The 240,224-nt window shown below is 38.1% G+C and overlaps 2 protein-coding genes across 2 annotated transcripts; one reads left to right on the plus strand and one right to left on the minus strand.

Annotated features, from left to right (window-relative positions):
- The first annotated feature begins 27,416 nt into the window (after positions 1-27,416).
- Positions 27,417-31,088, plus strand: LOC129463895 (serine/threonine-protein kinase N2-like). The gene has a single exon (XM_055244612.2). The coding sequence runs from the start codon at positions 28,257-28,259 to the stop codon at positions 30,609-30,611; it is 2,355 nt and encodes a 784-aa protein (XP_055100587.2). The 5' UTR covers positions 27,417-28,256; the 3' UTR covers positions 30,612-31,088.
- An 8,921-nt stretch (positions 31,089-40,009) lies between these two features.
- Positions 40,010-239,891, minus strand: LOC129463712 (UDP-glucose:glycoprotein glucosyltransferase 2-like). The gene is given in 35 exon segments (XM_063618499.1): positions 40,010-46,207; positions 47,254-47,438; positions 52,215-52,445; positions 56,329-56,927; positions 69,055-69,252; positions 76,738-76,852; positions 77,484-77,644; positions 79,437-79,619; positions 82,873-82,957; positions 84,104-84,199; positions 86,932-87,017; positions 90,624-90,708; positions 100,552-100,637; positions 100,972-101,130; positions 107,732-107,921; positions 111,123-111,202; positions 114,127-114,229; positions 117,818-117,913; positions 118,441-118,565; positions 126,292-126,423; positions 128,351-128,563; positions 145,271-145,402; positions 152,670-152,805; positions 153,622-153,707; positions 154,966-155,085; positions 174,953-175,103; positions 177,456-177,547; positions 188,368-188,428; positions 190,897-191,163; positions 195,595-195,695; positions 209,994-210,168; positions 219,858-219,970; positions 220,444-220,574; positions 228,393-228,475; positions 239,627-239,891. Coding segments are annotated over 31 exon segments (3,885 nt in total). The 5' UTR covers positions 239,785-239,891; the 3' UTR covers positions 40,010-46,207; positions 47,254-47,438; positions 52,215-52,445; positions 56,329-56,927; positions 69,055-69,168.
- Positions 239,892-240,224: the final 333 nt, after the last annotated feature.

Raw genomic sequence — 240,224 nt, forward strand, 5'->3', positions numbered from 1 at the left:
AAACTAGTGGGGGAACAATTGCCTTAAAATAAAATGCAGCCTCTGCCTATTTCTTTAACCTTCTGCCTTGTCCCATGGCCAACTCCTTCATTCTATGGTACTCTAACCATGCAGAACTGTGGTACTAATCATTCTCCAATCTGATTAAGTTTCCTCCTGGCTCAGGGATTTGTAAAAGCTGCTACCTCAGCTTGGGAATCACTGCTGCTATTTATTATTCCCCTCACCCCTTGTTTCCCAACATGACAAGCTTCTGGGGCTTCCTTCCTCCTAGAGTTGAACTCTGGATGTGAAGACAGACTGGGGTGTGAGCTCCGACATTATCAGCAGAGGCCTCTGGGACCCCAGGACTAGTGAAATGGAAGAGTTTCCTGACCCCCTCGAGGGACTTGTGACAGGGGTGTGGGCTCGTTTGCTATTGCACTCAAACCCCTTATGGAGGGGGAGCACACACGTGGGCAGCTGCAGGAGCTGGGGCAAGTGCTTTTGGCCTCTGGCCCCATTGTAGCATCTAGGGGTGTGTTACAATTAATGCTTTTTTAGCAGTTGCTGTCTGTGAATGGCGAAGTGTTAAAACAGCTCAGTGGAGAGTCAGGTGACTGCCTTTTACAACCTGCCCTCCTGGTACCTGGCTCCTTGTCTGGTGTCCAGGTAGAATCAGGTCACATGGACTTCCAGGATGGTGAATGCAGGGACTTTATCACGTGATGGAGGTGGCTCCTAGTGGGATGGATGGGGAGCTGGAAAGGGGATGGAGTGGGAAGATGATCTTGCCCTGGAGTTTGGCCGTCACACAGCCAATCTCCTCTCTGACTGTCTCCAGCTGAACTCCTCTCAACATTCAGACACTCCTCTTCTCTCCTTCTCTGCTGCTCTGCCAGTGGAGCTTGGGGTTTATATGGGCATAGGATAGGGGTGTGGTGGGCCAGAGTGGTCTTGGAAAAGGCAACATTTGGGTGCCAAAACAGGAATGCCTCTTCTCATTTAGGGCTGTGGGTCTCCATGCTTGAGGGTGGGGCCGTTGACAGGGAACTGCCCTCTTCTACCCAGTATTTCCCTGCCTCCTGTCTGTATCACTAGGAACCCCACGCAAATATGGGTGAGGCTCTTGCTGTGCTGACTTTTCTGTCTCAAATGAGAGGTGACTTGAAGGAAGAGTGTGTGTGGAAGGGGAGACAGTCATTACAAGGACTTGTCTCTTTTCATTATTTTGTGATAAAGGAAAGCTAAATTAAAACTCAGCCTGTGTTTCAGATGTCATTTTTTGCAATTCTTTTTTTTTTTTTTGAGACTCACTCTGTTGCTCAGGCTGGATACAATGGTGTGCTCACAGCTCAATGTATCCTCAAACTCTGGGCTCAAGTGACCCCCCTGCCTCAGCCTCCTGAGTAGCTGGGACTACAGGTGTGCACCACCATGCCTGTGCTAATTTTTAATTTTTTTTGTAGAGATGGGGTCTTGCCGTGTTGCCCAGACTTGTCTTAAATGCCTGGCCTCAAGGAATCCTCCTGTCTCAGCCTCCCAAAATGCTGGGATCACAGGTGTGAGCCACCACCTGACTGCAAATCTTGAACATTGAGTTAGTTCTTGTTACGCAGATTGGGTTATCAGCTTGGTTGGAAGCTAGAGAACTTCAGGGTGGGTTAGGGGAAAGGGAGAGCAAGGGAATCTGTCTCTGGGTTACCTAGCTGCCTCTGTGGTCTCAGTTTATGATTTCACAAGACGGCTTTCACAGAGACATTGGGTATTCTTGGGACAGATGGCACTCTGTGTCATTCAAACCGATTCCAGGAGAAAGAGGTCTGAATGAGGAAATTCACATGAAGTAAATTGCTCACCTTTTTTGAGTAATTTACCTCTTTTATGAATCCAAGCAATCATCTAGACCTAAGACGATGGCTTTCTACTGAATCATCCATTTTGGAATGATGACTCCACTTCCGTAGGAATGCATTTTGCTCACCTGGCTGCACTATTAGAACAAGCCCATCAGTTTTCAATGGTCATTCACCAAACAGTTTCAATTTGGTTAATTTCCTGTTATTTCTACCCAACTTGAAGCAAGGGCAAATTTTTTGTTGTCTCTTGGATGTTTTTTGGTTCCCTGTAAATATGAGACCTACTTATGTTATTAATAAAATCTGATGGAATTTCTTGGTATTTTTCATGCTGTTTTCAAGTCTGATCAGGAGGTAACCTGAGCCCTGGACCCAAAGTGAACAAACATTCTTCATAGCTACTGTGACCTGTTAATTTAAGCCGAACTCACAATTTTTCAGTTGTTCCAATTCAGACTTTTACTACAATCACCTAATCTTTCATCTGTGATATTATCTTGTGAATATTTCAGAATTTTCATGGCAGCATTTTCTATACAGTATAGAAAAGGAATCATAGGATTCTATATTTTGAAGCTTCACAGATACTCACTATGTGGCATTTTCCAATTCGTCTTAAAATGTTGCTTTTGTATTATGACACTTCCCTGGATTACTTAACAACAATTCCATTATTTCCTCTTGTTTAAGACTAAAAAAGAGTAAATATCTTTAATGGTTTCTGATTGTACTGTTAAAGTTACAATTGTGTGTTTAGATTTTCCATATCCTATTTTTTTTTGTCGGCTTAATCTATCAGTTACTGAAAGGTTTATTAAGCTATCCTACTGTGATGGCTGAGTTTTCAATTCCTTTTAGTAACGATTTTATTTTTGCTTTACATACTTTAAGGCAATGCTGTTAAAAACATACAGGCTCAGAGTCATTATAAGTTCAAGCTTACTGATAGGTATTAACCAGTGTATGCTTAATTATTCAGTAGATTATTAAGTATATATTACTTTATATTAATGTATTAATTATATATATTTATGCTAATATAATTAGACTAGTTTTTTTTACTGTTACTGCAATAAATTACCAGAAACTTAGTGGCTTAAAACAATACAACTTCTTGTCTTATAGTTCTGTACATTAGAAGTCTGATACAGGCTGAGCATAGTGGCTCACACCTGTAATCCCAGCCCTTTAGGAGGCCAAGGCAGCAAGAGCACTTGAGGCCAGGAGTTGGGACCAGCCTGGGCAACGTAGCGAGACCCTGTCTCTACAAAAAATTAAAAAATTAGCTGGGTGTGGTGATGAGTACCTGTAGTCCCAGCTACTCAGGAGGCTGAGATGGTAGGATCACTTGAGGTCAGGAGTTCAAGACCAGCCTGGCCAACATGGTGAAACTCCATCTCTACTAAAAATACAAAAATTAGCCAGGCGTGGTGGCAGGTGCCTGTAGTCCCAGCTACTTAGGAGGCTGAGATGGTAGGATCACTTGAGGTCAGGAGTTCAAGACCAGCCTGGCCAACATGGTGAAACTCCATCTCTACTAAAAATACAAAAATTAGCCAGGCGTGGTGGCAGGTGCCTGTAGTCCCAGCTACTTAGGAGGCTGAGGCAAGAGAATTGCTTGAACCTGGGAGGTGAATGTTGCCGTGAGCGGAGACCTCGCCACTGCACTCCAGCCTGGGCCACAGAGTGAGACTCCGTCTCAAAAAAAAAAAACAGTGTTCATTTCTGGAGGCTCTAGGGGTGGATCTGTTTCTTTGCGCTTTCTGACTTCTAAAGGCCACCTTTATTCCCTGGCTCATGGCCCTCTCCTCTATCTTCAACACTAACAATGTTGCATCCCTCTGTGCCTTTCTTTCACAGGGACACCTTCCTTGGTGATATGGTTTGGCTTTGTCCCCACCCAAATCTCATCTTGAATTGTACTCCCATAATTCCCACCAGGAGGGACCCGGTGGGAGATAATTGAATCACGGGGGTGGTTTCCCTCATACTGTTCTCATGGTAGTGAATAAATCTCTGGAGATCTGATGATTTTTCTCATTCTCTCTTTGCCTGCTGCCATCCATGTAAGAGGGGACTTACTTGCTCTTCCTTGCCTTCTGCCATGATTATGAGGCTTCCCCAGCCATGTTGAACTGTAAGTCCAATTAAGCCTCTTTCTTTTCCAAATTGCCCAGTCTTGGATATGTCTTTATCAGCAGTGTGAAAATAGACTAATACAGTAAACTGGTACCAGTAGACTGGGGCACTACTGAAAATACACCCAAAAATTTGGAAGGGATTTTGGAACTGGGTAACAGGCAGAGGTTGGAATAGTTTGGATGGCTCAGAAGAAGACAGAAAAATGTAGGAAAGTTTGGAACTTCCAAGAGACTTGCATGGTCCCTAGAGATTTGTGGAACTTTGAACTTGAGAGAGGTGATTTAGGGTATCCGGCAGAATAAATTTCTAAGCAGCAAAGCATTCAAGAGGTGCCTTGGGGGCTGTTAAAGGCATTCAGTTTGATAAGGGAAGCAGAGCATAAAAGTTCAGAAAATTTGCAGTCTGACAGTGTGATAGAAAAAAAAAACAATTTCTGAGGAGAAATTCAAGCTGGCTGCAGAAATTTGCATAAGTAATGAGGAGCTGAATGTTAATCCCCAAGACAGTGGGGAAAATGTCTCCAGGGCATGTCAGGGACTTCATGCAGGCACTCCTATCACAGGCCCAGAGGCCTAGGAGAAAATGGTTTTGTGGGCTGGGCCCTGGGTCACCCTGCTGTGTGCAGTCTAAGGACTTGGTGCCCTGGGTCCCAGCCACTGCAGCCGTGACTAAAAGGGGCCAAGGTACAGCTTGAGCTGTTGCTTCAGAGGATGGAAGCCCCAAGCCTTGGCAGTTTCCACGTGGTGTTGAGCCTGCAGGTGCACAGAAGTCAAGAATTGAGGTTTGGGAACCTCCACCTAGATTTCAGATGTATGGAAATGCCTGGATGCCCAGGCAAAAGTTTGCTGCAGGGGAGGGGCCCTCATGGAGAACCTCTGCTAGGGCAGTGCAGAAGGGAAATGTGGGGCCAGAGCCCCCCCCCACAGTCCCCACTGGAGCACTGCCTAGTGGAGCTGTGAGAAGAGGGCCACTGTCCCCCAGGCCCCAGAATGGTAGATCCACTGACAGCTTGTACCAAGTGCCTGGAAAAGCCTCAGACACTCAATGCCAGCTCGTGAAAGCAGCTAGGAGGGAGGCTATACCCTGCAAAGCCACAGGGGCAGAGCTGCCCAAGACCATGGGAGCCCAACTCTTGCATCAGTGGGACCTGGATATGAGACATGGAGTCAAAGGAGATCATTTTGGAGCTATAAGATTTGACTGCCCCACTGGATTTCGGACTTGCCCGGGGCCTGTAGCTGCTTTGTTTGGGCCAATTTATCCCATTTGGAATGGTTGTATTTACCCAATGTCTGTACCCCCATTGGTATCTAGAAAATAACTAGCTTGCTTTTGGTTTTACAGGCTCATAGGTGGAAGGGACTTGCCTTGTCTCAGATGAGACTTTGGACTGTGGACTTTTGAGTTAATGCTGAAATGAGTTAAGACTTTTGGGGACTGTTGGGAAGACATGATCGGTTTTGAAATGTGAGGACATGAGATTTTGCAGGGGCCAGGGGTGGAATGATATGGTTTGGCTCTGTGTTCCCACCCAAATCTTATCTTGAATTGTATTCCTATAATTCCCGTGTGTTGTGGGAGGGACCCAGTGGGAGATAATTGAATCATGGGGGTTGTTTCCCCCGTACTGTTCTCATGGTAGTGAATAAATCTTATGAGATCTGATGGTTTTATCAGGGGTTTCCGCTTTTACACCTTCCTCATTCTCTCTTTGCCCGCTGCCATCCATGTGGGATGTGACTTGTCTTCCTTGCCTTCTGCTATGATTGTGAGGCCTCCTCAGCCATGTGGAACTGTAAATTCAATTAAACCTCTTTCTTTTGTAAACTGTCCAGTCTTGAGTACGTCTTTATCAGCAGTGTGAAAACGGACTAATACACTCAGACAGACTTCCTTCTACAGCCCTTTCCTGCTTTTCAGGACTCTGTGATTCCATTGGCCAACCTTGATAACCAGGGCAATCCCCCTATTTTAGGGTCAGGAAGTTAGCAGCCTTCATTCTGTGTGCAGTCTTGGTTCCTTTTTGCCATGTAACCTAACATAGTCACAGGTCCTGGAGACTGGGATATGGGCATGTTTGATGAGGGGCATATTCTGCCCACTGAACAGTTATAATCATTTATTTTTGTTAGTATTTGAGTAGTAATCTCTTTATTTTTAACCATTGTGAGTTCTTATAGGTGTGTCTCTTGAAAATAGCATATAACCAAATTCCTTTTCTTCTTCCTTCCTTCCGTCTCTCGTTCCTTCCTTCCTTCCATCCATGTATCCATCTATCAATGAGATACTCTTCTAATGCAGAATTTAGTCAGTCTACATGTATTCTAATTACACATTTCTTACAGGTCTGTTTCTACCATCTATCTTTTTTTGTACTTTTTATTTGCTGCTTTAAGAAATTTCTTCTTTCCTCTTTGCTGGTTTAGAAACTGTACATTTTATTTCTATTCTTTTGATAGTGATTACTCTTATAATTTAACACACATTGTGGATATTAAGAAGACCAAAGTTAATCACTCTCTTGATGTTCTTCCTACACACACAAGACCATTTTACCTTTAATCCCCCCACCCCGGACCCCTGTCTAAAATGCAGTTGTTCTCCAGCATAAATTTTAGTCCCCGTATTAGTTAGCTAGGGCTGCTGTAAAAAGGTACCACATACTGGGTGGCTGAAACAACAGAAATGTTTTGTCTCACAGTTCTGGAGAATGGAAGTCCAAGTTCAAGACCAGGTTGTTCCTCCTGAAGGTTGTGAGAGGAAATCTGTCCTATGCCTCTCACCAGCTCTTAGTGGTTTTCTGGCCATCTTGGCTTATAGATGCATTGCTCCCATCTTTGCCTTTATCTTCACATGGCATTCTCCCTGTGTGGGTGTCTCTGTGTCCAAAATTTCCCTTTTTATGAGGACACCAGTCAGTTTGGATTAGGGCTCACCTAATGGCTTCATTTTAGCTGAACTATTACATCTGCAATGACCCTATTTCCAAATTAGGTCATATTCTGAGGTCCTGGAGGTTAGGATTTCAACATATGAAATTTTGGGGGATACAGTTCAGCTCATAACATCTCCCTACCTTGTTTAATGCTTCAAATTAGCCATTATGTTTAGATTTACTTATTTGTTTACCCAATATTTTGCTCAGCATTGCTTCCTGTAGATTACTCATTACTTTTGGATTCAATTTTCCTCTACCTCAAGTATATCTAGTCTTGATTTGTTTGCAAATGTCTTTATTATGTCTCCACTCTTTTATGACATTTTAGTTGGATCTAGAATTCCAGATTGACAATTATTTTCTCTTAGCACTTTGAGAATATTATTTCGGAGTCTTCTAGTTTATTTTGCTACTATTGTGAAGTCTGAAATTAATCTTTAATTTTTTTTTTCCCCAAAGAGAGGGTCTTGATCTGTCACCCAGGCTGGAGTGTAGTGGCATCATCATAGCTCACTGCAGCCTTGAATTCCTGGACTCAAGTGATCCTCTCACCTCAGCCTCCTGAGTAGCTGGAACCACAGTTTTGTGCCATCACACCTGGCTATTTTTTTTTTTTTTTAAATTTTTGTAGAGATGGAGTTTCACCATGTTGCCTAGGCTTGTCTTGAACTCCTGGACTCAAGTAATCTTCCCACCTTGACCTCCCAAAGCACTGGGTATGAGCCACCACACCTGGACAGTCTGAAATTAATCTTATTGTGATTTCTTTGTAGATGATATTTCATTCATCCATTTTTTTCTCTAATGGCGTTAAAGCTCTGTTGTTTGCTGCAGTTAAACCACACTATGTCTAGATGTGGATTTATTTTAATTTATTTTCCAAAAGATTTATTGTTGTCCTGAGTCTACAGAATCATGCCTTTTGTCGTTTCCAGAAAAATCTCAGCCTTATGTCTTAGAATGTTGCTTTTGTCCTGTTTTCTTTTCTTTTCTTTTTTTTTTGAGATGGAGTTTTGCTCTTGTTGCACAGGCTGGAGTGCAATGGTGCCATCTTGGCTCAGTGCAATCTCTGCCTCCTGTGTTCAAGAGATTCTCCTGCCTCAGCCTCCCAAGTAGCTGAGATTACAGGCATGCACCACCATGCCTGACTAATTTTTGTATTTTTAGTAGAGAAGAGGTTTCACCATGTTGGTCAGGCTTTGTAGCCGAGATGAGGTTTCACCATGTTAGTCAGGCTGGTCTCAAGCTCCTGACCTCAGGTGATCCGTCTGCCGTGGCCTCCCAAAGTGCTGGGATTACAGGTGTGAGCCACCATTCTCGGCCCTGTCCTGTTTTCTCTTTTCTATCTCAAACTTTTTTTCTCTTCAGTGCAAGTTTTACTGAAGCATAAAATACATTAAAAAGTACAAAAATTAGAGGTGTTCAGTCTGATGAATATTCACAAACGGAAATCCCTGTTTAACCAGCATCCAGACCCAGGAACAGAACAGCACCAGCACCCCCAAAGCCTCCTTAGGCCCCATTTGGGTCACTGTCTACCTGTCATCAAGGGTAAACACTATCTTGACTTCTTTTACCATAGATTAGTGTGACCCGCTTTCCAAATGTATAAAAATGAAGCCATACTCTAATTCTCTTTCACTCAACATTATGTTCGTGAAATTCATTCATGCTGTATGTATGGTAATTTATTCATTCTTATTGCAGTATAGTATTCCATTGTATGCATTCCACCTAGAACTTTCACGAGAAGCATGTTGGACCTTCTCTCCTATCCTCCATATCACTTAACTTCCCTTTCATATTTTCTGTCTTTTAATTCTCTGTGCTTCATGCTGTGTAAATTCCTCAGCTCTTCCTTCATGTTCACTGAGTCTCTACTCAGCTACCTCAAATTTGTGGCTTAATCCATCAATTGAATTTTTTATTTCAATGACAATCTTTTTTCATAAATGTAAAAGTTCTATTTGAGCCCCTTAACATATACTTGCTCTTTTTTCAGAATGTTTATCTATGTGTTTAATTTTTTAATTCTGTTTTTAAAATTAATCTTAAACATATTTATTTATACTCAGATGGCTCTGTTAAATGAAACTTTAGAGGATCTAGTCTTGATATTTGTTGTATCTGCAGACTTTTGTTCTTGGTGCATTTTTTTTTCTTGTGAATTTTATAATCTGAATTGAGAGCTGATTTTCCAGTGGGATTTTACATCTGGGACTGCAGTGCGGTCTTGTTGGGGGACATGCTCTTTGGAAAGGTTTTATGTATACTTCTTCCTGGAGCCTCAGAGGTATCATAAGATGGGGCTAGCTTTTCTATTAATTTGTTGGATTTCTTGGATTAAAGGTTTCTAGAGTATAGAGCTGTTTTTATATATATATATATACACTCTAACATATATATACACACATATATGCGTATACATATATATAATTAGGCTTGAGTAAGGTCCAAGTGTTGGTTCTGAATTCTCAGGGGATATTTCCCCTTCCCCCTCAGAATCCAATAATGAGACAGACAACAATCTTTACCCAATAAACTATTTGAGATCCAGAGAAATTTTAAAAGTGACACAGTACTGTGACTTACACGACCAGGGCACCGGACTCCAAGACAAAAGAAGTGAACGCTGGAACCCAAGAAGAAATCCCAAGACTGGGACTTTAGAGAGTCTTGTTGGAGGAATGGGGCAGGATAGAATCTACACATTAAGCAAGGATTGGGAATAGGATATCAGAGCGCAGACCAACCTATAAGCAGGTGAAGTGGAAGGGGAGGTTCTGGAGCTAATTCTCATTGCTGCGAGCACTCGCATCGGGATCACGTTCAAAACCTCTTTACGCCAGGCTGGAGCCCTTCCCTGGACTGGGCCAGGTTCTTAATTGCACCGAATCTGGCCACTCTTCATTTGCAAAATTTTGAATTATGGGAAGTTGTCTTCAGCAGCATCCTTTGGTTCTTTCTGACATTTCCCACTCCACTTGCTACAGCTGCTCTCTTCCCTGCCAATTCAATGCCTCCAGAACAAGGGTCTTAACCTCAACTGCCTACGGGGAGTGGTTGAAGAGGCAGCTAACTTAAATTAATAAGACGAGACAGGATGATGGCTTGAGAGATGCAGAGCTCCAGGGGGATGGGGCTCCTCTACTCCAGCTAATTGTTGTTAAGTTCCAGCACCACCTGGGTTACAAATTTGGATTAAAAAAAAAATCTAAAAATGTTGGCAACTCATTCAATTTAAAAATGTGCTTTGCTCACCAAAAGCACAGCTGTGGCCACATATGGCTTGCAGGCCACTAGTTTACTGCCTCTGCTCTGAGCTGCCTTTCAGGGCCTTCCAGGGGCCTGAATCCCCTGATTCCATGGCAGCCCTTCTTCCCTCCAGGCCTGCTGGTCAAATAATGCCTCTCACTGTGCACATCATCTGTACTCTCAATTCCTCACCAAACTCCCCATTCCTTGAGTGACCATGTTTGAACACATTCCTACTGGTGGTGAGTTCTCCCAAAGTCTGTCGGACTGAATTATAGTGTGTAACGTTGGCGGGGAAACCAAGGGAAGAGTATTTTGTTCGATGCAGGTCATGTGGGGTGTCAATGGAGTGTGGGCTTCGCAGCCACATGCTCATGATCCTGCCTGTCTACTGACCAGCTGAGTGATCCTGTCCAAGAGGCTTCATCTCTCAAAACCTTTGTTTTCTTATCTGAGCAATCTGGAAAATAATTCCTGGCAGTGTTGTTGTAAAGCTCTTTTAATTTCTGTTGTAAAGTCAATGCTTATTTTTGCTCAGACTATGGGAATTCTACAGTTGAAAGGGCCCTTGGAAATCACCTGTCAATCCCCTTACCATGCAGATGTAGAAAGAAAGGGTTTGGTTCAAGGAATCAGTCCAAGGTCTCAGCTAGCCAAATTAAGAATTAGTTTGCAAAAAATTTTTTAATGATACATTTTATGGTAGAATTGGCTATAATATCCCATAGCTCATCCATGCAGCAATATGAATTAATTACTAAAGCAGGACTATTGCTCCAAAATCTATCAATTAGAGTACTGGGGAGAGAAACTGGGTACTCACATTTCTTTCATTTATTATCTGTGCACAGTAACTTAATCTCTCTAAGCCTCATTTTGGCATAAAAAAAGGCATCGTGATAATTTCTTTGCCATCTGACTGTTACTCTGAGTGCTATCGACGCGTTATTTCACAAACTTGCAGCACACACATGGTCTCATTATCTCTTAAAAAATGAAAACTAACCCAAGATCATTATCAAAATTTTTTTTAGAGGTGAGGTCTGTCTATGTTGCCCAGGTTGGCCTCGAATGCCCAGGCTCGAGCAATCTTCCTGCCTTAGCCTCACAAGTGGCTGGGGTTACAGGCCACACCACCACACCCAGCTCCAAGGTCATTCTTGACTAGCGGAAAGGCTGGTATCTCCTTCTTAGGGCTACCTGCTCCCCCAATTGTTTAAAAACCTGAGGGTTATAGTGTCTAAGGTGGGAGGTGGTAGGGGGTTGGGTGGTGAAGCCAAAGTTTAATCAGTTCGCCGTTGTCACGGCTGCTCCTCGCCACACCGTGTCAATGTCAGAGCCACCTCTAAGCCCCCCAGGGACTTTCCAGAAGTTAGGGAGGAATGCCCGTCTGGGCATGCACAGCCCTGTGGACCCTTTGTGTGGCATGTGAAACCTGGGCAAGATCTCAGCTCCTACTTGCTTCTCTGAGCCACACGTCCAATATCCCAAGTGGTGGCCCTGGTAGGGAGGATGCCTGGTCCAGCACCATCTGACAGAGATGCTGACCTGATGCGGACTGAGCTCTGTGTTCATCACTGTGGTTCTCTGAGGGAGGACCCAGCCCCTGCCCTCCTTGTGCTCCTGAGTTTACAGCTTTCACAGCTCAGCTGTTTCACTTCTTCTGGTGGCCGTTCCAGGAGGCAAGAGACACCTGGGGAGCACCTGTGTCATCTCTTCCTCCTCCTTGGGGAACCACAAACTTCACCATCAGAATACAGAGGGCCTGAGTTCTGCCCCTTTGGTAAATTCTAGGGCCAACTGCCCTTCTTCCAAGGGCCTGAATACCTACAGGAAGGCCTTCTCCTGAGAGTGCTGTTGGGACTTACCCTCTCGATATTGATACAAGTAGCTTCTAGAACATGCTATGACTAAGCAAAACCAAAAAACCCAATGCAAATTAAAGTTCCCCAGAGCCATCTTGATACACGTAGGCATCATATCATATTAGACATTTTTAAAAAAATTCCGCAGTTAATACTCTAAATCAGGTGGAATGTGAAATCAGCTGGTGGCTTCATAATCCTCAAGGAGCTGGACCATCCAGGAAACTCTGCAATCCATTTTTGGATAGACTGGCCCCGGCTGGCTCTCATTTGCATATGAAATTGAGGGTGCTTCGACATCCTTCGAGCCAGGTTGCACAACTCTCAGCTGGCCTCCCTTGTGACGGAGAAACAGGGGCCCAGCCTGGGGTCAGGGCCTGGAATTGCTTCCTTTGGGACTCAGCCAACCGCAGGCCTTCCGCGTTAGCATTAGTGCTTTCTTCCATCAGAATCAAGCTGCACCCCAGAGCCAGTCCCTGTGCCAGAATCCAGACAACCACTAGATCAATGGTAGATTACTATAAACAATAGAGTTTTTTTTTTGTTTGTATGTTTAGAATTCTAGCAAGACTGACCAATTTAAAAAAAACTATCAGAGCTCAATGAAATCAAACCAAGGATTAAGTGAAAACACCAGCAAACAAAATCGATAAATCAGTAACTTAAAGAATGGACCTTCGAGGCCTGCTGTTCAGAGTGCTTTGCCAAGTGACGTAAGGGCCAATGACTTGAGATGCAGAAGAAAAGTTGGGAATGATTTTCCTTAGCGGGAATTCATTTATTTTGCGTGTGCGCTGACAGTGAAGGGCTGAAAGCGATGCTATATCGCCCCCTAGTGCCAAATATACGCACATTATCTATGCTGCTTGGGCTCCAAGATTGCCACGGCCTTCTCCAAATAAAGCCAATGCATTTTGATGAAATCTAACTGCAACAAATCACATGGGACAGATACTAAAAACAATTATTCCAAGACTTTCCCTGCCTTCTACTTTATTTTAGTTTTTATTTCTCATCTTAAACTTTTATTAAAATATATTTGACTGATTAAAGCAAAGATGGTAACCATGTCTAACACATGTGGAAATAAAATTATTGATAACAACAGCACAAAGATCGGAAGGCAAAGATTGAATTGCCTTGCTGTAATGTTCAGATATTATACATTAATCCATAACATACAAAGGAAATGATTCCAGAAAAGCATATCTAAAAGAATATTATAATTGTGAGGTATTCTTTTCTAAATTTTAATTTTTTCCAGATTTATTAATGTATAATTGACAAGTGAAAATTGTATATATTTATGGTATAACATTCAATGTTTTGATGTAGGTATACATTGTGAAATGACTAAATCAAACTAATTAACCTATCCATCTCCTCGCATTCTTATGCTTTTGTGTTGAGAGCATTTAAGAGCTAATCTTTTAGCTTTTTTTTTTTTTTTTTGAGATGGAGTCTCCTCTGTCATCCAGGCTGGAGTGAAGTGGTGCGATCTTGGCTCACTGCAACGTCCGCCTCCCAGGTTCAAACAATTCTCCTGCCTCAGCCTCCCGAGTAGCTGGGACTACAGGTACCTGCCACCATTCCTGGCTAGTTTTCCTGTTTTTAGTGGAGATGGGGTTTCACCATGTTGGCCAGGATGGTCTCGAACTCCTGACCTCATGTGATCCACCTGCCTCGGCCTCCCAAAGTGTTGGGATTACAGGTATGAGCCACTGCACCTGGGCCACAATTTTCAAGTATACATTGCTGTCATTAACATTTATTAACTATAGTCACCAGGCTGTAAAATAGCTCTCCAGAATTTATTCCTCTGGTCTAACCAAAACTTGATACTCTTTAACCAACATCTTCCCGTTTCTACTTCCTCTTTCCCTGTAGCCACCATTTCACTCTCTGTTTCTATGAGTTTCACATTTAACACTCCACATGTAAGTAAGATCGTGTGGTATTTGTCTTTCTGTGCCTGGCTTATTTCATTTAACATTATATTATGGCCTCTAGGCTCATCCATGTTGCTGCAAACACAAGGTTTCCTTTTTTTAGTGGCTGAATAGTGTTCCATTGTGTATTTACACCGTATTTTCTTTATCCACTCATCTGTCGCTGGACACTCAGGTTGATTCCCTATTTTGGCTATTGTGAGTAATGCTGCAGTAAACGCGGGCATGTAGATAACTCTCTGACATGCTGATTTCATATCTTTTGTATATATAACCAGTAGTGGGACTGCTGGATCATATGCTAGTTCTATTTTTAATTTTTGAGGAACCTCCATATTGTTTTCCGTACTGGCTTTGCCTATGTATGTTCCCACCAACAATATACAAGGGTTCCCTCTTCTCTACATCCTTGCCAACACCTGTTATCATTTATTTATTTTTGATAACAGCCATACTGACAGGTGTGGGGTAATACTTCACTGTGGTTTTAACTTGCATTTCCCTGACAATTAATGGTGTTGGGCATTTTTTTTTCACATGCCTACCTTCTGATTTCTATGTCTTAATTGCACTGATCATGGAAAAGGAGTGAGAAGATCTGGGGAACTCACAATATATTTGGGAAGTTGAAATTTGATTGCATGTGAAATGGCAGGAAGTGAGCAAGAGGAGAGAAAAGTCTGGATGAGCAGGAGGGAGGGTGTCCAGGGCCAGTTCAGAAAGCCCCACCCTTGTCTTGGTTTTGGAGAAAGAAAGCAACGATTAGGGTCTTTAGGGAGAGAGAGTCTAATGGAAATTTTTAGGAAATTTTGCTATTTACTCTTCAAGGATTTTTGTTGTTTGACTTGCAATGAGTCACAGGACTAAGCTAGATCTTAAATCAGTAGCAAGCAGGCCACATTTCATTTGTGTTACACATTAAAATATGACATCTCATGCTGTTTTGATATTTTTGGTAGCTGCGTGGGTGAAGGGCTAGAGGGGATAAACGTGTCAGAAGAACAGTGGGATTCATTAATAAATACTGACAAATATCTATTGGGCCTTCCTTACATGCCAAGCACCTTCCTAATTGTGCCCTAATGGAAGAGAAAATGGAAGTATCGTGGACGTCTGGGAGAAGGGGGAGTGAAATGAGATGGAAAGAAGGTTAACTGAGGTGACAAGGCTACTGATGGAAGTAGAAAGTTAATGAGCCAAGAGCTCTTATAATGGATCTCTGGCCAGTGTCTGCTTCCTCTCTTCTCTGGGGCACTGCTTGATGTCAGCACCACTGCAGGGCAGGACCATTTTTTGAAAAGTAGTGTGAGTTTCTCTTCATGAGATTTGCAAATATGTGTCTTATTTAAGTCAAATAAGTTGATATTTTTCTCCATGGAGCTGTATTATTAGTAAATATCAAATATGACTCTTATGTAGCTCTGTGTCAACTTTCCAGCACTTCAGCAGTCTCTGAATGGCTATTATACTGCCCATTCATTTTTCCACCCATTCACCCATCCACCCACTCATCTACCCACCAGTCCATCCATCCATCCATCCATCCATCTACTCACCCACCCTTGCATCCATTCACCTATGCATCCATCCAACCATCTACCCACCCATCCATCCATGCATTCATCTACCCACTCACCCACCCATTTTTCCAACCAACCATGTATCCACCTACCCACCCATCTATCCATCCATCCACTCATCTGTCTATCCTCCCATCCACTCACCCACTCACCCATTCATCCACTCATTTATGGATCCTCCCATCCACACAACCATTCATCTAACCATCTATCCATCCACCTATTTTTCCATCCAACCATCTAACCATCCACATACCCAACCACCTATCCATCCATCCATCTATCCATCCATTCATCTATCCATCCATCCATCCATCCATCCATCCATCCATCCATCCACCCATCCACGCATTTATTGATCCTCCCATCCACCCAGCCATTAATCTAACCATCCATCCATCCACCCATTTTTCCATCCAATCATCTAACTATCCACACAACCAACCATCTATCCATCCATCCATCCACCCCTCCACCCACCCATCCACCCATCTATGCATCTTTTATTCTTCAAGTATTCAAGTATGAGTCAGGCAGTCTGTTAAGCATTAAATATTTACTGGTGCTCAGTGCTTAGGAGGCACAGGGGCAGTTTCTCATGGTTTAGCACCATCCCCCCAGTGCTGTTCTCATGATAGTGAGGCGGTAAATGATAGTGAGGCAGTAAATTATCACGAGATCTGGTTGTTCAAAGTACATAACACTTTTCCCCCTGTCTTGGTCCTGCTCCTGTCAGGTAAGACACCTGCCTCCACTGTGCCTTCTACCATGAGCAAAAGCTCCCTGAGGCCTCCCTAGAAGTAGGTGCTGCCATGCTTCCTGTACGGCCTGCAGACCATGAGCCAATTAAACCTCTTTTCTTTATAAATTGCCCAGTCTCAGGTATTTCTTTATAGGAATGTGAGAACGGACTAATACAGGACCTTTCATCCATTGCTTATCTGCTCTGAACCTTGGTTTGGCATCTAAAAAGCAGTGATAGCAATACTTCTTTGCAAGGACTCAATAAGGCAGTATACTCATAGATTCTTTGCTCCTAATATAACATCTATAACATAGTAGTTGCTTGTAATCATTTCTATTGCTGCTGTAACAAATTATTACATAGTTGCTTGAAACAACACAAATTTATTGCCTTGTATTTCTGTAATTTAGAAGTCTCACGCTTGGCTTAGTTAGAAGTCTTCACTTGGCTCAAATTCATTTGTTGGCAGGGCTGTGTTCTCTTCTGGAAAGTCCAGAGGTGAATCAGTTTCCTTGCCTTTTCCAGCTTCTAGAGGCTGCTCACTCTCCTTGGTTCGTGGCCCCTCCTCCATCTTCACAGCCAGCAACATCACCTCTCTCTGACTTTCTTCTCCGGTCACATCCTCCTCTGACTCTCTTCTGCTTCCTTCTCTGCTTGTAAATGGATTGCACTGGGCTCACTCAGATAATTTAGGATAATCTATTTTAAAGTGAGCTGATTAGCAACCTTACTTCCAGCTGCAACTTAATTCTCCTTTACCACGTGATATGGTTTAGCTCTGTCTCCCCAGCCAAATCTCATCTCCAATTGTAATCCCCACGTGTGGAGGGAGGGAGGTGATTTGATCATGGGGGGGTGGTTTCGCCCATGCTGTGCTCGTGATAGTGAGTGAGTTCTCAGGAGATCTGATGGTTTTATAAGCGTCTGGCATTTCCCCTGTTTGCGCTTCTCTCTCCTGCCACCCTGTGAAGAAGATGCCTTGCTTCCCCTTCGCCTTTTGCCATGATTGTAAGTTTCCTGAGGCCTCCCCAGCCCTGTGGAACTGTGAGTCAATTAAACCTCTTTCCTTTATAAATTACCCAGTTTTGGGTAGTATCTTTATAGCAGTGTGAAAATGGACTAATATGCCATGTTACCTGACATATTTCCAGGTTCTGGGGATTAGGATGTGGACATCTTTGGGAAGATCATTATTCTGCCTGTCACAGTGCTCAAGATAATTCATTATGATTATCACTTAGATATTCAGAAACTAAGCCATATCTGACTGGTTTCAATAACCTGCTGATCTGGATGTGCCCTGATTTGGATCGAGGCTCCTTTCTTTTTCTCTCTGGACATGATCTATCCCCTACAGAGAGCTGAGTTCTTTTTTTTTTTTTTTTTTTTGAGACAGAGTCTCGCTCTGTCACCTAAGCTGGAGTGCAGTGGCATTGTCTTGGCTCACTACATCACTACAACCTCTGCCTCCCGGGTTTAAGCGATTCTCCTGCCTCAGCCTCCTGAGTAGCTGGGATTACAGGTGTGCACCACCACACCTGGCTAATTTTTGTATTTTTAGTAGAGACAGGGCTCCACCATGTTGGTCAGGCTGGTCTCGAACTCCTGACCTTGTGATCCGCCTACCTTGGCCTCTCAAAGTGCTGGGATTACAGGCGTGACATCGCGCCTGGCCAGAGCTGAGTTCTAAGAAGCCTCCAGTTGTTTTTAATTACTGGGCAGAAACTTGCATGTTTAGCCCCAGCTCCTACCCTGGGCACTTCACCTACTGCCACAGATCATCTTGAAATCTTTAGTTCAACAAGGCTGCCTCATCCAGCTATCTTTTCTAGGCAGCTACATGGCATTTGAACTGGGGAGGAGGTTTAGGGATGTTCTGGTCATCTACTGCAATATAAGAAGCCACACTAAAACTTAATGGCTTTATCAACAACCGTTTTATTCTATCTCATGATTCTGTGAGTCACAGATTTGGGCAGGGCTCATCTGGATGATTATTTTCTCCACATGGTTGTTGACAGGGTCCCTCAGTAATGATCAGCAGCCAGAGGGGCTGGTCAGGAGGGGCCAGGGTGCCTTCACTCACATGCCTAGTGATGATGGCAATGGCTGGGAGGCTGGGCTCGGTGGGGACTGTTGACCCCCCATAGCCTCTCAAGCATGGAGCCTGCTGGTAGTTCGAGTTCGTACCAGTAGCTCAGGGCTCCCAAAGACGATGCCGTTGTGGTGGCCAGGTGGAAGCTGCTTGGCTTTGTAAGCCAGCCGGACTCCTAAGCCACCCAGGGTCCCGTTCCCTGTTCTTTTCTGGCTTCTACAGTCACACATCCGCCCAGATTCTAGAGCACAGACTGTAGACCCCAGCTCTCATCAGGGAGGGTATCAGAGAATTTGAGGCCATGTTTAAAAGCCACCGGAAGGTGCTACTGAGTGTTTGGGCATCATTAGGGATGCGACGGGAGGCATGGGACATTTTAGTGCTGGGCTAAATAGTGGTTCTTGAGGTTTTTTAAAAGGGTGGCACAGGGATGGATATTCCTTTAAATTCTGATAAGAACTGAAAAGTTTATTTTTGGGAAAATGTCCAACACCTGCACCTGTGTGCACATCCACACAACTTGATATATCATTTCAGGAGGCCCATGGATCTGAATGGAACCCACCCATGGACTCTAGGGTGAGATTCCCTGGGTCCAGGTAGACCTGAGAGTCTTTCTGAGGGAAGGGGACATACGTATAGGCTGACATCTGGTGGTTATTTTAGAAAATTTCTGGCTCCTGGCTTTGGCTAGGATGTGAGGTCACCTACTGTGGTACTGTGGTATGAAACACAAAAGAAGAAGGAGGAACAGGTGTGGGCTGTGCGTGTGTATATGTGTGAGAGAGAGAACGTGTGAGAGAGAGAATGGGGCTGGGACATATATTGAGCTTGGGTCTGAGAGCCATCTCGATGAGTTTTCGGGGGATAAATCAGTGGATTCTGTGTGCATTATGTGTGGAAAACCTTAGGCCGGGGCATTTCAGGCAGAGGATCACTGTTGAAGACTCTTCTGGGTGGGGACTGGTCCAGAGAGCTTTTGAAAATAGTGAGGAAATAGGTCTGGAACAGTCAGCTCAAAGTCATTCCTGAGTAATGGCAGGACTGGAGTGAGACCCCTTGACCTCACGCAGCAAGTCAAGTGCTCTTTCTGCTGCTGGGAGCCTTGTTATGTTTCATTTTGGAGGTCACTGAAGGTTTCAGGAAGGGAAGGACAGCTCCCTCTCAGTCTCACAGGGCTGCCTATCCGTGGAAAACAGCATCTGTCGTTTTCGCCTGCCCAGCACCATTCCCCTTTCTTCTGGACCAGCTTGCAGGTTTTCCTTTGAGGAAATAACCCTTCTTCCCTTCTCAAGTCATGAGGTTCAGGAAAGATGAACCTCATGTGCTGAAGTTAGGGGTGGGCATTACTGTTGCTCGTCGCTGGACACAGTAATTGATTGAAAGATGGCCTTGCAAGTGTCCTGCCTAGGAACTGGAGACACTCTTTCTACTGGGGTTGCAAACTAGCCAAGGTAAGCCTGAAGGGAACCATATTGTGAATAATATGCAAATGAAGCCAGCCTGGAGAAGATCAGTGGTGAGAGACAGAGTGTGAGGTTCCAGGTCCTGCGTTCTGTTGGGAGCCACTGAATTTGTTGTGTCTGAAGCTGGTCATACCCCTGGACTTTATAATTGTTTCAAGACCCAATCAATTCTCTATTTTGACTAAGCCAGTTTAATTGAGTGTCTGTTGGTTGTACCTGAGGGAGTACTGCCCAAAATAGCAAGTGTCTCAGTTTGATAACTTAGGTGATTAGCATTGCATTAACATGACCTCAAGGACTAATTTAGTTACTACACGGTCCAGTTAGCATTGCTAAGAGAAAGCTATGCTCCTTGAACATCTCTAATAAAAGTAGGATTTTGAAGAAGCAAGGATGTCTAACTACAGACAGTTTTCACTGCTAGCAGAACAATGTAGTGGCTTTCCTGCTGATAAGGGAACAGCAGTGCCATCTCTACATACAAAGAACCGAATGTCCTGGAAATAATATAGGTGGTACATTTAAAATAACAATACTGTATGTTTTCTTTCTTTTTTTTTTTTTATTATACTTTAGGGTTTTAGGGTACATGTGCACAATGTGCAGGTTTGTTACATATGTATCCATGTGCCATGTTGATTTCCTGCACCCATTACCTCGTCATTTAGCATTAGGTGTATCTCCTAATGCTGTCCCTCCCCCCTCCCCCCACCCCACAACAGTCCCCGGAGCATGATGTTCCCCTTCCTGTGTCCATGAGTTCTCATTGTTCAATTCCCACCTATGAGTGAGAACATGCGGTGTTTGGTTTTTTGTCCTTGCGATAGTTTACTGAGAATGATGTTTTCCAGTTTCATCCATGTCCCTACAAAGGACACGAACTCATCATTTTTTATGGCTGCATAGTATTCCATGGTGTATATGTGCCACATTTTCTTGATCCAGTCTATCATTGTTGGACATTTGGGTTGGTTCCAACTCTTTGTTATTGTGAATAGTGCCGCAATAAACATACGTGTGCATGTGTCTTTATAGCAGCATGATTTATAGTCCTTTGGGTATATACCCAGTAATGGGATGGCTGGGTCAAATGGTATTTCTAGTTCTAGATCCCTGAGGAATCGCCACACTGACTTCCACAATGGTTGAACTAGTTTACAGTCCCACCAACAGTGTAAAAGTGTTCCTATTTCTCCACATCCTCTCCAGCACCTGTTGTTTCCTGATATTTTAATGATGGCCGTTCTAACTGGGGTGAGATGGTATCTCACTGTGGTTTTGATTTGCATTTCTCTGATGGCCAGTGATGAGGAGCATTTCTTCATGTGTTTTTTGGCTGCATAAATGTCTTCTTTTGAGAAGTGTCTGTTCATGTCCTCTGCCCACTTTTTGATGGGATTGTTTGTTTTTTTCTTGTAAATTTGTTTGAGTTCATTGTAGATTCTGGATATTAGCCCTTTGTCAGATGAGTAGGTTGCAAAAATTTTCTCCCATTCTGTAGGTTGCCTGTTCACTCTGATGATAGTTTCTTTTGCTGTGCAGAAGCTCTTTAGTTTAATGAGATCCCATTTGTCAATTTTGGCTTTTGTTGCCATTGCTTTTGGTGTTTTAGACATGAAGTCCTTGCCCACGCCTATGTCCTGAATGGTATTGCCTAGGTTTTCTTGTAGGATTTTAATGGTTTTAGGTCTAACATATAAGTCTTTAATCCATCTTGAATTAATTTTTGTATAAGGTGTAAGGAAGGGATCCAGTTGCAGCTTTCTACATATGGCTAGCCAGTTTTCCCAGCACCATTTATTAAATAGGGAATCCTTTCCCCATTTCTTGTTTTTGTCAGGTTTGTCAAAGATCAGATAGTTGTAGCTATGCGGCATCATTTCTGAGGGCTCCGTTCTGTTCCATTGATCTATGTCTCTGTTGTGGTACCAGTACCATGCTGTTTTGGTTACTGTAGCCTTGTAGTAGAGTTTAAAGTCAGGTAGCGTGATGCCTCCAGCTTTGTTCTTTTGGCTTAGGATTGACTTGGCGATGCGGGCTCTTTTTTGGTTCCATATGAACTTTAAAGTAGTTTTTTCCAATTCTGTGAAGAAAGTCATTGGTAGCTTGATGGGGATGGCATTGAATCTATAAATTACCTTGGGCAGTATGGCCATTTTCACGATATTGATTCTTCCAACCCATGAGCATGGAATGTTCTTCCATTTGTTTGTATCCTCTTTTATTTCATTGAGCAGTGGTTTGTAGTTCTCCTTGAAGAGGTCCTTCACATCCCTTGTAAGTTGGATTCCTAGGTATTTTATTCTCTTTGAAGCAATTGTGAATGGGAGTTCACTCATGATTTGGCTCTCTGTTTGTCTGTTATTGGTGTACAAGAATGCTTGTGATTTTTGTACATTAATTTTGTATCCTGAGACTTTGCTGAAGTTGCTAATCAGCTTAAGGAGATTTTGGGCTGAGACAATGGGGTTTTCTAGATATACAATCATGTCATCTGCAAACAGGGACAATTTGACTTCCTCTTTTCCTAATTGAATACCCTTTATTTCCTTCTCCTGCCTGATTGCTCTGGCCAGAACTTCCAGCACTATGTTGAATAGGAGCGGTGAGAGAGGGCATCCCTGTCTTGTGCCAGTTTTCAGAGGGAATGCTTCCAGTTTTTGCCCATTCAGTATGATATTGGCTGTGGGTTTGTCGTAGATAGCTCTTATTATTTTGAGATACGTCCCATCAATACCTAATTTATTGAGAGTTTTTAGCATGAAGGGTTGTTGAATTTTGTCAAAGGCCTTTTCTGCATCTATTGAGATAATCATGTGGTTTTTGTCTTTGGTTCTGTTTATATGCTGGATTACATTTATTGATTTGCGTATGTTGAACCAGCCTTGCATCCCAGGGATGAAGCCCACTTGATCATGGTGGATAAGCTTTTTGATGTGCTTCTGGATTCGGTTTGCCAGTATTTTATTGAGGATTTTTGCATCAATGTTCATCAAGGATATTGGTCTGAAATTCTCTTTTTTGGTTATGTCTCTGCCAGGTTTTGGTATCAGGACGATGCTGGCTTCGTAAAATGTGTTAGGGAGGATTCCCTCTTTTTCTATCGATTGGAATAGTTTCAGAAGGAATGGTACCAGTTCCTCCTTGTACCTCTGATAGAATTCAGCTGTGAATCCATCAGGTCCTGGACTCTTTTTGGTTGGTAAGCTATTGATTATTGCCACAATTTCAGAACCTGTTATTGGTCTATTCAGAGATTCAACTTCTTCCTGGTTTAGTCTTGGGAGGGTGTATTTGTCCAGGAATTTATCCATTTCTTCTAGATTTTCTAGTTTATTTGCATAGAGGTGTTTGTAGTATTCTCTGATGGTAGATTGTATTTCTGTGGGATCGGTGGTGATATCCCCTTTTTCATTTTTTATTGCATCTATTTGATTCTTCTCTCTTTTCTTCTTTATTAGTCTTGCTAGCGGTCCATCAATTTTGTTGATCTTTTCAAAAAACCAGCTCCTGGATTCATTAATTTTTTGAAGGGTTTTTTGTGTCTCTATTTCCTTCAGTTCTGCTCTGATTTTAGTTATTTCTAGCCTTCTGCTAGCTTTTGAATGTGTTTGCTCTTGCTTTTCTAGTTCTTTTAATTGTGATGTTAGGGTGTCAATTTTGGATCTTTCCTGCTTTCTCTTGTGGGCATTTAGTGCTATAAATTTCCCTCTACACCAGAGATTCTGGTATGTTGTGTCTTTGTTCTCGTTGGTTTCAAAGAACATCTTTATTTCTGCCTTCATTTCATTATGTACCCAATAGTCATTCAGGAGCAGGTTGTTCAGTTTCCATGTAGTTGAGCGGTTTTGACTGAGTTTCTTAATCCTGAGTTCTAGTTTGATTGCACTGTGGTCTGAGAGACAGTTTGTTATAATCTCTGTTCTTTTACATTTGCTGAGAAGAGCTTTACTTCCAACTATGTGGTCAATTTTGGAATAGGTGTGGTGTGGTGCTGAAAAAAATGTATATTCTGTTGATTTGGGGTGGAGAGTTCTGTAGATGTCTATTAGGTCCACTTTATGTAGAGCTGAGTTCAATTCCTGGATATCCTTGTTAACTTTCTGTCTCGTTGATCTGTCTAATGCTGACAGTGGGGTGTTAAAATCTCCCATTATTATTGTGTGGGAGTTTAAGTCCCTTTGTAGGTCACTGAGGACTTGCTTTATGAATCTGGGTGCTCCTGTGTTGGGTGCATATATATTTAGGATAGTTAGCTCTTCTTGTTGAATTGATCCCTTTACCATTATGTAATGGCCTTCTTTGTCTTTTTTGATCTTTGTTGGTTTAAAGTCTATTTTATCAGAGACTAGGATTGCAACCCCTGCCTTTTTTTGTTTTCCAGTTGCTTGATAGATCTTCCTCCATCCCTTTATTTTGAGTCTATGTGTGTCTCTGCACGTGAGATGGGTTTCCTGAATACAGCACACTGATGGGTCCTGACTCCTTATCCAGTTTGCCAGTCTGTGTCTTTTGATTGGAGCATTTAGCCCATTTACATTTAACGTGAATATTGTTATGTGTGAATCTGATCCTGTCATTATGATGTTAGTTGGTTATTTTGCTCGTTAGTTGCTATAGTTTCTTCCTAGCCTCGATGGTCTTTACAATTTGGCATGTTTTTGCAGGGGCTGGTACCGGTTGTTCCTTTCCATGTTTAGTGCTTCCTTCAGGAGCTCTTTTAGGGCAGGCCTGGTGGTGACAAAATCACTCAGCGTTTGCTTGTCTGTAAAGTATTTTATTTCTCCTTCACTTATGAAGCTTAGTTTGGCGGGATAGGAAATTCTGGGTTGAAAATTCTTTTCTTTAAGAATGTTGAATATCGGCCCCCACTCTCTTCTGGCTTGTAGAGTTTCTGCTGAGAGATCAGCTGTTAGTCTGATGGGCTTCCCTTTGTGGGTAACCCGACCTTTCTCTCTGGCTGCCCTTAACATTTTTTCCTTCATTTCAACTTTGGTGAATCTGACAATTATGTGTCTTGGAGTTGCCCTTCTCGAGGAGTATCTTTGTGGCGTTCTCTGTATTTCCTGAATCTGAATGCTGGCCTGCCTTGCTAGATTGGGGAAGTTCTCCTGGATAATATCTTGCAGAGTGTTTTCCAACTTGGTTCCATTCTCCCCATCATTTTCAGGTACACCAATCAGACGTAGGTTTGGTCTTTTCACATAGTCCCAAATTTCTTGGAGGCTTTGTTCATTTCTTTTTATTCTTTTTCCTCTAAACTTCCCTTCTCTCTTCATTTCATTCATTTCATCTTCTATCAGCGATACCCTTTCTTCCAGTTGATCGCATCTGCTACTGAGGCTTCTGCATTCTTCGCGTAGTTCTCGAAACTTGGCTTTCAGCTCCATCATCTCCTTTAAGCCCTTCTCTCCATTGGTTATTCTAGTTATCCATTCTTCTAATTTTTTTTTCAAAGTTTTTAACTTCTTTGCTATTGTTTTGAATTTCCTCTCGTAGCTCAGAGTAGTTTGATCATCAGAAGCCTTCTTCTCTCAACTCATCAAAGTCATCCTCCATCCAGCTTTGTTCCGTTGCTGGTGAGGAACTGCGTTCCTTTGGAGGAGGAGAGGTGCTCTGTTTTTTAGAGTTTCCAGTTTTTTTGGTCTGTTTTTTCCCCATCTTTGTGGTTTTGTCTACTTTTTGTCTTCGATGATGGTGATGTACAGATGGGCTTTTGGTGTGGATGTCCTTTCTGTTTGTTAATTTTCCTTCTACCAGACAAGACCCTCAGCTGCAGGTCTGTTGGAGTTTACTAAAGGTCCACTCCAGACCCTGTTTGGCTGGGTGTCAGCACCAGTGGCTGCAGAACAGCGGATTTTCGTGAGACCACAAATTCAGCTGTCTGATAGTTCCTCTGAAAGTTTTGTCTCAGAGGAGTACCCGGTTGAATGAGGTGTCAGTCTGTCCCTACTGGGGGGGTGCCTCCCAGTTAGGCTGTTCAGGGGTGAGGGACCCACTTTAGGAGGCAGTCTGTCCGTTCTCAGATCTCCAGCTGCATGCTGGGAGAACCACTACTCACTTCAAAGCTGTCAGTCAGACAGGGACATTTAAGGCTGTGGAGGTTCTCGCTGAGTTTTTGGTTGTCTGTGCCCTGCCCCCAGAGGTGGAGCCTACAGAGGCAGGCAGGCCTCCTTGAGCTGTGGTGGGCTCCACCCAGTTCGAGCTTCCTGGCTGCTTTGTTTACCTAAGCAAGCCTGGGCAATGGCGGGCGCCCCTCCCCCAGCCTCGTTGCCGCCTTGCAGCGTGATCTCAGACTGCTGTGCTAGCAATCAGCAAGACTCTGTGGGCATAGGACCCTCCGAGCCAGGTGCGGGACACAATCTCCTAGTGTGCCGTTTTCCAGGCCCGTTGGAAAAGCGCAGTATTAGGACGGGACTGACCCCGATATTCCAGGTGCCGTCTGTTTCCCCTTTCTTTGACTAGGAAAGGGAACTCCCTGACCCTTTGCGCTTCCCGAGTGAGGCAATGCCTCGCCCTGCTTCGGCTCGCGCACAGTGCGCTTCACCGACTGTCCTGAACCCACTGTTAGGCGCTCCCTAGTGAGATGAAACCGGTACCTCAAGCAGAAATGCAGAAATCACCCGTCTTCTGTGTCGCTGGGGCTGGGAGCTGGAGACCGGAGCTGTTCCTATTCGGCCATCTTGGCTCCACCTGACCGGGATCACTTTAAACTACATTTTTGATGGTATGTTTTTTAGACAACATAGATTGTGTGAATTTGGGTTACAAACCATGTGAGGGCCAGTGTATAGTTGCAAATTCCCAAAGGAGACTTTCCCTGTATACTCAGTGATATGGTTTATATCTCATCTTGACAAATCTCATCTTGAATTGTAGCTCCCATAATTCCCACAGGTTATAGGAGGGACCTGGTGGGAGATAACTGAATCATGGGGGCAGTTTCCCCCCATACAGTTCACTTGGTAGTGACTAAATCTCATGAGATCTGATGGTTTTATAAGGGGTTTCCCTTTTTGCTTGGTTCTCATTCTCTCGTTTACTGCCATGTAAGACACAGCTTTTGCCTTCCACCATGATGGCAAGGCCTCCCCAGCCACGTGGAAATGTGAGTCTATTAAACCTCTTTTTCTTTTAAATTACCCAATCTCAGGTATGTCTTTATGAGCAGCGTGAAAACAGACTAATACAGTCAGTGACTCCAGATAGTATGTGTCCTCACTGTCCCCTGGGGAGAGGGGCAGGGAGCATGTTTATTTGTAGGGTATAGGCTTTGGGGTCCAGGGTTTATATGTGGGGGTGGGGTTTCTATTAAATCACAACCTGGTTGGGCCCTAGTCTTTGTCTCTGTTTTTCCATACCCTGCAAGACCTTGAGCACCTAGGCTCAAATTCATGGCAAATATCCTCAATGCAAAAGTTGTCTCTGCTTTTGTTTCTGGGTGCCTGTCTCGATTCAGTTTTTAATCTGAGGATTCCTTACTTTCTTGCCAGCTTGGAGACATATTTATGATGGTGAATTTTTTGTTTGTTTCCATTTTATCAATCATTTTAATTGTTTTTAATGGAAATGAGTCAAACTGTATATATAACCCACCCTTATTTTTTAAAAATTCACAAGAACAATGAGAAGATAATATAACATGAACATAGGTGCTGCTGCTACAGAAAATTACAGAAACCCACTAGAGTGAGCAATGGATGGAGCTGAGGCAGAGCCACAGCTGCCTTTCTCAGGATGTCAGCTGTTGCTAGGGAGACCAGCTGAATAGAGGGCAATTACCTAAGGAAGACTCTGAGGAGAACTTTGATAAACTGGTCAGCAGGTTATAAGAACACATGCATCTTGTTTTATGATTGACAAGTGTTTCTGTAATATCTGCAAGACCAGCCTCTAAGTAAGCGTGGTTTACTATTTTATTCAGCAATAATTTAATGTGTCCACACCATTCCTGGCTCTAGATGCTTAGTGAATGTTCGATGAATTCTCTGAATTTGCAGAGACATGAAAAAAGGCATCCAAGTGGGCAGCCTTGATTAACTGGTCATCCATGTCATTGACTCCAAGTTTTAAAAAAAATGCAATAGGCGGCCACAATGGTCAGAACACAGAAGCTTGAGGCAGATTCTAGTGTCACCCAGAGCGACTAGACCAACATTCCGGTGTGGGCAGTGGTGGCGGCCGGCAGGCAGTGAGAGGAAGCCCGCTACAAGTGCCCTCGTTCCCCGCCTCTCTCGATGAACCGGAGGGAATAAGCCGCACCTCCCGCAGGGGCTGCGCCTCCATGAATCCCTAGTTGTTTTTTTTTGCTTTCTCTCCCCTCTCCTCACCCCCACTCTGAGCTCCGTCCCGCCTTCTCCCTTCGCCAGTGGCGGCCGAATCCATGTGCGGAGTCCATACCAGCGCAATGGCGTCCAACCCCCAACGGGGGGAGATTCTGCTCAGGGAACTGCAGGGCGATTCCCGAAGTCTTCCGTTTTCTGAGAATGTGAGTGCTGTTCAAAAATTAGACTTTTCAGATACAATGGTGCAGCAGAAATTGGATGATATCAAGGATCGAATTAAGAGAGAAATAAGGAAAGAACTGAAAATCAAAGAGGGAGCTGAAAATCTGAGGAAAGTCACAAGAGATAAAAAAAGTTTGTCTTATGTAGACAACATTTTGAAAAAATCAAATAAAAAATTAGAAGAACTACATCACAAGCTGCAGGAATTAAATGCACATATTGTTGTGTCAGATCCAGAAGATATTACAGATTGCCCAAGGACTCCAGATATTCCAAATAGGGACCCTCGTTGTTCTACTAGCAACAATAGATTGAAGGCTCCCTTCGTCAGCGGCGGCCGCGTCCAGGTGCGGAGTCCATACCGGAGTGCAATGGCGTCCAACCCCCAACGGGGGGAGATTCTGCTCACGGAACTGCAGGGGGATTCCCGAAGTCTTCCGTTTTCTGAGAATGTGAGTGCTGTTCAAAAATTAGACTTTTCAGATACGATGGTGCAGCAGAAATTGGATGATATCAAGGATCGAATTAAGAGAGAAATAAGGAAAGAACTGAAAATCAAAGAGGGAGCTGAAAATCTGAGGAAAGTCACAAGAGATAAAAAAAGTTTGTCTTATGTAGACAACATTTTGAAAAAATCAAATAAAAAATTAGAAGAACTACATCACAAGCTGCAGGAATTAAATGCACATATTGTTGTATCAGATCCAGAAGATATTACAGATTGCCCAAGGACTCCAGATATTCCAAATAGTGACCCTCGTTGTTCTACTAGCAACAATAGATTGAAGGCTCCCTTCGTCAGCGGCGGCCGCGTCCAGGTGCGGAGTCCATACCGGAGTGCAATGGCGTCCAACCCCCAACGGGGGGAGATTCTGCTCAGGGAACTGCAGGGGGATTCCCGAAGTCTTCCGTTTTCTGAGAATGTGAGTGCTGTTCAAAAATTAGACTTTTCAGATACAATGGTGCAGCAGAAATTGGATGATATCAAGGATCTAATTAAGAGAGAAATAAGGAAAGAACTGAAAATCAAAGAGGGAGCAGAAAATCTGAGGAAAGTCACAAGGGATAAAAAAAGTTTGTCTTATGTAGACAACATTTTGAAAAAATCAAATAAAAAATTAGAAGAACTACATCACAAGCTGCAGGAATTAAATGCACATATTGTTGTATCAGATCCAGAAGATATTACAGATTGCCCAACGACTCGCAGATTGCAGCAAAGGTTTCAGTTTAATCTGCAAGACTTCAGGTGTTGTGCTGTCTTGGGAAGAGGACAGTTTGGAAAGGTGCTTTTAGCTGAATATAAACACACAAATGAGATGTTTGCTATAAAAGCCCTAAAGAAAGGAGATATTGTGGCTCGACATGAAGTAGACATCCTGATGTGTGAAAAAAGAATTTTTGAAACTGTGAGTAGTGTAAGGCATCCCTTTTTGACGAACCTTTTTGCATGTTTCCAAACCAAAGAGCATGTTTGCTTTGTAATGGAATATGCTGCCGGTGGGGACCTAAGGATGCACATTAATACTGGTGTCTTTTCTGAACCAACAGCTGTATTTTATGCTGCTTGTGTAGTTCTTGGGTTGCAGTATTTACATGAACACAAAATTGCTCATAGAGATTTGAAATTGGAAAACTTATTGCTAGATACAGAGGGCTTTGTGAAAATTGCTGATTTTGGTCTTTGCAAAGAAGGAATGGGATACAGAGATAGAACAAGCACATTTTGTGGCACTCCTCTATATCTTGCCCCAGAAGTATTAACAGAAATTTCTTATACAAGGGCTGTAGATTGGTGGGGCCTTGGCGTGCTTATATATCAAATGCTTGTTGGTGACTATCCCTTTCTTGGTGATGACGAAGAGAAACTTTTTGACAGTATTGTAAATCATGAAGTAAACTATCCAAGGTTCTTATCTACAGAAGCCATTTCTATAATGAGAAGGCTGTTAAGAAGAAAGCCTGAGCGGCGCCTTGGGGCTAGCAAGAAAGATGCAGAAGATGTAAAAAAGCACCCATTTTTCCGGCTAATTGATTGGAGCGCTCTGATGGACAAAAAAGTAAAGCCACCATTTATACCTACCATAAGAGGACAAGAAGCTGTTAGTAATTTCCATGATGAATTTACCTCAGAAGCACCTATTCTGACTCCACCTCGAGAACGAAGGATACTTTCGGAAGAGGAGCAGGAAATGTTCAGAGATTTTGACTACACTGCTGATTGGTGTTAAGTTGCTAGACACTGCGAAACCAAGCTGACTGACTCACAAGAAGACCTCTTAAAAATAGCAAGCCTTCATTTGCTCTCTGTGCCACCAATAGCTTGAGTTTTGTTTTGTTTTTTTTTAATTGAAACACGTGAAGATTTGTTTAAAAGTACCATTCTAATACTTCTTCAAAAGTGGCTTCTCATTGTACTTCAGCGTAAATATGAGCACCGGGAACATTTTCATGGAGTTTAAGTTGAGTGAACATCGGCCATGAAAATCCATCACAAATACTTTTGGATCAATAGTCTATTTTAAAAAAGAAAGAAAAAAACCACTTGTTTGCAGTCCCTAGCTTTGCCATATGCCCGCCTTAAGTGGAAGGAAAATTAATCACTTAACTATGTTTTACAAAAAGAAAAAAAGGGAGGGTGGAGCCAAGATGGCCGAATAGGAACAGCTCCGGTCTCCAGCTCCCAGCCCCAGCGACACAGAAGACGGGTGATTTCTGCATTTCTGCTTGAGGTACCGGTTTCATCTCACTAGGGAGTGCCTAACAGTGGGTTCAGGACAGTCGGTGAAGCGCACTGTGCGCGAGCCGAAGCAGGGCGAGGCATTGCCTCACTCGGGAAGCGCAAAGGGTCAGGGAGTTCCCTTTCCTAGTCAAAGAAAGGGGAAACAGACGGCACCTGGAATATCGGGGTCAGTCCCGTCCTAATACTGCGCTTTTCCAACGGGCCTGGAAAACGGCACACTAGGAGATTGTGTCCCGCACCTGGCTCGGAGGGTCCTATGCCCACAGAGTCTTGCTGATTGCTAGCACAGCAGTCTGAGATCACGCTGCAAGGCGGCAACGAGGCTGGGGGAGGGGCGCCCGCCATTGCCCAGGCTTGCTTAGGTAAACAAAGCAGCCAGGAAGCTCGAACTGGGTGGAGCCCACCACAGCTCAAGGAGGCCTGCCTGCCTCTGTAGGCTCCACCTCTGGGGGCAGGGCACAGACAACCAAAAACTCAGCGAGAACCTCCACAGCCTTAAATGTCCCTGTCTGACTGACAGCTTTGAAGTGAGTAGTGGTTCTCCCAGCATGCAGCTGGAGATCTGAGAACGGACAGACTGCCTCCTAAAGTGGGTCCCTCACCCCTGAACAGCCTAACTGGGAGGCACCCCCCCAGTAGGGACAGACTGACACCTCATTCAACCGGGTACTCCTCTGAGACAAAACTTTCAGAGGAACTATCAGACAGCTGAATTTGTGGTCTCACGAAAATCCGCTGTTCTGCAGCCACTGGTGCTGACACCCAGCCAAACAGGGTCTGGAGTGGACCTTTAGTAAACTCCAACAGACCTGCAGCTGAGGGTCTTGTCTGGTAGAAGGAAAATTAACAAACAGAAAGGACATCCACACCAAAAGCCCATCTGTACATCACCATCATCGAAGACAAAAAGTAGACAAAACCACAAAGATGGGGAAAAAACAGACCAAAAAAACTGGAAACTCTAAAAAACAGAGCACCTCTCCTCCTCCAAAGGAACGCAGTTCCTCACCAGCAACGGAACAAAGCTGGATGGAGGATGACTTTGATGAGTTGAGAGAAGAAGGCTTCTGATGATCAAACTACTCTGAGCTACGAGAGGAAATTCAAAACAATAGCAAAGAAGTTAAAAACTTTGAAAAAAAATTAGAAGAATGGATAACTAGAATAACCAATGGAGAGAAGGGCTTAAAGGAGATGATGGAGCTGAAAGCCAAGTTTCGAGAACTACGCGAAGAATGCAGAAGCCTCAGTAGCAGATGCGATCAACTGGAAGAAAGGGTATCGCTGATAGAAGATGAAATGAATGAAATGAAGAGAGAAGGGAAGTTTAGAGGAAAAAGAATAAAAAGAAATGAACAAAGCCTCCAAGAAATTTGGGACTATGTGAAAAGACCAAACCTACGTCTGATTGGTGTACCTGAAAATGATGGGGAGAATGGAACCAAGTTGGAAAACACTCTGCAAGATATTATCCAGGAGAACTTCCCCAATCTAGCAAGGCAGGCCAGCATTCAGATTCAGGAAATACAGAGAACGCCACAAAGATACTCCTCGAGAAGGGCAACTCCAAGACACATAATTGTCAGATTCACCAAAGTTGAAATGAAGGAAAAAATGTTAAGGGCAGCCAGAGAGAAAGGTCGGGTTACCCACAAAGGGAAGCCCATCAGACTAACAGCTGATCTCTCAGCAGAAACTCTACAAGCCAGAAGAGAGTGGGGGCCGATATTCAACATTCTTAAAGAAAAGAATTTTCAACCCAGAATTTCCTATCCCGCCAAACTAAGCTTCATAAGTGAAGGAGAAATAAAATACTTTACAGACAAGCAAACGCTGAGTGATTTTGTCACCACCAGGCCTGCCCTAAAAGAGCTCCTGAAGGAAGCACTAAACATGGAAAGGAACAACCGGTACCAGCCCCTGCAAAAACATGCCAAATTGTAAAGACCATCGAGGCTAGGAAGAAACTATAGCAACTAACGAGCAAAATAACCAACTAACATCATAATGACAGGATCAGATTCACACATAACAATATTCATGTTAAATGTAAATGGGCTAAATGCTCCAATCAAAAGACACAGACTGGCAAACTGGATAAGGAGTCAGGACCCATCAGTGTGCTGTATTCAGGAAACCCATCTCACGTGCAGAGACACACATAGACTCAAAATAAAGGGATGGAGGAAGATCTATCAAGCAACTGGAAAACAAAAAAAGGCAGGGGTTGCAATCCTAGTCTCTGATAAAATAGACTTTAAACCAACAAAGATCAAAAGAGACAAAGAAGGCCATTACATAATGGTAAAGGGATCAATTCAACAAGAAGAGCTAACTATCCTAAATATATATGCACCCAACACAGGAGCACCCAGATTCATAAAGCAAGTCCTCAGTGACCTACAAAGGGACTTAAACTCCCACACAATAATAATGGGAGATTTTAACACCCCACTGTCAGCATTAGACAGATCAACGAGACAGAAAGTTAACAAGGATATCCAGGAATTGAACTCAGCTCTACATAAAGTGGACCTAATAGACATCTACAGAACTCTCCACCCCAAATCAACAGAATATACATTTTTTTCAGCACCACACCACACCTATTCCAAAATTGACCACATAGTTGGAAGTAAAGCTCTTCTCAGCAAATGTAAAAGAACAGAGATTATAACAAACTGTCTCTCAGACCACAGTGCAATCAAACTAGAACTCAGGATTAAGAAACTCAGTCAAAACCGCTCAACTACATGGAAACTGAACAACCTGCTCCTGAATGACTATTGGGTACATAATGAAATGAAGGCAGAAATAAAGATGTTCTTTGAAACCAACGAGAACAAAGACACAACATACCAGAATCTCTGGGACACGTTCAAAGCAGTGTGTAGAGGGAAATTTATAGCACTAAATGCCCACAAGAGAAAGCAGGAAAGATCCAAAATTGACACCCTAACATCACAATTAAAAGAACTAGAAAAGCAAGAGCAAACACATTCAAAAGCTAGCAGAAGGCTAGAAATAACTAAAATCAGAGCAGAACTGAAGGAAATAGAGACACAAAAAGCCCTTCAAAAAATTAAAGAATCTAGGAGCTGGTTTTTTGAAAAGATCAACAAAATTGATGGACCGCTAGCAAGACTAATAAAGAAGAAAAGAGAGAAGAATCAAATAGATGCAATAAAAAACGAAAAAGGGGATATCACCACCGATCCCACAGAAATACAATCTACCATCAGAGAATACTACAAACACCTCTATGCAAATAAACTAGAAAATCTGGAAGAAATGGATAAATTCCTCGACAAATACACCCTCCCAAGACTAAACCAGGAAGAAGTTGAATCTCTGAATAGACCAATAACAGGTTCTGAAATTGTGGCAATAATCAATAGCTTACCAACCAAAAAGAGTCCAGGACCTGATGGATTCACAGATGAATTCTACCAGAGGTACAAGGAGGAACTGGTACCATTCCTTCTGAAACTATTCCAATCGATAGAAAAAGAGGGAATCCTCCCTAACACATTTTACGAAGCCAGCATTGTCCTGATACCAAAACCTGGCAGAGACATAACCAAAAAACAGAATTTCAGACCAATATCCTTGATGAACATTGATGCAAAAATCCTCAATAAAATACTGGCAAACCGAATCCAGCAGCACATCAAAAAGCTTATCCACCATGATCAAGTGGGCTTCATCCCTGGGATGCAAGGCTGGTTCAACATACGCAAATCAATAAATGTAATCCAGCATATAAACAGAACCAAAGACAAAAACCACATGATTATCTCAATAGATGCAGAAAAGGCCTTTGACAAAATTCAACAACCCTTCATGCTAAAAACTCTCAATAAATTAGGTATTGATGGGACGTATCTCAAAATAATAAGAGCTATCTACGACAAACCCACAGCCAATATCATACTGAATGGACAAAAACTGGAAGCATTCCCTCTGAAAACTGGCACAAGACAGGGATGCCCTCTCTCACCGCTACTATTCAACATAGTGCTGGAAGTTCTGGCCAGAGCAATCAGGCAGGAGAAGGAAATAAAGGGTATTCAATTAGGAAAAGAGGAAGTCAAATTGTCCCTGTTTGCAGATGACATGATTGTATATCTAGAAAACCCCATTGTCTCAGCCCAAAATCTCCTTAAGCTGATTAGCAACTTCAGCAAAGTCTCAGGATACAAAATTAATGTACAAAAATCACAAGCATTCTTGTACACCAATCACAGACAAACAGAGAGCCAAATCATGAGTGAACTCCCATTCACAATTGCTTCAAAGAGAATAAAATACCTAGGAATCCAACTTACCAGGGATGTGAAGGACCTCTTCAAGGAGAACTACAAACCACTGCTCAATGAAATAAAAGAGGATACAAACAAATGGAAGAACATTCCATGCTCATGGGTTGGAAGAATCAATATCGTGAAAATGGCCATACTGCCCAAGGTAATTTATAGATTCAATGCCATCCCCATCAAGCTACCAATGACTTTCTTCACAGAATTGGAAAAAACTACTTTAAAGTTCATATGGAACCAAAAAAGAGCCCGCATCGCCAAGTCAATCCTAAGCCAAAAGAACAAAGCTGGAGGCATCACGCTACCTGACTTTAAACTATACTACAAGGCTACAGTAACCAAAACAGCATGGTACTGGTACCACAACAGAGACATAGATCAATGGAACAGAACAGAGCCCTCAGAAATGAGGCCGCATAGCTACAACTATCTGATCTTTGACAAACCTGACAAAAACAAGAAATGGGGAAAGGATTCCCTATTTAATAAATGGTGCTGGGAAAACTGGCTAGCCATATGTAGAAAGCTGCAACTGGATCCCTTCCTTACACCTTATACAAAAATTAATTCAAGATGGATTAAAGACTTATATGTTAGACCTAAAACCATTAAAATCCTACAAGAAAACCTAGGCAATACCATTCAGGACATAGGCGTGGGCAAGGACTTCATGTCTAAAACACCAAAAGCAATGGCAACAAAAGCCAAAATCGACAAATGGGATCTCATTAAACTAAAGAGCTTCTGCACAGCAAAAGAAACTATCATCAGAGTGAACAGGCAACCTACACAATGGGAGAAAATTTTTGCAACCTACTCATCTGACAAAGGGCTAATATCCAGAATCTACAATGAACTCAAACAAATTTACAAGAATAAAACAAACAACCCCATCAAAAAGTGGGCAGAGGACATGAACAGACACTTCTCAAAAGAAGACATTTATGCAGCCAAAAAACACATGAAGAAATGCTCCTCATCACTGGCCATCAGAGAAATGCAAATCAAAACCACAGTGAGATACCATCTCACCCCAGTTAGAATGGCCATCATTAAAAAATCAGGAAACAACAGGTGCTGGAGAGGATGTGGAGAAATAGGAACACTTTTACACTGTTGGTGGGACTGTAAACTAGTTCAACCATTGTGGAAGTCAGTGTGGCGATTCCTCAGGGATCTCGAACTAGAAATACCATTTGACCCAGCCATCCCATTACTGGGTATATACCCAAAGGACTATAAATCATGCTGCTATAAAGACACATGCACACGTATGTTTATTGCGGCACTATTCACAATAGCAAAGAGTTGGAACCAACCCAAATGTCCAACAACGATAGACTGGATTAAGAAAATGTGGCACATATACACCATGGAATACTATGCAGCCATAAAAAATGATGAGTTCGTGTCCTTTGTAGGGACATGGATGAAACTGGAAAACATCATTCTCAGTAAACTATCGCAAGGACAAAAAACCAAACACCGCATGTTCTCACTCATAGGTGGGAATTGAACAATGAGAACTCATGGACACAGGAAGGGGAACATCACGCTCCGGGGACTGTTGTGGGGTGGGGGGAGGGGGGAGGGACAGCATTAGGAGATACACCTAATGCTAAATGACGAGTTAATGGGTGCAGGAAATCAACATGGCACATGGATACATATGTAACAAACCTGCACATTGTGCACATGTACCCTAAAACCCTAAAGTATAATAAAAAAAAAAAAAAAAGAAAAAAGGGCTTGGAATGCTTTTTGTAAAACATCGTTAAGTGATTAATTTTCCTTCCACTTAAGGCGGGCGTATGGCAAAGCTAGGGACTATAAAAAAGTGGTTTTTTTCTTTCTTTTTAAAAATAGACTATTGATCCAAAAGTATTTGTGATGGATTTTCATGGCCGATGTTCACTCAACTTAAACTCCATGAAACTGTTCCCGGTGCTCATATTTACGCTGAAGTACAATGAGAAGCCACTTTTGAAGAAGTATTAGAATGGTACTTTTAAACAAATCTTCACGTGTTTCAATTAAAAAAAACAAAACAAAACTCAGAAGCTATTGGTGGCACAGAGAGCAAATGAAGGCTTGCTATTTTTAAGAGGTCTTCTTGTGAGTCAGTCAGCTTGGTTTCGCAGTTAACACCAATCAGCATGTTAGGGTCACTATACCTCAGGAATAGCAAGCTGTTAAGTAACCATACTGAATTAACTAATCACAGTGAGCTCATCTCTTAAAAATTGTTCAGGTGTAAATCTTACGAGAAACATGAAAAAGCACACTGATTTATGGAGAGTTGAGCTAAAAACATTTATAAATATTTGCTGGGATGTTTTAGCATCTTTTCATTGTACTCTGAGAGCAATTAAAATTGTCCAGAGATCATTTATATTACCTTACAAATTGTTTATGTGGAAATTCTCTAGCTCTTCCACAATTTCCCCTCCACTCCCGTTCAGCATATCACCTGGGGTTCTGCAGTGCAGTATAGGTCATGTGGCCCCCTTCCCACCTTCTGAGAGACAGAATTTGCTTTTGTTTCATCAGACACTGAAGACTCTTGTCATTACTTAGGAGAAGATTGGGGGCTGTTTAGATCTTTATGCTGTATTCTCAGTCTCTGGACAATGCTTCATAAAAGTGGTTTTGCAAATGATTCAATCTCATTGGCCAAGCCAGTTAAGTCGAGAAGATTTTTTTCATGGTTTTCAGTGCATTGGCAGTATGTTTCAAACTCAAGCCCTCTCCCCAAGCCCCTGCTTTCTTGCAGGGTTTAGCACTGCTGAGTGGGTGTTGGCAGGCATGAAGGAGTACTTTCATATGTGACCACCCGAATACTCTGACCAGAATTTCCGAAACATGGGTCCTTCCTTCTGTTTGGAAAATGCCTAATGAAGTAAAGGGAGCCTGAAGGATAGTTCCCTGGCTTGCAGAGATTTCTGACCCTGATAAGAAAACTACTATATGAGTTTGGCCAGCCCATATTCAAATGGCCAGCTTCAGCCAACTTCTGTATTCTGTGTCCTTGTTTTCTTGGTGGACCGAGGTATGACTTTCCACTTGGACAAGTGTGTTATGTCAAAGATGCACACAAGAGGTTCAGGGTAGGGGAATGAATTGTTACTGTAACCGCGCTAAAAATTTGAAACTCCCAGAAAGCTGAGATTTCAATACTTTCCTCCCTAAAGTGAAGATCAAATAGCCAAATACTTTTCTAGTGCAATAAGGAAGTTTCTTCTTGTAATGCCAAATGCTAAAGTAGGAATGAGCTCATTTACCCAACACCATGAGAGTTAACGGAAATGTCCCATATTCCCAATCTAGCATCCTCTAGGGTCCTTCCTTGCTTTATTTTTCTCCATAGAACTTACACCCTATAATGTACTGCATTTTACTTATTTTAAGGAAAAATTTTGCCTCTATTCCTCTCTATTACACACACATGTGAGAATATAAGTTCATGAGGGCAGGAATTTTATTTTTGTCTTTTTGTTGACTATTGTATCTCCTACACCTAAAAGATTCCTTGGCACAGAATAAGCACCTAATAAATATTTTTTTGATGAATGAATGCCTCAGAAGATGGTGTTTTCTCAGGTGAATATTTGACTTTCTCTCCCAATCCACCCACCTAGAAGCTACATCTCTTGAATGGCTTTGAGGTCTCACTCCTTTTACAGCAAAGGCTGAGAAAGACCTGACAAATAGTATGGTCATTTCTGAGGGTTTAGAACCACTGTGAAATAGAAATAGAGTCTTAAAACCTCCAGGGCAGAATGAAACAGAGTCCCTGTGGCACAAAGAAATCCCAGAAAACTTTAAACCAGATTCTCTGGCTTTGGCAAGGCAGGAGGTCAGTCAGAAGTCAATATTCTCCTACCTTGCTAACTGCTAGAAGACTTGCTTTCCTATGATTAAACAGAAACCAGTTCCTGAAAAACAATGTCTGGAAGATTTCTCCACCAATCTTAACAGACCACCTTATGTTGTGGCCAAAAACTCCCTTGCCCCCATCATGGTTTTGGTGGGACAGCTAACCAGTCTTGCAAAACATTGCTGCTTAATGAATGACGGCCCACCACAGACTGGTGCTGGCCAGTCCACTCAGACTGCACGCAAGATGGGTTTGTACCCTGCGTTTCACCTTTTGACATAAAGAGACAAATTTCACTTCATTTTAATGTTAAATTTCCACTCCAAAGTGAACATGGGATGTATGTAACATATATGTTTATTCACGTGTTTGGCTTCTCTCATAAATATTTATGGATTCTCCTATAACCCACTGAATATGTAGCTATAGCTAACCTGTCAGGCATAAATCCTAGCCTCCCCTTATTTTTCTCTGAAGTGAGTGCTTTTGGTTTAGGCCGGAGGCTTCATTTCCCAACCTGCAGACTGTAATCCTTTATAGGAAATAAAGCTGTCCCTTTCTTCCTCCACAGATCACATGGTCTTTTGTTAATACTACTGAGAAACCTTCTGGGCAATGCTAGGCTCAGTCCTCGTTTACCAAATCAGCGGTCCAGACACAACATGGGAAACATAATCAGAGAACAGAGACAGATGAAAAATCTCATTTACTCCATGTACAATTGACAATTGCCACTTTCCTTCTCTTCCTCAAACACTTCACATTAAACATTCAAGTAAACTAAAGGAGGAAGATAAAGATAAAAGCCCAAACAAAGCCAGTTATGGAAAAATGCTATAAAGTCCTGTGGTTTATTTCACACCTCTTTAAAGGGAAGTTCCTCTCTAAATGCCTATATCCTCCGCACTCAGGAACATTCAAGCCTTTACAGAACATACATTTGCTCTGCCCCCGTTCTGTGCCAAGCCTGTGCTATGCACCAGGGATTGAGCTGTGAATAAGACAGACATAGTTGTTGCCTTTTCCAAGTTTGGGCCTAGTGGTAAATATTGACTCGCAGTCATCTGAAACCCACTCATGATGTTACTGTACATCATATTGCATCTATAAAAACTGACCCGAATTCATGAGCTGGTAAACTCTATTCGTAAAGTGCCAGATAGTAAACAAATCTTCTGGGTTCTGTAGACCACTCAGTCTCCGTCTACTGAACTCTGCCACTGTAGCAGGAAACTGCCACAGACCATATTAGTGAATGACCATGGTGCTGTTCCAATAAAGCTTTACTTACAAAAACAGACACAAGATGAATTGGCACTTAGATGCTATTTGCCGACCGTTATTTTAACTGCTTTGTTGTTTAATATTCAGATGCTAGAGATGTGGCTCAGATACAATTTTTCTTTAGGTCTCAAATTTTCCTATAGTTTGTATATAATGATGTATGAAAGTGCACGTTGTTCATCCACCAGTCTTCAGCAAGCACTTCTGCCAGGTTGGAGGATACAGGTTATACTGACATTGCTTCTGGGATCATAACTGCCAAATCTGCGTGGTTGTTCCTTTCTCCCAACACAGATGTTTTTTTCTACCTCCAGATATTTTCTACACATCCTTTAGTGCAATATCCAGAGAACAAAATGGCCCACTGACCCCAGCCATAGGCTAGCTTAGTACTCTCAGCTTGCAGTTCTTACAGAGTGGAGACAAGGCTGCCATTTTGTCATGATGTTTGTTCTGATGCTTTGGACCTCTTTATTACCTTCTCTTGTTGGCATAGGCCTCAGTCTGTTAACAGTCTGGCTGATCCTGCTTCCAGATATTGTTCATTTCTTTTTCCAGATCCACATTTTCCCTTTTCCTCACTGCCCCTGAAGCTGACTTGTATGAACTATAACAAAGGAATCTCAATCTCCCTTGCTTCCTTTTGGGTCCAGCCAAGGAGGACTCTTGTCAAGAGATCTGAAAGAGAAAGGAGAATGAGGATGGATACTTACTGCCCTGATTCTTCTCCTGTAACCTCACCTGGGGCTGGCTGCATCCCTGATTGAAGGCCGGTGCTCCTCTCAAAGCAACCAACAGGCCTGAGCTGCCTTCTAGATGCCACCGCCACTTGTTCTCTTTGTTCTCTCAGCTCTGGGAATGGAGACAGCAGAAGGGTTTCTGTACTGTCCCCGTGCTTCCCCTACACCCCACCGGTATTATTGTAACATAGTTGCTGTATAAATAATCCCTTCCTGGATTATTCTACTTGGATTGTGCCATCTATTCCTATGAGGACTCTGACAGATTTGGGCCCTTGGCTACGCCATTACTGTGCCCTCTGGCAGAGGACAGAAAGGCTGTGGAGAAACTTCTAGAAGCTTCCTCCAAAAGCTCCTTCCAATACAGCATCTGTAGTTGTTAAGCCACCCAAACGTTGAATCCCTCTGAATGCAGTGCTCTACCAGCAAGAGAAGTCAAGCATGAGCCTCAAAACTGGATGTCAGGTAGGTCTGGAGGATTTGGCTCACAGTAGCAGTCTACAGGGTATGTGTGGCCAAACCAAACAGGCCCAGTGCTCTTACTCATGAGGTGGAATTCCTGAGCTTCAGCAACTCAATGCTGCTGAATCTTAGAGCCAAGTGCAATTCTTAGCTCTTTGTGGACCTCAGTCAAAGGAGAAATAAACCCTAGGACAGTTCCTGGAAACAACTTGCAGAATGTAGTTTAGCTGGAAGATTTTACTATTAAGTACCCTTTTAAGAGGAGGTTTGCACAGCGATGGACAGATTCTGGAGCCAGCTGTGCATTCCATCCCAGCTGTGTGTGATGTGACCTGGAGTAAAGTGACTTAGTTATTGTGGGTCTTGATTTCCTCATTTCTTAAATAGGGATGAGATAATAGGGGCAGCTATGAGAACTAAATTGGTAAATATTTGTAAAATATTTAGAACAGTGCTTTGTATACCATAAGTACTGTAAGCATTAGCTATTACTGCTATTATTGATGGAGACACTCTTTTGACCACTTTTGTGTTGAAATCTGCTTGCTGATGCTTAGACGACTCTCCCGTCCCAAGATACACCTACCTTCCTTTCTTTCTCTCTTTCTCCGTCTCTCTTTCTTTCACCAAGTTTGGCTCTGTTGCCCAGGCTAGAGTGCAGTGGCACGATCTTGGCTCACTGCAACCTCCGCCTCCAGGGTTCAAGCGATTCTCATGCCTCGGCCTTCCAGGTAGCTGGGATTGCAGATGTGTGCCACCACACCTAATTTTTTTTTTTTTTTTTGGTGGAGACAAGGTTTTGCCATGTTGGCCAGGCTGGCCTTGAACTCGTGGCCTCAAGTGATTCATCCATCTCGGCCTCCCACAGTGCTGGGATTACAGGCATGAGCCACTGGGCCCACCTCCAGACATACCTTTCTTACTCCCAAATAAAAGAACCCATTACAAAGTGCAGTGACTTGGTGTGATCTGCAGAGATTTTTATATTGGGCTATAATTTCCAAGGAGAGTTTAATTCAACTCTTAGTAAGTGTAGAATGCACCCATCTTCACTGCATCTTCCATCATGCTAGGTGCAGAGGATGCAGCAGTAAATGAGAAAGCCCGATCCTCGCCTCCATGGAAGTGCTACAGAAAGATACTGCTCAAACTGGGAGTCAGATGTCTTCACAACCCCGTTTAATTTAAAGTCAAGCCATTTGAGAAAAATCAGCTGTGAGCTTGGCCTCCTTGCATCTCCCTGAGCACAGGGCAGCTAGCTGCAATCAAGCTGTGACTCACTCAGACTTTTCCCATCAAGACCCTTATGTTCTTTCTGTAGATTCCCTTGATGTGAGAGTAAATAGAATATCAAAGGTCATTAGCACCTCTGCTCTGAAAGAATCTTGTAGCAGCACAAATGGATTTTGAATTTAAAGGACTTGAAATAAAAAGTCTTCGGACTACTTTTTCTACAATGAACATGCACTGCTTTTGTGGTGAGAATGAAAAGATTTTTTGATTAAGAAAAGTTTACAGTTAAAGAAAGTATCTTTATTAAAGTCTCATCAGGCACATAAATAAGACACATCATAAGTTAACACTAACCATGTTCAAGAATGTGTCTAAAAACCATTTGAAAATTCTCAAGCATTCATGATTCTTTTTTGACTTTGAGAATTAGAGTCCCAGGATGAAGGACGGGACCATCGAAGGCCTGGCAAAGGCACGTGAAGCAACCCAGAGTAATAATATTTCCAAGAAAGCCAAAGGTTCCAGCATGCTTTTGTTCTTAAACAGTAAACATTGCAGAAAATGCAGTTAACATCGCATGACACTATTCCTTCTCGCTTGTAGAAAGCTGGAGTTGACACTTGTAATCTAACTACCTTTGGTCCATGTAAGGTACATGGATGTGCTTTGGTCAAGAATTAGGCTGAGGCAGACATCCAAGCCTGCATGAGTGAGCGAGTTTAGCATGCAGATACACACTCCACTTGCTACATAACCTGTTTTTGTAAGCTTATACTGGGCTGAGAGCCACTATTGTTTGAAGAGGGTATAACTGCCCTGCGGATGCTATATAGGCGCTCCTATGTGGCTTGCTTACGCTCAGAGAAAGAGAGAAAATCAAAGCTGTCTGTCTTGCAGATGGATGGTCGGGGGGAGCCAGAAACTGGCTTGTGCTCAGGGAGAGAAAGAGTTAAGCTGCTGACCCTGAAGGGAGAGCCGGCCACGCAGCTGTGCCTGGGAACGTCTGAAGCAAGCAGCCGGAACAGTGCAGACAGTGTAAGAGAGCTGCTGCTGAGAGAGCTGCTGAATAAAACCATATTCACCTGCCTACGCACCCCGCCACCCCCAAGTGTTCTTTCAGCTATCTGCCCATCCACCCACTCCCCTTGGACCTCAGCTAGGGCTCGAACCTGACCCCGGGCATGACATTTGGCACAGTCATGGACTTGACAGTCCATTCCCTTTCCACTCTGGTTTTCTTGCAGAAGGGGAAGTTTGGTAGAAGCAGGCTCATGCTTGATTTACCTGGATTTCCTAGACCATCCTTTTCCCTCTTGTCTGAAGTTCCTAAAGACCCTGCTGCATCAGTTAGGAATGGGTTTAGTTGTAAAAACAAAACAAAATGAAAACCAGAAAACCTGAAGTCATTTTAACAATTAGAGGTTTAATTTTGTTGTAAGAAACCCAGAAAGGCCTAAAGTTGCTGTCGCTGCCCAATAAAGTCATCAAGGACCCAGCCTCTTCATATCTTTTGGTTTCTTCTTTCTTTTCTTTCCTTAGTAGAAGACCTTTCATCTTCATGCTGTGGTCTCAGGGTTGCAATATGGTTGCTGTATCTCCACAGCTTAAATCTGAACCATAGGCAAAGAAAGATGGAGGGGAAGGAGTTTTCCGCCAAATCTCTCTTTTCATCAGGGAAGCATAATTCCCACTCATAAGACTTTAACTTATATCTGGTTGGCCATAATTATCTAACATGTTCACCCCTAGCCACAGGAGAGGCTGGGAAAAAGAAAGTTGATGATATTTGGGTCGGCTTGGCAATAATGTTTGTCAAGGAACTCCCATAGGATTTTCTTGTGGGCAGATTCTAAAGCAGGACTTGCTCATTCTAGAAATAGTAGTCAGAAGCCTTTTCCTCCCTACTTCAAGTACTTTAAATTGAAAATCCACTTGTGCTGCCAGAATACTTGGAGAAGAGGCGATTAGGACCGTTGATGTTCTGTTTACTCTGTCATCGAAAAGCACAATTTTAGATTTTCAATGCTATGGATAAAATGGATTTAAGGAATAGTCGTCTTTCAGTGGCTTCCCATTGATCTTTGGATAGAGAACAAAATCCTTAACTTTGCCTCTATGATTCTACACGATCCACCTCCCATCTGCCTCTCCACACGTATACCTTTCTACCCCTAGCTTCCTGATATCCAGCCACATTGGCCTCCTGTCATTCCTAAGATATCTCATTATTGTTCCCATCTCAAGGCCTTTGCACATGCTATTCCCTCTCTCTGGAATTCTCTGCCCTCATCTTATCTATTTGTTCCTACTTATCTCACTTCAGACTTCTTCTTGGGGAAGATTTCCTCACCTTCTAAACCAGATAGGGTCACCCTGATTTTATAACATCCTGTTCTTTTCTTTTTTTGCACTTCTAACAATTTTGGGGTGTGTAATTGTGCAACTGTGTTAGTTCCTGTCTATCCCCTCTGTGATAGGAGGTCTGAGAGTGAGGGCATTACCTGATTAGTGTGAATGCAACCCCAGATCTGAGGATGGTACTAGGCACATTAGAAGAATTAATGAATATTAGAACGTAGAGTAAACAATATATATAAATGTCTATTTTATAATTTGCCCATACTTATCATAGAACATTTGAGCTGTTTGTAGCTTCTTCAGTGCTACTAGCTGTGATTGTATGTATGTGTGGGGTGTGTGTGTGTGTGTGTATTTAATATGCAATGGATAAAGTTATTGGCAATTAGAAAGGTGTCCCTCTTTTTGAACAGTAACTAGACAATCCGAGAAATTATGGATAATGCAGTATAAATTATAGATAGTTCCACAATTGAGCAATTAATTTAGTTTCAGTAGAATTTATGAGGTAAGGAGAGAAATAATATGGTGTGGTAGGAAGAATCCTAGAACTGGGCTTAAATCCAAGTGTGGCAAACAGTTTGTTTATTCATTCAACAAGCAATGTTGTTCATTCATTATGTGCCAGCAGCTGTGTTTTGTACTGGCACAAAAAATTTAGCAAGACCTATTTCCTGTAGAAGAGATGGTAGTTGCCGTGGAGGGAAGTGAGGATACTGTGAGGACACAGAGGAAAGTGTGAGCTCCTTTCCTTGTGAAGGCTCCACAGAAGAAATAATCTTTGAGCTGAATCTTGAAAGATGTGAAAAAGCTGCAAGAGAGACAAGAGGAGAGGGAGATGGGCAAGCACATGCAGAGGTAGGTAGACAGAAAAAAAGAGTCTACATTTCCTGAAGCCTTGTATTCAGGTATGACTAGAGACCAGGTACACAGGAAAAATGGTAGGATATAAGGCCAAAATAAAAAAAAAAAGGAGCTAAGAAATTTCTTCCCAATGCTAGAAAATTTGTTGATGATAGAGCAGCACTGAAGACCACTGAGCAATGAAACAACACCATTTTGTCTGAATTTCATAGAGCCTCTAGCAATGGTATGAAGGGCACAGAGGAAGCAAGGAATAGGGCGGAGGAGAAAGGAGAGATTTATCGAGTTGGTGGAAGAGTTTCAGGGTGAGATGGGGCAGTCTCAATCCTTGGCAATACAGGAAATGTAGATTTGAGAAATATCAGGTAAGTAAAATTGACTAGACTTGATTGTCTCTAGCTGACCTCCCTGCCTCTCTGGTGGCCCTCTTTAAGCCAGAGTTCTGCTTCTGTAACGTAATTCTGATCATGCCCCATCTCATTTTAAGTCTCTGAGACTTTACTCATGCAGCAAGCCTGCTTTTCAGGTGTAGTGAGTAGTAACCAATCTAGTTCCTCAGGTAACTAAAAGCTTACAAAATAATAAAGTATGTACTTGAGGCTGAGCTTCTAGGAATGACACACAAAACAGCACAACTGGCTCATCAAAGGTGCTGCTATTTTTGCAATAGTCAGGAAACTGGGGAATCAGGACATCACAGCCACAACAGCAACTAGGAACTAAAGTTCAGGAAGCCACCATCATGACTTGAGCTCCATGCCCCCATGTAATGCCAACAAATGGATAGTCCACACAAAACCACTCAATAGCCACAAAGCCAGGATTAGACAATGGAACTCCCGATGATGCTACTACAGGAAATAGGCCTTCAGAAAGAAAAGCACAGGTTATGCCTCGCTTCCCTTTCCAAATATTGTATGGGTGTGGTTATTTGGTTAAATACTGACCCCAAGATGTAACGGGAATGGGGAAACATAACCTTTAGTTTTCTACCTTTTTGCATGCAATAAGGTAGACCACAAGGATATTTGAAGAAGCCGACTGAGTTATTCAATGACATCTGCTTCAGCATATTAACCAGGATCTCAATTATCTGTAGAACTTCTTAAAACTGCATATGCACAGGCTTCACCCATGAGGTCAAGGGCAGATCACTCCAGAGAAGCCAATAGTTTTCCCTTCAAATTAATATTTTAAAATGTTTATTTAGTAAAGAAGTAGCGATAGAGAAAGTCTAATTTTCAATGAATAAAAAGCGTTTTTATACTTTTGGTTGAATAGAAACAATTTATGTTATCACAGCGTATTATAATTTTTTATAGTTTTTGTTTCTCCAAAATATTTCTTTGGCAATTTTTAAACCAGACAGTAGATTAGGAAAAATCATGAGTTTGAAATGTTTGTTGATAATATTCTTACAAATCAAATGAAAAATGTGTATGATTTTTAGAGAAATAATGCCTAACCTCATTCATGAGAAAAAAAGGAAATTAAATTTTTAAAAATTACCTAAATTCAGACCAATCATTTTACTGAAGACAGAAAATCAGCAAGGGGTGAAGTGGGCTGTATTCTTGAAGGCACTGATGGATTTATCAGTTAGAGCAGATTTATTGGGGCACAATCCAAGGGAAGATAAAAATTCAGAGAGGGAAAATGTCATTTAATACTCCTTTTTCCCCTGAGGGTGTTTGCTAATGTCAGTGAGACTGCTGACATTCTGGCTGGTACAAGACTGCCTTGAACTGTTGGGAAGTAAACACTGCAGTTCAGAGCCTGTCAAGGGTAGAGGTCATAGCAAGTGCTTTACTTTGCATTGTGACCTTAAAGAAAAAATAAACCAGAAGTAAATAATCTCCCACAAGGGCAGTAATCCATTTTCAAGTGGTCTGGCTGATTTAAAAAAAAAAAAAAGAACTCAATTCTGAAATTGAATAATAAAATTATGGATTGGTAGTATATCAGTTGCCTAATTATTTTTCAAATACAGTATCTGGCACACAATAAAAGATAACCAGTCACATGAAGGGACAATAAAACTTGAAGAAAGACAAATAGAAACAAGCAACAACAGAAACAGACCCTCAAGAGCTCCTGATATTGGAATTACCAGGCACAGATGTTAAAAAACTATGCTTTTGATGTCCAAGCAAATTGAAGAGTGAAAATGTTAACAGATAACTTAAAACCATTAAAGCAATAGGCAGCAGATTAGAAAAGAACCAAACAGAAGTTTAGAATTAAGGCATACAATAACTGAAATTAACAACTCAGTTGACATGGTTAGTAACAGATTAGACACACCTGAAAAGAGAATTTCTGAACTGGAAGATAGATGAAAGCAAAATATTCAGAAGAAAGCAAGAGGGACAAGATTAAAAAAAATGCAAAACAAACAAAAAAAAAAACATAGGGGTAATGATGAGAATAACCAAGCATGTTTTTGCAAATCCAAAATAAGAAAGAGGAGAAAATAAGAATGAAACCAAAGCAATATTTGAAGTGATAAAGGCTGAAATTTTCTTAAATTAATTAAAGACATACATCTACATATTCAAAAATTCAAACTGGATAAATAAAAAGAAATGCACAACCCAAATCCATCATAGTGGAATTTCAGAAAACCAAAGAACAGAGAAAAAATTTGAAATCTTCCATAAAAAAAAGAGATTGCTTTTAAAGGAGCAATAACTAGATTTCAGCTGACTTCTTAAAAACAATAATGAGTATTAGAAGACATAAAACACTATCTCCTGTGTGCTGAAAGAAAATAAATGCTATTGTATAATTCATGCCCAGTGAAAATACACAGAATAAAGACAAAATAAGAAACATTTTAATGCAGAAATAAAACATCATGAGAATTTTCCCCTGCAGACCTAAATTACTCTTCAAGGAGAAGGAAAATGATACCAGTAGAAAGTCAAATATTCATGAAGAAATTAAGCAATAAAAATGTCAAGCATGTGGATGTAGTTAAATGAGGAATACCAAAAGTAATATCTTGGGAGTCAATAAATATATAGAATTAAAATAAAGGAAAATAAGGGTATGTAAGTTGAGAAGAGCTTAAATAATGATAAAGTATGCTTGATTTATTGCATTGCTAAGGAAAAGCATAACCATTTCACATAAAAATAGTATTTAAAACCATGGCTGCTTGTGATAGTTGCTGAGGTAACCACTAAAATAATAGTAAAGGAAGGCAGAACTTTCAAACTAGTAGAAGGAAAAAACAGAGTAGTCAAAAATAATCAAAATGAAAGCAAGATGTTCTCTCCTTGCTTTGAGAGACAAAAAAGAAACTAAAAAAAAAACAAAAAAACAAGTAGAAAGCAAATGGTAAGATGGTAGGCTTGTCTAAATGTATTAGGAGTTACATCAAGGATAAATGACCCAAAAAGTTTTGTTTCTAGTAAAGATGGAATAACAGGAACCAGATTTATTCTCCCATCTTAAATAATCCCAAAATGGGCAAAAATCATGAAGGTGACTATAACAAGGTCCATAATAAAAACATTGCTTTAAATCAGTAATAAGGATAAAAATCTTTAATAAAGGCATAGTAAAAAAGGATATTAGGTATAGTAGAACAAATACAAGATTTATAGCACATTTCTCATCAGAAATAATGTAAGTGAGAAGACAGTGGGACATCTTTAAAGCACTGAGTGGGGGAAAAATCCTGTCAATCCATAATTCTATATGCACAAAAAATATTATTTATAAAGATTTATTTTTAACACACAAAAGCTGCAAAAATTTACACTTTGCAGTTCTCCACTACAAGAATGTTAAAGGGCATACTTTAGGCAAAAGAAAAATGATATGAGAGGGAAATGTGTTTCTATACAAAGGAATCTGTAGCCCAGTGCTAACTATAGAGGTAAATATATAAAATCTCCTTAAAAGACAATTGCCAGTATAAATAAAAATAATGATAGCATAGTATGAATTTATAATTATGTAAAAAATAACTAAATAAATAAAATGAATGACAACATTAGTACAAAGGCTGGGAGTGGAGAAGTGGAAATGTACTACCATAAATTCTTATGTTATACTTGAATAGGACCAGGGCTAGGGTAAGGCAAGGGAGGCACTTGCTTCAGGCACAAAATTTAAGGGTACTTCAAAACTTCATTGCTCAAGATAAATACTAATTTAATGAAATATTTTAAAATATAAAATTGAATGCAAAATCCATAATTAACAAAATATCAAAATTTAAAGAAATGTTATACCAAATCATGTTGGAACTTAATGGGAGAGATCAGTAACTACTATTCTGTCTTTATTAAAAATTTGGTATTTTGTTTATTATGGAATTTTTTGCATTAATTTTGATATTTTTAAATGTTGCTTCCAAACATTTATCTTGATTGCTGAGGTTTGGGGAGTATCCTTAAGTTTTTTGCCTCAGGCCTAGTCCTGTATCTGGGGATGGGACCCAGATATTTACATTTTTCCTTTCTTTTTTTTGAGACAGAGTCTCACTCTGTCACCCAGGCTGGAGTGCAGCAGTGTGATCTCAGCTTACTGCAACCTCTGCCTCCCGGGTTCAAGCCATTCTCCTGCCTCAGCCTCCCAAGTAGCTGGGACTACAGGTGCATGTCACCACACCTCGCTAATTTTTTTTTATTTTTTTGTATTTTTAGTAGAGACAGGGTTTCACCATGTTGGCCAGGATGGTCTCTATTCCCTGACCTCGTGATCCACCCGCCTTGGCCTCCCAAAGTGCTGGGATTACAGGTGTGAACCACCACGCCTGGCCTTGCATTTTTCTTAAGCACCAAAGGTCCTCCTCCCGATTGGGAATCGCTAGTAGAGAAATAATTTCAGTCTTTACCTTGGCATACAAAGTTCTGTATGAATTCAAATGAACTAGCTCTTTTTGTTTCTTTGTTTCTTCTTTCTATTTTTTTTTTTTTTTCAAAAAATACACAGAGGCATCATATCTAACCCAGACTTAGGATTCCAGAGAAAGTTTTTTGGAAGAAGTGACAATTGAGAGATCAAAGGATAGAAGAGAGGACAAAAGAGTTTCAGTCAGAGGCAACAAACAGCATTCTCAAGAGTTTGGAGGTTCCAAAGAGAGTGGGGTATTCAAGGAGCTAAAAGAAGTTTGGGGCTGGGCATGGTGGCTTACACCTGTAATCCCAGTACTTTGGGAGGCCGAGGTGGGTGGATCCCTTGAGGTCAGGAGTTTGAGACCAGCCTGGCCAATATGGCAAAACCCCATCTTTACTAAAAATACAAAAATTAGCTGTGCATTATGGCAGGTACCTGTAATCCCAGCTACTCAGGAGACTGAGGCACAAGGATCGCTTGAATCCAGGAGGCAGAGGTTGCAGTGAGACGAGATCGCACCACTACACTGCAGCCTGGGTGACAGACTGAGACTCCATCTCAAAAAAAAAAAAAAGTTTGGAGCAGAGAGAGTAAGGTGGAAGGTAATTGGGAGTAGAATGACATGTAGCAGAGAGGAAGAACAGAACACATTCTGCAGTAACATATGTCAGCAGTTCCAAACTGCTGACTTGATCTGGCCTGCAAATATATCACATTTGACCTGCATGGTGTTTTAACATTACTTAGAGTTAGTTGATAGTATTTAAAAAATTAGAAGATTTTGGCATAAATATCTGTGTTTCCAGGGTACCCTTTAAAATAAAAGTACAAGACTCAGCTCTGCTGGACATACATTTTTCAGGTCAATTGGAGACAAGCAGGAGAAGGTTCTTCAAGATAGGGCAATGGTTCCCAATTTTGTCACAGTCCCCAACACTCCATATTGTCTCGATCATATTGTTTTCTTTTGCATAGGGCTTTTATAGACATATAAATTTGCAAACCCTATGATAAGCTATATGTATACAGGCTATTTTAGTGACAATATTTTAGTGAAACAAGCCAACTTTAAAAGATGGAATTGGCTGGGCACAGTGACTCACACTTGTAATCCTAGCACTTTGGGAGGCTGAGGTTGGTGGATTCCCTGAGCTCAGGAGTTTGAGACCAGCCTGGGCAACATGGTGAAACCCTGGGTGTGCAGCGTTCATCTGTAATCCCAGCTACTCTGGAGGTGGAGACAGGAGAATTGCTTGAACTCGGGAGGCGGAGGTTGCAGTGAGCCGAGATCACGCCATTGCAATTCCATCCTGGGCGACAGAATGAGACTCCGTCTAAAAAAAAAAAAAAAGATGGAATCCATTGTCTTACATAACTAGACAGCCTACAGCCAGACAAGGCCTCAGACTTAGCTGGATATAGATAAAAGCTCAGGCAGTAGTATCAGGACTCTCTCTCTCTCTCTGTACGTATGTCTTTCTATGCATTTCCTTTACATTATAGCCTCTTCCCACATGGTGAAAAAATGGCTACAACAGGCTAAAATACACAGTTTCCCAGGTTAGTAACCCCACGGGGGGAAGTCTTCTTTGTCCTCACATCTATTTATCAATCTTGAAAAACTCTGACGCTGCTTGGTCGCCTACATACTCCTGAGTCGAACACTGTACCTAGAAGGAATCAGTCTCTGCTTGCAGTCCAGATCATTTGTCCATGGTTTGTGCACTGCACAAAGGCATCTGGTCACAGGGAGTGAATGGGGGCCAAAAGCCAGGCCCATTTGCTCACCAGGCTATGTATCCTGGCATGCAGCTGCATTTTCTTGGGAAAGGCAGCTTTTCATTTGCACAAGATGGTGTCTGCTTGCCTGCCGGGGTACGCATAGGGCTGTTTCCCCATGGACGGGGTGACTTTTATAATTTATCTGTGCAGGGATGGCGTCTTATTCTGGTTTAAAAACAGGAGTTGCATTGGGTAGTGGTGGCCCTGTATGTGTTACCTATGCCTGGCCAACTGCTCATTAGTTGAGGGCATGCAGTTTCCCCAAAGGAATTTGAGCAGTCAATACGTACTTACCATCTGTGTTAAGAATTTGGCTTTTAGGCCAGGTGCAGTGGCTCACGTCTGTAATACCAGCACTTTGGCAAGCCAAGGCAGGAAGATCGCTCGAGCTCAGAAGTTCAAGATCAGCCTGGGCAACATAGTGAGACCCCATCTCTACAAAAAATGTCTTAAAATTTTAGCTGGGTGTGGTGGCACACACTTGTAGTCCCATCTACTAAGGAGGCTGAGGTGGGAATGAGGGGATCACTTCAGCCCAGGAGGTCAAGGCTGCAGTAAGCTGTGAATGTGCCACTGCACTCCAGCCTGGCAACAGAGTAAGACCCTATCTCAAAAAAAAAAAAAAAAAATAGAATTTATTCTATGTAAGATAAGAGAACCATGGAAGAGTTGTAAGCATTACTTAATTTGCATTTTTGAATGAACAGCCTGCTTTCTTATTCTGTCTGTATGCATTTTTTAGTTTAGAGTCAAACATTTCATTCTTGTATTTTGACTCTAACAAAAGTATTAACTATGGTTATGTTTTGATTAACAAAAAACAAAGTGACCACAGCAGAAAGAATTAAGGAAGGGAAGGGAAAAGGGAAGGAGAGTTAGAAAGTCTGCCCAGGCAATCTGGCTGTAGTAGGGAGAATAGGTTTAAGGGGAACAAGACTGAAGGTGTGATAGGAGGTTGTTGACATCACTCAGGTGGAATGATATCTGCCTTTCCTCCTCCTCTCATCTACCTGGGGACATCCTATGGAACTTTCAAAGCTTAATGGAAAAGACACTTTTTTCAAGTATTCTTGACTCTACCCCAAGCTGAATTCAGACCTTTATTCTCTGTTATACCACAGCATTCCTTTAGAGCACTTCACTCACTGTTTATTTGTATATACTTTCTCCATCCAGACACTGAAACTCTGGACAGCAGAGACTGTATTCTACTTAATTACTAAGTATGAAGAGTCTAGCAGAGTGCCTTTATGGAGTCAATGACAAGTCAATGCTTGATGGATAAATGGACGGATAAATAGATGAATAAATGAAAAAATAGAAATGATATAATTTGGGATTAAGAGTTTAAAATTTTCCTAAATTTTTATGTAATTGGAATATACTTCCACTATTATCTGACATAAACATTGTAAGAAAAGGAACAAATTTGGTGCACCACAATGAGCTCAGTTTGGGATGTGAAGCATTTGTGGCTCTGTGGAACACCTGTGAGTCCTGGGCAGTTGTAAACTTCTGGGCTTTGGGGATAAAACTGAGGGCTTGAATAAGCTGATCCGCAGGTTACCTTCAAGTTCTATGATGCTAAGTATAGTACTTAAAGATAAATAAGAGTAGAATTTATGAAGATTTCACATTAGTTTTTAAATGTGGAAATGCTCTGCGGTGAGCAAAAAGGCAAAATTGGGTGTTTGCTTTTTAAAATATTTGCTTTTCTGATGCCTTCTTCCACTCTTCAAATTGATACATACAATTTATATTTAAATGAAAGTGAATTCAAATGGGTTTATCTTTGGTAGATAACTCTTGAGATACTTGTCCAACATGTTGCAAAATCCAGGCTGGAAGTTATTCTTTTAATCCTTGTAGCTGGATTCTAAGAGGGATTGGGAATGGCTTCTGAGAGGTCCTGAGACCAGGACAGGCCGCAGAGGCCACAGGCCACAGAGTTGATTAATTGGCATCCACTTACTAACAAGGATACACGAGACAGTCTCTTAAACCTCCTTTAATCCTTAGATTCCTTAGTGTTGGTCTCCACCTTCTTCCATGGAGCCAATATTTTTATTGTCCAGGCCTATCATTTAGCTAACTCTACAACTCTTACTGCCAAAACCAATGCTATCATTTTCCCCTTTGGTGATTAACTCACACAGCCTTGGACCAAAATGTACATATGCATGCCAGCAGTCAATGTTTTAGCTCCTCTTCTATCAAGACTGTCCCTCTGCCCAGGGCTAAAAAAGTCAGAAAGATGAGAGCCAAACAGTACTGTGCTTTTCATATTGATTCTCCTTCTTACAGTAATCATTTTTTTTACAGACTTCTGAATATTTTATAGTATTTCTTTTTTCCCCCTGTTCAAGTCTTCACTTAAGCTACTTTTCATTTTTTAAATACTGTAAAGAAAATGGGTGTGGATACAAAGTTTGTTCTACTTATTTGCCCAGGCCCTAGAGATTTCTGATTTTCAAACAGTTGATGTATACATTTACAAACACAAATACCCACAAATAAAAATGCCACAGCCCCTGATTTGTATTCACTTTTCAAGGCACCTGTTTAAAGCCAAGTAGTTTTAAATCTTTAAGTCATCTGTATATATCCACACAATCACTGGGCTCTGCAGCATCTGACTCCGTTTGTTTCTGATCCAATACAGGAGATTCCCAGTGTATTGTAATTCACCTTTTGTTTTTTCAATAGCTATGATTATCACATTGTTGTCACAAACTCCTATTTTAAAAGTACAAAGAAAGCCATAAAGTTAAAATTAAAACACGAGGATTTTATGTATCACGTTATACAAATAATGCTTAAATTGACAATCCTGTAAAATCTTGAGTAAATGTTGGCCGGGCGCGGTGGCTCAAGCCTGTAATCCCAGTACTTTGGGAGGCCGAGGCGGGCGGATCACGAGATCAGGAGATCGAGACCATTGTGAAACCCCGGATCTACTAAAAAAAAAATACAAAAAGTTAGCCGGACGTGTTGGTGGGCGCCTGTAGTCCCAGCTACTCGGGAGGCTGAGGCAGGAGAATGGCGTGAACCCGGGAGGTGGAGCTTGCAGTGAGCCGATATCGCGCCACTGCACTCCAGCCTGGGGGACAGAGCGAGACTCCGTCTCAATAAAAAAAAAAAAAAAAAAAAATCTTGAGTAAATGTTTTAATCTACAGAGATTCAGATATAATCTGTGGTTCACAGTCTGTGAATGTATTCAGAGTCATTTCAGATGAAGTTCATTTTATTAGGTTTTAGTTATTTGGAAGTGTGTAGGCTGTTTCAGAATTTATGGTAATATCAGTGAATCAGAATTTTTTGTTGTTGGTTTTTTTTTTTTGTAATGGAGCAACACATTCTATTAGTCAGCTTGGGCTTCTATAACAAAATACTACAGGCTGGATAGCTTAAACAACATCAATTTATTTTCTCACAGTTCTGAAGCCTGGAAGTTCAAGATCAGGGTGCTGGCAGAGTTGGTTTCTGCTGAGGCCTCTTTTCCCGGCTTGCAGACAGCTGCCTTCTCACTGTGTAGCCTTTTTCGCTGCGTGTGAGTGGAGAGAGAAAGAGGTCTGGAATCTCCTCCTCTTCTTATAAGGACACCAGTCCTATTGGATTAGAGCTCCATCCTCATGACCTCATTTGTGCCTATTTACCTTTCTACTGGCCCTATTTCCAAATGTAATCACATTGTGGGTTAGAGCTTCAACCTATGACTTGAGGTGGGAGGACATAAATCATTTTATAACAAATATCCAGTAAACACAAAGAAGAAAAATGTTTCTAAAATTAGGGAAGTTGAAGCGTGGACCATTCCCACCAAGAATTAGCTAGTTATTGGGAGAAAGAAAACTTCTGCTCTTCAGGTGGTCACTGGATACTGCAACACGTTTTTTTACCCACCTTCCCTCCTGCTGTCTGCTTCCCACCAACCACGTAGAATGTCCTTGTCTTCTCTTTACCAGATTATACGTCAATATTGGCCTCTTGAATCAGAGTATTTAATAAACCAGATAACTCAATTTCTAAGATCCTGGAAGAAAGAAAGGGGCAGACCAAGATGGGGGTGAGGGCTGGGGAATGTATTAAGCATTTCTACTACAAAAGCAAGGAGGCCAAATAGTAAATACAGCTCCAAACACACTCTCTGGTCTGTTATTCCAATTTTAACAATTTCTTTTTGCTAACCCTGTTCTAAAATCAGTGTTTTTCTGTACTGCTGAAAGAATATGTTGATTTGCTCTCGTCTTTTAAATACATGTTTTAAAATTACACATTGTTTTCTATTTAAAATGTCCCCTAAATTTAGTTCCCTGGGGAAAAGCCTGGGTTTTCCAATTCTAGCCACAGGTGCATCAGGAATAACTTCAGAACAACTCAGGATTCTCCCCATGTTTTAGTTGAGGTAACCAAGGTTGGTAGAGGTGAAGTTTTTGGTCAAAGTCATGCAGTTAGTGAGTAAATTGGAATTCCCACTAAGATTTCACACATCCCAAGGGCTATGCTCATTTCTTTAATGAGAAAGGGAATTATTACATATAGGTACTCTGTAATTTTCATTAAAGAGGAGAATCTCCGTTAACAAGAATCCAAATACCTGTGACCCTCAATTTCTTTTCATGAACTTTCCTTTTTAAGAGAAAAAGAAAAATTATAACAGTAATGCCGTTAATAGCAATTAAGATATAAGTATTTATATATATGATTCCAGTGACTATTCTGTCATTCCCCTAAACACACATTAGGCCTAATAATCTAATATTGTAAATGTTATAGAAAGATTAGTATTTTCAGAGATAATCCCAAGCCTTTTAAAATAACCCAAATCAATGCCAAAAATATCCATTAAGCTAATTGAACCAAGCTGAATAGTGAGGCAGGAAGTAGACATATTTTATTTCATTTAAAGAATACTTAGATCTTATACTTCTTTTCTTTTTTTCTTGGTCTACAGTGGCTTGTCTGTTCTGACATATTATTTTAAGTAACATTTTCTACTATAAGTAATTGCTTATTGTGGAATTTGGAAAATATAGAAGAAAAGCATAAAGAAATTTAATAATTCAGAGATAACATGTTATATTTTATGTTTGCCATACATAGATATCTATATGGCTTTAACTTGCAAATTTGGCATTATACAGTATATCCATTCTTTATTCTGCTCTAACATTTTACAATTCATTTATAATTCTTTATTTGCATAAATATACACAGCCTAAAATATTCTCCTGTGGCTATATCATGTTTTAATAGTTTCACTGGTGAATATTTAAATATTTATATATAATACAACAACTAATATATAGGTCCTTATATCACTTTTTCTTAGGTTAGATTTTTAAAATTAAATTACTTCATTAAAGGGTAGAAACATGTTTGAAGCTCTTAGTATTATTAAGCTACTCTCCAGGACTGTTGCAACACTCTTGGGTCTACCTTACTATACCACTCCCAGCAATAGGTATTATTGCAGCATGAATAGATTGATAATATTATGTCATTGTAAATTATTTGCTTTATCAGGTTTAAAAAGTGACCTTTTGGTTCATAGGACACATTTTCCTAAATATTCTGTTATCAAATAAAACAACAGTAGAATTGTAGTGGGAATTGTGCTAAGTGATTATCTCTTTTGGTTCAAATCACAATCTTATAATACATGTAGTATACTCATTTTCTTAGAAAGGTTCAACCACTTGCCCAAGATAACCTAGCTAGGAGTTGGCACAGAACCAACCAGGTCTGACTCAAAAACATATGTAAAATTGTATTTATTTTTCATTTTAACTAATGTAGTTTTATCAAACACATTAGGATCAGACACCCCAGATTCCCTCACATTTTTACACATTACTGAAATGTTCCAATCTCTTTCTTTCAGCTTATTTTCTGAATGAATTATCTACAATAATCATTTTATCAATTTCTTCAAAATTGGCATTTTAATTGATGTTGCATTAAGGGCATACATTAAATTCTTGAAAAGTTACATCTTAATAGCATCAGGTCTTCCAGCAACATGATGTCAAGATGCTCTTAGAAACCTTATTTAGTTTTGTGGTTTCTTCAACATAGCTTGTTCACCTTTCTTGGTGAGGTGTTTTCTGTTTCTTTTTTTCTAACATTAATGAGTGGGATTTTAAAAAATTATCTTTTAGCTGACTATGGTTAGCCCTGATTTGAAATCAGTCCTTGGTATCTATGGGGAATTGGTTCCAGTACCCCTCTGATAACAAAATTTGAGGGCACTCAAGTCTCTGATATAGAATATGTTAAATACTGATCATGGCAATCATATGGGAAATTCTTTCTTGTCCTTTACCATACTAGGATTATCTCTAGAATTTTACCTTCGTGTGTGTGTGTGTGTGTGTGTGTGTGTGTGTGTGTTCATTTACTGTGGACCCAGGGATAATGCAGTCAGTGGAAATTCCACCTTGACTTTGGTGCTTTTTCAGTCTTTAGTTTTCAGTATTGTCATGCAATTTAATGGGGAATTAGGAACTGGTATATGACCCCAAAACTTGCTGCTATTGTAACTCTGAAATGAACATACAAATTTTAGAAAGATTTTCAACAAATGGTGTAATATGTTATTGCCTAATTAACTTTAAAATGTAATCCATTTCCCTAAGCATCTCAGTCTTCTGAGGTAAGATTATAATTGGCTTTTCCTAATTAGATTTATGCCACACTCCATTATTCCCCATTATACATGCTATTTCCACCGCCCTCCAGAATTTATAGTTTTCCAGGCCAGGACTAGAGAAAGTAAAGCCTGGAATTCATAAAAAACAAACTCCTGAGCTGAAAGTCTACTGCTCACTCCACTCTCTTGGCCTAGACCTGTTCATTTCTACCCCGGAACAGGGACATTTCCACCACAAGGTTCTGCTGTTCTCATATCCTGCACTCTGGTTCCCGCAACTCAGAATTCATGGTAAAAAACACGTGTTACTAACAGAACCTAAACTTTTTCTTAACCTCATGCTTATGTCTAGCCTCAGGACTACAAGGAACTGGAATTTCCTGAGGATAAAAATATATGGGCCTATAACGGTGAAGATATGTCATTATGCATTGTCAAAACCCATAGAATGTACACCACCAAGAGTGAACACTAATCTAAACTATGGACTTCCGGCGAACATGATGTGCCAATGCAGGTTTAGTGACTGTAACACATGCACCACTCTGGTGCAGGATGTTGATAGTGGGTTAGGCTGGGGATGTGGGGGAAGGGAGTGTATGAGAACTCTCTGTACTTCTGCTCAGTTTTTCTGTGAAGCTAAAACTGCTCTAAAAAGTAAAGCGTATTTAAAAATATATGTTTAAATAGCCCTCAAATACTACCTGGATGTCACGCCCAGAGACTCTCTGGACTCCATCTCTGCCTCTGTTAAATACCTCGCATCTTCCCATGGGACATTCTTAGGTCATTGCTTAGGAATCTAAATCCAACAGGGCTAATTTCTCAGGACTGCTTTCTGCTCCCTAATCAGTCTTCCTGCTCACCTCTCCTTTTGTTTCTTCTTTTATTCCTGTGTTCTTCCTGGAATTCTATATTTTAAAATCTTTCTCTTTATGGAAAAGCCACAAAATTATTCTATAAACATTAAGCATTGACAAGAATAAATGTTAACGAATAAACAAATGACAGAGGTCACAAGACTTATAACAAATAGTCCCCACTTTGTGGCTGATGGCGTCATTTACTACAATCATACAATGTGCTCTTTTGGGGATCCATAGAAACATTGGTGTTGATCTCTAGAGTTGGGTTATTTTTATCTCAAGAACACTTAGGCCAGGCGCAGTGGCTCATGCCTGTAATCCCAGCACTTTGGGAGGCCGAGGTGGGTGGATGACTTGAGGTTAGGAGTTCAAGACCAGCCTGGCCAACATCATGAACTCCGTCTCTACTAAAAATACAAAAATTAGCCAGGCGTTGTGGTGGGCACCTGTAATCCCAGTTACTCGGGAGGCTGAGTAAGGAGAATCACTTGAACCAGGAAGGCAGAGGTTGCAGTGAGCCAAGATTGCACCACTGCACTCCAGCCTGGGCGACAGAGCAAGACTCTGTCTCAAAAAAAAAAAAAGGAAAAATAGAACACTGTAAAAAAAAAAAAAAAACACTATAAATAGTGTAATTTTTTTTCCTCTTGGTTTTGGCTACCAGGGAACTCAGAATTAAGTAAGAAGAACTCAGCTTTCAAAAATACAGGCCAGCCTGGGCAACAGGCAAGATTCCATTTCTATTTTTTAAAAAAATACAGGACCATTTGTCATGCATTGTGAATAATAACTTCACCTGTGAGGTTTTTTTTTACCTTATTTTTCTACTATGTTCTCTTTGCCCTTATTTCCTATTTGGTTTATGTGGTATGCATTTCTATAAGCCTCCCAAGATACTGAAAGGCGAGAAGAAGCGTTTTCATATGACATTGCAATTCTCAGCATGAGTGTCTCTGGCTTTGCAAATTTTCATTGGCCTGTGTAGTCACATGCTGTCTTTCCTTTGACATTCGATACATACCTGAACCATATAAGCCCAGGAAGGCAGCACCAATGCAAATGTTAGTTTAATTCAAATATAATTGGGAATCAAATTTTTCAGAAAGGTACATCATACAATGAGTTCCTAATACAAGTGAAAGTGAGTTTAGTATTAACTGCAAAATTATCACTAATACTATTATTATCTGTGCTATTTTTTCTTCATCTGGTTGGTATATTTAAAAAAAAAACAAAACTAACCAAAATTTGGTTGGGAAATTTTCCTCTTTACAACATAGTACATGAATCAGTAGGAATTGTTCATTCTTTCTGTTTTGTTGTTTTAATGTAACCATGGAAACATGGAGAGTAACTAATAAATCCTTGATGATACTCAGGCTGCCTTTGATTTTACTGTCTTCTTGTTTCTGTTGTTAATGTTGGGTTAACTGCAGCACATAATTTACAGATAGCAACAGTAGGTCTGTGCCACATAATTTTTTATTCAGACCAGTAACAGTGTCTCGTACATAGTAGATGCTTCATATTTGTTGAATGAAGGATTGTAAGAATAAAGGAATGAGTGGATGAAGAATAAAACAAGTCAGGCTAAATCTTAAAAATGAACTCTGGCAGGCCAGGCATGGTGGCTCATGCCTGTAATCCCAGCACTTTGGGAGGCTGAGGCAGGTGGATCACAAGGTCAGGAGATCGAGACCATCCTGGCCAACATGGTGAAACCCCATCTCTACTAAAATACAAAAAATTAGCCAGGCGCACCTGTAGTCCCAGCTACTTGGGAGGCTGAGGCAGGGGAATTGCTTCAACCCGGGAGGCAGAGATTGCAGTGAGTCGAGATTGTGCCAGTGCACTCCAGTCTGGCAACAGAGTGAGACTCCACCTAGAAAAAAAAAAAAAAGCTCTGGCAAGGCTGTGTAAGAGAAAGGGATTCCATTGTGGGCAATTCAGAATTCATGGTAGAAAACACCTGTTACTAACAGAAGCTAAACTTTCTCTTAGTATTGGAATTGCCAAAACATTGTTTTAGGCGTTTATCATTCCTAAGAGGTGTTATTTAAAGTTGGATCCCTGATAAGACTGTTGCGATGGTCTAAAGGATTCCAGGCACCTGCATTTTATCTCATGTGTCAACTGTTCTTCCTTGCTCTAAAAAAAAAGGCAGCTGGAAAAGAACCAATTGCAGGGGAAGTAAAAACAAAGAATTCAACAGCCAAGCTTCATCTTATATAGTGCAGGACTGGCTGCTTAATTTGAAGAGCCTTGTGCATGAACTCAGAGCCTTGTTCAAAATTATTAAGAATTTCAGGACTACAACAGAGCACTGAACCGTGCTTTGATTTCTTCTGAGTGTGGGGTCATTTACACATAAAGCTAGCTCTGCATATATGTTTCTAGTTCCTTATTGTTTTTGAACAAATAAAATTGAGTAGGTCTGATATAAGCAAGACTTATATGAGATGGTATCTCATTCTGGTTTTGATTTGCATTTCTCTGATGGCCAGTGATGATGAGCATTTTTTCATGTGTTTTTTGGCTGCATGAATGTCTTCTTTTGAGAAGTGTCTGTTCATATCCTTCGCCCACATTTTGATGGGGTTTTTTGTTCTTTTTGTGTAAATTTGTTTGAGTTCATTGTAGATTCTGGACATTAGCCCATTGTCAGATGAGTAGTTTGCAAAAATTGTCTCCCATTCTGTAGGTTGCCTGTTCACTCTGATGGTAGTTTCTTTTGCTGTGCAGAAGCTCCTTAGTTTAATTAGATCCCATTTGTCGATTTTGGCTTTTGTTGCCATTGCTTTTGGTGTTTTAGACATGAAGTCCTTGCCCATGCCTATGGCCTGAATGGTATTGCCTAGGTTTTCTTCTAGGGTTTTTATGGTTTTAGGTCTAACATGTAAGTCTCTAATCCATCTTGAATTAATTTTTGTATAAGGTGTAAGAAGGGATCCAGTTTCAGCTTTCTACATATGGCTAGCCAGTTTTCCCAGCACCATTTATTAAATAGGGAATCCTTTCCCCATTTCTTCTTTTTGTCAGGTTTACCAAAGATCAGATAGTTGTAGATATGTGGCATTATTTCTGAGGGCTGTGTTCTGTTCCATTGGTCTATATCTCTGTTTTGGTACCAGTACCATGCTATTTTGGTTACTGTAGCTTTGTAGGATAGTTTGAAGTCAGGTAGCATGATGCCTCCAGCTTTGTTCTTTTGGCTTAGGATTGTCTTGGCAATGCAGGCTCTTTTTTGCTTCCATATGAACTTTAAAGCAGTTTTTTCCAGTTCTGTGAAGAAAGTCATTGGTAGCTTGATGGGGATGGCATTGAATCTATAAATTACCTTGGGCAGTATGGCCATTTTCATGATATTGATTCTTCCAACTCATGAGCATGGGATGTTCTTCCATTTGTTTGTATCCTCTTTTATTTCATTGAGCAGTGGTTTGCAGTTTTCCTTGAAGAGGTCCTTCACATCCCTTGTAAGTTGGATTCCTAGGTATTTTATTCTCTTTGAAGCAATTGTGAATGGGAGTTCACTCATGATTTGGCTCTCTGTCTTTGGTGTATAAGAATGCTTGTGATTTCTGTACATTGATTTTGTATCCTGAGACTTTGCTGAAGTTGCTTATCAGCTTGAGGAGATTTTGGGCTGAGACAATGGGGTTTTCTAGATATACAATCATGTCATCTGCAAACAGGGACAATTTGACTTCCTCTTTTCCTAATTGAATACCCTTTATTTCCTTCTCCTGCCTGATTGCCTTGGCCAGAACTTCCAACACTATGTTGAACAGGAGTGGTGATAGAGGGCATCCCTGTCTTGTGCCAGTTTTCAAAGGGAATGCTTCCAGTTTTTGTCCATTCAGTATGATATTGGCTGTGGGTTTGTCATAGATAGCTCTTATTATTTTGAGATATATCCCATCAATACCTAATTTATTGAGAGTTTTTAGCATGAAGGGTTGTTGAATTTTGTTGAAGGCCTTTTCTGCATCTATTGAGATAATCATGTGGTTTTTGTCTTTGGTTCTGTTTATATGCTGGATTACGTTTATTGATTTTCATATGTTGAACCAGCCTTGCATCCCAGGGATGAAGCCCACTTGATCATGGTGGATAAGCTTTTTGATGTGCTGCTGGATTCGGTTTGCCAGTATTTTATTGAGGATTTTTGCATCAATGTTCATCAAGGATATTGGTCTAAAATTCTCTTTTTTTGTTGTGTCTCTGCCAGGCTTTGGTATCAGGATGATGCTGGCCTCATAAAAGGAGGATTCCCTCTTTTTCTATTGATTGGAATAATCTCAGAAGGAATGGTACCAGCTCCTCCTTGTACCTCTGGTAGAATTCGGCTGTGAATCCATCTGTTCCTGGACTTTTTTTGGTTGGTAAGCTATTAATTATTACCTCAATTTCAGAGCCTGTTATTGGTCTATTCAGAGATTCAACTTCTTCCTGGTTTAGTCTTGGGAGGGTGTATGTGTCGAGGAATTTATCCATTTCTTCTAAATTTTCTAGTTTATTTGCGTCAAGGTGTTGATAGTGATGGTGGTTTGTATTTCTGTGGGATCAGTGGTGATATCCCCTTTATCATTTTTTATTGCATCTATTTGATTCTTCTTTTCTTCTTTATTAGTCTTCCTAGCGGTCTATCAATTTTGTTGATCTTTTCAAAAAAACAGCTCCTGGATTCATTGATTTTTTGAAGGTTTTTTGTGTCTCTATCTCCTTCAGTTCTGCTCTTAGTTATTTCTTGGCTTCTGCTAGCTTTTGAATGTGTTTGCTCTTGCTTCTCTAGTTAATTGTGATGTTAGGGTGTCAATTTTAGATCTTTGCTGCTTTCTCTTGTGGGCATTTAGTGCTATAAATTTCCCTCTACACACTGCTTTGAATGTGTCCCAGAGATTCTGGTATGTTGTGTCTTTGTTCTCATTGTTTTCAAAGAACATTTTATTTCTGCCATCATTTCGTTATGTACCCAGTAGTCATTCAGGAGCAGGTTGTTCAGTTTCCATGTAGTTGAGCAGTTTTGAGTGAGTTTCTTAATCCTGAGTTCCAGTTTGATTGCACTGTGGTCTGAGAGACAGTTTGTCATAATTTCTGTTCTTTTACATTTGCTGAGGAGTGCTTTACTTCCAACGATGTGGTCAATTTTGGAATAGGTGTGGTGTGGTGCTGAAAAGAATGTATATTCTGTTGTTATGGGGTGGAGAGTTCTGTAGATGTCTATTAGGTCCACTTTGTGCAGAGCTGAGTTCAATTCCTGGATATCCTTGTTAACTTCCTGTTTCATTGATCTGTCTAATGTTGACAGTGGGGTGTTAAAGTCTCCCATTATTATTATGTGGGGTTCTAAGTCTCTTTGTAGGTCACTAAGGACTTGCTTTATGAATCTGGGTGCTCCTGTGTGGGTGCATATATATGTTTAGGATAGTTAGCTCTTCTTGTTGAATTGATCCCTTTACCATTATGTAATGGCCTTCGTTGTCTCTTTTGATGTTTGTTGATTTAAAGTCTTTTTTTTTCAGAGACTAGGATTGCAACCCCTGCTTTTTTTGTTTTCCATCTGCTTGGTAGATCTTCTTCCATCCCTTTATTTTGAGCCTATGTGTGTCTCTGTATGTGAGATGGGTTTCCTGAATACAGCACACTGGTGGGTCTTGACTCTTTATCCAATTTGCCAGTCTGTGTCTTTTAATTGGAGCATTTAGTCCCTTTACATTTAAGGTTAATATTGTTATGTGTGAATTTGATCCTGTCATTATGATGTGAGCTGATTATTTTGCTTGTCAGTTGATGCAGTTTCTTCCTAGCCTTGATGGCCTTTACAATTTGGCATGTTTTTGCAGTGGCTGGTACCGGTTGTTCCTTTCCATGTTTAGTGCTTCCTTCAGGAGCTCTTTTAGGGTAGGCCTGGTGGTGACAAAATCTCTCAGCATTTGCTTGTCTGCAAAGTATTTTATTTCTCCTTCACTTATGAAGCTTAGTTTGGCTGGATAAGAAATTCTGGGTTGAAAATTCTTTTCTTTAAGAATGTTGAATATTGGCACCCACTCTCTTCTGGCTTGTAGAGTTTCTGCCAAAAGATCAGCTGCTAGTCTGATGGGCTTCCCTTTGTGGTTAACCTGACCTTTCTCTCTGGCTGCCCTTAAGTTTTTCCTTCATTTAACTTTGGTGAATCTGACAATTATGTGTCTTGGAGTTGCTCTTCTCGAGGAGTATCTTTGTGGTGTTCTCTGTATTTCCTGAATTTGAATGTTGGCCTGCCTTTGCAGATTGGGGAAGTTCTCCTGGATAATATCCTGCAGAGTGTTTTCCAACTTGGTTCCGTTCTCCCCGTCACTTTCAGGTACACCAATCAGACGTAGATTTGGTCTTTTCACATAGTCCCATATTTCTTGGAGGCTTTGTTCATTTCTTTTAATTCTTTTTTCTCTAAACTTCTCTTCTTGCTTCATTTCATTCATTTGATCTTCCATCACTGATGCCCTTTCTTCCAGTTGATCGAATTGGCTACTGAGGATTGTGCATTCGTCACGTAGTTCTCGTGCCTTGGTTTTCAGCTCCATCACGTCCTTTAAGGACTTCTCTGCATTTGATATTCTAGTTAGCCATTTGTCTAATTTTTTTCAAGGTTTTTAACTTCTTTGCCATGGGTTCGAACTTCCTCCTTTAGCTCGGAGTACTGTGATCATCTGAAGCCTTCTTCTCTCAACTTGTCAAAGTCATTCTCCTTCCAGCTTTGTTCTGTTGCTGGTGAGGAGCTGCGTTCCTTTGGAGGAGAGGTGCTCTGATTTTTAGAGTTTCCAGTTTTTCTGCTCTGTTTTTTCCCCATCTTTGTGGTTTTATCTACCTTTGGTCTTTGATGATGGTGACGTACAGATGGGTTTTTGGTGTGGATGTCCTTTCTGTTTGTTAGTTTTCCTTCTAACAATCAGGACACTCAGCTGCAGATCTGTTGGAGTTTGCTGGAGGTCCACTCCAGACACTGCTTGCCTAGGTATCAGCAGTGGTGGCTGCAGAACAGCAGATATTGGTGAACCGCAAATGCTGCTGCCTGATGGTTCCCCTGGAAGTTTTATCTCAGAAGAGTTCCAGGCCGTGTGAGGTGTCAGTCTGCCCTTTCTGGGGGCTGTCTCCTAGTTAGGCTACTTGGGGATCAGGGACCCACTTGAGGAGGCAGTCTGCCCGTTCTCAGATCTCAAGCTGCGTTCTGGGAGAATCGCTACTCTTTTCAAAGCTGTCAGACAGGGACATTTAAGTCTGCAGAGGTTACTGCTGCCTTTTGTTTGTCTGTATCCTGCCCCCAGAGGTGGAGTCTAGAGAGGCAGGCAGGCCTCCTTGAGCTGTGGTGGGCTCCACCCAGTTCGAGCTTCCAGGCAGCTTTGTTTACCTACTCAAGCCTCAGCAATGGCAGGCACCCCTCCCCCAGCCTCACTGCTGCCTTGCAGTTTGATCTCAGACTGCTGTGCTAGCAAAGAGCAAGACTCCATGGGCATAGGACCCTCCAAGCCAGGTGCAGGATATAATCTCATGGTGTGACATTTGTTAAGCCCGTTGGAAAAGCGCAGTATTAGGGTGGGAGTGACCTGATTTTCCAGGTGCCATCTGCCACCCCTTTCTTTGACTAGGAAAGGGAATTCCCTGACCCCTTGCACTTCCCGGGTGAGGTGATGCCTCACCCTGCTTCGGCTCATACACGGTGCACTGCACCCACTGTCCTGCACCCACTGTCTGGCACTCCCCAGTGAGATAAACCCGGTACCTCAGTTGGAAATGCAGAAATCACCCGTCTTCTGCGTTGCGCATGCTGGGAGCTGTAAACTGGAGCTGTTCCTATTCTGCCATCTTCAAAACTTGTAAAATTATTAAACAATGGGGTTGAATTAGGAGCATGACCATCTTTTATTTGATATTTCTTCAGAATAAAATAGCAACTCTATGAACAGTTTTTGAAGGTCAGGGTTAGCTACTGATGATGTTTTGCTCCAGTACCTTGAGTTTGCCTGTAATATTATGCCTTTTCTTTTGAAGTTCAGAGTAAGGGCCATTAGTGGATTCATCACTTAGTTTGATATATCCAATTACCCATTTGAGACTGTTCTTCAGATAGATAGAGTGCAACATGTTTTCAATACGGTCGTCTTAGATGAACTGACTTCTAGTTGACTCTCATAACAAATTCTCATATGTGTGCATATAGACATATACACATATAATATATGCAGTACACTGGTATGTACATAAACTCACACACAGATAAGACATACACACATATATATACACTCCCGCCTCATGTTTGCCGAGATGGAAGTGTTATTCAGAATCACTAGATTGTTGTTAATTCAGTATTTAATAAGTATTATGTATTTTTCCTTTAATAATATTATGAAACCATGATTCTCAGATATTCATGCACAATCAACTCTTAAGCAGTTTATGATTGATTTGGGTATCACCTCCGGAGCATATTGGTAAGAAAATGAAGTGGAAATTGTCCAGAAAGCACTGTCTTCATGATGCACAAAGGGAGAGGCTGAGATGTCAAGGTGTGCAAATTGATAAGCCACATCATCTCATAGGAAATCCCCCAAATTGAGGATTGGGGTGATAGAGGATGTTAGTTGTCCACGCACTTTTCTTACCTTGGCATTTTCAAGAGTCTTGCAGTTGCATGGTGGTGGCAGTATCTTTAAATTGTAGTTTAAGATCTATAGATCCATTGTAGCTTAGGGAGCTGATAATAGGACCATTAATGTCTAGAGGAATGACACTACGTTTCTTGGGTTATCAAGCTCAGATGGATTTGGTAAAGCTGTTATTGGCATTTTTTCTTCCTGTCTCTAGGCAAGAAAGGAATAATTCTCTCTTATTACCCAGAGAAACTTCTATGCAGAGAATTACTTATACACTTTATTTAAATGTGAATGGTTATTTAAGAAACCGATATTATGGTCACTATTTGTTACCAATACAACATTTAGATTAATTTCAGAGCAATTTCTATATAGGCATCTTGAACACCTTCTGTTGATATTTCAGGCAGTAAGTCTATACACTTATATTCCTAGTGTATGGTATAAAGAAATAATTCAGCATGGCTGAAGTTATTACAACATTATTTCTTGGTTCACCAACAATACCTCAAAATAAAAGAAGAAAGTTTTTCTTTTTCAGTTTTGCAGTCACACTAGCCACATTTTAGGTGCTCCATAACCACATGTGGCCAGTGGCTCCTGCTTGGGGGAATGCAAACCTGGGATGTTCCCCAGATTGTAGAAAATTCCACTGGACAGCACTCGTTTTTCATCCCAGAGAAGGAGTTAACTTAAATAGAACAATATAGGTTGGTGAAGGAATCTGTGAAATAGTATTCATATTAGAGTTTTGTGTAAAAAGGCCATGATTATAAGTTTATCTGCTTATATAAAATAGACTAAACCAGGCTGATTCTATTATCTTTGACCATTTGTAGGGTAACTTAACTATTTAGATTCTTTTAAAATATGCTGATATTTTGTACTGAATATTTTAGGTAATAAAAACGTGGATCTTGGTAATGAACATGGGTTTTTTTCTGAATGAGGAGAGTGTATTTACATAAATGCAATATAGAATGAACGCATATGATGGAAACCCTGCCTAATCCTTAATAGCATTGCTATAATTCTCTGTAATTTAAAATTTCCTTCCTTAGTTGTGTAAATAGAATTAGTTGTGTTAAAGGAGTCATAGCAAGAAACAAAACCACTGGATTTTTATAGTCAGTTTTTAAAAAAATAGTATGTGGTTAAGACTGGGGCCACGGTAACAATTACAAGAGGATGATCAACGAATGGGCTTTACTTCCCAGCTGTTTCACCAGATGGCCATGGCTAGGTACTTTGTACCTTTTAAACAGGATATATATAATAGAATGAAAGTAATTCCATTGAAACCTTATAGATTTGCTGATAATAATACCTCCATGTTTTCCTTTTTTAGTTTTCAACAGAGATAATATTTCTTTATTATATAATAGGTTATGCTCACCTTTTACATTTTTAAAGAAACATATTGAATATCAGAATAGAGAAGTGTTTCTTGTTGTTTTTTTTTTTCCAAGTGTCATTGTGATTTAGAAGCGGTTGTTGAGGAGAAGCCATGTTAACATAACAACAGTTGATGCAGTTGCAAATCTTTCTGTTTTAAGGTTTTTAAGGGCTGAGGGTTCTCCCCACAGAGCAATCCTGGCTTCAGTACAGATGTTGAGCTCTCTTTAAAAAATAGTGCTGAGCCCGATCCAGGTGTTTCCCCATTGCCCAGCACTTTGATTAACCTTTTATGAAGTATCTGCCCGCAGAAATCTGGATTAGTATGCTCCCGTGTGTCTTATTAAAAGCCTGCCAGGCTTTATTGAACACTGTGTTTACACTATCTGTTCTCTGGACAGTTTTGGTGTCTGGTAAGTATCAAATGGAAAGCATCAGCATACCCTACGTTAACAAGGATGTCTGATGTTAGCTGCTGACTTGAGTTTGGAACAGGAAATATCAAGGTTTGATGCGCTGCTTGTCAGGGAAGAATGACTGTGGTTACACATACAGGAGGGGCATTGGTTTCCCATAAATAAATGCTTAATGGAGGGCCTACTTTGCTTCGTTGGGAGACATGTGAATAGAATTTTCTGCTATTATCAAATCTTTGAGATAGGGTTTCCAAGTGTGTGCCCATTGTCTAGTCTAGTCCTGGGCCCTCAGTACAGGAACCACTAGCCATATATACTATTTACATTTAAATAAAAATTAAAAATTAAAATTTAGTTTTGAAGTCACACTAGCCACATTTCAAGTGCTCCACATGTGTCTGGTGGCTCCCGCATTGGGAAATGAAAACGTGGGACATTCCCCCAATTGCAGAAAATTCTACTGGACAGCACTGCCCTGAATTTTAAATACCAGACTGACCTATACACTACAGAGTTTCTATTTAAACTCTACATTTGTAAAAGGATTTCTCCAATGAGCTTGTGGATTCCTTTAAATTTACAGTATTAATATCAAAAGTATCAGCTCTTCCCTAGAGGAGCAATCAGCTCTCATTACTTCTAGCTCAACATTGTATCTTTGGGTGAGAGATTAGACTTTGATTTCAGAATGGGTTCTTGGCATAGCCAGTGTTTTTTAGATACCTGGGTAACTCACAGGAATAGACTCTTGAAAAGTGATGGTAGTCTGTAGATTGTGAACTACAGAACAGTGGTGAGAAAAGCTGGCACAAAATTCCTAGTGTTTAGAAAACGCTAACATTTTTCCAGGCTATTTGTTTTTGTATTTTATAAAATTAACAAAATAATTTACTATTTATATAGCTGTTAAGATGACTTTAAATGGATGAGATACTGATTATGTTACTCTGATATTCATTTTTTACCTACATTGAATGAATGGGTTCAGGCATTTTTAAATTTCCCAACTTATATATCTTTTATAATATGAAAATGTTTTTTAAACTTTTACAGTTTCATTTGAATGTTTTACCAGGAACATTTCCACCAGTTTTGCTGTATCTTCCCTTCTCTTTATTCTAAATTGATAATACTTTAATTTATTAACACAGTTCCTTGGATACCAACATCTCTTGCCTAGTTTATAGCTTTCACCCACAAACTAGTTTTGTGGTCTCTAGTTTGTCTCCTCTCTGGTCTATTCTCAATACTGCTACTAGCGTTATCTTGCTAAAATGCACGTTTGATCATGTCCCAAACCAATTAAAACGCTACTGTTAGATTCCCATGGCTTGCTATATTACAGACTCTTTACCATTTTGTTCAATGCCCTATCACATTGGGTCCCTAGTTACTATATTTCAAAGGAACTGTTTTTTACTGTTTTAATCTATATTTCAAACTATGTTTTCCTATTTATCTAAAGCATTTCTAATAAATACATAAGTCTTTATAATGAACTTTTCCCTTTCTGCATAGGTTTCTAGTTTCTCCCCTATCTACTTGTTTTCCACAATGACCATTTTACTTTACTGTGCACATTGAGGTGGTTTTCTTTCCTTCTTTCTATTTCTACATTTTCACTTATTTTCTTTCTCTGCCAGTCTTCTCAGGGAAAGAAATATTGCTTCTCCTATCAAAGTAATTAAACCAAACCTGAACTCTTAATCCATCTTTTAAAACCTGCAGTGGTTTCCCTATAGTGTGTAGGTTAAAGTGAAAAAGCTCTTTGGTGTTCCAGGAACAGCAGGGTTCCTCCCAAATCTACTTTGCCAGTGTTAGTTCTCACACTGTTCCTTCCCTGAGTGGTCCCTGCAAATGGAATCATTCTCTGTGCCCTTGTTTTGCTTACTCCCTACCTTGCCTGATAATCTTTTTTCTAAATATAGTTCTCTCCCTCATTTGTAATCATTTTTGAGCTTCCAGACAAAAGCTGTGTCCCAGATGAAGGCATTTCTGATTCCCCCAGTGTGCAATGCCCATGTCCTCATCTGCACTCCTATAAAATTTTATTATCACTTCTACTGGCATTCATAAGCTCGCCTACTCATAGAGGAGCTTCTTGGTAACAATGTATTGCTAATTCAGCTTCTCTTATTCCCTACAATGCCTAGCACATAATCTTGCGTATAGTACATGCATAAAAAATGCATCTTGAATCAATCAATGAGTGGAATAACTTATTTCCAAGCCTGAACACTTTATTAAAAGCTATTTACAAAACTATATTTATTTTAAATAAAAATTTCTGAAAACAAAAACAAAAACAAAAACCTGTTGTTTTGGCTCTTCCATGAATGAATTCTGGATTAGGAGGGGGAAGTAATTAATTTCTTACTTTAACTGGTTAGATATGTTGTATTTAGATAATTACTGAAATGGTCCAGCTTGCTAGATTTACATATAGAGAGCTGTCTTATTTAATAGTAGTAATTTCATGTATTCTTTGTGCTCTGCTTATATGCTAAGATGTCAGGATTTTCAGTAGAAAGGAAATTATTTCAAATTAAGTAAACAGATGCGTATGCACTCAGATAAGCATGGGTTGGCATGCGCACACACAAAACACATAGCATGTGATGGGAGGAAGGAAATGGTGAAATTGAAAGATGGGAAAAGTAAATGGGCAAAAGGCAAAATCTATAGTTACACATTCTTAGAAGCCTTACTGCTGAAATAAATAGTATAAAGTAAGTTTTCCCTTTAGGCTCTTTGGCAAAGAACACTACTTAGATCAGACACTCGGATTTGTAATTGTTCATTTCATAGAGAATTCTCTGAGGCTGAATGCCTTGCCCTCTTCCTGTGCACATTCTTTGAATCCTGAGACATCTCTAATAGTCTGCTACCTAAATCAAGATAAAGCAGCACCCAAATTGTTCTACAGCAATTGCAAAATTTTTTTATTCCTGAACTCCATTTCAACTTTGTAGATATTAGTTGACCTGTCACACAGAATGAGGTTATCGTGTTTGACCTCTGTGTCCTCTGCCTATTTTAACGGCAGAAAGTAACAGCTCAGCAGAAGTGAAGCTGAGCACCTATTCTCTGTCATGCAGCTTTACTTCTACTAAATACATGGAATTAAGTGGAAGAAATTTTATATTGCAGGAAAAAAGGATTTCCAATACCTGTTGGAGATAAGGGAAAAGCAATATCCTTTTTAAATTTGTAAGTTCAGTTGTAGTCGAGAAAAATGTATTTTGGAATATTTAACTTTTAAGTAAGCTAGAAGTTTAAAGGTAACCTGTTTCAGTAATTGTTTCTGGACCTTTTACACTAGGGAAATGAAAAGTCCAAATGCACTGCTTCTTTGGGCTATTTCTCGTGGTGGATTAAACTCCTTAATTTCAGCCCTTAATCCAGGCACAGGGAAATTCAAAGACAAGAGAGTTGCTGCTTGTGTAGAATTTGCAATCTATTGGTTGCAGTAACCAAATAAATGAAAATATGGTGACACAATGTAAGTTTGAGTACAAAAGTTTGCGGAGGTAGGACTGCATCTTTCTCATTCACTGCTTTGTTCCTGGCATCTAGCACAATGCTTTGCACATGGCGGAAGCTCAGTAAATATGTGTTAGATGTGATATGGGATTTTGCAGACAAGGAACTTCTAGATGTAGTACTTGATCCAGTTCATAGAGGGCTCCCCACTGGAGCCACCTGAGCAAAGTCTTGAAGATAATGTAAAAGTCACCATGCATAGAGAAAACGGCCACCAGACGGAATTGACTGTGAAGGGCATTCCAGAACAATGGAACAGAGTGGGAAAAGCACAATAGCATGAGAGAACATGCAATGTTTCTGTTGGATCCAGGGTCAAAAGGAAAGTCTCTAGAGGCAGCAAGTCCAAATTATGAAAGAACTTGGGGAATAAGTGATATATTTGCACTTTAGCATGAAGTCTACCAGGAGTCCATGAAGCATTTAGCACAGTGGTATACTCAAGTTTGCACTGAAGAAAAATTTCACTGTGACATTGGTGTTTTGAAGGAAGGGGAGAATGGGATAATCCAGACCAGAAAATTAAAATATTCCAAATTATGATATGAAAAAGTTGTATTAGCCTATTCTCACACTACTAAAAAGAACTACTGGAGACTGGGTAATTTATCTTTAAAAAAGGATATGTAAACACATATATATTTGAAGATCTCCCAATTTTCAAGAATGATTAAAAAAATCAATTCCTTACCAGTGTGGTCTTGAATAACTCATTCATATTTTGACATATAATTTCCCACTTACGAACATCACACTCCGGGGACTGTTGTGGGGTGGGGGGAGGGGGGAGGGACAGCATTAGGAGATATACCTAATGCTAAATGACGAGTTAATGGGTGCAGCAAAACAACATGGCACATGGATACATATGTAACAAACCTGCACATTGTGCACATGTACCCTAAAACCTAAAGTATAATAAAATAATAATAATAATTTCCCACTTACTAGATAAACAAAGGGACTAAGCTTTCTACATTATCTGGAGCCTCTGTTAACTCTTTTCCTTCATTTTTACTTTATTCCCCCCATCTTTATCCCAACCATACTGACTTTCTTGCTATTCCTCAAACACGGAATGCCCACTCCCACCTTGGGACATTTACATCAGATATTCTCCTTGGCCTGCATCTGCATCAGCTTTTATGCCTCCATCTAAAATTCACTCAAAAGTCATCTTCATAGGGACATATGGCCACCCAATTTATACCTGCAAGCCCCAGCCCCTATTCACTATTCTGAACTCTCTATCATGCTTTCATGTTTTTTTTCTCCAAAACATTTATCTTTAAATGTTAGTTTTAAATTTTATTTTTCTACTAGAATGAAAATATGAGATAAAGAAATCTTGTTTTTGTTTTCTGATGTCTGAAGTCTTAGGAGAATATCTGGCACATAGCAGGTATTCAACAGATGAATGAATGAATAAACATGCATGGTTGTGATAAAAATAAGAAAAAAGAGTCTTTCGCTTCTCCTAAAAGACTACAGAGTCTTTTGCTTCTGCTTAAATTATCTAAAATGTTTCAGATGCAATAATGAGGAAATTGATAGGATATTAGGAAAATAGTGCTTGTGAGGTGAAAGAAAATGTTCAGGCAATATCAGGGTGGGGGTGCACTGGATGAAGGGAGTTTGTCTTAAAGATCAGAGAGAGAGACTTGAGCATGTTTACACCATGATAGAAGAGAGTAAGAAAAAAGAGGGTGATATGGTTTGGCTGTGTCCCCACCTAAATCTCATCATAAATGGTAATTCCCATAATCCCACCTGTTGTGGGAGGGACCAGGTAGACATAATTGACTCATGGGGATGGTTTCCCCCATCCTGTTCTCTTGACAGTGAGTAGGTTCTCATGAGATCTGATGGTTTTAAGAGGGGCTTCCCCCTTCACTGGGCACCCATTCTCTCTCCTGCCACCATGTGAAGAAGGACGTATTTGCTTCCCCTTCTGCCACGATTGTAAGTTTCCTGAGGCCTCCCCAGCCATGCAGAACTGTGAGTCAATGAAACCTCTTTCCTTTATAAATTACCCAGTCTTGGGTATATCTTTATTAGCAGTGAGAATGGAGTAATACAGAGGGTAACTAAAACAGGGCATAAAGTAGAAAGAAGAGGTTTGAGAATGGAAAAGTGAGGATAAAATACTATTAGTTTTGAAAATGTTGAGCTTGAGGTGAAAAAATTATGTGTAAGTAGAGATATCCAATAGATAATTACATAAACAGCTGTAAATTGAGAAAAAAGCTCAAAATATAAGACTTTAAAGTTTATGAGCACAGAGTTGGAACAGTCTATGTACACACACTCAAAATTATTCTGTTAACATTTTACTTACCTGATCTAGGTTTGAAAGACTGTTTGGATCTTGACTGAGAGCTTGGTACTGGCTCCTGAGCCTGTCACCTGCTCCAATTCTCCTGAACTTCTTGAGATCCACTACATATAAAGCACTGCAAAAATGAATTACTTCTCGATAGCCTATGTTGTTTATGTAGCTTTAGTTTTACTTTCCTCCAATGAATGTCTACAGTGACGGTATTAACTACAGATATCCTAGGATCTAATAACAATTAATGCTTTCATAAACTTGCTCCTAATATCTAATACTGTTTCCCAGGAGTTTTAAGTTTGTTTTAATTTTGGTAGAACCCATAATCTTTTAGGGTCACCTCAAGCTTTTCCCAGTTGTCATGAAACTCATGGCCTTACAAAAGGCCACGAGGCTTTGAAGATATAATCTTATTTCACAAACCAAGTTTAAATCTTCTGGAGTAGTTAGGAGCCATATTACTTGGGTTTAACTCCTAGCTCAGTTATATACTAGCAGGGTAAACCTGGGCAAATTACATAAATGCTGTATGCCTCAGTTTCCACATCTACAAAATGGAGATAATAACAGTATCTCAAAAGAGTGTCATAAAGATTTTATGACTTAATATACGTAAAGGCTTACAAGAGTGACTGGCATGAAATGAACACTATGTAATTGGTTGCTTTTATTGTGTAATTTTTAACAAAACTGAAAGTTGTAATTCAATACATTATTTATTTACTAAATGGTAAGGGTCTGACTTTTCTTACCTGATATGGTATTTCCGTCTTAAAAGATGTGATGCCCAGTATCCTGTTTTCCAGAAACGATATCCATCCATTTCCCTGCGGCTATCACAAAATGGAGTATACCCATAAGGAGTTCCATCCAGATCGAAATCTCGAAGTTCTTTTAGATCATGTCTCACAATCTAAATAATTAAAATAGACTGTCTGATAAAGACTGTAAAATAACATAAGCCCTTTTTTATGGGAATCTCAAATCATTATTACTCTACTACAGAAATCCAAAGAGCTGTATTTTCCTCATAGTGCTTTCATGTAATATGAATTTACTGAATTTAACATTTATTCCTCTTGTCCTTACAGGTTAAAGGTAAACTAAAATTTATATTCCTAGTCTTTAAGACAGTGGTCTTACTCATCAACAAGAATATTTTGTTATGTCCTTTATAAACAAGTCATTTTACGAATCAGACATTTGGGGAAGGGGTTAAATATTATGTAAGTGCAGAGCTCTTAGTTTCTCAAAGTATAAATAACAAAATCATTCCATGCCAAATCTCCATTATTGTATATCGGCAAATGTTAAGTTTGAATCATAAAAAAAAACTCCCAATTATTCTAAATAGCTTGAATAAAATAATATCAATGTTATTTTTTAATACGCTCAAGCCTTCTAGAACAATATTAGTGTACACGTTCAAAGAAAGGTAGAAGGAAGAATCATATTAGATATTATGTGTGGGGCACAGATGGGAGGATTGCTTGAGGCCAGAAGTTTGAGACCAGCCTGGGCAACACAGTGAGACCCTGTCTGTACAAAAAAAAAAAATTAGCCAGGCCTGGTGGTGTGCATGTGGAGTTGCAGCTCCTAGGCTGCTGAGGTGGGAGGATGGCTCGAACGCATGAGTCTGAGGCTACAGCAAGCTATGACTGTGCCACTGCACTCCAGCCTGGATGACAGAGTGAGACCCTGTCTCTTAAAAAAAAAAAAAAGTGTGTTTAGAAATGCTATTTTCTTAGTTTTCTTTGTAATGTTTCATATTTATCAATTTGGAATAGAGTACAAAAATAATAATAGTTTAGAATATGAGTACATTCTAATATAGGACTTGAAAATATACTTTTTGTTCCACATAAATTCTAACTTATCCATTTAATTTATATTTTCATGTACATATTACTTTTTTTTTTTAGAAATTCTGTGTATTTTCAAATTTTTTTTTTCCCACTAATGATTCAAAAGCAATGCAAGGAGGGAAAAAGGAAAAGCCATAATTTTTGGACATATAAATTTTGAAAGCAGAGGGCCTTGGGTTTTTTTTTGTTTGTTTTTGGCCAAATTTATTTGCTGTTATTTTTAGAGACAGGGTCTCACTCTTGTCACTCAGGCTGGAGTGCAGTGGCATGATTATATCTCACTGCGACCTCTAATTCCTGGGCTCAAACTTTCCTCCCCACCTCAGCCTCCAAAAGTGCTGAGACTACAGGCATAAGTTGGCCAAATTTAAAATGCTCTTTTCCTTAAGTGATAGAATGATGAGAATTTGGTTATTGGTTGAATGCGAAAGAATGCTGTTGAAGGTGGAAGAATAAGAGTTGTATGTAACTGCTAGCTTTTCTAGCAAGAAGAAATTCCTAATTTTAAACAAATATCAGCTCATAATTTACAGGAATTCATTTAACTACTCTTACTATGACTAATATAAGTATCTGTTTTAGTTCTCAAACATAAAAAACTACTACTTAGGAGAGAAAACTTCCATGTCCTAAATAATAAATGGTACTTCTTACAATACCTTCAATTTTCCCCTGGAATTCTGACTTTTTGTTTTTAAAGATACTTTGCTTATATATCACAATCATATCTTAAGCACTGTAATGAAGATAATAAACATGAGCAACATGAATTAATTTCTATATTGACAGAAGTGTAAAAAATGTTTGTGTATTACTAAAAATAGTAGTTAATCTTATTACCTGGACAGCATCAACAAAAATGATTTTGTCCACTGCTAGTGGGAAAAGAACATCAAGGAAAAGAATTTTGTAACCCCAAATAATCCTTTGTCTTTCAGTCTGTTGACGAAGCCAACGGGGCCACCTATACTGAACTAGTTCATATCGGAATCCATACTCTTTAGCCATGTGAGGAATTACTTCCTAAAAACACACACACAAAATCAACCAATATGTTCAAGAGAAAGTAGTTTTGTTTTAGAGAAAAAAATAACATTAAAAAGGTAAAGTTTCCTATAAATTGTTATAAACGAATAGGCAAGATGTCTAAATACTACTTCTATAACATACTTATTAATGAGAAATATTAAAATGCTAACAAATATGAAAACACAAGTATAAATAAAACTATATAATTTAATGTCATTAAAAATAAGTGCACTATATTATTTAACAAACTTATTAGTGGAAGATAAATGTTCCCATACTTTTATTGTTAACATCTGACTTGAGAAAACTGACTTAAAAAAAAGCCTCTGGATCTTGGGACACCTACATATCAAATAGTTCATGTATATGTTAACAGGTTGGCTGGTCAGAGATGTAAAGATGAAGAGAGGATACAAAAAACACAAAATAAGTTCTAAGCTGATAAATTAGATTCTATACAGGAGCTTCATGTTTGAGATATATCATTATTTAATTCAAGGATTAAAAATACAAAGTAGTGATTATGGTCTGAATATTTCATATTTGATTCAGTATCTTATAGGATTAGAAGTAGCTTATTCCCTGTTTAAAGCAGAAGCAGTTAATGAAATATACTGTGGGCTAAATTTAGTTCAAGAGCTCAAATATTGAGAGAGAGAATGAAAAAGGAATTGGAAAAGATGAATTAATAAACATAGAATTTGCGTTTTACCACTTGATTCTTACTTGAAACTAGTTTCTGGTTATATGTTTAATTTTTTTCTCTGACTTTGCAAGAACAATGTAGATTTAAAATATGTTTTTTTTTTAAAGGCAAGAAGCACCAATTTTATCTGTGAAATCTTGAAATTAGGGGTACAACAGCTGCCAGGAGTCATTGTTTTGGTTTCAAAATAAAATAAAATAAAACATTCAGATAAAATAAAAAGAATATTTTTTCTTCATTAAATATGTGTTCAAATATTCACTGAAACAGGCACTGTTCTAGGATCTAAGGGTACATTAGTGAACAAAAGAAATATAAATTATGACCTTCATTAGGCTTATATTTTAGAGGAAGTAGGTAGAAATAAACTATTGTTATCTACAGAAAAAAGTGCTATGAAGAAAAATTAAAAGGGAGAGGGAATTATAGTTTGCATAGTGCTGTCAGAAAAGAATTATGCCTAAGTTTAGTGTATAATTTTAGCAAATATTTGAATGAAGAGAGGAGGTATGACTTTTCTAAACTGGTAGGAACAAATCTAAAGTAGCTAGTGGCTTCTGTATCTGGCTGCTGGTTTACACAGATGTTTGAGTTTGTAAAAATCCAAAGCTAAATTTCATGATTTGTGCACTTTTCTGAGTGTATGTTATATTTCACTAAGAAGTTTTCAAAAGAAAAATTTTTTAAGAAAGAGACACATCACAAAAAGAAGGAAAATACTACTTCAGATACAGTATTTCTTTTGGCCATGCAGTGGAACAAGACTTTCTAATCCAGACATAGCACTGTTGTTCTGGTGAATAATATCTTTTCCTGCTAAGAGAATCTTTAGATTTTTCTATCTCAGTTTATTTGGGTTAAATACTCCCTTATTCAGTGTCTGACTACTAGGAAAACATGTTAAAAATTAGTAGAAAAATAGTATAACTTCTTATCTATACTTATGGGTTCTTTTTTTTTTTTTTTTTCTACTGTCAAATGAGCGTAGGAGGAGACACTATTAGTGGTGGAGGGCAAATGGGCTGTTACATAAGGTTAAGCACCTGAGGTCTGAATGCCTGGGTTCAAATCTCAGCTGTTTCTAATTAGCTGTTTCATCTCAGGCCTATGCTATAAAGGATGATTCTTGCTCAGAGAAAGGTATGGCCCTTCACCCTATCTCCCAGGAAATATCCTCTACCCTGGCCCTTCACCCTATCTCCCAGGAAATATTCTCTACCCTTGGAATTTCCTGACTAGTAAGAATGTCTACGTTTACCTGCAGATCTTGGACCACACTAGATATTGTATGCTAATGATGTTATTTGTAGTGAGGACCTTGGGCCACAAAGCATCAGTTCAACATCTGAAGGGGTTAGAGGCTAAGGTTAGCCATGCAGGCTGTTAGCCAAGTCCACACAGCTGACCCTCAATAAAAACTCTGCACCCCAAAGTTTGAATGAGCTTCCCTGGTTGGCAGTACTCCATGAGTACCCTCACACACTGTTGCTGGAAGAAATAAGTGCTATCCACTGCGAGGAGATTCTACTGGGAGAGGACAATTGTTAACTTTGTGTCTGGTCTCCCTGGACCCTACCCTAAGCATCTCTTCCTTTTGCTGATTTTATTTACGTCCTTTTGCTATAAAAACTGTAACTGTGAGCACAGCTGGTTTTTGGAGTTATATAAATCCTTATAGTAAGTTATTGAATCCAAAAGTGGTCTCAGGTACCTGTCAACTGTGCAAGCTAGTTATGTAACTTTTGAATCTTGGTTTTCTTATCACGTGGGATTGTTATGAAAAACAATTGAATAACATCAGTTAAACACTTGGCATCATGCCTAGAAATATTAAGGAATAAAAGCATGCTTGGCTAGTTTTACTTCTGTCCCACTGCTTTTGGTCTAGAAAAAAAAAAACTCATTTGAAATGCTGTTGAATGAGACACCAAATTACTGTGGAGACACTAAATTTCACGGAATTTGATTATGCTGTAGGGAGAATAGGAAGAAACACAGCATACTTTGTAGCAGGAGTATAGGGCTGAGTAAAGGGTAATAGCTGTTGATCACCTGAAATCTTCCAAATATAAAATGCCTCAGATCATGGTGCCCAGCAAACAATGCACTACACAGACGAAAGAGCTTTTTCGTTTCAGTACTGTAAAACTATTTTCCATGGTATAGGTATAGTCTTTGTATTTTCTTGATACTACTACTGTTTCTGCCTATCTTTGCAAAAATGACAGAAGCCATTTCTTTTAATTGAAAATCTGTATATATTTTCCATTGCCAAATTGTATTTAATTAGTCATTATCATGAAAAACTACTAGTCATTCTGATTTTGATTTTACTTAAAAATATACAGTCTTCTACTGTCCTCTCTTTGAACATCTCTAAATAAAAATTGCACAGAATTTTTCTTAAGCTACATAAAAATACTAAATACCATTTTTTCAAAAAGCTCATTCTGAAAAGAGAAATGTCATATAAACTTACAATGATACAGATAATTTACTATTCAAACATTAACCATTCTACAAAAAAAGCTATGTACTTACCTTAAATGTCGGTGAGAGACAATTTTTTAGCAACCAGAATTTCACTGGTGTTTTGGTGTTACGCAAAACAGAGAGCATCATAATTCTGTATAAAAGAATATTAAACCCAATATACATTAACAGTAACAGGAGTTCATATGTATTTTTTAACCTTGAAGTGTTTTTTAAAATTTAATCTTAAGTTTTAAAATTTAAGTTCTGGGATACATGTGCAGAACATACAGGTTTGTTACATAGGTCTTTTAAAGGCTTTTAAATAATTGAAGCTATGAATTAGAAGGTTTTCACAATGAAATGTGAAGAAATAAACTAAAATATGGTTTATCAAGTATGTAATGTGTAAGGATGAATACATATACATCATGGTAGCTTCATCTGGGTGCAGTTGTCTATGACTGTGTGATTAATATTAAGTCTACAAACCCTGAAGAGCTGAATGATCTATCTATATTGACAAATTCACTGGATGGGTCATTTGGTTTGCTAACCTAAACCTCCAAATGGAAAGGATACAAATGAATCTGAAGTTCCATTTTAATGTATCAGTGCTACAATTCAAATATTTTTGATTTATTCTCCGTGACCTTTCTATATAAACTGTTTAAAAATAGCCTTTTGTACTTTGCAATATGCATTTCTCCCCTCATTCCCTTTCTTTTTATAAAACAAGGTTTTCTTAACTGGAAAAGGATAATTTACTATAGTAAATTTTATATATATATATATAGTAAATATTGTATATATAAAGTACTGTAAATATATATATATATCGTGTGTGTGTATATATATATATATATTCTTACCTATCCAAAATGTCTATTTGCTAGCTTTGAAGAAAACCAATATTCCAAATCAAGCCAAACTCATGAAATTTCATATTTATATATACTTACCTCATAATTTTAAGTAAAAAAAAAAAAAAAAAGCAAGGTGTAAAGTAGTATGTTCTTTACTATTTGGGTAAAAGGACTTAAAAAAACTGAAATAAATAAATAAATATACACACATATATATTTACGTGTGTGTGTGTGCGTGTGTGTGTGTCTGTGTGTGTATCTCCTTAGCAGGGTATAAAAATAATACTATGGGTTTCCTGTGAGAAAAGGAACTGAGTATCAGGGAAACAGAGCTGGGAGTTTTTTTCCCAGTGTATATTCCTTTACTTTTTGTTTGAAATTTGAACCACGTAAATATTTCTTTTTCAAAATATAACGTTAAAAAATATACCTACCTTAAAAAACGTTCATATAAATGACAAGAAGCAACTGAAAAAATGTTTAGGACATCTTTTTCCTTTTTGTCTTCTTTATGCAAGCTTACTGTGAAACTTGGAATAAAAAAGTAATTGACATTTCTTATACATATAGAAACATTGTATGCCTAAATACTAAATATAAGCAATAAATATAGAAATGTATTTCAAAATAGTTAAGCTATAAACACTCTATAATATTTACAAACTAATATTAAAATATTTGACAATGTCATTTGAAGCTTTATGAGTTTTTAAAATTTGTAATGTGGAATATAATTATATTGTCTCTAGGTGAATGGGCTGGTATTCTTGGATTTTTGTGAGTTGCCAAAGGTTGTTTTCAGAACAAAGAATGAATTACAGCTTGACATGGCCATATCTAGTGTACTGAAACTTTAAACAGGCCAATGAGGGAAGGAACAGAATGCGTTAAGTGTGGAACTACGGCACGGCAAGAATTTATGTGGTAACAGGGTAGGTGTGTGAGTGCTGCTGATGGGGCTCACCCAGGCTAAAATATTTTTAAGCCGTCTACAATTTGGAGCTCCTCTGACCAAGCAGACTTTCTCCTCCACGCAGGGTGTGGAGTACCCTCTTGGTACTCTGGATGACTTCCATGACAAAGAAAGCACTAGGGAGCCATGTCTACTCACTGGTTTACATCAATGGTAGCGTCATCTGGGCCCAGCTGTCATTTTCATTACATTTTTGGAGCTAGACCAGCTCCATTTCATTTTTGTATAGGTCTATTTCATATATAAAAATGACTGAATCTTTTATTTACAGTATTCATAATGTATAAATTCATCTTTTTCTTCCTAAACATTTATTTTAAAATACTTTCATATAAACAGATATTTAGAATGAATCGAATTTGGTAAACAACTTAAAATCACCATCAAAGGTATTTTGCAAAATATAAATTGTTATAACAGAAGTATTTTTCAAATCTGGTAATCTCCCAAATAAGAAAAGAAGTTGATTCAGTGGCAAGAAAAAATAATCATTCTAAGTTAGGACTACAACTAAGATGAAAAAAGTCAAAGCATCATAAGACACACAATACTATGTATCTGGAGCAGTTAACGTCCCAAAAACTTACCATCTCTGTTTCTAACAAGCATTTTGTTTTTGGTATCCTTTTTATATAGCAAGTGGCTATACCATAATTGAACAGTTATCCTTAATCATTCTTATCTATATCTTCTAATTTTAATGGAAGCTCTTAGACAGATACTCTTAAAATTGCTCAGATTCTATTCCATTATCCCCTGTCAAACATACCTACCCTCCAAATCATCTCAATGAGTGGACTTGATCCTTTCTCTATCAGTAACTTGTTCAAAGCACACACTGTACAGTAACATGATTTTTCTTACCAAACAAGGAGTCAACTATAGAAAAAGAGGCTTAAACTGGGCAAAATCCAAAATGATGGAAGTGCTTTTGACTAGTATAACCAAATATATTTAAGTTGTTGAATCTATTTTGGCTAACATTTCTATTTCTTCTCTTTGATCAAAATGATTAATGGTTTGCCATCATAGCTCATATTGGGTTCCAATCTCTAAAATGGACATTCAAAGTTCTTTACAATATGCACCTACAGGAGACAGCTTTTGTTTTTGCTCACCTAACATCTGTTCCCCTTCTAGTAACAACCTGGCATTTTGGGGGGAATCATTCCTCCTCCCATCTCATTCTATGAGGTTTAGGTGGGACAGGGCTTCCCACCAGTTCTAGAAGTAGGCATATGACTCATATTTGGTTATCAGAGTCACAGAAATCAGTTCAGTTTGGGACACACAGCTATAGTTGGACCCATGAGTCAGCCTTGGAACTTTTATTGGTACTGTTTGGAAAGGGGCAACTTCCTTCCACTGGAAACAGTAAACTTTTAAAAGTCTATCTTAACATGGAGGAGACACAGAAACAGTAGACCTAAGAGATGGAGAAAGACTGTTTCCACACCACATCACCCAGTGGCCAACACCAGGTGTACTCCTGGATTCTTTAGATATCTGAGCCAATATATTCCTCACGTATGTTTCTTTTTCGAGACAGGGTCTCACTCTGTCACCCAGGCTGGAGTGCAGTGTTGCAATCTTGACTTACTACAGCTTTGACCTCCCAGACTCAAGCAATCCTCCCACCTCAGTCTTCTGAGTCACTGGAACTACAGATACATGCCACCATGACTGGCTAATTTTAAAATTTTTTGTAGATACAGGGTCTTGCTATGTTGCCCAGGCTAGTCGTGAACTCCTGGGCTCAAGCAATCCTCCTGCCATCACCTCTCAAAGTGCTAGGATTACAGGTGTGAGCCACCACGCTTGGCCTGTGTTCCTTTTTAAACTAACAATAAAACAGTATAGGTATCAATCTAACATAAACAGTCCCTATTATTTTCAAGTTGCAGCTAGCTAGGCTACTTTCTTTTCTTTGAGGAACATACTCAATCATTTTGTCTTCATGTAACTGCCTTCACTCAATCTTTAACTTTTGAAATCCTGTCTGTCCTTTAAAACAGATCTTTGCCACACACTTCTTCAAGGAGTATTTCCCGAGGTTCCTTGTAAGTGGATATATAATTTTTCTCCATTGGTTTGTATAGTATTTTATTTTCATCTGTCTTATAGCTCTAGTTTCCTATCTTGTACACAGTAGTAACATTTATGTATTTATCTTACCCCTCCTAGATTAGAGGACCTTTGCCTTACTTAAATTTTCACTACTGTGGAACTTCCACATACTAGACTTCTGGATCAATCTAGTGATGTATTAAAATATTCATTAGTAATTACCTTTTAATGGAATCCCACAGTCCTTTTGTTTTTTCATCTTCATCGGTAAGGATATCTTCCTTAATTTTGTCTGTTTCTTTTTTCACCTAGATAGCATGGCAAAAAAGATTAGAATTTGGCTGCTTTAAATATTGTGCTGTATGGTTAGAAAGTGAAACATATTGGGTGAGATTACCCATAGAAATCTAAGATTGACAGCTGCAGTAACCAAAGACAGGCAATATCTTAGCACAATGTTGTAAACAATCTGATCTCCAACTATCAATTCAACCTCTTTGTTCAGTTTCTTCAGTGGTTACATCCATACTGCTAAATAATGTGCTTACACTTGTGTTTACTAATTTATCAGCTTTAGGCATTATCTACTAGTATTTCTGAATTCAGAGTTTAGACATTATTCGCTCTTTGTGATGACAGATGAATAGCTCACTAATCATCATGCTTCCCATTCCCTATTTGTCTGGAAATTTTGGTAGTAATATGTTTATCTTCAGTTCTTCTATTGAGTATGTTTTGTCACTTTAAATAATATTTAAATCTCTTATTTTTTTATTCCCACAATCCCAACAGTTTCTCTTGTATAATCTGTTTATAAGGACACTACTATTTCTACAATTTCCTTCTACCTCCCAACTTATATTAAACCTTGACTTTAGCATTTGTAAATATTGATAACATTTACATTTAGTTCAGTAAACATAATTGTATCTGTTGCATTTTGCTATGGTGATTCTAAAACTTGAAAATCAGTAAGAAGTTTTCATTATGACAATGTAAAGATTAACCACTGAAGAGTTGGAAAAGCTACTAAAACTCTATTTCCTCTGCACAGTTACAGTTTTAGTACAGTAGAGCACAGTTATAGTTTCCTCCTATGGCCACTGTGCCACTCCTAGGAGACTCCTGCTGGTTCAGATGAATTCTCCTTTCTTACATTCCACCAGCAGAGAACTATTTTTTCCTGGAATTTCATTGTCCTTATTTTTTCTTGTAGGGAGACATACAAATATGTCTTCTTTATCACAGACATAATCTTTTCCAGTTTATTACTCATGTTATCTAATTGTCTGGAATTCTTGTCTACCTAAGACATTTTTCTTAAAGTTCAACAATTAACTGTTTCTTTCTAGATTTTCTTTACATTGGATTACAGATTAGTTTCACCATTTCTTGAACTACCTATCTTCTTTCTTGATCTTGATCTTCATTGTACTGGCAAATGTCTCCAAGAAAGGGTATGAAAAATAATTTTTCTAAATCTTCACACTTCAGAAACTAACATTTTACCTTCACATTTAAGAATTTGGCTAGATACAGAATCTTGGGTTCAAAATAATTTTCCTCAAAATACTGAAAGCTTTGTTTTGCTGTCTTTTAACATCTAAGTATTTTGAAAATGAAATTCTGATGTTAGTGTTGTCATTCTATTGCAGTGACCCACTTCTTCTTAGTAGCTATTATAATCTCATATGGGCCATTTTCATTCATCCTACTTCGTAATTTGTGGACTCTTTTGACATGAACATTTTTCTCTCTCAACTTTACGACACTTTCCCTCCTCCATGTTCTCTGTTGTTTCTGGAATTCCTCTTAGTAGGCTACTGGATTTCATGGGCTGATCCTCTATGTTGCTTATCGTTTCTCCTCCCTGTTTTTCTGTCTTTTTAGTGTAATTCTGAGAAAGAGGTGGTTTGGAGATAAAACTGTGTTATTAGAAAACAAACTAAAGACGGCCAGGCATGGTGGCTCATGCCTGTAATCCCAGCACTCTGGGAGGCCAAGGCGGGTGGATCACTAAGACCAGCCTGACCAACATAGTGAAACCCCACCTCTACTAAAAATACAAAAAATACACACAAACATAAAAATTAGCCAAGCATGGTAGCACATGCCTGTGGTCCCAGTTACTCAGGGGACTGAGGCAGAAAGATCACTTGACCTTGGGAGACGGAGGCTGCAGTGAGCCAAGATTGGGCCACTGCACTCCAGAGTGAGCAACAGAGCGAGACTCCGTCTCAAAACAAAAACCAAAACAAACTACTGAAAGACCTAGGGTATGGGTAGGCTGCAGAATATTTCTAATTGGTATCTTTCATCATTCATAAAAATTCTTAGCCATTATTTCTTCAAATGTTACTTGTACCCCATTCTTTAATTATCTTTGAAATTCCATTTAGTTTACTTTTATTTATCCAACAAATACTCATAAAGTGCTTTATCTTATCTTCGTAACAGTCCTGTAAGGTATATTCTATTGTTAACCCCATTTTACAGATGAGGAAATGAGACAGAAAGAGATTAAGTAATCTGTCCAAGGTCACACAGCTAGTGAGTGGCAAAGCCAGTTTTAAATCCACTACTGGTAATCTTAGACTTTCACACTAGCGTGTGTGTGTGTGTGTGTGTGAATGCTCTCTTCTATATTTTCTTTTTTTCCTGTCTCTGTTGCATTTGGTATACTTTTTATGGCCTATCTCCCAACTTGCTAATTTTCTCTAAAGGCATGTTAAAGCTATCTACTGAATTATTAATTTTGGTATTGTATTACTCAGTTTCCAAAGTTCTACTTTAAAAAAATCTGATACACATGTTTTACAGTTTCATGTTCCCTGCAATTATTTTTAAACTCATCTTTAATTTCTTTAAAAAAAAAAGTACAGCTGTTTCAGAGGTTATTCTAATAATTCTAGTATCTTGAGTCTTTGTGTATCGGTTTTCTGTTCCTGCTAGTTTTGTGTATTTGGTTAACTTTGACTATGAGTTGGCCTTTACACTAGAAAAATTTGATTTGCAGCTTAGGCTATTGTAGTCTTATTCCAGAGATTTATGGATGTCTCTTCCAGATATCTCTATAGCCTATCAATCTGGAACAATTTTAGTACCAATTCAAGGTTCAGGATTCCCTGGCCTACTTAGCTGACACAAATTTGGGCTAAAAGACTATGAGGAATAATTTTTTATGTTTCATCCTTAGCCTGAAAATAGAGCTAGTTTATTGTAGAGAGGGTCTTCTAATAGATTATTTTATGTGTGTTCTGGGTTCTAATTTTTGTCCCTTAACCCATCAAATTAAATAAAAATGGCAAAGTGTGACAGGACAGAAAAATGTTCCCAGGACAACAGCTTCCTTGGGTCAAGAGAAGTTTCTGTGCTTGCTTATTTCACTAGGCTCGCATTTTCCCTTTAATTTTGGTTTTGGGTTTCCTTATTATCCTTATTATCTTATTATCAATTCCACATTGTTTTTAAAATTTTTAAAAAATTTTATCTAATATTTTCACTAGTTTTAAGCAGGAGGGTTGGTCCAAAAAGAATCTGCTATCATTAAAAACTCCCTTTCTCTCCCTCATTAAAAAACAGCACCTTTTCTTTTTAGAGCTAATTTTTCAGTGCATGTTCTTGATCTCATCTGTAGAGTCCAATTTGTAATGTTATTTGGCTACAGACAGATTTAGTAGATATATTTACAGTTATCATAATGTAAAAAAAAATCCTTCTATCTTCAAGTTCTGTTTTCCTTTGTGAACTTAATCCTCTACTTATTTTACTGCTGGAGTTCAAATATAACATTTTAGGTTGTAAAATTGTAAAGTTAGTTGTAAAATAAATCAATTAAAAAACAAAGAAGATAATTCTTAATATTAAGATAATTCTTAATAATTCTAGTCTATAAAAAGTTCTGCCCCACATACTTTTACTTCCAGTATCTTGCTTTTGAAGCTGTTTAATACAACAGTGATATCTTCTAGGTCTGCTTGAGAGTCAGTTCCTTCATGCCTAAAAGTGGAAAAATGTGTCCATAATTAATTTAAGAATAGACATACAATTATGATGGCATAACAAATAAATTCATTTTGCAATAAACGTAAGTCCAATATCACTAGTGCATATATCATGTTTTTCTGTTTCTATAGTCAATTAAGATATATTATAATATGCTGTAGTTTTCAAAATAATCCAATAAATTTTAACTCAGTACACATTAAAATTGTAAAAAAGTAACTCATTAAATTCAATACTACTCAATCACTCTGAAAGTTCAAATTATGACTTATCTTTGCTGTTATATACCAAGGCTATCACACAACTAAAATCTTTCACATCCCTGATATATTGCAATGATAATTACAATTTTTTACACTTCAAAGTTGTTTATGTATCAAAGGAGTTCTACACTGTCCAACTTTTTAATATCCACCAGCCGTTTTCAAATGCCAAAATTTGAAGTACATTGTTAAAATAATGAGACTGAAAATGTGTCTATGATGTCCATCTGCATCACTTGAATGTTTCCATTTTGTATTACATATAATGCAGTTTTTTTCCCGCCCATTTTCAAAATTGCTTAAACAAATATGGCAACTGTGCTCCATAATTATTTTTTCAAACTATTCTCACTATGGACTAAAAAGCTCTATCATATTTACAATAAAGTTGAATTTTGTTGAAGGGGAAGCAATCATATGTCAAATTAGTAGTTACTTTTGAGTTGTTATATATAATATATACTTTTAACATTTTTCCAAAAAGAACACCCGGGGAGTCTAGCACTATCACGACTGACACGTCTTTGACTTTGTCTTACTCCCAATTCCTGAGCTGAGGTGGTTAAACCAAAGTAGCAGGCAGAACTCTGTCCAACAATCACCACTAGAAAACAGAAAGAAGCCAGGTGTGATGGCTTACACCTGTAATCCCAGCACTTTGGGAGGCTGGGGTGGGAGAATCGCTTGAGTCCAGGAGTTTCAGACCAGCCTGGTCAACACAGTGAGACCTCGTCTCTGCAAAATTTTTTGAAAAATTAGCTGGATGTGGTGGCCACTGCTGTGGTCCCAGCTAGTCAGGAGGCTGAAGTAGGACGATTGCTTGAAACTGGCAGATTGAAGCTCCAGTGAGCTGTGAGCCGTGATTGTGCTATTGCACTTCCGTCTGGGCAAGAGAGACCCTGTCGCAAAAACAAAACAAAACAAAACAAAACAGGATCTAACTTGTATAGTAGAAACATTGTCAAATTTCTTAAAAACTTTCAGCTGCTTATGGCCACAAACACTACTTAAGGGCATTGACAACTTTAGCCATTTAATCCCCTGTCCACTGAGACCCAGAGAATAAAGCCAGGTAGCACAGCACTACAGCTAGACCTAGACAAATTCTAACGCAAATCTCTTTCCACTTCCATCAGGTAGCAGAGGTAGTAATGGTGACGAGCTCTCATTTTAATTCAGGCACTGTTTTTTTTATTTATTATACTTTAAGTTTTAGGGTACATGTGCACAATGTGCAGGTTTGTTACATATGTATACATGTGCCATGTTGGTGTGCTGCGCCCATTAACTCTTCATTTAACATTAGGTATATCTCCTAATGCTATCCCTCCCCCCTCCCCTCACCCCAAAACAGGCCCCAGTGTGTGATGTTCCCCTTCCTGTGTCCATGTGTTCTCATTAATTTCCACCTATAAGTGAGAACATGCGGTGTTTGCTTTTTTTGTCCTTGTGATAGTTTGCTGAGAATGGTTTCCAGCTTCATCCATGTCCCTACAAAGGACATGAACTCATCATTTTTTATGGCTGCATAGTATTCCATGGTGTATATGTGCCACATTTTCTTAATCCAGTCTATCATTGTTGGACATTTGGGTTGGTTCCAAGCCTTTGTTATTGTGAATAGTGCCGCTATAAACATACGTGTGCATGTGTCTTTATAGCAGCATGTCTTACAATCCTTTGGGTATATACCCAGCAATGGGATGACTGGGTCAAATGGTATTTCTAGTTCTAGATCCCTGAGGAATCGCCACACTGACTTCCACAATGGTTGAACTAGTTTACAGTCCCACCCACAGTGTAAAAGTGTTCCTATTTCTCCACATCCTCAGGCACTGTTTTAAGCACTTCATAGATGCTCACTCACTTAATCCATACAACCATCCTTTGAGGAAAGTACAATTATTATCCTAGATCCAAATTGAGTCTAGATAGTCTGGCTCTTCACCACTATACTATCGGACCTTTACCAACAATGCTAAGCACCTGAAACCTCTGGATACATGAGGAAAATGAGCAGCTTAAATGAAGGGAACAAGCTAAGCAGTCAGAGGAAATGGACTTCATTGATAAGGCATTAATGCAGAAAAAAGGGAAGCATTCAAATAATTCATATTCTCAATGAGATTCAAAAGAATACTGAATCTCAGTAAAAGCCATTTGCTTCAAAATGAAAGAATTCACTGTGTCAGGAAGCATGATTAATAAAAAAAGCACTCATACATGTGTCTCCTGAAATTCTAAAAAACAATTTATATTTTCAGAGAAGAAATGTAAATCAGATTGGCTTCATATTTTTCATCCAAAACACTAACTGGTAAGAAACAATGATGAAGCCTTGTTTCAAGCATTCTGAATAAAATTATAATGCTGTTATTCAATACTTAGGAAAGTTATAATTCATACAGAATTGCAAAAGAAATTTTTAAACCTTTGAGGACCACCTCAAAGTTTTAAACATTTGAGGGTACACCACTAATGTCTCTGAAAAAACTTATTTGTGGAAAGGTGGTGTATATTATGATATGGCAGGCAACATCCCACCTTTAGCATACACTGCAATAGTTAGAAAGATACACCCATTTTTGTTGTTGTTGTTACTCAACTCTTTTGCAGCTAAGGTTTTGGTTGATAATTAGATTCTGCTAAACAGATAGATACATTTGCATGTTATTTGGAACTTAGAAGTGAGCGGGGCAATGTGCTGATGCTTGCCTAGCTTCTTTTGTCAAGCACAGTCATGGAGACATTGAGGTTTTCTACTTCAGTGTTCCAGTGTGTAATTGCTTAGCTTTCTGGGTACCAAAGGCCAGTTGATGTGTTGCTGGCAGCGGCTTCTAGCTTTCTCTCACTTCTGATGATGGGGAAGTAGCAGCTCTTTCTGGCTGGTCAGTTCCTTGGCTTTGTTCTCAAGCATTCCTAGGATCCAGCCCTCCTGGAGAGCTTGCTCCGCCAGTCCTTCCCAACACAATGTAAAAGCATCCAATTGCTTGTGTTAAATACTTCTATGATACTATGGGAAGTCAGCCATCTGCTACGATTTGAATGTCCCTCCCCTCCAAAACTCATGATGAAATTGTACTGCCATTGTGGCAGTATTAAGAGGTGGGACCCTTAATAGGTGATTATAGGTGATGAGGCTCCACCCTCATCGGGTGGAACTGGTGCTACCACAAAAGGGCAAGTTTGGCCCTCTCTTGCTCTCTCTTGTCCTTCCGCCTTCTGCCACAGGGCAATGCAGCAAGAAGGCTTCTGCCAGATGCTGTCCCTCAATCTTTCCAACCTTCCAGAACTATGAACCAAGAAATTTCTGTACATTATAAATTGCTCACTCACAGGTATTCTGTTACAGCAGCAAAAAATGGCCTAAGACACCATCTAAACAAAAAATGAATGTGAAAATTAAAAGACATAAAAAAACTGTGATCAATAGTGAATTCATTAAAATTTACATTTAACTAATGGTAATATGATAGTAAAGAACTAAATAGAATATTGGGGGTAGGGGTAAAAGGATGCTAGAATGCTTCCACTGAAACCCCAAGAGATAGCTACCAGACACCGAAGTGAGTATGCATAGTCATCCATTCTCAATACCCTCACAATATGCAGATTGCCCCTCAGAGAGATTAAGCATATAAAAATGTTCAGAAAAGGGATTGCGTGAGATGAAGGCAGAAGAGTTTCCTTACAGAGAGCTGTTGTCAGATTGTGAGTCTCCACCACTATACTCTATGAGGATGGAAGGGGAAAAAGTATTGCCTTCTCATTCTAAACTCAGTAAGGTAGACACTTTAAGGAGAAGACACTTTGCAATACATATTCTGAAGTTGGGATGCACAGAGGACTCATATCTGGGAAAGTTAAAAGTGTACATGGAGCAGGATTGGATATTTGAGGACTGATTTATTGCTCTAATCGACGAGTCAGGAGAGTGCTTACTGCCTCTGCAACTGGTCTGAACTAGAGTTTGTTGGGCAACTGATGTCTAGGTATTTCCACAGATCAGATGCAGCCAAGAAGGAGAGCGATTTGGTTTTGTTGTTACCAAAGGGTAGTCATGTGTCCTGCCAATATGGCAACCAGGAGGTATGAGGAGACCACACCAACAGAACCAGGAAACTAAAGGAGAGTGAAGTACAGCAATAGAAAACTTTTAAGAGTCCACAGAGAGTGAGTTTTAACTACTGCAGAGCCAGCAAAGTTACGGTGGACCAACTCGAGTACCTGCGGAGAAAGAACGGAAAGCCTTGTTTGATATCTTTGTCCTTCCTCCTATATAAAACATGGGAGAAACAGTTCAGTCTCAAAGGTACCAAACTAAAATTGATTACAAGTGTTACTTTGGCAGAAAAGATTTTTGTGAAGATTTCAAATGAGAAGTCTAGCACAATAATTTGGCATTGAAGGTGCATAAATAAAGTATCTAATATTCTCTACAATTAATTAGGAAAATCTGAGCAGCATTTGTCTAACTTTGGTAGAAATACAAAGAAATAAAGGAGAATAGTTTTCAGACTTTTTGTATTCAAGGTAAGTAACAGCCAATACGGAGTATACACAAATAATCTGCAGTTAATGACTACAAAAAATTGACAGACACAGAAAGTACACATTGTGGGCATTATGCCTCAGAAGTGGAAAGCCAAATTTAAAAAAATCAAATAATTTATTCATGGCTTTAAAATCTGAACTTAGAAACTCATATCAATATTATCTTAGCTTAGATTTTTAGCAGGTTTCAGGAATATTTTTCCTAATTATAAAGGTAATATCAATTAGAATTAAAACATAAATTAGGATAAACAACATCAGTTTTTGTTATATTTTATATTGACCTCGTTAGACTTTTTATTACACAGTAACATGTATTTTTTTCCATTTTAGATAGCTAGTGACATTAATCATATGTGGAATTAAATTATGACTAAGTATATGGTTTTATTGTTTATAAGTAATACAAACAAATTTGTAAGTTATTTCTACTGCCAAAAGTTGTCTGTGAATGAGAAAAAACAATTTGCACTAATATGTTAGTGGTACTTCAAATATAATATCAAGAACTATTTTCTCTCTAAAACATCTTTATGAACTGTGTATGATAGAAAATAATAGTAAAGAAGATAAAACAGAACCTAAATCATGTATAGTTTTAGTTTTACATAATACATGTGCTATTGTATAACTGTATTTGTAAAAGAAGGAATAAGTGGAGAGGAAATGGACATTTACTCAATATTCTACAATGATGTTCTCATTTAGTCCTTAGCAAAACCTCACAAGGGAGGTAGGATTATTCCCTTTTGTAATGACGAAATAAAGACCACAAATAGCAAAGAAACTTATACAAGATCATACAGATAGTTAGTGGTACAGAAGGGATTTGACTCATAATTCATATACAGGGCTTTCCCTTTGTGAAACATAATGGTGAAACGGTAGTGGCAGATACAGAAATGCTGAGTTCCTGGCAATGCAGTTTGCACAAAATTTAAAAAGCAGAAACAAAACACGAATGCTTCTTAAAATTATATCTTGAAACCATGGCTTTTATAAGGGTCAATATAAATGTTACAGTCTATTTTGCTCATTTTCTATACTAACATAGCACTCTTTTATAGAACTTAGAACATGTAATAGTCACTCATTTTCTTGACTATCTTTTCTACTGGAATGAGTTTTGGGAGGGTAGGAACTGTGTATTTGTAATGGGAATGACACAGCAAGGTAGCATAGGTTGCTGCATAGGCATTAGAACAACATACCCAAATGGGTCCAGCTGGTAGCCAAAGATAAGAACTTAGAGGTACCCCCTTCCTGCCTAGCAAACTGGGCTTCTGTTGTCCTGCCTTCCCTTCAAACACACCAAAAGTGACCCATGCTCTATTCCCTTGTATATACTGCTAGTTGCATGCATGCTCTCTCTTTCTCTCTGCCTGACTCCTCTTCATTCTTGCCTGATGTGACCTAGAGATGAAGCTCTTCCTGCCCAGGATTTGTAATAAATCTTTGAACTTATTTCTTATTGTGGTGGTGTATTAAATTTGCACCACCCATTGGAAGAGCCAGGGACTATCCCAGACCGGGTTTTCTCGGGGATGCTGGGGAGAACACAAAGTTGGGTTCCCAGTGTCACCGCGATGGTCAGGCAAGCATAAACTGCACATGGGTCAGACAAGAGCCACACGGGCATCTGTCAGTATAAACAAGTTTCCTGTGTGAGGGAAACTGGGTCTGGGGTCAGACAACTATGAATTAGACCATCCACCAGGTAAATGAAGTGTTCCATGAAAGGCACAGAGTAAACATTCACATCCAGCTGCCTTTCATTCCTCATTAGGGCAAGGTCACTAGCCACTCCAGTACTGGAACTCAATTTGGCTGGGGGTTCTCAAAACAGCATTGTTCAACTGCTTATCTCCAATACTCGTCCTTATTTTTGCCTGCTTATTCCACCGCACCAAGTGATTTCTGTCACTATAGTTTGTATTATCTAGTGTTTTGTAACTTATAAAAGGAGACATGCAGTAGTACAGCAACCCCCACTTACCCACAGGGTATAGGTTCGAAGACACCCAGTGGATGTATGAAACCATGGATGGTACTGAACCCTAAATGTATGTTTTTCCTATACATACATGTCTATGATAAGGTTTATTTATAAATTAGGCACAATACTCTTGCCTTTTGTGGTCATTAAGTAAAACGAGGGTTACCTGAATTATAAGCACTGTGATCCCATGACAGTTGATCTCATAACTGAGAATGCTACTAAGTGACTCATGGGCAGACACCTGACAAAGGAATGATTTTCCAGGTGGAACAGAGCAGGATGGTGTGAGAAGTCATCACATTACTCAGCAGTGCATAATTTAAAACGTAGGATTTGTTTATTTCTGGAATTTCCCACTTAATATTTTTGGACTATGGTTAACCATGGGCGACTGAAACCACAGAAAGCAAATTCTTCTTCTCCCCTTTTCTCCCCTTCCTCTCCATCCCCTTCCTTTTCCTCCTCCTCCTCATTTTGAGACAGGGTCTCACTCTGTTGCCCAGCCTGGAGTGCAGTGGCATGTTCATGGCTCACTGCAGTTGCCACCTCGTGGGTTCAACTGATCCTCCCACCTCAGCCTCCCAAGTAACTAAGACTACAGGCGCGTGCTACTGTGCCTGGCTACTTTTTTGATTTTATGTAGAGGTAGGTCTTGCTATATTGCCCAGGCTGGTCTCAAACTCCTGGGCTCAAGCAATCCTCCCACCTTGGCCTCCCAAAGTGCTAGGATTACATGTGTGAACTACCATGCCTAGCCTAAGTGTAAATTTAAAGTTTCTAGGAACTGTCCAATTGTTCAAAAGTGGTTGTACCATTCTACATACCCAATGGAAGTGAAAAACAGCTCCTGTTACTCCATATCCTCACCAACACTTGATATTGTCATTCTTTTTATAAAGTTAGTCATTTTAATAGATATGTGGCATATCTCGTGGTTTTAATGTAGATTTTCTTAATGACTAACAATGTTAAATACATTCTGTACTTATCCATATATCTTCTTTGGTAGAGTGTCTGTTCAAGACTTTTGCACATTTTTCATCTGGTTCTTTGTTGTCATATTGAGTTCTGATAGTCTTTATATATTCTGTATATAAATTCTTTGTCAGATATATGCTTTGCAAAGATTTTCTCCCAGTCTGTGGATTGTCTTTTCATTCTCTTTTTCAGTCATTTACATAAACCCTTTTAGTGTGAATATTAACGCATTCTGCAATACAAATGATGTTTAATAAAGGGCTTTCTCAGATCCTGCTGGGATATATGTCATAATATATGATATGTGTACTGTATTGACTTTCCAAACGAAAAACTTCTAAACTCTAAAACACATATGGCCCTAAGAGTTTTAGATGGGAGATGTGCATGTCTACCCTCTTCCTGGAATGTTCCATCTATGGTATGACTAGTAACTTCCTATTAATTCTTCAACTCTCTTGAGGTACTATATCATCTCTAATGTCAATACTGACTTCCTCCTACCTACCTCTACCACAGAACTAAGCATCCCTGTCTCTGTGTGCATAAGCCATTAAGCACATTTATTAACTGACACTATGAGCTAGGTACAGTATAAAATAAAGGGGAAAGAGTGGTGAAAAAAGATACCGTAACCCCTACTCCTATATTATCTTTGTTGAGTACAATGTGTGGTATAATAAAAGGTGCTCAGTAAGTATTTATTGAAAGCAATGAAATCTAGAGATATTTATTAAGGGCATAAAAAAGACTTTATCAAGAGTTGGCAAACTATGGCCAGTAAACCAAATCAGGTTTATGGTGTATTTTTTTAATAGCCCTAAGCTAAAACTGATTTTTATACTTTAAAATAATTGTTAAAAAAAATTTTGACAAAGACCACATGTGCTCTCAAATGAACAAAAATACTTACTTTTGGCTCCTTACCAAAAAAGTGTGATGACTCCTGCTTTCTACTATGGCTCACTGATCAACAGGAAAATTATTGTGCAAAAAAAAATTCCAAACTGAATATAACCGAAGGATAATGGTGTTGTTATGTAAGATATAACGTATACTATATTATCATTAAATGATCAAAATATCAATTATGCTGGTACAGGGAAAAGTCTAAGAGCCTGAATTTGTGGGGGTGGGCCTGGCATTGGGGCTGGGCAACAGCCCGGGGCTTCTGGGGTAGGCCTGGTGGTTGGGCAGGCTTGGAAACTGAATCTACCAGGCAGATTTGGAGCTTGGGGCTACAGGATCTGGCAGCTCAGTCTTCTGGTACCAGCATTAAGTGTGGGCTGTGAGGCCTACCTGGCTTTGGGTTTTACTGGGGTGAGCATGGTTTTGCAGTCCAAGGCAAAGTCTGCTGTTCACTTCCCTCTCCTTCCTCCAAGGGGGTATCTCTCCAGCTGTGCTGTATCAGGTGGAGGAAGGAGTGATGCATGTAATGTAAATTATCCTACACTCTTCAATGTGTCTTTCTTATTTCTGTGCTACACTGCAGCGCTGTAACAGCTCACCTCGTTCCTTAGTTTTTATTAAGGTAGTTTCATGTGTGGAGTGGATAGTTGTTCAAATTGATGTTTCTGCATGGGTATGAGCACCGGAATGTCCTATTTTGCCCTCTTGCTGATGTTCAGACCTAACCCAGTCATCACTTTTTTTTTTTTTTTTTTGAGACAGAGTCTTGCTCTCTGTCCCGGGTTGGAGTGCAGTAGTGCGGTCTCTGCTCACTGCAACCTCCGCCTCCCGAAGGTTCAAGCAATTCTTGGGCCTCAGCCTCCTGAATAGCTGAAGTTACAGGTGTGTGCCACCATGCCTGGCAAATTTTTGTATTTTTAGTACAGACGGGGTTTTGCCATGTTGGCCAGGCAGGTCTTGAACTCCTGGCCTCGTGATCTGCCTGCCTCGGCCTACCAAAGTATTGGGATTGCAGGCTTGAGCCACTGTGCCAGGCCAATCTTAACACTTTAATTGTTGTTTTGATTATCTTGGTTGTATTACACTAAAAACGTATTTATGTGTAAAAATTTAAAAGCAGTCTGCATAACTCACCCAACTATTTGATAAATATCTTCAGATTTTCCTTGGTGTAACCTCAGTATCCAAGCACCTGGGTTTGCTTTTAATTGAAAATACCCCTTTTAAGATGAGAAAAAAATAATCATTGAGTAATATGACTAAAAACCATCGAATTGCTCATGAATACACGAATGATCCAAGAAAGTATTTACTAACTGTAGAATGAATAAATTCTATAAATCAATTCCAAGAGATTTTACAATAACCTGTTAAAAAATTATGAAAGTATGATTTTCCCCATTTTTGTTTTATTTATCTTATTCAAAGATTCAATTTTGTTTTCTGCAAACTGTTCAGCAACAGCAGAATATAGATTATTTCATTTTACTCTTAGGAAAACAGAGAATTTCACCAAAACATCAAATGAAATATCATCAATTAAATAATACTTACATGATTGGCCATCACTATTGTATCAACCACAACAGGTTTATTTTTTGTGCCTAGTGTGAACTGCAGACCCCGAGGAGGCTGTTCTGTCACTTTATCAAAGCATTGTCCTTCCAGTAGTAAGTATTCTAGTTCATATTCTGCTGTCGCAGTTTTCTCACTCTGTGGAGGAAGTATGTCATTGTTTTTGGTGTTATGTAAAACTCATAATACAAAATTTTGAAATAAATGAATGTGATTATTTTAATATTGGCCAATGTATTTTGGTGGGTAACTTTAAGTCTTTGTTTTACACATGAGTGAATTCGTGAGTTGAATTGATTTCTTCAAGACAAAAAGCTTATGATAAACTTTTTCTTTTTCACGACATCAGCTTTATCTGAACCTCATGATATATGCACCAATATAACCAAGCAGGAAAGACGTGAACATGAGATTTAGATGGGAAATTCCTTAAAGAATCTGCTTCAGTTTGCTGTTGTCCTGAAGCTCCCACTTCAGACTTGACAAGAAAGCTAACTTACTATCTATTGGCTTTCTTGTAATTAATAAATTAATGTGTATAATCAACTAATTATAAATTGATCAATATATTTTTAAAGTTAATTTTAAAAAATTAATAAAAATTAATTTTCCACTTCCAAAGTGGAAAGAAGAAAAAACAGAATGCACCTCAACAGAATAAACACTGATATAAACATCAACACACTGATTTCCATTTCTTGTCTTTATAAATTTTTTTATAAGAAAGTAACCTGCCTTTTCATTAAACATGGTTTTCTAAGAACATGTCTCTGTCTCTATAAACATCATTTTAAATGGCTGGACATTCCAGTTGTTTCTGGATTTTTCTCTATTGCAAATGTTATAATAAATATTTTCAAGATAAAGCTTTTTCTCTACTTCATATGAACAGCATAACTAAACATGAAAATAAATCAAACAGTGATTTTCAGAGACAGAATTCTGTTGAGATTGAAGACAGCAATGTTACCTATATCTAATCTTATTTCACCATATTAGGTTTTCAACACTACTGTTTAGTGTGTTTAGGATATAGACTATTTGGATATATTCTGTATTGTATAGTTGTTTTCCTTGACTGCAATTATCTCAGAAATAATTACAATATTTGTTTACAGCATTTCTTTCTTGATTCTTGTTATTTTACTGCTTTTAAGAACAAAAAATAAGTAACTTCTTTGAAGACAGTATTTATTTCAACAACTTTAGTTGAATTCTGAATTAGTTGTTGAATTTACTATTCTAGCGATAAACTTTATATAATTTATTAACCTATTTCCAGAGTCTTTATAGCAATTTACTTGACTGGAAAGATTTCCACGGGATAGTCTCAGAATAATATGAGAATGTTAAAAATTAGAAAAAGATTGTAGAGATCATGTAGTTCAACACCCTCACTTTACAGACAAGGAAGCTATACACCAAAGTGACTATAAAGTAAAGCTTAATTATTTTATTATGAATTAGATACTAGGGAAGAGTCTAAATACACTTACCCAGTTTGTGAATAACAGTATCTTCTTAATTTTATAATATATTAATGTGAAAATTTCTCTTGTTCCTATATATTTATAAAACAGACTTCAATTCTGTTGACTTATTCAAACCACAACATAAAAACATAGCCAATTCCTTTTCCAAAGAGTTCTTTCTAGTGAATATTTTAAGTTTTCATAGAGGTGATTTAAGTTAAATTAGTTCCTATTTTCAAAGCTCATTTATTTATTTATTTGTTTCAGACAGGGTCTCACTCTGTTGCCCAGGCTGGAGTACAGTGGCACGATCTCGGCTCACTGCAACATTTGCCTCCCGGGCTTAAGCGATTCTCCCACCTCAGTCTCCCAAGTAGCTAGGATTACAGGTATAGGCCACCACTCCGAGCTAATTTTTTGTACTTTTAGTAGAGACGGGGTTTCACCATGTGGGCCAGGCTGGTCTCGAACTCCTGACTTCAAGTGATCTGCCCATCTTGGCCTCCCAAGTGCTGAGATTATAGGTGTGAGCCACTGCACCTGGCCACAAAGCTCATTTTTAGCAAAAATATGAAAGTTAGTGATTTTTTGATGCTTATGTTTCCATCTTCCCTTTACATGTTTATTTTGTTTTAAATGTTGTTGATACCAGACATAAATTTAGTACCTTTCAAATATAACCTTGAGCATGTATTAATTTTTTCATTATACTTTAAATTCTGGGGTACATGTGCAGAACGCACAGGTTTGTTACATAGGTACACACACGCCATGGTGGTTTGCTGCACCCATCAACCTGTCATCTACATTAGGTATTTCTCCTAATGCTATCCCTTCCCCTAGCCCCCTGGCCCCACGACAGCCCCGGTGTGTGATGTTCCCTTACCTGTGTCCATAGAACATATTAATTTTTCTAATACGATATTAATTGTATTGTTCTTCTGTAGCTGAATAGCTGTCTTCCTTTAAGAAAAGGTTAAGTTTAATTATAAAGATTAACATTTGGGTTTGTTAACAATTGTCTGTAAATATGTTAATCTAGTATTTTTGTTGCTATTGAACGTGATTTTGTGTAACTGCAGACACATTTTCCCAAGTTATTAATAGCAAAGCTATAACACATATCTTGATCTGTGATCTGAACTCTGACAAGCTATCTGATAGTGGAGATGGATAAATGATAGTACATCTTTTCTTGCATCTTATCTCAAGGCAGGTGAAGGCTGAACTTAATGACTTTAGTGCAATCTGAACTTTAAGAAACTATTCAGGACTCTGGGCAAAAATCCAAGAGAAAGCTTAAGGAATTAGTTTTAGATAATTTGGTGGTTTGAGGCATATAAGGTACGGTAGTCTTCCTTTATCTGTGGTTTCTCTTTGTACAGTTTCAGTTACCCTCAGTCAACCATGGTCCAAAAATAAGTGGAAAATTCCAGAAATAAACAATTCATAAGTTTTAAACTGTGCACTGTTCTGAGTATTGTAATGAAATCTCGCATGACAGTGCTTGTGTTCAAGGAACCCTTATTTCACTTAGTGACCCCAAAGCACAAGAGTAGAGGATGATGACCTACTTTTATAATTGTTCTATTATTAGCTACTAGGGTTAATCTCTACTGTGCCTAATTTATGAATTAACTCTTATCATAGGTAGGTACATATATAAAAAAACAAAACGTGGCCGGGCGCAGTGGCTCATGCCTGTAATCCCAGCACTTTGGGAGGCCGAGGTGGGTGGATCACAAGGTCAGGAGATCAAGACCATCCTGGCTAAGACCGTGAAACCCCATCTCTACTAAAAATACAAAGAATTAGCCGGGCGTGGTGGTGGGCACCTGTAGTCCCAGCTACTTGGGGGGCTGGGACAGGAGAATGGCATGAACCCGGGAGACGGAGCTTGCAGTGAGCTGGAGCTTGCAATGAGCCGAGATCGCGCCACTGCACTCCAGCCTGGGCAACAGAGCAAGACTTCATCTCAAAACGAAACAAAACAAAAACAAACAAAAAAACAAAACACTGTATATAAGGTTAGGTACTATGTGTGGTTTCAGGTATCCACTGAGTGGGTGGGGGTATCTTAGACAAATCCCTTGCGGATTAAGGGAGACTTCCATAGTACAAGTCTTCTGATATATAAATTTTCAAGTTTGTTAAGGTTTTGTTTAAATTTCTAAGTTTTGCAGAAGGGACAGAACTCTTCACTGCAAATGTGACCTTTTCCCAAATTTTGTAAGTGTTTGATGGTTTGAGATATAAATTTCATATATTATGCACTGAGAGAATAAACTGAGCCTAAGATGGACAGTGTTCATCTAATTCATAATATAGTATTATTTAGGATCTATAGCATATCTCTGGCAATCAAACAGAAATTCTTTCACAATTATATTTGTAATGCATATATCAATAAATATCAATAAAACTGATATCAAAATTATTTATGTTTCAGAGGGATTAATGCATTTTTCTGTGAATTCATTTTAACAGAGCCATATCCTATTCCTGTTAGCAATCTTTTATTTATTGCATCTTCTCTTGCCTTGGTAACCACCATTGTTGTTCCAGGTATTTTGACATCTTTCATACATATATATATATGCTGTGATAAAATATAGAGAGTCTTTGGATGCAGTTCTAACAATAAGTGCTGAGAAGAGCAACACATCTGAACTCCAGGTAAAAGTAACTGTCTCACTTTTAGCTTTTTTTTTTTTTTTTTTGAGATAGAATCTCGCTCCATCACCCAGGATGGAATGCCATGGCACAATCTTGGCTCACTGCGACCTCTGCCTCCCGGATTCAAGCAATTCTCCTGCCTCAGCCTCCCGAGTAGCTGGTATTACAGGCGCGTGCCACCATGCCCGGCTAATTTTTCTATTTTTAGTAGAGATGGGGTTTCACCATGTTGGTCAGGCTGGCCTCAAACTCCTGACCTCATGATCCACCCGCTTTGGCCTCCCAAAGTGCTGGGATTATAGGCGTGAGCCACCGTGCCCGGCCTAGCTTTCTTAATCATTTTTGTCACCTTTAATTATGAAATTAATGCTGGTTGTGCAATAATGTCAATGTAGTGACAATCACGTGAACAAAGTCCTGCCAAGGGAGAATTTTCCCAGATCAAGTTTCTTCCAGGTGTTTGTATAGTGTTTGGGAATTAGGTGTAAACAGGAATATTTGCACAAGTTAGTAGTATATGGTGGTAAATCTCTCATTGTTAGTCTCATTTTTGCCAGAGTGTACGTACTTTTCCCCTTTATCTAAAAATCCTTTCTACTATACCAAATGCCTTTGTTATTTTTCCAGGATGGTTGCAGAATATTTTAAGTATGTATAGCACACAATGAAAAAGATGAGCCTGGGGGTAGTTAACTTTTACAGATGCTAGAATTTATAATCTCCTTTTGTTTATTCACCTAAACTATGAAGACACAGGAAATTTTCCTTCATCCTAGTCTTCTAACTTCAGAGTTAGAGCTAGTGTTCATCTGAACAACTTCTAAAAAGACGCTATTAGATTTGACACTCAATACAAAAAAAAGTTTTACTTAATCTCCACCAGCTGTTGAATAGCTGCTGAAATTTTCACCAGCAGACTCTATTTAAAATCTTTCCTAAGCTGTACTAATTTCTCCCACTAGAAACACTTCACACTTTTGGATAGCATGTTTAAAAGTTACCTTATTGAGTATATTGCCACACTCTCTTCATGAAGAATTCCAGACTATATTAAGAGATCTGACTGATCATGGAAAAAACAGCGATTTTTTTTTTCACTTCTCATAAGATTCATTTGTTAAGTTTTTCTCATTAATGCTATTAGTTTGCTGCCTTTTCTCTAAATTTGAAGGACTGATATTAGAAGATGGTTATGACTGAGTTTTAGGTTCTTTTTTAGGTGGGTCCAGTTGGGAGTGATGGGGAGTATGTTACAGAAAAGTGATTTAGGATCCCACAGAATCCACACACGAGTGGATCAAAATAAACTTTCCTAGAAGGAAAATCTTTAGGCAAAAGATAGTGCATAAGAAGCATGAGAAATAAACATTATAAACAATCTTAACCAAATTATTACAGGTAAATGTTTATGCTTCAGTCAAGGCAATGGCTATATTCTACAGGAGGTATCAGACACAAAGAGCTGGAAATAGGTCAGAGGGAGGACAATAAGGAGAAGCAAGTATTTTTTCCTCATTTTCTGGATACCAAGTGATATGGTTTGGCTCTGTGTACCCACCCAAATCTCATGTCTAATTGTAATCCCCACGTGTCAGGGGAGGGCCCTGGTGGGAGGTGATTGGATCATGGGGGCAGATTTCCCCCTTGCTGTTCTCATGGTAGTGAATATTCATGAGGTCTGAAGGTGTCAAAGTGTGTGGCACTCCCCTCACACTCCTGCTGTCATGTGAGATGTGCCTGGCTTCCCCTTCCACCGTGATGCCATGGTTGTTTCTGGAGGCCTCCCTAGCCATGCGAAACTGTGAGTTAATTAAGCCTCTTTTCTTTTTAAATTATCCAGTCTCAGACAGTTCTTTATAGCAGTGTGAAAACAGACTACCACACGTATCTTAAATTCTTCCAAAATACTTCCCTTTTTTGTGGTTTCTGAATTCCTTTTCTCATTCTAGATTCAATGTTTAAAAGACTCAGTTTAATACTTTCTTTCTGTGCTGTGAATTACAACAGCTGAGGAAGAGAAGTCTGACTACTCACTAGACAAGGGTCATACAGGGGGTGATGAGAAGCAGGTATACCTGGCCTGTAGTATACCGCAAATTTTGTTTCCTACTTTCTACCCTAATGTAGTTAGAACTACTTTCTCTGGCTATGAGCTGTGAGGCCAAAAAAAAAAAAAAAAAAACAAAAAAAAACACCACCAACAAAACAATTTTGGGTGAAATTTGCTCTCTGAGTTAAAAAACTAAACTTGAAGAGCAAAATAAGTACTTGTACTAAGTTGCCAAGTGTTCCTCTCCATATTTTTGACATTGCTCATCTTAGAGAAATGTCTTTGCAAGCTAGTAGTCTGAGGCAAAAAGAAAGAAAGAAAAAATGTAAAGACACCTAGGAACTTGGAAGACTCGAGAAGCTGAGTTTGGAAAGTAGAAAAACTTAAAAATCGAAGGAAAGATTGGATCGGGACCTAGAATCATAAAAAAGAATATTCTGGTTAACATTCATAGTATGATCGCTCACTTGCTACAATTGTAATAGCTGATAAGAATTTATCCTGTTTCTCTCTCTTTATATGACTATACACAATAACTTACATCCTTTAAGTGAATATTATCAAGGTCACAGTTGCTGTGTACTGTTTCAACCAACCAGCCTTCTGGAGTAATCATGTTGAGGATTAGGAGGGGTGATTCAGGAATATCCAAAAATTTTGCCACTGGTCCAAGAGAAGAAACGTCATTAGCCCCTGACATCAGTTCTGCTTCCAGAACAAAATGGTAAAAGCTGTTAATAAAACATAAAAATACATAATGTGACCAAAACTGAGATTTTTCTTTTAAAATATTTTTAAAATTGAAAATGGCTTAATGCTCTGACCAGAAGTCTACAATCAAAAAGACTAAGGTGCATTATACTGCAGAAAAATTAATGCTTATAAGAAATAGACAATCATTATTTTGTTGACACTACTATCTAAGTCTATGTATATTATCTACCATTGTTAACTATTCCTTAATGAACATGATTAGAATCGCTTTAAGATGTACCTGACTTATGCAGGTTCTAGGAGTTTATGATCTGTTATTGTATTATGATTTGTATGCATCCTCCTTCAAATCTGACCATGGTCTATTTTTCAGCTATTTTATTAACTTTTACCACCACTAATAATATGAAGAGAAATGGTAGGAAACAAGTGAAATTCAAGCTGAAATTCTAGTACCACTTTTAAAAGCTCAACTGAAAACAAACAGGATTAAGCTGAAAGCAACTGCTTAATAGCACTTTTAGACTTAACTTCAGTTTTGCTGTATTTTAACCTCATCCTTCAATACTGTGCACAGAATTATTACGTTATGCTATCAAGGCTAGTGGCTTTTACTATTTTGAGACTGCAGTCAAGGTGTCAGCTGTGCTGTAGTTCTCTCAAGGCTCAACAAGGGTAGGATCTACTTCCAGGTTCATCTAGTTCCTCAAGGGCTGTCTGAATGAGGACAGCAGCTCCTTGCTGGTAGTTGTCTGCAGACTGCTTGCAGTTACTTCCCAAAAGGCACCTCCAACATGCTTCAAAAGAGAAGCACACAGAAGAGCCACAGAGAGAGAATGTCAGCAAGACAAAAGTCACAGTCTTTCATAACCTAATTGTAGAAGGGAAATTCCATCACTTTCGCCGTATTTTGTTTTATGAGAGCCAAATCACTAGGTCTAGCCCTCACTCCAGGAGAACTTTCAGAGTGTGAGTCCCAGGCACTGGTGATCACTGGGAGCCATGTTATGCAGATAGACAAAGGAAATAAAAAGAGGAGAAACAGGAGAGAATACAGTCAGGAAGTAAATGTTCAAAACAAATTCCTGCTGCAGTGGAAATATCAAAGAAAAGTATTCTCTGAATGTTGTAAGGAGCAATTTCTTTGTGATTTAGTAAATACAATTTCAGTGGCAAAGAGAAAGTTAAAGAGAAACTGCAGTGGAAGGTACAGTGAATGAGATATGAAGACAGAGTCTGACCATCTTTGAAGAAATTTAGTTAAGAAGGAATGAAGAAGAGGGAAAAAGACTCTAGAGGAGAGAAAGTTAAGGGAGCAACTTTTAAAAAAATTGAGTAACTTTAAGGACTGAAAGAAAAAAGCTAGTATAGAGATTAAAGATCCAAAAGAGAGAATATGTGATATAGCAAGGATCCAGAACAAACAGGAAAGCATGAGATCAAAACAGAGAGGGAATGTTTACCTAAAAAAGAAGAAAGATGCCTCATTCTTGCCCTGCAATACAGGAAGGCTGAGGAAGTACGGCAGTTAAGAGTAATAAGTTGAGGGGATTCTTGCCCTTAACCTGTGTCATCTCTGAGAAGAATAAATTTACTAAAAGGAAAGGCCTGGGAATAAATGTGTATGCTAGATTGCTTGATATATGCTACTGAGTCAATAAGATTCTGTTGAACTACCAGTTAAAAAAATAACTGTATACTCTAGTACATTATTTCATTTAGAAAAGTCAATTGTTTCCCTCCCAGTAGATTATGCTTGCTTATATGTTCAGTAATCCTATTCTTTATTATATAATGTGATGCTTTACAGAGAGGATCCCTACTCCTGTGAATAAAAATCCTGTACTCATGGAACTAACAAACCTTTCAATTAGCAGCTAAAAAATTTAAAGTTTTTGTTCAGATGTAAAAAGGCACGTGATAAAATTTAAAATACAAAAGATAAATGAGAAGCATAAAAACTCAATGAGATATATGGACAAGAGTCTTGAGGGACAATGAATAAGTCCTAAACTTTCACTTAAATTTCCCACATTTTCCATTTTATTGCTTTCCAACTATTAAAAATACTTAGGTTTAAAATGCCTGCTCTGGCTGGGCACAGTGGCTCATGCCTATAATCTCAGCACTTTGAGAGGGCAAGGCAGGTGTATCTCTTGAGGCCAGGAGTTCAAAACAAGCCTGGAGAACATAGCAAGACCCCGTCTCTACAAAAATACAAAACAAAACAAAATGAAAAAACTGTGCGTGGTGGCATGCACCTGTAGTCCCAGTTACTCAGGAGGCTGAGGTGGGAGAATCACCTGAGCCTGAGAAGTCGAGGCGAGGCTACAGTGAACTGTAGTGGTGCCCCAGCCTGGACAATGGGAGTGAGAACCTGTCTCACAAAAAAAAAAAAAAAAAGTTCTGCTCAAGGCAACATCTATAGTATGTCAGTTGTAACAAATACAATTTGAAAAAGTAAACAAGGAATGAACAGAATGCTACCTTTCTGTCTTGTGTATGCATACATTTTTTGTTTAGAATTACATAATTAAATAATACAGAGATGAGCATATTAAAAAGTCTTAAAAAGCTATACTAGTGCAATGGCACATACTCTGTTTTCTGCCCAATGACGCATGAAGGAGAACTGAATATTCCTATCAATAAGAATGGCTCATAATGAGTGACAGTGATTCTGATCCACAAAGAAGAGAAAGGGTGTATTTTTGTCCCCTCTTGAGAGAGAATGTTATTTCAACAGAAGAGTGTTAATGGGGAATATTTGTATATAATTATAAACAACAATTTTTTATATCTCTGGCAGGTTATTCTAAACTAATTGTATCCTAATGCCCCCAAATATTAAATGTGATGATATAATAAAGATAATTTTGGTAATTCTGCTAAACCAAAAATGGTTTAATTCCACCTTATTTCCCATTGATATATTTCTAAATTGGTATTCCTAAATCACATTTCCAAAAATACCTATGAATAAATATAAATCAATGTAAATTTTGTAATTAGGTCAGATCACTTTGCTGAGTTAGGTTATTTTAATTTTTATATCAATTTTATGTCAGTTAAAGTTAGTAAATAGTCTGACCTTCTGACTTATTTCTGTGAAGCATCTTGTGAAGAAAAGAAAAAACCAGGTCCAGTAACAATGATTGTTTTTTTCTTCTCAGCATTTACAAATTTTTCAAAATGAAATTTTGTTCACTCAGACTCACCTGTCTAAAGGGGCTTCTGAAAGCCTGCCCCTACAGTTCATGAACAACTTTATCTTCATGTTGATAATCTTGCCAAGTACCTATTGGAAAGAAATTCCCATGTTTGATATTAAATAATATTAATAGCTAATATTCATTATGTATTTACCACGTACCAGGTACTATATTAAAACTTTATGTTCATTATCTCACTTGATCCTTACAACGCCCTGCTAAAATAGTACTTTTGCAGTTTAGGTACAGAGACATTAATGTGCTCAAGGTCACACAGAAACTCACAGCACAGGCAAAATTTTAATCCAAACAGTTGATTTCAATGTCCCAGGGTTATGCTGCTTGCCCTTTGCCTAAAGTGACTTTTTTTCATAGTATCTAAATTTCCTTAGTATTGAAGAACAAGGAAAATAATTACTAGGACCTTGATCTGCAAATACAAAGTGGTGACCTTACAACAACATTGGCAGTATCCTGATTCTTTTGGGATTTGGAAGTTCTTGGCTACCTACGAATAAATACTTTCTTTTCGTTTCCCTGGATCATAAGAAGTAGAGGAAGAATTACTAATTTTGATAGTCCCCATCTCCACATAGGTAACATGTCAGTGAAGATTCAAAAGCTATTAGATAACAAATGATATAGGTAAAGGGAGAAGTAACAAAACAGATACATGTAATAGAAAGGATACAGGCTTGATGAGAAATTAGAACATAAAGACTAAGGATTTAAGAGATTTGAGTTTCAATTCTTCTCTATCACTCATCATTATTTGCTACTCTGGAGGTCACTGAACCACTGTTTTTCTCAAGTGTTAGATGAGAAACTACCTATTTCTTCCAATAAATTATCCTTTTATAAAGTAAGAAATAAAGTGACTCAGAAATAAAGTATGCTATTATTACCAATGATGGAAACTGGAATGCAATTCCATATTTTATATCTCTGTATAATTCCCTATTTCCCTGTTTCTTTTCTTTCTTTTTTCTTTTTTTTTTTTTTTTTTTTTTTAAGAGACATAGTCCTGCTCTGTTGCTGAGGCTAGACTGCAGTGGTGTGATCATGGGTCACTGTTAACTTCAAACTCCTGGGCTCATCCAATTCTCCCACCTCAGCCTCCTGAGTAGTAACTATGACTACAAGTATGCAGCATCATGTTTGACTAATTTATTTATTTATTTTTTTGGAGACACGGTCTTGCTATGTTGCCCAGGCTGGTCTTGAATTTCTCAAGTGATCTTCCTGCTTTGGCTAATTCCATATTTCTTACTCCTAAATTCTACTTTTATATAAAAAACTTACAAATTTAAGTAATTTTTTTTTGAATAATGACTCTTCATAGGAATAGGGATTTTGCATACTAAAAAGCATCATACTAGCTCCACTCCTTTCAGATGTGATGCTTTCTAAAGAATAATCTGAATAGTATATCTCAAGACATAAAAACTTGAAGGTATAACCAATGCTAAAAGAACAAATAGGTAAATCAGCTATGGTTTGTCCTACTCGTTTCATAAACTGAACAGCTAGAATGACAAAGTCTTTCCAAAATTATTTGTCTCCACTCGTAGAATCTCATTTTCCAATGAGATTTGGCAGTGCACACTAAATTCTAAAAAAAATTGCATTTTGAAATTTCGATATACAGCGAATCATATGCTTAATCACTTACATTTTCACCAGACTCAATATCTAATTACTTTTGCCTGTTTCAAAAGTGAAGTCAATTACCAAAGGAAAAATAGTTTGTAAAATTTTCAATATCACTAGAAAAACATACAGCCTTCTAATGGGACTAGCTTATTCAAATTTAACTACTGAAAGCTGCATTCTAATTTGAATGTTCGAAATTCTAAGTAAAATGGTAAGCCACATAAGTCCTTTTGGAGACTGGTTATCTGTCTCTTCACATTTATTTTCCTCTTTCATAGGGAAAGAATTTCCAGGTTAATGCAGGACTTGTGGCCATAGTTTCCAGCCTCCCTTGTCATTCAGTGTAGCCAGCCTGGGGACATTCTGGTCAGTGAGAAGTGATAGGACAGCATACATCTAACTTTGGGGTTGTGCTCTTATTCTCCCCTTCCTGCTGGCAGAAGTGCAGAGATGATGTTAGGGCCTGACTGGTGATCTTAGGTGCTTCGTGACAGCTCAACAATGACACAGGCAGTGCCTGAGTCCCTCACACTGTGTAGCTGCCTTAGCAACCCCAAGGCAGCCTACACTTAGACTGCGAGATGAAAGAAAGAAACTTCAGTCTTGAAAGCAGTGTTATTTTGGCCTTTGTTACAGCGGCCAAACCTATAGAATACAAACTCCATGTTTCCCCTTTCCTCAGCTTCACTTGTTTGGCTAACATTATTTATTATACTTTAAGTTTTATCCAATTAAGCTTAAGCTTCAGCTTCTCCAAAAGCCACACTTCACAACACATGAAGGACACCTGTATTAGTCTTCTCAGGCTAATATAACAAAACACCACAGATGGAGTGGTTTAAACAATAGAAATTTATTTTCTCACAGTTCCGGAGGCTGGGAATTCCAAGATCAAGATGCCAGCTGATTTGGTTTCTGGGGAGAGCTCTCTTTCTAGTTTGCACGGGGCTAACACGTCACTGTGTGCTCAAATAACCTCTTCTTTGTGAAGTCTCCCTCTCTTCATCTTTTAAGGCCACCAATCCTATTGGATTAGGGTCTCACCCATACAATCTCATTTAACCTTAATGATCCCCTTAAAGCCCTATCTCCAGAGAGAGTCACATTGGGGGTTAGGGCTTAAAGTTCACTGAGACCTATTTCATGTGTTGAAATATGAATTTTGTGGGGAATACAATGCAGTTCACAGCAACACCCTGTGCACGGCTCCATCATTTCATTTTCTACATTGAAATGTGACACTCTATTAAAACGGTGAAGAATCAAGAGCACAAACAGCTGATTATACTTGAAAACAGACTTGAAAAAAGTATGAATTTAAAAACAAAAATATTTAGTCTAATTTACATTATCTTACAGCCAATAACTGTGCCATTTTCTGTGCTTCTCTTGTTAATGGATCAACAATAGCAATGACATTAAAGAACATATCATTCTCTTGAGGATTCATCTTTATAACACTAAGAAAATAGAAAATAAGATGAAAGATGATGTGTTAAGTTTATGCAAATAACTAATCATGATCTTAGCTATATAATTCTTATAAATTGTTTTCTTTCTCACTAAAATTGTAAAATACTGGTTATTTCACACAATGCTTGCAAATTTGAAAATCTGTTTTCAACAAATTACAAAACTGAAAAGAATGAGAGAAAATGAAGTAAGGTTTTATGAATGAAGTGATTTTTTAAAAGCCTTTCAAAGAATGATCCCATTAGTGTAAAAACTCTGATAATTTTAGGCCCTCAAAATTCTCATGGATTGTACAATTTAAAAAATAAAGCCAAGATGCTTTTGTGTTAGTGGGATATATTTCTTTAGATTTGAGAATAAAATTAACTATTCATACTTTATTAAATTTAGTATTTCAAAAAATCAATATACTATAACAGGCAAGTTCATTAATCATACTTTATTTTGATCCCAGTCTTCCTCTCCTCACCTCATTCCCTCTGTCCTATCCGTTTTTATCTTTCACTGATAAAAGTTCTGAATTAGAAGATGGACTAGTTTTTTAAAGGGAAATGAGAAAATGATTAAAAGTACAGAATAGGCCAGAGGGAGACAGTCCATTCTACATTTAATATAATTAAAAGTTAATCGTGTATATTTGATTAAAAGCAGAGAATATTCTACTGAATTACTGTTTTAACACTATAATCATGTAGGAAATATTTTTCTCAGATGTAGGATGAATTAATTATACATTTTACATATTACAAAGGAAAAAGGTTACCAAATCAAGAGGTACACATGTAGTTACAGGAATATTAGTTTCTTTGGCAGGAAAAGGCTTTCTGCAGTGAGGGGATTAATTGCTCAGCAATTTTTAAAAAAGCTAATATAAACATTTACTTCAAATACGGGTCATCTGAATACAAAACTGCAAGACATTTTATTTTCTATGCAGTTGACGATTTAATTATCTTAAAATAAGAGGGGCATAGTCAGACAACAGACCTTAATGGATAATTATTGCTAGACCTAAGAGCCACAAATCAGACGTTCTGCTATTAAAGTGACTCTCAACAATTGTTGCTTCCTGTAGTTACCTTGGTGAAAATTCTACAAATTACTATCCTACTTTGTAACACCACTCAAAACTGGTCATTTTATGTATGCTGTATGAGATGTAATTATGGCTTCAGTATGCATCTGTTTACTGCTGCTTTTTTCTCCCAGACTACTGCTAATTCTATGAAGTTGTATGAAGCAGAATTCCATAGTCCCCACCATCTGATTATACATGTACAAGACAGTTTTCTGAGTAGAATCCTGAGCCCACTAGTAGGTAGTACAGTGACTAACCCAATAATAGAACAGAACATCCTATTTCTCATGCAATATTAACAACAAGATGCTAACTACCACCTATTTAAGGAAACAGATTTGTACTCAATTGCCAAAAAACTATTGATACACTTCATGTCATTAGCCAGAAGAATACTGTCAAGCACAGTGACAGTTAATTAATTATTAAAGCCCATGTCAGAAAAAAAAGGGTGAAGAACTGCTTAGGTATACACAGTTAATCAACTCTTACAGATATATTGAACACATTTCAAACAGGCTGTTGCAATAGAAAACTCCGAGTTGAATTTTGTTACGATACTGTTAACCTATCTATAAAATAGGTCAAGTAATCTACCTTAAGAATATTGAAAACACTGTTCATTATATAGCATCCTCTTTATAAAGGCTCCTGGGAGAAATTCCTCTGTCCTCCCTCTCCTAAGAATAATTACATTTCACCTGAACACCTAGTTTGTTTTCCTCTCATGAACTTGGGAACTGTATAAACTGGAACACTTGGAGCCAAATTCATGGTATGCTCACGACAGGAAGGTCATTATTGCCGCAGCCTGCAAGGCTTCCTTCAAGACCTCATAGTTTCTCACACAACTTACATTCAATGTTGGAAGTTCCTGGGATGATGGGGTGAGTAGTTAGGATTGCTATTTTTGCCTTTGTCTAAGATGTTAGAAGAATGTCAAATCCACAGAGTCTAAATGGAAGGGAATAGGCTAATATAGAGATCTTTCAGGGCTGGGGAAAAAATATAATTGTTTTTTCTCATTTTTCACTTTATTCCAGATTTCAATATACTCCTACTCTTTTCTCTCTCCTTTTGCAAACCTTCTAATTTAAGTTACTTTGTCAAATTTAAATTTTCTTATAAGCCAATTTAAATTTTAAAAGTTGGAATTAAGATCAAACATCAATACAGAAATAACGGATTTATAACAAGTGTTTTAACATATTTAATTATAAAATGACTCCCTATAGACATAGAAGCAGAATGGCAAAGATATAATGCTGTGTTTAAATATATATATACATGTATACACACACATCTCTCTCTCTAAAAAGCTGTGAATAAATATTTTAATATGATTTTAGAAGTATATGCATATGCTCATGAAATATACAGATATAACTATGGAAATAATACTGATAATTCATAAATTCAAATGTAAAGTGACCTGAAGTATTTGCCCATCACTGTGGCATACTGTATTACCCTAATTATCAATTTCCAAAGGCTCACTGACATTTTCTAAAATTCAATAACACAGTGTGACTTTAATGTAGAAATTTACATATAAATTTAACCCTATTTATAAAACATTATTTTTCCCTTGATAGGAAAGAATGCTCTTTGATAGATAAAAAGTGGTATTTCTAGAGAAAATTACTAAAGGTAGTAACTGTAAGACACTTGAGTGAGCTCAGGGAATCTTCAGTAGTATTTTTCAATAAGGCAGTTTAGCTACTTTTACAATTAACGAGGCACTCTCATAGAGAATATAGGCATAGAAATCACATATGACAGTGATTAAACAGCCTTTTATTTCCATCCTACCACAGGAGCCTGACAGAGTAAATCCTTGGACCCTTGGTCCACGCAGCCGCTTTATAATGTGTCAACTTGACCAGGCTAAATCATATTTTCCAGAATGTTTCTTGCTTGGGCGGGCAACAAGAGAGATTCTCGGGAGATCTAGAGGACAGAGAGGCAGCAGCAGCAATTTTGCAGCTCACACCCTTGCTGCTGATTTCACCTTGCTGGCCTGAGGCAGCAGCTGGGCCTACAACAGTTCAGCTTTGCCTGGACCCTCCCTTCACTCCTCTGAACTCTTGCGCATGCATGTGTGTTTAGCTTTGTGACAGAGGCCATCCTACATTTGATTAATCAGAACTCTTCAGTCACTTTACACATTGAAAATATAAAGATAATATTATTTATGACTATCTTGATACTGCAAAAATTACAAATGATCTTAAGCATGAAAGATATTAAAAAGATGACAAATTATACCATGTTTAACTTACTTGAAATTTCGTACCCTCTCTCTCCATATATATTACCCTTTATTTACTAGAATATATAACTAACTGGAATTTATCTTCCTAATACTGTCAAATACATTTATTCCCTAATAAATAACTTTTAATTCTACCTTAAATTTTACCATGTTTTGAAAACAAATGGAAATAATTGCATGCATTAACAGAAAAACCACAAACAGATACGATTACATTCTTACCTGTGATTCTCCCTAAGAAATGTGACATCATATCGAGATGTACGCTTAGGCACAGAGGACATAAGGGCATCGACTTTCATAATAAAGTCACTCATGCTAGATAAGACAAACAGTGTATGAGTTTTTTGGAAAGAGTTCCATATTTCATGTTACAATTAATACTTCAAGAAAGGCTTTATATATCTGAACATGGTTAAATCTACCAAAGTAGACTGCAAAGGGAGACCTACGTATAACAGCATTTCTCTAAAACAGTCACAGCCTTCAACACAATAAACACCAATAAAGGATATTTACATATGAAGCAAAAGCATAAACACGAATATGGGAACCATGCATACAACCTTTAGGAAAATGGTTACCTCTTGGGGAGGGAGGAGACTGGGGTGGATGGGTAAGAAACAAGGAGAAAGACAGAGCCAAGGCAAAGAAAACATTAACATCTACAGTTTTGTGTTGGTGAGTAATGGATGCCTTTTATTATTTCCTTATATTCTTTATATATGCCTTTTATTATACCTTCACTTGTCTATATATGTGAAACATTTTCTAATCTTAAACAAAAACATTAGACTCAAAATACCAAACCCAAAATGAATTGCTCTTAGAACTTATATACTCACTTATTTGCGTTGATTCCCATATTTTCAACAATGCCTTTAATTTTCTCTCCTAAATTACTAAATGTTATCTTTTCCAACAAGTAAAAATCTTCTACATAAAAATCTTCATCTAAAGGTCCTAAGAACTTAAAATAAAAACAGTTACATTATCATATATCTTCTAGAAGATATCAGTTTAGGAAAAACATTTCCTCATCAAATAGATATTTCTTTGTTAAGCAAAAATGAATTAGAGATTAAGGATATGGTAGCTATTAATCCTGCCATTTACTAAACACATGAGGAAACAAGATATACTTTCTCACTTTGATATTACAAATAACATCTGTATAAACACCAAAATCAAAGTGACAATATAAAAATTAGCAAATTATTTCCATTAGAAAGTTTTACTTTGAAACATAAATCATAATTCATGAGTTTAAACATAAATCATGATGCTTCCAAATACCGTTTCAAACTGAATTCAATTTTGAAAGCAATGGCCTATATTTTAAAAAATCTTTTAATTTCAATTTTCTTTCACATTCATCTATAAATTGTACTCTACACTATACAGACATGAATTACTTTATAAGAAAGCCATAGAATAGCAAAACCCAAGAAAAAAATCACATAAAAATCACATACTTACTATAATAATACCAACCAGTCTTCTTTTAACTGATACTGTATAAATGGTTAGGAGCCTAGCAAGGTCACCTATATTAACTTTAAACCAGTAACTACAAAGTTAGAAGCTGCCAAATTGCCACATACCTAATTTCTCAGGACGGCTCTCCCATCACAACCACTACCGACTCTACTACCATGAGCACTTTCTGAGGAAATTAGTACGTACAATCATTCTAACACCACGTACACAAAGCCCTACTGTAGACTGACATAATCTTATGTACAAAACAATTATATTTAATGATAATCAGAAAACATGTCAACCAGATTATTTTTTTCTTGGTAAAAAGACCAGAATGTAATGGCTGTAGCCAGATTTTCTCACTTCCCCTTCACCTGCTTCTACAGTTCATCTTTTCTAAAAATTACTGAAGCATAGTTCTTGAATCTTTCTATCCCATTTTCTCATATCAAAGGTGACTAACTGGGATTTTGGCATCCCAACTAAATAAATATCATGTTTCACCTTAAATATAAAACATGGGCTCTTAAAAACACAAAAATGGGCACTATAATACTAAAAGTACTCATATAAACATTTCATTGTCTTAAGACGTGATATAATTTTTAAAGCAACTTTGAAAGCACAGTCAATGTTACATTTCTGAAAGACGAAATCAGCAGTCTTGGAAAACAGCTGAATTTTATCTATACTACCTCTAGCGACAGGGGCAGTTTTGTTAGTAACATAGAATAAGGAAATAAAATCTTAAAAGTATTGTCTTAAGGGGTTAACTACATCGGCTATCTTTATTGATTAAATTTACCAGAAAACTGGCTGTATTTTGCTTACGTTAAGCACAGCATCAAATAGGAGAAACCTAATGTTTCTGTGTCTTAGTTCTATTTAAAGTTGAAAATTTGTGGAATAAAGTAACTTAAATAGCATAAAATCACATAATGTCCAGGTTGGGAAAAAGAACAATAAACTTGAAAATTATGTTGCTTAAATCTTCTTCATAACATTTGAGAAATGTGATTTTTCAGTTACATAGAACAATTGCCATAACAGAAATGCATTACTTCATTTGACAGGTCATTAAAATTGCAGAAAACTGTCAGGTTTTCATCCACATACTGAGCTAAAAATGTCTCTCTACTCACAGAAGTTTGATCAACTAGTTTTGATTTTATGCTAACTTTTAGCTAGTGTAACACAAATTAAGTCTACAAATGCCCACTATTTTTCATGATGCCCTTCAAATATTGAGAGAAAATAGCAGTTAATATTTACTGAAAATTTACTCTGTGTTTGGGTTCCTTCTGTGTGCTTTAAATATAGGAGCATATTTAATCACCCCAACAGTCCTGTAAGACAGATTATTATCATTCTCATTGTCCAAATAAAGAAATCAGGTGTCACAGTGTAATATAATTAATGGTGCAGCTGGAATTTGAATCCAGATCTGACTATAAAACAAAAAAAAGATCGTGCTTTTTTTTCCTACTCCCTGCTACCCCATGTCTTTCAGCAATTGTGAATATGTAGTATAATACAAATAAATATCATAACAATGGCATTGTTTGTGGCATTAATATTAAATATGTCAATTTTAAATTATTCAGTGTTTTTAATAAACTGTGCAATCATCATTGTACCCTAGTTGTTGATCATTTATAAACAATTTTAACTTTTCATATGTTCCAATTCTAATGGAAACATTTGAACAGGCTCAGAATGAAGATTTATACTAAAATATCATACTTATTTCAAGCATTGAACTATCTGATTCCAAATTTTTATAACATCTGCCACATTGCTGTGATTATTATGCTTAATAGCATTACTTTCAGAGTGATAAGCTAAGTATTAAATTATCGCTCATAAACCACAGACTGATTTTCCAATATACTTTTCTATTAAAACCACAGTTATACAAATAAAAGGATAATTGAAATTACATTTTTCCATTAGTCAACAGAAAAAGTCAACATAATTTGACTTAATATCTATCTCCAGCCCCAATCCTTCCTCTGCACTACACTCAATCACCTTCTTAACATGTCTTTTTGGAGGTCCAAACTGAATTCTCTTTCCTTCCTCTTATACTGCTCCTGACAACCCCACTCATCCTGCAGCCTTCCTCATCTTAACCCACAGTAACTCCATTCTGCCAGTAACTTAGTTCTCTCACATCTCACACCAAAGTCCCTGGACAATTCCTGTCCATTCTTCACATAAAATACATCCCATATCCACTTCTTACTACCACCACTAGAACCATTCTGGTCCAAGCCACCATCATCTCTCATCTGGACTATTGCATTATCTCCCAACTGGCTCCCTGACCCCCTATAGTATATTCCCAATGTAACAGCCTCTAGTGATCCAAGTAAAACATAAGCTAGATGATGCCAATCTCCTGCCCAGAACTATGCACTTCCCAACTCATTCAGAGTAAAGTGGGAGTCCTTAAACTTCCTATAAAACCCAATATGATCTGGCCCCCAGCTACTTCTCTGAGCTTCTCTCCTGACTGCTCTCTTCCTACCTGCTATTCTTAGAATAGCAGACATGATTCACAGGATTCACAGACATGATCTCACCTCACGTCCTTTGCATTCACTGTACTCTGTCTAGAACAATCCTCTTCCAGATATTTGACATGGCTTCCTCCTTCACCTTCTTTGGTTCTTTGCCCAAATGACACTGCTATGAATGTGCTATGGTTTGAATGTCTTTGTCCTCTCCAAAATTTATGTTAAAACTGAATCCCCAACGCAACAGTGTTGGGAGCTGGGGCCTAATGGGAGGTGTTTAGGTCATGAGGGCTGTGCCCTCAAAATGGACTAATGCCACTATAAAAAGGCTTTCAGGAGTTGGTTTGCTCTCTCCTGCCATGTAGGAACATAGCATTCATCCCCTTTTTGCCCCACTGCCTTCTGCCGTACGAGGATGCAGCAAGAAAGCTCCCATCAGATGCCAGTGCCTTGATCTTGGACTTCCCAGCCTCCAGAAGTATGAGAGAATAAATTTCTGTTCTTTAACAAATTTCTGAGATTATATAGTCTCAGGTATTTTGTTACAGCAGCACAAAACAGACTAAGACAAAACGTGTCCCTCAAAACCCATGTGTTGAAACTTAGTGGCCAGTGTGATAGCATTGAGAGGTGTGGCCTCTGGGAGATGATTAAGCCACGAGGGCTCTGCCCTCATGAATGGAATTTGTATCCTTATAATAAAAGAGTTCAAGACTGAACGGAGCACTCTGTTGCCCTTCTACCTTCCACCATGTAAAAACAGAGCAACAAGGGGCCATCCTGGAAGCAGAGAGCAGCCCTCACCAGACATCAGTGGCAGCACGTTGGCCTTACATTTCCAAATATCCAGAAGTATAAGAAATAAATTTCTGTTCTTTATAAACTAGCCAGTCTGTGGCATATTTTTATAGCAGCATAAACGTACTTAAGATAGATGCCTTATCAGTAAGGGTGCTGTGTGTTGTCTCTTTCTATCCATCAAAATATTAGCCCCATGAAAACATAGTTGTTTACTGCTGTGCCTTCAGAATCTAGAAGAATGTTTGGTTCACAGTAGGTGTACGATTAATATCTTAATATTTTTGTCAATTTTAAGGAAAGGACAAAACATAGTTTTATGTTTATGAGAAATAAGTTGAACATAACTGTATCTAGTGTTTGTTATCATTAATGCCAGTAACACTATATGAATTATATCAAAATGACAAGACATAGGGTAGCTTTTCCCTAGCATATAACTAAAAGGCAAGGCACTGGATAAAACAGGTGCCACTGTTTCCCTCTTTATCCCTTAAAATGCTTGACATGGTCCCTGTTTGCAGATGATATGATTGTATATCTAGAAAACCCCATTGTCTCAGCCCAAAATCTCCTTAAGCTGATTAGCAACTTCAGCAAAGTCTCTGGATACAAAATTAATGTACAAAAATCACAAGCATTCTTGTACACCAATAACAGACAAACAGAGAGCCAAATCATGAGTGAACTCCCATTCACAATTGCTTCAAAGAGAATAAAATACCTAGGAATCCAACTTACAAGGGATATGAAAGACCTCTTCAAGGAGAACTACAAACCACTGCTCAATGAAATAAAAGAGGATACAAACAAATGGAAGAACATTCCATGCTCATGGGTTGGAAGAATCAATATCGTGAAAATGGCCATACTGCCCAAGGTAATTTATAGATTCAATGCCATCCCCATCAAGCTACCAATGACTTTCTTCACAGAATTGGAAAAAACTACTTTAAAGTTCATATGGAACCAAAAAAGAGCCCGCATCGCCAAGTCAATCCTAAGCCAAAAGAACAAAGCTGGAGGCATCACGCTACCTGACTTTAAACTCTACTACAAGGCTACAGTAACCAAAACAGCATGGTACTGGTACCACAACAGAGACATAGATCAATGGAACAGAACAGAGCCCTCAGAAATGATGCCGCATAGCTACAACTATCTGATCTTTGACAAACCTGACAAAAACAAGAAATGGGGAAAGGATTCCCTATTTAATAAATGGTGCTGGGAAAACTGGCTAGCCATATGTAGAAAGCTGCAACTGGATCCCTTCCTTACACCTTATACAAAAATTAATTCAAGATGGATTAAAGACTTATATGTTAGACCTAAAACCATTAAAATCCTACAAGAAAACCTAGGCAATACCATTCAGGACATAGGCGTGGGCAAGGACTTCATGTCTAAAACACCAAAAGCAATGGCAACAAAAGCCAAAATCGACAAATGGGATCTCATTAAACTGAAGAGCTTCTGCACAGCAAAAGAAACTACCATCAGATTGAACAGGCAACCTACAGAATGGGAGAAAATTTTTGCAATCTACTCATCTGACAAAGGGCTAATATCCAGAATCTACAATGAACTCAAACAAATTTACAAGAAAAAAACAAACAACCCCATCAAAAAGTGGGCAGAGGACATGAAATGACACTTCTCAAAAGAAGACATTTATGCAGCCAAAAAACACATGAAGAAATGCTCATCATCACTGGCCATCAGAGAAATGCAAATCAAAACCACAGTGAGATACCATCTCACACCAGTTAGAATGGCCATCATTAAAAAATCAGGAAACAACAGGTGCTGGAGAGGATGTGGAGAAATAGGAACACTTTTACACTGTTGGTGGGACTGTAAACTAGTTCAACCATTGTGGAAGTCAGTGTGGCGATTCCTCAGGGATCTCGAACTAGAAATACCATTTGACCCAGCCATCCCATTACTGGGTATATACCCAAAGGACTATAAATCATGCTGCTATAAAGACACATGCACACGTATGTTTATTGCGGCACTATTCACAATAGCAAAGAGTTGGAACCAACCCAAATGTTCAACAACGATAGACTGGATTAAGAAAATGTGGCACATATACACCATGGAATACTATGCAGCCATAAAAAATGATGAGTTCGTGTCCTTTGTAGGGACATGGATGAAACTGGAAAACATCATTCTCAGTAAACTATCGCAAGGACAAAAAACCAAACACCGCATGTTCTCACTCATAGGTGGGAATTGAACAATGAGAACTCATGGACACAGGAAGGGGAACATCACACTCCGGGGACTGTTGTGGGGTGGGGGGAGGGGGGAGGGACAGCATTAGGAGATACACCTAATGCTAAATGACGAGTTAATGGGTACAGGAAATCAACATGGCACATGGATACATATGTAACAAACCTGCACATTGTGCACATGTACCCTAAAACCCTAAAGTATAAAAAAAAAAAAAAAATGCTTGACATGGTCAAAGATAGCCAAAAGCTTTAGAACTGTTTTTAAAAGCCGTATTTCCTCCCAAAATAACTTTTAAAGCGAAAAAGCAATGCTATTTATAGAGCTCTACATATCTCACTACCAAAATTCACCAATACTTTTACAATAAATGGCAGCTGTTGTCATGTGTAAAATAGCACTGTGCATAGATGAACATGAATCTAACATGCAGGTGAACAGAGTTCATAAATAAGTGAAAAACAAAACATTAAGAGTGCATTAGAACTTTGAAGATGATTTAGGGATATGTAATTTGAAAATTCAAGCCAAAGATATGTGAAACACGCTGCATTTGTTGATTTCTTAATAAACCTAAGCACCAGATTGAGTTTTTTACTTAAACAATTTGTGTGAAATAAAAGACTATCATATTAAAAATATTAATATATAGATATCATCCACTTATTTTGTATGTGTCTGCAAAGACTGTAATCAGAAAAACATATTAACAGAAAAACCATTATGTAAAATTATATATAGTAGGATTATAAGGATGTATTCTAAAAAACCAAAAATGGCTATCTATGTATAGTAGAAAAAAGGGCTGAAAGGAAAGACAATAAGCTATTAAGTTTTATTAGGGTGGTTGGAGAGTAAGAGATTTTCTTCCTACAGTTTTGTAAATATTTTATTAATAAATACTACATGGCAATTTATACTATTTGATACTTCAAAACGTAAAATAGTATCTAATGCCATTTAACATAAACAACTGTAGGAACAAGAAAAAAGATGTAATAACCTACTTACTACACCTACTACAACAGTGGTTCTCAATGACAAGGTTTTTTTTTTTTTTTTTTTTTTTTTTGAGACAGAGTCTCACTCTGTTGCCCAGGCTGGAGTGCAGTGGCACAATCTCAGCTCACTGCAAGCTCCGCCTCCTGGGTTCAAGCCATTCTCCTGCCTCAGCCTCCCGAGTAGCTAGGACTACAGGCGCCCACCACCATGCCCGGCTAATTTTTTGTGTTTTTAGTAGAGACGGGGTTTCACTGTGTTAGCCAGGATGGTCTCATCTCCTGACCTCGTGATCTGCCCACCTCAGCCTCCCAAAGTGCTGGGATTACAGGCGTGAGCCACCGCGCCCGGCCTGACAATGTTTTGATGATGTGCATTAAGTTGTTTCTTCTAATACTTACATTAGAACAAAATAAAAGCAAGACACATAAAGAACATTATTCCTTACCCGCATCATCATTCTCATTGAATGGGGGAAAGAATGAAGGAATGGGAAGTGTGTCATGACTCCATTTTATTTATGCTGAGTTGTGTCTGGTGTCTTCAGCTCATGAACACCGTCCTCTGTATGTGTCACATCAGGGGAATTGTGACGGAAAAAAGGCATTGCAGTGTCACTGAGAAAAGAAAGCAATAGCTTTTTCTGCTTACTCTCCCATTGCTGACAATACCCATTTCTCCAGGATGCAATTTAAGTACATCTTGACAGAACAACTGGTAAGTTAGAAAAATATTCACTTCAACAGTATTATATTTTTTCTCAGAAGCATTCTTATCCATCCCCTAAAGCAGAAGTTAAGATTGATGAAACTAATATGAGAACAGTAAATATATTAAATCATTTTGTTTAAAAAACTACTTTAATATTAGTATAAAATTTTAAGTAATACTTTTAAAATCATTATTTAGTATAATTTTCTTCTGAAAGAACATTTTTAAAAAAAGAATTCTGTTTTGACAAGTCATTTATAACATGCTTAAATCTTGTTACAAGTTGATACAGTTTGCTTTTCATTCTTTGAGAATTTCAGGGAAACTACCAGACTAGTAAATTACTAGGGAACATCAATTTAAATAAAATTTGATATGGAGAAAATGAAATTATTTATTAAATTCTGAACTCAGTACCTCTTATTTGGTATTCTCAATTTAAAAAGTGTTTAAAATGGAAATACTCCTTTCTCCCCATTATACTAATCCCAGAAGACCAGTTTAGTAATAATATATTTAAATATGGAAATAATAAAAGTAACCCTTGGTCAAAGTGAAAAAAATACATGGACATTCACGGAAAATAAACCACATATATGCTCATTGCACCTTCATACTAAGGTACATTTCTCTCTCTCAGTACTTCTCAAACTTTAATGTACATACCAATCACCTGGTATCTCGTTAAAATGCAGAATCTACTTCAGTAGAATCCGGGCCTTAAATTCTGAATTTCTAACAAGTTCCCAGATGCTTTCATGATGATGAAAATGTTTTCCCGCATTGTCCAATATGGCAGCCATGGCTTCACATGGTCATGTGACATTCAAAATGTGGCTACTATGACTGAGGAACTGAATTTAAAATCTTATTTAATTTTAAGCATAAAATGACCATATGTAGCCAGTGGCTGTGGTGTTGGACTGTGTAGGCCCTGATCTTCTTTACCTCCAAAATCCCCATTTCAATCATCCCCTTTCTGACCACAACCTCATGACCATCCCCATCCCTAGATCAACCATTACTCAAACTTTCAGTCTACAGACTCTATCATTTATTCACTGTCTATTATCCTTCCCATGGCATAATTTCCTTTTAACCAAGTTCTATCTCAGGGTACTTTACTATAACCAAAACTTCTCCATGTTTAGCTCCCTTGAATGCTCCCCCTCAGTCATATTCACTGGTCCAAACCCCAACCTTGGTTAAACACAACTCTGCTGAGTCTGCAACTGGATGAAAACAGTAAAATACAGCTGGAGAAAAACATATGACCAATGCTGATCTCGCTTTAAATTTATTATCATTAATCTCAAGTGGGCCCTCAGCAATGACCAGAAATCTTCCTTCACTAATGTATTTAATTTACTTTCTCACTCTCAGAATAACAGTAAAATATTCGACATTTCCTCTTTTTGTCATCGACCCTTTAAAAATACATACGGCCACTCTAATCCTTAGCTAATGACCTGACTTTTGAAAGCAAATCAATCAAAACCACTTCTAGGTATTTTGTCTGTCTTTCCTCCTACAATGTAAGCCCCACAAAGAACAGGGACAGGGACTCTATCTGCTTGTTTACAAGTTTATCTCCATTGTCTGATAAACAATCAATATGTATTTTTTGAATGAATAATGAATGTTTCTTCAAAAGGATCATCGTTGAAATTCCCCCCATAATGGACCCCTTCAGTGAAATACCTGAGATTTACTTAACGCTTTAACCCCCAATTCTTCGCTTAAGTACATATCCTAACTAGAATGCCATCAACTTTAAGAATCATGAAGTAGTTAATGAAACATATGAAATCTGATTTATTAAATGCCTCTGTGCAAAGTCATATCATTTAATGTTTATCTTTTCCGATTTGAAAAGCAATGTTTATTATCTCCATTTGTTTAAACCTATCAATGTTTTTCAGTAACAATATCTCCAAATACACTTACACTTTTAAAATATGCAATATGTACATATTTAATATTTCAGATAGCTACTGACCTCAATAAGGAATGTTTTAATTTTATCTCCAGAGTAAATAGCTGTAGCAGTTTCTTCCTTTGCCAGTTGCCCAAGAAAGCTTCTCAAAAACATGTTCTTCTGTGTAAGAAAAGCTGCCAAAATTCCTCTAGAAATAGCTGTGTTCTCTTCATTTATTTTTGATGTAGGATTATAAATAATCCCCAACCGACTATGAACACTTGTTTTCTGCAAACATATTTATAGATTAAAAAGACCAGTATCATACATATCATTTTACAGGTGAATATATTTTCTTTCCCATCCAGTTTGTTCACTGTATCATGCACCATCTTTCACTATCAAAGCCCTCCCATGTTTACTGTACTAAATGTGATATACCACTGAAAAAGCCTAACAAGCAATAATTTTACTAACTCTAATTCCTTCACATCTTTGCATAATGATTCGTTTGTAATGTAACATTATATTTAAGCTTTTTGTGAGTATGTGAAATAACACAAATAAAAAATACACAAAACAAAATGTAGAGCTCAGTGAATTAACCCATAAACCTACTATCCTGGTCACTGGCACTGCCAGCAACTCCAAAACTACTCCTCAGATCTCTGTCAATTACCACACCCTCCCACTTTTCTAAAGACAACCGCTCTCTTGTCATTTATGGTAATAACAACTTTGCTATTCTTTATAGTTTATCCCGTAAACTTGCACTGCTAAACATTTAATCAATTTTAAATTTCACATAAATGAAGTTATGCAGTATTATTTTGTGTTCTTTCCCCACTCAATAATGTGAGATTTATCAATACTGTTTTCTGTAGCTGTAGTCAATTTTTAGTACTGTACAGAATTCCATCATATGAATATATAGTCTTTTATCTATTCTACTGTTGCTGGACATCTGAGTTTTTTCCAGTTTAGAGCTCTAAAAACAGGATATACATATCTTCCATTTCAGAAGATGCTAAATAGTTTTTCAAAATAATATACATACCAGCAACATACAACAAACAGTTCCATTACCTCAGCCTAAGAAACACTTTGTATTGTCAGATTTTAATTTAAATCATTCTCGTACATATGTAAAGATATCTCATCAGGGTTTTAATTTTCTTTCCTCTTATCATTAATGATACGAAACATCCTTTGATATGTTCTTTGCCTTCTTTTATGACTTGCCTGTTCAATCTGCTTCCAGTATTTTTTGGATTATCTTTTTTGGCCCCTGACTTGGAAGAGTTTGATTTCTAAGACTTCAGGGCTTTTTTTGGTTATATGTGTAGAGATATGCTTCTCCCATTCTATGGCTTGTACTGTAGTGTACTGATGATGTGTTATGATGGGTAGCAGTCCTTAATTTTAAAGTAGTTCCATTTGTTGGTATTACACTTGATGGCTACTGGGTTTTGGGTCTCATTTTAGAAATCTTTCTCTACTCTAAAGTCAAAAAGAAAATCTATATTATCTTTAAGAAGATTTATTGTTTTGCCTTTTATGTTTAGCTCTATAATCCATCTGGTATCAATTTTTGTGTATGACGTGAAAAGGGGAAAGTGTCAAAGATTACCCTTACTGTTCCATAAAGCCAACTTTGTTATAAATCAAGTGTTAATACATGCATGGCTCTATTTCTGGGTTCTCTATCCTTCTTCATTGCTCTATTTTTCTATCCTTGTGCTAATACCAAACTGTTTTCAATTATGTAGTTTTACCAAAGATCTTGATATCCAGTAAAGCAATTATCACTTTTTATGCTTTAAGATTATTTTAGCTACTCTTGGTGCTTTGAATTTCTGGATGAGTTTTTGAATCTGCTTGACAATTTCCACAAAAACTTCCAGTGTTTGATATTTTTCATACTATTGTAAGTGGTATCTTTATTTAAACTGCATTTCTCTTTTGTTGCAACTCTTAGAAATATAATTAATTATTGGACATTGACCTGGTATTACACAACCTTAAACTATAAAATTAATTCCAATAATTTATATGTGGATATGTATGTATTTTCTGTGTAAACAACTTGGAATGGCAACTGGAAGATAAATCAATAAAGATTATACAATCTGAAGAACAGAATGTAAAAAGACTGAAAAAAATGAACAGGTTCTCAGAGAAACGTGGGACACCATTAAGCATGCCAACATATGCATAATAGAAGACCTAGGAAGAGAAGAAAAAAGAAACATAGAAGATACTTTAAAAAACTACTGAAAGTTTCCCAATTTTGATTAATAACATAATTTACAAATCTAAGAAGCTCAACGTACTCCAATAAGGATAAATGTAAAGATATCCAAAGCCAGATGCACCAGTCAAAATGTTAAAAGCAAAAGCTAAAATCTCGAAAAGAACAAGAGAAATGCTTTTTTCGCTGTATACAAAAGAATCTCAATAACATTAAAGCCTAACTTCTTATCAGAAACAATAGAAGCCAGAAGGCAATGAGATGGGGGCATTCCAAGATGGCCAAATAGGAACAGCTCCAGTCTGCAGCTCCCAGTGTGACTGACGCAGAAGATGGGTGATTCCTGCATTTCCAACTCAGGTACCTGGTTCATCTCATTGGGACTGGTTGGAAAGTGAGTGCAGCCCAGGCAGGGCGTTGCCTCACATGGAAAGCACAAGGGGTCGGGGAATTTCCCTTTCCTAGCCAAGGGAAGGCATGACAGACTACCTGGAAAAATGGGACACTTCCGCCCAAATACCGTGATTTTCCCAAGGTCTCAGCAACCGGCAGACAAGGTGATTCTCTCCCGTGCCTAACTCGGCAGGTCCTACACCCACGGAGCCTTGCTCACTGCTAGCACAGCAGTCTGAGATTGAACTGCAAGGTGGCAGCCTGGCTGGGGGAGGGGCGTCCACCATTGCTGAGGCTTGAGTACCTAAATAAAGTGGCTGGGAAGCTCGAACTAGGCGCAGCCCACCGCAACTCAGCAAGGCCTACTGCCTCTAAACTCCACCCGCGTGGGCAGGGCTTAGTGGAACAAAAGGCAGCAAACTTCTGCAGACTTAAACGTCCCTGTCTGATAGCTCTGAAGAGAGCAGTGGTTCTCCAAGCGTAGTGTTTGAGCTCTGAGAATGGACAGACTGCCTCCTCAAGTGGGTCCCTGACCCCTGTGTAGCCTAACTAGGAGACATCTCCCAACAGGGGCCAACAGACACCTCATATAGGCAGCTGCCCCTCTGGGACGAAGCTTCCAGAGGAAGGATCAGGCAGCAATATTTGCTGTTCTGCAGCCTCCAATGGTGATACCCAGGCAAAAAGGGTCTGCAGCGTAACTCCAGCAAACTCCAACAGACCTGTAGCTGAGAGACCTGTCAGAAGGACAACTAACAAACAGAAAGGAATAGCATCAACATCCACAAAAAGGTCATCTACACCAAAACCACATCAGTAGGTCACCAACATCAAAGACCAAAGGTAGATAACATCAAAAAGATGGGGAGAAACTACAGCAGAAAAGCTGAAAATTCTAAAAATCAGAGGGCCTCTTCTCCTCCAAAGGATCGCAGCTCCTCGCCAGCAACGGAACAAAGCTGGACAGAGAATGACCTTGACGAGTTGACAGAAATAGGCTTCAGAAGGTCGGTAATAACAAGCTTCTCTGAGCTAAAGAAGGATATTCGAACCCATCTCAAGGAAGCTAAAAACCTAGAAAAAAGATTAGACAAATGGCTAACTAGAATAAACAGTGCAGAGAAGACCTTAAATGATGTGATGGAGCTGAAATTCATGGCATGAGAACTTTGTGACACATGCACAAGTTTCAATAGCAGATTCGATCAAGTGGAAGAAAGGGTATCAGTGATTGAAGATCAAATTAATGAAATAAAAAGCGAGAAGACAAGGTTAGAGAAAAAAGAGTAAAAAGAAACGAACAAAGCTTCCAAGAAATATGGAACTATATGAAAAGACCGAATCTACATTTGACTGGTGTACCTGAAAGTGATGGGGAGAATGGAACTAAGCTGGAAAACACCATTCGGATATTATCCAGGAGAACTTCCCCAACCTAGCAAGGCAGGCCAATGTTCAAATTCAGGAAATACAGAGAACATCACAAAAATACTCCTCAAGAAGAACAACCTCAAGACACATAATTGTCAGATTCACCAAGGTTGAAATGAAGGAAAAAGTGTTAAGGGCAACCAGAGAGAAAGGTCGAGTTACCGACAAAGGGAAGCCCATCAGACTGACAGTGGACCTCTCAGCAGAAACCCTACAAGCCAGAAGAGAGAGGGGGCCAATATTCAACATTCTTAAAGAAAAGAATTTTCAACCCAGAATTTCATATCCAGCCAAACTAAGCTTCATAAGTGAAGGAGAAATAAAATCCTTTACAGACAAGCAAATGCTGAGAGATTCTGTCACCACCAGGCCTGCCTTACAAGAGCTCCTGAAGGAGCTCCTGAAGCAACTTCCTGAAGGAAGCACTAAACATGGAAAGGAACAACCCATACCAGTCACTGCAAAAACATGCCAAATTGTAAAGACCATTGGTGCTATGAAGAAACTGCATCAATTAACAGGCAAAATAACCAGCAAACATCATAATGACAGGATCAAATTCACACATAACAATATCAACCTTAAATTTAAATGGGCTAAATGCCCCAATTAAAAGACAGAGACTGGAAATTGGATAAAGAGTCAAGATCCATCAGTGTGCTGTCTTCAGGAGACACATCTCATGTGCAGAGACACACATAGGCTCAAATAAAGGAATGGAGGAAGATCTACCAAGCAAATGGAAAGAAAAAGAGAGCAGGGGTTGCAATCCTAGTCTCTGATAAAACAGACTTTAAACCAACAAAGATCAAAAGAGACCAAAAAAAGCCATTACATAATGGTAAAGGGATCAATTGCACAAGAAGAGCTAACTATCCCAAATATATATGCACCCAATACAGGAGCACCCAGATTCATAAAGCAAGTCCTTAGAGACCTACAAACAGACTTAGACTCCCACACAATAATAATGGGAGACGTTAACACCCCACTGTCAATATTAGACAGATCAACGAGACAAATGTTAACAAGGATATCCAGGACCTGAACCCAGCTCTGCACCAAGCAGACCTAACAGACATCTACAGAACTCTCCACCCCAAATCAACAGAATATACATTCTTCGGAGCACCACATTGCACTTATTCTAAAATCGACTACATAATTGGAAGTAAAGCATTCCTCAGCAAATGTAAAAGAACACAAATCACAACAAACTGTCTCTCAGATCACAGTGCAATCAAATTAGAACTCAGGATTAAGAAACTCACTCAAAACCACTCAACTACATGAAAACTGAACAACTTGATCCTGAATGACTACTGGATAAATAACAAATGAAGGCAGAAATAAAGATGTTCTTTGAAACCAACGAGAACAAAGACACAACGTACCAGAATCTTTGGGACATATTTAAAGCAGTGTGTAGAGGGAAATTTATAGTACTAAATGTCCACAAGAGAAAGCAGGAAAGATCTAAAATCAACACCCTAACATCACAACTGAAAGAACTAGAGAAGTAAGAGCAAACACATTCAAAAGCTAGCAGAACGCAAGAAATAACTAAGATCAGAGTAGAACTGAAGGAGACAGAGACATAAAAAGACCCTTCAAAAAATCAATGAATCCAGGAGCTGGTTTTTTGAAAAGATCAACAAAATTGATACACTGCTAGCAAGACTAATAAAGAAGAAAAGAAAGAAGAATAAAATAGACACAATAAAAAATGATAAAGGGGATATCACCACTGATCCCACAGAAATACAAACTACCATCAGAGAATACTATAAACACCTCTACACAAATAAACTAGAAAATCTAGAAGAAATGGATAAATTCCTGGACACATACACCCTCCCAAGACTAAACCAGGAAGAAGCTGAATCTCTGAATAGACAAATAACAAGCTCTGAAATTGAGGCAATAATTAATAGCCTACCAACTAAAAAAAGTCCAGGACCAGATGGATTCACAGCCGAATTCTACAAGAGGTACAAACAGAAACTGGTACCATTCCTTCTGAAACTATTTCAATCCATAGAAAAAGAGGGAATCTTCCCTAACTTAATTTATGAGGCCAATATCATCCTAACACCAAAGCCTGGCAGACACAACAACAAAAAAAGAGAATTTTAGACCAATATCCTTGATGAACGTCAATGCAAAAGTCCTCAGTAAAATACTGGCAAACCGAATCCAGCAGCACATCAAAAAGCTTATCCACCACGATCAAGTGAGCTTCATCCCTGGGATGCAAGACTGGTTCAAGATATGCAAATCAATAAACGTAATCCATCACATAAACAGAATCAACAACAAAAACCACATGATTATCTCAATAGATGCAGAAAAGGCCTTTGACAAAATTCAACAGCGCTTCATGCTAAAAACTCTCAATAAACTAGGTATTGACGGAACATATCTCAAAATAATAACAGCTATTTATGACAAACCCACAGCCAATATCATACTGAATGGGCAAAAACAAGAAGCATTCCTTTTGAAAACGGGCACAAGACAGGGATGCCCTCTGTCACCACTCCTATTCAACATAGTGTTGGAAGTTCTGGCAAGGGCAATCAGGCAAGAGAAATAAATAAAGGGTATTCAATTAGGAAAAGAGGAAGTCAAATTGTCCCTGTTTGCAGATGACATTATTGTATATTTAGAAAACCCCATCGTCTGAGCCCAAAATCTCCTTTAGCTGATAAGCAACTTCAGCAAAGTCTCTGGATACAAAATCAATGTGCAGAAATCACAAGCATTCCTATACACCATTAACAAAGAGCCATATCATGAGTGAACTCCCATTCACAATTGCTACAAAGAGAATAAAATACCTAGGAATCCAACTTATAAGGGATGTGAAGGACTTCTTCAACAAGAACTACAAAGCACTGCTCAAAGAAATAAAGGAGGACACAAACAAATGGAAGAATATTCCATGCTCATGGATAGGAAGAATCAATATCGTGAAAATGGCCATACTGCCCAAAGTAATTTATAGATTCAATGCCATCCCTATCAAGCTACCAATGACTTTCTTCACAGAATTGGAAAAAACCACTTTAAAGTTCATATGGAACCACAACAGAGTCCGCATTGCCAAGACAATCCTAAGCAAAAAGAACAAAGCTGGAGGAATCATGCTACCTGACTTCAAACTATACTACAAGGCTACAGTAGCCAAAACAGCATGGTACTGGTACCAAAATAGATATAGACCAATGGAACAGAACAGAGCCCTCAGAAATAATACCACATATCTACAACCATCTCATCTTTGACAAACTTGACAAAAAGAAGCAATGGGGAAAGGATTCCCTATTTAATAAATGGTGCGGGGAAAACTGGCTAGCCATATGCAGAAAGCTGAAATTGTATCCCTTCCCTATACCTTATACAAAAATTAATTCAAGATGGATTAGACACCTAAATGTTAGACCTAAAACCACAAAAACCCTAGAAGAAAACCTAGGCAATACCGTTTAGGACATAGGCATGGTCAAGGACTTCATGACTAAAACACCAAAAGCAATGGCAACAAAAGCCAAAATTGACAAGTGGGATCTAATTAAACTAAAGAGCTCATGGCAAAAGAAAACTACCATCAGAGTAAACAGGCAACTTACAGAATGGGAGAAAATTTTTGCAAGCTACCCATCTGACAAAGGGCTAATATCCAGAATCTACAAAGAACTCAAACAAGCTTATAAGAAAAAAACAAACAACCCCATCAAAAAGTCAGCAAAGGATATGAATAGACACTTCTCAAAAGAAGACATCTACACAACCAACAGACACATGAAAAAATGCTCATAATCACTGGTCATCAGAGAAATGCAAATCAAAACCACAATGAGATACCATCTCACACCAGTTAGAATGGCAATCATTAAAAAGTCAGGAAACAACAGGTGCTGGAGAGGATGTGGAGAAATAGGAACGCTTTTACACTGTTGGTGTGAGTGTAAATTAGTTCAGCCTTTGTGGAAGACAGTGTGGTGATTCCTCAAGGATCTAGAACTAGAATTACCATTTGACCCAGCAATCCCATTACTGCTTATATACCCAAAGGATTATAAATCATGCTACTATAAAGACACATGCACATGTATGTTTATTCTGGCACTATTCATAATAGCAAAGACTTGGTACCAACCCAAATGTCCATCAATGATAGACTGGATTAAGAAAATGTGGCACATATACACCATGGAATACTATGCAGCCATAAAAAAAGATGAGTTCATGTCCTTTGCCAGGACATGGATGAAGCTGGAAACCATCATTCTCAGGAAACTATCATAAGGACAGAAAATCAAACACCGCATGTTCTCACTCATAGGTGAGAATTGAACAATGAGATCACTTGGAGACAGGGCGGGGAACATCACCCACTGGGGCCTGTTGGGGGATGGGGGCCTGGGGGAGGGATAGCATTAGGAGACATACCTAATGTAAATGATGAGTTGATGGGTACAGCAAACCATCATGGCACATGTATACCTATGTATCAAACCTGCATGTTGTGCACATGCACCCTAGAACTTAAAGTATAACAAAAAAAAAAAAGAAGGCAATTAGGTGATACATTCAAAGTGTTAAAATATTCCTTACGACTACTGTAAAGTTTCTTAAAACTACTGGCATCCACTTAAATTTACAAAGGCAGAAGAAAGCAAGCTACAAAAGGAGAGAATTAAAGATTTGTCAATTTCCTTGGACAAGTGAAAAGTAACTATTTTGTTTTGACTTCAGTATGTTTGATATATAGAAAGGATAATTAATAGAATTAAAACTCTAAGTGGCTGGGCACAGTGGCTCCTGCCTATAATCCCAGCACTTTGGGAGGCTGAGACAGGTGGATCACCTGAGGTGAGGAGTTCGAGACCACTCTGGCCATTATGGTGAAACTCCATCTCTACTAAAAAAAAAAAAAAAAAAAATTAGCTGGGCGTGGTGGTGCACGCCTGTAATCCCAACCACATGTGAGGCTGAGGCAGGAGAATCACTTGAACCTAGGAGGTGGAGGATGCAGTGAGCCGAGACTGTGCCACTGCACTCCAGCCTGGGCGATTGAGTGAGACTCTTTCAAAAAAACAAAAACAAAAAAACAAAAACCACCCCACAAAACTGTTAAGTATAAAAATTATGAAGAAATTTTAAAAGACTGATAGTTCTGATATAGACATTTTTTAACTGTCAAGAACATCACACACTAATTTAAATGATGTCAAAATGTAAAGTGACATGCAAAATATTAATCTACAAAATGCTTCTATGGGTCAGTGATAAAATCCCAACACTTACAAGCCTGATATTATCTGGCACCTCATTCTTCTGTTATCTCATCTCTTCTCCTTGCTGTGTTCTAGCCGTACACTTCTTACATAAGTGCTGTCTTCTTACATAAAGTATGTTCTTGCATTAGAACCTCTGCATCAGCTAGACACTCTGGTGGGAATATATTTTCCCTCAGTATTTGAATTGTTAATTCCCTCAGTTCCTTCAGGTCATTGCTGAAATGTCATCTTCTCAATGAGGCATATCCTGCCAACCTTATTTAAAATTGTAATCTGTCTGGAACCTGACTCTCTGCTCCTGATTTTCTCTTACCCAGTTCTTTTTCTTTTTCCATAGCATTTCTCAGCTTCTTGACATGTAACTCAATTTACATATATGTCTATCACTTATTGTCTGTCTCCCTATGCATGCTACCCCTGCTAAAATTTAACCTGCACAAGAGAAAAGATCTTAATATTGTAAACTAATATAGCCCCAGAAGGGAGAACATAGTCACTCAAATACTTAGCCAGTAAATGAATAATAAATAGATCATATATGAAAAGGACATACTTATTTAGATGCAAAAAATACACTTATCCCTGTGGAAGCTTTAGCCACTCCAGCCAGGGTTATAAGGACAGAGCTCTGATCTCTCCCTGGGACAGGGCTTCCAGGGGAGGGTGGCCACCATCTCTGCGGATTGGTCGACTCAGCTGTTCCAGCCTGCTGGCTTTGGAGAGTCCAAACAGTCCAGACAAGGAAGGCTCCCCCACCAACAGGGCATAGCTGCTCTACCCAATCATGGCCAGACTGCTCCTTTAAGCAGGACCCCAATCCATTGCTCCTCACTGGGGAGGACCTCCCTGCAGAGGCTTCAGCCACACCAGACAGGATTATAAAGACAGAGCTCTGATCTCTTCCTGAGACACAGTTCCCAGTGGGAGGAACGGCTACCATCTCTGCAGTTCGGTTGACTCAGCTGTTCCACTCAGCTGGCTCTGGAGAGTCCAAACAGTCTGGGTGAGAAATGATCCACCCCAACACAGCACACCTGCTCTACCAACAAGCAGCCAGACTGCCTCTTTAAGCAGGTCCCTGATCCCTTTCTTCCTATCTGCATAAGATCTCACAACAAGGGTCTCCAGCCACCTGCTGTAGGTGTGTTTGGGCTGGCAATAGGTCTGTACCCGCCTAGGACAGAGCTTCCAGAAGGACCTGGCTGCCATCTTTGTTGTTTCACAGCCTTCACTGGTGATACCTCTGGGTACAGGAAAAACAGAAGCAACTAGGGTCTGGAGTGAACCCTCAGCAAATTGCAGCAGACCTACAGAAGAATGGCTTGACCGTTAAAAACAAACAGAAAGCAACGAAATCATCGTCAACAAAAAGGACCCCAGAAAAACCCCATTCAAAGGTCAGCAATCTCAAAAATCAAAGGTAGATAAGCCCACAAAGATGAGAAAAAATCAAAGCAAAAATGCTGAAAATTCAAAAGGCCAGAGTGTCTCTTCTCCTCCAAATGACTGCAACGCCTCTCCCCTAAGCAGACAGAACTGGGCCGAGGTTGAGATGGCTGAAGTGATGGAAGTAGGCTTCACAAGGTGGGAAATAAGGAACTTCGCTAAGCTAAAGGAGCATGTTCTCACCCAATGCAAAGAAACTAAGCACTATGATAAAACATTACAGGAGCTGTAAACCAGAACAATTAGTTTAGAGAGGAATATAAATGACCTGATGGAGCGGAAAAACACAACATGAGAACTTCACAATGCAACCACAAGTATCAATAACCACACAGACCAAGCAGAGGAAAAATTTCAGAACTTGAAAACTATCTTGCTGAAACAAGGCAGGTAGACACATTAAAGAAAAAAGAAAAGGAACAAACAAAACCTCTGAGAACTATAGGATTATGTAAAAGGAGCTGTGACTGATGGGGTACCTGAAAGAAACAGGGAGAACAGAACAAAGTTGAAAAACATACTTAAGGATATCATCCAGGAGAACTTCCCCAACCTAGCAGGAAAAGCCAACATTCAAATTCAGGAAATGCGGAGAACCCCAGTAAGATACTCCATGAAAAGATCAACCACAAGTGATATAATCATCAGATTCTCCAAGGTTGAAATGAAAGAAGAAATGTTAGGGGGCAGCCAGACAGAAAGACTAGGTCATCCACAAAGGGAAGCCCATCAGACTAACAGCAGACCTCTCAGCTGAAACCCTACAAGCCAGAAGAGATTGGGGCCAATATTCAACATTCTTAAAGAAAATAATTTCCAATTCATTTCTTAAAGAAAAGAATTCTTAAAGAATTCCCAAAGAAAAGAATTTCCAGAATTTCATATCTGGCCAAACTAAGCTTCACAAGTGAAGGAGAAGCAAATGCTGAGGGAATTCATCACTACTAGGCCTGCCTTGCAAGAGCTTCTGAAGGAAGCATTAAGTATGGAAAGGAAAAACTGTTAGCAGCCATGACAAATACACACTGAAGTACACAGACCAGTGACACTATGACTCAGCCACATAAACATGTCTGCAAAATAACCAGCTAGCATCATGATGACAGTATCAAATTCACACATAACAATACTAACCTTAAATGCAAATGGGTTGAATGCCCCAATTAAAAGACAAAGAATGGCAAGCTGGATAAAGAGTGGAGACTCATCAACATGCTGTCTTCAAGAGATCCATCTCACATGGAAAGACACACATAGGCTCACAATAAAGAGATGGAGGAAAATTTACAAGCAAATGGATAACAGAAAAAAAGCAGGGGTTGCAATCCTAGTTTCTGACTTTAAAAAAAGGTCAAATAAGAACATTACATAATTGTAAAGGGTTCAATTCAAGAAACGCTAACTGTCCTAAATATATATGCACCCAATACAGAAGCACCCAGATTCATAAAGCAAATTCTTAAGAGACCTACAAAGAGACTTAGACTCCCACACAATAATAGTGAGAGACCTTAACACCCCACTAACAGTATTAGACAGATCATCGAGACAGAAAATTAATAAAGATATTCAGGACCTGAACTCAGCTCTGGATCAAGTGGACTTGACAGATATTTACAGAAATCTCCACCAAAACCCAACAGAATATACATTCTTCTCATTGCCACATGACACTTACTCTAAAATCGATCACATAATTGGAAGTAAAACGTTCCTCAGCAGATGCAAAAGAAGTGAAATCATAACAGTCTTTCAGACTACAACACAATCAAATTAGAACTGAAGATAAAGAAATTCACTCAAAACCACACAGCTACATGAAAATTGAACAACCTGCTCCTGAATGACTCTTGAGTAAATAATGAAATTAAGGCAGAAATCAAGAAGTACTTTGAAACTAATGAGAACAAAGAGACAATGTACTAGAATCTCTGGATGCAACTAGAGCAGTGTTAATAAAAAAATTTATAGCACTAAATGCCCATATCAAAATGCTAGAAAGATCTCAAGTTAACAACCTAACATCTCAAGTAAAAGAACTTGAGAGCCAAGAGCAAACGAACCCCAAAGCTAGCAGAAGACAAGAAACCATGATCAGAGCTGAACTGAAGGAGTTAGACACACAAAAAACTCTTCAAAAAAAAAAAATCAACCAATCCAGGACCTGTTTTTAGAAAAAAGTAGTAAAATAGACCACTAGCTAGACTGATAAAGAAGAAAAGAGAGAAGAATCCAATAAACACAATTAGCAATGATACAGGGCATCAGAACCAACAACAAGTTCTGAAACTGAGGCAGTAATAAATAGCCTACCAACCAAAAAAAAACCTAGGACCAAATGGATTCACAGCTGAATTCTACCAGAGGTACAATGAAGAGCTGGTATCATTTCTACCAAAACTATTCCAAGAAATTGAAGAGGGATTCCTCCCTTACTCATTCTATGAGGCCAGCATCATCCTGATGCCAAAACCTGGCAGAAATACAACAGAAAAGGAAAACTTCACGTCAGTATCATTGATGAACATCAATGCAAAAATTCTCAATAAACTATTAGCAAACCAAATTCAGCAGCACATAAAAAAGCTTATCCATCAGGATCAAGTTGGCTTCATTCCCAGGATGCAAGGTTGGTTCAACAGACACAAATCAATAAATGTGATTCATCACATAAACAGAACTAAAGACAAAACCACATGATTATCTCAATCGATCAAGAAAAGGCCTTTGATAAAATGAGACATCCCTTCATGTTAAAATCTCAATAAACCAGGTATTAAAGGAACATAACTCAAAATAATAAAAGCCATATATGACAAACTTGCAGCCAATATCATACTGAATGGGCGAAAGCTGGAAGCATTTCCCCTTGAAAACTGGCACAAGACAAGGATGCCCTCTCTCACCACTCCTATTCAACACAGTATTGAAAGTTCTGGCCAGGGCAATCAGGCAAGAGAAAGAAATAAAGGGTATTCAAATAGGAAGAGAGGAAGTCAAATTATCTTTGTTTGCAGATAACATGATCTTATATCTAGAAAACCCCATCATCTCAGCCCAAAAGCTTAAGCTGATAAGCAACTTCAGCAAAGTCTCAGGATACAAAATCAATGTGCAAAAATCTCTAGCACTCCTATACACCAACAACAAGTAGGCAGAGAGCCATCCCATACACAATTGCTAGAAAATGAATAAAATAGCTAAGAATATAGCTAACGAGGGAAGTAAAGAATCTCTTCAAGGAGAATTACAAACCACTGCTCAAAGGAAATCAGAGAGGACACAAACAAATGGAAAAACATTCCATGCTCATGGATAGGAAGAACGAACATCATGAAAATGGCCATACTGCCCTAAGTAACTAAGAACACTTTTTTTATATGCCGTACGAAAAAACATCCATTTTGCTAACTTTATCTGTCCTTTCCAAACATTGCTAAAAGGAAAGTAATTTACCTACAAGGAGTCAAACAACTTTGTCTGTAAAGGGCCAGAGAGTAAATATTTTAGGCTTTGTGAGCCACTCAGTTTCTGACACAGTGACTCCACTCTTGTTACAGCACAAAAGCAGTCACAGACGACATATGAATAAACAAGTATGGCTGTGTCCCCAAAATACTTTATTTACAAAAACAAGCAGTGTGTGGACTTGCTGACTCTTGGTGTAGAGTATGACATTTACTTAATAAAAATCCAAACATTTATCTGCATCAGAGACTTATTTATCCCTGTATTTATATGTTCAATAAACACTTATTGAATCCTGCCACCTGCATTAGGCTAGATACTGTGATTATAGAGCTGAAAGTCTTTTCTCAAGGGGTTCACATACATACAGACAAAACACGGGCATGTAGAAGACTCTATGGGGCCCAGGAGAAGCACCTAATCAAGCTGGAGTATGGAGAGGAAGGGATCATACAGGTCTTCTTTTAGGGAGTCATACTAAAAATCTTAAAGGCTTAATAAAAATTTTCCAGGGAGATAAAGCAGAGAAACACATTCCAAGTGAAGAGAATATAGCAAGGGAAGTGAGAGTGCAGTATACTTATGCAATGGTAAATTCACAGCTGATATGGTTTGGCTGTGTCCCCACCCAATTCTTATCTTAAATTGTAGCTCCCACAATTCCCACATGTTGTGGGGGGACCCAGTGGGAGGTAATGAAATCATGAGGGCAGATCTTCCCCGTGCTATTCTCGTGACAGTGAATATGTCTCATGAGATCTGCTGGTTTTATAAGGGGGAATTTCCCTGCACAAGTTCTCTTCTCTTGTCTGCCATCATGTGAGACATGCCTTTCACCTTCTGCCATGATTGTGAGCTTTCCCCAGCCACATGGAACTGTGAGTCCATTAAACCACTTTCTTTTGTAAATTGCCCAGTCTCAGGTACGTCTTTATCAGCAGCGTGAAAATGGACTAATACAGCAGTGTTTACACGGTGTGAAATATGGGGGACAGCTGTCAGATATGGAGTTAGAGAGGCGTGTAGGCAGAGGCCAGATCATGAAGGTCCTCAACATTTGAATTTTAGCTTATGAGTTAAAAAGTGACTAAATAACTCATTTGCTATCCAGTACTAAGTATTATCATTATTATAGCCAGCATTCTCACAAATATTCTAGGAAGCCAAGTACTACTATTACATCAATTTTACAGATGATAAAACAGATACAGAGAGATTAAATCACTTCTTATGTTACACAGCTACAATGTTTTGGAAGTGGAATTTGCACCCAGATCTGTCTGACCAAGAGTCTGAACTCTTAACCACTGTACTATACCATCTGTACATTTAGTGGGCACCTACTATGTATTAGGTTTACGAATGCATGTAAATGATATGCAAACTCTCTCCTAAAGAAACTTATAGTTTAATAAGGATAAACTCCTCCACTCCTTTCCTTCTTGGCAATGGCATCGACACTACTAGTTAGTTAGTTGTTCAGCTGAACCCTGGGAGTTACCCTTGACAATTTCTCATCTCCCCTCTACCTGATCCAATCCAGCAGCACCTGGATGGTACTTCCTAAATAATTCAAGTATGTCCATTTTCTCTACCTCCACTTCTTCCAAAAGCCTACTAGTCCATCTCACATCTCACACCTTGTATTTCCTAATACATATCACCACACCTACTCCTCCCCACCAACAATCCATTCTCAACCATGGAGAATGCTCTTTAAAAAAAAAATGCATGTCACTGTCACTTCACTACTTAATGCCTTTCAGGTTTTTCACTGTTGCCAAGAACTTCTACTGATATGAGTGCATTAAATATTGTTCACAAGACCCTGTATATTCAGACCCCTCGCTTGCCTCTCCAGCCTTACCTCCTCGACTGTACCCCATAACAAAGGAACAACGTACGCTTTCAATCTACACAGTAGCAACATCAGCTTCTCTCAATTGCTTTACATCTCAGACCTCAACATTTTTCTCTGACTGGAATGTTAATCTCTTACAACCCCCTTGTTTTCTTTTGTCTAACTTTTCCTCTTGCTTCAGGACTCTGCTTAAATATCACTTCTTCAGAAAAGTATTCCTTATCCCTATGCCCCAGAGCATTCCTCTTTCATTCAGTGTGTTGCATATTTGGTGAGTCCCTTCTAATGAAGGCTCATATACATTAATTTTTGGAATTTCTTTGTACTATTTCTCTTTCTCTGAAAATTTCTTTGAGTTGTTGCCTTTTTTTTTTTTTTTTTTGGCTCTTTCCGAATCTTCTGTGTTGAGCCTCTAATTGTTTACCTTTTAAAAAATGACAAGTAAAAAATATATATGTTGATGATATACAACATATTTTGATATTCATATACATTGTGGAATAGCTAATAAAGCTAATTATCATATGCATTACCTCATATACTTCTCATATTTTGTGGTGAGAATCCTTAAAATGTACTTAGTAATTTCAAGTATAAAATATGTCATTAACTACAGTCACCACCATGTACAATAGATCTCTTGAACTTATTTCTCTAGTCTAACTGAAATTTTGTACGCTTTGATCAATATCTCCCCAATTCTGCCATCCCCAGCCTCTGGTAACCCCCATTTTACTCTGTTTCTGTGAGTCTGACTTTTTTTTAAGATTCTACCTGAGTAGAGATCATGTGGTATTTGTCTTTCTGTGCCTGGCCTACTTCATTTAACATAATATCCCAACTTACCTTTCTTCATCATATTTAGAATGAATTCCAAAAATATCCCAAATATTAGCATGAGGAAATGTATTTTGGAGAACACTCTTCACATTGTCCACAGTGAGTATATTTTGATCCTTTTTCACTTTTTGGTACATCTGTGAAAATTTGGATATTATAATTAATTTTCTTCTTAGAGCAATTAGTTTTCTTTCTTTTCCTTAGCACGCAGATATTTTATTTTGTAAGTTCAAAACATACTAACTACATATACACACATACCACATACAAATAATTTTAACCATATATCATCTTCTAATAAAGATGGTTTTAAAATATTCTATAGTTTTCAAAAATATCATAACAAATTATGTTTTACTCTATTTTGATGAAACCAGACACCATTATTCTTTTTTTTTTAGATTTTCTTTTTATTATTATACTTTAGGTTTTAGGGTACATGTGCACAATGTGCAGGTTTGTTACATATGTATCCATGTGCCATGTTGTTTTGCTGCACCCATTAACTTGTCATTTAGCATTAGGTATATCTCCTAATGCTGTCCCTCCCCACTCCCCCAACCCCACAACAGTCCCCGGAGTGTGATGTTCCCCTTCCTGTGTCCATGAGTTCTCATTGTTCAATTCCCACCTATGAGTGAGAACATGTGGTGTTTGGTTTTTTGTCCTTGCGATAGTTTACTGAGAATGATGTTTTCCAGTTTCATCCATGTCCCTACAAAGGACATGAACTCATCATTTTTTATGGCTGCATAGTATTCCATGGTGTATATGTGCCACATTTTCTTTTTTTTTATTATTATACTTTAGGTTTTAGGGTACATGTGCACAATGTGCAGGTTTGTTATATATGTATCCATGGTGCCACATTTTCTTAATCCAGTTTATCATTGTTGGACATTTGGGTTGGTTCCAACTCTTTGCTATTGTGAATAGTAACGCAATAAACATACGTGTGCATGCAGACACCACTATTCTTAACAATGATTACCTTTTTTAATGTATGTGTAATATATTCTGACATTTCAGAAATGCTTTCATTTTTTATTGCTTTTCTGTAATTTTTTTTTTTTTTTTTGAGACAGGGTCTCACCATCGACTAGGCTGGAGTGCAGTGGTGCAATCATGGCTCACTGCAGCTTCAACCTCCCAGTTCAAGCAATCCTCCCACCTAGCCCCCTGGGTAGCTGGAACTACAGGAACTTGCCACCACACCTGGCTAGATTTTTTTTGTATTTTTTGTAAAGATGGGGTCTTGCCATGTTGCTCAGGCTGGTATTGAATTCCTGGGCTCAAGCAATCCACCTGCTTCGGCCTCCCAAAGGGCTGGGCTTACAGGAACTTGCCACCATACCTGGCTAAAATTTTTGGATTTTTTGTAAAGACGGGGTCTTGCCATGTTGCTCAGGCTGGTCTCGAACTCCTGGGCTCAAGCAATCCACCTGCCTCGGCCTCCCAAAGAGTTGAGACTACAGGCGTGAGCCACCATGCCAGGCCTTACTAGTAAGTATTCTGACTAAACCATCTCTGCACCTCTACTCTTCCCCAGTCTCAAATGTTCTAAACACAGTTGTAGAATGTAAGCTGTTATTCTTTTTATCTTTTCTCATTTCTTTCTTTAATAAGTACTTAGAGATCCTCTATCACCCAGGTGCTGTTTTAGGTTTTGCACCAAGAAAGATGGCATCTCTTGAGTAGATGACTAAGCTGAGACATAAATATGAACACTGAGCTAGCGTTAAGACATTCTGGGGAAAGAAACTTACAAGCAGAAGGAACAAGTAGTAAGTACAAACACTATTAAGCAGCATTTGATATATCACTTAAGAATATTGCTTTTGGTCCCAATTTACTTAAATCATTATTGCCAAACGTAATCTTCATATTGTGACTAAAATGATCCCCATATTATATTCCTCACAGTAAGAAATTAATATTCTTTGCTCTCCCTTTATCCCTGTAAACTTTGTACGCTATTCCTTTAAGAAGCAGCACAGGTATGTAATTAGACTGAAGAGTTTCATTTTATGAGTTTTTCAATTTAGGGGCAACTTTTCTCCTCCTATCAAAGTAGAACATAATGTGATCATAACTCAAAAAAAGTGAAAAGTTCAATCTTTTGTAAAACATAAATGGAGATCGCAAAAATGAGACTCTGAATAAAGCAAAAGATATAAGAAAAGTCATTCAGATTAGTCATTTTGCTAACTAGTCACTTGAAAATATTAGATATTCCTATAAAATAAGGTAGTCAGAATGCCTCGTGTAAGTTACTCAGACATATCAACTCAATCCTCTTACACATTTTTAAATTTTAAAGATTATTTTGTAACTTGGTAAGCAAAGAGGAATACACATGACATACACATTATAAGGCATAAATAACAAAATAAACAATTCTTATGAATAAACCACGTAACATAAGAAATGGAACATCACCAATACCATGAAGTACAACTTCTCTCCCAATACCATTTCCTTATGCTCCAAGAGATGCAAGCATTGTTTTGAATTTGCATTTATCATTCCCTTTCCTTTTTGAATTCTAGAGTTTTATGCGAATAAGTATTCCCATACTTAGTTTTGTTTGCTTCTGAGCTTTAAGAAGTATACGGTATGGTGTTAGTCTTCTATGATTTCATTATGTTTCTAATACATCCATGCTCTTGCATATGAGATTTCATTCTAATATGCCAAATTCTACTTACCTATTTTGCTACTGATATGTGTATTTGCTTTATTTTTATTACAGTTTGTTGCTATTCTGAATGATTCTGCTAACAATAGCCTCCTAAGGTGCAGGTACAAGAGCTTCTCTTAGGGTGAGGGTGTGTGTGTGTGTGTGTGTGTGTTGTCTGTAGGAAATGTGGAAATTTAACTTCAAATATGAATTATTATCAGATTGCTTTTTTCAGTGTGGCTCTGCCAGTTTAGATTCCTACAGGCAGGGTAGCAATATAAAGGCATTCCACTGCTCTACATTCTCATTAACACACGATACCTTCAGCTTTCTTAATTCCTGCCAAATTACAGGGTATAAAATAATCTTGTGGTAGTAGTCTTTATTTGCATTTTTCAAATTTGTAAGATAATTATCTTGTTTAGTTACCATTAATGGTAATAAATATTTACCACCAATAATTTCAGTGTATTTTTATTTACCATTAATGCATCCTCTATTTTAAAAATTATTTTATGCATTTCTCCTCTTGGGTCATTGGTATTTTTCTTTTTGAATTGTAGGAAATCTTTACATCTCATGGAATATAAATATTTTATTGGCCATATGTATTGTAAATACTTCTCCTGCTTATAACATTTTTCCCTATTTTTCAATGACATATTTTAATGAGCACTGGTTTTCATTTGTAATTTATCTGAAATTATCAGTATTGTCCTTCAGACTTAGAGCTTTTTAAATTTTATCTAGGAAATCCTTACCTTGGGGTCCTAACTTCTAAAGTTTTAAAGTCTTGTTTTCCACACTTACATTTTTAAGCTAACCGAAATGATTTTTACACAAGGTGTGAGGTCTTATTTATTTGCATTGGTATAGCCACTGTTGAACCACAGTTGTTGTAAGTCCACTCCCATTTACTGTAATGTCACTTCTGTATTCTTAAGTTTTGGGACCCCCATGTTCTTTTGATAGATATGTCTTTCCCTTGAACCAATACCACAAACTTTATACATCTTATTACCTGGTATGACAAGTCCCATCACTTTATCCTTCAAAGTCTCACCCATTTTGAGTCTTCATTCTTCCACATAAATTTTAAAATAATCATCACATTTCACAAAAATCCCCAGAATTCCACTGTGGTCGGAAATGCATTGAATTTATAAATCACTTGCAGAAAACAATATAATTATGAAGTGAAATATTTCTATTGATGAACATGGTAGAGCTTTTCATTCATTTAGGTAAACTTTAATGGCTATAATTCCAAATTTTCTCCACAAAACTGACCTTTCCCCCCAGCCCCCAGGTTTCCTAAGTATCTTTTATTTGCTCTTGTCATTGTAAATGTAGGAGTCATTATATAACGTACTCTCATGAGGATAAGGATTGTTGGCTATATATGTTATTACTTTATCCAGGCACCTAAAACAGGGTGTGGTATGTAGTAGGCACTTAATAAAACTGATGAAAAAAATTAATAAATATTTGTTGTTAGAAGAGAGAAAAGCAACTGATATTAGTATACTGATCTCATATCCAGTTACTTTACTAACCTCCTGTGTCAAATCTCACAATCAATGGATTCTTTTGAGTCTCCTCTGTAGGTAACTCTAGAATTTTAAGTAAGAATTTATTTCTTTTAAATATTTTAAATGAGTATTTCCTTTACTTATCTTATTGCACTGACTGGAACTTGAGGATTATACTTGAAGTGCTGACAGTGGGTACCTTATCTTTTTCCATTTTTAAAAACAATGCTTTCTATCAGTTTACTGCTAAGATGTACTGTCATCAATTAACAAAATTCCCTTACGTAATAGTTTGCTAAACATTTTGTTTCTTTATGAGTTTTTTAATCATAAAAAAGCTTTGAATTTTTTCAAATGTTTCTTATGCATCTTCTTGAATAATATATTAACGTGGTGAATTATATTTAGAGATTCTTTGAATTTGCAAATACTTTCTTTTATTCATTAGATAATCTCACCCTGTCATGATAGTTTACTTTTTATATACCTGCTGGATGTCTTTTGTTAACATTTTATTTAGAACTTTGGCATACATATTCTCAACAAAGAAGAGCCTATAATTTTTCCTTTTCTCTTTTTGGCAGGCTTTGACATCAGATTATATTAGATTCATAGACTGATTTAGGTAATATTTCCTCTTTTTCTATTCTCCAAAAGATATTTTAAAGATTGAAATTATTATTTCTTCAAACATTTGAATATTTGGTAGAATTTGCTGTGCTAGTTTTAAAACATGGTCTCCAAATTCTTCAACACTCCTTCCATTGAGAGGTAGGTATATGAATCTGAATCTGTGACTAAACAGAATACAATGGAATAAACTGAAAGGAATGATGTACCCATCTCTGAGACCCGGCCTTAAGAGGCTGGAAGTTTCTACCTGGTGTGCTCATCTGGAACCTAACCTCTATGATAGTTTGTCAATTTTATTTGTTTTTTCAGAATATCAACTTTTATATTCTTGATCCCATAATTGTATTATTTCCTAGTTCATTAATGTATATTCTTATTACTTTCCATCTACTTCTTAAAAATCAGTTACTCATTTCTGAATGGTTAACCAGTTCTTTTAACCCCTTCTTTTCTAACTAAAAGACATATTTTCCTCTTCTGTTTTGAATGCAAAATTATCTCATTCTCTGATTGTTGGATTTTATATTTGCCTTTAAAATTAATCTTAAGTGTATTGTTAAAATCTTATATATTTTTACTGATTTTTAATCAGCTTCACCTATTAATAAATGCTGAAATAACCTACTACTATTATAGTGAAACTGTCCATTTACCTCCCTTGCTATCAAATTTTGTATTGTATATTTTGAAGCTACGTACAACTTTAGTACTTTTTCTTAAAGTTTATTTCCCCTAATATTTTATGGCTACCTTAGATTTCATTTGTGAAATAGTCACCTTGTGTATAATTTTCTATCTTTTTATATCTCTTCTTCTAGTATGCTAAAGTTTAATTTACTCACACTTAATATGGTCACAGATATGGTTGGATTAACTTTATTATTTGCTATTTATCACATTTCAATAACTTTCATATATTTTATTATTATTTTGGTCTTATATTCCTCTTCTCTCTTTATAGTGCTAAATAGCTTCAAATTACTTAATTGAGATAAGGTAATTAGCTCACTGAAAACAGGCAAACACTTTTAAAAGATTTTATCATTCATGTATTTTCCTAAAAACTGTGCCTTGTTCAAATTATTTCCCCTTCTCTCTCTCCTTCTAATTGTTTAGCACAACTTACAGGCTGTGCCACAAATTTAATACTTACTTTTATGCTGCTTTGTATTAAACCCTGTGGTTTCAAGTATAATTTGTTTTTCCAAGAGATTATATATTAATAGTATTGTGCTGAACACTGTAGATTAATGCCATCACGTGTAAATTAATGTCTGATAAAAAACACTTACAAAACAGTGATTCAATATTGATAATTAAGATAACTTAGGTAAAGATAATTTCTGAATATCTTCAGGTTTCTAAGTTTTGAATATCTAAGCTGAGACATAATATTGACACATATTCCATGGCACTATTTTATAGAACAAACCCCCCAAATCACTGAAGTATAGTTTCTATACTCTAGCTCAGTGAATTAATAAGGTATTTAATGATTTTCCTGGGAGTTACAGAAGTAGGGTAGGAAATCTGCACTACTTTGGAAATTCCTTTCTCAGTTGGAAGAAGAGTCATTCCTTGATATAATATTGATTCACAAGCTAAAGTCCAATGAATATAAAAATGATAGAAATTATTTTATAAGCTATGACTTGACTTTTCTTAATAACAGTATAGCTCTTTAATACATATATATTTCCACAATGATCCATAACAGAATTTCAAAACCTCAATTATGAAATAATCTTATTATCTCTTGTTCTTCCTTAATCGGGTTCTTACCAATTTCTAACATCTGTTATACCATCTCTGTCAGACTCTGTATCAATCTTACCTCGTTCACACAGTTTGCTGTCAATAAATGACTTCCCCCTTCTTTGAAACTCTCTAGGTAGTGTCTATATGCTATGTCATTCAGAATATTTAACTCTGCAATGATTTTTTGTTTTTCCATGAGACAGGCTCTCTCCATTGCCTGGGCTGGAGTGCAGTGGCTCGATCTTGGCTCATTGCAGCCTCAACCTTCGGGGCCCAAATGATCCTCCCACATCAGCCTCCTGAGTAACTATGACTACAGGCATGTGCCACTGCACCTGATTTTTTTTTCTTTGGTAGAGACAGGGTCTCACTGTGTTGCCTATGCTGGTCTCAAGCTGCTGGTCTCAAGTGATCCTCCTGCCTTGGCCTCCTAAAATGCTGGGATTATAGGCATGAGCCCCTGTGCCCAGCCTGCAATGATCTCTTTAATCAAAGCCTAGTTCAAGAATTTTTTCTTAAATAATCATTTTCTATTAATATGTTTTCCTCTAAACTTACATATACAATTTAAATTCCTTTATTGGCTGAGTAAACCTTAGTAAATTCAAATATTTTGGTAGAACCTCAGTTGCCTAATTTATAATGTGAGGATAATATGTACTTCAGCAGGGAGTTACAGAAAACAAATTCATCATCTGTGTTAATCTCCATGATAGTTTACAAACTTTGAAATGTTACAATAATAAATGTAATGCAAAAATTTTACATTCTAAAGAAATCATATTTAGTGCATAAACTCACATGTACTATAGAAATAAATGCTTCTGATTTATCAAATTCTTCTGCAATATAGTTGAAAGCTCGCCAAAGAGCAACTCCAGCATCATTTGCTCCATCAACTTCATCATCTGTATTAAGAATGAACACAAAACCAATTCTGGAAAAAGAAGATGAATAAGGACTGTTATAATTACCTCTTGAATCACAATAAACCATTATTTAGAAACATTATTAGACTACAATATCTAGATGGAGTGAATGTATTAATAGACAGAGAAGAGGAGAATTTTATCACTTCAAAAGTTTGAATGTAATGCCTGTTCACCAAAATCCACATAGCTACTGGATTCCAGCAAAATATCAAACTGTCTCCCTCTGGTGCTAACATTATCAAATGGCCATGTTCTTTTGTACAAAAACGGTAAATATACTTTTTTCTTTTTTTTTTGAGACAGAGTCTCGCTCTGGCACCCAGGCTGGAGTGCAGTGGCACAATCTAGGCTCACCGCAACCTCTGCCTCCCGGGTTCAAGTGATTCTCCTGCCTCAGCCTCCCAGGTAGCTGGGACTACAGGCGCGCACCACCATGCCTGGCTAATTTTTGAATTTTTAGTAGAGACGGGGTTTCATCATATTGGCCAGGCTGGTCTTGAACCCCTGACCTCGTGATCTGCCCGATTCGGCCTCCCAAAGTGCTGGGATTACAAGCATAGGAAGCTAGACCTTTCTATAAGTTTCCAGAGTGATCAGATTATTCTCTCAGTAAGGTAATAAAGTAAACAACATTACAAGACAGATTTGATAAATAGAGTCTAACATAAAGGTATATAATACTTCACAACATGCAGCTGTGTTATGTCAGGCACTAGAGCTAACCATCGCTTTGAATGCCCTATTAATACTCTGTGTAACACAATACGAATAACATTGAATTTCCTTTAGTTGACAGTTTAATGCTATAAAATGACAATTACCTAAGGGGAACTTCGTGAGAATAGAAAAGATCAGCAAGTTTTATAAAATCCAAGGTATATTCTTGGGCCGGATCAATAAACAGAACCTAAAAGAAAGACAGTATATAATCACTATTTCAACACCTTAGAATCTTCATGAAATTCAAGTTTAGACTAATTTTTGTGACTGAAAGTATGAAATTCAATGTGTAATTTTTAAAGAAATTCTAGCAATTCTAAGGAATACACACACACACACACACACACACACACACACACACACACACACAAAGGATTTCACAATTTATGAAGGATTTCTAAAAGCTGCACATCCAAATATAATTATACATGGAATTTAACATCAGGCTACTCATCTTCTTTTTGGAAGCCCAGTATATTTTCTTTTACCTGAATTGAAATACCTTATTCTAAATGTTCATTAGATTTTCTATGATAAATTTTTTCAAAAGGAAATAGAGGTTGAATTTTGACCCCAAAAAAATAGCATTAACATAACTGCTTTATCAAGACTGCTGCAAAAAATATCTTATTCATTTCCTACGTGAAAAAACAGCCATAGGTATTTTCTCCAACTTTCAAATTTCCAATATTAATGTTTAGATATTATTGGGATAATAAAATTATATGCATAGATGATAAAGTGGTATTTATGTATCTTTCCCTAAAATTACTATACTTTAATCATTAGTTCTTTTTAATAAAGAAGAAAAAGTTCTGTCATAAATTCTTTTGAAAAAATGTAAAAGTAACATTAATATGGTTACTATAAAACGACATAAGGGCTAAAGAGTAAGGCAGAACATGTGACTAATATGGTTTGGCTGTGTGCCCACTCAAATCTCATCTTGAATTGTAGTTCTCATAATCCCCATGTGCCATAGGAGGGACCCAGTAGGAGGTAATTAAATCATGGAGGCAGTTGCCTCTATGCTGTTCTTGTGATAGTGAGTTCTCAGGACATCTGATGGTTTTATAAGGGGCTTTCCCCTTTTGCTCATACTTCTCCTTCCTGCCACTATGTGAAGAAGCACATTTGCTTCCCCTTCTGCCATGACTGTAAGTTTCCTGAGGCCTCCCCAGCCATGCTGGGGAGTCAATTACACCTCTTTCCTTTACAAATTACCCAGTTCTCGGGTATGTCTTTATTAGCAGCATGAGAGCATACTAATACAGTGACATTGCTAGTTGTTGATACCCAGTCAGCCATGCCACCTAAGCTTACTGCTTCAGGCAAATACTTATTTCCTTACAACTCAGATGCCTATTCATTGACAGAAGGATAATCCAGAAAGAATGCTGATATCTTTATAAGATATATATGTATAATCAAAATATAAAACTCACCAAATTATGAAAATTGCACCTTATGGAAGGTATACTTCCAGGAAATATTGGCTTCAGAAGTTTCTGGCAACTTGTAGGCCATGTAATACACAAATCATCATTTTCCAAGCCATTAATCCACTAGAAAAGAACGCAGACATTTGTGAAAGCTATATTAACACTGAAATCATTTTCAAAGCCAGATTTTTACTATATCAAGTGACAAATAAAAATATACATAGAATTTTCTATATTTCTGATTAAATATAGAAGCTAGTTTAATATTCTCTAAATTAAAGAATACATTATGTGCAATAATTTTATACTTGTGTAGCCTTTTACATTAAGCCTTCTCTCAAAAACAATTAATTCCTTTCACTTGTGTTTGTTTTTCATATCCCAACATAAAATTGTATGAAAATTACTCTCCAAAAACCACTTAAGAGAGATGAACATGTATTTTAATTATCAGTAGTAAATGAAGCCCTCTCCACCTCTCCTCTCAATTTAAAGGCTTGGATATAAGGAAAATAAAATGGCTTATAAAAATTAAATTATAAAATCAACATCTTAGAAATCAAGTTCTAATCCACTATACAAGCTAGAGAAAACATATAAACTGCTGTTTAGAGGCATGTGGTCGGGGAAGCAACCACCAATCAAGAAGTGAGGTGTTATGGTCCTTGAAAGAAGGAGGCATAAGCAGCAAGCTCCACATTCACCTAAACTTCATCCCTGGGTCCCCAGATTGCGTCCTGGAGGAATACTGACTTGGAAAGCAGAAGTGAAATTACGGGCTGCCAAAGTGCTGAGACTTGAGGGCAGGATGCAGGGTGAGAGGGTAGGAGAGAAAGAAACTGCAGGAAACCAGAAAAATCTCCAAAGAAATTCCTCTCAAGTCATTTGCTGACTCCTGTCCTGCACATATATATGAAAACACCTCTACAAAAGCCAGAAGGAAAGAGAAACGGAGAGGTTGAAACCACAGCTATAAAATAGTACTGAGAAGACAGAGACCAAGGTTCAAGTACTATATACACTGTAGACTTTCATTTGAGACCCAGTAAGGCCAGATCCTAGAAGTAAGACACAAAAATAGTAGAGCCTTCACAAAGCCTAAAAACAGACCTCAACAGAAGCAAGTGAGCACCTGGCACACAGGCTACAACAACAAACCTTAGCTCTTTGCTTCTACAGCTTTTCATCGATTTCTGGCTCTCATAAAAAAAAAAAAAAAAAAAAAAGTCATGCAAAGAGAAAAGGACCAAATATTGAAATCCAACAGGAAAAAAAAAAAAGACAGTAAAAAACCCCAAAGATTACTTGGACAAGGACTTTAAAATAACCATCAATATATTTTTTAAAAAGCACAAAAATTTATAAAAAGAAAAATTTTGACAGAACTAAAATCTATTTAAAAAGAATCAAAGAGATATTTAAGATTTTTAAAATATAATATTTATAATTAAGAACTCTAAGAACTTATTGGGTGGGTTTAATTGCAGACTGTACACAGAAGAGACAGGGATTAGTAAATGTGATAACAGATCAACTGTTATAGTAACTAAAGTACAAAGGAAAGAAAAAACAAACCAACCAAAGTGTGAGAGAGATTAGGAATATATGAAAAAGATCTAGCATATAGGTAACTAAAAATCCAAGAGGAAAGGAGAGAAAGACTGAAGCAAATAATACTTGAAGAAATTAGGTTTCTACAGTAATTCAGATAATCCAGGTATGAGTTTATTGTGGACTAAACTAAGTCAGAGGCAGTGGCTTTAGAGAAAAGGTGACAGAATTAAGAGATACATACAGGTAGATGAATAAAACAGAGGAATTCAGGGTATATGTTCCAATAGCTAAAAGAAACGATGTCTAAATGAAGGAAGGCATGAAGACAAATCAATAAACAGATAAAAATTATAAAAAGAACCAAATAAAAATTTTGGAATTCAAAAGTATAATAATTGAAATAAAAAATTAATGAGAGGAGCTCAACAGCATATTTGAGCACATAGAAGAAAGAATTAATGAATTTGAAGGTAAGTAAATGAGCTTACTCAGTCTGAGGAAGAAAAGAGAAAGGAAGATATAGGTGCAGAGGAATCTAGCACCAAAGGGGAAACAGGCCTTATCTTGACCCAAAGGCGGCTGAGGGTGAGAATTTGGCAGCTCTTTGGAAAGGGCAATCAGAACTCCCATTCCCAATGGAGCTCAGAATCATACAGAGCCTTCAAGCAGTGCCACTTTTCCTGACTAAAAGCAAGTGTGCCTAGACAGACAAAATGAGACTCTCAACTACAGTGCAACTAAACTTGTGGTCTGAAGACTGTTAATAACCTATAAGTACAGAAATTGAGATTAAGTGTTCAACGACTTGCAGTAATTTGACATGGCCATGACATTTGAGCATGTATCAGTCTCATTTCACTGAACATGGTGTAGGCTAGCTTGGGGTTCATCAAACTCCCGTTATGTGCCACATGTAGTACAAAATACATATTACAGCACTTTGGGAGCCTGAGGCGGGTGGATCATGAGGTCAGGAGTTCGAGAACAGCTTGGCCAACATAGTGAAACTCCATCTCTACCAAAAATACAAAAATTAGCCAGGCATGGTGACACACACCTGTAGTGCCAACTACTCAAGAGGCTGAGGCAGGAGAATTGCTTGAACCCAGGAGGCAGAGGTTGTGGTAAGCTGAGATTGCACCACTATACTCCAGGCTGGGCAATAGAGCGAGACTGTCTCAAAAAAAAAAAAAAAAAAAGATACATATTAGTCATAGGAGTAGGACAACATGTTTATTGGCAATGGGTTAGGGAAAAAATGTTATTCTCTTACTATGGATAGTTTAAGAAGTAATGCTCTAGCATTTGGTGAGAGCTATCTCTGAAAAACCACAGGAAAAAAAAAGAAAAAAAAGAAATTAAAAAAAAAAAAGATATGATGGCCCCAGGTTTTGCTAGGGTCCAAGATGAAAGCATTATCTGTGGTCATTCTGATAAGATTTTGGCAAAAGATATACTCATCCCCTAGTATCTGTAGGGGGATAGGTTCCAGGACTCCCTGAGGATACCAAAATCTAAGAATAGGCAAGTCTCTAACATAAAATGGCATAGTATTTGCATAGAACCTACTCACATCCTTCCATATGCCTTAAATCATCCGAGATTACATATAACGCCTAATACAATGTAAATGCTATGTAAATAGTTGTTATATTGTTTTAAAATTTGTATTTTTTAATTGTTTTTCTTTTTTTGAGTATTTTCATTCCATGGTTAGTTGAATCCAGGAATGTGGAACCCTTGGATATGGAAGGCCAATGATATTTTACATCCATGATCTTATTGAAACCTATTTAACCAAGTCACAAGGAAAAAGAGAGTTTGTGGGTTTTTTCCCTTCTATGAAGATAATATGAAAATCATAGCTTATGAGATTAGGAGACTGACATGTTTTAATTCACCCTAAAATTGTATTATTGTCACCAAGTTTACTCTTTGCAGCTAAATTAACTAAATTCTCCATACTCATGTGGAAAAGAAAACCTCTGGAGATTGATCAAGAATGTAAGACAACTATATAAAAACTATAATGAAAATATGCTATGATCCAAATGTCTTGATGTCTTTTATAGAGTGACTCTTACTGAATGAGACAATGTTATGACAATATGTACCTAAAGAAATTATTATACTTTAAGTTTTTTAAATTTTAAACATTATGATTATGATCCTTAACATTACTTTGGGCATATTTTCTGTCATTTTAAATCGGCTTTTAAAAAGTTGACTGCTACAGACCATCCTGGCTAACACAGTGAAACCCCGTCTCTACTAAAAATACAAAAAATTAGCCGGGCGTAGTGGCGGGCGCCTGTAGTCCCAGCTACTCGGGAGGCTGAGGCAGGAGAATGGCGTGAAGCCGGGAGGTGGAGCTTGCAGTGAGCCGAGATTGCGCCACTGCACTCCGGGCTGGGCAAAAGAGCAAGACCCCGTCTCAAAAAAAAAAAAAAAAAAAAAAGTTGACTGCTACAACAGTGAATGAACACATTATATGTGAAATTTCAACACCAAAGCTGGCTGTGATAAAAGATAAATGACACTGTTACCATCAAAGTGCAAAGCAAAAGGAGAGTTTTGGTTAAATCCAGAAAACCTTGAATCTGTCTTTGTTCCCTTCATGCTACGTCTAAGTTTATGGAAATCTATGTGTGCATTATATACTTTAGTATTCCGTTAGAAAAATTTTGCAATGTCTTTTTCTTTTCAGAGAGCTGAAGGACAAATGATCCTGACGAGGGGGACAGTCAGAACCTGCGTACTTTGAATGCAATACCAGGGCACTAGTGTCAAGAGTTACAAAAGAAGAAGAGCCTTTTAACTTTGGCGGCAGTGCAGAAGGGAGGACCAAAATTGTAATTTGAACACATTATTGAGTAAGATCATATAATGGAAAAGGAGGAAACTGTAAAGTTTAAAGAGATGAAATAAAGGTAGAGGTTAATTAGAACTACCAACATAAATATATGCCCTTTTAAAAGAAGAACATTTTTTCTTGCTCTGTTTTCACTCTTTTCTACTCTGAATATTTTATATGAAACAATATGCAGTGCACATCTAATGCCCAGATTTTGGTCGTTAGCACTATTTTCTACAGAAAAAAACTTGGTGAATAGGCAGTTCCACATTTGGAGAACAAAGAATCAAGATGATCTATGAGACACCTTGTCAGAAGGGGGTAGTGTTTAAAGAATAAAGAGGTCAGTTTGAAGGGAAGGCTGCCAGAGGCCATGTGCTGATTATTTTAGCATCTAAAAGAAAATAGTTACTATAGTTAAAAAGAACTTTTAGTGTTTGTGAGAGTCCCTAAGCATGATGCTCAAAAGGAAATGTTTCAGAGATAAGTCAAATATAATACAGGTTGAGCATCCCTAATCTGCAAATCCAAAACGTTCCAAAATCTGCAACTTTTTGAGTGCTCACATGATGCTCCAAGTAGAAAATTCCACACCTGATACCTTTGTTTTCTGATGGCTCAAGTACACAAACTTGGTTTCATACACACAATTTAAAAAAATATTGTCTAAAATTACCTTCAGGCTATGGGCATAAGGTATACATGAAACATAAATAACTTTCATGTTTAGACTTGGGTCCCTTTTCCAAGATATCTCATTATGTATGTAAACCAAAAATAAAATTCTATGCCCCACAACAATCTGAATGGACTCCTCCTTTTGGCAAGGGCATTCCAAAGTTAACCTGAAAAACTAGCTCAGGCCATGACGGGAAGGGGGAGTCAGATAGGCCTCATTATTCCCTCCTTCCTTTTGGAATTCAGACACAACTGACCAGCATTAACATTAAAGCAGATCTTAAGACTGATAGAACAGATGCTTTAAGTCTGATTAGAAACATTTACCATCTATTCTTTCTGAAGCTGCCACCTGAAGGCTTCATCTGCATGATAAAACCTTGGTCTCCACTACCCTTATCTTAAAACAGACATTCCTTTCTATTGATTCCAGATAACAACTCAGCCAACTGCCAACTAGAAAATCTTTGAATCTGCCTATAACCTGGAAGGCAACTGCTTCCAGTTTTCCTGCTTTGCCAGATGTACCAAACCAATGTACATCTTACATGTATCAAATGATGTCTTATGTCTCCCTAAAATGTATAAAACCAAGTTGTGGTTTGATCACCTAGGGCAAATGTTCTCAGGATCTCCTAAGGGCTGTGTCACAGGCCACTGGTCACTCATATTTGGCTCCAAATGAATCTCTTCAAATATTTTACAGAATTTGATACTTCATCAACACATATATGCAAATATTCCAAAATCCAAAAAATTGAAATCTGAAACCCTTCTGGTCCCAAGCATTTTGGATAAGGGACACTCAACTTGTAATGTGTAACAGTTGTCTATGCCTGATGTCTTACAAGAAAGTAGAGGGCATAAAGAACAAATCACTGAATTACTTAAGAAATGTGAACTACTTTGGTTTGTTTACGCAGTGTAGCACTGATCCTTCAAGTAGGACAAACTGCTATCATAATAACCATGATTGCTATTTGTAGATTCAACAAAATGTTTTAAAAAGTCAAAATACTATGTTTCTATTTTTAATTATGAACCTTTAAACAGGATGAATTACAGGAATAGATCTCAGGCGGCCTAAAGTCTGTGTCCACCAGGCTATGGTACAGCTGCAAATCATTTTTTACAAGTTACTTGTACCTGGTAAATAGGTAGATTAGTTTCCAGAAATGTTGCAATAGGCCAAAAAGGCAAAAAATGAAACAAAACAGAAACCTAGTGAGAATGGGAAATGCAAGCTTAAGAATCTAGATAGGATCGTTATGCAAATCAGGTGGTACCTGGGTGTAGGCTGTTGCTACTCATACGGTTCTTTTCTGTTAGTTGCAAAACAGTAATACTTCTGAGTATACAAAATGAATAAAGGTGTTCCCTCTCTGCAGGACAAATTATAAAAGGATGTAACCCTTCCTCTTATCAGGCAGGGCACACATGGGACATGGCCAGGAGAAATGTGCTCAGAGTTTAGCCCCACACTCTTTCCCTCAACCAGGTACACAGGGGCAGTAGAGGGGTTGGTCAGAGGGTCAAGCCTCCCTAAGCTTTCAGTTTTCAAAGTGCTCAAGCAGGGCTGCTGCATATTATTGTTCATTTTTTGTGCACACTTCTTCATTTTAAGATAAAGTCTATAAAGTGACATTTCTTTTGAACTTTAGGAAATGTTTAAACAGATGCAGTAAATGTAACTAAGTAATATGATGTCACAGTTACGAGCATGAGTTCAAATAACCTTTTAGTGTCTCAGTTTCTTCATCTGTATAATGGGGATGCTATCAATACCTTTCTAATAGGGTTGCTGTGCAAATAAAATGAGATAATTCATTTTAAATGCTGAACATAGTATCTGGCACTCAGTGCTCAATAAATTTAAGCCACTGTTGTTAGTAAAAGGCAATCACAAAACAGAGCAGGAAATAAAATTTAACGACAAGCAAAAACAATCTTGATAAAGAAGTATAAAGTTGGAGAACACATACCTCTTGATTTCAAAACTGACTATAAAGCTACAGTAATCAAAACAATGCGGTACTAGAATAAGGACAGACATACAGATCAATGGAATAGACTAGACAGCCCAGAAATAAATCTGCATTTATGATCAATTGATATCTGACAAAGGTGCCAAGCAAAGGTAACCAAAAAAAGGTGGAATTCATAAAAATTAAAATGTTGTTGTACATCAAAGGACACTACTAACAGAGTCAAAAGGCAACCTGCAGAATGGGAAGAAATATTTGCAAATCATGTATCTGATAAGGAGTTAATATCCAGAATATATAAAGGACTCCTACAACTCAACAAGAAACAAAGATCCCAATTTAAAATGGGCAAAGGACTTGAATAGATATTCCTCCAGAGAAGATATACAAATGGCCAACAGGTATTATGAATCAATGCTCAACATCACTAGTTATTAAGGAAATGTAATGAGAACCACAATGAGATACCAGTTCACACCCATTAGGATGGCAATTACCACAAAGCAAAACATGCCAAAACCACAAAATAACAAGAATTGGTGAGGATGTGGAGAAATGGGAACACTTGTGAACTGACAGTGGGAATGACGAATGATGCAACAGCTGTGAAAAAGTTTAGCAGTTTGTCAAAAAAGTTAGACACAGAAATACCATATGATTCAGCAATTCTACTTCTAGGTATATACCCTGAGAACTGAAAGCAGAGTTTCATACAGGTACTTGTACATCAAAGTTCACAGCACAGCATTATTCACAATAGCCAAAAGTTAGCAGCAGTGTAAATGTCCAACAGATGAATGGATAAACAAACTGTGGTATATACATTCAATGAAATATTATTCAGTCTTAAAGAGGAACAAAATTCTGATACATGCTACAACATGGCTGAACCCTGAAAACATTATGTTATATGAAATTAGCCAGACACAAAAGAACTAATATTGTATAATTCCACTTATATGAAATATCAATAGGCAAATTAATAAAGATAGAAAGTAGATAGAGCTTACCAGAGTCTTCAGGAAGAAGGGTATGGGGATTTATTGTTTAATGTGAACAGAGCTTCGTTTGGGATAATGAAAAAGTTCTGAAAATAAATAGTGGTGATGGTTGTACAACACTGTGAATGTACTTAATGCCACTGAATGGTTAAAAGAGCAAATTTTATGCCATGTATATCTTACCTGAATAAAAACTACTCTGTGACAATCTCCTGGGACCACAACCTTTACGGACGGTGTGCTCCAAAACCAGCTATACTGCTTATGGACTGGAATTCCTGGGGTTTGGGGCCTGTGGTAGTCTTGACTAATTAACAGTCTTATCAGTGCTTATGAAGAGATAGTCTGCTGAATGCAGCAGGGTGGCAGAGAAGGAGGTACACCATCTGAGACTGATACCTGAAAGCTTGCCAGAATCTGAGAGACAATTCAGGGAAATGGGGCTCTGCAGAGTGTGGGGACAATGGGAGCAGCATAAGGGCTTAAAAGTCCAACTGCTCCTTCACACACAGAGTGACTGTCATTCACTGCCAACCTTAGAAGAAAGCTAGGATATTATTTTACAAAGAGAATTGGAAGGTTTCTTTATAGGTCTGTTTACTATGTCTAGAATAGCCTTGACAATTACTGCCCTAATTTTCTGTGTGACTCTCTCTCAGCATTCTTTTCTACAAAAGCTAAAAAGCACAAATTCTTAAATATCAGATACAAGTATTAAGATTACTTACAAGGTCATTCGTTTTTCTGACATAACATTTTAAGAAAAGACATCTGCTATTGAGATTAAAGACAAAGTAAAAGTAAAATCTAGCCAATGAAAGAATACGGTCTAAAGAGTGGTAGAAAACAGTAACAAACATCCATAACAAGTCACTTTGTGTTCTAGAAAACACAAATGATAACTAATTAGTAATTTGTTATTCATCCTGAATCTGAAGTTTCTGATGTTCAGGGAAAGTGGCGTTTCTTTGGAGCTGCTATAGTCCTTTGGCTCTGAAAAGGCAGATAAATTTTTTTTTTTTTTTTTTTTTTTTTTTAAGACAGAGTCTCGCTCTGTCGCCCAGCCCGGAGTGCAGTGGCGCAATCTCGGCTCACTGCAAGCTCCACCTCCCGGGTTCATGCCATTCTTCTGCCTCAGCCTCCTGAGTAGCTGGGACTACAGGCGCCCACCATCACGCCCAGCTAATTTTTTGTATTTTTAGTAGAGAGGAGGTTTCACCGTGTTAGCCAGGATGGTCTCGAGCTCCTGACCTCGTGATCCACCCGCCTCAGCCTCCCAAAGTGCTGGGATTACAGGCATGAGCCACTGCATCTGGCCGAAGGCAGATAAGTTTATGAGCAGGAAGCTTTTTCAGGTAAGACAAAATTAACTATAATAACTGAGATACTTCAGAGGGAATCACTTACATTTTTATATAAAACAATTAGCAAAAATTTCAGAGAGGATTTTTCCCCTTAAAAGCTTTTTGTTTTGTTTTTTTTTTGTTTAAAGAAGGGGCTTCAAGATGGCTGAATAGATGTATCTGCTACTTGCCTCTTCCATGGAGAGGAACCAATATAGTAAGTAGATAATCACACTTCGAATAGGTCGTCTAAGGGAGAACACTGGAATTCACCAGAGAAGTGACAGGAAAAACCGAAAGCAAGAAAGGAGAGGGAAATAAGGCAGACTGCTAGGCTGGGATTGGCTGGAAGCCTAGACAGGTTCCCTAATGCAAGAAAGTGTAAGTGAGAGACCCTGAGCAGTCCACATTTCCACTATGGACTCCTACTATCCAAACCATGGAAAAGACCCTTGATCCTTATGGGCTCTGAGACTAACTGAGGGAGCTACCTGGAGATTGCACAATGCCACCGATCCAGAGAGGGAGCTCGTGCCCAGTCCCACAAACCCGAGTCCTAAGCCACTGCAGTATGGGATCATTTTGAGAGCCCAGCTCCCCTAGACTGTGTCCTGCCCTGGGGCCTAACAGCCCCTGCATCTCCATATCTCTGGGGTCCCACTGACATTCCCTGCTAGGGCCAAGGCAGAAGCCACTGGCAGTCACACTGCCTCCCCAGAAGAGGGACAATCACACATTTCCATGCACCTGAGGACAAATTCCATTTGCTGCAAACTGTGTGTGTGTGTTTTGGGGTGGGGGGGCATAGGATGAGCAAAGCATGCCCCAGCCACCTGCCTCCAACTGCTCCTATTGAAAGTGACTTCACCCTCCCCAGTGGCAGAACAGCAGCACAGCTGCTGCTGCCTCTACCTGAGCATTGCACCTGTGGCTGGTGGATCATCCCACTCCCCTGCTGCCCACCAACCATAGCCAGAGCCTGAATGTACCAACATGGGGCCTAAGAACCATCTTGCCTGGTTCTATCACCCCCAGTACCTGAGCATGCTGTCCAGGGACCTGGGGATCACCCAGTTCAATCCATTACCATTGGCATCTGAGCACACCTCCCAGTGTCATGCCCACCCAACCTGCCACTACCATCACCTCAGGGCCTGGGCAATGGCTGACCCAGCCCATCACAGCTACTGCCAACACCGGCATGGACCCTTAGGTCCTACAGAATTGTCCCACCACTGCTACTGCCATTGCCCATGCCACAACCACTGCTCCAGGTACTCAAGAACCTACCTACCACTGTCATTCCCAGCACCCAAGCAAGTCCTCTAGAGGCCCAAGAATCAACCTCCCTGCACCTGCTAACACTGATGCCAGTGTACACCACCCTGGGGGCCAAGGCTCAACCCACCATTGCCACCTATAGGGCCCTAAGTCTGGCCCAACTGGTGGCCCACATTTCAGCACAACTTCATCAAAGCCTCCACTAGCAACTGTGCTATAAGCCACCTAGAAAACAGAGACACCACTGACACTGTTTACAGATGAAGAAATCATACAGAGATTACCCTACTGCACACATTGAGAATCAATGCCAAAAAGTGTCCTATGCAACCAACACCACAGATAAATGGTCAGGAAAAAGTCTTCCCCTAACAATGGAAATTTAAAAAAATGGAATAAGTAACTGTTACCCCAGATGCACAGATGTCAACATAAGGACACAGGAACATAAACAAGCAACCTCCAAAGGAACACAATAATTCTCCAGCAACAGATCCCAATCTAAAAGACATTTATGAAATCCCAGAAAAACAATTCAAAATATTGAAATTAAGCTCAGTGAGCTATAAGAGAATACTTTAAAACAATCCAAAAATATCAGAAAAACAATTCAGGAAATAAGTGAGAAATTTGCCAGAATCAAATAGAAAATTCATTGAATGAAATGTAAAATGTATTGAAAAGCTTCAACAGTGGACTAGATCAAGTAGAATCAAGAATCTCAGAATTTTAAGACAAGACTTTTGAAATATCCCAGTCAAATAAAAATACACACAAAAAAGAATAAGCAAGGCCTACGTGACATATGAGACACCATAAAGTGACCAAATATTTGAATTTTGCTGTCCCAGAAGATTTTTAAAAAGTATTAGAAAACCTATTTAATGAAATAACAGACAAAGACTTCCCAAGTCTAATGAGATTTAGACATCCAGACACAGGAGGCACACAGATTCCCAAATAGATACAATTCCAAAAGGTTTTGCCCATGGCAGATTACAGTCAAACTGTCAAAAGTTAAAAAGAAAGAGAGATTTCTATAAACAGCAAGTGAAAAGCATCTAGTGGGGACACTCATCAGATATAACAGCAGATTTCTCCACAGAAACCTTACAGGCCAGGAGAAAATGGCATGATATATTTAAAGTCCTGTAAGAAAATGCCTGCCAGTTGAGGATACTACACCCAGCAAAGTTATCCTTCATAAATGAAGGAGAAATAAAGTCTTTCCCAGACAAGCACAAGCTGAGGGAATTCCTCACCACTAGACCAGCCCTGCAAGAAACGCTTAAGGGAATCCTATACCCAGAAGTGAAAGAATGGTATCTACCATCGTGAAACATAAATACCACTGGTAGAACAAACCAATGAAGTCAGAGAAAAGATTCAAATGTTACCAATACAGAAAACCAACAAGACACAATTGTTAAAGAGAGAAAGAGAGAGAGAGAGAGAGAGAACACACAAAATAAACAGAAATCAACTAATAAAATGACAGAAATAAGTCCTCACATATCAATAATAACCTTGAACGTAAATGAATTAAACTTTACACTTAGAAGATACAGACTTGCTGAATGGATTAAAAAACATGACCCATCCACACACTGCCTAAAAGAAAGTCATCTCACTTGTAAAGAGATATATAAACTGAAAGTAAAGGAATAGAAAAAGATATTCCATGCAAATGGAAACCAAAAGCAAGCAGGAATAGCTACACTTCTTTTTTTTTTTTTTTTTTTTTTTTTGAGACAGAGTCTCGCTGTCACCCAGGCTGGAGTGCAGTGGCGCGATCTCGGCTCACTGCAGGCTCCGCCCCCCCGGGGTTCACGCTATTCTCCTGCCTCAGCCTCTCTGAGTAGCTGGGATTACAGGCGCCCGCCACCTCGCCCGGCTAATTTTTTGTATTTTTAGTAGAGACGGGGTTTCACCGTGTTAGCCAGGATGGTCTCGATCTCCTGACCTCGTGATCCGCCCGCCTCGGCCTCCCAAAGTGCTGGGATTACAGGCTTGAGCCACCGCGCCCGGCCTAGGAATAGCTACACTTCTATCAGATAAAACTTTAGGTCAAAAACAGTTAAAAGGACAAAGATGGTCATTATATAATGATAAAGGGATAAATTCTTCAAGAAGGTAAAACACTCCTAAACGTATATGCAACCAACACTGGAGTACCTACACATACAAAGCAAACATTATTACAGCTAAAGAGAGAGAGAGAGAGACTCCAATACAATAATAGCTGGAACCTTCAACACCCTACTCTCAGCATTACCTAGATGGAACATTGAAAAGAACACTGGATTTAAAATGTACATTTGGTGAAATGGACTTTAGAAATTTACCCAATATTTCATCCAATAGCTACAAAATACACATTCTTCTTACCAGCAGATGGAATATTCTCCAGGATACACCATATGTTAGGACACAAAAACAAGTCTCAATAAATTTTTAGAAATTGAAATCATATCAAGTATTTTCTCAGACCACAATGGAATAAAACTACAAATCAATAACAAGAGAAACTTTGGAAGCAATACAAACACATTGAAATTAAACAACATGCTCCTGAATAACTACTGGGTCAAGGAAGAAATGAAGGAGGAAATAAAAAATGTCTTGAAACACATGAAAATGTAAACACAACATACTAAAACCTGTGGCATACAGCAAAAGCAGTGCTAAAGAACTTTGTAGCAGTAAGCTCTTATATCAAAAAGGAGAAAGATTCAAATAAACAATTTAATGATGCATCTCAAGGCACTGGAAAAGCAAGAACAAACCCCAAATTAGCAGAAAAAATAAATAAGATCAGAGCAGAACTAAATGAAATTGATACTAAAGAAAAAATACAAAGGATCGACAAAATGAAAAGTTTGTTTTATGAAAAGATAAACCACTTGATAGACTAACCATGACAGAGAAGACCTCCAAAAAAGTCAGAAATGAAGAAGCACACTGATATCATATAAACATAAAAGATCATCAGAGACTATTATAGAAAACTATACACTAACAAATTGTGAGACCTTGGAGGAAATGCATAAATTCCCGGACACATACAACACACCAAGACTGAATTAAGAAGAAATAGAAAACCTGAACAAACCAATAATGAGTAATAAGATTCAATCAGTAATAAAGTCTCCTAACAAAGAAGAGTCCAAGACTAGATGGCTTTACTGCCTAATTCTACCAAACTTTCAAAAAAGAACACGAATTCTCCTCAAATTATTCCCAAAAAAATGAAGAGGAGAGAATTCTCCCTAACTCACATTCTATGAAACCAGCATTACCCTGATACCAAAACCAGACGAGGACACAACAATAAAGGAAAACCACAGCCAATATTCCTGATTCTATTAGTCTGTTTTCATGCTGCTGATAAAGACATACCCGAGACTGGGTAATTTACACAGGAAAAAGGGTTCAAAGGACTTACAGTTCCACATGACTGGGGAGGCCTCACAATCATGGCGGGAGGCATGGGGGAGCAAGTCACATCTTATATGGATGGCAGCAAGCAAAAAAGAGCTTGCTCAGGGAAATTCTCCCTTACAGAACCATCAGATCTCATAAGACTTAGTCACTATCATGAGAACAGCAGGGAAAGACCTGCCCCCATGATTCAATTACCTCCCACTGGGTCCTTCCCACAACACATGGGAATTCAAGATGAAATTTGGATGGGGACACAGCCAAACCATATCACTGATGAACACAGACGCACAAATTCTCAAAATACTAGCAAGCCAAATCCAAAAGCATATCAAAAAGATAATACACCATGATCAAGTGGGATTTACCCCAGAGATGCGAGGATGGTTTAACATACACAAATCAACAAATGTGATACATCACATCAAAAGAAGGAAAACAACATATCCTCTTAATAGATGCAGAAAAAGAATTTGATTAAATTCAACATTCATTCATGATTAAAAGTTCTAAACAAACTAGGCACCAAAGGAATATACCTTAGCATAATATAAATGACAGAAATGACAAACACACAGCTAACATCATACGCACTGTGGAAAAGCTGAAATGTTCTAAGAACTGCAACAAGACAAGATGCCCACTTTCACCACTCCTATTCAATGTGGTACTGGAAGTCCTAACCAGAGCAATCGGGCAAGAGAAACAAATAAACACATCCAAACTGGAAAAGAGGAAGTTAAACTGTCCCTCTTTGCACACAACATGATTGTATATCTAGAAAAACCAAGGACTCCACCAGAAAATTTTCAGAACTGATAAATTCAATAAAGTTGCAGGATATAAAATCAGCACACAAAAATCAGTAGTGTTTCTATCCATCAATAATGAAACAGCCAAAAAGAAATCAAAAGAGTAATCTCATTTACAATAGCTGCAAAAAATACTTAGGAATTAATTTAACCAAGGAGGTAAAAGATCTGTACAAGAAAAACTACAAAACACTGATTGAAAGAAATTGAAAAAGACACAAACAAATGGAAAAACATCCCATGCTCATGGTTCAGATAAATATTAAAATGATGATACTGTCCAAAGCAATCTATAGATTCAATGCAATCTCTATTAAGATATTGTCATTTTTCACAGAGATAGAAAAAAAATACTAAAATTCATATAGAACCAAACAAGAACCTGAATATCCAAAGCCAAAACTGGATGCATCACACCACCTGATCTGAAAATATAGTTACAGTAACCAAAACAGCATGGTACTGATATAAAGACAGACACACAGACCAGTGGAAGAGAATAGAGAATCCAGAAATACATTCATGTATTTATAGCCAAGTGATTTTTGATAAAGGTGCCAAGAACATACATTTGGGAAAGGACACCCTCTTGAATACATGGTACTGGGAAAATCTGATATCCATATGCAGAATAATGAAGCTAGACCACCGTCACTTACCACGTACAGAAATCAACTCAAGATGGATAAAGACTTAAACATACCCCAAAGTATAAAACTACCAGAAGAAAACATAAGGCAAACACTTTTGGACACTGGTCTAGTAGGTAAAGATGTTATGGCTAAGACCTCAAAAACATAGACAACAGAAGTAAAAATAGACAAATGGGAAAAATCTTCTGCACAGCAAAGGAAAAAAAATCAACAGAGTGAAGAGCAAGTCTGTTCAATGGGAGAAAATATTTGCAAACGATTCCTACAGGGACTAATATCAAGAATATACAAGGAAGTTGAACAACTCAACAATAAACAATCTGATTTTTAAAGGGGAAAAGATCTGAATTTCTCATAAGAAATTATACAAATGGCAAACAAGTATATAAATAATGTGCAACATCACTAATTATTAGATAAATGTAAATAAAAGTGACATGGAATATCATTTTACCCCAGTTAGAATGGCTATCACTAAAAAGATAAAAGAATAGCAGATGTTGGTGAGGATGTGGAAAAAGGAAACTCTTATAGACAGCTGCTGGGAATGTAAACTAGTATAACCACAACGGAAAACACTATGGAGATTTCTCAAAAATCTAAAAACTGAACTACTCTCCAATCCAGCAATCCCATTATGAGGTATTTATTGAAAGGACAAGAAATCAACATCTCAAACAGATACCTGCACTTGCATGTTTATTATAGCACTATTCACAATAGCAAACATATATAATCAACATAAGTGTCTATCAACAGATGAATGGATAAAGAATATGTGGTATACATTCACAATGGGGTATTATTTGGCCACAGAAAAGAATGGAATGTCATTTGCAGCAACATGGATGAAACTGGAGGTCACTGTGTTAAGTGAAATAAGTCAGACACAGAAAGACCAATATACCGTGTTCTCACTCTTAAGTGGGAAATAAAAATGTTGACCTCATGGAGTTAGAGTAGAATGATAGATACCAGAGGCTGGGAAGGGCATGCTGGTGGGAGGGGTTGATGGAGAGGTTAGTCAATAGGTACAAACAAAAAAAAAGTTATCTATACAGTTAGATAGAAGGTATAAATTCTACTATTCAATAGCAAAGTAGGGTGACTATAGTTAGCAGCAATATATTACATAATTCAAAGTAGCTAGAAAAAAGGACTTGAAATGTTCCCAACACATAGAAAGGATAAATACTGCTAGTGACGGATACCCCAAATACACTGATTTGATCATTACACATTTCACATACATAAGAAAATATCACATGAATCTCATAAATATGTAAAATATTGTGTATCAATTAAAAAAACAAAAAACTATTTTCTTATCATCATGTAAATAATACATACCCATGGTTAAAAGTTTGGAATTCACAGAACATGATGAAAAAAATTAAAACTACCCATTAAACCACATCACCCATTAATGCCTTAAATTTTGATATATTTCCTTCTGATCTTCTGCCCATATTTTTACATGACATAATTCTATATTTTTTACTTAACAGAATCATTATCTTAAGTCATATTTATAAACATAATTTTCATGTCAATAATACTCGATTGTGTGAATGTAAAATTTATAACACTTCTCTGTTAGGTAACTAGTTTCTATTTTGTTTGTTTTCAAAATATGTAGTGATAATCATATCTTCGGGCATAAAGCTTTTTTTCCATTTCCCACTATTTTTTTATGATAGTTTCCAGGAGTGAAATTACTAGATAAACTATGTATCATTATAAGGGCACCACAGGCATAATTTTTTTTTTTTTTTTTTTTTTTTGAGATGGAGTCTCACTCTGTTGCTCAGGCTGGAGTGAAGTAGAGCGATCTTGGCTCACTGCAACCTCCACCTCTCAGGTTCAAGCGATTTTTCTGCCTCAGCCTCCCAAGTAGCTGGGACTACAGGCACGTGCCACCAAACCCGGCTAATTTTTGTATTTTTAGTAGAAACGGGGTTTCACCATGCTGGCCAGGATGGTCTCAATCTCCTGACCTCGTGATCCACCTGCCTTGGCCTCCCAAAACTGCCGGGATTATAGGCATGAGACACTGTGCTTGGCCAGGCATAACTTTTTAAAAGGATATGCTGATTTACACGTCCTCAGTTAAATTCTAGTTTTTAATAGGTACTGAGATATTATTTCATAGTGGTTATTATTAGGGTATTTACATTTTTATGTTATTGTGAATAAATCATTATCTTCCAAATATATTTTGAAAGAAAAGCTTTTGATCTTTATCATGTCACTTCAAACCCATTTTATTAAAAGCCTTTTATTATAGCTTTCTTTGAGGAGTTTCAGTTATACAATCTTGTCACACAACATTTTTATTTTCTCATTTCTAATAGTTACTCCTTTTATAATAATATTAAATCATAATTATATTGATCATGTTGTAATTGTAATGCTTCCAGAGTTTCATCATTAAAAATGATGTTTTTTGTTGTTTCAGATAGTTACTTATTCATTTAGGGAATATTTATATTTATCGATACCTACTAAAACCAAGGACATAATGGTAAGAGAAAAAATGAAACAAATTTCTACCTTCAAGAACTTTATATATACTCTAATAAAAAACAGATATAAAAGCATCACAGGATAAATGTAAAACTATAACTGTGCTAAGTATACAAAGGGATTAATAGTTCTGACATATAATGTATGTATATGTGCTGATATAATTTGGATAATTGTCTGCACCCAAATCTGACGTTGAATTGTAATCTCCAATGCCGGAGGTAGGGCCTGGTAGGACGTGTTGGGTCATGGGGGCAGATCCCTCATGTCTTGGTGTTGTCTTTGTGATGTGAGTTCTAGCAAGACCCGGTTGTTTAAATGTATGGCACCTACCCTCCAACACTCTCTCACTCCTGTTCCTGCCATATGAGATACCTGCTCCCTCTCTGCCCCCTGCTGTGAATTAAAGCTTCCTGAAGCCTCCCCAGAAGCCAAACAGATATTGGCACCATGCTTCCTATAAACCCTGCAGAACTGTAAGTCAATTAAACTTCTTTTCTTTATGAATTACCCAGTCTCAGGTATTTCTTTATTGCAATGTAAGCATGGCCTAATACATTTGCTACACCCATACATGTATACATGTATGAAGAATCACATTATACACATATACATGTGTGTATGAAAGGGTTAACTCAACAGGCGTGGGTTGCTCACACCTTGGATATTCCCAAGAAGGGTCTGTTTACGTGACTGTCTCTTGACTGGGTCCTGATAATTAAGCTCTTGGAATGTTCTGATTGATAAAAGAGTGTTCTGCACAGTTAGAACCCTGAGCCATGCTGCAGCAGTTCCAGCAGTTTGTCTAGAGAGTTTAAACAATCTGGGTTGTAATAAACATCTGCTTTTCCTCAGTCTGGAGCTTCAGCCACTGATGGCAGGTGCAGAGAGCCACTGTATGTCTACAGGATGGATCGTCTCTCACAATCTTGAACTCAGGCTCAAGTAAGTGAGCTTCCCTGGTAGGGAGCACCTTGCACATATTGTCACATATCACATTAAGCCTACAACTCCACTACGAGGGAACTCTTAGAAGCTTATACCTGGTTTACTCTGGACTTCACCCCTGCTGATTTTTTCACATCATTTTGCTCTACTAAGCCATAACCATGAACAACTTCTGGGTCTTGCAAGTCCTTCTAGCAAATCACTGGATTAGAGGGTGGTCTCTGGGGATTCTCTAACACAATGTGTAGATTTAAAAAATCATCTGGATTGTTAAGGAAAGTTTCTCTCAGAAAGGGCTATTTCAACCTAAGTTTGAAAAAGGAATAGGAGTTAACTGGATAAAGAAAAGGTGCTTTCTAAGCATGAGATAAAGGATAGTGGTGAAAAGAACGTTTCACAGTCTAAGAAATGAAAGGTGAGAGCAGCCGTCTGCAGTCTCATAGGCCATACTGAAGACCACTTCTCTGCTTAAGCAAGAAAGGATGATAAGATGAAATTCTTCTCAAAAAATCACTTGGGCTGTAATACACACACCAGAACCTTTGGAGGCCACTGCAAATTGTTTAGGCAGGATTTTCATCATGTTAAGGTAGCACTTTTATACATCTAAGATTTTAACTACGTATTTGGTGTCTTGTTGTTATTGTTCATGTGGTTATTCTGTTGTTACCTCTGAAGGTGGAAAGGACACTGAATGAGAGTGAGCAGGTATTCCTGTGACAAAACAGAGACTATGAAGAAGGAGAACGAAGCTGCAAGTGGGAGAGAAGATGGGTCTATAGTTTTACTTTCTCTTTTCACTGAGAACTTTTCCAAAATGCTGACATTTATCATCAGGCCTGTCGATACTTTGTTTTATGTTAAGCCTTAAGTATACTACAGGTTTTAGAACAAGGAATAGCATAAGCACTTACCATTATAGAAGAATGTCGAATATCTAATACATAAGTATATTCCCAAATGTGTGAATTTAATTTAAAAAATTTGCTCATATGTTCCCCATTGATCCCAAGATTGCGAAGGCCATTCATCATTTTTCCTTCTAATTTCAGCATATCCAAAATACTATATATTCAAAGAAAAAAAAGTTTTATTTTGATTTTCCAAATTAAAAACAAATCTTTTAAAGTTTGATGGACTTCTTAAAGCATTAGAAATGAGATTTTTTGGTATCTTCATTAATAGCAGGAAAAATATATTAAACTCATTAAGAAACAAGGCAAATAGTTCTAATTAGTTATCCAGAGTAAACTTACGTAATTTTTTTAGTGGTAGTAAAAGCTTATTATTATATAAAAGATAAAACAACAAAGACTATTGTATTCTTTATCAAAGTAATGAGGATATGATCAGCCCTGAGAAAGCCAAAAATGAGAAAAAAAATATTAGGTCACTCTTTTGACAAACCTACTACAAAAATAATGTAAGATTGAACAAGACATAAAGTATAAAATTCTAATACAGAGGAAGCTCCATTAAATCATGAAGTTCACACGTGTTTGAATACAAATTTAAATTTTTTGTTACATATAATTTGATAGTTCTTAAACATAATAGAAAGTATTACTGTAAACAACCAACAATAACCCCATCGACAACAAATTGGGGAATCTAAATGTTTAAACTACTCTTCAAGTCTGTGGCTGGGGCGACTATTCAGAGGCAAAAATATAAACGGGACTCTTTAATGGGCTAGAACAGAATGTTTTAATGTAGATATATAAGAACCTGCTTATGTACTTCATCAGTCCTACTTGCCTTTCTCCCCAAAGTCACATGTTCCTACTGTCTCAGCCTCCCTGGGGGTGAGATGTAGGCCTTTATAGAACCAATGCTGATCTAATCCTAACCCATGGAGGCTCTGGCTCCTCCCACTACTCTCAGGATCAGAGCAAGAAGGGCTGGGCCATGTATGGGGCATGTTATTCGTTCTCCACAACCCAGTAAAGCAACGACTGACAGGAGACAGGAAGGGAGCACAAAATAAATCCTTATTCCTGTTCTTTCCCCACATGGACAATTCCAAAGTATTGGTTGCATAAAACCTCTCTCTATATAATGTCTCTGTAATATGACATTTTACTTCCATTTCCTTATTTTCTTCCATTCATCTTCCTCTTTGCATTAATTTTATTCCACATCCTCTGATCTTTTTCTGAGAACTTTTTTGATTATGCTATCCTCAAAAATGTCAGATGATACAACTATTCTCACATTTTGTCTCTTCTTAAGAGAATCATGGTAGCATTAACTAGTGATCAAATCAATGAGGAATAAAAATTTAGCACACATCCTGCAAATCACTAATGACCAGGTGTAGGAGCTGGGGGGTTTTATTTTTTTAATAACCTACAGCCTTCCTAAATTATATGTGAAAATATTCCTGCCATAAAAATTTCCTCATACACTACCTTAGAAAACTTTCTAAAATCTCCATACCATTTCTCTACTTCCTTTAAACCTGTTTTCACTGCTGCTGGGCACATATATAATTTTTGTTCCCCTGAAATTTACAGGCTAGCATTTAAAAACTTCTCTACTCTTTCTATGTGTATTATATATATCTATCTTAGGTTATTATTTTTACAATACTAGGTCCAAGAATTCAAGTAACTAAAGAGAAAAACCCCATTTGAGATAAAACTGTAAAAAATGTTCGGTAAAACTACTTCTCAGTCTTTCCAATATATTTTCCAACATATTTCCGAACTGATAAGAATTTAAATAAACAATTCAAATAATTTCACTTCAACAAAAGTATATTCAATTGAATTAAAACTGAATCTCTGAATTAAAGTATGCTTCCTAAGTTCATCTAATGTTCCAAATATTAATTTTAATGTAGTTTTCTGTTTCTCTATAAAAGTAACTCTTCTGTTTGGCCCACAACTTTTAATTTTGGGTGAGTGACCATTGATAAAGCAAGGACTTCCTAATTCTGTCCTGTTCAAAATTCTGAGCAAAAAAAATTTTGAAGAATTTTTTTTTTTTTTTGACAAGAAATCAGCATTCAGCATTCAAATACAAGCACTTTAAATTCCTCTTGTCAATTTCTCTCTTCTGGGGAAATACCCCACGTTGACTTCAGTTCCTATCTGGTCTCTGGTTGTTCAGTCCAGTTCCAAATAACTTCTCTGCTAAATCATCAATCTACTCTTCAATAAAAGACAGTTTAGAATGACAAAGTAATTATAGGTCTAACCCTCATCCAAATAAATATCTTGACTATTTCTCCCAGTTCTGATATTCTAAGACACTTTGGGCTTGCTCATTTTGGTAGAAGAAAGCTGTTTTGTACAATCAAAAACAGGTATTTATCTTTAAAGTGATCTTCATAATTTGACTTATACTAAATTCAAGACAATGTTTACTTTTATATAAACCATAGTTCATTTATAGCAATAATTTGATACTTACCTAAAAGGGTCATAAACATCCATATCAACACGAAGGCCATTTATAAATAGACGAGCATCGCCTGGCTGAATTTTAAATCTATCTTGAGGATCCTTGAAGTAGAGCAAAGCAATAGTTAATCAGTGATAGAACAATAGTGATCTGTATTAGGGGTCACCATATTATTTCTATAAAGAGTCAGAAAGTAAATATTTTAGGTTTGGCAGGCCATACAGTCTCTGTTGCAACTATTGATCTCTGCCTTTGTATCTTTAGATACTATGTAAACAAATGGACATGCCAATGTTTATTGTAAAAATTCAGCTTTTAGGTCAGGTGCGATACTTTGGGAGGCCGAGGTGGGTGGATCACCTGAGGTCAGGAGTTCAAGACCAGCCTGACCAAGATGGTAAAACCCCATCTCTACTAAATACAAAAAATTAGCCGGGTGTGATGGCACATGCCTGTAATCCCAGCTACTTGGGAGGCTGAGGCAGGAGAATCACTTGAATCTAGGAGGTGGAGGTTGCAGTGAGCCAAGACTGCGCCATTGCACTCCAGCCTGGGCAACAAGAGCAAAACTCCATCTCAAAAAAATAAATAAAGTAATAAAAAATAAATAAAAATTAAAATTAAGCTTTTATTTATAAAAATAGGTGGCAGACCATATTTGGCCTAAAGGTAGCAGTTTGCCCAGCCCTGATCTCAGTGATGGGGAAAATCTTAAGACAGATTAGAGACAAAATTCAATACCTGAATATTCTGATTTTATAATACATGATATTACAGTTCTAATGTTACAATAATTACTCATCTACATTTCATATAGTGTGTGTATGTGTACATATACAATTTGATAGTTGGCACATTCCTATTTCTTGAGGCAATGATATGCCAAAAGTAAAAGTTTGGCCTATGTGTAAATATTTGGAGCTCACTCTAAATTCATGAAAGTTTCCATTAAAGCTGTATTTGAATTTTCACTCTTTCATTCAGTAAACATTTCCTGAGTGCCTGCTATGTTCTAGAAACATCTCCAGGCACTACAGCAGTTGATAAAAGTAAAAAAGGGGATGTTCTTGTCACTAAAGCAAAGTAGTCAAGATCACAGTGTAAGTATCCAGTACAGTTGTCAAGATCACAGTGTGAAGATCATGCCTGGTTTAATCCTGATCTTTCTACTTACTAGCTGTTAAGATTTGGGCAAGTTCAAATCACTTTCATAATCCTCAGTTTCCTCATCTATAAAATGGGAATAATTATATCTATCTCACGTTTGCTATAGTTTAAATGTAATATACATCTATGTCTTGTCACCTATAAAGTGCTCACAAATGAAAGCTGTTATTATGAGGGTAGGCAAATAGATTTAGGAGGAAAAACAACCAGTGTATTTCAACGACATCATATGATAAGTCACATAATAGGGACTTGTGTGAACTACTCTGTAAAGGCAGAGGAAGCAACTAACTTGAAGAGATGCAAAGAAAGCTTGACAATGGTGAATTTTTCTTTATGATTATCACTCAACAGATGAGCTACACACAGAGAAGGGAGAGGAGGAACTTAACAGAAAGTATTTCTACTTGTTTTATACAGAATCCTGGCAAAAGATTAAACCCTAATATGAAAAGGTTCAGAGGTAAAATTTTTATTTGTCTTTAGCTACTTTAGATGTGCCTATCAAAGTTACTTAATTAAGAAATCTATGTTCCAACTTCAAAATCTACAGATGCCTAGTGAATTTATATTTCCTGCTGTTTTCCCCCAATTTGGCATCGAAACTTCACACACCCCGATTGAAGCTTTCTCCAGCACCTCATACATTCGTTTTAGTGGAGCTCAATTGTAAGTAGAAAGTACACCAAGCATGCAGATCCATACTAAATTGCTAAATCCCTCAAGACTGTTTGTCAGGCCCAGTGCCTTGAACAATAATGCTCAGAAAACAGGTAACAGACTGAACTCAGCGAATCTGCTTGCTGAAACACTGTCAGAGAGAAGAGGTTTGCCTATGAGAGATTCGTACTTACAAATTCTTCTCTTTCCTCTGCCCCAGAAAGTTAGCCTTAAGTCCTGAAAAACTAGTGTATATTTGAGTATGTAATTTAAGGTGGCCTTTCTGAAATGAGGAGTAAGAAATCAATTTCTAGCAACATGATAAAAGGTCCAAAAATTCTCTTACTAAAAGAGAGTATCAAAATGCTAGATTAAAATATTAATAATGAGACTGGGTGCGGTGGCTCACACCTGTAATCCCAGCACTTTGGGAGGGTGAGGCCGGTGGATCACTTGAGGTCAGGAGTATGAGACCAGCCTGTCCAACATGGTGAAACCCTGTTTCTATCAAAAATAGAAAAATTAGCTGGGTGTGGTGGTGCATGCCTGTAGTCCCAGCTACTTGGGAGGCTGAGGCAAGAGAATCGCTTCTCCCCAGGAGGTGGAGGTTGCAGTGAGCTATCGCACCACTGCACTCCATCCTGGATGATAGAGCGATACTCTGTCTCAAAAAAATAAATATGAAAAATGTCCCCTAAATGTGGCTCAGAGTTGAAGAAAGTATTCACCTAAGGACAGACAGGAAGTAGGAATATGAATATAGAGATGTAAATAAACACTAAAGACCTTGCCTGGAGGAAATTTAGAGCTTCCTAGATGACCCAAGACTTGGGTTTTTAAGGGCCAATCTCAGAAGAGCAGGAAATTTAAATTCAGGACCCGCATCCAGATATCCTTATGCACACATCCAGATATCCTTATGCACACATAAAGTGCTACACTTACGGTGAAAAGGTGAATTAGAAAACAAAATGCTCTGCAGTAACAGCATAGAAATTTGTCTATCTCACCTTGGTTCTTGGTGGAGGAAGAATAAGTCTCCCAAATGAATTCATGGCCTCTAGCTTATTTTCATATGGGTTTGGAGCTGGATTTCATACTATATTTATGGTCCAAAAAACTTAGATTTTTGTATTTAAAGTGCAATTAAACTAGTAGCCCTCTTAGTCTTGAGCAGAAATAAATGCAAATTCTAATGGAGAAATATAAGCTCATTTTTTCTTAAAGAAGAGGGAACCCATTTATTCTAATATGTCTCTTTAATAACCAATGGAGCTGAGCTATTACCTGAAGCTAAAGAAATTCCAGTTGATTCGATCTCAGAAGACTGGTTGAGATTTACAATGTTAAAATGGTTTATAAACATGTTTGTGTGTTCCTAAGGTGAAATGATACACACTCTGAAATTTAAATTTTTCTAAAAAAATTTAAATTTTCATGGGTATATGATAGTTGTACATATTTATAGAGATCTTGTGATATTTTGATAGAAGCATATAATGTGTAATGATCATATCAGGGTAGTTGGGATATCCGTCATCTCAAATATTTACCATTTTTTAATGTAGGGGACATTCCAAATCAACTCTTCCAGTTAAAGTATACAATAAATTAATGTTAACTATAATCACCCTATTATGCTAATGAATAGATCTTATTCCTGACTGCATTTTTGTACCCATTAACCAACCCCTCCTTATCTTCCCCAGCCTCCAATAACCATCGTTCTACTCTCTACCTCCATGAGATCAGTGTTTTTAGCTCTCACATATGAGTAATAACTTGCAGTATATGTCTTTCTGTGTATGGCTTATTTCACTTAACATAATGTCCTCTATTGGTGGTAAAGATGACAGGATTTCTTTTTTATCACTAAATAATATTCCATTGTGTCTATGTACCAAATTTCCTTTATCCACCCATCCATTAATGGACACCTAGATTGATTCCATATTTTAGCTATTGTGAATAGAGCTTTAATAAACATGGCAGTGCAGATATCTCTTTGATATACTAGTTTCCTTACTCTTGGGTATATATCCAGCAGTGGGATTCCTGGATCATATGGTAATTCTATTTTTCATTTTTTTTGCGAACCTCTATACTGTTTTCCATTGTGGCTTTACTAATTTACATTCCCACCAACAGTGTATAAGGGTTCCCCTTTCTCTGTATCCTTGCCAGAATCTGTTATTTTTTTTGTTTTAGAAAAAAGCCATTTTCCATACTGTCCAAAGTAATTTATGGATTCATTGCTATTCCCATCAAGCTACCATCAACTTTCTTCACAGAATTAGAAAAAACTACTTTAAATTTCATATGGAACCAGAAAAGAGCTCGTACAGCCAAGACAATCCAAAGCAAAAACAACATAGCTGGAGGCATCATGCTGACTTCAAACTATACTACAAGGCTACAGTAACTAAAACAGCATGGTACTGGTACCAAAACAGATATATAGATCAAAGGAAGAGAACAGAGGCCTCAGAAACAACACCACACATCTACAACCATCTGATCTTCGACAAACTTGACAAAAATAAGCAATGAGGAAAGGATTCCCTATTTAATAAATGGTGCTGGGAAAACTGGCTAGCCATATGCAGAAAACTGAAACTGGACCCCTTCCTTACACCTTATACAAAAATTAACTCAAGATAGATTAAAGACTTAAATGTAAAACCTAAAACCATAAAAACCCTAGAAGAAAACCTAGCAATATCATTCAGGACACAGGCATGAGCACAGACTTCATGACTACAATACCAAAAAGCAATTCCAACAAAAGCCAAAATTGACAAATGGGATCTAATCAAACTACAGAGCTTCTGCACAGCAAAAGAAACTATCATCAGAGTGAACAGCCAACCTACAGAATAGGAGAAAGTCTTTGCAATCTACCCATCTGACAAAAGTCTACTATCCAGAATCTACAAGGAACTTAAACAAATTTACAAGAAAAAACAAACAACCCCATCAGAAAGTGAGCGAAGGATATGAACAGACACTTCTCAAAAGAAGACATCTATGCAGCCAACGAACATAAGGAAAAAAGCTCATTATCACTAGAGAAATGCAAATCAAAACCACAATGAGATACCATCTCATGCCAGTTAGAATGGTGATTGTTAAAAAGTCAGGGAACAACAGATGCTGGAGAGGATGTGGAAAAATAGGAACGCTTTTACACTATTGATGGGAGTTTAAATTAATTCAACCATTGTAGAAGACAGTGTCGATTCCTCAAGAATCTAGAACGAGATATACCATTTGACCCAGCAATCCCACTAGTGGGTATATACTCAAAGGATTATAAATCATTCTACTATAAAGACAAACGCACACGTATGTTTACTGCAGCACTATTTACAACAGCAAAGACTTGGAACCAACCAAAATGCTCATCAATGATAGACTGGATAAAGAAAATGTGGCACATGTACACCATGGAATACTATGCAGCCACAGAAAAGAATGAGTTCATATCCTTTCCAGGGACATGGATGAAGCTAGAAGCCATCATTCTCAGCAAACTAACATAGGAACAGAAAGTGAAACACTGCATGTTCTCACTCATAAGTGGGAGCTGAACAATGAGAACAGATGGACACATGTGGCCTCTCAGGGGGTAGGGGGCAAGAGGAGAGAGAGCATTGGGACAAATACCTAATGCATGCAGGGCTCAAAACCTAGATAATGGGTTGACAGGGGCAGCAAACCACCATGGCACACGTATACCTATGTAACAAACCCGCATGTTCTGCATATGTATCCCAGAACTTAAAGTAAAATTAAAATTAAAAAAAGAGCAAACTTACAAAAAAGAAAAAAGCCATTTTAACAGGTGAGACACTATCTCATTGTGGTTTTGATTTGCATTTCCCTGACGATTAGTGACGGTGAGCATCACTGTTGGCCATCTCTATGCCTTCTTTTGAGAAATGTCTATTCAAATTTTTGCCTATTTTAAAATTAGATTATTCATTGTTTTGCTGTTGTTTGAGCTCCTTATATATTCTGGTTATTAATCCCTTGACTGTTGAATAATCTGAAAATACTCTGTCCCATTCTGTAGATTTTCTCTTCACTTTGTTGACTGCTTCCTTCTCTGCACAGAACATTTTTATCTTGATATGATCCCATTTGTCCAAATTGCTTTGGTGGCCTGTGCTTTTCAGTTCTTACTCAAGAAATCTTTGCAGAGACCAATGTCCTAAAGCATTTCCCCAATGTTTTCTTCTAGTAGTTTCACAGTCTCAGGTCTCACATTTAAGTCTTTAACCCCTACTGATTTGATTTTTGTATATGGTGAGAGATGGGGGTCTAGTTTCATTCTTTACCATTAAAATTTGAAGTCAAATCAGATATAAATCTTAATAGAAAGGTTGTCATTTTCAGAATAAGGAATAAGACAAAATAAGACTTAAAAAGTATGATTTACAGATGTAGTTTTGGGAGATGATGTTCTAATCTAGGTAATGTCTCCAGAACTCTGTAAAATTTTCACACAAAGTAGTTAGAAATAATTAGAAGCAACATGAACTTTTATTTGGGTAAGGTGTAATCCTTTATTTGAGTATCTGCATTTTAGTTAATTCAAGTATCTGTATTTGGTTCATTAAGCAATTATGTAATTGAAATTATTTGTTCCACTCTGCTGAATCAAAAAAAGTTACCTGACCACCTGATCATATCCTCATTTTATTTTGAAGCAAATAAAAAATGTCATGGACTATAACTTAACAGTTCTTGCAGTCAGCAACAAAGATATATGTTGCGTTGACAATTTAAAATCACCAAAAGCAGATTCTGCCCACTCACAGCAAATTAATAACAATTATGAACTTCCAAAGGAAATTTGCTGTACTTTGGAGTTAAAGCAGTTGTCTCCTAAATAAAACCAAACTCAAATTCAGTTACGCAACTTGAGCATAGTCATAGTTTTTGAATAATCTTTGCTTGAGTCCCAAGTCAAAAACTATATAAAAAGCTACACTAGAAGAATTATGCTAATCCCGGCACCCTTCAACCCTTTCATCCCTGGCTCTTATGGGCAAAATTTTCCCCCAAAGTTTCTTTTCCATCCTCTAGTATTTCTTCATGCAAAAACTAGAATAGGTAAATATGTATTCTCATTTCCCCTGGTCTCTTATGCAAAAAAAAAAAAAAAAAAAAAGACAGACTTGCTCACAGAATGTCCTGCCAACTTTTTGAAATCTTTCTTTCTCAGTTTAATTCTGATCTGTATTTTTCTTATTATGAGTAAGGAAAGATTGTTATTATATATTTAAAGACCTTAAATTAAAAAGGACAGGAGAGTTAGCAGACAGCCCAGAGTGGGAGAAAATCTTCACAATCTACACATCCGAAAAATGACTAATATCCAGAATCTACACAGAACTCAAATCAGCAAGAAAAAAAATCCCATCAAAAAGTGGGCTAAGGACATGAATTAGACAATTCTCAAAAGAAGATATACAAGTGGGCAACAAGCATATGGAAAAATGCTCAACATCACTAATTATCAGAGAAATGCAAATCAAAACCACAATGCAATACCACCTCACTCCTACAAGAATGGGTATAATTTAAAAAATCAAAAAGTAACAGATGTTGGCACGGATGTGGTGAAAAGGGAACACTTTTACAATGTTGGTGGGAATGTAAACTAGTACAATCACTATGGAAAACAATGTGGAGATTCCTAAAAGCAGATCTACCATTTGATCCAGCAATCCCATTACTAGGTATCTGCCCAGAGGAAAAAAAAAGTCAGGATATGAAAAAGATACTTGCACATGCATGTTTATAGCAGAACAACATGCAATTGCAAAAATATGGAATCAGACCAAATGCCCTATACATACCAGGGAATACTACCCAGCCATAAAAAGGAATGAAATGGCATTTGCGCAACCTGGATGGAATCGAAGACTATTATTCTAAGTGAAGTAACTCAGGAATGGAACACCAAACATCATATGTTCTCACTCATATGCGGGAGCTAAGCTATGAGGATGCAAAGGCACAAGAATGATACATTGGACTTTGGGGACTCAGGGGAAAGGGTGGAGGGTGGCAAGGGATCAAAAACTACACATTGGGTACAGGGTACACTGTTCAGGTGATGGGTGCACCAAAATCTCAGAAATCACCACTAAATAACTTATTGATGTAACTAAACACCATCTGTTCCCAAAAAACCTACTGAAATTAAAACAAACAACTGATCAAAGCAGATGGTTTGGGTTTGGCTTGGTTTTTAACTAAAGCCTTTGCGCCCTCTAGTGGGAAGATGGAGCAGCCCAGCATCCACAGTGTGTGCTCTTCAGAGCTGGATGTCGCTTTGGAATCAAGATTCTTGGGAGGCCAAGGCGGGCAGATAACCTGAGGTCAGGAGTTCGTGGCCAGCCTGGCCAACATGGCGAAACCCCGTCCCTACTAAAAATACAAAAATTAGCCGGGTGTGGTGGCGTGCACCTGTAATCCCAGCTACCCAAGGAGGCTGAGGCAGAAGAATTGCTGGAACCCGGGAGGCAGAGGCTGCAGTGAGCCAAGATCACGCCACCGCACTCCAGCCTGGGTGACAGAGCAAGACTCCATCTCAAAAAGATTCTTCCTGTTTCCTTTTATATTTGGGGGCAGGATGTTTCTTTTAATTATTTATTTATTTTAAACTAAGTGTTTCTTATCTCCTCTACTTGAAGGTCATATCCTCTTTATCTCCTTAAGCAAAGCCAGGAGCTCTGCAGTACCCCCAAGTGAGAACGATTATGCTTAAGACACTGTTGTTTTAGTTTAGTCCCAGACCCAGAGGAAAATCCTTCAAATTTCTTAAGTAAATCCTTAAGAAGTGTAATTTACACCAGAGCAATTGACCTGGCGTAAATAAGCTGCAGCATGAGAAGAAGAAGAGAAAAAAAGACCATTATTACTTCTTTTTTCGGTGAACATTTTGTTTACATGTTTTGCAGGAAATGTACTTTTCGGTTGGTATGGATGAGATGCTGTAACAGAAACACACTTCCAGGGCTTTCTCGTGTCCAATCCATGTGCAATGCAATTGCAATGAATAGTCCAAGATTTTTTTTACCTTCTCATCACAACCACCCTCTTCCCCAAGGTTGGAATTTCAGTTTGTTTAATTACTTCTCTCACATCCCATGAGCCAGTGGGTAACATGGACTGCTAGTCCAAATGCCCATTTACCCTAGATTAGTTACATGAAAGACACTGTCATCCTTGTCTTTCTCTTATCAGTGTTCTCTGGAAGTAGTAGGTGATCAAGAAGACTATCTGCAGTGTCATGATTATTTAGTTTACTAAGTTCAAGATTTCTTGCTCTACAGTCAAAGCTCATTTCAAAACTCTTTCATTGCCAATTCCAAATGGCTGACAGGTAGACAAGGTGACGGCCATAGTGGCCCTGAGTAAGCTGGCATACTCAGGTTGCCAGCATGGTTCTGATATAGCAGTTAGGAAGAAATTATTTAGGCAGATAGTGAGTCCTCGGTAAGGTTTTCCTTTTAACGAAAAGCAGCCCCCAAATCATTTTATTTTCTAACAAAGAACAGCCTGTAAAATCGAGCTGCAGACATAGGCAAGCAAGCTAGAAGCTTGCATAGGTAAATGCTGGCATTGTGCCAGTAGGAACAGGTTACCTGGGACCAGGCATGTTCAAAACGGCAGCTCCATCTTCCCTTCTTTCCAGCCCACGTGTACAGTAAGAAGCAGATAACATGGCAGAAGCCAAGTGGAAAGCCCATATGCATAATAGGGTGGAGTGGTCAGCCTTCCTCGTGCATTATGTAAAACATTATACCTGGTCCAACCAATTTGTGGGCCCTATATAAATCAGACAATGCCTCCTCAAGCCTATTTGTAAAATCCAGTGCACTCTGTAGCCAGCCTGAATTCCCATTCAGGTGCCCCTCTCACAAGAGAGAGAAAGCTGTTCTCCTTTCTCTTTCTTTTGCGTATTAAGCCTCCGCTCCCAAACCCACTCCTTTGTGTGTCATAAGAAAACAATCCATTCTGCATGAAGAATGGTAAGAGCAATTAGGAACATCATAGAATGGACCAATACCACAAATCCGTTTTGAAGGATACACAAGAATTTGTAAGGTGGTCAATGAGGCAAAGAATGTCCCAGGTAGGAATGATGTGTCGTGGTTCCTAACACCTGTTCTCCAACGAACTATGCATCTTTTCCTTCATTACCATCATTGTAGTTGTCATCATCAAAACAGCTGACATTTGTTGATGGCTCACTCTGTCTCAGTATGATGGGCACTGCTGGCTGGCTAAATTAGCACCATACCCAGGCCACTTCTCCTTTGCTTCCTTACTAGAAAAGTAAACACTAGCTTTTCTAGCTTCCCTCGCAGCCTAAGGTGGCCACATGGCAAAATCTTCACCAATGAGATAGAAATCAATCTGCTAAAATGTTCCAAGAAGGCTTTAGTGAGGATGAATGTGGTTGGTACCATCCTCCCTGCCTCTTTTGGCTTTAAATACAGATAAGAAGTGAGAAAAATGAACTCCTAGTGTTTAGGGCCCTGTGAGTCTGGTATGACACTACTTAAAGCCAAACCGGTCCTACGTAATAAAGCCAGGCAGCAGTGAAGCACTTTACAGATATTAGCACAACTAGAATTATTTGGGGTCTATGGATAATTTAAGAAACCATTTGGCAGAATCTTATCAAACCACTGATAAATTGTATTCTATCTGCTATAGGATTCTAACGTTCCAGTGATCTAACACTGACTCAGTCTTCACAAGCTTTTAAGCAAAACTAATTACAAGAAACAGAGTAATTAACTCACAGCCTTTATTCTTTATCCTATGAAGAAAACCATACTACGTCGGAAGAAATTCTGGAATATACTGTGAAATAAGTTGAAGATACGTCAGGAAAGATTGGCTGATTAAATGCTCATATAGTTGACAATATAAAAATAGAAAAACCCAGACTGTTTTAATAAAACACTTACAAATGACTATTTCCTTTTTTGTATGAATATTGAAGATCCAAAGTCAGAAACAGTGATATTAGTTGGGTAAATGTTTTGAAAAAAGAATTCAAACAAACCTTTTGGTTTTCCTTTATTTCTTCTCTCATATGTTGATTTACAGCAATTCTGGTTAGAGATCTGGAAAAATGAATACTAATATAATTGATCCTTCCTTAAATGTTTAGAACTGATGCATATAACCCAATGTAATCTAATACTTTGGATAAGAAGCTAAACACTCCAAATCCTTCGTGACTGAAAAGTCTACATTTCCATACGGCCTAATTTAGCTTTCATTTGACAAAAGTATTTGGTTCAAGTGGAATGGAGGCTCTCAAAATTTCATGTGTACTAGCTGTATGCAGTATGGATTGTCATCATTTACTATGACTTATTTTTTGAAAACACTTCGTTAAAAAAGCTGTTTTGTGCTGTTTTGTCCAATAGAGAAATTTTGTATGAAATTACTAATGTATATGTACATGAATATATGTACATGATGAATTTCAGTTAACCTGGGAACTTACCAGAATAAAACATGTTCTAAAAAACTGAAATCATGGCTTTACTCACTCTTTCAATTTTTTCATTTTTTTATTAAAAACATTTTTTTAGAGACAGAGTCTCACTCTTCTACCCAGCAGGACTGCAGTGGCATGATCACAGCTCACTGTAGCCTCGGATTCCTGGGCTCAAGTGATTCTCCCGCCTCAGCCTCTCAATTAGCTAGGACTACAGGTACACACCACCATATCCAGCTAATTTTTCAATTTTCTTCTAGAGATGGAGTCTTGCTATGTTGCCCAGGTTGGTCTAAAACTCCTGGCCTCAAGTGACCCTCCTACCGCCACCTCCCAAAGTGCTGAAATTATAGATGCGAGCCATTGCACCCAGCCTATTCACTCTTGAAGAGTTTATAATTCACTTATAATTTAAAGACAGCAGAAATGTCCAAAATACAGTTCCTATGAACTGTATTCAACTTGATAATTCCTAAACGTGACTAGCTATATATCTGTCAATTTTATAAATAGAATTAAAAAATTAAAAGATTGTTAATGCAAAGTTCTGCTTTAAGGAAAACTCAAGTAGAAAGGTGTACCTTGAAACAGCCCACAATAAGTATGTATTATTTCCTAAAGTTTGGCAGCATTGTGAGAAATTACAATTAAAAATTTAATAAGGCAAATTTTTCATTTATTTAGCAAATATTTCATTTCAACAAACATTTACAGATTGTCTACAAAGTGGTTTTAGAGATATGCTCAAGCCTACAATTTAGCCATTAAGCAATGTTAGCATATTTTATAATTTTTTCTTAATTACAGATTGACAGCAGAGTTTTGCATCAGAACCTCTGAACAGTTATACTGACTTAACATCAATAGAGCTAATCAACTGTCTGATCAAGACTAAAGTTATTTTACTTTATTTGTATTTGATCTAATAATTTTTATAATGACCATTAATTAAAAGTATTATGGCTAAACATATATGACATTTATACACACCCATATATATTTCATGTTTTATTATATAAATGCTGACTTCTCAAATTCCTAACTGTTTAAAGTGGACTGAAAGAGGGATATCAATATATTCATTCTTAATCTGTAAATAAGGAGACAAACTCCTCTATTTCAAGGTACCACCAAAAAATTCTTGGTATCTTGTAGCCAACCATGTACTATTTATTTACTTTCAAAATTAAAGAATACATATATTGAAGATTCTGTAATTTGTACGATGAATAAATGTACAAAATAGTGTTTGGGACAATAAGAGGCATAGCAATCATTCTATGCTTAGGAAGGTATGCTAAGCTAGTAGACTGCTCTCCAATTCCTCTCAATAAAACACCATTGTTGCACATGCACTGCGACTTGTCACATATTTTATCTCTTTAGTATAAGCTAACTCATATTTTACTTGTTGCTAATTTTATACTCTGTCATTCCTAACCAGAATACAATTGCATCAATGTTGTGTCATATAGTAAATTCTCATAATACCTGGTAACTTGCATTGCATGCACCGGTCTCTTTAAGCTATGCAAATGTATTTCCTACTGAAATGGAATATATGTTTAATGTAACATCAGTATTCATGGAAGCAGTTCAACTAGACATCCTCTTGGCAAAAAAGTACTCCACACAATATTCATGCAATTAAGACATTACCAATCATTTGGACTCTGAAAGGGTAAGAATATGATTTGGCTGTACTTTGGGCATAGATCTCCTACTTAGAATAATACTTTATCATCCTCCATAAGGGAAAGAAGAAACACTCCTTCATCATTTATTGCTTAAACAAGTTTTTCCTTAGATTACTATGCATGATTTTAGAAAATTTTTTAGGAAATTTTTTTCCTATTTGCCTCTAACAAGAGTTCTACCTTATAGTGCATACACACATGTATGCACAAGCCAATATTTTGCTCTAATCAAAAAAATATATATATCATGAAAAGGCCCTGATTTCACAAAAGCTATATATACTAGAATTAATTGACACCTTCATGTTAAATGAAATCAGCTATTTTCATAAAACTCATTTAATAGAAAGAGTTCTGGCTACAATGAAACCTATAAACTTTAACATACCTGGCTTTTATGGGGAAGTTCTGTGAAATGTCTTTCATTAATTTAATGGCATCATAAACTGGAGTGGACATTATTTGAGAAGCTGCTTGAAAACTAAGATCTGGAAGGAAAAATATTATTAAGGAATCTAGCATAGTATTAGATCTTTATAGACATTTCCATGAAATTGAAATACTTGACTTAATTCTTCTTGCCAAGTATTAGTATACAAACATGTTAATACTGTTACATCTGCATTTTTAAAAAGTTTTAAATGTAAAGTTACCACTTATTTCCAAATATAAGCTTTATACTTTTATGAACGATTATTTAATACCTCTTATTTTCACAAATTACAGTATAATTTCGAGAGAGATATATGAAGAGAAACGCTCTCGCAAAGCTTTTTCTACACTTAAATGAAACATATGACAAAAAGTCAAAAGAATAATGAAGAGGAGTAAAAAGAGCTTTAAAGAGTCAATTCTGAAAAGACCTTTAAGAAAGCTCCACTGTGTTTAACTCAGTAAACAGAAACATTCACTTTCTCTTTCAACATTGTTTCACCTTTGTGCTTAAATAAAATCCTAACTTACTATTATTTTATCTGATACGGCAGTCCTACAAAAAGAAAAATGTGTGTTGCTAACTGTGGTTAGTTTCAAACATGTCAGAAGAATTCATCTTAGTATTATTACTTTGTCAAGAGTCAGAAAATATTTAAAACTAAATTCTTTCATTACCTACCTCAATAGTGAGGCAGATTGTTTCTCCTTTAGCTTAAGGACAGGATACTCACCCCACCACTGAACCTAACCATCTGGATATCTTACAATGACTTTAAATCAACCTTTCAACACTAGTCTCATTATTTCTGAGTCCCATATTCAGCCCCAAAGCCTGCTTACATGTTTTATATATTCTCTCTACTCAGGCTCAAGCTAGAAATCCTAGAATTATCTTTGACTCCTTTTCACCTTCCAAATATTTATATGCCTTCTACCACTATTTCAGTAGTGTCTAACTAGATTTCTTGCTTTTAGTCCATTCAAATACATCTTACACAGACATTAGGGAGTCAACTAGAACTAAGCTGACTATGCATACTCTTTGCTTAAAGGCCTTCAAAAACACCCCATCACTTATACTTTTCTAAATTATGCAAGGGCCCCTTAGAGAACATTTTGAAGGAGGCTTAAAACATAATTATAGGCCAGGCATGGTGGCTCAAGCCTGTAATCCCAGCACTTTGGGAGGCCGAGGCGGGTGGATCACGAGGTCAGGAGATCGAGACCACAGTGAAACCCCGTCTCTACTAAAAAAATACAAAAACTTAGCTAGGCGTGGTGGCAGGCGCCTGTAGTCCCAGCTACTAGGAGAGGCTGAGGCAGGAGAATGGCGTGAGCCCGGGAGGCAGAGCTTGCAGTGAGCCGAGATTGTGCCACTGCACTCCAGCCTGGGTGACAGAGCGAGACTTTGTTTCAAAAAAAAAAAAAAAAAATACAAAAATTAGCCAGGCGTTGTGGCATGCACCTGCAGTCTCAGCTACTTGGGAGGCAGGAGAATGGCTTGAGCCTGGGAGGTGGAGGTTGCAGTGGACTGAGATCAGGCCACTGTACTCCAGCCTGGGTGACAGAGTAAGACTGTCTCTAAAAAAAAAAAAAAAAAATTAGAACTCACAATGAAATGAAATTCCATTTGTTTTACCTTGTTTTTCCTTCATGGACCAGATTAATACATATATATGCATGTGTACAGGCTAACATTTCTAAGTGTGAGCTGTCTTTTTGAACATGCTTGATTAAATACTTAGCAACTATAATACAGTGCTTTATAGATTAGTTAATAGTCAAGTTCTATTTTATAATCAGAAATAACCCAAAGGCCTGTAACAAATGCTGAGTTTAGCTTTTAAGTGAGGCAGGAAGTCCAAACCCTAAGTTTAAATATAAGTTCCTACATATTTCCAACACCTTTAAAGATAATCAAGGAATATTTAGAAAGACACCAAAACTCATGGTCTCAAAGAATAAAGATATAATATTTTATAGTCATTTCCCTTCTCCCTTACATACCAAATAATTATACTATACAGACTGGTTGGTGGAATATGTGAAGGGTGCTTTAGGATCATAAAGACTGTGACCTCTTACAGTGTGTGGGGTGGCTATCAGAGTATATCAGAGGTCAGCAATTATGCTTACCCTTTCTTACTTTTCTGAAACTCTGAATCTCTAGGACTATAAGTAAAAACAACCCTGGGTACTTTGATCTAGTCATCCTTTTCCTCTTGTTTGTTAATTTATTCATTGAGCAAACATTTATTGACTGCTTACTATGAGGTGTCTATGACAGGATAGACACCAAGAACAACAGGGACACAAAAGATACAGACCATGAGCTTTTCTAAAAGAAGGCACAGAAAGATATGGGATATAGAAAAGAGAAGAGCATTCTCTAACAGAGCAGCAAGATAGGCAGCTATCTAAGAGGCACAGACTGATATATTTGAGTCTTAAAAGATATGAAGTCTGGCCGGGTGTGGTGGCTCAAGCCTGTAATCCCAGCACTTTGGGAGGCTGAGGCGGGTGAATCACAAGGTCAGTTCAAGACCAGCCTGGCCAACATGGTGAAACCCCGTCTCTACTAAAAATACAAAAATTAGCCAGGTATGGTGGCAGGCACATGTAATCCCAGCTACTCAGGAGGCTGAGGCAAGAGAATTGCTTCAATCCGGGAGGCGGAGGTTGCAGTGAGCCGAGATTGCACCACTGCACTCCAGCCTGGGTGACAGAGCAATGATTCCATCTCAGGAAAAAAAAGAAAAAGATATGAAGTCTTTAGAGGAAATGAAAGAAGCGAAGACAGCGGTAGGCAGAAGGAACAGCATATGCTAAGGGATGAATGTAGGAGAGGTCATAAAGACTTCCCATGGAGCCCATGCATAAAAGCATCCAGGGAACAGAAAATTATTCTAAATAATAAGTAGTTTAGTGTTTCAGGCAAGAGGACACAAATTAGAGAGGGCTGAAGGACAGTAAAAAGGCAGTAAGAAATCAGATTATGAAAAGCTTTGTTTGCTATGTTCTGAATTTTTGAGAGAGGTTATAGGGAGCCACTAAAGGATTTAACCAGTGGAATCACAAAGTCAGATTTTCAATATCAGAAGTTCATTTGGAAAGTACTGTGGAGATTAGATTGATTAATCTGTTTTGAGGGGTGGTGAGATTGAGGGCACTGAAGACCTAAGATCAGAGAGATGGCTAGTTAAAGGTCTGACACATGTATACAGAGAGAAAAAAAGAACTGCACTAAGGAGTGGCAACTAGAATTGACAGGCGAAGACATATTCCAAGTGTGTGTAAAAGGCTGATGACAGGCCGGGCGCGGTGGCTCATGCTTGTAATCCCAGCACTTTGGGAGGCCGAGGCGGGCGGATCACGAGGTCAGGAGATTGAGGCCATCCTGGCTAACACAGTGAAACCCCGTCTCTACTAAAAAAATACAAAAACTTAGCTAGGCGTGGTGGCGGACGCCTGTAGTCCCAGCTACTCGGAGAGGCTGAGGCAGGAGAATGGCGTGAACCCGGGAGGCGGAGCTTGCAGTGAGACGAGATTGTGCCACTGCACTCCAGCCTGGGCGACAGAGCAAGACTCCGTCTCAAAAAAAAAAAAAAAAAAAAAAGGCTGATGACAGAATGCAGTGCATAATAATACAGATGATACATATGTGACCATCTGACTTTTTAAAGAAAATTCTATAAGCGCAAGAATAGCTAAAAATGCCTTACATTACTATCGTGACTACAAGAGAGTAAATTATAAAGCATTGTAGAGCTATACACAAGCTATACAGAAATACATAAAATCAGAGTATTATTTTTACTATACTTTTTCAGTAACTCTTTAACCAAAAATATTTAAATTACAGTAATACAGATCTTTATTTGAAACACATTCAGTAGGAGGAGCCAGAGAGAAGTCTGTGATGAAAGCAGGGCCTCTATATGAAAAAACAAAGTTGGAGCAGGAGCCTCATCTGAGTGCATATAAGGGAATAAATGTAAAACTCTTAACCAAGAATCAGGCATAAATAAATTTGACATGAACCAGGTAATAGAAGACTTCCGTAAGTGTTCTGAGAACTTGTTCAGTTTATTTAAGTCTCCAGAGTCTCTTCATCTAGAGTATACATTTAGTTCATAGAATACAGATAGATATTGGTTAGTAGATCACAAATCTAATGAATCTACCTCATCTAAACAATTCATAGGCCTCTGTCATCCTGCTCCAGGAAAGAAAAAAAAAAACTACCATCCTAATTTCATTACAAATAAATATTTCAGACAAAACTTCCTTACATGGGCGAGACCCAGATGCCTATGCCAGTCACCTCTAGCAATAATCAGCCTCATCTGTTGCCACAGTGTACCTTACATATACTATCAATTGTTATATGGTGCTGAAATGGTTGGGAGCCCATCGGGTATAAGCAAAATAACATACAATTTCATATTTTTAAAGAAATTTTGATAACCAATAATCTTAAATACATTTCTTTCAGCTTAAAATTTAATTCCAAATTTTAATGAAGAATATGTCCACCCCATCTCTAGCCTCAACTGAACATATGTAGGATTATACTCATTAAATTTTTAAAAAACTAAAGTATGTAAAAACCTCCAACTTTTCATTCTACTCAAGTGCTGAGATAGAGAACTTACTTTTAACTTGGGTATCATCCAGTGCTTTGTATTCTGTACTCTTAATTGCTAGCTCCACACCATACCCAGATAAGTACATTTTCCGTGAGCTTGGTTTCTGTGCAAACACATTTATTTTATAAAAAGAGAAAACAGTCAAACATCTTGTTTTAAAGTCAGTACCACGATGTATTCGGACATAAGGGTAAATTAGTAATATTGAAGGTTTTTAATCACTGTGAAAAATTTGGGGGTTGTTTACATTGTCTCTAGCCTATCAAGGAACTAGAATTTGGTTAATGACTACTCTGTAAAAGCTTTGTCATGACTACTGTTTTAATTACTTTTTAATTTTTACAATTAAAATAAAAAATATCTGATCTTTTTCTGTTATTTCTTCAATGATGAGTTAATTAACAGAGGATCCAATACAGACAAGTTTCAACAAAACTGTTTTCCTTTTTGGGGATCCCCAAAAGATTTGCTAAACCAAAAATGTTCTTCACTTGCTGGTTGTCTAGATGTAGGACAACTAGAGTGCTGCCAAAAGCAAACACTGGAAAGTAGTGGCAAAGGAGACAAAAAAAGTTAGTGCCGTGAAATACCTGATAAAAGTTTTCTTTGTTTCTCAATGATTAAAATATACCAAATGCCACAAATTAACATCTGTTCTTGCAGTAAGGAGCTACAGTTCACTAAAACGGAGTGGTCCGAAATGTTTATGATCAGAATTTTAGTACCTTTAATTTTGTTCTTTCTATAAAGGGCAAATATTAAATGTACTCCTAGAGATTACCTCATCAAGCAAGAGAAGTCACCATATTTTATTCAAAAGGAAGAAACCCGGATGAACACACATAATAGTTTTAAAGTTGCTCCCGCTTCCAGACTGAAGTTCTTGTTGGTTGTACTGCAACCATTAGCATTTGGCATATCTCAAGGGGTTAGAAAACCACTTTAACCTAGAGCTCAGCAAACTCCCTGGAAGATGCCATGTGTCTTTGCTTAATTCAGGTTTGCATAGGGACAGTTTTGCATGATAGAGGAAAAGGTAGAGATTGGAGGGAAGGAGAACTTTAGTAGTGCGTTATTCTTTGTATTCTCTTCTTTCCTCCCTAAACTTTCTACCAAGCCTTATTGATATGCATATGGCCAGAGTGACTGTTCTTTGGCCTGTTCTATTTCCAAGTAAGAATATGTAAAAGTTAGCTTCAGATATTCAGACAAATACTTAACATTGCTGCCCACACTAAAATTTAATTTGCTAATTTCTCAGGCCCACATTATATGAAAGATAGCATGTAGAAACTGGGTTATTTATAATTACAGTAATCTGATAAAGATGAAAATTTTTTAGAGTTTTCAATTTCATAACAGCTCAATTTAAAACTACATTTTGAGTATCTAGTCAAAAGACCAATCAGTTGGTGGCTAAGTGAATCCAAACTATAAGGCCATGTATCTTGTTATAGTTCATAAAAGAAATGCAATTTCACATAGCCAATTTCCATTATCAGTTCTGGAAAGTTATTAGCTCCTCAGTAATAACAATGTTTCCTAAATTCATACTTACTTTCCTCATTTGGAAATGTGTTGATATAAAATTTGAATTGTAATCTTATAGTTTTGTAAGTTTGGATTTGCAAACCAAACTACCAAATCAACAGGTTAAAAAAAAATCTTTGTTTTTCTATTTCTTTTTCCCCCACAAAAAGGCATATGTTAAAAACGTAGCATAAATATATCTATTTTTATTAGAATTACATGTTAACTAGATTTATATTATAGTTATTTTGAACATAAAAGATGTCATTCATTAAATATAAGGCTATAATTTGATGTTACTAAATGCCCAGATAGTTAATATGATTTTACAGAAGCACACTTAATGGTCACATTCTCTATGTCAGGCCTCTGAGCCCAAGCCAAGCCATCGCATCCCCTGTGACTTGCACGTATATGCCCAGATGGCCTGAAGTAACTGAAGAATCACAAAAGAAATGAAAACACCCTGCCCTGCCTTAACTGATGACATTCCACCACAAAAGAAGTGTAAATGGCCGGTCCTTGCCTTAAGTGATGACATTACCTTGTGAAAGTCCTTTTCCTGGCTCAAAAAGCTCCCCCATGGAGCACCTTGCGACCCCATTCCTGCCCGCCAGAGAACAAACCCCCTTTGACTATAATTTTCCTTTACCTGCCCAAATCTTATAAAACGGCCCCACCCCTATCTCCCTTCGCTGACTCTCTTTTCGGACTCAGCCTACCTGCACCCAGGTGAAATAAACAGCCATGTTGCTCACACAAAGCCTGTTTGGTGGTCTCTTCACACGGACGCGCATGAAACTCTAAATAATAACTTGAGACCGATTCTCAACAGATGGGCATAGCTCCCCAGGGTCATGTTAGAACCACTTGGGAGAACATTTAAAAAAGACAGACAATTAACAACAACAAGGTTCATTGCACAGGTTTACTTATAGATTTTCTTATAGATTTTTATAAGAAATAGCTATTATATAGACACCTACTTTTATAGATAGTTACAGATTTTCTCCCACCTTGCCACCTGAAACAGCAAGTGCAGCCTCTCCTCTTCCATTTCCTCCTCAGCCTACTCAACATGACTGTGAGGATAAAGACCTTTATGATGATCCACTTCTATTTAATGAAAAATGTATTTTCTCTTCCTTATGACTTTCTTAATAACATTACTTATCTAGCTTACTCTACTGTAAGAATTACAGAATATAATAATCATGTGACATGAAAAATATGTGTTAATTGACTGTTTCTGCTATCAGTAAGGCATCCAGTCAACAGTAGGTTATTAGTACTTAAGTTTTAGTGGAGTCCAAAGTTATACGTATATTTTTTAACAACATGAGGGGTCAGTATCTCTAACTCACACATGCTTAGGGGTAAACTGTACTTGTATCTCCCACTCCCATTCCTATTCTCATTTGCCTCTCAGCTCTGCCTTACCTGATAGAGAATCATAGTCTTAAGGTGCTACTGTTATTGATAGGAATGTATCCATCCTTCTAGCAAACTCAGTTGGGAAAAATTGAGAATTATTGGCATAAGATGATTAGACAATATAAAATGTTTTGAGTGCACACTATAGACCCATGACTCTGTCCTCTTCGTTTATATTTATTTTTTCTGAAAACAATTTCATCACCATCTAACGTAAATCTGTTTTACATCTCTTGCCACTAAAATTGAAGTTCTCTGAGAATAAGGAATATTTCTCTCTTATTCACTGCTACATGAACCAATGCCTGGCACAGAGGCATCCAAATATTTATGAAATTAATGACTTAAATATGTAATCATTTACAAAATGTACACACACCCACACTTTCTCTTTATCTCACTTTACAGATAATCTTTATGTAGATTATGCAAATATCTATATGCCAACACACTCAAGAATAAGATTTTCCACTTCTACTAAATAGCAATAACTCACTCAGAATTATACAATGCACAATTAAAATTGAGAATGTGAAGAACACTGAGGGAAAAAAATATATTTTATATGATGTTATTGTAGGGCAAGTCCCCAAAAGATCTTGGCAACCCAGCTCTTCCTCGCTTTCTCACTTGTAAATCTCAGAATAACTGTAGAATGATGTGCTAGAAGTGCAAGAAATGTGAAGGAATTGCCAGTAAAGCCAAGCTCTGTTCCCATTGCTCCTAGAACAGGATGTCTTGAGATGCTTTAGCACAGCTCATCAAGCTGCTCCTAGGTATAAAACCCAGGGCAGAGCAGGCTTTCAGAGTTCCTCAGCTGTGGTGCAACATGAACGACGTGCACGTGAGACTCCATCCATCCTGGGCGGCTATCCTAAGCTTTGGGGGATGAGCTTGCCATGAATCCTTAGGTGTCTATTGTCCCTTGCTGCCTGTCTGTGAGTAATAAAGTTGCTTCCCTAAAGTTGTTGTGCGAGTGTTCTGTCTCACCAGACTCATGCCAGTGGATTGACACTGGTACACAGTATTGGCAAGGTGTTTACAGTCCTCCCCGGGATTGATACCAGTGCACAGTGAACTTGCATCATAAAATTATCAAATATATAAAACAAAATTAAGATACTGAAATAAGCTACTTATCTTCTATCACCAGTACTAAGCACAGTGCCCAACTTACAGGCATTTGTGGAAGATTATTATAAAGGTCACAAATGAATAACTCCTTCCCATGTCCAGACTCCTTTGCAATGTGACCTTGCTACTTCTCACCAGAAAATTGAGTCTATTTTTCCATTCTTTTGAATCTGGCTGGCCTTGTGACTTGCTTTGACTAACACAAGGTGGCAGAAGTATCACTGTATGAGTTCCTGGGCATAGCGCTTAAGAGGTATTGCAAGTTCTATTCTTTTCTTTTTGGGACCCTAAGTCATCATGATGTGAAGAATCATAGTCTAACTCTTGGAAGATGAAAGGCCACGTAGAAAAGACAAGAAACTCCAGCTAACAGCCTCAATTGCCACACAGGTCTGTCAGAATAACTCGAATCCCCAAGCTCTAATCCAGTACTGAATGACCCCCACTGCATGAACAATACCAGCAGAAAAAGTGCCCCAACTGTCAACCCACAGAATAAAGAGAAACAGTAAGTCAATATTGCCTTAAGCCACTAAATTTTGAGAAGATTTGTTACAAAGCAGTTCAGACACAGACACAGCATCTAATAAATGTGCATGGAGGAAAGAAAGAAGGAAGAGATGACAGATTCCTCTAACAAATTTCTAATTCAAAGAATACCTAGTTTCCTCATAAATAGTAGTAACTTAAGAGTTTTTCATCCTCTACAATCATATATTACTGCTTTGAGAAGTTATAAGGTAGCTTCGATTAGCACTAAGAAACTTAATTTTGGATTCCCCATGTAAGCAGCAAAGCTATGGTATCAAAGTAACTCTAGGAAAAAAAAAACATTTGTTTTTTAGCTTTTTTATTTTTAATTATTATGGATACAGAAAAGTTGTACATATTTATAGGGTATATGTTATAATTTGATACAAACATACAAAATGAAATGATCAAATCAGGGTATTTGGGATATCTATCACCTCAAACATTTTATCATTTCTTTGTGTTAGGAACATTCCAATTTTTGAAGTCAGGGAGACAGAGACTAGAATGATGGTAGTTACCAGAAGATGGAAAAACTAGTGGGGATGTGGGGATTAAGAGGGGATGGTTAATGGGTATAAAAATACAGTTAGGAAGAATAACATCTAGTGTTCAGCAGCACAATCGAGTGACTATGGTTAATAATTTATTGTATATTTCAAAACAAGGAAAAATAATTTTATAAGCATTACATCCTTATTAAAGAGCCACCTAATTATGACCTCCTCTCTCAGAACTAGAATGTCTCATCTTTCTCTTTCTTTAGTGGACAGATATCAGAGAGCCTCAGAATCATATGCTATATATTCCCAACCAATGTGCCAGACCTAATGAAAGATCTCCAGGAGTGACAGCACTTTATTATTTAAAAGAACACTCCAATTGGTGTTGAGGTAGAGAATGAGACTGATAATGGAAAACAAAATAAACTTTGACTTTATTTTTAAAGTTTTATTACTTAAAAAATAAACTTGAAAAGATAAAATGTTAGCTGTCAGTTCTGGGTAGTATATACAAAAATGTTTATTATTTTTAGGCTTTTTGTATTAGAAAATTTTCTGAAGAAAAAATAAAGCAGATGGAATGAGAATGATAACAGAAGAAAAAGGCACCTGTGGGAAAGTGAACATTTGAATAGCTAGGACAGATACCACCAAATGCTAGTGAAGCTGGTAAAGATATTTAGCTAGAAATCTATAAAGCTTGCTAAAGGCTAAATATGGGTTAACGTGAGAGGGTGAGGTCCCTGGTAGCTCCAGACATAGCAAGGCTGAAACCCTCTTGCACAGGGAAGACTGGGGAAGGTCCTGAGAAAGCTTCTACTCTAATGCTGACAGGCAGAGAGGAAAGAAAAATCACTGCTGAAATCCACTTCAGACCTATCTCCCCTATGGAACCAAAGCCTTAATCTTCAGAGGCAAGGGCAACAAAATTGCAGCTATATAGTGTACTGGTGGAAGCCCACTGAAGACGGGAGAAATGGAATAGACGAAAGCCTTAATCTGAAGGAGGGACAGGAATACCTGCCAGGCCCAACATTCTGAGAGAGGATCAGAAACCTTGAGGCCCAAATTTACAGTCTGCCTAGAAAGGAAACTTAATTGGAACATCAGAGAATATCCCCTTCCTTACCTGCCCCCTCACCTTCACCTCAAGGCCAGTCTAACAAGGGTTGAGTAAAGATAACACTGAAATACAGGTGGGAATGCTATAAGAAACACATTGTCTTTGGGGAGCTGTACAAAGGGAAGATCCAAATCTAAGTGGGGAGACCTAAAGCCAAGTGAACCACAAACGTGAAACCCAACCCAACTCCTGACCAGAACAGCTCAATCCTGCATACATGAAAGGCACGGCCTACACTAAAGGCAGGGTCAAGGCTCCTACACAAAATGTTGAGCTTTCAACAACAACAAAAATCACAAGATGTCCAAGAAGTCAAGGGAACAAAAGTCTGAAGAGACAAATCAATCAACAATTTCAAAATCAGATGTAAAAAAGAAGTTGAAACTTTCAGGAGGGAATTTAAAATAATGATTAACATGTTAAATGCTCTAATGAAAAAAGTAGAACATATGAATGATGAGAGAGGCAAATTCATCACACATATTAAAACTGTAAGAAGGAGCCAAATGGCAATGATAGAAATTAAAAGCACTGTAATAGAAGTAAAGAATGCCTTCAACAGAGTCATAAGTAAACTTGATATAGCCAAAGAAAGAATTGGCTGGCCGGGCGCAGTGGCTCATCCCTGTAATCCCAGCACTATGGGAGGCTGAGGTGGATGGATCGCCTGAGCTCAGGAGTTCGAGACCAGCCTGACCAATATGGAGAAACCATGTCTCTACTAAAAATACAAAAACTAGCCGGGCATGGTGGTGTGTGCCTGTAATCCCAGCTACTTGGGGGCTGAGGCAGGAGAATCGCTTGAACCCAGGAGGCGGAGGCTGCAGTGAGCTGAGATCGCACCACTGCATTCAAGCCTGGGGGACAGAGCGAGACTCTGCCTCAAGAAAAAAAAAAAAGGAACTGGTTAACTACAAGGCAGTTCAATAGAAATTATTCAAATTGAATTTAGGAAGAAAAAGTAGTAGAGAAAGAAAGGAAAAAATCCAAAAAGCAAACAACAGCAAGAAACTGAGCAGAACACTCAGGAGCTGTGGGATAGTACCACACATGGGAAACATCATGAGTGCCTAAAGGGAGAAATATGCCTCAGGACAAAGACAAAGAGGAAAGGCAGGACTGCCGTCCCCAGTCTTGGAAATTCTAACTCTGCTCTGTAACTTGAAGAGGAGAGAACACCTCCAAATTCATTCTAGGAGGCCAGCATTACCTTGATACCAAAACAAGACAAGGACACAACAAAAAAAGAAAACTATATGCCAACATCACTAAGAAACACAGATGTAAAAATCCTCAACAACATATTAGCAAAATGAATTCAGCAACAACTTAAAAAGATTATGCACCATGATCAACTGAGATTCATCCCAGGGATACAGGATAGTTCAATATACACAAATCAATAAATGTAATACACCATATTAAAAGAACCAAGAACACAAAAACCATATGGCAGTCTAAATATGTGCTGAAAAGGCATTTGATTAAATTCAACATCTCTTTCTGACAAGTCCCTCCCCCACAACAAACTAGGTATAGAGGGAACATACCTCAAAATAATTAAGGCCATATATGACAAGTCCACAGCTAATATCATATGGAAACAGGGAATAATTGAAAGCCATCCCTCAAAGATCTGGAACAAGACAAGAATGCCCCCTTTCACTATTTTTATTCAACATAATACTAGAAGCCTTAGCCAGAGTAATAAGGCAAGAGAAATAAAGGGCATCCAATTGGAAAGGAAGAAGTAAAATTACCCTTGTCTGCAAACAATATGATCTTATATTAGAAAAACCTAAAGACTCCACCAAAAAACTGTTTGAACCAATAAATGAATTCAGTAAAGTTACAAGATATAAAATCAATATACAAAATTCAGTACTATTTATATACACAAATAGCAAACAACATTCTGAAAACGTTACAATAGTTACAAATAATATGAAATACCTAGGAATTAATTTAACCAAAAAAGTGAAAGACCTATATTAATACAAAGAAAACCACAACACTGATGAAAGGAATCGAAGAGAACACCAAAAAATGGAAAGATATTCCATGTTCATGGATTAGAATTCATATTCACACAAATGCACCAATGGAACAGAATAGAGAACTCAGATGTAAATCTACACATTTGGAACCAACTCATCTTCGACAAACATGCCAAGATCATACACTGGGGAAAGAGCAGTCCTTTCAATATGAAAACTGAACAACCATAATGCAGAAGAATGAAACTAACTAGACCACTATGTCTCACCATATACAAATATCAAATCAAAATTGATTGAAGACTTAAATATAAGACCCAAAACTATGAAATGACTACAGGAAAATATTGAAGAAATGCTCCAGGACATTGGTCTGGGCAAAAATTTTTTGTGTGAGACTTCAAAAGCACAGGCAACACAATTAAAAATAGACAAGTGGAGTTAACATCAAGCTAAAAATCTTCTACACAGCAAAGGAAACAATCAACACAGTGAAGAGCCAATCCACAGAATGGGAGAAAATATTTGACAAATACCCATCTGACAAGGGATTAATAATCAGAATACATAAGGAACTTAAACATACCCTTTATCACCACTCCTATTCAACATAGTCCTGAAAGTCTTGGCCAGAGCAACCAGGCAAGAGAGAAATAAAAGGCATCCAAATAGGAAAAGAGAAAGTCAACTATACCTGTTTGCAGACAACATGATTCCGTATCTAGACAATCCCATAGTCTCTGCACAAAAGCTCCTTGATCTGATAAACAACTTCAGCAAAGTTTCAGGATACAAAATCAATGTACAAAAATCACTAGCATTTTTATACAGCAACAACATCCAAATTGGCAGCCAAATCAGGAATGTAATCCCATTTACAACTGCCACAAAAATAAAATACTAATGACCACAACTAACTAGGGAGGTGAATCTCTACAACGAGAATTATTAATACAAAACACTGCTCAAGGAAATCAGAGATGACACAAACAAATGGAAAAACATTCCAGGCTCACAGGTTGGAAGAATCAATATTGTTGAAATAGCCACACTGCCAAAACAATTTACAGATTCAAGGCTATTCCTATCAAACTACCAATGACATTCTTCACAGAATTAGAGAAAGCTATTTTAAATTTCATATGGAACAAAAGAGCCTGAACAGTCAAGGCAATCCTAAGCAAAAAGAACAAAGCTGAAGGTTACAGTAACCAAAACAGCATGGTACTGGCATAAAAACAGACATACAGAGCAATAGAACAGAATAGAGAGCCCAGAAATAACGTCACACACCTGCAGCCATCTGATTTTTGACAAAGCTGACAAAAGCAAGCAATGGGGAAAGAACTGCCTATTCAATAAATGGTGCTGGGAAAACTGGCTAGCCATATGCAGAAGACTGAAACTGGACTCCTTCATTATGCCATAAAAAAAATCAACTCAAAATGGATTAAAGCCTTAAATGTAAAGCCTAAAATTATACAAATCCTCGGCCGGCCGTGGTGGCTCACGCTTGTAATCCCAGTACTTTGAGAGGCTGAGGCGGGCAGATCACGAGGTCAGGAGATCGAGACCATGGTGAAGCCCCGTCTCTACTAAAAATACAAAAAATTAGCCAGGCGTGGTGGCGGGCACCTGTAGTCCCAGCTACTCGGAGAGGTTGAGGCAGGAGAATGGTGTGAACCTGGGAGGCGGAGCTTGCAGTGAGCCAAGATCGCGCCACTGCACTCCAGCCTGGGTGACAGAGTGAGACTCCTTCTCCAAAATAAATAAATAAATAAAAATCCTCAGAAGATAACCTAGGAAATACCATTCTGGACATGGGCCCTGGCAAAGATTTCATGACGAAGACACCAAAAGCAATTGCAACAAAAACAAAAATTGACGAATGGGACCTAATTAAACTAAAGAGCTTCTGCGCAGCAAAAGAAATTATCAACAGAGTAAACACGCAACCTACAGAATGGGAGAAAATATTTGCAAACTATGTATCTGACAAAGGTCTAATATCCAGAATCTACAACCAACTTAAATTTACAAGCAAAAAATAAACAGCCCCATTAAAAAGTGAGCAAAGAATGGGCACAGTGGCTCACGCCTGTAATCCCAGCACTTTGGGAGGCCGAGGCAGGTGGATCACGAGGTCAAAAGATCAAGACCATCCTGGCCAACATGCTGATACCCTGTCTCCATTAAAAATACAAAAATTAGCTGGGCATGTTGGTGGATGCCTGTAATCCCAGCTACTTGGGAGGTTGAGGCAGGAGAATTGCTTGAACCCAGGAGGCGGAGGTTGCAGTGAGCCGAGATTGCGCCACTGCACTCCAGCCTGGCGATAGAGCAAGACTCTGTCTAAAATAAATAAATAAAGTGAGCAAAGGACATGAACACTTTTCAAAAGAAGACCTATGATATGGCCAAAAAGCATATGAAAATATGCTCAATATTACTAATCATTAGAGAAATGCAGATCAAAACCACAATGAGATACCATCCTGTATCAGTCAGAATGGCTACTATTAAAAAGTCAAAAAATAAGATTCTGGTGAGTTTGCAGAAAACAGTGAATGCACATACACTGCCAGTGGTACTGTAAACTAGTTCATTTAAAGCAGTGTGGCAATCCTCAAAGAATCTGAAATAGAACTACCATTTGACCCAGCAATTCCATAACTGGGTATATACCCAGAAGAATATAAATTGCTCTACCATAAAAACACACGCATGCATATGTTCACTGCAACACTTTTCACAAAGCAAAAACATGGAAATCAACCTGAATGCCCATCAATAGTAAAATGGATAAAGAAAATGTGGTACATGTACACTACAAAATACTACACAGTGCATGCTGGGCTTAATTCCTAGGTGATAGGTTGATAGGTGCAGCAAACCACCATGACACACATTTACCTATGTAACAAACCTGCACATCCTGCACATGTACACCAGAACTTAAAAAATTAAAAATAAACCCTTCCTCTAATATGATAGTTAATAGTGGAAGACCAAATGCTTTCTCCCCAAATCAGGAAAAAGGCAAGGATATCTTCCCTCACCACTCCCCATTCAACATTGACTAGAAGTCTTAATCATTAAAATAAGGTTAAAAAAAAAAATGGCATATAGGTTGAAAAAGAAGAAAAACACTGATGAAAGAAATCAAAGGATGTCTAAATAAATCAAGAGACATAATTTTCAGTTGGAAGACTGAATATTTTTAGGATGTTCTCTCACAAATTTAACTTATATGTTCAATGTAATCTCAATCAAAATGCCAGCAAGAGGCCGGGCGCGGTGGCTCACGCTTGTAATCCCAGCACTTTGGGAGGCCGAGATGGGCGGATCACGAGGTCAGGAGATCGAGACCACGGTGAAACCCCGTCTCTACTAAAAATACAAAAAAAATTAGCCGGGCGTGGTGGCGGGCGCCTGTAGTCCCAGCTACTTGGAGAGGCTGAGGCAGGAGAATGGCGTGAACCCGGGAGGCGGAGCTTGCAGTGAGCCGAGATTGCGCCACTGCACTCCGCCTGGGTGACAGAGCGAGACTCCGTCTCAAAAAAAAAAAAAAAAAAAAAAAAATGCCAGCAAGATTTTTTGTAGATACAGACAAGCCGATTTTAAAGTTCACAGGAAGAGACAAAGGAATTAGATTAGCTAAAACAATTCTGAAGAAGAATAACGAAGCTGGAGGACTAACACAACCTGATCTCAAGGCTATAAAGCTAGAGTAATCAAGCAGTGTAGTACTGATGTTGGGATAGACAGATAGATCAATGACACAGAAAAGCAAAGCCAGAAATAGACCCATACAAATACAGTCATTTATATTTTACAAGTGGATAAAGGAAATTCGATGGAGAAGGATAGTCTTTTAAACAAATGTTAAAACAACTAGGTATCCATATGTAGAAAAATAAATCTCAACATCTATCTCACAAGTTGCACAAACCTTAAATGGATCATAAACCTACGTGTAAACATAAAACTATAAAATGCCTAGAATAAAATCTGCATGACCTTGAGATGGGTGATGAGTTTTTAGATACACTATGAAAAATATAATCTATAAACACATGATGAACTGGACTTAATCAAAATTAAAAACTCTTCCTCTGCAAAACACATTAAGAGAATTACAACATAATTCACAAACTGGTAGAATATGTTTGTAAATCATGTATCTCATAAACGATTTATATCTAGGACATAAAAAGAACTCTGAAAACTCAACAAAAAAAGTTCACCAAAAAGAAACTCATGAAAAGCCAGACAACTTCATTAGTCATTAGAGAAATGCAAATTAAAACCACAGTGAAATACCACTGTGTACCTAGAACAGCTATAATAAAAAAACTGACATTAACAAATGGTGGTTAGGATTTAGAGCAGCAAAATTATCTTTCCTGGCTAAGGGGAACGAAAAATTGTACAGCCACTTTGAGAGACAGTTTGGTATAGTTTATTACGAAGTTAAACATTGACTTACCATACAACTCAGCAATAGAACTTCCAGGCATTTATCCAAGTGAATTGAAAACATATGTTCCTTCAAGAATCTGTATGTGAATGGGATGGTACTAAGGTGACTGACAGATGACTCTGTGTGATTGTTGAAACCCAACATTGTACATCACAGATGATACTTTTCAAAAAGACATCCGACTAGATTGTGAAATAAAAATATCTTCATAGAAGGCAAAGCTCAATATATATGAAGAAAAAGTCTCTTCAAAATTCATCAGAAAGGTCCAATTCATTCCCGTATGAAATCCCAACATGTTTCATGGAACCTGGCCAACTAATTCTAAAATTAACATGGCTACATATCATGCAAGAACAGCCAAGATATTTAGAAAAACAAAAATTAAGAAGCAGAGTTATACTACCAGATATCAAAATATATTTTAAAGCTACAGCAATTAAAATGATGTTATATTTGTGTAGAATAGACATATATATCACTGCAACAGAATGGAAAGTCTAAAAACATATACATGTCTATATGAAAAATTAGCATATGATGGAGTAGAATAAAGACTTGACTGTTCAACGAAGTATGTGAAGACCAATAATTTTCCATATGGAAAAAACAGAATTATATCTCCACCCAGTAGTATATTCAAATAAATTCCAGATGGATTAAAAACCAAAACAAAAAATAGAACTTCAACTCTTACAAGAGAATGTCCTTATAAGAGCATAAAGGAAATCGTTAAGGTAAAGTTGAGTAAATCTGACTATATCACAAGTAATATTTGTAAAAGATGTCATAAACAAGTTTTAAGAAAATATCAGAAGACCAGAAATGCACTAGGAGAAGATGCTGCAAAGTATGGAAGAAAAGATTAGTATTCAAAATATGTTAAAAATACCTATAAACCAATGAGAAAAAAAGAATCCAATTCAAAAATAGGCAAAGGCTATGGACAGGCAATTTACAAATATATTTGTAAGGTTTTAATTAGATTAAATATTAGCATATAATCTTAATAATTTGGGAAATGCAAATTAAAGCACTCCATGTTGGGAAGACAGTAGTAACAAAGCAAAGTCCTTCCTCTAATGGCCATTATATTCACATGCACGTGTGTGTGTGTTTGTGTGTGTGTACGTATGTGCTCTGAAAGTGTTAAATAAACGAGGAGATATAGTAATAAGTGCTATGAAATCATTAAAACAGAAAAATGTGATAGTGTCATATAGCAATGGCAGGCTAGAGGAACGGGCAACAATACAGCACATACCAGATACCTGAATGAAAAGTAGTCAGGTCTCAAAAGAAAGAATTAACAGTATTCCAACACCATGCTTTGCACTTTGATCTAATACTGTATATATTATCAGTATGTTGAGTAAATCAGCTTTCTTAATTGCAAATTCTTAGCAAGCATTATACACATTATTGAAGTCTGTTTTTGTTTTTTATCCAAGTTTTAAATTTGTGCCAGATATAAGGCAAAGAATTATAGACATGATACCCCCAGAAGAGACAGAATTCCAATATATTTTTCCCACATGAAATTCACATTTGTTAAGTTAAAAAAAGTTAGATAACTATTCTGGCGAAAATTAATATTTAAATCTAGTAAGACAATTATCATAATAATTGTTTTTTTCTACAGCCAAAAGTAACCTTGAACACATACCTGAATATAATGGCGAAGAACATACAGAATTTCCTCATTTTGAGCTTTTTCAGACAATACTTTGTGAAATGCACTAAATGTTCTAGTACCCATTTCAGCATAGAGAATCACCACTGGTAAGTTCTCTTTGTTTGTAGGAAATTTATGATCTCCTTTAAATAGATAAGGTCTAGTCCTAAGATAAAAGCAAAACACAAAGTTTTGAAAAAATTGAAAGTCAACGGCGTATCAATTCTGTATAATTGCTGCTTATCAAACAATTCATAATATATATAATCACAGAAAAGGAATTTAAATTTCATGTGATGACTTTGTACACATAACTTGAACTAAATGACAGAAAAGAAAGAAAACAATTTGGTTAACCCAAATCTAATATTAAAAATATTTTATTTCCCAACAAGGTTTATTATCTTTAAACAATAACATAATGGCAGCACAATTCTCAGTGAAATAAAATTTGTATTTTATTCAGTTAGAAGGTTATAATGTTTCATTACAGCTCCTATTTCCTGAAAACAAGGTACAAATATTTAAGGATCAAAGCAAAAGTACTACCTTATTCAAAGATTATCAGTACTTAGTATGAACAAGTACTCATCAAATCCCCAAGTATAAGCAAAGAAACCAGGACTCTTATGGTCTAGCACTATCATCAGTAAGGGACTTTAATTGACTTATTTGCCAGGCACTGTGCTAGGTTCTTTACACTTATTAGTAAATTCTATTTCACAAGAAAAATTAGACAGCTACCATCACTGAAACTTTTAAGTTTCTGAGGTTCAGATAACTTAACTATTCAGGAAAAGATCAAATGGAAAGCCAGAATTTCAACTCATGTTTATGGAATTCCAAAGCCCATATGTTTTGGCAATTTATACAGGTAGAAAGCAAACCAAGAGATAAGGAAGTTCAGAGTAACAAGGATGTTGAAAAATAACCTTTTATTTAGTGAATTCTGATGTCTACAATCATTCAGTCAATTACCACATTTGGATAACAAATGTTAAGGACAGAAGAAAAAAGGGTATGAGTAACATTCCTACAGCATGTTCGTGAAAAGAAGGTGGGTTTTGAAATCACGCAGAATTGGATTCAATTCTGGCTTAACTACTTACTGATTCAACATATTCTAAGTCAAAATCATTCAAGCATTCAATCTTATTGACTAACAGAATAATTTGAGAGATTTCCACAGTTATTTGGCTTAGAATTTGTGACATTACTCAACAGCAATATAGAAATGTGTTTATTAAAAGTCTGTAAAATTATAACATTCAAGCATCCTTAGTTTACAGAAATGCACTAGGAGAAGATGTACAGTATGTATACCCTTCCACTTTTTAAATAAACTTTTCATTCAAGTATAAAATCATCACACATTTATCCACTTTAACTTGATTACTGGTATTCATGATGTGATTTTTAAAATACTACTGTCAATGCTTGGATAGCTGAAGCATAAAATAAATAGAATCTTAGCCCCAAATAGAATTTCACTTCATAACAGATGAAGAGACACGAATGTGCAAAATAAGAGACATTGAATTTGCTGTTTTTCTTCGTGAGATGCTATTAATAAATGCTAAAAGGATACAAAATCATACTTCACATTTGAAAAGAAGTGAAAGATTCTTGCATGAAACTATTAAAATTATTCTCATAAATTTTTACTGAAATCTTGGAACTCAAATGTCACTTACATAGCAGCTGGATTATCATTTTTTATCAGTATCATAGAAGTACATTTAGTAATTTATATAAGGAATCTTAAATTTTAATGTAAGTCTGAGAAATTCTTCCTTCAAAGAATTTACTACTGTTGAAAACTAGAAAGGCAGCTGGGCGCAGTGGCTCATGCCTGTAATCCCAGCACTTTGGGAGGCCAAGGCAGGCAGATCATGAGGTCAGGAGATCGAGACCATCCCGGCTAACATGGTGAAACCCCGTCTCTACTAAAAATACAAAAAATTAGCCAGGCATGGTGGCAGGCGCCTGTAGTCCCAGCTACTCGGGAGGCTGAGGTGGGAGAATGGCATGGACCCAGGAGGCGGAGCTTGCAGTGAGCCGAGATCGCATCACTGCACTCCAGTCTGGGCAACAGAGTGAGACTCCATCTCAAAAGAAAACTAGAAAGGCTGCCAATAAAACTATGCTAGCAGATAAATGTTGAGGCTGAATATAAAAGGAAAAATTAGAGGAAATGGAACAGACTTTACACACAAAGGTAAGGGCTCTCTACCATTTGCTGAGTCTGTAATTGACAGTACCTTCCTTCCTGTACCTATAGACACATAACTTTCAAAATTTGCTTTAATGATTAATTCAGGAACTGCTTGGATATATCATAGGTAGAAAAATTATACCTATAGAGGATGGCTAGATAAGAGGAAAGCAACCTTTAAAAATTCAATAATTATATTTAAAAGTAGCAATTTACTTAACTGACTAAAGTGTTAAAGAGAATTAATACAAATTAGCATTGGTAAAAATTTTAGAAGTAGAGTGTAAAACTTCAGCTTTCTGAAGACAATTTTGGAGTATACATTTTAATATACATGTACTTACCTAGAGATTTTAGTTCTAGAAATTTAAGAAAATAACCAAGGTAACTATGCAAAGATACATGTACAAGGAAGTTCCATTAGATATTGTTTACTGTAAACTACATACATATCTACCACAAGGAGTGGAATAATGAAACCTATTTATTCATTTCATTATAGTATCATTCACTCAATATTTTTCAGCATCTACTACATGGCAGGTGAACTTTTTGGCAACTGGGGTAAAGGTCACCCTCGTTATGCCTTAGCAAATAACTTGGCTGCATTGTGCTTATGCCCTAGGGATCTGTGGAAGTTTGAACTTAAGAGGGATGACTTAAGATGTTTGGTGGAAGAAATTTTGAAGCAGCAAAGTATTTCAAGAAGTGGTCTGGCTGCTTCTAACAATATATGTTCAGATGCGGGAGCAAAGAAATGGCTTTAAGTTGGAATTCATATTTAAGAGGGGAGCAGAACGTAAAAGTTTGAAAAATTTGCAGCCCTAGCCAGAAAAGAAAAAGCCCATTTTCAAGGGGAAGAATCTAAGTGGGCTATTGGGCAACCACTTGCTAGAGAGATTTGCATGACTAAAAGGGAGCCAAGGAGCTGACAGCCAAGACAATGAAGAAAAGGCCTGGAAAGTATTTCAGAGATATATAAGGCAGCCCCTCTCATCATACACTCTGAGGCCTAAAAGGAAAGAATGCTCACTGCCCTGTGCCATGCCAGCAGGCTACAACTTGCATCCAGCTGCTCCACTTCCAGCCTCGGCTCAAAGGGGCACAGGTAAAGCTCAGGTCACAGCTCCAGAGGGCACAAGCCATAAGCCCTAGCAGTTTATACATGGTCTCATGTCTGGAGATGCTCAGGAGACAAGCATGAAGGAGGCTTGGAGGCCTCTATCTAGATTTCAGAGGATGTATGGAAAAGCCTGGTGCCCAGGCAGGAGCCTGCCACACAGGCAAGGCCCCCACAGATATTCTACTAGGGCAGTGCATAGAGGAAATGTGGGGTTGGAACCCCCACACAGAGTCCCTACCTGGATACTCCCTAGCGGAGATAGTGGAGGGGAGGGCTGCAACCCTTCAGACCCAAGGATGGTAGACTCACCAGCAGCTTGCATCTTGTGCCTGGAAAACCCAGAGGTACTCAACCCCAGCCCATGACAGCAGCCACGTGTGTTGTATCCTGCAAAGTTAGAGTGCTGGAGCTGCCCAAGGCCTAGGGAGTCCACCAGGATGTACATCAGGATGTGGGACATGGAGTCAAGGATTACATGACAGCTTTAAGATTTAGTGCCTGCCTACTGTGTTTCAGACTTGCATGGGTCCTGTTACTCTTTTCTTTTGGCCGATTTCTCCCTTTGGTAACGGGAATGTTTACCCAATGCCTGCACCATCTCTGTACCTTGGAAGTAAATAACTTGTTTTGATTTTACAGCCTCATAAGTGGAAACAGATGAGTCTCAGATGGCACTTAGGACATTGGACTTGATACTGGAATGAGTTAAGACATGGGGAAGAAATTACTGTAATTTGCAATGTGAGAAGGACATGAGATTTTGGGGGCTAGGAAAAGAATGATATGGTTTAGGTATTTGTCCCCTCCAAATCGCATGTTGAAATGCAATTCCCAGGGGCCCCCCTTTCTCTCTTGCTCCTGCTCTCACTATCTGATGTGCCTGTTCCAGCTTCACCTTCTGTCATGGCTGTAAGGTTCCTGAGGCTCTCACCAGAAGCCAAGCAGATGTTAATGCCATGTTTGTATCGCTTGCAGAACCATAATCCAACTAAACCTCTTTTACTTATAAATTATCCAGCCTCAGGTATTTCTTTATAGTAACACAAAAACAGCCTAACACATAAAATTGGTACATACCAGTAAGTTTATTTATTTACATGTAAGAACACATAACTTTATGGGAGAAGGATCTAAGATATCGTTTATAGTACAATAAATGTTTTTTTAAGTATATCTGTATATGAATATATGCATTAAAAAAGAACATATATTAAACTGTTAGCAGAATTATGGGCCATTTTCCCTTTCTACTTTGCATTTTTCTAAAGTATTTGAATTCTTTTAGAATGACCATATAGGATTTTTTTTTAATTTTAAACATACAGCTTTCCATTTGGGACAAAAGTTTAAAGCCACAAAAAAGACGGTCATATTGATTTGAAGTGGCATTTGGAGAGCAGTCCCTGACACTAAATTTTACAGTATCTCCAAAAATATTTACAAAGACTCAGAGACAAAAATTCTTAATGAAGTTGCAAACTAATAATAACTTTATATCATAAATTGGGAGTAAAGTCTACTAACTATAAAACCTATGCTGTTCAACTTAGAATCATAACTGACAGTCAACTTTACCACTTAAAACAAGAACATGCCAGTAAAAAAAGAAGAGTAAACTGATTCTTCATCTCTCCCTATTTCCTATTCCCTGGTTCAAAAATCTATGGTCTGGAACTACCCCAAAACTTTATAGACATAATATTAAAATGTGAATGAAGGCCAGGAGTGGTAGCTCATGTCTGTAATCCCAGCACTCTGGGAGGCTGAGGCAGGCAGATTGCTTGAGCTCAGGAATTTGAGTCCAGCCTGGGCAACATAGCAAGACCCCGTCTCTACAAAAAATACAAAAATTAGCTGAGCATGGTGGTTTGCACCTGTAGTCCCATCTACTCAGGCTGAGGCAGAAGTGCAACTTGAGCCTGGGAAGCAGAGGTTGCAGTGAGCCAAGACTGCATCACTGCACTCTAGCCTGGGCACTAGAGCGAGACCTTATCTCAAAAAAATAAATAAATAAAACAAAATAAAATATGAGTTATATATCTGGGGGAAAGTGACAGCAATCATTACCATCCTAAATGAGTATAACTTTCTCCCAGTGGTCACTCTACTTTCCAACATGTAAATAAAACTACTGTTAAGAAGAATTTTAAGAAATTGGGACAATGAGAATACCACATAGTAAAGAAAGGCAACATTGATGACCTAAATATGTTATAATTGAGAAAAAAAAAAAACCAAACCAAGTGTTTAGGTCAACCACAGACAGAAGAAAATATATAAATGCAAAACGTATTAGATTAGAATAAAAAAGCAGAAAAAATTTGTCAGTCATTTCTTTAAAAAAGATAAAAACCTAATCTGGAAAAACTGAAAGAAAACGAAAACTAAAGAAAATCTAGGAAGGAGAAACATATCTACAGAGAGGAAAAAATTAAAATATTCATATTACTATAAATAACCTATGTAAAAACATAAATTATATGCTTAAATAAGAAAAAAACATTGACCAATATTGATAAGGTGTCACAAACCCAAGAGTATATGCCTAAAGTTCACAAAAGGAAAACAAAATTATTAACTTTGCTCTTTACAGACAGAGAGGGGGAGAATGTTTCTGTCAGGCTGCAGAATTGTTTTACCCTACTTACAAGCTAATACGTTAGCTTTTCATTGTTTCATGGATTCTGGCAAAAGACAGAGACTTCTGAGTCAGAAACAAAGAGCTTGATTACTTGTGGCATAGCAAGCAACATGAACATTAGTATGTTAACATGGGTTCCCCATGGCCCCACATTCCATAGGGAGAAGTATGATGGACCCACAAGAATTCTACACAGGCAGTGGGTATGGATCACATCTAAAGAACACTGAGTGTGGGGAACCCATCATTTAATAATAAGCAGTAAGTAAGCTGCCCTTTGTCCCAGGAAGAAACATTAACTTATCCCTCAAAGTCACTCACTGAAAACACCCTGAGAAAAGGCCATGGTAAAGAGCAGTCAGGGCCTCACATAGTCTTGGCATAGTCATTTTGTCTCTATTCATACTTACCAGGGAATGGGTCTATAATATGTACATCTATAGGAGTAAACCAGACTGTCAGATGGGCAAGTGCAAATTACTTTCACAGCGTGCAAGCCCCAAGGAGTGGTATTTTTAAGCTGCCCATCTGTAGTCTTCCAAGTGGCAGACCAGACAGGTAGGCCATTGGCAACAGCACAAGAGTCAGTATAAATGTATTATATTTCACCAAGGGGTCAGATTTTGTTCAGAGAGAGGATGACGGCCTTGAGTTCTGCCTACTGAGTAGACTGACCACTTCAGCTTTTGGTTTTACAAGGCTTACGCCTGGTGGAATGGTAGCAGAGGCAGCTCAAAGATCCCACCAGCTGTTAACTTAGCTAAACATCCCAGCAGCCTGGCCCACACATTTAGGGAAACCGCTGTGAACTGAGGGCCCTTTTGAGCCAGCGACCTTACTTCAGGTAGTGAAATGGGTTATTTAGTTCACTCCCAAAAGAGTAGCTGTCACTTTTTCACATATACCTGATACCATGCTAGGGCTTAGAAGCTGGGCTTCTGGATATATAATTTCCATTTGAGCAGGGAGGCTTGTTGGGTCCCTTTTACCTTGCCAGACACTGACTCCTAGTGGAACTACGTGAAAATGTAAATGTCATGTGGTAGAGTCACAAGGCCTCCATGGGTCAGGCGTTCAGTTTCAACAAGAGCTTAGCAGCAGCTTAAGAACTGCTCATTTTAAAAAGGGGTGTACTAAGTGGCTGAGTCAGGCAGGTGGCACTATTATACTTGGAAACAGTCTCTCGGGGTAGTCCAGCAGCTATGAAGTCTATATAAAGTTGTAATTGTCCTTTCTCCTCCTGGGATTGATTCTTTGTTGTTTCTGCTGCACCACCTGGGGGTGTCTATGTGTGGTAGTCTCTGAATGACAGTTTCCCTCTGGGCTTCACAAACATTGACAGCATTCACAGTGTAAGCATGTAAAATACCAATACCAGTTATATAATCAGAGCTGAAACAATAAACCATTAAATGAGTCAAGTTTGAGTGCCTTTTCCTTAGGAGCCCAGATCAAGGAACATGGGTGAGACTACAACACAGTAATCAGGAGACTGCTATCACCCACCAAGAGTACAGGGAGAAAGAGGTGGGCAGTGGGAAGAAATGTAAGTATTGACCTTTTTTCTTCTCGACCCATGGGCCCTTAGGAACTTCCTCTTCCAGAAGCTATGTGTCAGTCAACATCCCACCCATGACAGTCTCCAAAACTATCAAGAACTGTAAAAGTCTAAGGTGTGATTTTACCTGACTTACAAACTAGTAAGTTAGCCTTTTATTCTTTTATGGATTCTGATAGAAGTCATAAGACTCCTGGGTCAAAGACAAATGACTTTACTGGTTATGACATAGAGCAAGCAGTATAAGCATTATTATGTTTGCCCCCAAAGTCCCATAGGGGGTGAAAAGATATGGACTTAGATGGATCCTACAGAGTTGGCATATGTTTCCGTTAAGGAACACTGGGCTTGGGGAAGCACTGTTTTATAGTAAGCAATAAAACTTGCTTGCTCCCTGTCCCCAGTCCCAAAAACAAACATTACCTCATTGCTCAAGATTGCTCACTCCAAATACAACCCTGAGAAATGGCCCAGGTAAAGCATTTTTTGCTGGTCAGACCAAGAAAGAACATGCAAGGACTCACAGGGCCCATGGCAGATGGACTTTCCTAATAGTTTGATGTTAATTTTTTTGTAATCTTCAAGATACATTAGTTTCTACGATTATAAAAGTTGACATCAGAAACCAATGACAATAAATTTTAAACATTACAAAATTTCCTTTAAAAGATGCACTAGGAAAGGAAAAAATATACACTAGTGCTAACAATTTTATAGTGAGTCTAACAATGCCATAAAGGAATAGATAATTCCTATATTAACTCATCCAGAATAAGAATAATATGGCTGCCTAATTCACTTTATGAAAGCAGAATGACTGATAAAAATTAAATATGTCAAATAATTTCAATAAATGTACAGCTATTCATTTATTCAGAAACATGAAAACAAAATGAAAGCAATCTTAATTCAAAAGCAAATTAAGATAATCCCACACCATTAATAATCAGTAGTTTTCCTCAGAATTGAAAAGAAGGTATAATATTTCAAAGTATTTTGTAATACATTAGTATGTCCAATGAGAAAAACCTTGTATCCATTTCAATAGATGAAAAAATAATTGATAAAATAAAGCAATTATTTCTGCCTTTAAGTTTTAAAAGCAGGTGTGAACAGGGAAACATACCATGTTATTGATAAGCGATTCAATACAACACACATGTAAATTTTTCCTAAATTAACCAATACTTTTAACATAATTCTAATTAAACCCTAACAAGGCTTTTGGGGAAGGGGAGCCTGGGGAGGAAAAGGATTCTAATGTTAACTTAAAAGCATCAACAAATACAAGGAGCTAAGGCAATCTGGAGGAAAAAAGAGCAACAATGAAGAAGAAATCCTCCTGTCAGAAACTGGATAATAAAGCAATAAATATTAAAACAGTATGGCACTACTATAAGAAATAGAAAATGGAGCAGAACAAAGAGCTATGAAATAGACCATAATATAAATATAATGAATACAATTGACTAGCTACCTGAGGAAAAAAATCTGGTTGGATTCTTATCTTTTGATGAAAATAAATTACAGATAGATTAAAAGTTTAATGTAAAATAAAAGGAAAAACTTTTAGAAAGCTACAGAAAGAATTAGTAAAATCTCCCAATCAGGTTTGGGAAAAACTGTTAGTATAAAAACAATATAAAAGTCACATACACAGGAAAATTTGGCTACATAAAAATAAAAGCCTTTTGTATATTAAATTCAATACAAGTATAAGAAAATGTTAGAAATGGTTTGTTAACAAGTGAGTTAAGTATTAATATGCATAAATATATATTACTGTTTAATAGAGCTCTTTCAAAATTAAAAAAACTACTTTATTATTTTTTAAAGTATAAATAATCAGGCAATAAAAATATACTGGTAGTATTACTCTAAAAAATCACTAATAAATAATTTACTTCTGATTTGCCATTTTTTAATACTTGCAAAAAAGCAAAAAAAAATAGTTTTGAATATAGGAAGCAACCTCATCTATTGTTTTGATTACTTTGTTATTCAGTTTATATATTCAGTTTATATTTAAAGAGCTATAGGCCAAATAAATTCATAGTTTTGCATGTTTATTTCAAAAAACAAGTTATGCTTATATGAAACATTTCATATATTTTATGTTATTTTGGCACAATTTATTTGCTAAAATCAAAAGCTAATCAAGACAAAACATTCTCAGATATATTAAGGTTTTCAATACAAATCACATTCTTGAATATACAATGTCTTAGAATATTAAACTTTTTTATTGTAAGAAGTTTCTGCTATTGAATTCTCCCCTCTATAACCACTTCTTTCATTATAGGCTATTATTAATTTACCTTGAAGCAGCTTTCTTCAGCAGCTTTTTAATCTCATTAATTTTACAGGTGTGCTTCTTATGAATAACCACAAATGCATTACAACCATCTGGTGGTGGCTCATCAGCTGCAATCTAAGATTTCAAAGATTATATTTAGCTACAGTAGTTCATAATTACAATATGATTTTAAAACTCATACATTACTTTGATTAAAATAACTCATCAACTACTATTAAGTTATTGCTCTAATTAAAGTAAAAAAACATCTATATGTAGGCAGAATCTAACACATATTTTAATAAAATCAATTTTATCCCAGGAAAGACATGCTTCATAGTTATTGAAAAAATTATATTAAAATTTTATGATACTTCATTTCAATGATTTGTCCTCATAATTTCCTTATCCCAAATAACTATAAAAACTACAGAATATATTCAGTTACATTATAATAAATGACAACAATAATAATATAATCAATGATAGGCTATGGAACCAACTATAAACTTCAGATCATTTTGAACTAAAGATGTTCATATTAAAGAGCCCTATGTCCATTGCTAGCGTGCCTCTTTGTCAAATACAGACTGGGTATTTTTACACACCTGCTGAAACATCTGAATAGCTGGGGAGTATGCCCTTATAGAGAAAGCAAACTTTAAGAGGTTGATGTGTAAATTGTCTAGAAACTGTCCAGCTTTCTTCAGGATTAAGTTGTAATATGAATAATCTGATTCTGTAAAAAGAAGTCAAAAGAAAATAATGTTAGCATTTTATACACTGCACACTGGCACATCTTCCAACGTAAGGCTAACTTAATGTCATATAATCATATCTGAAGTTTGGTTATGGATAATGCTAGAGAAAAATGGAAAAATCAAGATCTCAGTTCTATAATCAACTTCATTTTGGATCTTCCACAGTAATGTCCAAGTAATCAACATGAGACCAGGTGAAAATAATCTTGCCATTAAAATCGATTTGGAAACACCAACATTTCAGACCAACTTACTCCAAAGTTGTGGGGTTATATTACAAGGATAAGATGTAAGTCCTACCTACAAGGTAGAAATTAACAACAGCAGAAAAGTTAAATAATATGATTGTTAATGAATTTTAAAGTACCTGTATGAATAAATTCTACTGAGATTTAGTGCCGATAGCCAAGTATAATTAGTGTATCCAGAATACTTTTAGGAGACAAAATTTGAACCAGGTCTTCAAAACTAAATATCATCTTGTCTGGAACTTGAACAAACTAACCTGAGCTGCAAGTTGCCTACTATAAACCCTATTCAAAGAACTCAAAGACATAAAGGAGGAGGGATTCTAGACTTTAATTAAAAATTCTCCAACACCCCTGGGGAGACGGAGATCACTTGAATGGGAGAAGGCAGAAAAGTGCAGCCTAGAGCTGAAGAAGACCTCATGGCACTAACAGGGATAAGCAGAGGTGGGGAGAACTTTCTGTTTGTGCCCTTTTCCTTTCTCTACTCTTCCCTGGGTGTAACCATTGACTGCATTGTGTCAGAAAACTGTAATGCCATTCCAGGGCCAGCCACAGATGGTAAGGTAATAACAGGGCAGCTCTGGAGTCCATTTGGTATAGGCATCCATAGAGGCTGGCCTCTAGACATTCTCTGGTAATTTATTCTCCTCTACATCTTGGCACTGGGTTATCAAGTGATAGAAATTTCTCATACAAAAGAACAGAGTTGAGGTAGATGAAGAGCAGTTCCCCGTGGATATCTGATGTGAAAGGGATAACAAGAAGAATGTGGTTAAACCAGACTGCAACACCAGATACTCTCTTTCTGAGAGGAGGAAAAGGATATTCTGACTGGAAGGAGACATTTTGGGGTTGGTTGGAAGACTGGGTTGTTTGCTGATTGTGACAATGTTTACTAATTGCTCCAAAAGTGCTGGGCCCTTGACCCTCAGTTCCTCTCTTTACCACAACCCATTCAGGGTACAGGTGTTATCTGGCCCTCCAAGTTGTCCTGTGGGAACTGAGGCTCAGGCAACCAGTGCAAATATGTGGACATTGTGGTTATTGCTTTTGCTGTATGTAATAAAGCCTTCTTCTGTCTCTGAATCAAGGGTCTCAGGTCATCTGTCAGCATCCATGAAACTAATCTGTTATCTTTGCAAATAGGGTAACATCTCAGACCCTTCACAGTACTTGACAGATCTGACAACAAAATGGAATGCTGACAAGATATGTGGATTTCTGGAGAATAAAATACCTAGTCCCATGGTCCAATTAATAGGATTTGAGAAGAGTGCTTGAGAAGTAATAGTGGATATTCTGACAAAACTGTATAGTCAATCAGGCAATGAGTCATCTTAATTTTGCTGCCTACTAATGAAGAGAAGAAGAAAGGGTTGCAGGCCAAGGGAAATAAGTTCAAAAATATCTCCCAAACAATGTCTTAGTGGCACCTTATGACTAAATTCCTCCTATGGTCCATCTTGCCAATATTAGATCCTTTCAAAGATGACAATAAAAAGTCTCAGAGTTTAGTTCAGTAGGTCCTGGCTGATATAAAGAAGCTATGAATCACTCAGGAGATTTCCTCTGGTCAGTTATAAAGTCTTTCAGCTCTGATCCAAGAGTCTTATGTTGTGCATCTGATTCCTGAAACTGTGGCAAGCTAAGTTTTTAGCTTGCAAGCAGGGTAAAAATTCCAGCCCCTTCACAGCTCTTGACAAAAAGCTCAGAAATGAGATGACCAAAAAAAGAGGGAGATATGAGAAGTTGTCTGAAAGAATACAAACAAGAACTAGAAAGAAAATAATACTAGAAAATACAGATTAAATTAGAAGGAGCACAAGAGTAAACAGACACCGTGGAAAACAGAGTAGGAGAAATAGAATACGCAGAGGAAAAGTGATAAAAATGAAACAAATAAAAAGGAGAGAAGGGAAAAATGACTTGAGAGTAAATGACAAACACAGAAGTCAGGCAAAGGAGATTAATATATGTATACTTGCAGACCCTAAGGCAGAAAATCAAGGGAATGGAACAGAATAATTAAAGAAAACTATAATCCAAGACAACTTTCCAGAATTAAAAAGAATAATGAACTTACATACCTAAAACAAAAAAGACACAGAATGATCAGCATTGCAACCTTCTCTAGTTTAAAAAACAAACAAACAAAAAACAACTCTGGGGCTCTAAAGTTAAAAATCAGAAGTTTAGAATTCACACATGAACAATTAAGTATGTGAAGAACTCAAGAGCTATTTTTCCAAGAGTTATTGATGAGGCACCAACCAGAGAGCAAACTTTATATAACCAAGAAATAATTGGAGAAATTGCAGCATAAAGTCTGATTGTGAGCTCTATACCATCTCTACATCAATTCACGAAGAAGTCATCAAAAAGTATTTGTATAATTGTTTAATTTGGTGCCTCTTATTAAGCTACAAACCATGAAGGAAAGGATCTTTGCTATCATAGTTTTTCAACTGTACATTTCTACTCCTGGCCTACAAAATAGGCATTCAATAAATTTCTTTAATATTTAATAAATATTATAAGTAAGTTTCTTTATTCTAAACAATATTTTCCTAATCCAGTAGCTTTAAACAGTTGACATATGAGAATAAGCATTGGCTCTTTCATTCTTAATTCTTTAACAAACTATAGATGATTTCTCAGAACTTGGGAGATACAGTGAGTTTTCCTCCAAGAATCAAAAAATAATGCAAATAAGATTCGTGTTCAACAAAAGCAAAATAGAAAATAAATGTTATTTTAAATAATATTCTTAAAATACATTATAGTTACAAGGTCAGCAAGAAAATAATAAAAATTAATGAAATAACATCTAAAATATGACTACATCAGTCAAAGGATTGGTCACCCATGGAAGCAGAGAAAAGTCAAAAGAAATGTGAGTAGTGCCTGACAACAGATATCAAATTTTGTCAAGGTCACCATCAAGGTTGTCCCTTATGTAGTAATGAATGTAGGATTCAGGAGTTTATAGAAAGTAAACTTTTATAATTTAGATATAACTAGCAAGATCATCTCTATTATGAAATGGATGCATTGGGCTATTTTGGCTGATTTGTTGATAACTAAATCCATGCTTACCAACCATCTGCTAAAAATGCCCCTTCAATATTTTCTGCCTTTATCTTCAACCTCAGCTTTTACTCAATTTTTGACTACTGGCACCTAATATTCAAAAATCACTCTTATTAAAAAGAAAAAACAAGTGGCAGCCTCCATAGCCAGCTACTGACTCATCTTATTCCCTTCATAGTCAAAGGTCTTAAAAGACTTAGTGACACGTAGCTCTACTGGAAAAGGACATTTTGGGGGTGGTTGGAGACGGGGTTATTTGCTGATTGTGACAATTTGACAAGAAATTCAGAAATTAGATAACCAAATAACAGAGAGATACAATACCCACATCTTAACTTACCAAAGTCTTGATTACTATACCAGTGAAATGGTTCTCACCAAAGGCACTAATCATTTCTGTTGTTAAAAGTAGTGGGTGCATAATGTTCATATTACTTGATCTGTCTACAGTATTTGATAACATCAATCACTTACAACTTAATATTCTCCTGGCTTTCATGACCTAATACTTTTACAGGATTTCAGCTACCACTACAGGTACTCTTCCTTGTCTCCATTGTGTGCTGTTCTTCTCATCAGATTCCCTTAAACATTGCTGTTCTCAGGGTTCTGCCATTGGGCACTATTTTATTCTCATTCTGTGCCTTCTCCCTACAACTTAAATTACTGTTTTTCATGTTGATCACTCTGAAATCATACCCTTTATCCTAGAATTTTTTTTATCTAGATCTCTCAACTCATATATCAGCTTACCGATATATTTACATTTGGATATTTCACAAGCATTTCAAATGTGGCATATCCAAATTCCAATTACCTTCTTCCCCCAAATCTGGTTCTTGGGTAAAAGTAACTATGTTAGAAAGTCTTAACATTTTTTGAAAATTTCTTCCATTAATAAAATACAAAAGCAGCTTTGTGTAAAAACCACTAAAATGTTCAAGGACTTTGAAAATGACATTCTTATATGCTGAGCAGCATGTGAAGAAGTAAAAATAAACAGGGATTTTGAAATCAGATAAATCTTGGGTGACATTTCTCACCCCACAAAACTACATAGGTTAACTAATATGCCACTTGAATTTTGAAGCATCAATAAATACATAAGTCTGGCAGAACCATATAAATTATTTTTAAACAGGCAATTCATTGCTTAAAAAGTCTTAATTTGCTGGCATATAATATAAAGTGATTGCATTAAATGGTATAAAACTAGTACTTGAATTCAAAAAGGTAAATGTTCAATATCTACAATTTTTTTAGGCAGGTGGATCACTAAGACTTATTCTTTAGTAAAGAGTATTTAGAAGGTCTCATGGAGATTCAACAACCTAAATTATTACAAGTAACAGAGGACTATTAAATGTTTCCTCTAAGATGTCTTGAAAACAAATTCAGTAAAATCTGCTCATTAGGCCAGGCGCGGTGGCTCAAGCCTGTAATCCCAGCACTTTGGGAGGCCGAGGTGGGCGGATCACAAGGTCAGGAGATCAAGACCATCCTGGCTAACACGGTGAAACCCCGTCTCTAATAAAAAAAAAATACAAAAATTTAGCTGGGCGTGGTGGTGGGTGCCTGTAGCCCCGGCTACTCGGGAGGCTTTGGCAGGAGAATGGTGTGAACCCGGGAGGCAGAGCTGGCAGTTAGCTGAGATCATACCACTGAACTGCAGCCTGGGCGACACAGTGAGACACCGTCTCAAAAAAAAAAAAGAACCTCTGCTCATTAATATATTTCTCATTTGTACCATTCTTTTCCACATTTAACAAGGTCAGCAATAATATCACCACATGTATTAGACTCTGCCATTATAAATAAAGCCAACAGAATTATATTTTAAGTGTTAGTCTTTTTTTTTTGAGTCAGAGTCTCACTCTGTTGCCCAGACTGCAGTCCAGTGGTGTGATCTCGGCTCACTGCAGCCTATGCCTCCAGTGTTCAAGTGAGTCTTGTGCCTCAGCCTCCCGAGTAGCTGGATTATAGGCCCGCACCACCACGCCTAGCTAATTTTTGTATTTTCAGTAGAGACGAGGTCTCACAATGTTGGCCAGGCTGGTCTCAAACTCCTGGCCTCAAGTGATCTGCCCACCTCAGCCTCCCAAAGTGCTGGGATTACAGGCGTGAGCCACTGTGCCCCGCTAGTAATTCTTACTTTAATACAATTAGGCTCAACCCTGAAAACACTTGAAATACCTCCTTCCATATATGCTTGATGTAGAGTTTAGGTACTCCTGAGCTTATATTCCAACTTGTTAATGATCTGCCACCAGATTGTCCAGGTATATCATTTCATTTAGGTATAAAATATGCTGATATATTTAAGTAACTTAAAATGAATTTGAAATTTACAGGAGTAATTTTTAAGATTGTGTCTCCAATAAAAAATAGCACTGAATAAGGCCAAAAAGCATGTACTGAGAACAACATATATGGGACAGATACACTGAGGGTTTTCGGTGAGAGACACAAAATTTGGTGTTAGGATTTTTTAAACTATCTTGGATACCTGACATTAACCATGAAAACCTTACATATTAATCTAGCCTATTTTTACCTCAATTACCAAAACTATTAATAAGATTACTAGGACAAATATGAGGACAACAAACAGTAATTTCCTAATGATTTGAAAGTAAACATTACTAAGTGATCAAGGTTCCTCCACACATTCCATTCCGGTCTCTTCTACTCATTTGTGTTCCCTACTACCTGGCTAAATCTCATCATTCAAACTCAGCTCCAGCATTCAGGACTGAAAATCCTGTCTTGCTCTCTCTGGAACACTGACCAGGTGCCTCTTTTATGTGTTTTCATGTTATCCACACCCCAATTAAAGCTCTTATCACCTAATAGTGTACATCACTGTTTTGCAGTCTCCTTCATTATATTACGAAGTCCTGAGGATGTACATCACATTTATTCATCTTTGTATTCCCATCATCTAAAGTACCTCCAACATTTCTTACGACTAAAAAGCTTTTTCAGGAAAAAATCTTGAAAGGAAAAATTATTTGCTTTTGGAAATATTTCAGTTGAAAATGTTATTAAAAGCATGTCTGATCTCTTTGTTTTTAAAATCTACTTTGTGAAATCACAAAATCACTGAACTTCAAAGCTGCCTGAGCCAAACAGGCTTCAGTAAATGAGCATTTAAAACATCTGAAACTTAGTTTATCTTACATTTACACTCAGGAACAAAATAATAAACTATTTTAATCACCAATAGTAAGAAGATGTCTCTATATCTAAATGGCTGAAGATTTTACTCTTAAAGGATTCCATGCTCACGTCATCTATTCTAGTCTCTGCAGAGATAGGAAAATAATAAACACATTAATAAACACTTTTTAATTCTGAGGAAGATATATGTATATATAGGTATATACTCTCATATACATATAAAAACAGAAATTACTATCTTACAGATAGTGAAATGAGAGCATATTAGTTACCTGACTTTTTGAGGTATTAAAAGTTTCTTTAATGGTTTAAGAGTCAAACTGTACTGCCAATAAAAATGCAATATACATGTCAGTATACATTAGCCCAAACACACAGAATGTATAACAACAAGATTGAACCCTAATGTAAACTATGGCCCTTGGGTAATAAGGATCTGTCAAGGGAGGTTCATCAACAGATATACATGTACCACACTAGTGAGGGATGTTGATAACAAGGGAGACTATGTGTAGGGGAAGGGGGGCATATGAGAAATCTCTGTATTTTGTGTCCAATTTTGCTATGAACTTATAACTACTCTAAAAAAATTAAGTCTACTTTTAAAAAAGAAAAAAATGTACTACTACTAGATGAAAAATTATTATTTCAAATAAATCTAGGTTCTAGGTAAAAAGAAAACTATCTTAATTTTTTTTTTGGTGGGGGGACAGGGGAGACAAGGCCTCTCTCCATCACTCAGGCTGGAGTGCAGTGGTACAAACACAGCTCAAACTCCTGGGTTCAAGTGATCCTCCGCCTCAGTCTCGCAAATGCTGGGATTACAGGTGTGAGCCACCACACCTGGCCAATTTATTTTATTTTATTTTTTTATTTTTATTTTTTAGAAACAGGGCCTTGCTATTATAGCCCAGGCTAGTTTCTGACTCCTGGGCTCAAGCAATCAATCCTCTGGCCTTGGGCCTTCCAAGTAGCTGCTACTACAGATGCAAACCACCATGCCCAGCTAACAATTTTGATTTCTTCTTGATGAGAATGCAATATCCAAACATGACTAATTATATGAGGTATCTTATAATAAAGTATTAAAACCTTATATTTTTGGCAACAGATGCTTAGAATGGTTTCTATTAAAGCACATTTTCAAATTTAATGTTCAGATTTACTAACCCAGTGAAGCATTCACACTTAACCATTACCATTAAAAAATAATAAACATTACAATGTGTGTACATAAATACAAATCTTACAAGTTAAAATTTACACATCACCTACCTGTTTGCTTATAAATTGCTAATTCTTTTACGGTTTCCAAAAACTGCCAAAATTTTTCATTACTTTCTTCTGCCATAAATTCACTATTAAAAAAATAGAAGTAATCAGTTAGTAGATGGAATTTAAAATGGTTTAGACACTATCAACTGTACTCAAGAACCAAATTATATCTATGGCAAAAACAAAAACCCCTAAAAATTAATGTCAAATTACTAATTTCCATTTACTATAACACTGGAAAAACACACACTGACTATTCTTACCTGAGATATCATTCTCAACTATAAACATATAATCACGTCAGGAAATGGCTTCAGGAGAAATTACTTTTGGCTTTTCCTTGTTATTAGCAACAATTAAAAAATTGATAGTTTATTCTGTCTTGCCATATGAAATGCCACTGAGAAATACAAAAATGATAATTAAGATAGAACATTATATAAAGGTAAAAAGTAGAAAAAAAAAGACCACCTGTTTTTCATAAACAAAAATTGGTTCTATAAATATTTTATAGAAGTTATATTATCTATTGCCTTTACTTGTGTAGAAAATCTTTTTTACTATTTAAAACAGAAAAGATCTTAATTTTAAAAATAGGAAATCAGTGTACTGCACTATGTCTTTGGCCATAAAGCCCAATGAAATTTCCATGGTATTTAAGAAAAAATGGCCAAAGCTATTTAAAGCCTTTCAGAAATAATGAAATAAATGAAAGATTTAGTTCTGCACAGAACAAAACACTAGACAGCTAAAACAAATAAGGTTAACCATTTAAGCTAGAAACAAAACAGCCACCAAACAGATGGTGCTGATTACTTGTTATTGCCCACCTTACCTTTCTCTCTAGGCTTGGTAAACTTAAACTAATGCTTAAAATAAATGGAAAGTATTGAGAACATCCACAACACATACAGATTAACTAATTCTTGTGAGTCTGACATGGCCACTAAAAAGGAAAAAGGAAGTCAGAAAGACTGATTAATTCAACATAAACACAACAAGCATAGGAATTTAGAGTAATAAGTAACTTCAAATCAACACTTGGCAAGACTTAACTGATTTGACCAAACAGCTACAGACATGCTCATATACTGTGCAACCACAGGTAAAAGACTTCTTCCAACTACCAGAATCTGTACGTCTACCTAAGTCTGATCCTTCAAAGTGATCGCCTTAATAAAGTGTTCCAGCTAACAAGGGAAGTGAAGGACCTTTTCAAGGAGAACTACAAATCGCTGCTCAAGGAAATCAGACAGGACACAAATGGAAAAACATTCCATGCTCATGGATAGGAAGAATCAATTCTGTGAAAATGGCCATACTGCCCAAAGTAATTTATAGATTCAATGCTATTCCTAGTAAACTGATGGCAGCAGTGACCCGTCTACAGTGGCCGCTGCAAAAACACCAGCTGCAGCAAGGGAGACATGGCCAGGGTTGTGTACTCCATGGAGCTGGTGGGAGCAGGGAACAGGTGGAAGCCCCACCCAATTCTGAGTTGGCAGGGTGGAGGGCCCACACTCCCCAGGAGCAGCTGTCTAGACCTGGACATCCCTGTGCTCTTGGGGGCTGAAGGCAGGTAGGAGTCCATGCTTCCTCCTGAGTTGGCGGGGTGGGAGCCCTGCACTCCCTGGGTGCAGCTGCAACCACAGCTGCAACCACCCAGCTGCAGCTGTGGACCAAGGCATCCCTGCACTCTCAGGGGCCTGCAAAGCCCCCTGTCCCACCACAGGCTTGAAAGTGCCTGCTCCTGCTTCCTGGCCTCTCCCTGCTCCCAATCCCTGCTCCAATTTCAGAGCAAAGTTGCACCTGAGCCTAGAAGCTGTCACAACCTGGCTTGGTGTGCACGTGTTTGGGGTAGTGCTGACATGCCAGCCCCCTACCACCTCAGCCCACTCCAGACTTTGGGCACCAATGGGCATGGGAGGGAGGCCGAGAGGGGCCTGGGGGCAGCTTGGCACAGGACTGAAAGGTGCCCATGATGCGAACAGCCTGGGTGCCACGGACATGGTAGATGGCAGGTTAACGGTGGCAGGGAGCAGATGGGCAAAAAGGGATGGGTCCCTGGTGAAGCCCCACCTTCAAGCTAAGGACAACCTGAAGCCTGGGGGCTGGGCTACCTCTTCCACGGACTGCAGTGACAACTTACGGTGTTTTTGTCCCAGCCTATCCAAGGCCTCCCACGGACCAATCAGCAACCCCGCCCCCGCCCCACCTTCCCCCGTCTGAAGCCCATAAAAACCCCAGACTCAGCCAAACTCAGGCAGATAATGAGATGACCTGCCTGTGGATAGGAACTACACATTCCAGGTGTCCTCTCCCAGACATCGGGATGACCTGACTGCAGGTGGAAGCTATCCACTCCATGTCTCCTCTCTGCTGAGGGCTGCAGACTCAACAGAATGACCTGCCTGTGAAAAGGAGCTACCCACTCCAGGTCTCCTCTCTAGTGACAGCTGCACTCATCAGGACCACCTGCCAGCAGAAAGGAGCTACCAACTTCAGTTCTCCTGAGAGCTGTACCGTCTCTCAATAAAGCACCTCTTTGCCTTGCTCACCTTCCAGTTGTCTACATGCCTCATTCTTCCTGAACATGTAACAAGAACTTGGAACTCACCAAATGGCAGGACTGAAAGAGCTGTAACACAAACAGGGCTGAAATACGTACCCCACTCACCACATTGCAGGCAATGAAAAGGAGAGAAGAGCTGCAGCCCTTTGGGGAGCCCAGACCTACAGGCTCCCTGAGACAGAGCTGTGACACTCTCTTTAGGGCTGTGTGGTTCCTGGTATCTCCAAACTTCCAGGTGCCACTGCATTCCACCACAGTGCCTGCAGTGGAAGCCACCTGCAGTATGCCTGGTGGAGCCACAGTCTTGTACAAAGCTGGTGCCTGTGCCAGTACCCGGAGCTGCCCACCCCACTGCACCTGCCACTCTTGGCTGTGCGCAGTGGCCAGACCCTGTGCTTGCTCACACACTCACTGCCACCCTGCAACTGGCTCGCCCTTGGCAGGTGTGGGATCCAGGCCAGTAACACAAGCCGAGCACAGCCTGCCGGGCCGAGTGGACAAAATGAGCACAGCAGGCCCCAGCAAAACTCGGGCAAAGGTGCTACCAGCCATACAGGTTTCCGACTGGCAAAGCCAAAACCCTTATCACGGGATCCTTATCCTGTGACAAAACTACCATTGACATTCTTCACAGAATTAGAAAATATGAAAAAGAGCCCAAATAGCCAAGACAATCCGAAGCAAAAAGAACAAAGCTGGAGGCATCATGCTACCTAACTTCAAACTATACTACAAGGTTACAGTAACCAATACAGCATGCTACTTGTACAAGGACATACACATAGATCAACAGAACAGAATAGAAAACTCAGAAATAAGACTGCACACCTACAAGCATCTGATCTTTGACAAACCTGACAAAAACAAGCAATGAAAGGATTCTCTATTTAATAAATGGTTCTGGGAGAACTGGCTAGCCATATGCAGAAAACTGAAACTGGACCCCTTCCTTACACCTCATACAAAAATTAACTCAAGATGAATTAGAGACTTAAATGTAAAACCTAAAATTATAAGACAATCTAAGCAATACAATTCAGGACATAGACACAAGCAACGATTTCATGACGAAAATGCCAAGAGCAATTGCAACAAAAGCAAAAACTGACAAATGGGATCTATTTAAACTAAAGACTTTCTGCACAACAAAAACTATCACCAGAGTGAACAGACAACCTACAGAATGGGAGAAAATTTCTGCAATGTATCCATCTGACAAAGGTCTCATATGCAAAGTCTATAAGGAACTTCAACAAATTTACAAGAAAAAAACAAACGACCCTATTAAAAAGTGGGCCAAGGAAATGAATAGACACATCAAAATAAAACATTCATGCGGCCAACAAACATGAAAAAAAGCTCCACATCACTGATCATTAGAGAAATGCAAATCAAAACCACAATGAGATACCATCTCACACCAGTCAGAATGGTGATTATTAAGAAGTCAAGAAACAACAGATGCTGGCAAGGCTGTGGAGAAAAAAACGCTTTTACACTGTTGGTGGGAATGTAAATTAGTTCAACCATTGTAGAAGACAGTGTGGCAATTCCTCAAAGATCTAGAGGCAGAAATACCATTTGACCCAGCAATCCCATTACTGGGTGTATACCCAAAGGAATATAAATCATATTATGAACATACATGCACACATATGTCCACTGCAGCACTATTTACAATAGCAAAGACATGGAATCAACCTATATCCCCATCAATGAGAAATTGAATAAAGAAAATGTGGTATACATACACTACAGAATACTATGCAGCCATAAAAATGAACAAGGTCATGTCCTTTGCAGAAACATGGATGGAGCTGGAAGCCATTATCCTTAGCAAACTAACGCAGAGACAGAAAACCAAACACTGCATGTTTTCACTACAAGTGGGAGCTGAATGATGAGAACACATGGACACATAGCGGGTAACGACACATACTGGAGTCTGTTGGAAAGGTGCAAGGGGACGGAGAGCATCAAGAAGAAAGTTAATGGATGCTGGGCTTCATACCTAGGTGATAGTTTGATCTGTGCGGCAAACCACAATGGCACACATTTACCTATGTGACAAACCCGCACATCCTGCATGTGTACCTTGGAACTTGAAAGTTCAAGTTAAAAAAAAAGTATTCACTTAAAGTTATTCCCCCAATACATCACTGCTTTAAGCACTTTTGGAACTCTTCTGGAATCTCAGAGGCCATTTACTGGTAACTCATTATTAATCACTGAGGAGCAAACATCCTTGAGACCATCTAAACCACTTCTGCACCTGGTAAAAGGTAAGATATTACCTTTGTACAACGTTTTGTTTGTTTAAGACAGCATCTCCCCTTGTCACACCGGCTGGAGTGCAGTGGTGCAAACATGGCTTACTTGAGCCTGGGAAGTCTCAAGCGATCCTCCCACTGCAGCCGCTCAAGTAGCTGGGACTACAGGCACATGCCACCATGCCCAGTTCACTCTTTTGGACAAAGTTTTTCTAAAGGTAACAAACTGGCATTTCTAATTGTTCACTTGCCTTATAAAATATATGGCTCAAAATAAGTGTATTTCTTCAAAAAATTCTGCCCAGAGAAAACAGTTATTTCTACAAAGAGTGTTTTTATACACACTAAAGAGTTTGACAGTAATTATAAGTGGAATTTCAAAAATATTTTCAGTCAGATCAACACAAGTAGAATAACTGCAGTTCAGATGTACAAATTAAGGTATGCATATTGTAAAATGCTAGCCTCTTCAGCCTATAACCACCTCTAGCCAGAGTCTTGCTCTGTCGCCCAGGCTGGAGTGCAGTGGCGCAATCTTGACTCCCTGCAACCTTCACCTCCTTGGTTCAAACAATTCTCCTGCCTCAGCCTCCTGAGTAGCTAGGATTATAGGCATGTGCCACCACACGTGGCTATTTTTTGTATTGTTAGTAGAGACAGGGTTTCACCATGTTGGCTAGGCTGGTCTCGAATTCCTGACCTCATGATCTGCCCGCCTCGGCCTCCCCAAGTGCTGGGATTACAGGCCTGAGCCACTGCGTTTGGTTGCAAATTTTATTATATTATAAATTTCTTTATACAGGGGACACACCTTATTCATCTTTGTTTCCTACATAGGACTATACTCAAGTTATGCATTCAAATTTCCAGGATGAACTGAAAAATATCTGTGTGTGTGTGTGTGTGTGTGTGTGTGTGTGTGTATGCATTTATAGATTTTGGTTGGGAAGCTCAATTTTTGGATTTAAAGCATTATTCTTAGAAATCTCCCTTACTTGTTCCCACATTATTTTCCTTAAGTTCCTATCTGCTCAGCTCCTTCAACCTATTCAATGCTCTTCAATTCTTCTACTTCCACACTTACTCTTCTCAACCTCTTTGATTTTCCTACAATTTTAAGAGAAACATAAACAAATTGAAGGAAAGCAGAATAATGAACTATATAAAATAAATTTTTTGAAGTGCAGTGGTTGAAGAAACTACAGGCTTTTGGCCCGCTATTCTCACACAATGTGTCACACACAGAAACAGATTTGGTTCTGAAAGAGAGGATCAGTAGATAAAAGGTATAGAGAGAAAGATTTTAGTTTATATAATAAAGGACCTCCTACAATTTTGATTTGTTCACAACAAAACAATAAGGCACATGAGGTAACACTGAGCATCTTCTCTGGATTTTCCAAGGACAAATTAGTTTCCACAAGTAAGGTATATTGTAGAGGTAATTCTGATGGTGGCTTAAAGTATACCTTTCCCCATAAAAAGTACCTTTTGTTGAATTAGCATTATTGAGTACCTAACTTTTGTGCACTGTGCCTTGGCAAAATAAACATGAATAAAAAACAGTTTTGTCTCTGAAGCTCACCTTTTAACAACAGAGATTAGCATATATGATACAATAAAGATTATTACAGAAATACTGGCCAAATGTTATGAGAGAATAATAGAAAGTTATTAATTTTGTCATGGGAAAGTATCAGGCAAGATAGAACAATATGGTATGCCCACAAATGAGGTATCAATGAGGAAGACTGTAACAGAACGATATATTACTATCCTAGGGCTACCACACCACTACCCAAGGATCCTCTACACATCTTTCCTGGATAACACCATGTTTATACTGGGCTTCTGCTGAGATAGTCGAGTGGATTCATGAATCACAGGTCTAACCTATTCAGCAAGAGAAATTTATTCTCTCATAGTTCTGGAGACCAAAAGTCTGAAGTCAAGGTTTGAGCAGAGTTAATGCAAAAGATTCTAAAAGCTGCCCTTTTTTTGTTGGGGCCATCCTTCAAGCCACCCTCTAGCCCCCAAAAGCCCCCAAAATCCACCTCCCCTACATAAAATATATTTCCCCTTGCCAACAACCTCCCAAAACTCAACCAATTACAGCATCAATTCTAAGTCCAAAATCTCATGTAAATATCATCAACTTCATTTACAAATTTTATCATCTAAATCATGTATGGGTGAGACTCTGGGTATGATCCATCCTGGGGTAAAATTCTCCCCTGTCTACCTGTGAAACTAGAAAACAAGTTATGTTTCCAAAATGCAATGGTGAAACAGGCATACGATGGACACTCTAATTCCCAAAGGAAAAAAACAGAAAGAATAAAGGGGTCACTGGTCACAGGCAAGTTCAAAATCCAGCGGGGCAAATTTCCATTATGTTTCAAAGCCTGAGAATAACTCTCTGTGGCCTGATGCTTCACCCTCTGTGCTGCCTGCCATGGTTCTGCCTGCAGAGTTATTCTTTCTTTCTTGAAAGGGAAGCACAATGTTTACAGCCAAGTAGCTCTATTAGTCCATTTCCTGCCTATAGAATTTTGGAAGTCCAACAGCCTTCTTTCGTTTTGTCTTGTCTGTCTCCTTTGGTCCAAGCTGATAGTGTTTCTAATACATTCCATAAAACTTTGTAAGACTATTGTATATTTCACCAAGAGCCACATCATTACACGGATCCTCCCCAGATCCTTCCTGGATATCCCCATCTTCTTTATACCAAGCTTCTGGGGAGATGGTTGAGGGGACCCATGAATCACATGCTTAACCTGTTCAGCAAAAGGTTGTCCTGCCAGGTTCCTGTCTTTCTCTCCAGAGCACACATTCCCAACACTGAGTTTCCTAGTTGTAGCACCCTTTACAATCTGGATAGGCTGAGAACCTCCAAAATCATCAAGTGTTGTTTCCTTTTTCCTTACCTGTTCCTTTTTAAATTTATCTCTTTCTTCTCTCATTTTAATATAAGCAGCGAGGAGAAACCAAGCAGCACTTTAAACACTTTGCTTGGAAATCTTCTCAGCTCATATCCAAGTTCACCACTTTCAAGATGTTTTCCACAAACTGTAGAAACCAAGTCAGCCAGTATCGTATCACTACATAACAAGGGTTACCTTTCTTCTAGATTCCAATATAGTGTCTCTCATTTCCTTCCAAGCCATGGCCAGAACAGACTTCAATGTTCATATTTCTACTGGAATTCTCTTCAGGATGATATAAGAATTCTCTATGATGAGAGAAGTTTTTTCAACTATGCCCTTTAATCTCTTCTAAGCCCTCAGCAGAATCACCCTTAATGTCCAGATTTCTGCAGTCTCCTCAAGGCAGAATCTATCTATAGAGATATAGACCAATGGAACAGAACAGAGCCCTTGGAAATAATACTACACATCTACAACCATCTGATCTTTGACAAACCTGACAAAAACAAGAAATGGGGAAAGGATTCCCTATTTAATAAATGGTGCTGCAAAAACTGGCTAGCCATATGTAGAAAGCTGAAACTGGATCCCTTCCTTACACCTTATACAAAAATTAATTCAAGATGGATTAAAGACTTACATGTTAGACCTAGAACCATAAAAACCCTAGAAGAAAACCTAGGCAATACCATTCACGACATAGGCATGGGCAAGGACTTCATGTCTAAATCACCAAAAGCAATGGCAACAAAAGCCAAAACTGACAAATGGGATCTAATTAAAGTAAGAACTTCTGCACAGCAAAAGAAACTACCATCAGAGTGAACAGGCAACCTACAGAATGGGAGAAAATTTTTGCAATCTACCCATCTGACAAAGCGCTAATATCCAGAATCTACAAAGAACTTAAACAAATGTACAAGAAAAAATCAAACAACCCCATCAAAAAGTGGGCAAAGGATATGAACAGACACTTCTCAAAAGAAGACATTTATGCAACCAACAGAAACATGAAAAAATTCTCATCATCACTGGCCATCAGAGAAATGGAAATCAAAACCACAATGAGATACCATCTCACACAAGTTAGAATGGCCATCATTAAAAAGTCAGGAAACAACAGGTGCTGGAGAGGATTTGGAGAAATAGGGACACTTTTACACTGTTGGTGGGACTGTAAACTAGTTCAACCATTGTGGAAGACAGTGTGGCAATTCCTCAAGGATCTAGAACTAGAAATACCATTTGACCCAGCCATCCCATTACTGGGTATATACCCAAAGGATTATAAATCATGCTGCTATAAAGACACATGCACACGTATGTTTATTGTGGCACTATTCACAATAGCAAAGACTTGGAAGCAACCCAAATGTCCATCAATGATAGACTGGATTAAGAAAATGTGGCACATATACACCACGGAATACTATGCAACCATAAAAAAGGATAAGTTCATGTCCTTTGTAGGGACATGGACAAAGCTGGAAACCATCATTCTCCACAAACTATCGCAAGGACAGAAAACCAAACACCACACGTTCTCACTCATAGGTGGGAACTGAACAATGAGAACACTTGGACACACAATGGGGAACATCACACACCAGGGCCTGTTGCGGGGTTGGGAGAGTGGGGGAACAGCATTAGGAGATACACCTAATGTAAATGATGAGTTAATGGGTGCAGCACATCAACATGGCACATGTATATCTATATACCTGCACGTTGTGCACATGTACCCTAGAACTTAAAGTATAATAATAAAAAAAATAGCTGGGACTTAATTGAACTAAAGAGCTTTTGCACGGCAAGAGGAATAGTCAGCAGAGTAAACAGACAACCCACAAAATGGGAGAAAATCTTCACAATCTATATATCTGACAGAGGATTAATATCCCGAATCTACAAGGAACTCAAATCAGCAGGAAAAAAAAAAAAACAGTCCCATCAAAAAGTGGGCTAAGAACATGAATACACAATTCTCAAAAGATATATAAATGGCTAACATGAAAAAATGCTCAACATACTAATGATCAGGGAAACACAAATCAAAACCACAATGCGATACCACCTTACTCCTGCAAGAATGGCCATAATAAAAAAATAAAAATAAATAATCGATGTTGGCATGGATGCAGCAAACAGGGAACACTTTTACACTGCTAGTGGGAATGTAAACTAGTATAACCACTATGGAAAACAGTGTGGGGAGTTCTCAAAGTACTAAGAGTAGATCTACCATTTCATCCAGCAATTCCACTACTAGGTATCCACCCAGAGGAAAAGAAGTCATATGAAAAAGATAGTTGCACATGTATGTTTATAGCAGCACAATTCACAAGTGCAAAAATGTGGAACCAATCCAAATATCCATCAATCAACAAGTGGATAAACTGTGGCATATATATCATGGAATACTACTCAGCCATAAAAAGGAATCAATTAATGGCATTCACAGCAACCTGGATGAGATTAGAGACTATTATTCTAAGTGAAGTAAGTCAGGAATGGAAAACCAAATATAGTATGCTCTCACTGATATGTGGGAACTAAGCTATGAGGATGCAAAGGCATAAGAATGACACAATGGACTTTGGGGACTCGCGGGAAAGGTTGGGAAGGGAGTGAAGGATAAAAGACTACAAATTGGGTGCAATGTATATACTGATGGGGTGATGGGTGTATCAAAATCTCAGAAATCACCACTGAAGAACTTACGTAACCAAACACCACCTGTTCCCCAATAAACTACAGAAATGAAAAAAAAATTAACTGTTTTAGCATCAAATACATGCAACTTATGTGGAGTGATGGAGTCTCTTTTTAGGGACACACACTGTTGCTGTGGTGAACAGCCATTAAGTCATTGGTGTAAAACTTCATTTTTGCTAAGAGAAAGAACTTTCTAATTTTACTCAACTAGAATACTAAGGGGCAAAATGCAATAGCTACAAGTTTTGTTCTGCAGAGTAAATGATAGGTCATGAACTAATTCCGCTAGAAGAGATTCAGGAAAAATATTACCTTGCAGGAAGCTGCCCTCCCCGCAGGAAGCTGCCCTCCCCATAGCAAGCCTAGGAGCTGGTGGTATGATGTCATCATTACGAAACTAGGTACTTTAAGCACTGTCTGAACAGAACTGCCTACCCCAGTGGAAGCTCTTGTGTTAAGTGCCAGGCGTAAATGCTAACACATCCCAACATATTAAAGCAGAGCAGGGAAGCTTTAAAAACTGTAGGTAAAGTAAGACTGAGGGGGAAAGGAACTGCAAGTGAGTGCTGCACGGGAACCGAGAAGCCGCCCCAGGTCGGAAAGGAAGGAGGTGGTGATGCTCAGGGCCAGAGCGAAGGCGTCTGGAGAAGCCGGGTGGGAGCCAGACACCCGCTGCCGGCACGAAGAAAGCGTGGCTGAGAGTGGCAGCGCGCCCACACCCGCCTGGACGAGGGCCCGGCCCGCACCCACCTTGCCTCCAGCAGCAGCGGGGTCTCGGGCCACTTCGCGGCCAAGTGGGCGGTCACCGACTTGGACGCGGCGACCGTCCTGGCGCCGAGCTGCGAAAGCCACAGCGCCGTGGAGCCTAGGAGCAGCCGCACCACGTTCGTGGCTTTCGCTGGCGCCATGGCACGGAGAGAAAAGCGCGAGTTCCTCGGACCCGGTACCCACAGACTGCGGCCGCCACACTTCGGCCGGCTTTTCCAGGCGCGCGGCTGCCCACTTCCGGTGGGGGGAGCTCGAGTCCGTTACTGGGTGCCGGTCCAGGCCGGCGCATGCGTGTCCCGCTCCAGCGCGGTTTAGTGGGTGCGGCCTGGGGAGCCCACGCCAGCCGGACGCTGGGCCACGTCCGAGCCGCCGGGGCGGCGCCGGGTTGCCGAGCGGCGTCACAGATGCTCCCGCGGGTCCATTCCCGGGACCTTGGGTTCTCGGACAGAGGTTTTGAGACACGGGGCGGGAAGCTGGCTCTCCAGACCGAACTAGGGCTGGCTGGAGTGGCCAAAATCTGGAAGCAAAGTCAGGACCACTTGCATATTGTCCACCTTTTACATAGGAGGAAAATAAGGCC

This window comes from Symphalangus syndactylus, chromosome 15, assembly GCF_028878055.3.
Source record: "Symphalangus syndactylus isolate Jambi chromosome 15, NHGRI_mSymSyn1-v2.1_pri, whole genome shotgun sequence".
Taxonomy (NCBI): domain Eukaryota; kingdom Metazoa; phylum Chordata; class Mammalia; order Primates; family Hylobatidae; genus Symphalangus; species Symphalangus syndactylus.

Coding starts and splice junctions, on each gene's coding strand:
- LOC129463895 (XM_055244612.2), top strand. CDS start 28,257: ATGTGCGGAGTCCATACCAGCGCAATGGCGTCCAACCCCCAACGGGGG.